Source organism: Bacillus rossius, assembly GCF_032445375.1.
Source record: "Bacillus rossius redtenbacheri isolate Brsri chromosome 4 unlocalized genomic scaffold, Brsri_v3 Brsri_v3_scf4_2, whole genome shotgun sequence".
NCBI classification, from domain to species: domain Eukaryota; kingdom Metazoa; phylum Arthropoda; class Insecta; order Phasmatodea; family Bacillidae; genus Bacillus; species Bacillus rossius.
This window is the reverse complement of record NW_026962011.1, coordinates 52,228,428-52,459,871: the sequence shown is the minus strand read 5'-3', so window position 1 is coordinate 52,459,871 and position 231,444 is coordinate 52,228,428. Positions and strand designations below refer to the sequence as shown.

Sequence of the window (231,444 nt, the reverse complement as noted above, 5' to 3'; positions counted from 1 at the left end):
AATTTTAAGTGAATCTTAATGTATATTTTTGGTTTTTAGTTTATGATTGTAAGTGTGGCTATTTACGTTTTCGTGCGCACAGCGCAATGTCGTTTTTGTATATTGGTCGCACTGCGTGACCGGCGGATGGTTTGAATTAACGTTGAAATACAAGTTTTTGGACTTAACCCCAGGATCGGCTCCAGGGCCGCGCAAGCTAGGCCATCACCCACATTAAAAAGAAAATAAATAATTTAGTTGTTATTAGTACTATGTAATTCCAAGTGCTGGCCAATACCCTCACGAATTCATTTGAGATTTCATGATTTAATTTTAGAAAAACTTTTAAAATTTGTATTGGCTTCACCGGAATGTAACTTTGGAATGTACAAAATCATCCAGAGTATAATTTATCAGGAAAATAATATGAACATTTCTTAAAGATAAATTAGAAAACCATCGTGGAAATTTAATTTACATATTGGCTTAGAAATATTATCTTTGAAAGATTTGTGCAATGGGAGTGCTTTTATTTTCCGTTCTCTTCTGTTTTTGGAAAACTATTTTGTTTGTTTCGTCTTTTCGTTTTGCCGTGTTTTTGGCTCGTTTCAACTGTTGTGCTGAATTTTTTGGGTTCGGTATTTTTGTGCTGTCATCATTTGTGGGAGGTTTTTTCGTTTTTGTTAGTCCATTTTTCTTTGTTTTTCTTTGTTTGTAGACCATATTCCTGTTATGGAGTATTGTGTGGTGTTTATATCCTGACAACAGCAATTTTTTGCTTAATTTGTGTTTTTGTCATTTGTGTTTTTTGTAGTTTTCTTCTACAGACATACATGAGCATAGCAATGGCGTATGTCCAAAAGCCTACATCAGGTCTTAGAAATGTTTTAAAGATCTTATTTTCAAATTTCCATATGGAGGTTTATTACATACCCCTCCTCCCTCAACCACCGCGGTAAGGCCACACTCAAAATAACGAGGGCCCAACATAGATAAATAGATCAGGGCTCCGCAAAGTCTAGGGAGCCTATGCTTAACCGATAGTGACATTTTGAAAGAAAATGTTTTGCAGCAGCTTGAATGACTGAATTGTGTGTATACGACGCTCACCGGAAATCGGGCGAATACTAGAGTTAAGTGAACCATCAGCGCTTGTTTACTAGTGCAAAACAAGCAGTAAAGGTGGGTTTACGATTGATAATTAAGACTTAAGACAGTCGTGTATTTACCATATGACTCTATGTAAACTAGTAGAATGGTTTATGAATGTCGTGTGTGAATTTTGACGGGTCGTGTGCGAACCATATGATGACTTAAGACTTAACGGAAATGGTTGTATTTTATATTTTTCGTTAAGACTTAAGGGAAGCGACCAATCACAACAAACCGGAACCTTTCAACCGGAAGTTTATGTCTTATTATTGGACCGAGCGAGGCAGTATTTTGGGTTAGAATTCGTATATTTGTCATTTGTAATCATCATCCATTTCGAAAAATAGATATCCCATTTGTCAATAACCTATTTCAAACCTGCTTCTCCGTTTCGAACAATGACCGACCATGTGTTTTGTGCTGTGATTGGTTAGAATTAACGACTTCTATGTCAATCATAAACTGGAAAATGTTTTGACTTAATCGTGTGCTCGATGTTAAGTTATAATTCTTAAGGAAATCAATCGTAAACCCAGCTTGATATCAGTGTGACCCAGCTAAATATGCAATTACCAAAGTAATTACGTCAAATAGTGAAAATCGAACACTATAGTAAGAGACTGATAGTATTTGGACTTGAATGTATCTTCTGTTTTGGGTGAATGAAAACCCAATATTCAAGTGACGCCAAGGTAATGTATACTGATAATGTGTACTATGTACTGTACATTTCAATGTCAACTAAGGATTGTCAAAATTGTAATACATATTATTAAAGTTGTTATGAATCTTTTTTATGATTATAAATTATAACATAATTATTAACGGATTGTATCACTATTATAAAGGTTAGTTTCGCACACCAATATGTTTAGTACATACCCCGATTTTCCAGAAAGTTAATACAAACGGATTGACCACGCGGGTCTGCCATCTTTCGAGATTTCTGAGACTTCCACAGATGGAAGCGCCTTGTTTAGGGACACATTCAGGTCCCAATCGACTCCCGTTCCATTCACGAAGTTCCTCCTACCAAATGCCGTATACCGAGAGCTAAGAATAAGAAAAAGAGATACCGGTTGCTTAGGGGAAGCCTTCTTTTCACAGACGAGAAAGCCAAACGTCCGATCGTGCATCTTCGGTTTTTTTTTTTTTTGGTTCATTGTAAATAAATATGGCGGTGTTGATAAAAGAATACTAATGGTCAATTAGGTTAGGTTAGCTACATTATAATTACTTTAAAACATTGTGGACGGTTGATTTGGTTAAGATAGCTACATTAAAGATACGGAAAAAAAAAGCATGAACTTCGGGGAACTTCGGGTTTTGGCTCTCTCGTCTGTGAAAAGGCTTCCCGTTGCTTAGTGGCGTGGATGTAATTATGAACGGAGGTCTCCGATGTTGTGCGTGGAGGGACCACACGCACACGCAGCGCGTCACGGTGATCATCGACCCCTCGACCCCTCGCCCCCTCGACCACTCGACCCCTTTTCCCTCACGGGGAGACGCGTGCAGGAGGCGGCCGGGAAGCATGGCTGCTGCTGTTCACGGCCTTTCTTCCCTCCCTCTCTCGCACGATCAACACACCTTGCGCGTCAGCCCAGTTTGTTCCGCAGAACACGCACCTCTCACTGGGATAGAAGCGATTCGCCAAAAAAAAATCCAGTGCGTCTAAAATAATATGCACAAAGGAACTTATTCATAATGGGTCTGAGTTCGACCGACCAACCACGAGAAAATATGTTGAAAACATGTATACGAATTATGCTTTCCAAGGCTGGTGTATACCTTTGAAGTTGGATCCGAATAACTTTTTTACTGCCATAACAGTGGGCGTGTGGATAATATTTAGTTGAAGAAAGTTTTACAACCACCGCTAGACTTTTCGCTATCGTAACCTCCCCCCCCCCCTTCTCCTTACATTTCAATAAAATCTTTTTAGCGGGGGGTGGTAGTAATTTGTTTAATTAAACGCCATCCATACGTTCAGAGTTCCATCTTAAATGCTTTCACTATTTGCAATTAACAATATTTGTTCATCTCCAACTTCCAAGGTGTGTACCAGACTTGGGGAGCACTTTTAGACTACAGGTCGTAATGTTTTAAACTGCAGCCGAAGCTGGTCGTTGGCCGAATTCCGACACAGAATTACGTCACACTAAAGCTACGGGTGGTTGTGTGATGGGCGGCTTCGTGAATCGCCATAGTAGGAGAAAGTTGTTTAGAGCGACAGTGTTCGGCCGGAACACCGTTGCACGGGAAACGGTAGGCGACATGAACTCTGCATTCCATGACTTCCCCTCCTGAGAGCCGATGACTCGAGAAGCCTAAGATTCATTGACCCCCGATCAGCGCTGAAAATGTTCGCTGCTCGCTCGTGAAACTGTACGGTCGGAATAAAAATAAAAATAAAAACACTATCATGCGAAGTTTCATACATTTTTCATGATTATAGAGTATTTTAGATGTCGCTGACCTAACATGACCAACCTTCCATTTATGAGTCAATACCTAGACGTGAGAAAACATATCCTACTCGAAAGAAAAAGTCCGATTTGTCGAGAATTTGATTTATGTAACAATCCTAACGTAAACTACATCTTAATGTTTATTTTCTCCCTAAAGCAACTTAAACTAAGTGTATTTTGTAGGAGGGTCCGACCGATCCGAGTTAGAGAGGGACCTAGGTGTGACTCAGACCGGAGCATACACGCCAAGTCAGAGAAGGGTCGCATGCATCGTGTGCTTGCTCGGGGATTGGCCAGCCACGGCAACTAAGGTTAGTATTCCAAAACATAAGTGTTGAATATAGCTACTAAAACTGTACCATAGCCGTATTCCTAGTCATTTGTATCTAACCATTGGATACATCAATGTTAAAATTATTATTGTTTCCTTAAGATAAAATTTCAGAGTGAAGAAATTACAAATAAAGTTGGGCAGAATAATATTATAAAATAAAAATATCACGGTCTAGAAAGTTGGGGGGGGGGGGCAGTCCCCTCCACCCAAAAAGTTCAGGGGGACACGTCCCCCCTGTCCCCCCTGTCCCCCCTGTCCCCCCGGTTCCTACGCCCCTGTTCCTAGTGCACAATTAGGACACTGCCAGTCCCTTTTGGAGTCCTATATCCGTTGCCCAAATTCCGCGCAAGCTCAGAGCTCACTTTATCGTTGATTTCTTCCAGACGACGGACCCATGTCTGGCACCATTAACTCTTATACAGTCATTGTTGTGATCGTCGGAGGATGTAGAAAGCGCGCTGGTGTGCAAAATGAAACTTTAAGGTAGCGGAATTATCCTGGAATACATTTTGTACACTTTAATGCTCATCATAAGAAATAATCACAACTTTATAACTACTTGAGAAAAGTAGAAAGGCCGTTGTATTTTTTGTGCGATGGTGCTACTATCTCTAGGATTTTTACCGTAACAATTGTATCGATGGTTACGAAACGTCCGCTAGAATGCGTTGAAATCAGTTTCTAGCCTCGCGCAGGCACCGTTTATTAAAACGGGAGACCTAAGATGCACAATTTTTTTTTCCTAACCTAACTAAAACTAAGTGTGTTTGGGAGGGGTCCGGGTTAGGGAGGGACCTAGGTGCGTCTCAGGCCGAAGCCTATACGCCTAGTCATGCTGGTATCAGCCATGCAGGGAGAGGGTCGCATGCATCATGTGCTAGGAGGGGATTGGCCAGCCATGGCAGCGATTGGCGCCATGACTAACTCCCCTCACTCTTAAATCTAGACTATAACTAGAGATAGGTTGGGCCCAGGTAAAACCTGCATAGACACAGAGAAAACCCTGGGCACATTCATGCGGGATGCAAATTGGCATGCATTAGGTACGTGTAGGAATTTACAGGAGACAGAGGATGGTCTGGATGAAGTGTTGGACAGAGTAGAAAAGAGTCTACCATGCGGGGGTTGGGCACTTGGACTCGTGGTCCGCTTTAAGATGCACATAAAGTTCTGCCATTCCCGATAACACCCGAACAATTCACCTTCGGCCAACTTCGGGATTTGTTTTATTTTTGTGCAGGAAAAATGAATTCAAATATTAAAAGTGGTCGGTTAGGTTAGCTACATTAAAACACTTTAATACACTATGGACGGTTAGTTAGGTTAGTATAGCTACATTACAATAAACAGAAAAATATAAATATATATAAAATAAACCCGAGGTTGGCCGAAGGTGAATATTCGGGCGTGTTCGGGCAGGGACAGAACTTGATGGACATCTTAGGCTTCCCTATTAAAACGGTTGCTGATCGGCTTCCTTACCGGGATTCGGTTTGGACACGTTCTGGAATACTGCCCGCGAGTTAGGTTATGATTGTCTCCCAACAATGCAGTGCTTATTCGCTGCTACTTCACCTCAGGCGCCTGACTCGGGGTCAATGAGAAGTGTTGCTGAAGGTGATGGAGAAAACAGGAAGCGCATGAGCGTAGTTAGAAGGGTGTTCAAAAGGGGAGGGGCGGCGATTCCTGTCAGACGCGCTGCATAATTCCCGCCTTCGCCTCACGGCAGCTGAAACGCGGGAGACAAAAGACCTCGGCCTCTGCTAACGGTTTGTTTTGTAGAGAACCCAACGCCAAGAGCAGCTCGTCGCTTGTTTATTTCTTTTGTGCAGTTGTTTGGGTGTGAGCTATGTATCTCTTGTTTATATATATATATATATATATAAATATATATATATATATATATATATATATATATATATAATTACCAAGCAGATACTTTCTTTTCCGACACATACATTCGGAGCTCAGTTAAAAAAAAAATTGAATGTACGCAGTCCTAAATAATATTAAGTAATGTTTATTTCATTTTCTTATGCTATTTATTTTGATTCGCTATGGCATGTTTTCATGACATATAATTTGTAAGAACTACAATTATTCCATGTAAAACTGACTTGTTCGGTAGAATTATGGTTTACCTATACCATAGTAAAAGGCTCTAAGGAATGTATTGCATAAAAAGTAAGTAACAAAAAAATGTTTCTTGCCATTAGCTTCGTACGTACCATAGGTATGTACAACAACCAAAACGTTTTCAGTTTATTTAATCGACGTGTTTGTGATAAATAATTTAAATTAAAATTTAACGTTCTTTCGAAGAAAAATAACAGTACGTAAACACGTTTTAAAGATTTCACATAAATGTTTAATAAAGAAAACCTTAAAATACACACGGGTAATAATAGTGGTATCCGGTACTAAGGTATAGGCCTAAGTCTAACCATCATTAGAAAATAAATATCCCGACTTTAATTTCAGTAACATCGCGCATGTGACGCAATGGAAATATAAATTATTTCTAATGCTCTTAAATGTTTTTCGTAGACAGACCACATTATATCTTGAGGAGTTTTTATTTTTACATCACGTGGTTTTTTTTCTGAAGCTCTGAACTCCGTGAGTACTCCCGGTTATACGCCGAGGCGAACACATGATTTCATTTCGGTGGTTGGGCCAAGGGATAGAGCTTAACATCAACATAAATCCCTCAAATAAAACCGAAGACTTAACGCAGCAAAATGATTTTTCGTGGCTAAACATACAATGATGGGAATTTAAAATTTTGATTTGAGAACATTTGCGAATATACAATAATTAAAAAAATATATGTATATTGTTTTTAATATCAAGTGAAATGTGAATGTTACACACTGCGACTTAAATAATCATTAAATTTTTTTTATGATTTATTAAAAAAAATGAATTAAATTATACTCAAGTATCGATCACCTGATGTAAACTATGACAGCAGAACCTTCAACAGTACACATGCTTTTGCTTTATCTCAATTTGTTTAGCGGGAGTGTTAGTGAGTTTAGTTTTTTTTTTTAAAGAGGATATAACTTCCCCTACCCTTCCTCACCCAACGTACGCCCTTGCCGTAATCCTTATATATAAAAAATTAATGAAATGACGTAAAAAAATCTACTACCCTCTTGTTTATTTGGCCGGCTATAGTTCCGCTGCATCCGGGAGCTCGCCAGCCTCTAGTTAGCCGCACGCCAGGCCTCTAATGCCTCTAATGTCTGGCATTAGCCAGCCGCTGCGCCGTTGGTGACTGGCGACTTCCTCAATTAGCTCGGAGCCCGCCAGCAGCGCTGGGGTTCTGCCCCGCCGTGATTCCCCGCTTCCGGCCGTCCGCGCGACGCACGCCTCTACGCAAATAAGAGAGAGAGAGAGAGAGAGAGAGAGAGAGAGAGAAGAATGGCGCGTCTTTACCGAGCTGAGTTGTGGGGGAAGCCTTCTTTTCACAGACGAGAGAGCCAAACGCCCGATCGTGCATCTTCGGTTTTTTTTTGTTCATTGTAAATAAATATGGCGGTGTTGATAAAAGGATACTAATGGTCAAATAGGTTAGGTTAACTACATTATAAATACTTTAAAACATTGTGGACGCAGACGGTGCCGGCGCGGTGCTGCCAACTGCGCGGACCTCGCGGCCACATCTACCCTTCAAGCACCCCGCCTAGCTTCAGGAGACACCACGCCAGTTGAGAACTGCTCCTGCTACCGGAGTACAGTCTGTTTACGAAAACCATTTAAGAATACGCCGAAGGCGGATAAGTAGTTCTGTTTCCGTTTTTTTTAAAGAGTGTAAAGTGCTAAATAGAAATTCCGGCACGTAAGTACTACGACAATTCGTCAACTGACGCAGTCCTATTGGCGAATAGGCCATTTTATACTGGCCAAACACGTTTTATATAGCTTGCGTACGGGGGCTATTATCATAATTTGTCTTTGGTGATGAGAAGGCCACTTGCAAATTTCTGCGGTGTCCACTTGCGAATCCCATAGATTTGCGCCTCTGAATCTCATTCTGATATAAATTACGAATATAAAACAATTTAAGCAGATACTAATTAAAAACATTTAACTTTTTATAATACTGATAAGATTTTACGTCTAGGAACTACTTTTATGGTATGCTGCCAACCTGTGAACACGTTATTTCATTTTCAGCATGCATGCAGGGGTTTTGTTTTCGAAACTGTTGGTTTCAAAAGTATTGGGCTGAAATGACACTGCAAACTCCTGAGCAGGGGGGGGGGGGGTTTCCCCTCCAATCCTCGCTGCTCGCTGGCTGCGAGAGCGCTCCTCCGCGCCTCACTTCCTCGCTGGCGGGGAGCTGTGCGCACGCGCAGTGCGGTGTCGCGGTCGAGTGGCTACGGCGGTTGGCAGTTCGGCGCGCGGGCAGTCGCGGACCGCGCTGAGCGCAGAGTCTGAGCTGGCCTGGGCCGGCCATGGAATCCCTGGGTGAGTTTACTCTCAATACAACTACACAGACACCACGGTGCCTGGCATCAAGGGAAACCTGCATTTGTCAGGGAGTTTCCAATTTCAGGAAACGTCACGGAATCTTAAAATAAATATATATAAAAATCATTCCCACCAACAAATGGAAATAACATTGGTCAGTGTTTTTATCACCTTTATTCTCCCTCCATCCCGCCATTTTCTCAAATGAAAGTCTGCATACGCTCCTGATTGTAATTGGGTTCAGTAATTTTTTGGGCACATGATGCTGAATAATTTCATATTTGGTGGTATCTCGGAGTGTGATGAAAGCTTCCAGGCTTTTTGTCACTGTGCAAACAGTCTTGTCACGAAATTGAAGGATATTCAAGTACGTTGTGACTATGGTAGTGTACGGAAGAATTCAGGGGCGCAACAACAGGGGGGAGCAAGGGTATTTTGCCCCCCCCCCCCCTCCCTCTGAAACCTTGAAGTGGCGGCGAACGGGGGCATAGAAAGTGCTGTGTATTCAATTTTTAGATAATAAAACTGCTTAAATAGCACCATTTTCCACCTTGAAATACAAATTTTCCCGGGGGAGGACCCCCGGACCCCCCGCTTCAATAGGGGGGATCGATGATTCTTTATAATAAGGTATTTTGCCCCCCCCCCCCTTTGGAAATTTAGTTGTTGCGCCCCTGGAAGAAGTGACGACTTTCCACGACTCGCTTATTGTTGTTTCCGCAAATCTGCCGCACGCGACAAGCACATTTGTGTAGCAGCCAACTTTTGGTCTCGAGAAGCTCGGCTGTCTCGTGTAGTTTTTGTTCAGCAAATTACCAGTTTCACCTAACGATTTTGTAATAACTTTAATGGTTCTGTTGAAGGACATAGAACTGAAATGACTAAGTTTAAGTATGTACTTGGCTAACATGGGTAATTTCACAGCCTTGAAAGTAGCACCATAAAGGGTGACAACTTCAGAAAAAAAACGTAATTGTTAATTATTTTTAATCTTTAGTGAATCGCATTTTTTGTTTTTATCGATCATGTTTTATACGTACGAGAATATAACACGTTATGCAGTTACCCATTAACTCCAAAAATGGAGTACCGTTTAATTTGAATTTTGAACTTATTATTTTTAAAGTTGGTAATTACGGCTCGTTCCCGATACTGCGAAACGGTACTTCTCCCCCCTAGCAAAGACTTCGCACTCGAGATCTAAATGCGAAGTTGCGAATGGCTCTTGGCGTTTAAGATGTAGAAACTTAAGATTCATTGACATGGAGTCAGGCGTCCGAATAATCCGTTGTCATACATCTTCGGATTTTTTTTTTTTGCTGGTATAAAAGTTAAAGATAGGTTAGGCCAGTTACCTAAATAATATGTAAAATACGTATTGCAACTATCCCAAAAACAAGTTTTTTTTTTCTCGGGAAGATATGTTTTCACAACCATTATTGCAAGGGGTTGAAAAAACCTGGGGTTGGAATAAGAAAATAAATAAAACTTCTATACAGTGTACACTTCAGAATCCATTCTTATTTTGGTTTAACTTTCTAAATAGTGACTAAAACTATTGTTAAAATAATTTTTTATCCAACGAACTATTGCTGTAAGGAGTGGTACCAACAAGGTTTGAAAATAAAAAATTAAACTTTGTTAATAGATTTACTATTTTTTAGTTTGTCTCGTAACTTTACATTTTACATAAAAAGTGCGAAATTATTTTATGTTTAGAACAATTAACAGTGCCCGTAAAATTGTGTTTTGTGATTTTACAAGTACTACCTACTAGGTATTATTTCGTTTCTGCACAATCCAAATCGTTTTCAATACAAAGAATTCCAAACATGTTTTAGGGTTTATTTGCATCATAACTAGGGGTAGGTTATATATGCACATTTATTCGTAATAAAATATCCCTAATCCGGGATTGAAATTCACTTTAAATGACTCCAGATGTACATCCATTTTGGCCCATTTACAATTATTTAATGTAAAAAAAAAGCGCGGAGCACAATTTGTCAACCCGTGGAAACCTAGGTCGTGGTCCTTGCCATGCGGGAGAAACGAGACTGAGACCTAGTTTCTGAAGTCGTTTTGGGCCCACTTGCTTGATTGTATCTTTCATAATATATTACTAACATAGATATATTGATTGTGAGAAATAATGCATAAGCTATTATCAGGCAAACCAGTGAAAGTTATTTCACTTTAATTTGGTAACCACATATCTTTTGTAGCATACCAGATATAGCCTACTGCATCTCCTCATTTATATAGAAATTTTTTTTTATATTAAAAACAATACTAAGTGTTTTTGTGCACAGTTTGGATATCTTATACTAATTAATCAAGTAATTAAATTATCATTATAAAGCTCTAGATTTGAAACTCTCGCCCGAGTGGTTTTTGATAGTAGTTATGGGCCCATCCAACAGATGGAGACACATGTCGCGCAAAACATGGTTTCAGTTTCTATTGCAGGAGTCGCACTTCCCTATCTCCCTCGGGAAGCCTACAACTCACATGGTTTCGGTTCCCTGCAAGAATTTACGAAGTTTTGCGTTTTGGTATTAACGCCACTTCAGCCGCTAACGCTAAATCAGAAGTTTCCAATGAAAACAAGCATGTTGTGACTGACCTAACCTAACCTAACCCTTCGATTTTTTTTAATTTCAATTTTTGAGAGAAACCTGAAGTTGCACGAACGTAGTAGGGAACCGAAACTACGTGAGTTGTAGGCTTCCCATCTCCCTCCTTGTTCTATGGTCCTCGCGGCTCGCGGAAGCGACTGCGCAGTCGCTGGAGCGCGCCCCCCCCCTCTAACACCCACTCCCTCGAGCGAGGCGGATCAGACACTAGACCCTGGCCCTGTTGCCCGGGGAGGCATGAACTAGTGAACCAGTGCTGCGTGACGCGGTGTTCTTGTGGTCCCCTCCCGGTGCCGCGGCTAACTAATCACCATCTGCCTGATCACAGATCACGATGAAAAAAAACAAACACGCGGAGAAATCATACAGACCATGTTGCGATATCGCATTTTCTGTGGCATTTTGCGTTCCGTGGAAAATTGTGTTGTCCGTTAGTCAGATATATGCTACTTGACATCTACTACTACTAATAAGTTAGGTTATTAAGGGTCATAATAAAAATTTGTTTTCTGAATAATTGCGTCGTATTCACCAACTAGAAGTTAATTGTCTAGAATTCCACAACTATGAAACACAAATTTACTTATTTAACTTCAATTTTTAAATATTTATTCTTAAATTGTTTATTTAATTGAAAATAATTGAAAATTCGACATGCAGATTGAGTCCAAGCATTAATTGCCTGCTCATAATTTAATATTTGTGTGGAAATTGTTCTAGTTGTAGACTTTCTAATAGAAGTAATTTTTATTCTCTAAAAAATAACGTTTGCATATTTATTTTCATGATCAGCTACCATATACATTTTTTGAAATATTTTGTCTGCTAAATAAATGACAACTAAATTGACTTTCTTGGTCCTCCAAGCTCACATATCCCTTCTGCCCACATTCGTCTCGTTTTTATTTGTTTCTGTACCTTTTTCATTCAATTGCTTTTATTTTCTTCATTATAATAGTTTTTTTTTGTGCCAGCTTGATATGCAATGATTACACAAATTATTAAAAAAAATTATATTATGTTCTCATACATTTCATCTTTGATGTTAAGACCCAGGTCTTGGGCTGTGTTTTTAGTCAAATGCTTATATAATCTCTAGAAGCTTTGACATTAAACCCGAGGGCACAAACGTAAGGGGTTTCTTTTTTTTTGCCTGCGACGTCGTCGTTTCTTCGCCCTCGCGGCATCTGCAGCTGCAGCGGTGCGACTAGAGGCAGGAGCATGCCGCGGCAGCTGAAGCCAACTGCCTGAAGACGACCCGTCCCTCCCCCTCTACATCGTCAGCTGGTTGTCGTAGCGGCGCGACAGCTCGCGCGCAACAAGGGCACAACTGCCGCGACCCACACACCACACTAACTAACTACACACTCTCAATGCAACTTAACTATAGCCTAAATTTAAATCCAATAACTGTAAAAATGAAAGAGTATTTCATTACTCGCCAGTAATTTGTAACAGGTAACTTCGGTAAAGAGCAAATCCATGTGTTCACGTACGAAACTCGAGACACGAAATTTAACGTAGAAGTCTTTAAAATGATGTCGAGGCGGAATAAATATATATGCACAAATTGCATTCTCAACTAGGTATATTTCTTCTCGTGAATCACGTGTACATAGTTTCCGCACCCGCCGCTAGAATACGTTGCCGGAGCAGCTACGTCGACTATCGAATCATTTGATTAGCAGAGCGAAATTTTAAACTACGTAATGAAACGGCTCCGATCCAAGCGATAAAGATTTGAAAAAAAAAATTACTAAACCCCAGCTTTGGACCTGATTTTCGACAAGGAAAACTACCCATCTAGTAAAAATTCATTGAACAGTTAATACTATAAAGTTTCCCTTTGGCTTTGCGAACTTTGGTTCGCGCCAAAAACTGTAGGATGGCAGGTTACACATTTCCGTTTCATGCGACTTCCGTTCCATTCACGAAATTACTCCAACCAAATGTCGTTTAGCGAGAAGTAAGATGTTAAATTGAAAGAACCATCTCTTGCATTCAGTTGAACAGCTGCTAAAAGTAAACACACAACTACACTGGAGGCTGGGTGCTCCCTTGGTTCGACGCCCGTGTCTGGCACCGGCCGCGGGGCCCGCAGTAGCTGCACCACAGCCCGGTCCCCGGACTGCTTCGTGGAGCAGCTCTTCCGAGCCGACCTCATCGACCGAGTCCACGACGTGGTTTTGTGTTCCGTCAGCTCGGGGGACTTCAGCAGAAAATAATTGTGTGAGAACTAGGAACTGGTGTTGCTACAGATAAATGTTTGTACTTCATGGTGTATTTTTTCTCGTCGTTTTAGCGTACTTATTTTAATGATTTCAACTTAAACGGAACATTGCTTTTCATATGTTATTCTTAGGGTACTGCAAAAATAATTTTATTAAAAAAAGCTCTTAAGTAATTTTTTATCGGATACACATTAGTCATTCGTCAATAATTCAATTTTTTCACAAAAATTTGCCTAAAATAGGTGGATACTGGTTGATAAAAAAGGTTTCAGAGCAGCAGAGCTCCCAAGTTCACTGCGAGATGTCGGGAAGATCAGTGCGAGAGAGACAGTGTTGTAGAGAGCGAGACAGAGCGAGAGAGAGTTTGAGTGCGGCAGGAGGAGTCTGAGAATGGAGAATGGGCACATGGTCACAAAATCGCCTCCTTCCGCCAAGGGGCGTAAATCTGTAGGATTCGCAAGGAGGGCCCACGGAAATTCCTAGAGTTTTGCACGCGGGGTTACGCTGCTTGTATGCTGTACACTGCACATATGTTGGCCTACATGCATGAAATAAGCAGAAAACTTTAAAATATACAGAACGTTTTCCATAAGACATAGTTTTGACATCAAACCCGTTTCACGGTCACGCTTTTGCAAGTGAGGGAGGCCTACCCCCCCCCCCCCTTCCCGGTGAGGGGCTTCTGAATTCCAGGGGGGGGGGGGACATTCCAATCCGCGGGATCTACACTCACGGAAGGACTTTCTCTCTAGACAAATTTAAGTTTTCTACATAATTTATGGGGTTTTCGATTTTTGAAAGAACGAAGTTAAACGGTTGGGTGAGTCTCGAATTTGTTCCTGACCGTCTTAGATGCTCACTGAAGGTTCGGTTTTTAAGAGATTTCCAACTCATCGGAGTCTTGAATCGCGTGCGCAGTAAACTTCTGCGCAGTTTCCCACGGGGACGTCCCTATGTTGTGCAAGCCGCGCCTGTAATGATGTCCGACTGTGGAGGGGGGGGGGATTTCCATACCTTGCTCGCTCGTTCCGTCTTCAATTTCCTTTCTGCGTCACTACCGTCTTCACACTGCCTGTATGCCCGACTCTTGTCCTGTTTTCTCTGCCACTGTCTCACACTGGTCTTTATTTGCCAGTTTACGTCTCTTTCACAAGCTGAGAAGAGCCGGCAACAGTTAACGACGCAAGGAATTACATTACAGAACAAGACCAGCATTTGCCTGGCGAGATATTTCGGAGGAACTTTGGTGAAACCTTCTTAGATGAGGACTGCCAGTTCGGGCCTGCAGTACGGACACAGTGTACTACCACCGCGCCACCTGGCTGCGTGTGTAGAGCCCCTGTCTACCACCATTTCATATTACATTGAATATATCACCAAGAAATATTAAACAATTAATTCATAATACGTAGCCAGTTTTAAATAAATTATATTCATCCGTATTATATTCAGTATTATTTAATATTGTAATCTATAATATAATATTTTAATGCAAATAGAATATTTAAATGCAAATAGAATACTTATTAGCTAAACAGAGGCTATTCTATCATTGTGATATTATTTTTTTTATATAATAACATAATGTAAATAATTAATTAATATAATGTTTTTATTAAATGTGTAGTATTAGCGGTCAAATTATATTATAGTAAATATTTAACTTCTATAATACATTTATCTATAGTATAATATGTTATTAATTCGCGCCATTTCTGTCGATGGGAATTTCACAATGTTTGATTGTCTGCTTTGAAATTACGGACCGTTATGAATAGTAGTTTATGATATATATAATATATTTATATAATAACTCTCTGAATAATAAAGTTCTGATATGGCCGTGTTCCACAAACAAGTAATGTTTAAACTGATACGTTCTTTGAATTATTATTGCAATGGCAAGTCTGCTGTGTTCGCCTGTGGGGTCCAGAATACTTCAGTTAAGTCGCTGTGTTCGTTCGTGCGCCGCTGTGTTATCCGAGGTTCTTGTTTTGTGTTGCTGCGACTGTGTCGTCGTTGACAGTCTGCGCTGTAATATTTTGTTCTGTCGAAATTCCTTCTACACAATTCTCTGCGCTGTGTAGGCATTTAATATTTGTCATCAACTGATTTTGGCCTGTTTTCCGTGTGTTTATATATTCATATTCTAGAGGTTTTCTCTATGTCATCTAGTGTAAACCAGCAAAAAACGCATGCGCGTGATTTTTTTGACGTGATAACGTCTTATAAATCGATGAACGCCGGCTGCACGCACGAAAAAGCATGACTCATTGTCACGTTCCGCCTGAGACGGAGCGTGCAAGAACCCGGCCAACCACAACGTGCGAGAAAATCTTCTATAATATCAAACAGGTTAAGGCGGGCTTTTTAAAAGCAGCAATTTAAAAAAATTGAGTTATCTGTCCAATTTCGTTATTTCAAATTAACAATTTATTGGCATTGATTTGATTTCAGTTTATTTCTATAACTAATTGTTCGTGATTATATTTGAACAAATTATTTAAATTAAATTTGCAACAACTGTAAATAATATTTGAAAACTAAAAAGTATGCAATCATTTCATTAATGTTTTCTTATGACGTTATCACGTAAAATTATCGTCCGTAAACCGACTTTACAGACAATATATAGTTGAAACTGATGATGCTGCACTTCCGGAAACACGCCCACTCGCCTCGCCGGGCTGTTTGACGGCAGTCGTAGGATCCGCGACTCAAGTCCAAGTGCAGGATGGTTTTTATTTCCTTCTCAGGGCTGACAGTTCGTGATCCCAGCAGGGAAGTCGTGACAATGTAAACCTCGGTTAGCCCAACATCTGCAAGGGGCAAGGTTTTGAGGAAGGTGGAGGGCATTGGGGGGAGGGGGGGGGGGTCACGGTGTAATAGCGGAACAACAGAAACACTACACCCAGCATTGAACAAGAACAGCCTCTGACTTGGCAAATAATTCGAGTCTAGGATATTTTAACCACTTTTCAAGCAAACCAAGGACCAATTTCAAAATCTCCCTAGATATCGATTAAAAAACCCCTATGGTTTTCATTGTATACCCTGTTTGAGAGCTAAAATTATTTTCTCTTGAACCTCGTTTTTCACACTCAATATTGATTATGCGTGTTTACTTTTCCTTATTTTTTATGCCCAAACAGAGCATAATTATTCAGAAAAATAACATTGTCTACAATTTTATATATGTACGAATTTAATTTCGGTTTAACTAACTTTGAAGTTCCTGCTCGGTCTCCCAACATTTCGTATATTTTTGCTGATATTTCTTGTGATTTTTTCTTTTGGCATTCTGGAAAGTATTTGAACATGAATAATTAATTATTAATAATTACGAATCATTATTTATTAATTATTCGTGTTTTTTATTCCTTGGAATCACAGAAAAACATAAATGACTTACTTCGCAATCCAATAAAACTCGAGAGTAGAGAAAAAAAACTGTTTTAATTTACTCTATTTTCTCCTATATTTATCTTTAAATCTTTTTCCTCGAGTATGGAATCCTTCGAATACTAAGGATTTGATGGTATTTGAGGGTTTGATTGGACCATCCCTACTTAATACTGAAAAGGTTGTTTCTTACGTTTGTTTCAGTGTGAATCGTATCAAGTGACTCTTTTGCCTTGATGTGTCCCATCCCGGAAATTTTTTTTTGTGTCCCGAAAGATTACAAAATAATTTGTAGACAAAAAAATTATCAACTTTCTTTAACTTACCTTCCTGATTTCTTTGTAGGAAAAAAAAAACGGGAAGCCTAAGATGTACATCAAGTTCCGTCCCTGCCCGAACACGCCCGAATATTCACCTTCGGCCAACCTCGGGTTTATTTATATATATATTTATATTTCTCTGTTTATTTTAATGTACCTATACTAACATAACTAACCGTCCATTGTGTTTTAAACCGTTTTAATGTAGCTAACCTAACCGACCACTTTTAATATTTGAATTCATTTTTCCTGCGCAAAAATAAAACAAATCCCGAAGTTGGCCGAAGATGAATGTTCGGGCAGGGACAGAACTTGATGGACATCTTAAGTCTCCAAAAAAAAAAAAAAAAACTCCAACACTTCTTCCTCTCTTTTAAAATTAGGTTATCGCGCTGTTTTTCCACCCACCACCTTCGATTCTCTTTCCGGGCGGAGATTAAAAAATCAGAAGTATTCACAACTTTTTATTCAATCATTCTCTCTGTGTGCTTGTCGTATGTATCTTTGATTTATATTTACAATTTTTTTAAAATCATAAACCTGCTTGTGAAGTCAGTTGCTGCGCACATATGACATTTCTAGTTGATGGTACATTTTCGCGTTTTCGACAGTTGTCTTCTGCACGCCCTTTACTTTTCACTTGCCCTGCTGCCTACCCCACACAAGTAGGCAGAGAAGAATTCAGTTCAGACGACAAAATCCAGATACTACGACTTCTTGTTATGGAAGCATCTACTATTGGCCAATCTGCAGCTGAACGGAGATTAAAAGTTAAACACATATTTAGCTTTTATTGAGTCTATCTGTAGCATCTTCAAAGTGATTGTGCAGGCATATAGGTGCATAATACACGATGGGATATCAAGTATCATTAAGTTAAAAAATAACTCTTTATAATGAGACAAATAAAATGAAATGTGGAGGGTACCAACTTTATATACTAGATCCTAAAATTAGTAAAAAAAAATTCTATTTTTTAGTGTCCATTTAAAGTCACTATTGAAAAAAAAAATGGTCCCGAGGCCTTTTACGACAGCATTGTTTAGCCATCAGATAGACGGTGTATATTATCTCCAAACACTATTTCCTGATTTTTTTTTTCATTTGAAAGTATGTAGTAAAATTATGACTAAAATTTCTATTGGCGATATTTTTCGGTGACTTCAGAAGCTAATCGTAATAAATTTACCGGAACAAGTTTTCAAATAAGGCATCTAGAATGCCAATATTCGACACGTCTTGCTTCAGTGCACAGCTGTGGGACATAAAACTGAACAGAATTTACGTGAATCACTTCTGTATTGCCCGAAGTCATCCAGACATTGCGTTCTGGTGTCGTTAGGCCATTAAATTTGTGCACCGCTTCCTTTAAGACACCTGGGAATATTATGTCAAAGTTTAAACAGAATCGAAGAGGATCGATATGGAGAAATTTTCAAAATTTGTTAAGTTGAAGTGGAATGGCCTATTAACAACTGTGTGCGTCAATACGAGTGTTTCGTGACTATGGTAATAAATTTCCCTTCATTTTCTCTCTCGTATCCTGGGTTGATGAGAGTAAAACTCTTATAAGCAACAGCCTTCTCTTATATCATAGTATTCGAGTTTTATTTATAGTATAACTTTATAGTATTAACGGTTCAGTGAATTTTAACAAGATGGACAGTATTTTAGTAAAATTCCTTGTCAAAAATAGGTCTAGAGCCGAGGTTTAGTATTTTTTTCAAGTCTTCTTCACTTTAATTGGAACCGTTTCATTATATAGATGAAAATGGTTTGATAGTCCACGTGGCTGCTCTGGCAGCGACTTCTGGACATTCTTCTGTGATTCGCGTCCAGAAATTTAGTTCAAAACACAATTTGCGTACATTTATGACGCTCGGCATTATTTTTATATAACTATACGCTAAATTTCGAGTTCCAATTTCGTATTATAAGTGTATTTGCAGCATGAGACACATGAATTCGCTGGTTACCGAGGTTAGATGTTACACATCTCTGGTATATAGGGAGAGATCTAGTGGACAGTAAAGGTGACTGCAACCCCCAAACCCTTCCTCGTAAGCGAGGTAAGCCCGTTCGGGCGAACTGCCCTTCTCTCCCTGAAGTGCGGGGGGTTGAAGGGGGAGGGGTGTGGTCGCCCCGCCCATTTCCTCAGACACGTGGAGGTCACGTGTGTTGTATCAGCCCTGAGCTTCCAATTACTTAACTAAAACACTGGAGGGCCCCCGGAGTAGCCCTGGTAGCCCTGGACTGATGTAACTGGGTAGCGGACCACGCCCTTGACGAGATGAGGAGGGACTGATTGTTGCCCTCAGCGGCCCTCTAGGGCTCTCTTGGTAGTCCAGTGTTACCAGGTCGCGGCAACTGTCCCACTCCGTGTCATTTCCATGTACCAACAATTATAAATGGGAGAAAGGGATTATTTTTTTCGAATGATCAAAATTAGGACACTTTCAAAATTTCCAGGTTTTTATGTTCATTAAAAAAAATCTTCATTGTTTCTGTTAACGAGGTATAAAATAAAAACTATGTAAGCATATACATTTTATAACATTTTATTTTTAAATCAGTCTGAATGCGAGATAAGTACAGAGACACGTAATGTAACATTTCACAGCCGTTGCTATGGAGATTATCATGAAAATTTGGTAAAAAAAAATTAAAAAAAAATAAAACTGAAGCAAAGACAGTCACTTCCACGAAACTCTCTAATTGATGACAGACCAAAGGCTACCTACCACCACAGCCCGCGAATGGAAGGCTGCGAGTGGTTTTGGAGAAAAATGGGAATTTACTAAAATAGCCCTTTACGTTTATGAGTATATATATGACGATTTATAATATTAATTATTACGACTGGCAATGGTAAGTTAAGAGTTTTTTTTAAAAGCAGTCCTTGGCTGAACTGCACGTGGGTAATGAGCAGATGGTTCAGCTACAACACTGCTGGAACAGATGGCTCAGCTACAACACTGCTGGAACAGATGGCTCAGCTACAACACTGCTGGAACAGATCTAGGCTCAGACTTGTTGCTCCATCAGGCAACACCGCCGCAGGGTGAGCTGCAACTGTACTGTCATCACAGATACTGCGGGCCTCGAGGTCCGAGTGTAAGATCCGGGCATCGAACCACAGGTCCCCGGGTGGAGTTCCAGGCCGCGGATTGCCGCCCGCTGCCTCTAGTTGTGAAGATAGATATTAGGTTTTAATGGTGATGTAGATAACGGCTGTTTGGTGACCCTGAGGTGTTGTGAGCTGGGTGGTTTGGCGGGGTTGCAGTAAGGACTCGAACCCGTGACTGCTGAGGGCGGTTTCAGGAGCGCGGTGGGAGAATGTGTTAGTGTGATTGGGGTCTCCTCGCCCCGTGGGTGCTGGACCAGTGGAACACTCGGGATGCGCCTCCCAGCGCAGGAGGATCGCACGGGTTAGCCAGCTCGTTATGTTCGAAAGCAGCGCCGGGAGGTGGGGCGGCGGCGAAGCGCGGAACTGGTTCCTCGGGATTCCTGGTGTTGTTGACCCAGCGGCGCGCGTCTGTCACAACGAGGCGCCCCGGGCCACCGTCACCGTCCAGGGAGACACACCAACCTGGACGACATGCTCGTTTCAGTAATCGAGTTCCTTACAGCCAACATCTGATGGGCGTAACGAAAAACAACAAGAAAAATTGGTCGTCTGTAAAGTCGGTTTACGGACGATAATTTTACGTGATAACGTCATAAGAAAACATTGATGAAAAATTGCATACTTTTTAATTTTCAAATATTATTTACAGTTTTTACGAATTTAACTTAAATAATTTGTTTAAATATAATCACGAACAATAAGTTAAAAAGACCCGCCTTAACCTGTTTGATATTATAGAATATTTTCTCGCGCGGTGGTTGGCCGGTTCTTGCACGCTCGGCTCAGGCGGAACATGACAATGAGTCATGCGTTTTCTTGCGTGCAGCCGGCGTTCATCGATTTATAAGACGTTATCACGTCAATAACGCAAGGCTAAGGAGCGGGGAGCTCAATGTTGGAGAGGGATAAGCTGATGGGGAGGGGAATAACGGATAAACAGGGCCAGGATTTTCACGAAAGAAAAAATAAACGGACCCCATTAGACTGCAATAACGCCATTCAGGACGCGTTCAATTCCGTAATGAAATATCGTGAAACAGTCACTGTGTACTGTACCTGTAAAGAGACCCTATTACGAAGCGCAGACGTTGCTAGAGTGTTTTCACTCCCAGCTAGTCTCGAAATATTTTCTTGAAAAATACCATGCTCCTGCGATCAAAGGATAGTGCCATTCAGCTGTAAAACTCTTTGCAGGCTGTGTAAGCCTACTCAATAAGGCGCATTTATGTATTATATTTTAACTATTAAATTACTTGCCGAAAACACTGATGGCAGTACCAGCAGTGCTCGATGGTACGTTTGCATTATAGCATACTTGCATACTCGCATACTTGCATACCTGCTCACTCGGATACTTGCGCACTATCTTATACACTCCCCTGTACGCTTGTAATCTTGCACACTTGTACGCGGCTGTCAAATATTTGTCTACCCTACAGTGAATCCCTATTCATCTAGCTGTGAAGTTTCACTGTACACGCGTTTGGTGGCCACACACACATTTGTTTAAAACATTCAATATTGAAATTCCCCCTTCGTTAAGCCAGGTACAGTAAATTAAGAGATTTGCAAAGACCCTAACGTTGTTTCTATGACAGTGTTACTACAATTCTATTAATGCCATATTAATTGAATACTAAACACCACTGACTTCAAAGAGAAATTATTCCTCTAAGCTATAAACTATGCTTCAATGAGTACAAGTTTTGAAAATCAAACGATAGAAAATTGCTAAGGCTTTCTTATTCTTATTATAAAAGATTCTCGCGTTTAACTTTAGCGTTACTTTCAAACGCTGCCGTGGAGGGGGGAAATAGAGAGAGAGAGAGAGAGAGAGAGAGAGAGAGAGAGAGAGCGAGAGAGCAGGTGAGAGATTGCTAGATGGAGCGGGGTTACTGATGCTGGTTACTGATGGCAGCAACAGCGTATGATTTCATATAATTTCAAATACTTTTTTTTTTAACGTTTACATACTTTCCAATACTTTTGCCTACTTTCGTATACTTTCTCAACTCGTAATTCGCAACTAACTCTGAACCCTGAGGTTGGATCCGATGTCTGCTTTAAAATTGTGACAATATGTGTAGACATCTCCAATAGGGTTATTAATAATTTTTTTTAACTATCATAAACCCATTGGTACAGTGCGTGTTTCTCAAGAATGCACTAAGTAAATTTATCAAAATGGAACACGTAAACAATATTGATCTATAAGAGTAGAAACTGGTCCACACTGGCCTTAAGGCCCTTGCGCGCTAGGACAATAGTGAAAGCCAGTATTGGTGGTTTGGTGTAACCGCCAATGAACCAGCCGGGGCCAGCATTGAACTCCCTTAGCGGCAGCCAGTACTGCGTGAGACGTGTCCAGTGCAAGAGTGCAGGTTGTCTATAAGAATGTGGATGGTGATGATAAATGATCCTCTCCTGATGTCACGTCAGTAGAAGTGTTTGTAAACCACTCCACGCGGTTGTCAGCGTGCAAAGCATGACGCGACGGGAAGCCTTCTTTTCACAGACGAGAGAGCCAAACTCCCGATCGTGCATCTTCGGTTTTTTTTGTTCATTGTCAATATGTTGATAAAAGGATACTAATGGTCAATTAGGTTAGGTTAGCTACATTATAAATACTTTAAAACATTCTGGAAGGTTGATTTGGTTAGGATAGCTACATTAAAGATACGGAAAAAAAATTGGTTGTCTGTAAAGTCGGTTTACGGACGATAGTTTAACGTGACGTCATAACAAAACATTGATGAAATGATTGCATACTTTTATGAATAAAATTGAATCACTTTTATTGAATTATTACTATTTTGTATGGATACAAAGGAGTGAAATGAAATCTACAAATTAATTGATAAATTTACTTTTATTTGCACTCATTAACTCAAATATGTTTATTACTTTAACGAAGAGATTATTTTAACTATAACTTTTATACATGTTTGCTATTTAACTCCTTCCAATCTGTGTTATTCTGTTAAGGATGGGACGATGATAGGAAAAGTAGGAAACGAATGGGAGTGTTTCAAGTTTAATGTGCCTCGAAAAAGTCAAGTCGATGGTTGTTCCAATCGAGTGGAAGAGAGATATAGATGCGGCGCAAGCTTACAATGAGCGTAACGGGACACAGCGTAAAGGGGACAATGTGCGTTACGGGACACTTTTTCGTGCGTGCAGCCGGCGTTCATCGATTTATTAGACGTTGTCACGTCAAAAAAAAAAAGCGAGCGTGAACTTCGGGGAACTTCGGGTTTTGGCTCTCTCGTCTGTGGAATGAAGGCTTCCCGTGGTGCGTGGCCTGTCCCCGCTGGTCGCTGAGACCCGAGGACACCCGAGGACACACGAGGCCGCGGCGGGAGAGTTGCGTGCGCCGCGTGAGGGGCACCTGGAGGAGGGGGGGGGGGGGGGGGGGGCTCGCGTGTTGACCGCTCGTGACGGCGGGGTTCGCGCAGCCGCAGTGGCGCGCGGGCGGCCGAGAGAGGAAGAGAGACCGTCAGTCAGTCGGCCTTCGGCAACAAGAGTAAAAGGAAAGAACACAAACACACACGCCTCCCAGCTTTCACCTGCTCTCGCGGCCACTCCGACCTCGGCGGGCCGCCATGACTGCTAAAACACGTGAGTACACTATTAGAAACTACAATCAACTTAACGGACTTTTCAACGGAGAATTCGCCTCATATAGGTAAGTGAAGAGTTCTTCGCTTAAACTACGCCGTATTTAAACTTCCTCAGAGTTCTGTTTCTCCGCTGTAACCAGAGTAAACACACTCGTGCAAAGAAGTAATAAGCGTTCTTGCAAGAGTCTTAACAAGTTTTTGAAGTTTTGTTTATGTACGAAGATAATGTTTGTGGATTCATGGTCGAAGTGAGTGAACTTAGGTACCCGTAAGCTTACGAACATCCCCGGATAATTTCTTCGTGAATTTGAGGTGAAAATGTGTAACAGCGTACCCGCAATCTAGCGTCCAGCCAAAACACCCTGAGCCTGCGCTTCTGGGTGAGGTGCCACGCTGACTGTGTGTCCGTGTGTCTGTTATTGTGTGCTCTGGACATTCTTGAACATCTCAAACTGCAAACTGCCTCGCAGATGGAAGAGGAATGCTTCGGTTCAGTGCTTCACGGCGGTGTTTCGATCCATACTTCGTTTAATGCATAATCCAGTATTATGCCGAGAATAGTGTAAAGGCGCTATCAATAAGAAGCAAAAAAAAAAAAAAAATTCATGAGAGAGGAGCAGGCATGAGCCCCTAAAACAAATCCTCTCTAACCCACCTGATCGCATCTCTTTGATAACATCAAGGCTACACTATAACGGTTCATATCCCAATAATTTAGAGCTTCAAAGTTGGAACTACTTGCATAACCACACGACACCAAGAAGGTGGATAATTAATTGATGTTTCACGTACAAATAAATTTTGTTTTTGTCGAATTTTATTATGGCCGAAGTGAAATGTAACTACAAATATACTACATGCCAATGCAAACGCGGTAATTATTTACATATTACTATACCTATGACAGTTTATGAGTACATATTTTACGACGTGAAATTACTAATGGCTTAGATTAATGTGGAAATATAAAATGCACCTAGTGTCGCAAATTTCATGATTCATCCTCACGTTGGAATCACAATAGCGCGACGTATCTACTCTACTGCTGGCGTGCGTATCTACTATAAGGGTTCCCCTCCACCTCTTCGTCCCGGGCCACGTGGGCCGTGAATGCAGAGCGGGCCCTAGTGGCCGGGTTGTGTCGTGGTTCGTGTCATGGTGTTCAGATCCGTTCCCACGCCGGCGGAAGCTGCTCCGACCTTGGGTCGCGCGACACGTGTTGCACTGCAGCACTCATACAGGCAGGACATGGTAACAGGGAAGCCTTCTTTTCACAGACGAGAGTGCCAAACGCCCGATCGTGCATCTTCGGATTTTTTTTTGTAGGTTAGGTTAGCTACATTATAAATACTTTAAAACATTGTGGACGGTTGATTTGGTTAGGATAACTACATTAAAGATACTGTGAAATCATGTAAACGGTTTCCTAGCCCTAGATAGCTACATATTAAAATTTTATGTTTGCTTATCAAATAACTTTTTAATATGTAGCTATCCAGGGCTAGGAAACCGTTTACATGATTTCACAGTATCTTTAATGTAGCTATATTTACCTAATATAACCAACCATCCACAATGTTTTAAAGTATTTATAATGCAGCTAACCTATCCTAATCGACCGCCAAATTTAATGCCACACCGGTTTATACAATGAGATAAAACGGAAAAAAAAAGCGGGAATGAACTTCGGGGAACTTCGGGTGTGGCTCTCTCGTCTGTGAAATGTAAGCTTCCCATGGTAACACGTACAAAAAAAAGGGGGTGTGTTTACTTACGTACACGCATTAGAAGTTATACTTCTACGGTAACACTAAAAATTCACCTAAATATTTTAAAAAACAATATACACACTATGACAATAGGTTATATATGTTTCAAGAGCGTAGTCAGGAATGTCTCATCTCCCTTTCAATGCAATTTGTTAACCAGTTTGAAATGACTAATTTATGGCTCAGTATATGGCCATTAAAATCAGTCATGTGCAGTGGAATTGCTCAGTTTATAAACACAATTTTAATCACTCATATTCATAACAAATAATTTTTTTTTTAATTATGTGGGCCAGTATTTAATATAAATCACTAAAGTATATGAATTAAAACACATTAATTTTTATTTGTTTATGAACTTTTTTCATACTGTGAAAATTTCGCCATGATACGCGCGCGTCGTAAAAATTCACTCATCATTTTTTCATAAGTGTGAAGATTTTCGAAAAGTTTTTTTTTTTTTTACGGATTGCAACTAAACAAGTTTTAATTCAGAACGTAGATTTTCGTGTGGCCAATCACGAATCACTTGTCAGTGCCTCTGGGCTGATGCCACGTCCATGAACATGATGTGCCCAACGTTGTCACATGCGCCATTGAGGATGGCTGCAACAAGGCATGCCGAAACGTCGCATCTACGATCGTTTTTTTAAATACATTTCAAGTCCTGGCTCAGGGTAGTGCAATAGTCGGGCAGAGATAACGTTTACGTGTATTATCTCTCAACTGGATGGAAGTGTCGCCGCTCGGTCCCCATCCAGGCGCGTCGCCTACGTCATGTCGGTGGAGGGGGGGGGGGGGCAGTGTTGCCAGTCCATCCGGCGGGCAAGGGCTGCATGCGGCAGCAGTAGGTATCACAAGCCCAGGGTGCGGCGCACGTGATGGTAGCCGCTGTACGCGCCCGGCGCAGACAATAGCAGCACCCAGCCTCGTTCAGCCGTTGCGGGGGCGGAGAGGCTACTGCTCACTGAACCCCGATCAGAGTCCCGCCGACCCTCGCTCGTGCAACTTCGCGGTTGCGTGATAACAACTGGCGTCCGCCCACGTGGTCCGGTGTCTGGTATGTCTGTTTGTTGACCCAATGGACACCCGGGTTTCATTATCCAACCTTCCCCCTGCCTTGAACGTCGCGTGAGCTGACAATTTCACCTCACGAAAGAATATTAACGTATGTATCTCTAACGTTATCTGTGAAAAATCACGAGCGGCTGAGTGGACAGGTTAAGTGTGCAGAATTGGCGCCAGACCAAAATAATAAAATAATGCAAGCCTCAACATCATAACTCTGCAATGAATTGAATGATAAAAAAAAAAACAAAGATTTTGAGCATTTTCTCATAATTATTTTGATGTACTCATAAAATATAACAGTTAAGAAAACACTTTAGTCATTTATGTGAGAGAATGGTCATTTATGTGAGAGAAATATAATTTATTTGTTCATGTTATGATCTGCTATTATCATGTTATATTTAGTGTTGCAGGTAAAGGTGTTCATGTGATTTGTTAAATAAGCAGAAACTAGTAAGCAGTCTTTAGGTACCAATATTTCGATACATGACATATAACAGCTTAAATATACTTTCAGCAGTTTCAAAGACTAGAACAAAAATAGATTACCAATACGTAGTTAAAAATAACACATGTGAATTACATTGAATGATTACAGTGTGTAAGCATAGTGCTATTAGGCTAATGCGAAGCCCTCAGGCGAAATGAGGATATTAAAGTAAACATATATCCGTAAGTTCTGAACCTGCGCAATGGACGAAGCTCGCATTTTAACTTAACTTTTAATGCATATGATCTCACTCCTTTAAGTTATGATCAGGTGCCTGTAGTGACTACTGAAGTCTCAACTGGTGGCAAACTGAACGCCACAAATGCGATGAGGACACCGCTGCCAACTGAGAAATGTAATATTAATATGTATATAGTTTTCTGTCCACGTGATGTGTTTGTAAACCAAGTCAAGGATTGAGTCGCTATTCTGACACGTCAATAAACAACGAAGCTTGAGTTTAGTTCGCGGAGTGTTTGTTCGGCGACCTCCATGGTGGCAACACCTTCGCTGCTGATCGAAATAGCACCAACATATGAATACATGTTTGTTTATATGTATATATATAAATACACATACACACGTAAGTAAATACGTTCCGTTTTCATAACACACAAGATCCTATGTAAGTTCCGTTCTCAGAGAGACTACTCGGAACTCATAGGTGGCTAGAAAATGCATACCCATTGTAATAGCTGGTTTACGCTAGGCAAGTAATTTAGTAAACATAAGGCGCCAGTGTCACTGGCGTCTGCACGAAAAGCAATTATTATGTCGACATCAAGTGTCCAGGAGAGTATTAACAGTCCGATTGTATCGATTGAACCAGAAAACGTGCGACATCGACATTAGAAGGTGTGTCATGATGGATATACGCAGTGCTACCACAATGGTAGCTCAGTTGATAATTTAAAAAGCGTTAAAAAAAAGTGGGACAGTATGGGTGAGAAACTGGACATAAAGAATAAAACAGTTGGGAGCTTATAATAACCTGTTGAGTGCAATGGCGGCTTCAGGTTGACTTTTCGGGAGGGGCTATCGCACAAAGAAAGGTCGTAGTTGCAAAAAATGAAAGTGGTCAGATATTGGCCTTGGAACATTATTTACAAATTACAGGTTTCAAATACAGAACCTAAGTAGCTCCATGCAAGTTTTGATGAGATAAAAGTTTAACATATGAAATTAAATATTGAAGTAAAGATAAATATACACTAATCAATAAAATTGGTCTCGGGAGGGGCTATCGCCGCGCTTGGTTGATTGAACATTTAACACGAAGACACCGACACTTATCGACACTCGACACGTCCTGTACACGCGGCGGCAACCACGACACAGACATTTATGTGAGACATGGTGTTACAGCGATGCACTCACACCGACACACCGAGTGTCTCCGGGTGTGCGCACCTTCACAACTGTTTGGACGAGTGGTCTAGTAAACCGGCGAGTGAGCTCGACTCGGTACAATGAAGTAGCTTCCCCCACACCCCCTAGCTACCCCTTTCCTGGGAAGGTTTGAACGACTACGTGTTAGTAGAGCTCATTAGCTGATTGCATTTTTCGTAGAGACATCACTTTTCGGCATCGTGGCCACAGTTGGAGTGACGAAACCATACTCACATTTGTCACTTTTTTTAGATTGGAAAAAAGAGCTGGTGAAATGTAAAAAAAATATATGGGCAGCTGCAGTTGAAATTGAATAGGCCATGAGAATACCAGGGTATCCTTTCTAATATGAAATTGAAAATCTTCGGACATTCACACAGCTGAAAAATATTATTTTGGGTCCTCAATTCTTTGAATAGCATATTGGAGGCTCTTCATTGCCGAACCCATTTCTTATTATTTCTCTTCCAAGACGAGCTGAAACTTCCCTGGATCATGATGGATGCACGTATTCACGGCTCGACACTCGAACATCTTGTCCTGTGCGAAGGGAAGCCTTCATTTCACAGACGAGAGAGCCACACCCGAAGTTCCCCGAAGTTCATGCTCGCTTTTTTTTTTCCGTACCACAACAGGTGTATTTATTTGGGGAAAACAGTATACATGATTTCACAGTATCTTTAATGTAGCTATCCTAACCAAATCACCCGTCCACAATGTTTGGAAGTATTTATAATGTAGCTAACCTAACCTAATTGACCATTAGTTATCATGAGTTGTATATTTATTTACAATGAACAAAAAAAAAAAGAACCGAAGATGCACGATCGGCCGTTTGGCTCTCTCGTCTGTGAAACGAAGGCTTCCCCTCCACGGACCAGCCGGGTGGAGCGGCTCACGATGCGCTGTGCTTGTTCCCAGGGCAGCAGGAGGACCAGGGGGAGGAGATCATGGCTGACTCGTCGCAGGTGAGACTAGCACCGGCCCGTGCTACCTCCTGGTTTAGTTCCCCGCAGACCGCTCCAGCTAGCTTCAACACTCGGGATAAACTCCTGACAAACACCTACCTTTTGTAATCATTACAACAAATAACTCCATTTTCATCATTTATGTTAATTTCTTTTCTTCCCTTTTGATATGTTAAAATGCATTTACATTTATCTTTTAACAGTCAGTCAACATAGAATTTGAAACTATTTTAAAGATTTAAAAATAAATGTGTAGTCGTAAAATTGTCAACTGAAATACGAGACGTTTTTAATATATTTAAGTAATTAACTTTATTATACAGATTTTATCTCAAATACTCGCAAAAACTACGTTTACGTGTTATTCAGGATCAGAAAATCTAGAGGTAGATATGTGAATGAACTTTGATCCGTTTGTTTATTGTTTCAGTTAATACAATTAAGTAACCTGGATCCCTGTTATGTGGAATGTCACATCGGCAAACCATTCGTAAGGCGTGTTGTGTACCATGCGCACGATCGCCAACGTAGAATATTACGCGTCACTAGGATGTAGTGTACGGTTATAGCAATAAACAAAAGCATTTCAGGACCTTCAAGTTTATTCACTGGCATTTATGCCTCTACGTTTCCAGCACGTGTAAACAATTTTTATGTGCTTTTTAAATACATTATGTTTACTTACGTAGTTTTTTATAAAATCCGAAATGCAACTTTTTAAACAAGGTGATTTGTGACGAAGTGGAATAAAGGAAGGAGCTGATGAATTACGTAATTTGGAGTTTAAAAAAAGGTGATATCAACATAGGGTGTAAACGCAATACCTTACCCTATGGAGTTATGTTGACGCAACACACACATGCGTGCGGCGGAACGCATTGCTTCTGAAAGAAGGTGTGTTGGAACATCTTCTGTAACCATTAAATAAACCACAGTTAGTCATCAGCTCCAAACACATTGAATATAGTTAATAAAAAAGGGGGGGGGGGGGGCGGGCGCGCTTGTCTGTAAAGTCGGTTTACGGAAGATAATTTTAGGTGATAACGTCGTAAGAAAACATTGATGAAAAATTGCATACTTTTAAATTTTCAAATATTTTTACAGTTTTTGCACATTTAATATAAATAATTTGTTTAAATATAATCACGAACAATTAGTTAAAAAGCTCGCCTTAACCTGTTTGATATTATAGAAGATTTTCTCGCACGGTGGTTGGCCGGTTCTTGCACACTCGGCTCAGGCGGAACGTGACAATGAGTCATGCTTTTTCGTGCGTGCAGCCGGCGTTCATCGATTTGTAAGACGTTATCACGTCAAAAAAAAGGGGGTGTGGCTGTGACATGGACGCGACCGTGTGTTGTACGTGAATACGTGTACGTAACAGGTAGGTAATATATAAAATACGCTATATAAAATACGTTATTTTATTTATGTTATAATCATGTTTGAACACTAAGAAGTCGCGTATAGGCCGAAATTATATATATATTTTTTTATTTCAACACCAATTAATACTCACTGTAACTTTTTTACACTAATGTTTTATATATGCAATCCATAGATTTTGACTATGGCTGACGATTGAAACCCAAACAAACGTCGTAGCTTCTTCGAGTCATAAGTTATACTACTAAATGGAAATCTCGAAACAGCTTGCCCCTCCGCAGTCCTCACTTAGCGTAACGAATTCTTTAATCCTTTAGCTATCCAGTGGTGTAATTAAATTTTGGATGGAGATGATAAAGATTTGTAGCCGCAACCATAGGCGTGCCAAGACATTTCCATTACGGGGGGGAGGGGGGGGGGGGCTGGTAAATTTTTAAATCAGAAGCTGAATTTAGAATGTTAAATAGCCTAAATACATTCACTCATTGGCGTGTTTATATTTTTGTGCAGTATCAACTAGATATGTTTACTAGTTAATATTTATATCCGTATAATTTTAAAAATCTTGAAAATATGTTTTTTTTTCCCCATAGACAATGTTTAAATGGTACTTACACATTTTCCCCCTCGAATTTTCCAATAGCTTGGTCCAGATCTACCTTGAAATGAACTTCTTTTTAGTGAATGCAAACATAGCAATTCAGACTACAGAACTTAAAAAAATCCTCTTAAATTTTTTTTGCTTGGCCATTTTAAGAGACCTCTTGTTTTAAATAAACTAAGGCGGCTGTATTTCCAGAACGATAAAATGTTTAAAAATATGGTTAATCAGCACGCTGCAACACTGAAACAAAGTTTGAGTGTCACAGTGCCAGGAATATACGAATATTAACGAACGCATTAGAGAAAATGCCGATCTGAGTGATTACATTAGGGGGGGGCCATGGCCCACCTGGCCCCCCCTGTAGGCACGCCTATGGCCGCAACACCAAACTGTATATCCCGATTTTGTTATTCGTTTTTTGAATTGCCTCCCACTATGGAAGCAATTTTAAGGACGTATTCACGTCAAAAACGCAGTGAATCAAAATGCTAATCGGCGACGATATCGACTGTGGTCGACTGTGGTGTCTTCTCCTCGTGTGGCAACACTGCTTGGAGCAGCAGCGCGTGTTGCGTGCCGCCCGCCCACTCGCACCACGTGACTAGTGGGAAGCCTTCTCTTCACAGGCGAGAGAGCCAAGCGTACGATCGTGCATCTTCGGTTTTTTTTTTGTTCATTGTCAATGTGTTGATAAAAGGATACTAATGGTCAATTAGGTTAGGTTAGCTACATTATAAATACTTTAAAACATTGTGGACGGTTGATTTGGTTAGGATAGCTACATTAAAGATACGGGGAAAAAAACCATGAACTTCGGGTTTGGCTCTCTCGTCTGTGAAAAGAAGGCTTCCCTGTCTGTGTCTAGTGCCTCTCTCGCTCGTTGCCAGGGAAACCTGCTATCTGCTCACTGAGCCAGGGTCAGACGCCCGAATAAACTTGGCGCATAATCGGATTTTAATGGATTAATTTTTGTAACGTCAGGTGCTGCATAAAATTTTTTTTTCAAAATATGTTTATTTTTTTTTTTAAATTTTCGGGAGAGTAGGTTTTTGCATGTCCAGGTGATTGGCATTCAAAATTTAGTTTGGATTAGGTCAAAGCACTAAAAATTCTCACAAAATCATGAACACACACACATTCTCGCAGACCACGAAGTTGCATGAGCAAGCAGCGAACTTAGGATAAATTCGGGACTGACCGTAGGTGTTCCTGCATCCCCCCCCCCTTTTTTTATCTGACTAAAAAGAAAGCCAGGTGCTACTGAGCGGAACTAAAGCTTCTAATAGAATAATTCAACTTTGAGAAATATAAACGAACATTCACATTTACACAGACTACAATAAGTTTTTTTTTAATGCTGGTGTTAGCTTGATTGGATGAAAATTACAAGTCATTAAAAGAAATCATTTAAAAAAACCTTAAAAGTAATGCGATTTGCACAGATCACATTTACACTTATGGCCACAATAACTTTTCATTCTTTAGATATTTTTTATTCTGGGATTTGAAAGTTTTTAATAGGAAGGGGGGGTCGAATAAAACAAATTATTTGCTCCAGACCCCTTGATTTTTCTCGATGACACTGCATATCCCACCAAAGCAATCAGAGTTAGATTTACCGGCGGGTTCTTTTATCGCAAGTGGAAATGTGACGGATGTTGCTGTGAGCCGGTGGGCTTTCTCTGGATATTCCAGTTTGTGTCAAATCCTCCATTCTCATCTCATCGCCTCTAGTGACCTTGATGTTCGCAGCACATTAAACCCATTTATTCATTCATTTATTCAAATCCTCAGCGAGTGGTTTACCTGGATGCAACGTACCAGCACAATCTTGTGGACTCACTTCCTAACCGAATCCAGGTGTTATCAAGTTCAGAAGCAGAGTTACATGTCATTAAATTATGCTTGTAATGATTTCTCCAGGGTGACTAATTTTTTTGTCCAGTGAGCTTATATTATAGTGTCTTACCACTGCACAACTTCACTCTATAGGAGTGCTTTGTTAAATTGAAATAGGATTATCTAAAAGTTTTTTTTTTTTTTAGAATTTCATTTCGGAAGGTAGAGAAATAGATTCCACTTTCCTTGCTGTTTGCTTTAAAATTATTTCATTTTGCTGGTGGAAATGATAGATTTTTTTTTAGTTTTTAGGTATGCCACCTGTACTATTGAGAATGACATGTAATAACTCATAGTGCTACTTAATAGTGTAAAATGGTTTGTTTCTGCTTATGTGGTAGGTTACGGTTTCGACGTTTGGTCATAGCCTGCGTTAAGGATCGTAACTTTTTCATGTTATCAGGTCGTGAAGATGGCGAAGAAAGCCTTCCTCAGTGGAAAAACAAGATCAATCAAGTTCAGGGAGAAGCAACTCAGGCAGCTACTGAAGATGTATGAAGAAAATGAAGATCAGATTTTATCAGCACTTGCCACTGACCTTTGTAAGGTACAGTTCAAGTTGATTGTCTGAAATTGTGAAAATTTTATTTTTGCAGTGTAAATTGTTTTATAGATCAATGTTATTTACAGTTTTTTTCTCCCCTGTAGCCGAGACAAGAAGCAATCACAACAGAGTTGGAGGTATTAAAAAATGATCTACTGCACATAATATACAATTTTAAGGACTGGGCAAAAACTGAAAAGGTGAGAAAAAGAAAATAACATATGCGTGAAACATAATTTTATAAGCACACACACACAATGGTATACCTAGACACTCATGTACTGATGCAGTTTGAAATGGACACAGTTGCATTTGTTTCAGTAGGGCTAATATCTCGCCTCACACGGGCCACGTAACGCCAACGCCCTGAGTAAGAGCCACTAGTCGGGTCCACGTGGTGGCGCCCACTATTAACATAACTAGTTCAAAACGTAACACCGGAACGCCCTTAACACTGATAACCTCTAAAGTTTACTAATTCAGTTTTTTTCTCATACCTATCCCGTTACCATTCCACAAGATATTGTACTTTTAACATGTAATATATAAATAAAATACAATATGTAATGATTCTGAAAACTTAGTTTTTAAAAAAAAAAAAAAAAACCTTTAATGGGTTGATTGTTTTCAACATCATTGTTAGTATTTTTAATTTCTTGTATATTGTTTTATTTTTGACCCTTGAGATCTGGTTTCGTAGATTCAAAGGGTATACTTGAGCAGGGGCGTAGCCAGGGGGGGGTTTTAGGGGTTCAAACCCCCCCCCCCCCCCCCCCTTAGCTCCAAATATTTAATTAATTTCTTATTCATCACTCAAACAAATTTCATATTAAAATTAATAAAATTTTTACTATTACAATATTTAAATTTAAGTACCAAAAAATTGCTAAAATAGCACTATTTTACACCTTAAAATCCAAATTTTCCCGGGGGAGGACCCCCGGACCCCCCGCTTTAATAGGGGGGGGCCATGCTTCTTAACACCCCCCATACACAAATCCTGGCTACGCCACTGTACTTGAGGTACTCTTTGAGTTTTAAATTTGAGATTTTGATTCAAGAAAATTTGGATTCAACCAATCACTATATATTAAAAAAAAAAAAAAAAACCTTTGTGTGCACTACTTGCAACCTGACCATAGCAATGTGTGAATGTCTGCAGCCAAGCAAGAGTGCCGTGAACATCCTGGACGAAGTGAGGATACTGAGGGTTCCGTACGGCACGGTGCTCGTGGTGGGGACGTGGAACTACCCCTTCCTCATCTCCCTGCAGCCCCTCGCCGGAGCGATCGCCGCCGGCAACACGGTGGTGGTGAAGCCGTCGGAGCTGGCGCCTGACTCGGCCGAGGTCATGGCGAAGCTCGTGCCCAAGTACCTGGACCCGGTAACTGCTACATCCCGCCTGGGAACATCCTGTTTGAGAGCGATGCTCGCCGTGCTTAACGCATCCGAGCGCACTGTCTCCTCATTGTGTCCTCCCTGACATGCTGTTAGTGCCTCGCCCGCTGTTCAACACCTTCCTTGCGTCCTTCCACTCCCGAACCCGATATCAACACACTCACGAACACCATCCAGCCGACCCCCGCAGGGCCACCAACCTCTCCACCACACACGTCCTACACGACACTTTCACTAAAATGTGCAGTGTGTTTCATGCCTAAAGACATTCCGAACACACACATTTTAGCCATTTTCACTCACGTAAAAATACCATTTAAAAACAAAGAACTGAAACAGGACTACCCAGCCACCTTCAGCGTATTCTTAAAAGCTTTCCGTAAACTGACACTATTCCGATATCTTGCAGTTTCTGAAACCAGTGGTTTTTTTTTTTACTCAAGCTTTGCATACCGTGTGTGTGCTCAAATAGGTGGTACGGTACCATTAAGCGTGTTTCATTGGTACTCAAGAACCCTCTGCTGTTTATTCTGGAGTACCGTCACGTGAGGCCTTATCTCCTGGCCAGTGGGCCTATTTACAAAATACCTTTTTAATATTTACTTCATTACTTTTACGATACAACACAACTAAGGCTTGCTTTAAATAGTTATGGTCTACTAGGGTGTGCTTGACACAGTAAAATAGCTAAAACTGTGACATGTTTATTTAAGTTTATTGTCACGTTAAACTTTTAAATGGGTAATGGTTTAAGGTGAATAATTTTTTTTTGGGTTGACAGACAGTCTTTAGTGGCTTGATAGAAGTTTAGATTTTTGCCATAGGTTGTTCCAAGTGTTTTGAAATGTGGTATGCCCAGGCATAAATTTAGAAACTGTCCAACTACGGCGTGTATTTTTCTTGCCGCTGCTGCCGTGTTACTTTGGTAATCACTACAAACACCCCAAATCTCTACTTCCATGGGTATAAAATCATATTTGAGTGTGTAAGTGAAAAGCACCTATGCATCAAAGTTTTCAGTTAAATTCAGGTTGGATTCCTCATGGCTCCAAGCTAAGTACAGCAACCCTATGTTCAGTTTCAAGGTGAAAACTAAAACTTTAAGAATACTATAAGAGTACATATTTACTTTAAATGTATGGGTAATCTGAAAACTACATTTTCTCACATCCATAATTGTGTAATCTAATTATGTTTGTAAATTAATTTCTTAGTGTTTATTTGCATCTGTGTTGCAATTTTAAAAACCAAAATACAATACATTTCTTGCCTTTTACTCCTATACAAGAGGAGACTTGAATGTATGTAGGCATACTTACACCTGGTTGAAGGTTTAATCAGCTTCCTTAACTTCCTGTAAGTTCCTGTTGTTTACTCATCAAGGTAGCAGGATCCACAAGGTTAAACCTCCTCCTACTTTTGTGAACTACTGCTTATCTCACAGCCTCTGGAAAATACAGCTTGTTTAACCACAATAGTCTTGTTTGTCTTCATAGATAACAATTACAGATCTGTTTACTCATACAACTTGGTTTCATATCTTAAGTGAAAATTCAATTGATGCTGAAGTGGAATGGCAATAGCGATTTTATGCATATATGGCAACATGTGGGATAATATGGCATTAAAACCCGATTTCCATATTGAAAATACACAATATTATATCTTCATGAATACTTGCATGTTGCTTCTACAAAGTACATGAGAGTAAAGTCCTCTTTTAAATATTTAAGATTAAAAGTCTTGATTATGATGTGGTTGGGGGTTAGAGGTTTTGCAACATATGGTGTCGGCGCTACTACGAATGGTTGCGTGGATTTGGCAGAGACTGTCTCCACTCATGACGTCAACCATGTGACGTAACTCGAAACCCCTGTTTGTCTAGTCTGAGAACAAGGCATGCTATTAGATGTTAGTTAAAAGAGAATATGAGGGCTCTTCATATGCCCCACATGCCTTACTCCCTAGAGATAATTAACACGTGATCTGTTTTAATTAACATCTAACAGCATCCTAGATGCTCGGAACAGGCCAGACCTGAGAGGTGGTGCGAGCTGTTTAGTGTCTCGTTCTCACGTGGGTGACAGTACGCCCGGGCCCGCGTGTCTTCTCACACGTTGCCAACCATAGCATCGAGCATCCACGTCGCAAAGCTTATAACCAACTCCAAACCACTTTTACCAACAAAAAAAAAATCCCTAGTTCTTGCTGACTATTTGGCCTGCAACTAATGGAAGATTCTGATTCAGAGGACATCAGTGGCGTAGCCAGGATTTGTGTATGGGGGGTGTTAAGAAGCATGCCCCCCCCCCTCCCGTATTAGAGCGGGGGGTCCGGTGGTCCTCCCCCGGGAAAATTTGGATTTTAAGGTGTAAAATAGTGCTATTTTAGCAGTTTTCGGTACTTAAATTTAAATATTGTAATGGTAACAATTTTATTAATTTTAATATGAAATTTGAGTGATGAATAAGAAATTAACTAAAGATTTGGTGCTGGGGGGGGGGGGGGGGGGTTGAACCCTTAAAACCCCCCCTGGCTACGCCCCTGGAGGACATTAAGTTTTAATTTGTGTGAGACACAACCAATAAGAATATGCTCAGAACCTGCTGCTGAGTGAGAGGGGGTGTGTTTTCCCTGGTGACTGGAGACCTGCTACCACGTGGTTACCGGAGGCGTCCCGGAGACCACGGAGCTGCTGAGGGAACGCTTCGACTACATCTTCTACACGGGCTCCACGGAGGTCGGCAGGATAGTCCACAGGGCAGCCAACCAGCACCTCGTCCCGACCACACTCGAGTTGGGGGGGAAAAGGTGAGCAACTTGCGAGTCCTGTGGATACCTACATGGGTTAGAATTGGCATCACTTAGTTTGATAAGAGTCCTTCATTAAATGTAACTAATGGTGTGTTCAAACACTATGCTTTGCTAGTTGCTACAGATATGTAATATCAATATGTCTTTGATATCTGAACACCAGATTCAACAGGTATGTAAATATATTTACATACTTCAAGGCCATTAGAGATTAACAATTAAAAATAAAAATGGGTGAAAGCCCAATCGCAAGCGTATTTGTCAATAAAATAACTAAATATGTTGATAATAGCAAAGACATTTGGCGAGAGTAAAAAAAAAATTATGAAAAATTGAGACAGTATAAAATACTATCAATTATCTGTGCCTAGCACAAAGTGTTGCATCTAATGATAATTCACATGTTCTTTCTTTTGCTAAATGTCATTGTTTATGAAGTAATAATGTAAGTTGCCAGTAGGTTCACATAAAACATGATAGTGTATTGGATACAGAGAGAAATATTTTTTTTAATATTTAGTTTTATGCTTGTATTAGTTTTCTAATACTGAAGTAATGTAGTTTTTTGACTCTGCTTAATTAAGGGAAAAAAATATTAGTGTTTTATGTACAAACTTTTGTATGCTTCTTAAATATTTTATGGAAATAATTTTTTTACCCGTTTATAATACAATACTGACAAAATCTTTTTGTAAAATTTTCGAACAGCGTTTCCCCATGTTAAGTGATGAAAATAAGGTTGTTTTGTTCGCCTCCCGCCTGCGTGGCCTAGCAGCCGTGTCGTGTGCGCAGCCCCGTGTTCCTGGACAGCACGGCAGACCTGGACGTGGCGGCACGGCGCCTGCTGTGGGGCAAGTGCGTGAACGCGGGCCAGACGTGCGTCGCGCCAGACTACCTGCTCTGCTCCAAGCAGGTGCAGGCGGAGTTCGTGGCGAGGGCCAAGGCCCTGCTCAGGGACTGGTACGGCAAGGGGGCCATCGGCTCCCCGGACTACGGCCGCGTCGTCTCCGACAAGCACTACTGGTGACCGCACTTCCTCCGCACCGTCTGTCCCCTAAACACATCCCGGTTGTGCTTTCGAGGAGGTATTGTTGCGAGTGTGTGATTTCAGATTGGGAAAGGATAGCCTAATTTAATTATAGAGTGTATGTGTTAGCTACGTTGTACCCGTTTTCCTAAACTACAACAATTTACATGACTGTGCATAAATTAATCACTTTCATAAGTTCACTTTACTCTCCCCACTGGAGCTCGGCTCATTAATAAATCTGTGATGTTTGTCTGTTGCCACGTATATCGGCCCCAACACAATACTTCACACAAATCCACGCTACTCACTCATCAGCCACGGCGTGACACAGTCCCTGATGCTCTGATCTTCAAACAAAAGCCCATTGCTCGTCGCCCACCATCGGTCACTCGCCCTCTTCACTTCGCTCCCAGAAGAGTCGCCAGTATCGCACCTGATGTAGAACAGTGTCGTCGCCTTATTCACCTGCCAAGTCCTGTCCTGGGAGAGGTCTCCTAGCCCTTCAAACCCCTGATTCAACATTCGGAAGCTGCGAGAACAACGGTGTCCTAGTTCCACCACTTCCCGGGACAGTGCGTTGGGGAACTGCCGAACCCTCGGGAGAGACGGAGAGATGCCCGAACTCCCTCGGAAGGTGCTGTGAGAGGTTGGGTTTAAACGTTGGTCGTCAGAAAGCAGCCCACTAATGGGGAGCCCTTGTAAGTATGTTGTACTCGCTCAAGGAAGAGTGGGGAGTTCTCTAGAAATCCCACCAGGTGGCGTGCTAGACAAGTTGGCTAGCCTTGACTCCATCATCCTTGTAACGCTATTGGGTTAGTATCACATTCACAACACTGACACAGGCAAATATAATTATATAAAAAAAAACTGTTATGGAGCCAATATATAATAGACAATCCTGGCTTTGTACATGCTAAGAACTCTTCAGTAACTACTACCGTATGTACTTAACTCCTTATGCATATGTCTGTAATAAGAACCCTGACCCCAATTCAAGGCAAAAATACCTAAAATCACAAATGTAAACTCAAACAATTCAATATTATTTAGAACTATTCTATTTTCCCGCATGTTAAAATGCAAAGACTTAACAAGGCAAATAGTATCAATATAAAGACTTTTCAAGGCCTTGAAAATACACTGGGAAATAAAGGACTTTAAAGGATGTCATAGAGCCCTGAAAATTATAAATTTACACCATTCTAATAGTTAAATGTTTATTGTGAAAATAACAGTAAAATAGCAAAAGACTACACATTTCTGTCATCAAAGTTTAGATTATCCTACATCCTGATCGTGTGACAATTGCGAACATGATATATACAAGTTTGATTATAGTAAATTACACAAGTGCTGTGTAAAAATATGGAACACTGTCACTATATGAAGACTTACCGCTTGTATTAAGTTTTAGTAAAATGATGATTTCAAACTGTCTCTCTAGATGTTTAGTTGAATAATTGTGATATATCACCACCACCTTAATTTATGACCTGTTTGTTTCCATGATATTGCAGGAGGTTAACGAAACTACTAGAGAATGCTTCAGTAGCAGTTGGGGGTGAGACGGATGCCTCTGTGAGGTTCATTGGTCCAACAGTTCTCGTAAACGTGAAGCCTTCGGATCCTGTGATGCAGGAAGAAATATTTGGGCCCATCATCCCCATTATCATCGTGGACAGTGTTTTTGAAGCCATCGACTTCATAAATAGCCGGTAAGTCACTACAACTTTTCGAATACAGCGCTCTATGTATGCAAGAAGATTATAGTATCTTCAATTTAGAAAGTACTGTATGAAGTTCAGTGTCTTCATTTAGTTTTTTATTAATTTAAATTTTACAAAACTAGGTATTTAGTAGTAAAAATTTCATGCTAATTACTACTATGGGTTTAGGATTAATATATTTTTTAAGACATTATTTACAATAAATTGTGAACTTTTACAGTACCAATGATTACAAATCTGTTGACCTAATATATATATCTGTATGTAAAAACGAGCAATGCTTAAATATATATATAAACTGACTTTCTGAAAACAGTTTTAATAATTTTGATTCAGTTAACAAAATAACTATTTTAGGGGGCAAGAAATTGATCTAACTAGGCCGTACCTTACAACTAAACCATGTTGCATACAGCACAACATACAATATTTGTACGTAACTACTGACAGAACATTATTGTTCACACCTTCACAGTTCCCACCAAAGTCTAGCTTTCCGAAAATACAACTAAAAACAATCTTGGTCTCGCACATGTGTTGGTTATTACATTTTCTTGTCATTACTTTTCCAGTCAAATTTATCAAAAAAGTGCTATCACATTTTATGTGTGGTCACAAATTTTCTTGTCAGATATTTATAGAGTGGTTCATATCTAATAGCGATAATAAGTCACCTAAGTGTTCGTAATTATTGTAACTTGTGTGAAATTTTACAACTATGCTTGGTAAATATATTGTGACAAAACTCAAAATGAAAAAAAAAAAAAAGCTATTGTAATAAATTTACAGGAATATTCTACATATAATAGTAATGACAATAACCAACATGATAACTAATAGCTAAACTTTATCTGTGAGCAGCACACAGTGAACTTAACATTCGCTGATCTTAATGTTCAAATTTTTAATAGACTAACTTTTATAAAACCTATTTTAGAGGAACTGCCCTAATACACAGATCAATACAAGTACAAGGGCAATGATACTTGCTGTTCCGTCCAAACCCTCTTCCCCCCTGTTCTGATGTCTCCAGTTAAGTAACAGCAAAATTGTTTATGGTTGCACGCAACCCATGACTTCATGCTACCGTTAACAACGGGATTGTGTCACATTCAAGGGTGATTTTTAAATCTCGTCAAAAAAATTGTGTAATGACAGATAAAGGCCAGCAAATTAAACTTTCACAATGTGATTGTTTCACAGGGAGCACCCACTGACACTACACATCTTCTCAAAAGACCGGACAGTGCAGGAGATGATTGTATCCAAGACGAGAAGTGGGTCGGTGTGCATAAACGAAACACTGCTGCAGATGTGTGGTGAGTAAGTCAGCGTGTGAATTCATTAAGAAAAAACATGGCGAAATAAATTTATACTTAATTCAAGTTGTCACGTTTTCTCTCACAAAGAACATAACTAAAGTTTGGAGTATGTAACTTCTGATCACCTTTTCATACTCAAGTCTGAAAACTGACAGTTTGAATATCCCCTGTTAGTCAAATAGAATATTTTATCACAATTGCATTGTCTGGGTAATTGAACAATACACACCTTATATGTATTATTAGTACCTATGTATTTACATTCTCACTCTGCAGGTGTGTAAATGATAAAAATCTTTAATAATTGATTATGCATGTTTTTTTTAATCAGGTTGACACAAAACAATTTAGAGCCCTTACACAACTGCTCTTATATTATTCGTTACGATAATATTCACATCAATCCGTACAGTCTGACTTGGTACTATAACAAGTAACACATTGATACTGTAAATCTTATGAGACAACATATTTACCACATGCATCACGGCAGTGATGGGTGTTAATTATGATTGTCTTTTTTGTAAAGCAACTGCATTCTCCACGCGCGAAAACTAAATGCGGAAAGAGATGAATTTTCATCTGCAATACTAGTAGGTTTGTTGCAGTTCAAATGCAAATGCTGTGAAGGTTCCTTACTTCCAGCCTTGGCCGGTTACTTTTTAACCAACACTGAATCAATGAAATCCTCAAACAGACAAGGGTCGAAAAAGATTTAGGCTCTAGCTCATGAAAATATTTCACATATTATTTTTTGTAAGATATCATCTTCCATACTTTGTCAATTTAATAAGATTTTCATATTTAACACACTTGGTTCGTACCCTGACATGCAGTCAAAAATTAAGGAATTTTTTTACTTCATTGCCGTCACCATTATCAAGAGATAGAAAAATATTTGTAATATCACAAAATCCCTCAAGAAAATTACAATTTTAAAAAGTTAGTGCATAAAAAATAATTTTCTTGGTCAGTTTCAGTTCTTACAGATAAGTTCCTATTGTCCATATTATCTCTGGAAAATATATCTAACTCAAGCATAGTGTCCATCTGAAATTTTTAGTCCTAAAATTTAATTTGATTACTAATTACAATTACATTTCATTTAAAAGGTAAGATACAAAATACAAAATAATGATTTTACATTTTTAATACATAATATATAATCATGTGGCCCGAAATTTTCCTCTTGTAGTGCACGTGGATAAAGCGTTGTTTGCTGCCAAGTCAGAAACAAAAAAAAAACACATCCAGTAATTGCATCCATTTATTCTATTAATTGACTTTATTCAAGAGACTATTTTCATGAATCTTTACTAAGGAGTTTTTAAGGATATTAAGGTGGTGTATGAACTCTGTAACATAGGGGCAGGGCCATACGCAGGTAGGGGAGATGGGTATTTAACCCCCCCTCCCCCAAACCATAAATCCTAAAAATCTATCATTCCCACCAGAAAAAAGGAAATATAATGAAAGCAAACAGAAGGCAAAGAGGTTCTATCCACCACCCCACTGCCCCCCTGCACAGAAATAAAAATCCAGGGGTGTTATGCGAAGGGATTCATATTCTGTGTAAATATGTATGAGTGAACGTATGATTTGTTGCATTGCAGTGTCCAGCCTGCCGTTTGGAGGCGTCGGTTACAGCGGAATGGGAGCATACCACGGCAGGCACAGTTTCGAAACATTTTCACACAAGAGGAGCGTCTTTGTCAAGAACTACAACAGGATAGGAGAAAAGCTTTCTGCGTATGTTTTCAAACTAGCATTTAAAATTATTATTTAAACTCTCTTCATGTTTGACCTTAAATTCAGCTTGAATTTTCAAAGCAAATATATTTTTAAAACTTTAATAAGAGAATACAACAAAGTTTGTAGGTCTAATCCTTATGTTTAATAAATTTATTAGTATGCATTGGCAAAAAAATTTAAATTAAAATACAGACTGATTTTAAGAATAGGATACTACATAGTATTATGAAAAATTACTAATATGTAATACCATCTTGTAACTTAGATATTATCAATTTCCCTTAGTTTTTCAGTTTTTTGAAGAAATCTTTTCAATTTCCTGAGTTTTCCAGATTTTTCCCTGTTTGTCAAACCCCTGTTTTCTCAACCAATAACTACTTTTCCCGTTTGTCTGCCAGATCCCGCTACCCCCCGTATTCTGAGGGCAAGACTTCGTTCCTCAAGTTCTTGCTGAAACACAGACGCGGAGTCAACCTGAGCTGCATCTCGTACTTCGTGGTGTTTGCCCTCGGAGTGGCTGCGGCATTCGCTGGATCAGCTCTAGCACAGGTTTGTCTTCAGTAGAGACTGTTCTTTCAGCGATTCATTCTTGCAATGGAGAAAATTGAGTTAAAACATTTTTATGGACTTAACATCATTTGGTTTCCACTGTACGTCACAGAGAAACCACAAAAATGGACAAGAATATACAAACACACAGAAAAACCAACCAAAATAAAAATAAATATACAGCACAAAGAATTTTGAGGAAAGCATTAGTTTTGTGGTTTCTTCATGACAAACAGTGATTACAGTATTTCCATAAAAATGTTTTAATTAAAATCTATAAAGCTGTACAAACATAACACACAGTTAGATAATAACAATAATTAGGTAATATCAGTTAAATGAACAACAAATAAAATCTTAATTTTTATCAGTGAATTTTTATTAATGCAGCTGACCTAAATTAACCAACCTTCTATTAGTTTTTATTAGTCCTTATTTCCCAGAAGCTGCTGCTCTGTGGTATTACCCAATTATCTATCAACACTTTGTTTTAAAAGTCAGGTACATATTGTAAATTGTTTATTTTTCCCACTTTTAAAAGCCCATTTTTACATTTTACGCCTATGTTGCAAGTAATGTATATTGACTACAGGTAAAGGTAGGTTTTATGTTATGTACAGAAAGGCCTTAAAAATGGAGCATCCATGATTATACCTGACTTTAATCTTTTTCAGTACTGAATTGGTGTTCAATTTTGTAGTATACATCACTTCCTCTGTTCAATTTTCTCATTTAAGTTTTTATCTAATTGTTTATGATTTATGACTATTATGAAATTTTTTTGATTACAGGTGATCTCTGCCAATGAAGATGAGACTTGAATCAATTGGAATTCCACATTTGACTTGATGTTAATAGTCTCTGAAGTATTATGCACTTTAGAAATTACTCTGAAACTACCTGGCAAAAACTGTCATGTTATTTTGATTGGTAGTTTATTCACCACATTCACATTTTTGTAAGTTATTTGTACCACACTATTATAGATAAAGTTATGTTCATACAAACAAAAGAACAAACCTATGTCTAAAAGAATAAATATACTTTTAAGTTTCTGCACCAGTTTTATCAAATGACAACTTGTAGATGAGGAAACCAGAGCTGCTACATCTAAGAAAACAAGATAGGTACCAAATGGAAAGGCTGAATTACCAGCATCAATTTTTTTTGTTTGAAACTGAATGCCAAATCAGTTTTAGTCCTACTGGTATCTTTTGCAAAAATACTCTGAAAAAATTTACTTGTTGCCTTACACAGTTTTATACCAATAAAGATCCATTACCTCAATGTATGCTTAGTTCTTTGACCAAAATGGCACCCCCTTAAAATTGGCTCTTCATTTAACTCTGTCAGTTATATAAATCCACGCTTAGGAGAAAAATTGAGAGAAAATTATTACTGAGTTGACACACCACACTAAATGTAAAAAGGGGCCAGTATAAATTCAGTACTAACAGTTATGCCAACCTTCAATGTGACTTACAATGAAAATCATTTCATTGCATATATTCACAAGTGTGTAGTTTTCTGACATACCCTAACTTAATCAAAATATTTAGTTTGACAGTTGAATATTCTTCCATTATTTCTGAGCAAAAAAAAAAGCGAAAGGAATAATTTTGTATTAAATGATAGCTTGGTGCCTAACATGAATCTGTCAAAAAAGTAAACTCATTCATAGGACAGACTAGAACTTTTTACTTAATTATTTTAACTTTAATTATCATTATTTAGATAAGAATTTTAAGCATTTTTAATAGCAATAAAGTGTTTCATGCTACTGAAAAAAGGTTTCTTATAAGTGGGTAAAGGCATCATCATATCTCGTTAATTTTATTTCAATCAACTCGCTTGAATAGTGCTAACAGTCCACTAGAATAAGTCTCTTTCAATCATGTATGTCATCTGGCAGGTACAATACTAGACAGAATAGAAAAAAATATTGGAACTGAGAAAGATTCTTTGAACTTAAGACTGCGATTGTCATTTTGTCTGTTGGCTCCCAGGAGTACCATAGGTCGAGCAAATGCTTGATAATATAGTACATATTGAACAAACCATGGCTTACTAGCAGGAAGGTATTTCTGGTACAGAAAAAAAAATAGACTGATATGTAAACTTAAGAATTAACTCAAATATAATACTTTTGAAACTGGAATAAATTACTTTAACCCTGAAAATCAAGATATTAAGGTGTCTTGTCAACTAGGTATGTATTTGAACTTGAAATACACCAAAACACTCTTTAATAAAACTGTATAGTAATGTTTAACACAAATATAAAAGCTGTGAAGTATTACTTACAAACCTAGCCTATGGTAACATGATTAATTTTCTGCTGACACGAACGTGGCAACACGCGTCATGTTTAGTGTACATAAATTGCTCAATCTACGCCGCCTCAAAAATTATAAAGTTGTGTAATAAGAGTAGTGCGTAGCATAATTTTGTATTTTGTGGAATAAAATGACTTAAATAAATACTATTCACATTTGGCTTTTAATTTCACTACAGCAAAATTAATTTTAACCAATAATCTTTAATGAGGAGAAGCTATAAAATCACATGCTATGAAAAAGCAGGTTTGGATGTAACTTGGAAAAGTTTAGGGAAAACAAATCTACCTCATACATACTTATATTATATTAATTAAATTCATGCAAGGTAGTTCTCAATTACAGCAAGACTCTCTAATGTGGCACGTTTGGGACTATGGCCGTGCCGGTTTAACAAATGTCAATATAGTGTTAATGGGGAAACCAAGAAAACTTAATATACAGTACAATGATATTAAAATAAGCTGCAATAAGTTGTTCTATGGAAAGAGAAATACACTTGAGCATTACTGTTTAAAAAACCTTAGTCACATTTTCACAGTTAAAAAAAGGGGTGTTGTCTGTAAAGTCTGTTTACGGACGATAATTTTACGTGATAACGTCATAAGAAAACTTTGATAAAAAATTGTGTACTTTTTAATTTTCAAATATTATTTACAGTTTTTGCAATTTTAATTTAAATAATTTGTTTAAATATAATCACGAACAATTAGTTAAAAAGCCCGCCTTAACCTGTTTTACATTATAGAAGATTTTCTCGCACTGTGGTTGGCCGGTTCTTGCTCGCTCGGCTCGGGCAGAATGTGACAATGAGTCATGCTTTTTCGTACGTGACGCTGGCGTTCATCAATTTATAAGATGTTATCACTTCAAAAAGAAACACCGAAACACTTGTGGCTCAATATGTTAAGAACTACAAGAACCGAGGAATGCCAGCTTTAAGTAAATCAAATATATTTAATTAGGTTAACTAAATTGAAGACCCTCAAATTATAATTTTTTTATGAAACCATGCAAATATATTATATATATATATAAATAAATAATGCTCATCACCGACTGACTGTAACGCTGTAAGATAGCGCCTGCCTTCAGAATGCCAGCGTTCAGCGGGAAGCAGCCTACCAGGAGTCTTACGCCGGCACTCTGCAGGTGGCCAAACTTGCTGTGTGCACACATCTACACTTTCATAAATTTGTTTGTGTTAATAAGTACATTTTAATTTTCACCAAAAGATAGCGCTAGGACATTTTTTTTCTAATTTTCTGGGTTTTAGAACATTTTACTTTGCAAATTTTATTAATTAACTTTGCAAAGTAAGTAAATATTCAATTTATCATTTAAAATCAATTTTTTATTACTTATGTCATTATAATTTATTAAAGATTACTGAATGAGATTTACATACAATTTGTTTTGAAAGAGGTTGTTCAATAAATAAATTTATAAGTATAAATAAAAAATACATAAAAAGACATCAGAAATTTTTATTTGCACAATATTAAAATAAATTGAATCCCAATACATGTATATTAAAGATTTTTTATGGTCATCATTTTTCAACGAACATCAACTAATTAGTTTAAAAATAAGTTGTGTTACTGATATCCTTGAAGTGGCATGCCAATGAACAAAAATAAACTATACATTAAAATTAGTTTCATTTTTATCTCGACCTTATTTGAAGTTTATTTGAGAAGCAGCAGAAACTGCAACTTGTGTAATGTGACAAGAAGCAAAAGAGCTTCCTCGGTTTTCCCTGTGGGCATCAATAGCATCTCCTCCGGCGACGAGCGAGGGGTGGGACACTAGATTTGGAAACTAACCTGCCAATAAAATATACAATCTCGTTAATTTTAAATTACTCTTATTTGTTTTTTTTTAAAAACTAAACAAACTTTGTTATATCTTTTGCAAATGAAATATAACAGATGTATAAAAACATCACTTACCAGGTTACATAATTTTCATATTTTTTTTAGTACTTAGTTAAATTAATAACATGTTTATCCTTCCCAGATATGCTTGCTTAGCCACTGCGTTGGCTGGTTTTGTGTCAACATTCTAGGTATCGTGTGTATGGAGTTAAGAAATCTTTCTTCTCTTCTGCTATTCAAACTTTAATGCACATGTTTATACCCATGGATGTAACAGAAGTTATATCATGTGGAACCATGCAACACTACAAGACAAGGAGACAACTTGAACCCACAGACTGCGTGGCTGAGAGTACTGAAGGTTCTCAACCACTGGGATGTGGACAATGCTGGAGGAAATGCATGTCCTACAAGAGTGGCAAGGAGGGCGAGGGAGAAAGGCAATAAGCCGGTACCTATGGTTTTACTGTATAAAAAACTCAACCACCTGCACAAACAAAACTAAAATGTTTGATACAGTAAAATCTGCTAGTTAATGGTCCATTATTTCAAACTAACATAGACTCTATATAAAGCTCATTCATTTACTGTTTAAAACACCTTTATTTTTCACCGTCTGCTAGTACATGATCACTAAAATACAGATGTAAACGATTTGTGGATTTTAAAGCTGTATTTTTTATCATAATACTATGCTGAAACTGAAAAACACTATACTAGTTTTCAACAAATTCAAATAAATGTTTTTAAAGAAAAACATTGATACAATACACACACAAAAATGCAAGGACTAAGTACATTCACAGGAAGCACAAACTGATATAATTTATTGAAATGACTATGGAGAAAAAAAATCTTGTTATCTTAAGTCTGCTGCAATTTGAAATTTGTTGCAGTCAGTGTCTTCTTGCCTGCAGAAAAAAAAAAAATTCAGGCCTCAAAGTACTGTGACGTCTAGTGTAGTCTTCCCAGCTGTCTTACTTTATTACTCCCATGCTATCTAGGTACTTGGTCTTGCATTTTGTCACTGCTACTGTAGTTTAATCAAGGTCCCCACACACAGTTAAGGTACAGCAATATATAAAGGTGCACATACTATAGTGGTATTGCAACTTTTTTTTTGCAGTATTGCTGTGATACAATTTGCCGCAGTATTGGAATGCTGTTTGCTCAGTTCAACAAGCCTCTCATTAACCATTTCTGACTTTGACCAGGCGCTCTGTAGAAGCCACCATATTTCACGTTTCAGTGTCTGCCCCTTGGGGTGTCCATGTTAGCACTGCTACCCCTACTATTTCAACGTACTGCACTAGTGTACGGGGACCATAATTCCATTTTTAAAAATATTTAAAACAGCAGAAATTCCAGAAACAACTTTACAGCACAAATGTTTATCATGCAAATTAAAAGTTTTGAATAGGTAACTATTCCATATGAAAACACAATACAAACTTCAACCAAATAATTAAGTTTACTTACATCACTCGAAAATATCTAGCCCATGCTAATCTTTTTTATCAGTAACTGGTAAATCATAATCACGATGCAATTCTTCAACACTCATATTTTTTACAGTCGCCAATGCCCCCAGAATAGTCTGAGCAGCATCTTTTGTTTCATTGTAAATGTTCAACTCTGCAACATATGTCTTTGAAGCCAGTCCTAACTCTTTCTTCATTTGTGATATTTTCTTATCCAATTGCTCCTCAGTTTTGTTTAATTTCATGTATCTTTTCCACGTTGAATTCAAAAGGACATCTTCTTCCAAAGAAGAAGTCATTTTTTATTTAGACAGTCAAATAATAAATAGAGATGTATCTGAGAAGGAAGTTTATCACCAACTGAACACTGCAACATACATATGCAAATCAAACATGGAAAAAAAAAAGAAGCTAGAAATTAATACGAACACAATGAAAAAAATTTACGAAAATAACACATTTCAATGCAAAGTCAAAGTCAACATCAGACATTTTTGGGTTGCTGAGCCCCCTGCTGGTTGCTATACTTATGGAGTGCATTAATTTGGAAAGTTAAACAAATGTGTAGAGCAATATTTTGTTGTCTCAAACACACCATGTTGATGTTTTTTTTTCATTACTTTTATTTGAGGGCTATTTTTTTAAATTTTAACTCCCTCCCTTGCATTTGCATTTGTTGTTCTGCCCCAAATATTTTCAACAGCTATTCACTCAGTGTAATATCACGGGTATAGAAAGGCAAGCAAGAGGTGATAATTACAATGACTTGCAACAAGAAGTATCTGTTAAAATATTTGTGGCAAACCAGCAAATGTATACAGTTAAAATGTTAGCAAAAGCCCTTAAAAAGTTAATGACAAAAAAACAACAAAAAATATCAGCATGGTGTTTCAGACTGAGCCTTAATGCGTTAGAAATTCTGTTGGCTCAGTGGTCAGAGTTTCTGCTTGTGAACCAAAGGACCTGGGTTCGATGGTGATAACTAGGTATCTAAACATGCCTTAAGCCGATACATGATGGAATAATCAACCCATAAATAAACCTTTTGTGCTTGGCTCCATCCAGCCAAAGCGGATGTATGGTACGTTTCGCAATCAACCCACTATGACCTTCAACCCTATGTAAAACTTTGAACAACCATCTTCTGCAGAAGTTTATTGCAAGGCTATTGATACCAACTGAAGACACTTGGCCTTTTGAGTCAGTGGCATGGGAAGGTATTTATAAATAGAGATGCCTGATGGCAGATCTACAATGGGAAACCATCTAGAGGCTGGCTTTCCCCTTCCCCTGGAAATATTTTAAAATTTAAGTAATTGGCTAAACACATTATCTTTAGGTTTATAAATACTGACTACTTTTTAAGGCTATAACAAGGTTGATATGCAACTCATTATAAAAATATTTACACATGCCTTATTTTCATTTCAATTCATTTCATTGTCAGCCATTGGAACATACAAGGGTCCCGAACATAACAACCACACTTCATGCTCGCGGACTAATCAAAATGTGGAAAAGGCGAATGTAAGGGAACAGGGGTGGGGGGAGCAGGTGGAGAAGGTACGTAGTTAAGAAAAGCAGATAGACCCTGGGCACGCTGGGATGTGAGCTTAGAGCGGGAAACAGCTTTATGGAGAAAAGGATTACAGCACCATGGTACGTCCCATGCTGGAGTATGCTGCAGCAATATGTGATCCATACAGAGCAGTGTATGAGAGGGAACTGGAGGAAAGTAGCTAGGTGGGTGAAGGAAACGTGGAGAATTGATAGCGATGAACAGGGAGACAGAGCTGATGAAGGAAATGGTGTGGGAGAGCCTGAAAGACAGAAGGCAGATGTATCACGTATTGTGCGGTGGGGGGAGGGGAGAGCTGGGAGCAACAAGTTGCGAAGGAAGAGGAAGCCTAGAAGTAGGAGGGAGAACTCTAGGAAAGTTTTTACGGGGAGAAGAACAGAAAGGGGGAAAAATTGAAGGTAGTGAGAATGATACAGGAATGGAATGTCTTGGGTGAGGAGTGTGTGATGGCAAGGAGTGTGGCTCTATTCAGAAGAGAGAGAGAGGAAAGCAGGCTGAATGCTTGCCTACTGGCTTGTGTGCAATTGCAGCAGTCTTCACATAAAAAATTCAAACACACATAAAATTTCACAAATAATTGCTACAGCGGAATCTCATCCAAGATATCTTTTGACGTTCATGCCTAAAACTTTTTGATGGTGGATAATTAAACTCTAATAATTAATCAACCACCATTTATTTGTACCATGTATTCATTTAGGCATACAACTCTGATCACGTTGAACAGACTGAACGAACAGAACATATGGCATTACTTTGATTTGTTTACAAGAAGGTATACAAAAATTTGGTTTACAACTCTTTAAGAAATTTAATGATACCCTTGTCATTTCCTTGAAACACAAAATATTTCTAAAAATCTTAGCTCATGCTCTTAAACCATGTAAAAGAAAATAAAAATGCTCTTTAGAGGGATAAACATTCAACATTCATAAAACATTAAGAAACATTATTTTCAGTAAATGTTTACGAGAGGGGTGCATCTGTAAAAATAGAGGGGGAAAAAATGTGAAAGTGGACTTCAGCTCCTGATATTTTTTTCTAATGATAATGTAAAAGGGCATTGCAATATGTCAAGTACTTTGGTGAATTGAAAGAGTTACTGCTTTTTCATAAAAAAAAAAATTGTTATTGAAAACTAAAGATGTTCCTCTATTGACCATAAAAACAGTGTTTGAAAAACCTACTGGTTTATGAGAAACTACCTTTTATAGGTTCATTTAGGTAGCTGTGCAGTGACAGAACATGTTGCCATGTTGTGCTTTAAAAGCATAGCCAAGAATTTTTTTTAAACAAGAGAGAGTCCCGATTATTGTCCCCAACCAAATGTTTAATTGATACTAGCTGCAACATGTTCCTGTGATTCTCCAGAGATTCTTAAGAGTATAGTGTAGCCAACGACTGTTCTCAACAAGACAGGGATTTTAATGTCAATATGTTACGGCAACAGAGATTTTTTCTACCCTAGTTGGTTTTCCATTACAAGTGGATATTTTTCAATATTGACTTGAAATGGAAAACCAATCAGGGTGGAAAACAGCCATGGCTGCTGCTGTAATGTACTTACTTTAAGAACCCCCGTCTTTTTTAACAGTCACTGCTACGCTATATTCCTATGGATCTCTCGAGAACCACATCAGGTTGCAGCTAGTGGGAAGCCTACAACTCACGTAGTTTCAGTTCCCTGAAAGAATTTCCGAAGATTTCTGAAGTTTTGCGTTTTGGTATTAACGCCACTTCAGCCGCTAAATCAGAAGTTCAAGCATGTTGTGACTAACCTAACCTAACCCTTTTTTGAGAGAAATCCCAAGTTGCACGAACGTGGTAGGGAACCGAAACTACGTGAGTTGTAGGCTACCGTGCAGCTAGTATCAAGACAACAGTAGTGTGGCAACACTAGAATCAAGGATATATCTTGTGTAAAAGTCTCCCTACACTATTAAAGCAAAATATGATGGTGACTATGTTATTGCACAGAGGATCTAATTTAACCTATAAATGGTACTTTCTAAGAATCCTTTATGAATTTAAAATGCTGTTTTCCAGGTAGGTACTTAAAGAAAGGTTGGTAGCGTTGAAAAATATCAGTTTAGGAATTCAATTATTTATTTACAGAAAAACCGCGACTCTTACAATTTACTAGTACATTTATGGTAACATTTGGTAAGGTTAAATCAGCTAAATTTAAAATACTGTAAAACAGTGTACAGTCGATTAGCTACACACAATTTATCCACACAATTTTACAGTATTCAAAACAGTTAAGACGGGTAATACTGGTAAACAAACTAAAATAACGCAATGACCTTTAACAAAATTATTTTAAAAAAATTGCAGGAAGGAAAACATTTCTATATTGATTTTTTCAGATGTATCCTTCTTATAACCAATTGCTCTGAAATTAACAAATAACTTTCTCCAAAAACCGACAAAGCCCCATATCAATTGCGTACACGGACAAGTCGGTTTCGTATTTTGACTTGCCGACAAGCAAATGTTAAAATCGATTTTTCAATGTTCACTCAACTACGAATGTACTATACACAAACTACATAAAAACTTACTATGACAAACCCAAAGAACCCTACAAAGATTTCATGTATACATTCAAGGTTGCCAACATAAAGTTTATCCTATCCGAAACAAAACCTTACACTCATTTGAACAGTCCCTACAAACACGCATGCTGGAATCACAATAGTACGATGGCGGCGCGGCTAATGTTTTTAACCATAGAGTTAGGAATAGTCTTTCTAACCAACCAAGTTCGACACATGACACATCTATGACATCAGTGTGAACAAACTGGTGGAAGCGAATCTCTGGACGCGACAGATTTCCAGATTAGAAATAATTTCTATTTCCATGGCGTGTCAGTATTTGGTTTTAGAAATATGTTTAAATTGATGCGTTTGTAGCTACATTGTTTTCTTTATTCCCTTTATCTTCGATCGTATATACTTATATAGACTCGTAAGATTTCGACGTGACAACGTCTAATAAATCGATGAACGCCGGCTGCACGCACGAACAAGTGTCCCGTAACGCGCATTGTCCCACTACGATGTGTCCCGTTACGCTCATTGTACGCTTGCACCGCATCTCTCTTCCACTCGATTGGAACAACCATCGATTTGACTTTTCAATCATGTTTTCGTCGTTTGAATTATTAATATTATGTAATTTAACGATCGTCCACCGATTTTCAGCACAATCGGTAGGTTATTTAAAAGTAATGTTGAATTTTCAAATACGTTTTTGTACGAACAATGGTGTTTTACAGTTACACATAATAATTCAAATTACACCCAGGATCTTTTGCACAATGTTTTAAAAAATATTGTAACACATTATCAGAGGTGCCCCCCCCCCCCCTCAACCTAATAATGCGCCCACCCCCCCCCCCCCCAACGAAATTTATTATGCCATTTTCTCAATTATTTACTCAATTATTTTATAATATTATACTTTTTTAGTATTATATTTTGTCACATTTTGCATTAATAAGTATTTATTCGTTTATTATTAAAAAAAGTAGCATCTGTCGGTGAGTTCAGTAATAATAGGTTATGTTACATTTGACTAAAAAATTATGGTGATTCATATAATTGATGAAAGATATTTGATTATAATTTATTTATATGAAAACTTGTTCATAATTATATTTAAACGATAAGTTAATGTGGTTTTCATTGCTTATTACAACAACAATTTCGGCAATAAAGGTTAATTATTCTTGCATTTTAAAAATCTGATTACTAGTATAATTTTAAGTATTTATTCGTTTATTATTAAAAAAAAGTAGCATCTGTTGGCGAGTTCAGTAATGATAGGTTATGTTACATTTGACTAAAAAATTATGGTGATTCATATAATTGATGAAAGATATTTGATTATAATTTATTTATATGAAAACTTGTTCATAATTATATTTAAACTTTATAGCTAAACGCCAGTTTTTAAAATTAATTACAATTAATTACACGTGAACTGTTTCGTCGACTGTTTATAAAATGAAGTGAAAAGTTAATGTGGTTTTCATTGCTTATTACAACAACAATTTTGGCAGTAAAGGTTAATTATTCTTGCATTTAAAAAATCTGATTACTAGTATAATTTCAAGTATTTATTCTTTTATTATTAAAATAAAAATGATTCAATTTTATTCATAAACGTATGCAATCATTTCATCAATGTTTTGTTATGACGTTGTCACGTTAAACTATCGTCCGTAAACCGACTTTACAGACAACCAATTTTTTAAATGCAATAGAACACTAATATTACACTATATGCGCACGTATTCGAGTAAGAAAGGGTATTTTATGGGATTTTGTATTATTGAGTGACTCCCAAAAGCCACCGCCTATTCTGGTGCGTTTGGAGTCACCTCTGGCTGTCAAGCAGAAAACAATATTGACGTAACACGTTCCCACCGCTGGCGCTGCTGGCATTGTCGTTCCAAGTCATGAGGTTCAAGGCAGACCGGTCGCGGCTTGACTCAGCGCCGCTGAAATGCACACATGCAGGCACTGAAGAAGGGACACATGCAGGCACTGAAGAAGGAGAGAAAAAAGAGGGTATTCAATCGTTATTGGCATGCAATTTAAAAAGCTGGACAATATATTTTAGATTACAGCTGAGTTTACATAATTTCTTTCTGTAAAAACTTTTAAAAATTAGTTCACCGTAATTATATCATTAGCTTTCATAAAACCAACTCCAGTATAATGTTGGGGAAGGTTATCATAATTTCATAATAAAAATTAGCAAAACATTCGCCGAAATTTGAGTTCGAGTTTACTTTAACAAAAGTTGTTTTAAATAGTAAGTTCTTCAAATTTTCCGTGGGAAGGCTATTCCTTATCTTCTAAGCCCCCCGTTAAGGTCCCTCTCCAAAATATTAAGGCCCTCGCAAAAGTAAATAGCTCGGGGACCCGTGAATAGCGCCGCCATTGCAGGGACAGAGAGGAGACTTGGCATCAGCACTCAGCAGTGGTTTGTATGCCTTTAGTCACGTAAACCAAACATACACTCGCGTGTCGATAAGGGTGCGAAGCGATGGCCAGAGTCCCGTGTTTATGCGAGCACAGAGATAATTCACAATTGGTTCTGACTTCACTACGTGATCAAAATAGTGCATTCCAGCTAAAACGAACATTTTGAAATTTACTTCTTGCAGTCATTCCCGTAAATTAATGTGTGGAATTCAACTTGAAAACAATCTCACTTACAACAATCCAAAATGGCAACATATTAGGACAAGTAGTGTAGTGCTCTAACGCCTTGGCTGATTTAAAACATTTACTGCAGACATTTTAGCTTTCGCAAGTCACACGCAAAACAGTGCAGAGGAAATCAAAACGGCAATGTAAAAAAATTCATGGGAAGGCTTAAAAATTATTCATAAATAGTAAATGACAAAAAAAAACCTCGACAGACTGTGCCATAACAATAATTGATGGGAATAGTTTGAAGTGAATAAATCGGGGTTTAACGTCTCGCCGACATTGATGCGAGAATGCATTGGTGTGGGAAACAGAAGTACCCAGCGAAAACCCATCAGCTTGACGCAACGTCAGCCACGTTTCTCACTCGCGAGAAACGCGGGTTGAACCCCGGCGGGCGCCGGGAAGTGAACCCAGATCTCTGGGTGGAGTGATCTGGGTCCCAGAGGTGGGCAGGCTGTTCACTCGAGCCTGTGTTCGCTTCGACCTGTTCCCCCGCTGTGAGGTGTGTTCGCCTTGTGGGCACAACATGCTATGAATTACAATACTTTTTTTTATGGCATGCTATAAAAATGCAGTTATAGTAAAATTCTAATCAGCTGTTAAAAATTTTATACAGTTTAGTACTGACTCAGAAGGAAAAAAAGAACTATGTAACCTATATCATACTAGGATTTCAAGAATGAGCAGCAGAAATATGTTTTGTGTGTGATCGAATGCCGAAGACATGAGAGGCAGATGAAAAATGTTCCTCTTACAACGACTGAGTACTTTTCTACGTACTTTGTTACAAAAAATTAAATCCAGTTCGTCCATGACGAGTATATCAAGCGCACAGAAAGTTTTCAAGAGTGGATGATATAAAAAAAAATGGTGATATAAAATTAGAAAATAAAATATTACTATAACATTGTTATGGGTAGGGTAATTTTTCTCATGGAAAATTTCCTTCGTGGATCCAGGACAAAGAGGTGTGTTGACCAATCACCTCTACACCGCGAAAGGTAATGCCCACCCACTGCAGAATTATTACCCTACCGCGACAGCCGCAGATGTGACGTGGCTGCCACACCTCGGCGGTATCTGGGGCCCACTGCAATCAAGCATAAATATAAAAAAAATTGGTTGTCTGTAAAGTCGGTTTACGGACGATAGTTTAACGTGACGTCATAACAAAACATTGATGAAATGATTGCATACTTTTATGAATAAAATTGAATCATTTTTATTGAGTTATCACTATTTTGTATGGATACAAAGAAGGAGTGAAATGAAATCTACAATTTAATTGATAAATTTACTCTTATTTGCACTCATTAATTCAAATATGTTTATTACTTTAACGAAGAGATTATTTTAACTATAACTTTTATACATGTTTGCTATTTAACTCCTTCCAATCTGTGTTATTCTGTTAAGGATATGACGATGATAGGAAAAGTAGGAAACGAATGGGAGTGTTTCAAGTTTAATGTGCCTCGAAAAAGTCAAATCGATGGTTGTTCCAATCGAATGGAAGAGAGATAGATGCGGCGCAAGCGTACAATGAGCGTAACGGGACACTGCATAACGGGACAATGTGCGTAACGGTACAATGAGTCATCCTTTTCCTGCGTGCAGCCGGCGTTCATCGATTTATTAGACGTTGTCACGTCAAAAATGATCATCATCATCATCATCATCATCATATATAATAAAAAAACAAGGAAGGAACCCGCCTATCCCCCCCACACAAACTTTGTTTACAACACATAATAAAAAGAGATTCCTAAACGCATTCTGGAATTTTCTTTCCATTGTCGTGATAGTTATACATTCAGATTACGTTTGAAAAACTTTGTTTTGAAGTTGGTTTGGTTTGGTTTTAAAAATTATTTTATTCAATGAAGCCATACAGCTTTGTTCTTACAATGAGTAGAGACCGGAAAAATTCGCGGATTCATTCGGCGATAGGCTAGAATTCAAATACATATACCTTTTAGTTGATTTTGCTATTGGCTTACTGTTCATCTGGACGAATCTCAACCAATTATAAACCTCCAGCCAAAGAAGGATCGAATCACAGACAAACCAGCTGAGACGACTTACAAGTCAGCAGCCAATGAACTTGCGTTATTTGCCCGAGTGTACAGGGGAATGTGCAGTCTATCCTGAAGGCCGTCGAAACCGCGAATTTTTCCGGTCCCTGACAATGAGTAATAGTTACATGGACAACCGTGCCAGACATTTTAGTCTCTTCCCGTGTTTGGATGCTGTATTGCGTATTTTTTCCAGGAAAAATAGTACAAAAAACCCTATTTTATGAAGTCAACACTCACTCAGTAGATGGTGGATGTAGTATGTCCGCTGGGCATGTCACATCGCGTGACAGGAACTTTAGACGCCGCGCACTGACAATTCACACGATAGTGTTCCCCAGAGGGACGCACTCACACTGTCGACGTAGAGTGACGTCGCACTTCGTTGCACTTGCACTTGCACTTGTGTAGAATGGTAGAGTGATGTGATGTTGAGGGTGAGAGGGTTAAGGGTCCGATAGCCAAGGGGGTAGGGAATAGTCGGATCATACAGTGCAATGGATGAAATGATCTATAACGTCGGGATTCGCGAAGGGAGGGAAAAAAAACCTTTTTTTTTTTGCTTGGCGTCTGGGTTGTAGCCGTGAAGTGTAGAAGGCGAATATTTCACCAACGTTTCGGTCGATCTTGCAGTCGTCATCATCAGGTTCTTGGACATTATTCTCGCCTGAGAGCGGCATGTTTCCCGAGCTGGCTCAGAGTTAATTGCTTAACGAAGCAACCCCAAGCAGTCGTCACGACTGCCTGACAGGGATCTCGTCATCGCCCGTGCGGGCCTAGGGGGCCGAGTACCGAGACTTGGCATCGAACCCCGAGACCCGTGAAGGAGTCCCAGGTCGCCCGATGCGACCCCTAACCTCCTGTTTGGTCGCTGTAAGTTTTGTTTCGGCGGTTTTGTATACAGTGTTTCTGCGAAGCAGTGGTGATCGCACTGTTTCCCGAGCTGCAGCTGCAGCTGTGGGACCTCTCCAACCTGTCAAACCGGTAGAAAGGAAGGCTCCGATTGGCCCACAGCTGCAGCCAATCAGGAAACACTCTCCTCTCAACCGAGAGTATCAATTGGCAGAATGAGTCGATCTTCCGACACGGCTAGAACCCAAAAAGAAAATAAACTTTTAGCAGACAATGACCGTGAAAGCGCGTGTTCCTTGTTAACACGTTGGTTTGTTTTATTTCTAGAATATGTTACTCCGCGCAGTATGTGAGTGAGCGACGCACAAGCTAAAACCAGCCATGCCCCGGGCGGGGCAGGAGTCAAGCACGCTTATCCCCGGATCTCCGGCGCCGCGACGCCGACATGTTCGCGCACAATACGCGTTTCGAAAACGGCCAGTTCCACACAAATGTCAGGAAAGGGGAGAGAAAAAAAAAAAGGCCGTATCTCGGGTGACGAACTAGCGTGATCTGCGATAGCCGAGCTTATGATTATTCAATGGCGGCTTCAGGATGACTTTTCGGGAGGGGCTATCGCACAAAGAAAGGTCGTAGTTGCAAAAAATGAAAGTGGTCAGATATCGGCCTTGGAATATTATTTACAAATTACAGGTTTCAAATACAGAACCTTAGTAGCTCCATGCAACTTTTGATGAGATAAAAGTTTAACATGCGAAATTAAATATTGAAGTAAACATGAATATACACTAATCAATATAATTGGTCTCGGGAGAGGCTATCGCCCCCACCGCCCCCCTTCTGGAGCCGCGCTTGTGATTATTATTATTATTATTATTATTTGACGTTATAAAAAATAAGTAAAACGAGCCTGTTCGCAGTTGGAGCGGTGCGTAGCAAGGTTAGTGAGGTCTGGGGGGGGGGGAGGGGGACGTGTTTGCGCATGCGCTGTAGCGTGCGCGCTCGAAGGCTAACTGCCTGGCGCGCCGCGGCCCTGATGGCGTCAGAGGCAGAGCGCAGAGCGCAGAGCTCTGACAGAGGCCGGCGAGCCAGGACACCACTGCACACAGCCAGACACGGGCCGCGACTGTCTGCAGCCAGCATGTCGGGTGAGAACCGCTCTACTGCAGCCCTGCAGTCCCCGGCAAGCGCGGCTCCAGAAGGGGGGGCCTCTCCCGAGACCAATTATATTGATTAGTGTATATTCATGTCTACTTCAATATTTAATTTCGCATGTTAAACTTTTATCTCATCAAAAGTTGCATGGAGCTACTAAGGTTCTGTATTTGAAACCTGTAATTTGTAAATAATATTCCAAGGCCAATATCTGAACACAATTTTTATTTTTTGCAACTATGACCTTTCTTTGTGCGATAGCCCCTCCCGAAAAGTCATCCTGAAGCCGCCATTGGTCCCCGGTTGCGTTGGGCGAGCTTGCTATGTAGCTACTAGCCGTGAACAGGGAGGGTAGGGGGGGGGAACAAACAAACTAGCTCAGTTGATTAGACAGTGACAGTAAAACTAGTTCACACGCTCACAATAAATTTTCTCTAAACGTAATTTTTTTGAGTAACATTACTAGTACTTAGAATTAAAATTCTGCTTATTTTTTAATGTATTCTGACCAAGGAGATTTGGACCACTGTCCACATATCCATGATGTCTGATGGTCACATGGACCAATAAGCGATCGGTGTCCGTTGGACATAATTTTATACGTTGCTATTGTAGACTGGGCTTAACGCTTTCAAGATTGTGTAGCCATCGTAATTTGCGCACACAAAATTTATTTTGAAACTCCTTTCAAACATTTTACTGTCTGAGTAAATGCAGTTTGTACGAGAGACGCGAGAACAATGCTTGCAGAGATGCGTGAAGAGTTTATCGTAAACAGACGCCACTCGGAGATGTTACTAATGTGTAACTTGTGCGGGTGATAAACCTGCGCATTGAGACGATGCGAAGTGTTGATGTCGCCTGGTGGCACGCAACTGGTCATACACGCACGACCATTTTATTTGCACACTCCAGGCGTTTTGCAACCTCAAACTCCAACTTAGTATTGTGACTTTTACAGATACTCTGTTTCTGAGATTAAGCCCATTAACTTCAGTTGTCCCACAGAGTACATACACATATATCCCGTGTGCTAAAAATGACTGTAAATAAAACAAGAAACAGCTTGAATTTTTTTTTTAATTATTGAATGTGTGCTATCGATTTGCTACTAACTAAATCATGAGTAGCCGGTATCCACTAAAAGTAAATGTGAGCCGCACAGCAGAATACTGCGAGGAAATTTTGAGAAAATGCGTATATAGTTGTGTGGGCACCCCGCAATAAACCATTAAAACGATAAAAACAAATTTTTTCATACTTATTTTTATCGATAAAACTGAATAACGTACACAATTAAAAGAAAACTCTTTGTCGTTTTCAGCGTACCTAATGAAAAATTGCAGCTTTAAAGCGTCGTTTCCCTGTCGCTTGTCCGAGAGCGAGGAGTGGGAAGTTCAATATCCCCCTCCCACATTTGTCATCGAGTGCCCCATTCCTGAGCGTTGCACTTTTAGTTACGCTTTTTATGAGTTATCGCCTCAGCTTATCTCGCCGGCTGTAAAGCAATTTAACTTAAGAATAGAATGTGCAGGATTTTACGTCGCGCGGCTATTCACAGACGCTCGGGAAGTCGGCATTTACAAATTTATACGCTCTTTAAAAGATTCATGCAATCAAGAATTGTGATTTAATACAATTCTTTGGACATACACCATTGCAGTTTTCCACTGTTTGCCATGGAATAAATTCAAAAATGCAAAATTATAAATATAAATACAAACATAACAAACGTAAACCGACAGTGAACAAACTAATTCAGCTGATGTCAAAATTTAAATATAAGACATCACAGAAAATTCCGTAGAAGGAATTTAGTTATGAAAAAATAAACAACACAGACAAACACAGTGAGCTAGCAATGACAAGACAGCATCAACCAGAACAGCAAGTGCAGACAGACAACAACAACAACCCTGGACAATACAGCGAGCAGATGAACCCGGTATTATGGACAACAATGTCAACACCACAGACGAACACGGTCAGACAGCACAAGAATTCCGTGGAAGGTATTTAGTCATGAAAAAATGACTGCTGATCTCTGTAGGTTTTAAGCTTTCATTTTTTATTTCCTACTCTGCATTCTTGAATATTTTTATTCTATGGCAAACAGTGAAAAACTGCAATGAAAAGTTTGTACAAAGAATTGTATTAAATCACAATTCTTGGTTGCATGAATCTTTTAAAGAGCGTATAAATTTGTAAATGCCGACTTCTCGAGCGTCTGTGAATAGCCGCGCGACGTGAAATCCTGCACATTCTATTCTTAAGTTAATCTGCTTTACAGCCGGTGAGATGAGCTGAGGCGATAACTCATAAAAAGCGTAACTAAAATTGCAACGCTAATGAATGGGGCACTCGATGACAAATATGGGAGGGGGATATTGAGCGCCCCACTCCTCCCTCTCGGACATTGTATTTTTCGAAATAATTTATAGTGTGTTTTATGCATCCTGGGTGCCAACAAGTAACGGGATCCTGCAGAGGGACTTGGGTCGAAGCCAAGACTCTCACTCGTCTGTGACGCTTCGACCACGGCCTCCGAGGACCTTGAAGGACACTGCACTCCGAGTAGAGGCGCAATGCTGCTTCCTTTCTCCTCTGGCGCATGGCCTCTGGCCCGCAACTGTTCCTGTGGCGTTCATATCAAAGTTTTATAACTCATATATGTAGATATATATATTATTTAAATCGAATATATTTTGGTTATAGTACAGGTTCGCATCGCAAACACACTCACTGCTTACTTTGCGTTAAAACACAATCGGGTACGCTACACGGGACAATTTCTACCCGTTTGCACCAAAGCCTTCTAACTAAATATCTCCAAAATAAAATTAATTAGCAGATTGTGCAGTTTTAAATCACAAGCACATTCAACTGCTTGTTTAATTTTACTATTTTACGTTAAAATACAACTGGACATGTTACACACAACAGTTGTCCCTCAAAGTTTTATACAAATTTCCAAAATCAAATGTATTTGGGTAGTTATACAGCTTTGCATCACAAACGCGTGCAATTTCTTTCTTTATGTTATTTTTTGACGTGACAACGTCTAATAAATAGATGAACGCCGGCTGCACGCACGAAAAAGTGTCCCGTTACGCACATTGTCCCGTTAAGCTGTGTCCCTTTACGCTTGCGCCGCATCTATCTCTCTTCCACTCGATTGGAACAACCATCGAATTGACTTTTTCGAGGCACATTAAACTTGAAACACTCCCATTCGTTTCCTACTTTTCCTATCATCGTCCTATCCTTAACAGAATAACACAGATTGGAAGAAGTTAAATAGCAAACATGTATAAAAGTTATAGTTAAAATAATCTCTTCGTTAAAGTAATAAACATATTTGAATTAATGTGTGCAAATCAAAGTAAAATTATCAATTAATTGGAGATTTCATTTCACTCCTTCTTTGTATCCATACAAAATAGTGATAATTCAATAAAAATGATTCAATTTTATTCATAAAAGTATGCAATAATTTCATCAATGTTTTGTTATGACGTCACGTTAAACTATCGTCCGTAAACCGACTTTACAGACAACCACCCAACTGTATACACAATACGGAACAATTAGGTACCCTTGTATCTCTAAAGTACAGACCAGTGGTCTACATATCATTCTGCCACTGTTGTTCTCTCAACTGTGCTCGTGAACGAATACGTGTGGTTGTCAGTATTCGTGAACAGCTTTGCAAGTGGCAGTTAGGAAATGTTGCCGCTGGTACTTCTTTTGAGAAATGGTCAAATTTGAGACAAGTTATTTGACCCAGACTATGCTGTGGCTTGCATCGACACTAATAAACCTCCGTTTAGTCAGGAATGTTATCCTAAATTTGTGAAAAAGGGGGGGGGGGGGTGTTCAGCGTAGATGAAAGCAAAATTCATTTTATTGAGCTGGATCACAGCTCGACAAATGAAATGAATAGAAGACTTTTTTTTAATGAAAGACATATTTTAGGTGTACGGTCTGTAAAATACGGAGAAAAATATTACAATACTTATCGTATTTTAATAGATATTTTAGTTTTTACACTATATATCGCGTGAATTATGGATTGGACTGCAGAGATACCGGCACACAATGAATGAAGTCTTTCTGCAGTATTGATGTAAATTATGTCTTAATTTTTACGATGGATTTTTACGATAGGACGTAGAGTTAATTTTTTTATGCGCAAACGTCTTAGCTCTTGGTATACGGCATTTAGTGGGAATAATTCTGTGAATGAACGGAAGTCGCATGGAACGGAAATGTGTAACCACGCTGCTGCCATCTGTAGCGGATGGCGCGAACAAAAGTTCACAAATACAAAATTTAACTTTAAAGTAATTACTGTTCAGTGAATTTTAACAAGATGGACAATGTTTTTAAAAAAAAAAAATCCTTGTTGAAAATCAGGTCCAAAACCCGGGGTTTAGTATTTTTTCAAGTATTTATCGCTTTTATCGGAGCCTTTTCGTTATATAGCTTAACCTTTCGCTCTGCAAATGGAATGATTCGATAGTCGATTCAGCTGCTCCGACAGCGAATTCTAGCGGCGGGCGCGGAAAATAAGTGTGATTCGCGTTTAGAAATGTAGTTGAAAACACAATTTGCGTAAATATTTATCACGCTCGATATTATTTTACAGAATTATACGTTGAATTTCGTGCCTGAATTTCGTATTATAAGTTTATTTGCAACATGAGAACACATGAATTTTCTCTTTTACCGAGGTCAGATATTTATACATCACTTTCGAGCACTGAAAGACTCGCTCATAAATTGTTTTACATAACCATTGACCTCATTGTCCGCTCATTTTGTCTGGCGTCCGGCGTGTGTGGCTGGTGGGCCGAAGGGTCCGGGTTCGAACCTTCTCCCTGGGTCATGGGCATCGCAGCCGGGGGGGGGGGGACGGGGGGACACCCCCCCCCAATAATAGAAGTTTTCAATTTCGTCCCCTCCAATAATATATTTAGTTTCGTATATATATTAAAAATATGATTTCTGTGATACAACCCATATGGTGCGCATGGTGCATTTAGTCCAATCGTGGTAATGTGAGCACTTTTTAATTCGATCTTCGTGTAAAATTAAAATCAGATCCGATACCGTGGAGAGATACTATAATAATAGTGAATATAATCACTTTATTACTTATGTTTGTGTACATGTGCGAAATATTCTTAATACTGCTGCGGCATTTAAGTGTAACATTCAGGTTTCTCCTGACGTTTAAATTAATGATTTTGTGTGGATATAGCACCAGCAGATATGTTAACTGTTTTTTTACAAATTTGTTCTCTGAAAATATTTTTTATAAAAAAGAAATTATATATTGCGACCAACTATAATTAGAATATTTAGGAAAGAAGAATGCCTAAAAACCACTTTTCTGCACCTTCAAACCCCAAATTTTCCCGGGGGAGGACCCCCGGACCCCCCGCTTTTTTTTTTTTTTTCCCCAGGGGATGGATATTCCTCAACAACTAAATCAATTGAAGTCCCCCCCCCCCCCTTGCGACGCCCATGCCTGGGCTCAGGTCTGGGTGTGTGGGAGGGCCCTTGCGTGTTCGCCCCGCGGGAGACATGTGCAAATGACCGCGCAATCGCCCTGCCTTGACGTCACGGCTGTCGTCACCTTTGCATGGCCTGAACTCACGACACCCGGCATGGGGAAAACCACTCATCCTCATCGACCTCATTAGAATGGCAATAAGCATTGTTTTCTTGTGTTGTTTGTTTGAGGACTGCAAGTGTTCTTGTTGGCCTTTAGAACGAGGAATCCGTACTTACAGTCATGGCCCCCCCATTCGACTACTGGCCCTAAACCCTGGATAGGAGACGGTCCCCCCACCCCCCAGTCACGTGATACATTATAATTGCATGGTTATTTCTCACCTACACTCGTTTTAGAATGTTATTTAACCTGAAAATACAGGGTGTAATTATGGCTACTAATTTATAAGTCCAAACTAAGCTTTGTTTATAAAATTATTTAACTTTAAAATAACCACAGCGAGTGTGTATATTTATTTCACACCCTGAGATAAGAATACACGGGGCTGGGCCCTGGACTCAGGGGTGCACCCTTGTGGGGGCCGTGCTTACAGTTGACAACATGCATGTTCACGTAAAAAAAAAAAATCGCGGGATAGTTTTTTTCTTCCGTACGATATGTGAACTGTAGTAGAATTTATGTGCTGTCGCAGAAAATTTTAATTTAAATGAAAATCGGGGAGAAAATAAAATTGTGTAGCGTGACTTTCAATAGCTACTCGACAGTGTTGTGCAAACATCTAATCTCGCGAACGAGGAAATTCATGTGTTATCATGTTGTTCTGTCCGTCGTGTGTTATGTAAGTCGGCGGTGGAAATACAGCGCAGGGTCGTTTTCACAAGTGAGCGACGGACTCTTGTGATTCACACGATTACTATTGTTGGGAAATGCAGCCGGTTCACTGGATGCGAGGTCGTCAACACTGGTGGAAGAGCCCACGATGTACATTCTGTATTGCACAGGCCCGAACAAGCCCGAATATCTACCTTCGGCCAACTTCGTCAGTTTTTTTGGTTTATTACTTTACTTGGTTATGTTAGGTTAGTATAGCTACATTGAAAATACTGTCAAATCGTTTTAATGCCGACGTTGGCCGAATGTAGATATTCGGGCTTGTTCGGGTCTGTGCAATACAGAATGTACATCGTGGGCTTCCCACACGGGTGAGAGTGACAGTGCTCAAAGCTCTTGTGGTGGGGGGGGGGGGGGATAGTCCGCTCACCGGCCCGAGCTCCAACACCAACGAGAGTCAGACAAACTTGGGAAACGTTCGTCGAATGATTTATGCACTGGAGAAGATGGATTTAAATAATAATTTCCCTTGCGCCATTGCTGGTTAGCACTGTATGTCGTAGAGAAAACCCTAAGAACGCATGACGACAGATGAACACGTGCACAGAAAACAAGCCCAAATCAACCACTGTCAAATGTTAACTGTATGGACAGCTCAGAGAGCTCCTTCCGTTGAACAATGTCACAGCACAGAAGGACATAGTAGGCTGGTGACGGGACAGTTGTAACAAAAACAAATAGTAAGTACAGACAAACAACAATGTGGACAATACAGCGACAGAAGATGAACTCAACGATGGTGCTAAGCCGATAATCTGGACAGTAAACATGTAATCTGACAACACGACCACAGCACAGACGAACACATTATGTTCCTAAGACAAAACAGTTGTCCGTTATTCGAGTTTTCTCTATGGCATACAGTGCAAACTAGCAATGGCGTACATGGCTAGAACAAAGATAACATGGATTAGTTTATTTATATGTATGTAGAATGTTCGTCTTGACAATAACTCCACAATCAGAAAAAAAAATTGGTTTTCTGTAAAGTCGGTTTACGGACGATAGTTTAAAGTGACGTCATAACAAAACATTGATGAAATTATTGCATACTTTTATGAATAAAATTGAATCATTTTTATTGAATTGCCACTATTTTGTGTGGATAGAAAGAAGGAGTGAAATTAAATCTACAATTTAATTGATAAATTTACTTTTATTTGCACTCATTAATTCAAATATGTTTATTACTTTAACGAAGAGATTATTTTAACTATAACTTTTATACATGTTTGCTATTTAACTTCTTCCAATCTGTGTTATTCTGTTAAGGATAGGACGATGATAGGAAAAGTAGGAAACGAATGGGAGTGTTTCAAGTTTAATGTGCCTCGAAATAGTCAAATCGATGGTTGTTCCAATCGAGTGGAAGAGAGATAGATGCGGCGCAAGCGTACAATGAGCGTAACGGGACAAAGCGCAACGGGACAATGTGCGTAACGGGGCACAGCGTAACGGGATAATGTGCGTAATGGGACACTTTTTCGTGCGTGCAGCCGGCGTTCATCGATTTATTAGACGTCACGTCAATAATAATAATAATAATAATAATAATAATAATAATAATAAGCACAGGCGAAGACACACCCGGGCACACATACAGTGTCTTAGCTTCGGAAGAAACCACGAGATTTGAGAACTGCTCGAGATATCCGAGTGGAGTCTGTTTACAAACAATCAGTGGGTAGTTCTGTTTCCGTATCGATTTTTAAACTGTGTTTTTATGAGAGTGAAAGAGGCTAAAACGCGTTTTATTTTTCAGAACAATTTTTCAGGCGTGAAACGCATGGTAATTAATGATTCTTGAAAGCACTCAAGAGACTTGCATTACACTTTCATCTTCATTTCTCCGCCACGTACTGTCACGGTCACCGCCCACGACTAGAAGACTGCGCGCCAGCTTTGAATATATATATATATATATACTGTATAGAAGTCGCCAGCCCAGGTTAACATTTCTAATACGGTTTGAGGTAGTTGGTTAATTCACCGCCGCAATCGCCACCATCTCTAGAGCATCGACTTGTGGTAGTCCCTAGCGGACAAGTGTCGAACTCTTCAAACACCCCTTCCCCTCCCGTAGAACGAATTTGAGCTGCAGTGAATGATTGATGGGGGGTGCGGGGAATGACAGCGGGCGACAGTGCTGCCCTCTAAAGTGTAAATAACAACTAAGATGATACAGGGCGTTACGGCAGCGCACTGCAGCGGTGAAGTTCCCAAGCTGCTCATCATACGCTTCTGAAAAACGCAGAGTAAATCCTATCCACTCGCGACTTCTATACAGTATATATATTCAAAGGCGCCAGTCGCTGAGAGGACACACCGCGCCAGAAGCACCAATCACAGCTCCGCCTCACCAACACACACACACACCGCTTGTGTTGAATGCGCGCTCCACGTGTGCTTCGGAACTGAGAAAGGTATGGCGAGAGAATTTAGTGTCCTGGTGAGTTTACTGCAAGGACGACTAGTTTTTCAGGGCCGCGGCGAGAAATGGCGCTTGATTGGGGCGTTGAGGGAAGGAGGGGAGGTTGCAACTGGGTCATGACGCCCCAGGGCGCTCAGCATTTAAGGCCAACTGCTCAGCTAAAGATAAATATTAAATCACTACCAACCCCCCCCCCCCCCAACCGAGGGCTGGACAACACACGAGTTTACCGTATAAATAAATTAATTTTACTCGAAATTAAATTAAACAAAACTCGGGCCATTTGTAGTCACCAAGCTTCGCAGCGAATTTTCAAAGTCAGTTATTTCCCAATCCCCGTTACAGGCGCAGAACAGGAGGTTAGCTGCCTGGGACACCTCGCGGGTCCCTGGGTCCGCTACTGGCGATGTGTCAGCAGTGGCTGCCGGAGGGTGTGTTACTTGTGACTTGTATCAGAGGTGTTCGCGTTGCAGCAACGAGTTGCTTATTATCTTTAATGTTGAGTATACGTCACAATATACATTTTCATTCCGGGAAGTCAGTGCTCACAGTACATATCTTGGTGGTCCAAGTTGTACAATTTTCTAAATATTTACCGTATTAGTTTTTGTTGCAGTTTCCGCCGAAGGAAATACTTGCATAAAAAGCGCCTTTGTACCTAGCAGAAAACGGAGGAATGGGAAACGTTCATGACTAAACTCGAAAATATAAATTAATCCAGTGAGACTTGTGTCGTTTCGATTAGGAATGATTCGGTGATTCAAGCTGGATTGTATTCTTATCCCTTAGATTTAAGGTGCCACGGAATAGTTTCATATACAACATCACTGACGAGGCAGAACAGTTCGTTGGAGGGCGAAGGGAGAGGGGAGGAAAGCCGGGCCAATCCCCATTACCCTGGAGCCTCACAACCCAATATACTTAGTTTTAAGTTAAATCAGAAGAAAAAAATTCTCCGTAGTGCAATTTGCATGCACGCCCGCTTTCGAAGCAAAGGGTTATGGGTTTGAGTCCCGGGTAAGGCATGGGTGTAGATCAGTAGGTATAATCTAATTTAATCACCATAAAAGTCAGTCATCGAAACTGTCGATAACAATATTTAGTTTAGAGGATGGTTGGCTCGTTGGTAATGAACAAGCATTAAAAGAATGCTGACATTGTCACATTACTCGCCTCCCACCTGTGCTACCCGGGTTCGAGTTCCGACGGGGTCAAAGGTCAAACTCGTACTTACTGATCTAGGAACATTATGATTTTAATCAAGACTTACGCGGACATTGAATTTTGATTCTATTATTGAAACGTTCGCTGATATGAAAGCGTGAAAAAGTAATTTTATGATTATTGACTTTAAATTTGTTCGATGTTAAATATGTTACATTTTAAGTTATTCAGTATTAAGTGAATTGTTTGATGTGTAAAAAAAGTCATTTTTCGAAAAGGTAAAAAGGTAACGAAAATTGTTTTATTGAGAGAAACATTTGAAAACGTTTCTTAAAATGCTGTAAAAAATCACTTAGTTTTGTCCTGTTTATACAGCTTTATAATCTCTTAAAGGTTTGAAATATTTTGATTTTTTTTAAATAGCGAAGGTTTGAAGAGTTGTGTATTATGCAAAATTACTTGCTCCCGGGCCCTTAATTTCTCTCGATGGCCCTGCCAACTAAGCATGTTTTACGTTTGCTATAGAACCAAGCATCCCTGAAATATGTTTTAAGCTAACTACAAGACCAAGAGGTTCTGAAACGTTAAATCTTCAGTCCTGACCACAGGCTTGACTAATTGTCACTGCCAACAATGCGACAGGTTTGACTCCACCAGGATTGGTGGCAACAGAAATAATTTTTCTAGGAAAGCTTATTTAATAGTGTTTGGTTACAGTGGCGGATCCAGAGGATTTCAGAGTAGCCAGAGAAAAAAATGTCTTAAAATTACTAAATTTGTATTTAATCTACTCACACTACACATAACATCCAACCACCAGATTTTATGATTCTACAAGAAATTCATTAATTATATTAAAATATTTTATTGGTTTCAGAAACAATCATTTTTGTCGGCAATATTAATGTAGCAGACAACTGGTTTTTCGGGGGGGGGGGGGAGGGGGGGGGGCCTCTTGTACCTGGTGCCTCCCCTTGGATCCGCCACTGTATTGGTTATGAATAGGGACCGGAAAAATTCGCGGTTTCGACGGCCTTCAGGATAGACTGCACATTCCCCTGTACACTCGGGCAAATAACGCAAGTTCATTGGCTGCTGACTTGTAAGTCGTCTCAGCTGGTTTGTCTGTGATTCGATCCTTCTTTGGCTGGAGGTTTATAATTGGTTGAGATTCGTCCAGATGAACAGTAAGCCAATAGCAAAATCAACTAAAAGGTATATGTATTTGAATTATAGCCTATCGCCGAATGAATCCGCGAATTTTTCCGGTCTCTAGTTATAAAAGATAAAAATAGCCAATATTTACGCGAGAAATTTTAATAGTAAAATCTTTGCAATTTATTGTCTACGGAAGTGAAATGCAGGAATGTTTCCGGAAGCCGTGCTGAAGTTGCGCACACGTCGTCGCGAACCTAGCCTAGGCCTCGCGCGCGCTGATGTAACGGAGAAATCAGCCTCCGCCGATCACCCGGTTGAAAGCGGCAACTGTTTCCCCGCTCGCCCGCGCGTATACCCTTTCCATTCCGTCGGTCCAGCGCGTCGTTTTACTTTATTTTTTTTTTGTTCGCGGCCGCTTCCTGCTCGCGTGTTCCGCACACCGCGCCGGGAGTCGGCGCAGTCGGCGCAGTGCACCTCCCGCGGCCATGAGCGTGGCCATCGACGTCAGCGACGGTCCGTCCGCCGCGGAGCCGCCTGCTGACATCACGGGTGAGCGAGCCCTGCTCTCACAGCCTTGCAGTCCGCGCGCCGAGCTCGGGCCGATGTGACCTCCTACAGGAATTTATATTCCGGTGGAGTGATGAAGCCATGAGGAAGGGGGAGATTTGAAAAAAAAAAAAAAAAAAAAAAGAAGAATTTTTTTTACGTGTACCTATTCCAAAAAAAATTGGTTGTCTGTTAAGTCGGTTTACGGACGATAGTTTAACGTGACAACGTCATAACAAAACATTGATGAAATGATTGCATACTTTTATGAATAAAATTGAATCATTTTTATTGAATTATCACTATTTTTTATGGATACAAAGAAGGAGTAAAATGAAATCTACAATTTAATTGATAAATTTACTCTTATTTGCACTCATTAATTCCAATATGTTTGTTACTTTAACGAAGAGATTATTTTAACTATAACTTTTATACGTGTTTGCTATTTAACTTCTTCCAATCTGTGTTATTCTGTTTAGGATAGGACGATGATAGGAAAAGTGGGAAACTAATGGGAGTGTTTCAAGTTTAATGTGACTCAAAAAAGTCAAATCGATGGTTGTTCCAATCGAGTGGAAGAGAGATAGATGCGGCGCAAGCATACAATGTGCGTAACGGGACACCACGTAACGGGACAATGTGCGTAACGGGGCACTTTTTCGTGCGTGCAGCCGGCGTTCATCGATTTAAGACGTCACGTCAAAAAAATTCAGGGCTCCCTTCCCATTTCCTAATGTAAAACTTTTCAAACATCACAATTAAAAAAACAATAATATAATCTGTTAACGTTACCATGGCCATAACCGTAAACGTAATCTGTGCTTACACAGGTTACCGCATAACTTATAATAAATTCTAATAGAAATAGATTTGCAATTTTTGTTTTACCTATTGGGATAAACCCAAGGATTGAACATAATCCTGAAACTCAACCGGGCCTCCTTTTTGACGTGACAACGTCTAATAAATCGATGAACTCCGGCTGCACGCACGAATAAATGTCCCGTTACGCTGTGTCCCGTTACACTCATTGTACGCTTGCGCCGCATCTATCTCTCTTCCACTCCATTGGAACAACCATCGATTTGACTTTTTTGAGGCACATTAAACTTGAAACACTTCCATTCGGTTCCTACTTTTCCTGTCATCGTCCTATCCTTAACAGAATAACACAGATTGGAAGAAGTTAAATAGCAAACATGTATAAAAGTTATAGTTAAAATAATCTCTTCGTTAACGTAATAAACATATTTGAATGAATGAGTGCAAATACAAGTAAATTTATCAATTAAATTGTAGATTTAATTTCACTCCTTTGTATCCACACAAAATAGTGACAATTCAATAAAAATGATTCAATTTTATTCATAAAAATATGCAATCATTTCATCAATGTTTTGTTATGACGTTGGCACATTAAACTATCGTCCGTAAACCGACTTTACAGACAACATATTTTTTTTTTCGATAGTGCTGACATTTATGGCCATTGCTGTATGTAGATAAATACAAGACCCGGTCGACATTTTGGTGATGAAACAGCGGAAAAAAATATTGCTTCATTAATTTTATTATTAATATAAACACCGTGTTTTGATACTAATATATTTATTTAAACTGTATGTTCTAAATGCATGCTATACAATGTACATAGCATAGTATTTTTACTCTTCGTGGTAACTTACTACGTATTCAAATGATTGTAAATGAACTGTCTGTGCGTCGTATTCCCGTGAGCGCGCTGCGTGTGGACCGGGCGATGCGACCAAGGTGACGTAGTGCGCAGTGCAGGACGAGTTTTGGCGGCCGGACGGTTTCACCTCCCTTTCCTTACACCATGGGTGGGACCTATACGCTTAATAATGTATAACTGCCAATGCTCTCTTCACCCCCCTGGAAGGGAGGAGGAAGTAGCGTCTGGCGCGGTCAAGCCTGCAGGGGTGCGTACTTATCACCACGGGCCACGGCAGCCAACAGTAAACCAGCGAGAGCACTGGAGGAAACCTGTTGCCTGTGGCTGTGAGTGAAAAATTATCGCAACCGAGGGCCCGAAGGGGAAGGAAGCGGATGAGGGCTAGTGGAAACTGTAACTGTTCCAGATGGGATATCTGGAAGAGCCAGGTTGAGCACGCAATGCGACGCACAATAATGGCGATTCTAGGCCTAACCGGTGTCCCTGTTTCGGCCTAAGGGATATTGCCGTCCACCCCCGCCCCCCCTTTTAGCCATAGAGTAAATAAAGTACCCAATTCCATCTGCTGTTCATTTTATGCGGGCCTGGAGATGAGGGTTAGTGGTTGGTAGAAGTGAATGACCGGGAAAAACACAATTAACACAAAACACATAACCTCTCGAATTGTGCTTCAGGTTTTTGAGTTATATTGAACCGGCTTATGGTCTTTATAATACATTTTAACTTCAAGAGGGGAATATGACGCTGGCTTTTTATAGAAGTCGAACTTGACTTGTGTCAAGGTCACGTTGTTGCGGAGAGTCAGAGTGGGAAAGAGCGAAAAAGATATAGAGAGAGACCGACCTACAGATAAAACAGTGATAGTCATGTTGATTTGTGATGCTCCTAGATAAGCAAAGGATTTGAACGGTGTTTTTCAGCTCAGTACGGTCAACACATTTCATTTGGTAGGTACGTTTTCTACAAAATTGATGTAGGTATTTAATTTTAATTTATAATTTGTTTTGTCAGAAAGTTCTTAAAATCATAATTTCATACATAACCTAAGAACTGGACTGAAAATCTCACCGCTTCATGTTTATCTGATAGGCAGGCATACTTAAACTTTATTATCTCAACTGTTATTTATTCAAAACTTGTTCACTTCAAATCTGGGTTGGATTTTGATCATTACATAAACTGAAAAAAATTATAATAATCTGGTTTTAAAATTTGTCATTTTGATGTCTCCTTTTCATATTAACTTATCACTTAAATTTTTTGATCCAAAAATCATAATTTAATTAAGAGAAATAAGAAAAAAAAATCATAGGCTATGTTATTTGTAAAATTAACCTTGCAATCAAAAGGGCCAAAGAAATGTCTAGCAAGCAAAACAAGCAGATGCATATACAGTAATTTTAGAGTTAAGGAAGGGACTTTTCTGCAAAAAATAATATTCTGGATAATATTGTGAATGCTGCTTATTTTGGTACCTACCGTACAATAGTGGTTAAAATATAACTATTAATTCCTTCAAATACAAATCACACCAATTTAGTTCCTGTGAAGTGGAATTGAATGTATTTTGAATATACTTCTTATCAACATCAGGGCATTAGAGTTGAAAGGTGATGCATTGCTAATGGAGGATTGATAAAATGAATGGTAGGGTGAAACAGGAGTTCCTCAAGAAAACTCACAGGCACACTGCAATGTTCATTATGTCTCTCACATGCGAAAAATCCGAGTTAGACACGGCCAGAAAACAAACCCCGAGTGTGTTTGTGATTTGACCACTCCACCACCGTGAAGCGCACAGATGCAGATGCTACACCCATATACTGGACTGTTTTTTGTTAGATAGTTCATTATTTTAATAAGGGTTAAATTCTGTTAGGTAGACAATATGGGAAGCAGTGAGTGAGCTTATTTGTGATTCAAAACAAAACCATGCTGGGTTTAAAAATCACTATCCTTGATAATTAACAAAGATAAGCAGCAACCAAAAACACTATTCTATATTTTTTTGGTAATTGTTCGGTATCATGTATCCAATTTTATCCCTTGATCATGATGGTATTGATCATGTATGTATTGATTGTGTGGTACACGTTGTATGCTGTTTTAATTTAGTAGGTAAGTTATGTCAGAAGATCCTGGACAAACAAAAACTTGATCCCGATACAAACAAATTATTTCAGGTCTTGTGGAAATTTTTTCATCCGTATTCAACTTATGATTATAAGTTATTGTTATGTGATAAGTTTTAGTTATGTCCAGGATATTTTGACAAGCTAAATTAAAACAGTAAGCAATACTGATATAGAACTTTGCCTTTTTGTTTTTTTGTAAAAACTTTAAAAATTTACAATTAGATTATCTGGTAACATAAGTTTGCAGTAAATTTGTATTTTCTGTGATCCACTCGAGATTTTAAGGTTAATTTGACTAGTCCATGCTAGTTTACTGAAGCCTTGCTTTAATTCTATGTTCTTTGGCGTAGTCTCTCTGTTTGCTTAATTCTGTAGTATTGTAGCCTTCCATAATGTAGGTACTACAGAAATTAAACTCCAGAGAAATAAACAGCTTTGCACTAAAATAATACAGCTTTCCTGAAATTATCACGTTACCAAAATAACTTCTAAATTCACACAACTCATTAGGTTTTCAATGTAGTCAACCAGATTTAACCAACATCAAAATTAATTTAGGAATTACATAGGTACTATAAATCATATGGTCAGAACTATGGGTAATTTTTTTGATGAATCGCAAAACAACTTTAATTCAAATCGTCTAAGAGAAATCAGCCCCCAGGTTTTTTTATATGGGCCTACTTAGTACATTTGAGAAAATTTAATGTCTAGATCTAATAATTAGTGGGTAATATTTCACCAAAAAAATTATCCCTAATTGTATTCATCCACAGACAAGATCATTTTTCGCACCAATGTGTAATGGATGATTAAGAATTTGGATTATTGACATGTTATTACACAATCTTGAAGTGGAATTGAATTTATATTTTTATGTTGAGTGTATGTAAATGTATTTTGTTATGTAATAGAATGGTTTTGTCTGTTTGTTGTAGAAATCCAAATGAATGGGACAATGCAGAACTACACACAGGCAAGTATTGCTAGACCTTATAACTTTTGAAAAGTTGCAATTTCAACATTCTGAAATATTTCTATAATCCAGAATAGCATGATAAGATAAATATGATTCATAAAATTGGTTCTTCTAATTAAAAATTTGAGAAAAGAAATATTGGGAAGGCCTTGAAGATTTTACAAACCACAGTCGGAGACAAGTGTGTAATAGTAACAGCTGTTTGCTTTCAAATTCTTCCCTTTTGTTGATGGGAATATGATAGATTCTGATGAATGTTATATGTGCCTCGGAATGTACGCTATGATATTGCTACAAGTGGGGAAACATTTGGAAAGGAAAGGATAGCCAATTATAAATAGTTTTATTTATTTACTAATATTTACACTTTAAAGTTATAAAAATTTAATTATTCATTGAAAAATGTATCATTCTTTCATTAAGCCCACAATTTACTCTCCCCACTGAAGCTTGTTTCGACAGAGGCTCGTCTCTTACCTCGCACCTCTGTCCAACATAGTGCGTCACAATGCTCACTCATCCATCGTTCACTCAACACAGTCCCGGTGCACGAAGCCTACCGCTTGCCGTCAGCTATCGCTCACCAATGGCTCACCCACCCTCTTCACTTCACTGCCCTCGCAGGTCAGGCTCTCCGTTTGTATACCTGCCAAGTCCTTCCCGGGAGAGGTTTCGTAGCCCTCCGAATCCCCGACTTAACACTCGAAGCTTCCAGAACACTGGCGTCCTAGTTACGTCGCTTCACGCAGACGAGCCCTTGAGAGCTGCAGGGAAAGCGCTGGGGAAGGGTAACGAGGCGCTGCTGCTAATAGGATTAGGCGTGTAGCAGTAATTGAAGGATAGGAGCTGTCTGCATCAGGCAAGAACATGGGCTGGCTGGCTGGCTGGAGTCCTCGTAACACTGTGAATGATATATGATTTGAAATATAAAATTTACTTTTCCCAAAAAAATCAAATATTTGTTAGTATAAAATCTAAAAATTTTAAACATCTGTATGGAGACCAGCAATTTGTGGAATTGCATTGAGAACAATGATTATAATTGAATGTAATGAACAAACAGAAATTTTATAGTAAGAACAGTTATGTTTTACGCTAGACTACGGTACCTATACTTTTTATATTTTATTTTTTAGTTTGTAGTACAAATTGGGAGATATTTTCGTTGCATTAAAAAATGCCACTTGAATTAGATTGAATAACAAGTTGTGTTCTTATTTTGTAAGCTTTTTCTTAAATAGTTTTTTTTTCTGTTTCACTAAATTAAGTTCGATCTCTCAATTAACAAAAGTAGAAATACATATATGTACTTAAATTTACAGAGGAATCTTTGTGTTTGTCTTTAAACCAGCCGAGCATGTGAATGGCAGCATATGTACTTATATGCTCCGCAGTGGATGGTAGATCAAAATATGTAATGTAAGTTATGCTTACATTGAATGGTGAAATGATTATTACAAAAATATTTCTTTGTACAGGTTGTGAACACAGCAAGAGCTGCTTTCAACAGTGGACGCACAAAGTCACTTGACTTCAGGGAAAAACAGTTGGCACAGCTTCTCCGTCTGTATGAAGAAAATGTTCCCAGCATGCTGGATGCACTGGTTAAGGATTTACGAAAGGTGCGTAAAGAGAATAAGAGTTTTATATTGGTTAATAGCTGATATTATTGTTATATTTGTCACACATTAATTATTTCAAAGCAGTTGAAATATATTTTAATAATGTTCAAGAAATTCTAGGTTATTGGCTGATTTTGATGGATTTTTATATATTTTAATGGCTATGTCCAAAGTTTTTGTCAGTTGAGTAGTAAATGTTTATTTACTTTTTAAAATTATTTTAATCAAGTTGTTACTAGTATATTGTTTAATTTATTTTAAAACACTATGTGTGCAACAGACGGCAACCATAGTTATTTTTAGTTCGGGCCACACTGCACCACATACATAGTCATGTGACTCTGCAACAAATCAAAAGTCATGGCTACAAATTCAAAAGTATTTTGAAGAATGGGGAATGCTGTCTTATGTTGAGGATATGGCAAAATATGGAGTTGCGTAGTTCAAGTTTTTAGGTAGTTTCTGGTAGAAGGGTAGCAATTCCACGGTTTTGATTTCGGATAGACTTTTTGTCTCTCGTGTCAGCAGATGTGCATCCATAGGTGATGTCATTTTCCTGTACATAGGGTTCGTTAAGTCAGTGGCAAATTAATGTTAAAAGTTGTAGCAGGAACTGCCCATTAACTTGTTTTTGGACTTTATCAACCTCAAAATTGCACTACACAACTCTTATCGCACCACCTTTATCCGGCGACTGTTCTGTGATAAGTGAGTAACAGGATAGTAAAAATCAGAATGATAATGCTAGTGGTTTTTATTCAGTTACTTTTGCTAAACTATATTTTGATGGGCACACTCCCACTAGCAAACATACACACATACATACATACACACACACACACACACACACACACACACACACTCACACATACACACACACACACTCACTCACACAGCCAAACAGCCACAGTGCATTAACATTAAAGTCTAACATTTTTGCTACCCATTTCTGTCTTATCATGTTTGTATTTGCATTAAAATCCATTTTTGTGTTAAAGAAGATGTATTTTATATTAATGTAAAGTAAATTGGGGCAGTAATAAGTTACTTGACTTGGAGTTTAGAGATCCCAATTTTGGATGTTGTGTGTCACCATCTATTATGACATTACACTTGAATAAAACAAAAAAAGAATACAAACAGAAAGAGTTCAAAACAAACTTCTTTACTACAGTTCCCTTTTATATTACAGAAATATTATCCAAAAGCATATTTTTTCGTGAATTGTCAAGTCAGTGGCATGGTGCAGTAGTCAAGCACATTGTTGTAGAATTGTTTAAAAAAAAAAAAAATTAGCTAAAATGTTTAGCGTTAGAATTGTGGAAATTTTCTTAATGTAAAGGTGGGATGATGATTAATTGGTTCTCATAATTTATTTCACTGATATTTTACTTTTTCTTAAGTGTGCTTACTTAAACATGCTAATGTGTTTTAAGTATTAACTTTCTACCTAGTGAGTTTTTTTTTTATTTGTAGAGCAAGCAGGAATCATTGATGACAGAAGTCAACTACATGATAGGTGACTTGCAAAACACCATTGCCAACTTACGGCAGTGGGCAGAACCAGAACAGGTAAGAACTGTTCAGCACAATTTTTTTAGTCTGTATTTTTTTTATCCAACATTTTACTGTGATGCAAGAGTTTCTTACATATATGTATTTTATAGGAGGAGATTGTATCTAACTGTTGCAAAGGCTCATATATTCAACATAAAAGATTTTTTTTTTTTTAAATTGTAAAAACATGTCTTTTGTTTTATGAACTTGCCTTAATCTCTCATTCATGGGTGGATAAGGGTGTTGTGATTTCTGAAAGAAAAAAAAAAGTGTTTGATCTCTGTTTTTATTTTTGTTAATTGTTTGTTGGTGGTAAAACAAAGATTTCAAATCATTTTTTAGCGTCAAATTATTACAGTAAAAGCTCTTTAATCTAGCACATTTGAGACCACAGCCGTGCAGGATTATTGATTTAGCCGGACTATTGAACATAATTGAATATACATTGCAATAAAATTTTATACAAGTTGAAACAATATAAGTCTGGAGGATTGATTTATTTTTAATATTTGTTGAATTGGCCAGCGTTGTGCAGCTGTGACATCAGTAGCTCAGTTCATTGCCCACACGCAAGAGCACCGCGCTTGTATTTCGTAGTTTCTTTTTTTCATTGTTCTTTAGAGCACTGGCTCGTCACTTTGCGGCGTTGCAGGGTTCTCTAGCGTCCAGAGAGGAGAGTTGTTCCTTCAGGAAGTGAGGTGGTTGTACAGCCCGAGGTCAGGCCAGTGATAGTCACTAGGTGGAGTCTGTTAGGCTCTCGGGCCGTACCGAGGTGTGCAGTGTGGTGGGTGTTTGTGAGCGAGGTCCCAGGTCAGACCCCACAGCGACTAGACTTGTACAGGGCTGATCACGCAGAAGACAAGGAAAGTAAATCGGAAAAGGTCCTTGGAAACACCTGTCGTTGCATTCCTTGAAAGACCACCATGATTAGCTCCAGAGACACACCAGGCAGGCGAAAAGTGCGAGGATTACAAACCCAGCATTCTCCCCTACCTCCAACCTCCCTTATCCTGGATCCCGCTCTAGTCCAGTTTAACATTGGTGGTGTCAGAACAAATCGGAATGCAGTTTTTATTGTTAAGTTTGATATGTAACCTACTAAATAATAATAACTGAACCAGAGCAACTTTATTTGTGTTGGGTTTACAGAATGTACAGAATTGATTTATGCAGGATTAAAGAGCACAGAATGTAATATGTAATATAGTAAATCCATGCCTAGAAGTTACCCAAGGTACTTAAAAATTAAGGAGCCCACAAATAAAAAGTGTATTTGTGTTGGTGCGACAAGATGATAGCGCAGTGATCCCTAGACCTTCAAGCGCGGTATCGCCTCTAGGCGCAATGCTCTGAACTGGCGTGCAGTCTTTTCGTCATGCATTGGTCGAATGTGAGATTTGAGCGGTGACCGTAACATTATATAGCGGAGCAATAAAGATAAGGTGTAATGCAATTCCCTTAAGTCTCAAGAATCTGAACCTGGCGTTCAGTGCCTAAAAATTATTCTGAAAACACACATTAAGCCTTTTTCACTCTTCTAAAAAAACAGTTTAAATACAAAACTACTCACCAGCCTTCAGTGTATTCTTAAAGTTTTTTTTTACTAAACTGACCCCACTGAAATATCTTGAACAGTTTTAAAATCACGTGGTTTATTTTTGAAGCTCTGCACACTGTACATGTGCCCATGTAGGCGGGGGCCTTAAGACTTGCTAACGGAGGAATTTTATTAAAAGGTTAAAATTGTATGTATTTATAGGTAGAGACCAGAAAAATTCGCGCTTTCGATGGCCTATAGGATAGACTCAACAATCCCCTACGCACGCAGGCAAATGCCACCTGCTCATTGGCTGCTGACTCGTGACACCTGTCAACCGGGACGCTTGCGATTCGATACTTTTTTTGGTCGAAGGTTTTTCATTGGCTCAAAGTCCTTCAGATAAACAGTAAGCCAATCGCAGAAGCAATATAAAGGTACAGTGGTTTGGAGTCTAGCATATTGTGAAATTAATACGCGAATTTTTCCGGTCTCTATTTATAGGTCCAAGACTAAATTTGTTAAAAGTTATTATGTAGGAAATGTTGTTGGTGGGATGTTGATGTAGCCTCCGAAGGGCCTGGTGAACATGATGGACAAGGTGCTGATATACAAGGAGCCCTACGGGGTGGTGCTCATCATCGGGGCGTGGAACTACCCTCTGCAGCTCGCCCTGCTGCCCCTGGCCGCTGCCGTCGCCGCGGGCAACACCGTGGTCCTCAAGCCCTCGGAGCTGTCTCCGGCGTCGGGGGAGCTCATCGCCCGGCTGCTGCCCCAGTATCTGGACCCGGTACTGATGCTTGTGCACATCCTGTGTGTGTGTAACCTTTTATAAACATTCATCGATGAAAACTATCGATACAAGCTGAACACTAGTGAGGGACCTCGTTCAGGAGCATTGACGTAATTTTATTTGGTGGAGGGGGGAAGCAATAGAACCACATTGCCTGTCGTTAGCTTTCAGATTCTTTCCATTTGTTGGTGGGAATGATAGATTTTTTTTTTTAATTTTGGGAAGGGGAAGGAGGTATTTTTTAATTTTCCAACCCCTCCCCTCTGCCCCACAATCTTCCTGCATATGCACCTGACCATAAAGATGCAATATATTACGCATTAAGCTTTACTTACAAACAGGAAAATGTTTGAGTTTGAGGTGTCGTTCGAGATTGATGAGGGGTGAATCGATGAAAATGGAGCAGTGATGGTCTAACTGGAGGAAGAAACGAGAGTGCCCTGAGATAAACCTACCGGCTCTTGGCAAGGTCTGCCACGTTCCATTTGCGATAAATCCTGATTTTGACCCACCCTGGATTTGAACCGCGGTTTGTCTGGGTGGGTGGCGGTTTAGTGTAGTGTTTCCCCAAGCTAATATAGTCAATATTTTTAATTTCTCCTGACTGTTTTACAAATTTTGTTGGTATTAAATAGATGTTCGTGACTTCTTCTAAAAGTGAACATTCAAGCATAGGGGCAGCTGACTAAAAATTTATGTGTAAAGATAATATTATGTTCTAAATTTTTTTTTTTAGACACAAACCTTTTATTGTTACACTGTATAGGATATATAAGGTTTATCCAGCAATGACATTTATACAAAAAAATATATTAAATCAATCATTCCCATTGCAAGAAATATTCAAAAAAGTATCATGTTTTGTACTTGTTTGAATTTATATTAATTTAAAATAAACAACATAATTTCAATAAATAACTTAATAATATGCCTCATTTTTTTTGACGAATTTAAACTTAAAAATTTGGAATTATATTTTAATTGTTTTTATCTATAAAAAAAAAGTGGGACAAATTTGATAAATTTCAACATTACAATTAAATGGGGAGACATTTTTAACTAGTGCCTTTTTTCAACAAATATAAACGAAAGAGTCCAGTTGTAAGGAAATAAATGATGGCCTAATTTTATGTTATAGAATTTTATAAAGAAATTAAAATTATATTTATTGTCATATGTAGCTTTTCAAAATTGGGTACAAAACAAAACATGTATCATTGAAATCCATTGTCAATTACAAATGCAGGTTTAGTATTTTAAACCTTAAAAATTAGTTAATGAAACAAATTTCTTTTCTTTCGGTGCATTTGGTTCTTCTGCTCTATTTAATTTTGGTTTTGAAGGGGTAGCAAAGGCCTATGGACCTTTAGTCAATGATATTTCTCTCTTTCTCTATTTGTCTCTCTCTTCCTCTCTCTCCTCTTTCCCTCTCTTCTTCTCTTTCTCTTTTTCATTCTGCTCTCTCATACACTCTCTGTATTTTACCCCTGCCAATTTTTATTTATTTAATATAATTCAGGGAATAGTCAGGGAAATGTTATATCAGTAGAACAGCGAATTAAAAAGAATTGATTCAACATAGGCTCATTCTGTATTGCTAACCCATTACAATAATGGAAAAAAAAAGCATATTGTATTTTTGTGTTCCCTCTTTGTTATTTCAATGCTGGTGTACTGAGTATTTTTAGCAGAGTTTTAATTTTTAGTGTGATATATTCTGTGATGTAAGAAACATTTTTTTGCTTTTTCCATTTTTTGTTACTGCGTCAACATTTTCGTAATAGCATCAAATAATTCTTGAGTTCATTTTTACTGTAAGGAAATAGTGCAAAAATTTAATGTTTTTTTTTTCTATGTAAATATTACGTGTTTAGGTCAGTAAAAAATGCACAGGGAAAAGACATAGAATTTTGTTTTGTATGTTTTGCTGGACGTCCACAGGAATGTTATCAAGTAGTGCTTGGTGGCGTCCCAGAGACTACAGCATTGCTCAAAGAGAAGTTTGACTACATATTCTACACAGGCTCGACAAGTGTCGGCAAGATCGTGCGCCAAGCGGCTAACGAGCACCTCACGCCTGTGACGCTGGAGCTCGGTGGGAAAAGGCAAGTTCAATCTGCACTGCTCTGTCTCATTTCCTCACAGCATTCGGTGTACTGAAACCAAACTATGTTTGCTTCTCACAGCTCGTTTCTTTTTATCTAATTCAGTGTTTGTGTTAGAAAATATGGAAAACTCTGAGAAATTGTGTGAAATAAAAGAGTGTGAATTCTAGATTTTTCATTAAAAAAGACTTATAAGTCTATTTAAATGAAAAAAAAATAAACTCATGACCAGGCAAGGAAGTGTGGGAACTTGCGTAACAAAGTCTGTTTTAACACATGAATTGTTAATTAGAGCCAGCATGGTATGGTGTTTTGCAGCCCGGTGTACCTGGATAACTCCGCAGACATGGACATAGCGGTGAAGCGAATCCTGTGGGGGAAGTGTATAAATGCCGGGCAGACGTGCATCGCCCCCGATTACCTGCTGTGCTCGAAGGAAGTCGAACACAAGTTTGTGTCGAAGGCGAAGGAGGTTCTCTTAGAGTGGTACGGAGAAAAAGCCAAGGAATCCCCGGACTTGTGCCGGATAGTTTCAGACCGGCATTTCCAGTAAGTTGGACTGATCATTGTACCTACTCGATTGTACTGAATAGTGAGCAGCTGGTGTCGTGGAATACGTGTGTAGAAGTTTAATTAATGTGTTAAAAGGGTTGCAGGATCAAACCCAGCAGTCTGGCATGTCTCAAATTTATAAATTTTAAGTTGGCACAAAAGCGGTGCTGAGAATGGTCACAGATATCTAAAGCCATTTAAAATTGTACAGTTGTGTTTTATGTCTCTATATTTAGTTTTCTCCTATCTATCACTACGTGAGAAAAGAAATAACAATATATGCCTACTTAGTTGGTTGATCTGTTTGTATAATGTACAGAGAAAGAGAGAGGTAGTGTGTGAACTCTTGTTTCGCGCTGTAATTGCAGGAGATTGGTAAGCCTGATGAAGGGCGCCAACGTAGCAGTCGGGGGCGAGACTGATGCAGCAGATCGGTTCATAGCTCCGACCATCCTGGTTGACGTCAAACCCACCGACCCCATCATGCAAGAGGAAATATTTGGACCCATCCTTCCGATCATTAATATAAGCAACGCGTACGATGCTATTCAGTTCATAAACAGTCGGTAAGTCTAGTTTCAGTCGTGAGATGATGTCCAGAGGTTCGAGGATTAACATTAATGATAAAGATGCAGTTTTGGTAAAGCATTATGCACATTTTCCACTGTTGAAATATTTTCAGATCTTCATTGGCCGTAATCAGTGATGTGTAAAGTTCGTGTGACGAGGTCTTCAGGTTCGATTCTAACCTGGCATGATTTAAATTTATGATTAAGTTTTTACCCAAGTGATTTGGGGTGCTCTCTAACTAGGCAGGTTTCTTAGTCCAAAGCCTCTGTGAGTAACTTTAGAATGTAAAATCCTACCTATAACTTTTTTTTTTACTTATATAGTTTTATCTGGATGTTATATTTTCCTATGGCTAAACCATGTGGTTTAAGTTATCATAATGACAGTGTGTTTTGAATGAGAAGTAGGCCATATTAACTGTGATAGTTGATAGCTTATTTTTAAAATTAGGGTTTTTAAGTAAATAGAACTGGCATTATCTTTTTTGACAGGTCTATGTTTAGGTATCTATCTATTAATTGGTGGCTTAAAGGGAAATTATGAATACATGTTTGATTGTTTGTGTCAGTCATGCTTCTATACTCCCAGTGGATGCATACCATACTTCACCACTTCCATTAAATCTTAAATAATTTTTTTTTGTGACATGGGTTTATTGTCTTAAAATTAAAATTACGAGATTAAGTTGTGTGCCCCGACAGCCACGTTGAACTGTAATGTAATTGGTTTGATGCCATCACTGCTTCGGCACCCTGATGACATGAAGAGAGCACATGGTGTTTGTAACACTGCAGACATCTGGCTAGCTTAAAATTGATCTGGAGTACACATTGGGTTCGTTAGGTGCTGAAAAAATATATAAGTTCCAAAAAACTGTTACCATCAAAAAAAAAAAAAGTCTCTTGGATACAAACTGATTTTCACTAGTTTTTTAATTTATCCATTACGAAATTTCACAAGTCACCATGGCCGCCATCTTACAACCATGAAAACAGTTGCATGTCGAAACTAAAAACTGGTCGTAAAAACGTCTGCACTGTCTCAAACAAACACAAATTTCTTGTTTGAGGTTCCGAAGCTTGAAAATATTATATTGTTCGCAAGTAAATCCCGTGGTTGCTGACAACGCGTGGTACAAGCCGAAGGACTCCGTCCTCGGAACAACGACGAAGTTACTCCATCATTGTTTTGGGCTGTTACCGATGACTGTGGTCGAATGAATTCTAATTTAAGTGTCCAAAAAGGTTTCAAGTTTGATGTAGCCACAAAATTGTCTCTTCCACTATATTAATTCACCGCTCCACATGCAACCTCTTGGTACCTCGCATGGACCCTGACTGCCCCCGTGGCTGCTCTTTTCTTCCGAGAAGATGAGGGTGCCCATGTGAGGTCATTTCCAACTAATCACAAAAATGCACAGAAAAAATATCAGCCAGTACTGGTGCATGGCAACAGCATTTAAACCAAATCATGAGTCTTCCAATGCTTATTGAACTTAGTCTCTCTCTAATTCTCACGTGAATGGCAAACTATTGAATCAGACAGCTTTCAAAGAACCTAGCAAAAAATACAAAAGAACGTTACATGAACACATACAATACTTAACCAACCATTAAAAAATATGTAAAGAGATCCTTCAACAACTTTTTCACAGTTCACTAAGCAAATAATAAGAAATACCTGCAAACATAAAATAATTAAATCATGATAATAAAACACATTGCAAATGCACAAAATAATTCTCAAAAGAATGAACAGCTATTATTTACATCATACCAGAAAAAACTAACCAAGTATTTCTTATGATCAGACCATTTAACAAGTGGGGAGGGCTACAATGTGGGACCCACTTAAATTTAAACCATAGACAAAAAATATGTACCATAGTAATTTAACATCATACAGTCAACTTTGTTTTGTGTCCTCATCACCATTGTAGTTCTTGTGATTGTTTCTATGTTGTTTTGTTTTTCCTTTGTATCCCCAGCGATCACCCTCTCACTCTGTATGTGTTTGCCGTGAACAAAGAGGTTCAAGACCTGATTCTGTCTCGGACAAAAAGTGGCTCAACATGTGTAAATGATACCTTAATGCAGTTTGTTGGTGAGTCGTAGCAACTTCATGTAAATGAGGTGGTGGGGTGATGGAGTCTCACACAGTTCCCATATAACTTGACTAATGATGCTTTGATGTGGTGGAGGCTGCAGTTTATTTGAAGAAACTTTAAATATGTATATTTTTTTATCATTTTATTATTATGTTACTGATGAAGTACCTGTTCTTAAGATTAAGAGTAATATTAAAAATGATGATACTTGTAAACATAAAATTTTTATGTACCAATTAAAAATATTTAATTTTATATTTTTAACTGCAGTAGTTGCATGTATGTTTATAAATAGGTAAAAATCATGTTTTTTTTTTGTTTGTTTTTAAATTGTTCATACATACATCTGTGATAATATATAATCACTAGTTCTTGCACATGTAGTACGCCTGTGTGAATATTAAATTTTCGAATATTGAAACGAGTAGTTTATTTTTCGTATTCGATTCGATTTTGAGTACTAACATTTCGAAAAAAAAACTAATATTCACTCGTTTACAAATACGGCTGTGCAGAATCTCGAAAGTCTGGAAAAATTTCGGGATCACAGAATATTTTCTCGTCGAGCAGGGACAAAATTTCCATAATTTACTAATATAGCAAAGCCGGATTTAAAACAGTAATTCGGAACCATTACCTACACCCCCGTTATCAGCTAAAGTATTTTACATAGAGGAGAGGATAAATATGTGTCCCTAAAGTGTACCAGTGTTAAAGTTGACTTATTTAAAATCAGAGAGTAGTAACATGGCATGCCAACTCTGTGATTAGTTGAATGGGAAGGAGCGGGGGAGAAGATAAAAAACTTGTATAGACTTCGGTGGAAAACATCTGGTTGCATACCCATAGCAAAGACTCATAAAGCCTACGACGTTTTTCTTTTGGATAATACACGGTGAACGATGACCCAACAAGCCCATACACTCCTAGCGTAGTGACAGCTCAGGCAATTATCTTGTCATGCATGGCCTTCCCAAAAAAATGCCATACCTAGAGGGGAAAAAACTTCCAATCTTTTACCAAGTGCACATAAAATAGACAGAAAAAGAGAGGAACATTCTAAGCAGCTACTGTGTTCCTACAGTTTAGTTAAAACAAGACAAAAAATAGAATCCATAAATGTTAATTAATGTGAATAAATAATTATTTATTTTCACATAGTGAAAAATTCAAACAAACAAGTTTTATATTTTTTTAGACCTACATCATATTTAACTATAGATTAAAACTGCTCACTGTACATTATTAACCCACCCTCATTAAGTTTGTTCACACATACTGCAATTGCCTTACATATTCGCTTTGCATTGTTTATTTTTTTTTTTTGCAGATCTTATTTTGATTACCATGAAAAATAATTATTTATATTTTCTTTTCAAAATTTGAATATTTCAACAAAATTTTACCTTATAGTCATCATAGCTCACTTAACCTAACCAACCTTTCACTTTAGTATTATTTATCTAATTTCCCAGAAGCCACTATACTACACATTTACTTTTTCTTTATATGTAAAAATAATTTTTATTGGGATATAATGCTTATTATTCAAATTCATATTTGAGAATAATTTGATATTGTATTCAATTTTAATTAAAAATCTGATATTCGCACTGTCAATACTGAGGTAAATCAAACTATTCATTGACAATAACACATGAGCACAATACTTTAGATTGGTACGTGTAGCTATGCAAATAGTGGGACAGCTTATTTAACATAGCTGTACCTATATCAGTATTTCCAAAAAGGAATTGGGTACACTAGCAAACTTATTGAAAATATTTAAGCACCTATGTAACGATCTTTGATTCTCATAATTAAGTGAATAAATTAAATCGGTTGTAATACATTTTAGTTGATGCATCCTACTCAATTCTACGTGTTGCATTGGAGTATATTAACTGCATTAAGTATGTATTTTAGTAATAATGCATGACTGGGCATTAATAGTTGGTTTAAGGAAATTTTTTTTATGGAAAAGGGATAGATTTTCTTTAGTTGTTATTAAGTGCTTCAACAACTGTGACTAACAAAATACTTACAATATGTTAGAAGAATATACTTGTTTGTAGCTGGGGTCTCTTGTTCTCTTGGTGCAGGGAGAAACCACTAGCTCTCTACATCTTCACTAAGAACTCCCAGGAGAGGGAACTGTTAGTTGCTAACGTGCCGTGTGGTGGGGTGTGCTGTAACGATACAGTGATGCATCTGGCAGGTAATAACAGTGCATTTGGAATGTGGATGCATGATTATTGTATGTTCTTTACTTAAAGCTTTTGTAAATACAGATGTCTCTGAGTCCGTTGGGCTGACAAATAGCGAATGGTATGCCTGTGGTGGCTAGGTTATTTCTGGTGTGAAACATTCTGTGTACTCACACAAACTAAAGTATGTAGTGTATAATTTCTGTATAAATCTAAGTGCTGGTGCCTCGCATTTCAGTAGTCATCTGATTGCCTCTTCCAAACTATTACATTTCTATTGCAATTATTGGACAAATTAGTTAGCCAATGAACTTTCTAGTATTCTAAATTGGTGGAACTGGTGTCTCATAAAATTTAAAATCTGTACAGTTCTTATTGAGTCACCAAACCTAAGTATCATCTCACCTTATTGATTTGTGCTGATCAGAATTGATCCTGATAGCATATTCTTTATATATTATATACATCAGTAAAAGTGTGGCATTGTTTAAATAATAATTGGGTGTCTATTTTGAGAGTTCTGTTGAATAAATGTCTGCGTTATCTCTTTGGATGCTATTTTTGATTCATATCCTGATTAAGTTTTCAAATTTATTTCTTCATAGTTGACTTGCTGTAGCATAGATGATTTTGCAGCCACATACTTCACTTACTGCTAGAATGTAGGCTATCAGTTCTATGTAGTTGTTGCTCTGAATGTTATGCATTGCCCTGTGCCCTGTAGAACAACAGTGTCGTGTGATGTTAGCAATCTCACCGACCAGACTTGCCTGATTATGAGTTGCACAGGCACAGAGAGCTAACTTGTACTGCCTTGATAACTAGTCAGATCTGTTTGGATAGGTGCCGAAGTGAACACCAATGCAGACTGTGTCGTAAACCCTTTCTGCTCCTTTAGCGAGAGAGGATAATTCTCCATGTTGGACTAATTACAATCCACAATTGAGGAACATGATTATAGCTTGCGAACCTCAAAAAATTAAAATTTTCTAGATTTTACAAAGACATTCTAAAAGTAAACCAAGAAAGATAGATTAAGGTCTGGTCTAATCAGCTACATTGAAAAGAACTTAGAGTTTAAGGTCGAATATAGAGTATTTTTAAAAGGTATCTACTTTATTCTGAAGTGAAAACACACTAATGTGAACCTTAAGGTACCCTAATGCCAAATGCTGCTAATTTAGCTACCACAGTAAACAATAAAGTATGTTCTGTTTTATTTATTTGTCACTCCAATAATTACATGTTCCTAAACTTATACTCTTAACACAACACAAAAAAATCAAATTATATGTTATTATCTTGTGTTATGCATATTTGTTCGAAAAAAATATAAAAAATGTCTGAAGCACTTAAATTTTTTTACAAAATATATATATAATAAGTAATTATTTCAGATACTATATATTGGTACAAGTTGGAAGCGATGCATTTTGCTTGAGCAGATTATCTTTTAACCCTCCCTCCCTTCTAGCACCCAGTGAATTTCACGCCTTAATGACACTTTTTGTTTAATTAACTAAGAATTATCAAAGTCATTACTGTTGCTTTGTTTTGTGTGTGTGTGTGTGTAATATTGATGTTTTATTTTTCCATACCATGTTCTCATAATGTGTTCTAAACCTTGAATTCAGTTGATACACTTCCGTTCGGTGGTGTCGGGCAAAGTGGAATGGGAGCGTACCACGGCAAGTACAGTTTTGACACATTCACTCATAAGAAGAGCTGTTTGGTGAGAAACTTCAACGTCATTGGCGAGAAGCTCGCAGCGTATGTAATTTTTTTTTTGTTAATATCTATACTTTAAAGGGTATTTATGTTTCATTAAAATTGATTGGTTTAAAATAATGCTATAAAATAAAGAAGTTATATATATTTATTTACATTAGACAAGCAATAAATTCAACCAAATGTAATCCATTTAATGTAATACCTAAATAAACTAATTGAGCTTAGACTTAATAATTTTTTTTTATTTATGTAATCTTCTACTGGTATTAATAGATTTATTTATTGTTACATAGGAGTCGATATCCTCCATATTCTGAAAAAAAGATTGCAAGGTTAGCGTTCCTGTTGAAAAAACGAACTGGGATAAGTCTGAAGTATTTGCCACATGTGGTGATGTTTGGTTTGGGAATTGCAGCAACATTTGGATTTCGAGCATTAGCACAAGTAAGTACAGTTGTTTTAACTGAACATGTTCTGTGTGTCATTACAATAATTTTTTCTTCAAAATCTTCACAATTTTGATTTATAGTGATAGTTTCAAGCTCCATATATACTTACCATAGGCTTGTTTTGGCAGTGGAGGTGCTGTGATGAACTTCAGAGATGTAAAAGAGGTAGCATCTAAAGGTCATGCAGGTTTTAAAGGCTAGTTTGGTTTTCCCCATCACAAAGGATGTGTCTGGAAAGTCTACTTGCTCATAACAGATGCAACCACCCATGTTTTCTCATCACTGCTTAATAAAACTGCTAAAATTCATTTTTACTGATTTTGTAATGAGTATATAGTTAGTGCATGAAGTATAGGAAAATATAGTGTATTAAAAAGTGAAAATGCTGTATAACTTAACCTTGCAACATTTATTTTATCATGATGTCTTTCTTATTGCCTCTAATTTTATTGTGGCAGATTTTATGTAATAATGTTAATTCAAAATTGTGTGAAAGTAATTGTCGAGGTTTTACTACCTTTGCCAATAGTTAATTTTTTAAAGGAGTCACCTTGTATTACGTATTAGTCATCGTTACTTATGTGCCTACAGCTTAGGTTTCCTATAGAATTGTCTCAAAGTCAATGAAAACCGTACATATTTTTTATTCTTTTTTGCTTATCCCAATTGTCCCGTCTGCCCGGCCAGAGCTTCAGGAAAAACAATATGACTTTAAAACTGCTCAAGATATCAGAGTATAGTCTGTTTACAAAATGCAGTTAAGAATTCGCTGAGGGCCGAAAAGTACTTTCGATTTCGGATTTAGTTTTTATACTGTATTTTTAGAAGAGTTAAAATGACTAAAAGGCATGTATTCAGAGTAATTTTAAGGCGTAAAACAACCGGTACAGATTCTTGAAAGCACTTAAGGGCCTTGAAGTCTTCATTTCTATGCCTTATGATGTTACAGTCACTGCTCATATTTCACAGTTATCCTGTGACGACGAGAAGACTGCGCACAAATTCAGAGCCTTGCACTTAGAGGTGATACTGCGCTAATTGTTCTGTCATCCATCTTGACATGAGTAATAATTACTTTGCAAATATCTTATGATAAATCTGCATTGTTGATTGTTTAAGAATTACCAAGAATGGAGAAATGCTAAATGTACGCCATTCTAACTGTCAATTTTACCTTTTTCTTAATTGGCAGTCAATATTTATTTTTTTATTAATATTTATTAATATTTATATATAACAACATATCACAGGTTGACCTTGCTTAGTTACAGAATTTTTTCTGCTAAATTTAACACAAACGTTAATATTTAAGGAAATACTTTTTCAGTTTAAACATTCATCATTTCCTCATGTGCATATGTGAGGTTATAATTTTAAATAATTCTTAGCACTAAAAACATAATTTTAGATTGTATTATATATATTCTTTGTAAATCATTCTTCTCCAGTTGTCCCCGTCTACTGCTTTACTGCTATTGGCGCTATCTACTCCGATGTTACTTAAAATTGTCATTCATAATAAAGACATTTATTTGTAAAAAAAAAAATTAACACAATTATACAACTTAAATGAATGTACAGTTGTTTCTCAACCTTAATGGGGATGAAACCCTTATAGCCTATCATAAAATATTTCTTTGAGAAAAATCAGAATCAATTCCTTTTTAAATTCAAATAAATTCTTTTATTCAACGTAATCATATCATTATAGTAGTAATTATATGCAGCGTGATATTTGCCATGCTGTGTTCACTGACTATATTTTTCTTCTCTGATGGTTTTTTTTTCTCTTCCTATTCAAAACATTTTTCTTTAATAGTTTTAAATATGAAATTTCTTATGTTTCAACATATACTTTGAAACTAGCATTAAAATGATTATAAGTCTGGAAAATCTATTGAGTCGTTATAATGAGTATTAGTTTCAAAAGTTACAAAATGTGTAAGAAATTACTGTCTTATATGCTAGCTTGTGTACTCTTATGTTTAGGAAATATGTATCAAAGATATGTATTATAGGCTACCTTTCACGTTCTCCTGATTGCTTAATGTGAATGTTACAAATGCATACCCCAAAGTCAGACAACCTGCTGAAACATAATGACAAGTGTTTGTTTTAATTTGTGATTTAATTTTTTTCAACTGAAGAAAAATCCTGCACGACTGTTAGATTACATTGCGACATTACTGAAATGGAAGTAGACGTCAGCTAGTGAAATGAAAGGTGGGCATGAATTTTTTTTATCTCGTAGTTCAGGGTTTAGTTGGGTAAGGCAGATTTTCCCTTGTTTTCCTGCTATCTTTTTCTCTTTAACAACTGAAGGAAATTGTGGAGCCATTTTTTTTTCTTTTAGAATTCATTATTTTTGCATTGTACATAGAGATTTTCAGTTATGTAACTTTAAATCCTCCCCTTTTTTTTCCTTCATAATGCTCAGGGTGTTTTTATAAAAAAAAATTCCTTGAAGACTGTTTCCTTATTTTTTAACAGCTTTTGGGTGTAACAAGTAGTGAATTAGAATCCATTGTAAAAAAACAATATACCTAGTTATTTTGGGGTTTGTTTGATAATTATAACAAAATTGTCATTCAGCAACTTAAAATAGCAACACAAATTTGTTATGTTAATTTTATATTTTTTATTGAACCCAGGATGATGTGCATTTTGACAATTTTCGACTCGATAGGTGTGATCATTACAAATGCACATGGTCCACTCTTGATAAAAACAGATGTGATGTGAAGAAATAAAACTATAATAGCTTAGTTTCACTCTTTTAGTAGTGTGTAGAAAATATAGTCCTTATGCATTTATGTAGTTAGTCTGTACATAGTTTAGCGAGTACTGGGATTGTTTGTGTGATGTTTATTGTTTTTCTGACCAACACTGAGCCTGGTTGAATGTGGTCCCTATGTAGTTGTAAATGTTTCATTATGTTTACGTAATTACTGTCTACTGTTTATGCTAAGGAAAGCTTAGTATCCTGTAGAAATGATATGATTGGGAATATATGGCAGATTTTATACAAACAGCAAGATAAAAATAATAAAATACAGCAGAATCTCATCATAGAGCATAAGCAAGCTTGCTTGATGTTTGTTTGAGACTTTTGTGTCAAGGCGAGTGTACGTAGAGGGTGTAATAATTGTAGACTTTGGTCAAAACATTGTCGCTATACCAAATTATAATTATATCCACATTTTATGCAGTATTAGCTTATATTTTCATATAGGCAGTGTCATTAGACAGGTGATCAGGCATGCTAGCGAAATACAGCTCTGTGGCAACAAAATTCAGTGCAACTAGACATTATGCATGTGTATTTTATACGTGTGACACTGCTTACAACCATCTTATTGAAACTACAGGGGAAAGTACCAAGGGTGGGTCAATACATTTAAAATATATGTTTCTTACATATTAAAAATAATGTAGAAATTGGCAGAATACCATAAAATTAATATTTGTTATAAAAAGTACTTTAAATATAAATCAAACAAAATAGTCAATATTTAACATTTAAATAAGTTAAAAAAAAATAGTTTAAAGATTTTGTATAAAAAATATATTTTTTTTATCAATTCTTTAAAGCTGGTAGGACTGGTATAACACTGGTGTTGGTAAATTATAGCCAGTGGTTATTATGATGCTGCTATTCATAAATTTATTTATCAATGCTACCATAATTTGATGTTCCAATGCATACATATTTTAATTGTAAAGTATCATCATTCTATGTGATGTTTCTAATCATAATTTTCTATGAGAGGAAGTTATTTGTCACAAAATATAATTACAAAATTATTTTTATTGTTTAATCGCTTCTAACTATTTTTATTTCTCTTTATTATCTCCACCAGTATTTATGCACATCTCATCACTTTATCAGTGCCCTAATGATAGCTTCATAAAATTCTTTCGGTTGGGGTCTGAGTCACATTAGGACACCAGCAATTCATTCATGAAATCATTGACCACCATCAGCATTTTCAAACAGAATGTGGCATGTGTATGAATGCAACCTAGTCAATGTGAAATGATTATCATAAAGCTGGATGATGGTGCCATCTACACCTGTGGAAAATGAAATACCAACACCAAAAAGGAGTTGTAGTAGATAAACGAAATTCTGAAGGCATGTTTGCAAGTGATGGTCACATCCCAATTTCCTCGAATCTGAATCTTGAATTTGAATCCCAAAGAGCATCTCGAATATTCCCCTCGAATCCGAAACTTAGGTCTCAAGGGTAAATATAAAATAATGAACAAGAATTGAAAGATATTAATTATGGGGTGGTAACATTCAACCCTTTAGATGTTAGTGTGATAAACTAAGTTTCCAGAATCAATAATATTGTCATTTTATTTAATTACATGTTAAAAGTACATTATATTAGAGAATGGTAGCAGGATAGGTAGGTAGAAAAAAATTAACTTAGTAAAATTCAGAGGTTATCAGTGATTAATTTACTTTATTTCTTCTAATTTTTTTTCCAGGAATATTGAATTCTTCTAATACCAAGGATTTGGTGGTATTTGAGGAATTGAGTATTTGATTGGCCCATTCCTAATGTTTGCACATGTGAAAGATGAGGCCTATTCGAATTATGTGCTAGTAGTTTTATTCTTCGTCCGGTAATGACGTGATGTAGGCGTGAGTGAGACGAAGAAAGCAGTACCAGCAGTTAACTGAGTTTGAACGAGGCCGTGTCATAGGGCTACGAGAAGGTGGTTGTTCTTCCCGCGATATTGCAGAAAGACTTGGCAGGATGTATCCTCAGTGCATCGTGTTGGCAACCAGGGTTCGGCCGCTACAGAGAGGGAAGATCGCCGCATTGCTATGGTGGATCTGCAGCAGCCATTAGAGCTTTAGTTGGCACCACAGGGACCCAGAGAACTGTAACAAATCCATTACTTGAAGAACAACTCCGATCCAGACGTCCTGCAGCGTTCATGCCACTGATTCAGAGTCCTGTCATCAGCGACTCTAGTGTTGTCGAGCTAGAGCTCATCGGAGGGCGGAGAGTGGAGGTCTGTCGTGTTCTCGAACGAGGTGCCAGCGATGGAGGCCGGATGAGCTGTCTGCGGTGTATGGTCCTTTGACAGCGGGAGCACTCTCGTCGCCATCCCGAGAACCTTCACTGGTGCTGCCATTCATCCGCAGTATTCAAGGAGCTGTTTTCCAACAGGATAACGCTGCTGCCATCTGCGTATGCATGTACAACGTAACGTGTGCCAGCGTTTGTATGGCACACCACTGGCAGGTTGCAAGTTATTGCCACTAGGTTCAGTGTGACAATACCATACATACGTATAAATGACTTTGTAATTTGTTTTCTTTTATTTCCCAGAGGTTTCGTTCTCTGTATCTTTTCAGCAACAATAAACAATCGTTTATTAGATGACCTCATTAATTCTATTGTACTCAGGCAATGCATCCCTGAGTAGCAATATTTGTAAACATTATATAGCAAAATTTGGTCATAGTAAAGGTTTTTTTTTTTTTAAATGAAACTTAATGTTATTTAATTATGTGAATTGTTTTTGTGTATAAGTTTCGTAATGTAAGCGGCAAGGATCTAGAAGTGAGGAGGGAATATACATGGTCAGTGGCTGTTTTCTGATATCCGGCCCAGGCTTCAGTCACTCCTGCCCGAGGTAGGAAGTGTCTGCAGTCCGGGGACTTCATCGCTTGCCATCACTGGTCCGTTACTTCTGTTTCACTTGTATTATCTGTGGGGCCTGCGTCGAGAGGCACACTGTTTAAATAAGCATTTTTACTCATTTTAAAAATCATGCGTGCCACGAGGGTGAATGCATAGTTTAGAGTTAGTTGCCTTAAGGCTTGGTCGCACACTCCATGTTCGTTATTTAATTCTCTTGTCATTACTCCTATTATGTGTGGACTAGTGATAGATTTCTGGTATTATATGTTTTGTCACTCATTTTGTTACCAGACAGAGACATTGCTCTTCGATTCAGCATTTTTTGATTCTGCTCCTTCTTAATCTAGCACAGATCAAGTCTTCACATTTGTGCTGTTGTGATGAACTCACAGGAGTAGGCCTTTAAAAAAAATATTTTTAGTTTTTTTATTTGTAACATGCCTATCCACAGTTAAGGCTAATAAACTGTAGAGATAGGGCCACCACAAATATGGATTCACTATAGACAAAACATAAAACTGACAGAACTAATAAAAATGACCAGTCTACAAATGTGGGCACTGCATGTAGGCACTACAGGCAGGCAATATCCATGCCAATCAAATGAAGTGAATATTTGTGATCAGTGACTTACTGGGGGTTTCCTTTCCATTTGTTAGTTAAACTAACAAACCATGTCGATTAATGGTCGGCTATCATCGGGAAAGTTGAAAGAGTTGCAACATTTTTTTAACACGCAAAGTTAATATTCATTTGCATTAAGCACGAAATGTAATACAAAAAAATATGTGTAAGTTGAATGAGGGTATATGTTTTTAATTTAATATAAGCTGTTTTGATGTTTCAGATTTCAGGCTTGGAAAATAATGAATAGAAAAAGTTTCAGCAGTTTTGCCAGCAAACAGTCCTTGTGGAAATGTGTGAACACCAGTGATAATGTTTATCGTGAATCATGTTAATGTGATTCTATGAAGAAAAAAACAAGTACTCTTGGAAACATTTTTTTTTTCCAGTAAAGTTTAAGCACCCACAGTGTAAATAAAATGTGTGCTAAACTTTTATATTTTTTTTAATGATTGCGTAAGTAGATATTATATTGAGATACATCACTACATCATGTATTTTGCTGTGAACATGACAGTTTTTTTTTTTTAAGTATTAAATACTTTTAAAAACTTTTGGGAAAGGTAAGCTGTTTGTATGTTACAAAACAAATATAGCTGAAAATGGTGATTAAAATAGACCAAAATACAAGAAAGACTAAAAAAGCATTTGTATTTTGATACTTTCCTATGTAAAAGCTTTACTTATGAGAATAATGATAAATTGTTTCTTAAAATGCTTATGCTTTGTTGTTGCCAAAATCATAAATAAATTATGTAAAAAATAATAAACTTGTTTTATTCATAAATGTATGTTTTTCTTCAGAATCCATTGGTAGAATTAGTTCACATGTTATTAGTGCTACAGGAGAATACCACATATCCGCCCTGAATATTAATGCAATACAGTTGTGGAAAGTCCTAATTGTGCACGAACAAGTCAACAATTATTTCTTGAACATTATATATATACATACACACACACACACACACACACATATATATACACACACACACATATATATACACACACACACATACAGATATATATATCACATCGGTTGTTGCAGGTGGTTGTTGTAAACTTCTGTATAACTTGAAACTATCTATGTTTATATTTAAATAATAGTTTGAAATTAATTTTTAAATTTATTCTTCTTGTGTCAAAATTACAATTTGTTTGTGATATTCTGTGGTGTACCAGAAATAAAACACTCAATTTTGTCACAACCAAAAAAAAGTTGGGTTTTTTTAATGTTTGTGCTGCTATCTATAATTATATGTAGAAACTAGCTATGCATGTGCTGCTTCCAAGTAATGAATTACTGAAACACACATGTCGCTTGCCTGATTTTGAGATAAAATTAAATTAATGTTATATATTGATTTAGGCTTTTACCAATGGCTGAATATTGATTTTTTTTTAAATCTAAAATTACATAATTTACCTGTACATTACTAACTTTTGAATATTATCAGCTTGAATTAAAAATATTGTTCTCAGCCCTCTTTGATATTTGCTTCAATGTAAATTATTTCCATCTCTAATTTAAGTGCGTTTCAAGTCATCTCTTAGCATTTATCCAAGCATTTTATCACTTTGCATATTTTATTGAAAGAACTTGTTGCCTCTAACAATTTATTCAGAATAGTATGTACAATGTTCATGCATCATCTAAGCCAGTGTATTTATGGAACCACAGAAATCAGGGAAAACAACAGCTATTCCAGCTGAAACTAAACGTAAAGACGTTCTCTGATGTCACTGCCTAAAATAAAGTCTGCATCCATTTTCCCAGCTCAAAACAGTACAATTTCTTAAAGATGTGCACTTCTCAGGTTCTGTTTGCATGTAAACGAAAATGATCATGCCCTAGTTCTTACAAATCAGATATTTTAATGGAATAAAACAAAACAAAAACAGAACTATTGTGATTTGCCCCATTAAATCTTATCTCTTATGACAAAGCGCAGACAAGAAAGCCATTATGGACTTTCCCACAAGTGTACGACTAGACCGTCGTGTTGGCTCACGATGTCTGCAGCAAAATATGCATAAAAACTCAACTATTTCATAAGTATTGGCATACTGCATACGGCTGTTACTAAATTATATTCAAAACATCAATATTTAGTCATGCTTAAGTACTGTCTCAGAATCATGATCAATATTGTTTAGCAATCAAATGCTCTGTGCTATAGACATAACTTAATCTAAACTCACTCTGAAAACTTGCATCACTCAAAAAGATTTGTATATGTAAAAAAAAAAAAAAAAAATTCTTTTTGATCCTGCTCATTTGTAACATTTATTAAGATATGAACTATTTTATTTTTAACCATTCTGTTCAATAACTGTGCATAATTGTCCATCACCACACATATTTATAGTGTTTTTTTTGTTTAAAATAAATGGTTCTGTTGGTTTAACACTTAACACTTTCTTTGACAGTCTTAATTGAAATTCAGAAATATTCGTAGGATGAAAAAAAAAATTGTAAAGAAAGCTTTACTCTTTAATTCCCACAAATTTTCACTACTGGTTTTTACAATGTTAAAGGTACTGCAGTAGTTTATACCTACTTGGTTGAAGGATTCATCCATGTGCACTTCACCGATGCAAGTTCTACCAGGAGAACGGTCACAGATACAATACAAGCCATCCCCAGCAAGACAAATGCTGGTCCTAGTTCAACCATTTCCAGGTCAGTTACATCGGTGGAGCACTTGGGCAGATCAATGATTTTGAAACGATACAAGTATTCGTTGATACCAGCCTCACGTATTCTCATGATCCTGCAAAAAAAAACACACACCATTTATGATTCCTGGGGAGTTTATATTAGCGTTTGTTTGTCGCTGAATGCAGAGGATTGTAGATTCATCCCAAAGAGCAGTCAAGTATTGGACCCATGGGTAGTAGTATAATGCAGCCTGAGAGGTGAGGTGTGTGGGGGGAATAAATGTGAAGAAGGGGAAGTAGGGGAGGGTAATATGTATTTATAGGGAGCTAAGGAGGTTGGGCTCAGCAATTTTCTATTGAGTGCTATACCCATTTAATAGTACTACTTAGCAAGCAAAAAAGTTTGTACACGGTAGGTACCAGTGTCATTATTTTTAGAATTAAAGGTGGCTCGGCCACAACTTTTTATACGTCAAAACATTTTTACAACCGTCATGACAAAAACATACTAAAAGAACCTTACATGTGTGGGAAAAGAGGGAGAAAAAAACATGCTGCCAATCATTAAAAATAACAAAAACAGCTGATGCACAACACAAAATTGAACAATTATGGCGATTGATATTTTTGGAAATGCTGATGTGTAACAAGGCTGTGGATCTGTAGGGCTCCAACTATTTTGCTCTGCTGGTTCATTCCGAACAAAACATTTCCATTGCAACTATAGAGACCATATCGCAAGACTATGCAAATTTTTCAAAAATGTTAGGTTACATCATTACATTAATCAAATGAAATTCAGGCTGTTGTGATTTTAGATACCTACATTGTTTTTTTTTTTTAGACACAATTTAAGTTTTCAAAGGAAGTGAAAAATACTTCAATTATTTTAGACTAAACCAGCATAACAGTCCATGCAGGCTTATCTGAACACTTTTGAAAACAAAATTTGAGTAAAATAACTGCCTGTAACTACATGATGATTCAATAATGATATAGCCAGGTCTAAATGCTGTAAAAATGATTGCATGTCAAGAAATATAGTTCTAACTTAACATCTTTTTGCAAGTGTCATGTGATAAACGACTGGCCATTGGAGTTAAAGCACAATGTTTACAAAATTATTGAAAGAAAATAAACATGTGTATGCAGCCAATAAATTTCATCCCTTTCAGTTTTTAATGGCATTGTGAATTTAAAGATGTCACAAAGAAATAGCCTGTTCAAAAATATTTCAATATGTTCACAACAACTCTTAGATTATCAGGAACTAGGGGCAATTTCCTTACCCCGTCCGTGCCCGACCCTCCCTGGCGCCGGTCCGCAACGGCACCCGATCCTCTCAACCTGCTCTCACCTTCTCCCTCACCCGGCCTCCCTTCTCCCTCCCCTTCTCCTCACCCACTCCCCTCAACGCACCCGCACTCCACCCCTTCCACCGCGCTCACCGCACCCCTTCTCAAGCCCCGCTCACCCACCCCTTCTCACCCTCACCCACCCCTTCTCACCCTCACCCACCCCTTCTCACCCTCACCCACCCCTTCTCACCCTCACCCACCCCTTCTCACCCTCACCCACCCCTTCTCCCACTCACCCACCCCTTCTCCCCCTCACCCACCCCTTCTCACCCTCACCCACCCCTTCTTACCCTCACCCACCCCTTCTCCCCCTCCCCTTCTTACCCTCCCCTTCTCCCCCTCACCCACCCCTTCTCACCCTCACCCTCCCCTTCTCCCCCTCACCCACCCCTTCTCACCCTCACCCACCCCTTCTCCCCCTCAACCACCTCTTCTCCCCCTCACCCACCCCTTCTCCCCCTCACCCACCCCTTCTCCCCCTCACCCACCCCTTCTCCCCCTCACCCACCCCTTCTCACCCTCACCCACCCCTTCTTACCCTCACCCACCCCTTCTCCCCCTCACCCACCCCTTCTCACCCTCACCCACCCCTTCTTACCCTCACCCACCCCTTCTTACCCTCCCCTTCTCCCCCTCCCCTTCTCCCCCTCACCCACCCCTTCTCACCCTCACCCTCCCCTTCTCCTCCTCACCCTCCCCTTCTCCCCCTCACCCACCCCTTCTCACCCACACCCACCCCTTCTCACTCTCACCCACCCCTTCTCACCCTCACCCACCCCTTCTCACCCTCACCCACCCCTTCTCCTCCTCACCATCCCCTTCTCCCCCTCACCCACCCCTTCTCCCCCTCTCCCTCCCCTTCTCCCCCTCACCCACCCCTTCTCACCCTCACCCACCCCTTCTTACCCTCACCCACCCCTTCTATCCCTCACCCTCCCCTTCTATCCCTCACCCTCCCCTTCTCCCCCTCACCCACCCCTTCTCACCCTCACCCAACCCTTCTCCCCCTCACCCTCCCTCTTCTTCACCCACCCCTTCTCCCCCTCGCCCATCACTCTCCCCCTCACCCACCCCTTCTCCCTCTCACCCACCCCTTCTCCCCTTCACCCTCCCCTTCCTGCCCTACCCAAGGTCTAACTCAAGTCCCTCTGGGGCTATGCTTCTCACTTTGAGAACCACTGCAGTAGAGCAAGATTTTCTGTAAAAGTAATGTTTATTTGTTAGAGAATGCCAGTTTCATGTGGTTAAGAGTTGAATTTTCCATCTGGTTGGAGGTGGTGGGGGGGGGGGGGGGGGGGGGGGGGATATTGAAAGTAGATCTGAAGCATGGCTCCCAGAAGTTTTCTATTAAAGATGAACCAGTTCTAGCTGCAGACTTCCGAGCATTCTCACCCCCAGTTGAGGGCCTCCTTGAACTGCGAGTTCTTGGGCACGGTCATGGCGAGCCGGATGTTGCCATCCCTCAGGGAGAGGAAGGTCAGCCTGCAGAGCTCGGCCGTGCTGAGCAGTCCCTTGCTCGGCTCCTCCACTAGCATCTGGGCGGAGTAGAAGCAGTGTCGCCCCGCGCGCAGCCACGCGATGCCGTCGTTGCTGTCCAGCACCCGTGCGTCTGCCGCCAGGCCCTGGAGATCTGCGCCTCTGCCCTGGACACATGGCCCGACCAGTCGCTACGTAGATTACACTTTAAAATATCAATATACAGTATTCAAATTTGATCCCAATATGCAAGACTAAAAATAACATTAGTAAAATACTTATTTTGTTGATTTTAAGAGTCATGTTTCTATAATGTCTAAAAATTATTTTTATGAGGAAATATTTTATCTTTATTGAAGCAATATTTTATTTGCCGTATGATATCCACACAGATTATTATAACTTATTAAAGTTTGTGATGGATTTCAATTTAATTTTTTTTCACCTTCAGTAAAAGACAAGCATCTCCGGGCAACCGCTCTCGCTGTGCCACTGATCCAACACGTTTATTCCATGTTGAGGTGAATGGTATCTAAGTTGGAATGCAGAAGGCTTGGTTCACTAATTCTGTGCAATGCTTAGGAAAGAGCAATACTTCAATTAAGTTGTAAGTACCTATTCTATGGGAAGGAAAAATAAAAGTTAGGTTTTACATTGCAGAATTATACACAGATCTTAAAGCAATGGGACTTTTAAGATCTTAATGGGTTCCAAACCACTTAGGTACAATACTGACTGCACCATGCCATAGGTAATGTGTTAACGATGGCAGTCATTGAAAATACCATTATGTGAAAAAAATTGAAGATTTTTTGGTTATTAAGGGATCGTCCATTAATCACGTGAGGCTCTAAAGGGGGGGGGGGGGGGGGGGGTCGGGAAAAATCACGAAATATCACAAGAGGGGAGGGGGGGTGTAGAGAGATATCACGTGTATTTATTTTTTCGCGCGATTTCTACTAAACCGAAAAGCGACGCGTGACCTTGACTCGCCGTAGCCAGGCAACAATATCCCCGCCCGCCGATACATGAACCACCCGGTTCGGCTTGCCAGTCGCCAGTAAGACTTGTGATTTTGGCGCCGAATACATGCGTAAATCACATACATATAAGCCTTTCCTTTATTATTTTTATGCCAGTGAGAATAAACCTGCAACCTTAATGGGTGTCTGGACATTTTTATCACTGTGCTTAATTTTCCAGAATTAAATTAGATTATACCTATATTTAAAGATAATATTCTTAAATTTTTAAAAAAAATATTTTGTACCAAAAAAATACACGTGATTTATTTGGGGGGGTTTAGTCTGAAACCTCACCACAAATCACTAGGGGGGAGGGGGGGGTTAAAAATTTGCTAAAAAAACATCACGTGATTAATGGACGACCCCTAATTTGAAATAGGCAGCATAATCAGTAGGAAAAATTAGATGTTTAACATGATATAATAAAGATTTACTGACCTCATTTTTCACTTAAAGTTAAGTAGAAATTGTGTGAGCAAAATGGGGATCAAATGTGGTGAAATGCAGTGATCCAAAGTTCAAGCAGCACACAGATTCATATTACTAACCGTTGAGTTCATATTGAGGTGTGTGTATTCATCAATGGCCATCTCGTACTTGAACTGCACGAGATGCGACAGTGTTCGTATCGGCTGGTCCGGTGTTGAGAAGAAGGACATCACCGAACCGGTGTACACGCTCCAAGTCAGTATCGTCGACAGCATCAACAAGCTGATGGTTGTACGTGCCGACATGCTGCGCGGAAGCTCTGCCACGCCTGCAACATCGGTGAAACCTCAGATCTGACAAGAGTTTCCTTGAGAACAGGGAAGAGGAGAAATTTTTCTCAGACCTGTTCCTTGTTGATGGATTTAAAAATCTGTTAAAATATGTTTCTGGCATTTTTGAATTTCCCAACAATGGTGTTGGTTACAGAAGACTTGAATCATTAGCCTAGGATCGAAAATAGGAATAACTTTTTATGAAATTTTGGATTTAAAATCTGAAGAATAACTTTCTAATTTAATTTAATGTTTTACGTGTTGTTTTCTTCATTAGTCACGGACAAACTGTACTAGTCGGTAAATTGTGGAAGGATCAGCCATGGCCCAATGTAAGGAACTAGTCCAGCATTTTCCTGAAATTCGGGAAACAAAAATCAAAGTGGATGGACTGAGATTTGAACATGCATCTTCCTGAGTGCAAGTTAAATGCATTACCTTGCTCGGTTGGAGTATGATTCAGTTGTATGTTGTGTATGTTAAGTCGTCAGGGCCTGTAAGCCTTGTATAGGCAACTTATTAATTTAGAGAACACTGTCTAAAATTGTATGTCTGATGTGTCACGGTTGTGAATTGCAAATGTAAAATGCACCAAATCTCCTTCATTATTCAAAAAAACAGTAAAAATCAATTACTATTTTTATTGATTTAGTATGCTCATTCCAATTTAAATAGTCTGACATTTATAACATTAAAACTTTTATGATGATGCATTTTGTTGCTTTTTCATGCATCATTCATAACTGCACAGTGGTACTGATGTAGGTGCAAAAAGGTAAGATAGCTCACATCGAAAAGAACTTCAATGATTGCTTAAACCAGGGGTGGGCAAGCATGCCTTATTTCATGGCGACTGCGTGAAGCTGGTATATTGTCGGCACCATGTTCGAGGAATTACCAAGACACTGGGCGAGATGCAGTCTTTGCATTGTGTTTACGGTTGTAAAAAAACTGTTTTTTTTATGGTGACCGTGTTCAGTGGCGGAAATTATAGTTCATGCTTGTCGACCATCATCAGGCACGGTCAAGCAATGTTTCGGGCACTGCAGTGCGGCCCTGGTGAGGTCAGTGCGTACTCTGCTGGCAGATGACCCCCGCCACGAGCAGGGTCACATCGCACATGGTCCAGGGCCGGCCGGAACCCTCGGCCAGCGCCACGCCGGCCATGAGCGCTGCAGTGCTGGCAACCACGGTGGCCAGGAGCGCCGCCCACGTGGCGCCCGCGAAGGGCAGCAGGAACACGTTGCGCAGGGTCGATACAGTCGGCTGCAGGAACACTATCACCGGCCTGGAGCAACGGGCAACCCGTACAGCCTATCTGCAGGGTTGCAAGAAGTATAGCAGCTAAGTAAGAGTTACTTCGTCAGAATTTTACAGATATCTGAATCACTGTGTGCTGTGTAGGAAGTTCTGCAGTTAACAGCACAATTTTTTTTTGAAGTGAAACTTCTTTGGGTGCGATGGGAGTGGAATTCCTGACCGCAAAATGACAGAAAATAGGTTGCGGACGGTGCAGAGAACTTGTCGAGCCTCGGGCTCAGGTTGAACCCTGCCTGCTGCAGTTACAGGCAGCGGTAGGGACCCGCCTGTACCTGACTTGCTGGCATCTAGTAAGGAAGTATTTGGACAGAGCGCAACACAACGGAGTTTGAGCTTATTTCGAAGTGAGTAATAATTTTGTTAATTCATGTTTATTTAGAAAATTGTCATATTTCTCTCTCTGCCGTTTTACTCCTTATGATATACTTACGAGTCGCAGTTTTAATTGACAAAGAAGTTTAACTTGTATCACATGTACTGACTTACGCACGCTCTATTTAATATTTCAGCCAGTACAGTGAAAGATCTCTAATGTAGAATGTTCAAGACCATGGCCATGCCAGATTAGCGATTATTCCATATTATCGAATGTAAGTTGAGTTTCTTTGGAAATATGAAGTGTGAAAATGAAATTTGAAATGTAACCCACTATAAAACAGTAAAAACTGTATCAAAATTGTAATCAACGGTAACACTGAACTCTGAGTGAACTAGAATGCAGGCAGTTCAGTAAAGGCCCCCACGCACCATCAGTTCAGCTCCCAGTTCAGACTGAAGCCTCCCCACACATGATCAGTCTTGTGGTTGCTGTGCTGTTGGATGTATCGTTTCATCGTAGAATAATGGAAGAAGCTTTAAGTGCTGCAGTTGCAGTTGCACTTTTAGTTAGACTAAGAGAAAAAAAAAACAGTGTACAAACAAAGATGTCTGCCACTACGCTCGGCTGATGGACTGACAGTGTGGATTTGCGAGACGCAGTTCCCGCACGACAGTTCAGACTAGAGCTCTCGACCCCACAATCTGGTTTGATGGGAAGCCATCAGTTCGTCAGTCCATCAGAGCTCCGACCAATCAGTACACTGTCCTTGTTTACACACGCCAGTTCCGACTGTTCAGTCCAAACTGAGAGTTCAGACGGATCGTGTGTGGACGCTTTAATATAGTCCGAACCTGGGTCAGTGCGTGTCATCCTAATGTGAAGGAGGTCACATTGTCGCACGTATAACTGCACAGTCTACAATTGTGATGCCCAATGCTCGAATATCTTGAATTATAATGTAGTCACTAGAAAACAGTAAAGTTTTTTATTTTTTTGTGTTTTCATGAATATTATTCAAATGGGAACCGGAAACTCAAATATCGTGAGTATTTTTTTGTTCTATGCTACCAAAGGACACAGATTGGGACAAACAGTTACAGTTGACCAATGTATTCGGACCAGGGCACGCATGACGTCAGGTCATGTGGGCCAATCAGTGATCAGTGTCCATCGGACACAGTTTAGGACATTGCAATTGTAGATCGGCCTTTTATGTGACCTGGCGGCCGAATCTGATTGCGAGCTGCATGATTAGTGCCGAGTTGAAGAATGTGCGAGACCATGGACAGCCAGATTAAAAACCTTTCATGCACACAGTTTGTTTTTTATAGAGCAAACTCACTGAAACTGTGAAATGGGTTGCAGGAAATCCGCGTGTTGGAATGTGATTGGCAGAACTCCAGAAAGTGTGGCGACTACATCAAATTCTTCTTTTTGCAACATTTCTGTTATTCCTTCATTATCTGTCATTGACAAACGTGCTGACTGGTCGGTGATCTTAAGTATTGTCCTGCTGGCATAACAAAATGAAGTATTTTGAATTTCGGTATAAAATGTTTTTTATGAATGGCCACAATCAAAATTTATGATTAAAAATTTAGTCAGATGTACCACTCTATTAGTGCTAAGCTTCAAAATAAATTTTGTCACAGAACAATTTTGAAAACTTTAAATGTAGTGTTAGCTTCAAAGATTGTTTGAATGAAACACATTTACTAACTTTGTAAACTTGTACAAAAATAGTTAACTATGTGGGCTACATACCTTTTGATTGCTACAATGTGAACTTAGACTTACATCTGGGCCTCAGATCTATTTTGTTGTCTACTGTATTAATAAAATAATAGTTATTAAAGCACAGTTCATTATATTGAATTAAATTTTAATGTGTTTTATACAGTTGTCCTTACTGTTCTAGTTATATTTGTTAATTCTTATTTTACTACTTAGTTTAATTATGTAAGTCCTTAAATGTTTTAATTTATTAAGAAATAAATCAAAGTAATTCTTAATGCATTATAATTTGAAACTTTTCACAATAAACACACAGAGATTTTGCAATTTTTTTTTTAAATTTAAGGTTCAATTATATACCTAGTTAACATAAGAATGTTGATAACAACTTTTTTAAAACGTCCTTAACACAGCTAACGAAAATAAAGTACAATGAGTAATGTTCAGATATACTGAATCTAGTACATATTTTGAAATGTACAAATAATAATTATATCCCATTTTCTTAACTAAAATTAAAATGAAAATTAGAATGTGAACACAAGCCTGAAGCATGGCTGTCGGGAACCTTGTGTATAATGTGACAGTACTTGAACTGGTACGTGTTTGTTTCACCTGGATCATCTTGGAAACTACCGCCAGTCATCTCAGATGTCCGACAACATTAAATACTTTTGGAAATCAAAGATTTCCAAGTTCGTTTCCATGCCCTCTTGTGAGACTAAACAGGCAGCCTATAAGCATTAAAAAGCTATAGACACATGTAGATAATCATTAAATATTTTGTAGAAATAATTTAATTTATAAAATAGTTTATGAAACAATTTATATTTATATATACAGTCAAACAATTGAATTACAATTATAATATGATATATTTTTATAAACATTTAAAAAATGTCAATATTTCTTTTAAAAAAAAGTAAATGGTTCATGGGAAAAACTATTTCATAAATACTTGTTACATATTTGGCTATAGAGGACTTTTAGATTGCAAAATAAATATAAATTTATACTACAAAAATATGATGTGTGTGTATGTATATTACGAACTAATATTTTTAATTAAAAGCATTTCAGGGTGCAATAAAAATTCATCATTATGTAAAATGTTTTAGTGTCCATATATCTTAATTTTTGTTTCAAGATCTGTTCCGTCATCAAGCCAGACAGACTTATAGAGGGCACTGGAAACTTAGAAACTGTTTTGTCAACTGTTTTGCCTTGGGAAGCTTATTGTGTTCTGTGCTGTCGTCATTTGTGTTGTCAGGATACCTGTTTAATTTCACTGCTAGGTTCACATGTGCGTCACTTCGCTGAATTGTCTGTGTGTTGTCCAGGTGATCTGTTTAGTATCATTGGGCTCCTCTGTCTCTATACTGTCCAAGGTTTTGTTTGTCTGTATTTACTGTTTTTTTTTGTTTCATCTGTCTCGTCGTCGTCAACGCCATTGTGTTCGTCTGTGCTGTCCGTACATTTAACATTTGACATCGGCTGATTGTGGCGTGTCTTCTGTGCACTTTTGTATTAATTTCTCTTTGTCTGTTCTTCGGGTTCTCTGTACGACATACAGTGCAAACTATCAACGACGCATGTCCATAGCAATCATTTCCACCGAGCTCCAAGTTTCCATTTTTTTTCCTTGAATGTGTCTACAAATATTTCCTTATCAGAGAAAAATATTACAGTATTTGTAGGCTACTGGTAATATTTTAAAAAAATGCACATCTATATTATAAATGTATTTTTAAAAATTGTAATTGCCGTTGTGAAACGAGTAGGTAATTAGTTTGCAATACTCAGCTGAAAGTTGCAGAGGACTTGAAGACACCTGAAATATCTGGCGCTGCTGTCGTGTGCTGGAATCCCAACAGTTTCTTCAAAGCTACTGAAGTTGTAGTCATCGTTCAGTCGCTGAAAGAGGAGAAAAATACACCTACAGACAGGAGCATACGCGGAGGGGGAGACAGAAGGGGTGTATTCCTCTTCCCCCCCTTCCATCTTGAAGTCTTAAAAAATACCCATCATTCCCACTGACAAATAAAAAGAATTTGAAAGCAAACAATAGGAAAAGTGGTTCTATCACCCCTACCCCCTGAAATGAAATAATCTGTACGCTCCGGCTTATGTCTGTTTATTTATGCAAAAGTGAACACCAGTGGATCCTTTAACCATCTGCTGAAAATAATTCATAAATAGCTACCTACCTTACTTTGCTACCATACTCTATTATCGAATGTGATGGTTCATTTGTTACGACCATACCTCTCTTTTCATTTACATTAACAAGTTTGAATCAAAAACCTGTAGGTGAAATTGAAGTTTACAATTTTTTGAAGAAAACATGTACTATTTAGGTCACTAAATCCTTACTCTTAATACTTATTTTATTTAGAGGTAATGAGACAAGCAGTGCTTGATGTGCGGACATTGTGTTGCATTATTGTATTCAAAATTGGAATATAATGCAATAACTAATGTTCACAGAAATTGTGAATATCATACAGCAGAGATTAAATGGCTGGATATAAATAATTTTAACTTTAAAATTTTTAAAGCCATTTATTTGTTCTGTATCAGAAAACAATTTTGAAAACTTCCTGTATTTGTACACTTTCAGAATTGTAGGTAATGAAAAAATATTTTAGACAACCCTCAAAATTAAATATGGGGAATCTTGTCTGGTTATAGCCTAAACTTGGTTCTAAATAAGGTGACACATTTTTGACAGATGCTTCATCAGCGAACGTTCAGGCATTTACGGCTGAATATTCATTGTGTGATGTGTAAAGCAAACACAGATTCATCTAGCACCAGACTAGCTAATTATGTATCAATAATTATTTTGTTTATTTTATAAGAATATTTAGCTGTGAAAGTCTGTAGCAGATGTCAGAGAAGTAACGCCTGATCTTGAACAATGTTCAAGCTCTGTGCTTTTAATAAAGCCATACTTATCATTACTCCAGTCTCAGTGGATCATGATACCAACTGATGCAGTGGTGAATCACTGGACTCGCAATCCAAATGAGCTGGGTTCAGAGCCTGTTCTGGCCACAGTTTCTTGAAACCACTGCAGGCAATTTTTAATTTACCAAGTTTCTGAGTGCACGGAGGCCACCATGTTGTTCACTCGTGAAACTTTTCAGTCAGTAAATCAAAATTATTGACAATTTCATATGGTTTCCTGGTAACTATGATTCATCAAAAAAAGGCTAGGGGATGAACTTTGTTTTATACTGTTTTGCAATTGTAAGTTGTAAGGTTGGTGACGGCTTGAGACTTTCGTGCTTTGTAAACGGGAAGCCTTCTTTTCATAGACGACGAGAGAGCCAAACGCCTGATCGTGCATCTCAGGTTTTTTTTTTTTTTTTGTTCATTGTAAATGTGTTGATAAAAGGATACTAATGGTCAATTAGGTTAGTTTAGCTACATTATAAATAGGTGCTTTAAAACATTGTGGACGGTTGATTTGGTTAGGATAGCTACATTAAAGATACGGGGGGGGGGGGGGGGGGGAAGCGAGCATGAACTTGGGGGAACTTCGAGTTTTGGCTCTCTCGTCAGTGAAATGAACAGAAGGCTTCCCTTTGTAAACGACCATGAATTTGTTGCGTTGATCGTGTTTCGCTGCCGATCCTTCATTCCCCCTCATGGGGCATGGCAAGAAGAGGTGTATGAACCAGGGGCGTAGCCAGGGTGGGGGTTTTAGGGGTTCAAACCCCCCACTTAGCACCAAATCTTTAATTAATTTCTTATTCATCACTCAAACAAATTTCATATTAAAATTAATAAAATTTTCACCATTACAATATTTAAATTTAAGTACCGAAAACTGCTAAAATAGCACTATTTTACACCCTAAAATCTAAATTTTCCCGGGGGAGGACCCCCGGACGGGAGGGGGGGGGGGGGGGAGAATGCTTCTTAACACCCCCGATACACAAATCCTGGCCACGCCACTGTGATCTACGGAGCCGGCCTCACCGCCGCGACGACCTGGAGCGCGGCGCCCCGCAGGTCGCGGGGGGACGCGCCCTGCCGCAGGAGCGCGCGCAGGTCGACCCCTGCCCGCCACTCGCCCAGCGCGGTCACGTGACCGCCGCGCGCCTGCGCCAGGGCCAGCCCCGCGCCCCCCTCTGCGCCCCGCGCCATAGTCACGTCCGCGTCCCAGCGGCGCGCGGGGGGCAGGCCCCGGGGGTGCAGCAGCAGCCAGCAGCGCGGCCCGGCGGGCAGCGTCTGTGCAGTCGCGACCACACCAGTTCTATCCTTCCTCACATTACCGTTTCTCCATTCTGTATGGATACAATATACACCTCCTACGAAACCTTCCACTGAAATTCGAACACAATATTATTATTTTGTATATTATTGATAATTATGATGGTTGTTAGTATATTTTAAATTTTACTAATTATCTTCAGACCATAAAATGGCGCCTTTTAGTATCTGGTCATTACGAAAAAAAGTTATCAATTCTAGACATTTATTATTATTTTACAGGAGAAACTGTTTGTAGCAGTCGGTCACTTTTAATGACAAGGAATTCATTTAATTTTTATTAAATTATATTAAAAATTTTGATGACAGAAATGGTTTGAACTAAGAGGGCGTATTTGCAATAAAATGTTCTTAAAAGAAAGAATAGAATATTATGAGATGATGCTCTTGATCAAACACAACAAAAAACTGTATTTAAAAAAATCCTATTTCAAATTTTAATATTAAAAATAAATATTTCTTTAATAAAGAACTGTCTGAAACGCCTGTGTTGTTTGCGCACATCTGGCGACAGAGCACGCTGAAGCATCGGAAAGAGAGGCAGTTATGCAGAGCACCGACCTGCAAGAGCGCGGAGGCCTCGGGGCAGGAGCAGTCGAGGACGACGCAGAGCGAGCCCCAGGCGGTCGCGCGCAGCCACCGGGCCTCCGCCCCCGAGACCACCGCCAGCCTCACCCCGCGAGCCACCAGCGGCCGCCCCAGCCGCAGTCCGTCTGCAAGGCGCGCCGCCCGCGCTTGCTAGGAGGCCATTTCGTGGCGGATGGCGGCAACCAAACTTCACAAGTACAGAGGGAAACTTCTAAGTATTAACTGTTTAATGAATTTCAACAAGATGGGTAGTATTTTAATTAAATTCTTTGTTGAAAATCTTGCCGAAAGCTAAGGTTTAGTATTTCTTCAATTCGATTCGATAGTCGACGTAGCTGCTCCGGCAGCGAATTCTACCGGCGGGTGCGTAAACTATGTGTGGCTCGCGTCCAGAAATTTAGTTGAAATCGCAATTTACGTACTACATAATTAAATAAAATACATAAAAATATTAGGCCTTTTAGGATTTATTTTACGAAATATTTGCTGTAAACCGAGACGGTTCACGTACAGACAGATCTCCCGGAACATTTTACTATTGGGTCTGCTGCTTCCACAAAGCACGGAAACGTAACAAATGGCAACCATGGAGATTTCATTTAAAGGTTACGAAATATTAATTAATTTTTTAAAAAAATATATGCTTCGAAATCATTGAATGGGCAGAATTTACGTAAGTAAAAAAATAAACGACAAATTAATACTAGAAGACTAGAAATTATTGTTCGTGAAACATTTTTTTTTTTTTACTTATTTAGAACATAAACAAACATGGCTACCACCGCAGCCACTCGGCTTCAATTCGTCACACAGAGCAACGCAAACGGAAGAGCTCAGCATCGCCGAGCTAATCCTTACAAGCGCGGCTCCAGAAGGGGGGCGGTGGTGGCGATAGCCTCTCCCGAGACCAATTATATTGATTAGTGTATATTTATGTTTACTTAAATATTTAATCTCATATGTTAAACTTTTATCTCATCAAAAGTTGCATAGAGCTACTAAGGTTCTGTATTTGAAACCTGTAATTTGTAAATAATATTCCAAGGCCAATATCTGAACACAATTTTTATTTTTTGCAACTACGACCTTTCTTTGTGCGATAGCCCCTCCCGAAAAGTCATCCTAAAGCCGCCATTGAATCCTTGCGGGTCCGTCGCCGTCTGCGTGCTACTGTATAGAAACTCTTCTCCTGTTACGTGACCCGCCTCCGTTTCCGTGCCATTGTATCACTGGCCGCAATAAACACCTCCTGTCGGCTCGCTCGCCGGAGCTTGCGCCACGGCGGGCATCGTGTAACACGGGCGCCACAGCGGGCATCGTGTAACACGGGCGTCACGGGACCGAGCCGAGCCGCGGCAGCGTTGCCGTTTCGTCGTCCGCTCAAACACCCGAGCGCACAGAGGCGTTTCATTCGAACAATCCAGCAGAACATTGTTGCATTCATATCGATTGGTTTGGTAATATAAAAATTTTAAGCTTTTTGACGTGACAACGTCTAATAAATCGATGAACGCCGGCTTCACGCACGAAAAAGTGTCCCGTTACGCTTATTGTTCCGTTTCGCTGTGTCCCGTTACGCTCATTGTTCCGTTACGCTGTTGGCGAGTGCAGTAATAATAGGTTATGTTACAATTGACTAAAAAATTATGGTGATTCATATAATTGATGATAGATATTTGATTACAGTTTATTTATATGAAAACTTGTTCATTATTATATTTACACTTTATAGCTAAACGCCAGTTTTTAAAATTAATTACAAGTCATCTACACGTGAACTGTTTCGTCGACTGTTTATAAAGTGAAGTGAAAAGTTAATGTGGTTTTCATTGCTTATTACAACAACAATTTCGGCAATAAAGGTTAATTATTCTTGCATTTAAAAAATCTGATTACTTGTATAATTTCAAGTATTTATTCTTTTATTATTAAAATAAAAATGATTCAATTTTATTCATAAAAGTATGCAATCATTTCATCAATGTTTTGTTGTCACGTTAAACTATCGTCCGTAAACCGACTTTACAGACAAATATATATTTTTTTGTCGGGAAGTGCTGGCAGTTTGGTTGCGGGGACTGAGCATTTTGCGAGCTCCCCTTATTACCGCGTGATGGGATGGCGATATGGTGAAAAGGGGGAGGTCCCGTCGCGGTGTGATTGGCTGGGCAGAAGGGCAGAGGCACGAATTAAGCCTCGGTGCTGCAGCATTGTTGCAGCTGTGCTTCCGCCGCCCAAGGCTGGCGACCGAACTGTCATTACCTGCGCGCAAATCGCGCCCAGGTGTCATTACTGTCATTCCACGGCTGGCGACTGCAACTGCCGGGGCGCCGACACTTCACGGTAGGAGCGAGTTCACTCATTCACTAACTACATTACACCGCACGTCTTGTTTTCACACGTGGATGATTCAGCCCGCTGATCGCATAGAAAATGACAACTGAATACTGTTACTAATATAAATAATATAAATAAAAAATTGGTTGTCTGTAAAGTCGGTTAACGGACGATAGTTTAACGTGACGTCATAACAAAACATTGATGAAATGATTGAATACTTTTATGAATAAAATTGAATCATTTTTATTGAATTATCACTATTTTGTATGGATATAAAGAAGGAGTGAAATGAAATCTACAATTTAATTGATAAATTTACTTTTATTTGCACTCATTAATTCAAAAAATATGTTTATTACTTTAACGAAGATATTATTTTAACTATAACTTTTATACGTGTTTGCTATTTAACTTCTTCCAATCTGTGTTATTCTGTTAAGGATAGGACGATGATAGGAAAAGTAGGAAACGAATGGGAGTGTTTCAAGTTTGATGTGCCTCGAAAAAGTCAAATCGATGGTTGTCCCAATCGAGTGGAAGCCAGATAGATGCGGCGCAAGCGTACAATGAGCGTAACGGGACAATGTGCGGAACGGGACAAAGAGTCATCCTTTATCGTGCGTGCAGCCGGCGTTCATTGATTTATTAGACGTTGTCACGTCAAAAAAACATTAAACTAACAAAAATTAAATATTAGTAAACTGTAACTTAACTAAGAGAACAGCTCACAAGAAATAAAATCAACTTTAAAATGTCTTATTAATTATTAGCTTCGTAAAAATTTCCCGTGTTTTCATTTGAATCTGATGAATTCTAATTTCAATTTATAACTATGGGAAACACTTAACACTGATTATATATATATATATATATATATATATATATATATATATATAAACAAAATTATGACGTACGAAATAGCTCTTTTGCTATTACATTAGAAACTAAAAACAAAACAAAAAAAATCGTTTCACGAACTATGTACTAACACAGCACATATTTTAATACAGCACCTATAATATGATTGAATTTATCTGATATATTATAGGTACATTATTATTTCACATGGTGTTCATTACGTACTAGGAAAACCACGTGGCAATGCGTCCCGCTGTTCAAGCCTACTGTCAGCGGAACGAACAGTAAACAGCTGTCTCTCTGTTCAGACGCCACGGTAGTGTCTGCGCTCACCGCCAGCTGCAGCACTGGCGCCAGCTGTGGCTCCCTGCTTCCTGTTACACATTTCCGTCCCTTTCACGAAGTTACTCCCACCAAATCCCGCATGTCGAGAGCTCAAATGTTACACATAAAAAAACACACTAAAGTGCAAAGTCGAGCTCATAACTTGGGCACAGGCTAAAATGGTCTTTATTATGAAGTTTTAAATCCGTAAGTTGTTAAATAAGTGCTCTTATATTTCAAAGTATTCGTTTTAGAAAAAAAAACAGACTATTTATTTTCTTCCAATTTTTAAACCAAACTTATTTTCTGTTTTACGGGTTGGCATTGTTGTTTGTTTAAATTAGTACTTACATCACTTTTTCACTGGAGTGATTCATCAGTTCGTTGATATTCTTTAATACACTATTTGCTTCTGGGTAAACTAAAGAGAAATAGTTATTTTAATTTTAAAATCTTGAAATGGTTGTAGCTTTAAAGTATTCATTTGAGGAAATTTTTTCCCCCTATTTAAAACCTAACTATATTTAGGTTTAACAAGATGGTACTATCAATTTCTCAATATAAAACTGAAAAGCACGCGTTTCACCCTGAAAAGCGCGCGTTTCACCCGACTTCCTGTTACACTCTTCCGTCGCATTCACGAAATGAACATACCAATGCCGTACACCGAGAACTATGATGTTTCACATCAAAAACTATTCATCATTATACTGTGACCTAAAAACGATTTAACGTATCCCAAAACAATAAAAATAACACAACATATAACGCATATACACCTTTACAACATACTAAATTTCGTTATTGCCTTCCGCCGCGCAATGTAACGAATTTTTTTTTTTTACCACGCTTTTGTTAGTTCATTCAAGGAATTAAATAAAATGTAATAAAATATTTCCATTCAATTTTTACCCACTTTGACGTCCGAATGTGTTGAAATATTGTATACATATAAATAACCTCTGACAAATTCAATATTTTGATAACCTAAGACCTTATAGTTAAGGGGGAGTGTGTGTAAAAAATGGCTAATGACAACTATATCAAACATGGGAAAATTTTATTTTGAGACTAAAAATAATAAAATAAACGTATAGTTAAAAAACTGAAAAAAAGCCTTTATTGTTGAATCAACTAATAATTAAAAAATTAAATTTAAATTAAATTTTTTATGTCCAACAGCCAAATAATGCACTACATTTCTGTACATCTAAAAACGTAGGGTGCTTGATATCATTTGTCTTAAATTTTCTATCACTCATTTTAAGATATAGTCATTACAAAAATGGAAGAAGAGAGCAAGCACCCCACGCTTTTAGTTCTACAGAGTTGTGGTGCATTATTTGTCTGTTGGACAAAAAAATTAAATTTAAATTTTATTTTTTTAATTTTTAGTTCATTCAACAATAAAATATCGACATATATATATATACATATATATACACACACGTATAGTTTAAAAAAAAAATGGGTGCGTGTACTTACGCGCGTGAGAAGTTATACTTCTTTGGCATCATTAAAAAAAAGTTTTTAATTGTATGCAAATAATTAATTACAATAAAATAATGAAAGGGCTGGAAAAAGATAGTCAACACAGCCAATAATGTTCAGTTTAAATTTGAAAAATTAAATAAATAAAATTTAGAGAATAATAATGATATGACATAATTTGTACTAAATATTATAAGATTCTTAATTTTAAATATTTATTATTGATTATTTAATATTTAAAAAGAAAATAAATAAATTTAATAATAAATTAAAAAATATTATTTAAGTTTATTCATTTTTAAAATATTTATTATTTTCTTAATTTAATATTCACTTTTCATTTTTATCAAAAAGTTTTCATTAATTTTGTTCATTAATTTTTATATATATTTATTATTTATTCCATTTAATAATAAAAAATAAAAATTAATATTTGAATTTTATGTTCGATTTTAATATTTATCACAAATTTTTTATTAAAAGTTTTATTATATTTATTTCTTTATTTTGTAAATATTAAATAACCAATAATAAATATTTAACATTAATAATTTAATAATATTTAGTATTAATTATATCAAATAATAATATTTTAATTTATATCAATACATAATACATACGGATAGTTAACCTCAATTATATTGGAGCACTTGAAAAAGTAAATAAGCACAATTTTTTTACTAATATTTACAAATAGTAAATAATTTTAATCAAAATATTCAATTTAAATCACTACTGAATATAATTTATTAGCACGTATATAATTCGCACTTGTATGAAACTAAAACACGTGTTGTGAATGTAGAAACTAGAAACATGTGGATAAATATTTATAAATATGAAAACAGTGATCAGAGGCGACGAGCGTGCCAACATGCGCGACTAATAGAGGTTCTATTTCTATTTTGTTGGTAGCTTTTTTTTCCCAAGACTTAATGAGCGCTTTAGCGGGCAGCTTCAACCTGTTAATTTTGTGTTACAGTGATGCGCGCGCATCTTAAAATTTCACTCTCATAATTTTTTCATAACGCGCCCAAAAAAGTATAACTTAAAAAACTACAACTTTCTGGCAAAAGAGCACTGAGTGCTGGTATGTCAATGCAACCTGTATTTGTAAAGAACTTGAAAATACAAAATAAAGAGACTTTGAAATTGAATTGATTGACCTCTATTATAGATAGTGCTAAGTTAAATGTTTGAATATTATATATAGTGCTAAGTTAAACGTTTGACTATTATATATAGTGCTAAGTTAAACGTTTGACTAGAGGTCAATTTCAAAGTCTCTTTATTTTGTATTTTCAAGTTCTTTACAAATACAGGTTGCATCGACATACCAGCACTCAGTGCTCTTTTGCCAGAAAATTCTAGTCGAGAACCAGGGATTTTCATTGGTGTACAATTACACCATAGTGGGCGGTTGTTATAATTGTCATGAAGATATTATTTCATTTTATTTTTATTTTGTTGGTGATTCACGACTCGGCGACAGTGATCTCATTACGGAAGGGCACACGCGGATCAAATCACGGATGACGGGTAAGGAAATCGGTTGTGAAATAGCGTAAGGATCTGTTACAGTTTTGTGATATCAGGGAAACCAAAGACATTAAAAACTCTGATATACACGTGCCCTTTTGGAGTATACTAGGGGTCATGTGTCCGAAAAATGATCTCATTCTGTTGTTTCCTTAGTCGTCCTTGAATGATTGATTTCTATTAGAGTCTCCTCCTTATCACTGCTATAATCTCTGTTCTTGTTTCTCGATCTTTGTTCATTTCATGCTAGCATCACAGCAGCGCACGCGCAAGCAGAATTTCGTTGTTGTTGTTGTTGTTGTTGTTGGTCTTGTGGGGTGTATGGGGGGTAGAGGTGATATAACCAAATTAAATTAAATTCATATTCTTTCAATTAGTTGGTGTTTATGATTTTATTTATTTATTTTTTTTAATTTTTTTTTTAAAGGATTGAGAGAAGGGGGTTATATATGTCCTCCTTGCGTACGCCCCTAGTTTATACTGCTCACATCGAAATTTCGTCTGATTTCGTTCATATTTCCTTCCCATGACGTCTAGATTGAAATAAAATTTCAATGTTCCTAGTCATGTCCATAGCCATTGACATCATGTCACATTTATTCTCATCGTACTCGGTGTTGTACTCTTAAAAGTAGTATATTTATTCATCTTCATTTTTTTTTAATTTGCTCCTCCCTTCCTTAGTCTGTATCCTTCTGTATCCTTCTTTCTTTCTTCCGTATAAAGCCATCTTCAGGGTAAAACTATGGGCTACCCGTAAGCAAACTCGAGGGACAAAGACGTATCTCGCCGCTCCTTCTACTTCGTTCCCAACATTTAAATTTATACTAAAATATATAAATAAAACACCACCGCAAAAAGAAAATAACCCACCTTTTATATTAAGACAAACATTGCACGAGATCGTTTTTTTTTTTTTAAATAACAAATCAAGAATTTGAGCTTGATTATCTGATAATAATTTACATCATTGCAAACCTTTGCTGTAATATGTATTCAAGTAAATATTTTCTGTTAACATTATTAAAAGATATCAAAGTATAATTTCGCACCCTCCCCCCGTCCCGGTCAGACCTGGTCCTCTCGGATGCAAGTCCAGAGGTTCAATCGCTGCTCCGCCGACATTAGTCGCGCGAATGTACTCTCGGCATGTGAATGCGCATATGGTGTAAAATATTCAGTGCCCCCCGATCAGTCCCGAATATTCAATATAAACACTTCTTCTTTCTTTTATACTTTGTTAAAGGACTCTTTGACGCCGAGGTCGGTAGAGAATGACACATGCGGTGAACACAGTGAAGGAATCCCTGCGTTGTATTCGTTGGCTGCATTTAGCAAAGCCCAGGCTACATTCGTGACAGCACGCAAACAACACGTAAATAGCACAGTTGCACGCAAGCACTACTCCCAAGTGGAAGCTACACACAACTTAGCTGTTCCAATCATTCCAACACCCCACACTTTTACTTCTGTCGGAATTTTCAGTTAACAAACGTTGGAAACGAAACACTTGTTTACATAAAGGTAGGCATTTAATAAGACCGTTTTGTTTTTAATGATTAGGAATGATTAACTTTTTAATGAATTGCCTCGCAAATAAATGGCATGCTCAGATTAGTTCCACTTTTCATCTTTTGAAATGCACGCATACAAACAGTCGTTAGCTACTATACAATGTCGTTGAGGTACCTAGTGTACGCTGAATGGCCGCGAACAGAAATTTGCGCACAGCACAAAGGAAAGTTAGAAAGTTCCACAAATTTTTGTGCGAAAGTAGCGGAGACACAAACCACAAAAACATCATTTCAACGGCCAGCTAAATCTTCGCCATGCATTTAACACATTCCAGGTGCAGATCGTACTGATAAACGTGACACCAGCCATTTCTAGTAGGTATTATTTTTTGAATAGCTAGTCGAAAAATGTTGGTAGTAATATTTTGGTGTTAATAACTTTTGTTGAGTTTTGTTTTATAGTTGTGTCCAATAAACCTGTTCATCTGTTCCTTATAATTTTTTTTTTCTTTCAGAATCGAAGACTGGATTTATTAACTCTCACCAGATGGAATCAATCAGACTCATTCTACTGATCACTTTTGTCTCCATATTTGTGAGAGCAGGTAATTCACAAATCATCAAAAGTATTAAAAAAGTGAACAGATTTCTCTTAGAATGCCATTGATATTTAAAGTGGAATGTTTCAAGTATGTTTCCTTATACAGAATCATAAAAAAAAAATTAAAAAAAAAATTGGGGAGCTAATTACCCAAACGTTATCAATGTATGTATCTATACTGTGTAACGTGTATTATGAAACTACATTTCTAAATATATTATACAGTTTAACTTTCAATCCACGTATTAATGAATAATTAAAATAAAATTATGACTTTTGGCAATTTTTTGTATGTAATATATTGTTAATTTTTCATGTTCATATTAAATTATGAAATAATGTAAGGCTTCTTTATTTCGTATGGAACTTAAATTTTTTATAATGTTAAGAATTTTTGTACATTTATTTGAGCAGATATTATTTTTAGTAGGTTTTTTTTTAATGTTTGAAATTACCTAAAAAATAAAATTATGTTGACATTGTGGATTATTTTGAGAAATTTTAAACATTCTGAGGAAAATTATCTGACAGCGTTGCCCATTTAGGAACGATAAATTCTGACCTGGAATATCTGGTAGATCTAGATAAAAGAGTTTGTGCCTTTTCTCTTGTGAACACAGCTTTATTGATCTCGAAAACGATGAAGTTGTTAAATGGGTTTTGCAAAAAAAAAGAGACTGAAAATTTCCTGGGCTGCGTACATTACATTGTTATCGTGGTTTATGTTGAGTACATATTATAGTAATATCTGCACCATTTTACAACACCCAAAATTTTATTGAAATACACTATAAGTTATGTATGTTTTTAAACTATATATTTAATTAATTTGAATTACACATATTTTTTGTTTCTTTTATTTGGGTTGCTTTTAGTGTCTTTATACTGTGACTGACCTTGTCCTGTACTTTATGCCTATGTTACATTTTTGTGTTAAACCTGTGTTCATAAGTGTCATATTTGCGTGTTTTGTTGTATTATTTATTTAGTGCCTACCTCTTAAGGGCCTGCCTAGTCAGGGGCGTAATTCGGTTAGTGAGGCGGGATGATGAGTGTGACGCCCGCTGGTGCTTCTAGGCTGTGGACTGGCGCGCAGTCTTCTTATAGTGCAGAGGGCAAATATGGGATGCGTGCGGTAACCATAACATTATATGTCGGAGAAATGAAGACAAAGGTGCAATGCAAGTCCCTCGAGTGCTAATTCTTGTTCGAAAATTATTCTGAAAACACGCGTTTTGGCCATTTTCACTTTTCTAAAAATACAGCTTAAAAAAGGGGGTTGTCTGTAAAGTCGGTTTACGGACGATAATTTTACGTGATAACGTCATAAGAAAACATTGGTGAAAAAATTGCATACCTTAACCTGTTTCATATTGTAGAAGATTTTCTCGCACGGTGGTTGGCGGTTCTTGCACGCTCGGCCCAGGCGGAACGTGACAACGCGTATTGCTTTTTTCGTGCGTTCATCGATTTTATAAGACGTTATCACGTCAAAACGAAATACGGATACAGAATTATTCATTCGCCAGCCAGAGTATCTTTGAACGCCCCACTCGGATATCTCGAGCAGTTTTAAAGTCGCAATATGCGCCCAGGATGTTTCAGCCCCGCCCAACTCTTCTTACCTAGACCCTGTTCTCTCTTGTCCAGTAGTTACCTGCTTGCTTAATGCATGATATTTGATCCCCGCATTACCCGGCCCAGGGTTTTCCCTGTGTCTATGCAGGTTTTACCTGAGTCACATTAGTTAGCTTTTAAGCTAGACTTTCAATGGGGCGTCAGCCATGGTGCCAATCGCTGCCATGGCTGGCCAGTAAACCCCAATTAGCACATGATGCACGCGCCCTTGTCCTGCGTGGTTAAAAACCCGCATGGTAGAGTGTATAGGCTTCGGCCTGAGACACACTTAGGTCCTCCCCTAACCTGGACCCTCCCCTTACACACTCAGAATAATTATCTGTGATTTTTTTTTTTGGGTTCGGTATTTCTGTGCTGTTATCATTTGTGGTTTTTTTTTTTTTCGTTCTGTTAGTCCATTTTGCTTTGTTTTTTCTTTGTTTGTTGACCATATTCCTGTTGTGGAGTATTGTGTGGCGTTAAATCCTGACAACAGCAATTTTTTGCTTAATTTGTGTTTTTTTTTGCCATTTGTGGTTTTTTTTTGTAGTTTTCTTCTACAGATATACATGTGCTAAGCAATGGCGTATGTCCAAAAACTTACATCAAGTCACACTTAGAATAATTTAGGCTAGGCGTCGCAGGTTGACGAAGACGACGGTGTTCCAGACAACATGGTGCGCGTGTCCGGGGTCGGCGAGCTCGTGGCGTGCGACCCGAGGCCCGAGGACGCGGTGCTGTACCAGGGCTCGGTGGAGAGGGCCCGCCGCCTGCTCCGGAGGGTACAGGCGGAGCTGAACGTGTCGACGGGCGCCGCGACCATCCACTGCGTGCGCGCCGTCGACAACAAGGGCGACGGCAACGCCGCCGAGGTGTCCGTGGTGGACGGCGGCGTGGGCTCCAGCCGAGTCGCCCTCAGGTTCCAGTCGCAGCGCGGCAGCGGCATTCACTACACCGTCACCGTCTCGGGGAAGTGAGGCGCGCGCCCCTCCCCTCATTGAGCACGCATCCCCGCGTCCCTTAGCCCCGTTCCACACCATGGCGGCTTCGGGAGGGGCTATCGCACAAAAAAAAAAAGGTCGTAGTTGCAAAAAAAATTAAAGTGGTCAGATATTGGCCTGGGAATATTATTTACAAATTACAGGTTTAAAATACAGAACCTTAGTAGCCCCATGCAACTTTTTATGAGATAAAAGTTTAACATACGAAATTAAATGTTTAAGTAAACAAATATATACACAAATCAATAAAATTGGTCTCGGGAGGGGGTTATGGCCACCACCGCCCCCCTTCTGGAGCCGCGCTGGTTCTACAATGGCACAGAAACGGAGTCGGATCTCCAGGAACATTCCTCTGTCACGTCTGCTGCATCACAACGCACGGAAACATATATAAAACACCAATGAGATTGCATTTAAAGGTTACAAAAATATTACTTTAATTATTAAAATATATATATATGACGCTTCGAGATCATAGAACGGGCAGAATTTGCGTACATAATTATAATAAATCGCAAAGTAATAATAGAACAGTAAATATTCTTGCACTTAAAAACAACTTTTAACGTATTTATAACACAAATAAACATGGCTACCACCGTCGCACGGAGCAAGGTAAACGGGAGAGCTCAGCATCGCCGAGCTAATCCGTCCTGATCAGTCTCATAGAAACTCTATGCCGTTAGATCGGTCTCCGTTTAGGTGATTCGTCTCAGTTTCCGTGTCATTGTGTAACGGGTGTAAAGGATGGATGACGTGAATACTCTTACTGCTAGCACCACCTGCTGGCCAGTGTTGCCAACCGTAGCATAATCAGAAGTGCCCACCCCCCTCCAAACACTATGACTCCCCCCCCCTAACCTAATGATGCGCCCCCCCCCCCCCCCGAAATTTTTTTTTGCCATTTTCTCAATGAATTACTCAATTATTTTATAATATTATACTTTTTTAGTATTATATTTTATCACATTTTGCATTAATTAAAACTGATTTTCTAAGAATAATAATTTTGGTCATATCAGGTAATATTTCCATCCTGAACCGACAGATGCCAAACTGCTTTTGTTGAGGAAAGTGCGGGGTTGCCAATTTGATTTACAAGATCCCTTTCAATTATCAAAGCACCAGAAACGTATTTTCACATTAGAAGCTATAATTATGTAAATAATATATACATTTTTCTCGTCTTTTAACCCCCCCCCCCCCCTGAAATTTTAACGACGCAGTCTGCGTCGTTACCCCCCCCTTGTGGGCACCCCTGGCATAATTATGCTACATGTAGCATAATTTGTTGTTGCTGTAGCATGTAGCAAAATTTCTTTATTTCAGATAAAATGAACTGTAAAGTATTGAGTTCAAAAGCTACAAATGTAACTAAATACAGTAGATAACACAGTTTCGGTGCTACATGCAAGGACTGGGTTCTCTGATTACACAGCCACACAGCCACACACACGGCTATCTTTCAGCGACGTCTTGAAAGCGGTATCGTTTGTAGGGAAATTTTATACCACACTGGACTGGAACTCTTTATCATCTTTTTCTTTCAAATGAAAAATTTACAAGTCAAGCTAAATTCTGCTGACGACAGCAGTACAGAGGACGAAGCTCTTCCTTAGCTGTATTTGGCTATTAATATGTGTGTGTAAAGAAATACAGCTTGGACTAAAAAGCAAATGAATATTAATTTATAATAATGCATATAATAATAATTTATGTGCTATATTAGTTTTAGCAAATTTTTACAGATTTTTTATTTTGCAGCGTAAAAGCAATATTTTTCTACCTTAATTAATAACTTAAAAGAAAATTGGTAAAATATAGCATAATTTTTCTCAAAATAGCATATTTTTTTCTGAGTTGTAGCATAAATATGTTTCAAAAGGTTGGCAACACTGCTGCTGGCAGTTGGTTGAACTGATGTACACGCAGACATTTTGTGTTGGGATACATACAGGGATTCAGCGAAACGTAAATAACGACCGTTGGTGAATAGAATTACAAAATTTTAATACAGCGTGAAATTTATTAAATGGGTAGCTATGAGGAGAAGAAATAAAATATTATGAAATATTATAAATATCCTAAAATATTATAAATACTAATTACGACCACTTAATAAATTTATAAGTTTATTCCAGTTTTATGTATACAATTTTTATTTACATTTCCCTTGGTCTCTTCTTGAGTAATGGATTAAACTATTTGTGTTTTCAATACCTCTAGTGTCAGAACTTTTAATAAATATTTTAAGAAAACTAAATACAAGACGCTTGCGAAACTAATGGACGCAGAGACGCATCAGTGGATGCGAGTGTCGCATCCTGAGATACGTCGAGTTTACTGGACACGCATCCTTTGTGAGAATCCTGAAGCAACACAAAGATGACCGGATCCACTGCGATGCACTTAGTTAAGGGACCCAGTAGCCTACTATTCGGAAACAGATATTGTCTATCACCTTCCCCACCAAGGCTCTGGAACGCGTCCGTTGGACGGAACCGACACTAACACTTCGACGTAAAGGCCCGTCCACAATTGCAATGTCCTAAATTGGCCCACGTGACACTCTGACGTCATGGAAGGTGTTGGCGATGGTCCGAATACATTGGTCAACTTGAGCTTTTTGTCCCAGTCTGTGTCCTTCGATAGCATGGAAGAAGAACACTCGTGATAATTGCTGTTTCCGGATCCAGTTTCAAAAAGGCAAACAGAAAACAACGGAAGATGTAGTAGGAAGCCAACAAGACCGAGGCGATGTATTGATTAGTGCTGCCCGTTTGCGACTGGCGTTTTTCAAAGGCCGAACTCACGAATTTAATTTTGGCAGTGTAATTAAAATGTATTTATTTGCATTTACTTTTGCCTTACAGAATAACCAAATATTATTTAACTCTTATACCTTTCACAAGTTAAATTAATATTTGAAACTAAGCTGCATACTCATTTACAATGCATGGAAACGATAAACATAAACAATCGGAAAAACAATGTTTTTTCCCGCTCTACATTTACTGCGCTCTAGTGACTATTTTAGAAATCAGTGTATTCGGAGATCGGTGATCGCAATTGCAGGCGGGCCAGTTTCCCGTGCGACAACGTGACGTCATGCACCCCCGGGCAGGGACACGAACACCCACGGACGGGCCTTATCGCAGACGGACACACATGTCGCGACGCGACCCCCCATCGCTTATCACATCAACGATCGTCCCAGGGTGGGGTTACAACCAGCGTGGACGTACATTCGAGCCGAAAGCGGGTTTCGAAACTTGACAAAGCTAACATTTAGAAGAGTACTGGAGGTGAAAGGTGCGACGTGACTCCACTTCAAGCACCTGACTGACGGAACACATGCAACACTTGAATGTTGGCGGCGGTATGAGATTCAGCTTGGCAGAAAACTGCTTCACCTACGATGAGCATTTGCACAAGCCCGGTGTTAGTATTACGTAGAGTAGTTCTAGTTTTAACTCTTTGTTGAAACCATCATACGCTTTTAACTTCCTCAGACGTCTTCAATTAATAACTTTATATAATAAATAAGAAAATTGATATGTTGAATAGAGTTTGACAAATATTATTTACTTTTGTTTTATATGTTAGCAAGATGTAGTTTAGTTATAAACTTTACGGTCCATTATCCAAAGGAGAAAAACAAAATAATTTTTGCATTTAATATTGTAAGTCCTATGTTATGAATTTTATTATGTTAATACTATTTTTTTTATTTATAACAACACACTCCAACTAAAGTAGAATTCATTTTTCGAAGGCTAAAACAACCAAAATAAACAAAGCAGTGGGGTTAGTTTTATGTCCGTTGTAGCCAAGCCGCTGTGTTAGTTTGGTATTGTATAAGTAAGTACTTATCGCTATAACTATCAATGTGTTAATACTATACTAATTGTGGCCGAGTCTTTATCCAACGCACAATTTTTCAAACCCTTCACAATTATATTTAAAAAGAAAAAAAAACACCTGCAAAGTTACCGTGGCCTGGTTTATAAACTACGGAAGAAAGCAAGATGCAAAATGTTCAGCAACCACATTTTACAGTTCCCGTTTATAAACTATACGCAATGCGCAGTTCCGCAACGCAAGTATTGTTCAACTTCCTTCTTTCCGGGTTTTGGCTTGCGACTTCGACGGCCATATTTGAACAGATGTGTTCCGAAAACATTTAGAGACGCAGGTGTTATGTGCACAGAGACCAGCAATGTCGTATTTATTTTATACATTATGTTTTCATTTATTATTCTTTCATACGATAAAATAAAATAACACTCTTACATAAATTTATCAACAATTTTTTTTTGTGATGAATACTAGTTACGAAAAGAAGCCCGGGGACGGGGTAGAAGTTTGTTTTCTACAGTTTTAAATTTTAACGTTTCAGGTGTTGACGTCTTGCGATTTGCGTGATTTATAAACGACGGTGATTTTCGTGCGTTGGTTGCGATTTGCGCTATTGCGTCGTTGCGACCCCTGCGTAGTTTATAAACCAAGCTTAAGTAGGATTTGAGCGTACCGCTTAATTTGTAATGTTTACGATGAATTCTATTAGCAGTAGACTTGTATACTCTTATCTTATCAGTGTAAGCTCGCGCGGGCTTTCCTCTCTTGCCCGCGATGAGTAACTCAAGTCCATCACAAATAAAAAATATAAAAAAAAAACTACGTAAAACAAAGTCGAATTATTTGCAAGTCAATAAAAATTTTTGCTGAAAGTTTTCTTGTAAAGTTTTCTTCCCTACACTCCCGGACCACTACCCGAAACCATTTTGCTCTGCGACAGACTATTTTTCGATGTGTAACATCTTAGCTCTCGGTATATAGGCATTTGGTAGGAGTGATTTCGTGAATGTAAAGGAAGCTGAATAAACGGAAATGTGTAACTACGGTGCTGAAGTACGGACCCACGTGTAGCAACATAAACCCGTACATAGTCGCTTCCGTAAACATTAGGGGACATGCCAAACTTCTTGGTGTCACAAATGAGACTTTATGATATTGCAACTACCCTGGAGTATATTTGGTGAACTTAAATAGTCATTGTAAAACAACAATTACAAGTTTTAAAATAATGAATAAAAATTGCATTTCAATGATTATAATCATATTCTCCGGCTACATCTCCAAGAGGTTTTGAAACACAGTGGTAGAGCGCGCGCCTGGTAACCTGAAGGGGCGTGGTTCAAGTCTCGTCACTGCATGTTGTCATTTTTACTTTTTCTACTAACCTTATAATATAATAAAGTTGAAAAGTTTCATATTAAGGTTCGCTTGTACGAAGTATTTACAGACTGATTACAGTCTTCTAGGTGGAAACAAAAATACAAAAATATGTTTAGTGTTATAATATGTGTTTTAAAATGTTTCAGGTAATATTTTAGTAATTCCATAAAGTATAACTTCTCAAATGTGCTGCAAATTTATAGCATTAACTTCCAAGTGTATTTTTTTTTTTCAAGATGGGCAGTATGCTAATACAATTCTTATTCGGAAATCAGGTCAATTTAATTCAATTTCAAAGTCTTTATTGTACATATTTGCACTCTTTACAGATTTTATACATTTTATCTCGGCACACCAGCACTCTGTGCTCTTTTGCCCGTAATTTGTTTTGGTTCATGGTATACACTCATATTTACACTTGAGTTTTTTGTATTTACACTGAAAGAAAAAATTAAAAAAACTTTCGTAATAGTTTTGTTAGCTTAGCTCAATGTTTTTTGTTTTGGTTTCTTGTTGTATTACAAGATAGAATTACTTAAACTAAACAATACACTATTAAACAATTATATTAACAGGTCTAAAGCCGGGATTTTATCGGAGCCGTTTCTAAATGTTTAATATCCCCTGTTGTTTCGTGCTGCTAACTGCTATCTGCGCTGGATGGTGGCGAGCAACGTTCACGATCCAGGCAGCGAATTCTAGCGGCGGGAGAAGAAAGTATGTGTGTGACAAGCATCCAAAAATTCTGGTGTTTGAATAGTGACTATTTTATTTATAAATTTATTTATCACGCTCGGCAATATTTTAAATAACTCTACGTTAAATTTCGTGACCGGGTTTCATGTTATAAGTTCAGTTGCAACATGAGCAACATGAGCAATATGAGAACACACGAGTTTGGCGAGCACTGAAAGACTCACTTTTTTTTTTACGACAGGTGTACCATGTCTAGTGTTCTGGAAAAAAATTGGTTGTCTTTAAAGTCGGTTTACGGACGATAGTTTAACGTGACGTCATAACAAAACATTGATGAAATGATTGCATACTTTTATGAATAAAATTGAATCATTTTTATTTTAATAATAAAAGAATAAATACTTGAAATTATACTAGTAATCAGATTCATTTTCTTACGTAAATTTGACGTAGAAATTATTTCATATTACACATTTATAAACAAAGTTTTAAGTATTCACTTCTGTCGGTGCGGCGCAAGCGTACAATGAGCGCAACGGGACACAGCGTAACGGAACAATGTGCGTAACGGGACACTTTTTCGTGCGTGCAGCCGGCGTTCATCGATTTATTAGACGTTGTCACGTCAAAAATTCGTATCGCTGTGAGAGTTTCAGGCCAGAATAATTTTGTGGGAATGACAAGGAATCGGTACTATAGTCTGTGTCATATAACTGTAGTACCAAACCAATGGTCTGCGCACCCTTCCGCAAAACTGCTGTTCTGTCAACACTTACACACGGGCGACTTTCTGTCGCAGCGACTGAGCGACAGAAAGTCGCAGCTTCAGGGCGATAGCTGCAAGGTTGCAATAAATCCGAAAAATTTATTTTGGTTGGGTATTACATTTGAAGACTATAAAAACATAGAACTGAAACGACTATTGTTGTTATTAAAAGGCACTGCTTGATGAAATTTACGGAGCAATAAATATACCCTTGAAATAATAATTCATCCCCCTCGTCAAATAAAAAAACCCTGGAAGAAGCTATGCCTATAGAGTAGCTAGTAACACGCGTGTACCAATGGTTGGTAAACAAAAGCGGCATGCAAGGTGAGTGTCCGTTGCCCCAGATGATTATATTTATAAGCTATATCGAGATAGGAAACTTTTGAAATACACTAAGTCTTGAGCGCGCATGAGAGCAAAGTCTACTGATAAAGCCAAGGCAAGAGACATTCTTAATGATGTCGTTGTTGTTTTTTTGCGGTCAGCTGGACGATACGCCCAAGCAGCATTCAGGGAATTCAAGTTACTGCAATTGTGTTTTTACTTTCCTGTAGTTCCCGTGAAAGATGGGATATAACACCATTCTCTTTTCTGTGTCTGCTGAAGTCTTTTGAATCTCAAATGTATGGCTGGTACTGAAAAAAAAAGTTTGAATTTTTTTTTTTTTTTTTAGGCAAAGTTAAGTTACAACTAACCAAACACAGAATATTATATTTGCACTCTTGACAGCTCCAGCGTGCACGACAACTAGCAATGGAAGGGACATCCCTTCGTGCGGTCGTAATCGAATTCAAAATCCTGGAGTCACGAAAAAAAATGGGAGTGGAATCGTGGCCTTATAAATGAAACTTCACATACAGAGGGATGGTAAATGTGTAGGGTACAAAATCTTTTAAAACACGTGCTCAAGTGTGTAAGTATATAAGCGTACAGGTGAGCAGGGGGCGCAAATCTGTGAATTCGAAAAAGGGCCCCACGGAAATTCGCGCGGATTGGGTGGGGGGGGGGGGGGGGACGTTAACCGACACAAGCCAGTTCTGGATAGGGTGCTTGTATACTTCCCATATTTTGGCCTAAATACATGTAATAAACAGAAAACTTATATATATAGTTTTGACAAACTCGTTTTACAGTCACGCTTTTGCAAGTCCAAGCGCCCCCCCTCCCCCCAGTGCGAGGGCTTCTTAATTGCAGGGGGCCTCTCCCCCCCCCCCCGGGATCAACGACCATGCAGGCGAGTGTAGAAGTGTGCGACTGTAAAATAATTTTTGCAAGTATCCGAGTGCGGAAATATGCGAGTGAATAAAGTAGGCGAGTGCGTAAGTATGCAAGTTCATAAGTCCGAAAGTACACAAGATAAGAGATAAAGATGGATAAATCGCGTCATTATAGGAGACAATAAAATATTAAAATGTTTTTTTTTTCTAAGTACGATATCATGGATTTAAATAGGTAATGATCAGCGCTTCAAAAAATGCACGCAAAATGTTATTTAACAGAACAATGTAAAATCAGGGGAAATGAAAATGAAATCGGCCGGTTCGGGGCCTGGGGCGAGTGCCTTGGAGGCGCCCCTGGTGGCTAGTGACGACCCATTGGCGTCAGCCAAGCAAGAGCGACGTCGACGGAACAGAGGACACGTCCAGAACATTCCAGACACTCACCGACCACCCGGTGTTTCAGAAACCTCTGCTCTAATGATGGCGCATAATCCTGGCTTCGGGGGGAAAACCAACACAGCACCATCTGTGGTGGGAAGCCGCCTTTTCACAGGCGAGAGAGCCCAAACCCGAAGTTCATGTTTTTTCCCCCGTATCTTTAATGCAGCTATCCTAACCAAATAAACCGTCCACAATGTTTTAAAGTATTTATAATGTAGCTAACCTAACCTAATTGACAATTAGTATCCTTTTATCAACACCACCACTTTTATTTACAATGAACAAAAAAAAAAAAAACCGAAGATGCACGACCGTACGCTTGGCTCTCTCGCCTGTGAAGAGAAGGCTTCCCCTCTGTGGTCCCCCAGCTTCGAGCAGAGAAATATGTTTAGCAAAGGCAGTTTTATTTTCAATTGTAGTCCCATACACCGTCCTGATTCCCCCCCCTCCCTTCATTTTCTGTTCATTACTGATAGTCAAAGGCTATTTCTGTAAACACTATACCTCTCCTGTACTTGTTACTATGTCACAAATATGAACATATAGTTACTGTTATATAATATGTGTAAAAAGTAGCGCAAATGATAAGAATACAAAAATATAATATCTAAATTAATGCCACGCGTCCTGTACTCCATTAATATATATATATATATATATATATATATATATATATATATATATATATATATATATATATATATATATACTGTTACGGATGCATGTAACAACAACCAATGAGAGCAGATTTTTGCGGTACTAGAGAACTGATTAGATTTATCAATCGTATGGCGGCAATAAATTGTCGAGATTTATAATGCTCAAGTGTAATTCCTGCTTTAAAAATTAATTAATGCCATTACTCATTTAAAATAATCACTAGTAATGAATTTAAATTGAAAATAAAAATGTTTAGTGGTTAGAACGGTTAACTTAAAATGTTACTTAACCAAATTAATTTATATGTTGAAAAATAGTGTTCACAAATTACTTGATAACATTCGTTGGTTAATATAGTTATTTACTAACACCACCAAAAGATGTCGGTTACTCGTGAAATTTTATTGGCTGGAATTAACAGTAAGATTTTCAAATGTGAACCCATTTCGCACAGATCGAGTGCATGGTCTGCTGTGCACTCGTTTATGTTTTTTATAATTGTGAACTCAGCCATACTCTCAAATGACAATTTAAATAGGCGAGGAATATGAGCATGGTTAGGAAACTGAAAATAAGCAAAACAATCGTTTAAAATTTGTGGATTTAGGCCACGTGAACTGTTAGTACCTAAAATTTCAGTTCTTGTGGAGAAGCATCTTTCATTGGTCCATAAAATTCATCGCTGTTTCAGCTTAATCAATGGGTATGAAACCTAAAAAACGGCAGTGTCTTGTTTTCTTTCTAACGCAATTTCATAAAAATAAAAATAAGTCTGCATATTAAAATTTTTACATACCTTTTGCAGAACATCCCACAATAATGCCCTGGTTTGCTTTCTTTGCCTCGAAGAAGTCGCTGATGAATTTTACCAAATTAATTGAATTGAATGAATTGTGTAGCGCATATAAATCGGGTAAGAACAAAGTTAAAGAGCTTACGAGAAATAACACGCAAAATTTCATGACTCCGATTAGAGTGCATCGAACTTATTTTGCTGGACTGGAGAATGCACTTTTATAGCATGACTGCTTTATGTATTTGTTGATTCATATTGACTTTATACCTACAGGTTGCCAGAGCTTCTTGGATCTGTATTATCTTAATCGATGGAACTGAGCATTTATTATTCAAAAATTGCTTTTTTTTAATCATTTATTTATTCAAGTAGGCCTAAGCATACGTCTATGTTCATACACAGCACGCAACATTTATTATAGCAACTGTAATTTTCTTGTAGTTATTATTGTCAGGTACACACCTTATCAGCACGAGTGTACGCCCATTCTATTCTTTTTTTTTTTTACTTTAAATGGGGCACCTAATTCTCTACTCACAAATGAGCTTAGTTGCGTGCTGTGGGGTGGTACACTTGTGCTGTAATGAGTGTCAGCTTCTGACGGAGGGCCATATGACGCACAACACCTCTTTCTTGAATCATTTTGTCGTGTGAAGGCTGGGCTGCACTCGCAACAGCGCGCGCACGGCACACACGGACGCAAGTTGAATGTACACCGTACACGAACAGCTAGCAGCTGCTACACTGGGAAATACCACACGCAGAGAAAGCTGTCGAACTGCTAACTTTACTCCATGCTTCAGAGTCGTTGCTTGATGAAGCAGTCCCGGTACCGCTGTTCATCTGTGTTCCTTCCTGTAAGTCCTATTTTAAGAACATGACTAATTGGAATGAAACTTATTTGCTGAAGGGGCTACAATTCTCGAGCGTTACGAAAATTCCGATCGCACGAGGGTAACAGTTAGGTACGAGGTGGGGGAACCGGTAGAGGAGGAGAGTGCGTCAGCGGCGATACCACTCCAACGCATAAACATGGGAAAACGTACAAACATAAAATAAAAAAAGGGGGAGGGGGCATAGGAACGTAACGTAGCATGCTATATGCTAGTTATAACGGCCAGAAAGGGAGACGGCAGGGGAGAGGTAGAAATGACGCAGCAGTGATGCTACAGAATTTTCATAACGCTGCTTGAGTTCGTCCACTCTTCAGTTTTCGTAACGGCTAACGATTGACGCTACCATATTTATTTTATTTAAATTATCTGCACTTTATTTATTCTTTGGGGAAATAAGTAATTTATTTGTGCTGTAAGTATCATTAATTTCTATGTGAAATGTCTGATTGAAAATGTAAAAAGACGTAAGTATATATACTTAAGAGGTTAACTTTACAAGTGTAAATTATATACGATTGGAGTATTTTTTGTCCTTTAATTTTTTTAGCTGGAGATCGTGATTTAACATCAAGCCTAAAAAAAAAAGGACAGAAGAAGATAAGAGATTATCAAAGTCAACGTGGGAATAAACCGCCACAAGAGGAGCCAAAAAAGAGCCAATGCGAGAGTACAGGCAGCGGAAAAGGGCTTTATTTTTTTTAAATTGAGATCATTTCCACATCTTTACTATTCTCAATTATTATTTTTTGTTCAATAAAAAATACTAATACCTAATTTATTTGTATCGATACCTAATAAGCGAGAAGTTTCACTTCTGTCGGACGTCGACTCCCCGCCCACACTTTTTTGTATTTATGCACCGAAATGGATTCAATCTGACGTACCAACAGGAAAAAAAAAATCCTCAACTGGACGTACTTCTCGTTGTGTAACATAATATAAGTGAGTGAATTTTAACTATGATGTGAACTACTATATATATATTTAAATAAAGATATGTATGTATATAAACGATGCTCATCATACTTCAAAATAATATTTATACCCTTAAATTTTTACAACTCACTTTAAGCAGCAAACAATTTTGTCGTTTGGGGCAGGTTGTAATCCTTGTGAACGAAGATTTTTTTTTATAAATGACCACTTGATTTTAGGCTTATGTTATACATTAGAATAAGATTCCGTACCTGTGGATAATTATCCAGAAGGTATTTTAAGGTGTTGATTAAAAGTGTAGGCCTTCGGTGTTGTTTTTTTTTTATCCTCTCTTGCATTAAGGGTACAAATTCGATCCTCAATTGAAAACTAACGGTTAAATATACATTGAAGCCTGTTGCTTTTCATGATGAGGCAAGGTACATAGGTAATAATAAATTTTATAATGGTTATAAAAGTAGGTTCTTAGGGAGGATGGATGTATTAGTTAAAATACATCAGTTAAATGTAGTTTATTCTAGTTTATTACTTATATCAAATCGAACATATCAAATTGTATAGGCTACTCTTTACATTATTGTCTCACAAATTGTTCCGAATAATTATCAAAAAATGTCATTCCCTAACATTTCACAAAATGTATGTGAAATGTCTTATCAAAGTCAATGTCTCAACACAATAGGTAACTAAGTACCGCAGGAGACGCCATCACCACTTCTCACGCAAGAAGCCTCACGTCAAAGACCGTCGAGAGAAATTACGGGCCCGGGGGCAAATAATTTTTTTCGGGTCCCCTCTCTATTGCATAAAACACAACTCTTCAAACCCCTCGCTATTTAAAAAAAAAAAAAAAAAGACTGCAAACCTTTGAGATTATAATGCTGTATAAATAGGACAACACTAAGTGATTTTTAACAGCATTTAAAGAAAAGCTTTTAAATGTAAAACGTACAATATGTATATTGTATATGCGTAGAGAGAGAAAGAAAGAGAAAGAGAGAGAGAGAGAGAGAGAGAGAGAGAGAGAGAGTGTGTGTGTGTATAATTCTGGTGGTTTGCACTCGGTTACTTGTGGGTTTAGAACTGAAATGTACCGAACATAGTAATATTTATTCTCGACGCGCTGTTGAGAGTCGAAGTAGAGTGTCTAGTCGGTTGCTACAGGGAGGGAGAAGGGACTGAGAAAGAGCGAGCTGAAAGCTAACTGCTCTACGAGGTCTGCAATCTACACCCTTCTCCAATCACCCTCTGGGCGATCTGTCGTAGACATGACACCCCCCTGAGCGAAATGAATTCAAAACCTCCCTTATCTATGGTGCTATCTATTGAGGTCGCAGGGATCAACGGAACAAAAATACAAAATAAATAAATTAATAAAATAACTACGTGTGTTGTGTTCTTTTCTTTTCGCGTTGGGCAGAAACTCAGGATCTTAACCTTAAGTGGAATATTTATTAATTAATTTATTTTGTATTTTTGTTCCGTAAAGCCCCCATGGTCATGGAGCCAAGGCTCCGGGATATAGAACATGTCACGTTATACATGTAGTTCCCTTTACATACAAATATGTATGTGCAGACATTAATATTTACATGCTGCAAGTTATTACACACACACACACTATATATATATATATATATATATATATAACATGTTACACAATTTAACTGTATAGTGATACTTGATACTTTATACAAAACATGAAGCAGCTGTTATCACAAGTCCATTCAACAAATTAACAGTTAAATTTCTCTATTATCAATCAAATTAAAGAATTCCTTCAGAGAGTAGGTAGAATATTCTATAAGTTTTTTTTATTTTTTTTTTTAAATACTGGTAAACTGTTTATGTAACACTGTTCGATTTTGGAGCGAGGTTTTGACTATAAAAATGCCGCGGGTGAGAATCCTTTTTCTTTGATTTCACAACCGGTAATCACTATTCTATTTCTATCGTTGCCACATTCAAATGCTGAAGTCGAAAGAGTAGTCAGTTCCATGATCATTGTAAAAACAAAACCACGCAATAGATTGTCGTTTAAAACTACCAATGCGTTGATCCTGTTGAGAGATCAGTCGAAAAAACAAAATAAAGATTGTGTATCTTTTAAAATACCGTCGCAAGTGCTGCAACTCATTGGAGCGAACAAAAGTTATTCTTTTGCAACAAAAACCGTTTAACTGCATCAGCTTTTGAGCTACGTTCAACCCTCTAACTTCAACTGCGGCTGTGTCAAATGAGCATGAGACCGAAAAATTATTTAATTTATTAAGTGATGACGATGAATAACTTACACATATGTTTTAATCTGATTTAAAATATCGTTACCTTTGGTTACAAATGCAATTGCGTACCGTATTTCTTGTATTTTTTGTAATTGTGAATTAAACAAAAAATTATGTGATTGTTACAATAACGATAATATACTTAATTAAACGTTAGCTTTTTTTATAGGTATGTTGTTACACACGATGCATATTTAATTATAATTTAATTACCAATAAATTTTTATTAATTTTTTTTTTCACTTGCCTTTTCCCCGTCCCCTTTTCAGACCATCACTGGCCTCTCGTGCCCCTCAGAACATCCTGGATCCGCCTTTGGTAGAATCAGTTTTAGCGACTTTCGATAATGAATCGGATTTATTGGAGTTGGCAACACTGCTTCTGTTTGTGGTTTTGATTCTTGAACACGCACAAGGGCGGGGATATATACACCTAAATCCTAAAGAAAAAAAAATTATATATTTTAATTCAACCAACAAAAGAAGAGACTTTGAAACAAACAGCGGGTAAAGAGGTTGCATATGTTCCCCTCCCCTTCCACATTAAATTAAATTCTGCGTCGCTGCTATTTTCACCAAAAGTGGGTGGTGCATGCTGCAAGTTACGGTTCAACAGGTGCAGCTTCTTGTGCAGGATAGTCTTCGAGTGATTTTATCAACTAATTGAATAATGAAGATATATAATTTATTGTGAAAATATTACATTCTGTAGTGTGAAGTTTTTAATGCTGGAATAATGAAATGCATTGTAAGTGGATAATATTTGTGTAACCCATAGATTGCTAAAGGTGCGTATTTTGAAAATGACATATTTTATACAAAATGTTTTTTTATTAATAAAGTTCCAGCTGTGCAATTTCTCTTCCTTACTTCTACTCAGCTCAGGAAATATTTCAAAATATAATATAACATATAAGTATATACTTATATAGCTCTATGTACATGTATAGCTCTATAGCTAAGCAGTTGAGGTGAAACTACAACTATGTGTTTGTACTTGTTAAATTGGCTGTTTATGCTGGGCGCCACTCCTACATATATTATTTACCTTGTTGTCAAAGAAAAACAGGTGAAACAAAATACATAAGAGAAAATAATACTCAGATCCAATATTCAGGTAGAGTGAAAAACAAGGAGGATTAAGATTTCTGAACATACACAATATTAAATAATAATAAAATAAAATACGATTAACAGATAGTCTTTAATAAAATAAATGTATATTTGAATTATGGTTTGGCAAGTGGTATATAATTTTGTCTTTACAACAGGAAATACGTTGCACACATGAGTCTCAAACAAAAGTTCATTACCCCAGTTTATTATGTCCGTTGTTCTCACTCTTAGATCGAAGAAAAATAGATAAAATATAGTTTATTATTATTTACGTTTAATTTAGGAAAAAGGTACCTCGGCTTAGTTCAGTATGTTGGGTAGGTAGAACAATATAAGATTCAACTCTCATTTTACCTCTGGGTAGGAACTGTGACGTGTATATAGAATATTAATTGAATTATAAAGTTTGTCTATGGATAGCTTTACTTAGTTCTTAAAATAATCAGTGTTTTTATTCGTAGACAACAGGATATTATGACATTTGGTTCAGGAAACTGTCTTTTACGACGGAGAATAGGTAATATGAGACAGTTCTTACTCACGTCAAGATTCACTCCTAATTACACATCTGTGCTGATGTGCCCTGTATTAATTACATATATTTATTTATACGACGATGTACTGCAACATGTTTGTTTTGACAGTTTAATTATTTATTATTATTTACGATTTATTTTATTTTTGTTTGCTCTATGTATAATATCATTTATTTTCAGAAACGGCAATATTTGGTTATGTATGTCTATGGAAAAGTGATTCTTTGGATTTTTACCGGACTATTTGAACGAGGTATTGTTGATACCCCTCTAAGGACTAATGGACTTGAAAACTGTAAACGGTAAAATTAACGCCGTAATTTTATTATGTAAATTATTAATTTTAATATTTATGTATTTGAATTTTAAGTGAAATTTTGTTATCCGCGCAATTGTTGCGTTCGGAGTTTACGTTTTCGGTAAGAAATTAGGTAACTGAAACGGTCCTTTTGGCCAATCACGGGCCACCATTTAAAAGTGAGTCTTACTGGTTATTTTGAGGAAACTAGTAAGAAAGAGAGTTCTACAATGGCCAGCTGAATGAGCGGCAACTTCGTGACGTCGGCGAATTTAAATCCTGAAAATTAGCTATCTAGCATCAGGCATCCCGGATAGTGGATGATAATTATGAACCATTAGGGAGTTCAGAACATTTAAATAGGATTTATCTAAAAAGATAAATATCATAGGAGTGATTAACGTGAGTAATAAAAGTGCCCAGATTTTTTGTGCCCTAATCTTATGCACGAATCACGAAACTCCCGTTTTTACGTCACATCGTCGCCGAAACTTATTATAAACATTGATTTCATGAATTAAATTGACTTTATAGAGGATTTAAATAATACTTGGACATAAATTTTACGAATTTACACATTAATTAACAGACTCAGTGGTCCTATAGATGAGAGGCTCTGAGCTCTGCCGATGATTTTGAACCTATCTAGCCGAGGTAAATTGATTTAAGTTCCCTAAAAAAAAAAACATTAATTAAAAACTGTGTAGTGTCAACGAACCCGAATTAAGACTTTTGAAAATATTTAAATGTGCGCAACATAACTCCTGGTAATTGAACTTTTATTGAATTACTATGATGTCACCGTTAAGTTAGGTTGTTGTTTTGGATATGAATAATAATTAAATATATTAATAAGATTGAAATCTTTTAAATCGTTTTTACATTGGAAATAAAATAATTCTATATTTAATATTCACAGTGTTGTGTTGTGTTATTTGTAATTCCACCTACTCCAGTGTGTATTTATGTATGTTCCATATCAATCAAATAACACCTAACTGTGACTTACCTTATGTCAACATTACCAGTGAAGAGTCACACAATTTAAGAAATCTAATTTATTACACAGTTTTATTCAGCCCAACGTTTAAGTGTGTGTGTGGAGCCTACTAAGCAGCACGAAAGTAGCTCTACATATTTAATTGGCTACCCTAGCGGGGCCTAAACAACTAAGAAGGTTCCCGCACATATTTATTTGGAGCCCATACGGTGGGGCCGATTTTGAGGTTAAGGGACACCTCAACAATTTTTTTGTGTAAATTCTGTACCATCCGAGTACTGTGTGCAAGTGCACTATTTGTGTAACGCATTATTTTTTTCAATTACTTCCTTGCACACCACTATGGCCGACGAACAAAACAAATACTTTCTTAGAGAAAGATCACGAAGTGTAGGGGAGGAGTATGCTACTGCACAAACCTCAAGCAGTGAGTCGAATCCTTCATCATCTGCAGGGAATTCGCCTGTAGTCACCTGTGAGGAAAGGTTAGGGCGGCTCACATCTCCCCTAATCATGGAGCAGGAAAACATAAATGACACTGTCCTACACACAATTGCACCCCAGGATAGCACTCCTACTCCACCACCAGTGACACTAGAGTCACTGATGCAGATCTTGCTGCAGACAAATGCTCAGATGAAGCAGAACGACTCTAAATTGGAAAAAAACAACACCGTTCTCACTGAAAAACTAGAGCAAAACAACACTGCTCTCACTGAAAAACTAGAGCAAAATAACATCAATCTCACGGCTGAGTTGAGGGCTGGATTGGAACAGACCAATGTTGCCATGGAACAGAACAATGCCAGCCTAAGGAATCTCGAGCACAGCATCGAGGTTAGACTCTTGCAACAACATGAGGAGATTCAGCAGATAGCCGAACAGGTCTCCCAATACAACAGCAGGGTAGATGGGTTGGAATCCCACGTCACGTCCCTGAGGAACATGATGGCCAACGAGCATCGAGGACAGGCCAACGCCAGGGAAGAGGTGCGTGAGCACATCCAGCACCTGGAGAGTAGGCTTGGTGACTTCGAGGTGGCCACAGCTACGCTGAGGGACAGGTTTGAAAATCTATCTGTCCAACCGAGCCCTACAGCTGCATCAGCTGGTAGTATAGGCCAGGCCCAGGCAAGCGAGTGCCATGGACCTACTGTTCCAACACTGCCCACCACAAGCAAGCAACAGGGCGGCACCGAGTGCTACACTGAGCACCTGCCCCAGGAACCGTCACGTGTCACCCCCATCACTCATCGGCCAAGTAGCAGGACGTTTGTAAACACGTCGAGTATGGACCCTGCTACTCTGATCCACCACCCGGCCAAGCATTGGGCAGAGGCCATGCCCACGTTTTCAGGAAGGGTTACCGAGAACCCTATACGGTTCTTGAAGCGCTTTGAGGAATATGCGGCCACGTTCAATCTCAGCGAGGCTGAGGTACTAAAATGCCTCAACAGTGCGTTGAAAGGGCAGGCTTTCTACTGGTGGGAAATGTTGAGTGCAACCACCAGTAGCTACAATCACTTCCAGGCCATGTTCCGCCAGCAGTATTAGAGTCTGCGCATTCAGAGCAATCTGCGTGCCCAGCTCCATACTGAGAGGTATGACCCCAGGAAGGGCACAACGCTGGAAGCCCACCTCTCAACAATGTTTGAGAAAACTAGATACCTCGACTTGCCCATGACGGACGAGGAGTTCGTAGCGGCAATACTCACTCAGTTGCCGCTGCACTACCAAAAGCAGTTGTCCGGCCTGACGTACCGAGACGTCACAGAGTTCAGAGAGAGGCTCCTGAACTACGACAAGCTGGAGAAAATGGACAGGACGCCAGCACCCAAGGAGGACCACGAGAGGGTACCCCAGCAGAACCGCCAGCCACCCCTGAATAACTATTGGCAAAACAGGGACAACAAGCCAAGGGACAACCGTCAGGCAGCTGTCCACACTATGACGTGGCAACCCAAGGGCAGAGAGCAAAGCTCATATGGCCGGTACGCTATGAGCCAACGCAAAGGCCCCTACAACAAGAGGAAGACCTGGTGGTCAAATACGAGGAACTATCATAGCGACGAAGAGATGTACCAGCGCAAGAGGAAGGACGACCGCAACGACAACCGCCGCCGCTCCTACTCGCCTGAAGTACGGCCTCCCAGGGAGTCCCGTGACCGACGCCCAAGATCCTCGTCTGAAGACGAGAGAGAGTACGCGAGGAAGTACCGCAAGACGGAGGAACCTCGATACCAGGGCCGGCACGAAGAAACCCGAATGCCACCCCACCATTATTCCCCCCAGACGACAGAGAATCATGGCGGCCAAGCCCATAATAGCCAGTTCTCTGGAAACAAGCAACGCTACCAGAACGCGACATTTCCACCACCATTCCAGGCGCAGCATCCAGGACATCAAGCTGCATACTACCAGAGAGGGGAAGTGAACCCGGTAGCAGCCGAGTTCAAGGCTGCAGTGTCCAGCGTCGCAGGACCAAGTAATTGGAACCTCAAAGAACAACAACAACGTGTTCCAGGTGGACGTGCCAACCAGGGCACGTTAAACTAGAACGGGTTTCAGTTGGATCGCCCCGAACAGAAACCCACTATTCAGGCTCAGGGGTACATAACGACAAAACTCCAATTTACAGCTGCATCAGCTACGATAAATTTATATGCACTGTTATGCTAAGAGAAAGTGAAAGGGACTTTCTCTATAATGAAAATGATGAAAATAGGGTTCATCAAGTTTGTACAGTTTGTCCACATGTGACATTAAAAATTGAAGAATGCAACGTGGATGCATTAATTGACAGTGGCGCTGAAGTCACGTGTATCAGTGAGGAGTTGGTGAACTACCTCGAGCATCAGGGCATCATACTACCCAAGATACCAGTACCAGCACTCAAGATAATTGGAGTGACATCAAGGGCAAGCCCTATTGTAAACAGACAGGTACTGATAACAGTACACGGCCTAGGCAGACCGAAAGACATGACTGCACTAGTTGTGAAAGGCCTAGCAAAACCGCTAATAATAGGCACCGACTTTCTATCACAATTTGGTGTAGTGATAGATTTTAAACTATGTAAAATTCATTCAAATGACTGTGAAACTCCAGTCACACTCACAGGCAAGTGGCATGTGAGGGAAAGTTTTGTGGGAATATTGTACAGTGAACCTATGCACAGGCACATATACAATGCACAAGCAAGTGAGCAACTTCAGGCATCACTTGAAGACATAAGACAGTCACTACAGGAGGTGAAGAGTGTATCACCCAGTCAGCTGCAACAACTGTTTGGTGTACTGGCCAATTTTCAGTCAGTATTTTCTGACAAGCCAGGCAGAAACAGATTCTACCAAGCGAAAATTAAAATAAATGAGGAGGCACCGTACCACCGCAAATGCTATCCCATTCCGGTGAAGTACGTTCAGGAAGCCACAGCCTACCTACAACTTATGATCGATTGGAATGTAATCAGGAGAGAAGCAAGCCCCTATGCTAACCCCATAGTTTGTGTGAGTAAACGAGACGGGACAGTAAGACTGTGTCTCGATGCTAGGGAGCTCAACAAAATTACAGTCAAGGACAGGGAAAGTCCCATACAAACGGCAGAAATTTTAAGATTGTATCAAGGTGTGAAGTATCTCACAACCATGGATCTGTCGTCAGGCTATTGGCAGATACCATTAGAGCCTAATTCCTGCCAATATACATCATTTCTGTTCAGGAATCAGCAGTATGTATTTACAGTTATGCCGTTTGGACTGTGTAACGCAGTGGCTGACTTTACGAGATGTCTAGACGCAACCTTAGGACCCGAGTGTCAGGGATTTGCAAGGGCGTATGTCGATGACATATTAATAACATCATCAAATTTTGAAGAGCACATGCAGCATGTTGCCACTGTATTGCACAAACTGCAAGAGGCAGGCATGACTGTGAAAATTAGAAAATCGGTATTCTGCAGGGAGGAATTACCCTTTCTAGGACACATCCTCACACCTGAAGGCATTAAGACAGCCCCAGACAAGCTGCAGAACATTCAGGAGTTTCCTACACCGAGGAACGTGAAACAGCTGAGAGCGTTTCTTGGAGTAATTGGTTTTTACAGGATATACTCCAACCAAGTTGCACAGTGTGCAGTTCCGCTGTTCAGCCTGTTGAAGAAAGGGCAGGCATGGATGTGGAGTGAAGAGCACGAGCAAGCCTTCCTCAGCCTGAAAAACTTGTTCCTGACTGAACACGTCATCTACCATCCAACCCAAGGGAAGGAATTTCTGTTATACACAGATGCCTCTGACACAGCCCTAGGATGTAAGCTTGCACAGGAGGAAAATGGAGTTGAAAAGACTGTAGCAATGGCTAGTCGTACTCTCAACAAAGCGGAGAGAAATTACACTGTTACAGAGCGAGAGGCTCTGGCCATTATATGGGCACTCCAGAAGTACAGGGATCTGCTACTTGGAGAAACAGTGAAATTGTTAACAGATCACCAGGCGTTAACATGCCTTAAGGCAGGCAAGTTATTTGGTAGCCGCCTTACGAGATGGTTTTTGCTACTGCAGGAATATGATATTCATATACATCATATCAAGGGATCTGCCAACACCACTGCAGATTACCTAAGTCGCCTGCATGAACTGCAAGAAAGTTCACCATCTACATCAAAACGACAGAAGGAATTTTTAGTGGCACCAGTATCCACAGAAATATTTAAAACCAACCCTAAACTCCGAGATATCCTGAAGGATATAAAATGTAAACAACAGGCAGATGAGTACTGCAAAAACACCATCAACCAGCTGCAGAAGCAGTCAGCTGATAATAAAATTCACCAACATTTCTGTTTGTCAGCAGAAAATGTTTTGTTTGCCCAGTCAAGGAAGAGAGGCATTTTCGAAGATCACTGGAAACCAGTGATACCAGCTGATTTGAGGCAACCAATCACCTGGGAACTACATGTAGCCTTGGGACATGTAGGGAGCAAGAAGCTCATTGAAGCATTAAAGAGGCAAGTGTATTGGCCTAACATGTCACGCTATGTAAGTAAGGTCACAAGTGCCTGTGACCTATGTCAGAAGGTGAAACCACCTGGACAACACCTGCATGGAGAATTGCAGCCAATCATTCCAACAGCACCATTGGAATTATTATCAGTTGATTTATTTGGCCCCCTACCACAGTCAAAGGGAGGTGTTAAGTATGTTTTTGTGATGCAAGATGTTTTCACAAAATTCACCAAATTATATGCAATTGTGAACCCAACTGCAAAAGCAGTTATGCAAAAATTAAAAACTTTCGTTGAAGAAATTGGTTTACCTAAAGTGGTATTGTCAGACAGAGGTACCCAGTTTACCAGTGATTTGTGGCAAACAGGAGTCAGGAAATTAGGTGCAATACCTACAACCATCAGTGTACGGCATCCACAAAGTAACCCTGTGGAAAGACTCATGAAGTCAATAGGGAGTCTTTTACGTACGCTATGCCATAACTCGCAGCAATCATGGCGAGATAAGTTGCCATATGTAGAGTGCGTTATTAACCATACTGTACATGGTTCTATTGGAGTTACCCCTGGAGAAGCCATGAGCCTGAATAGATCGGTGGCGATCAACCCGAAATATTTACCCCGATGTGAACACACCCCTAATGAAGAGGAAAAACTACCTACAGGAGAAGAGGTAGAAGCTCTAGTGAAGAGGAAGTTGACAGCAGAAGCTGACATCAGACGCAAGAGGAAACCAGCATCAAAATTAGCAAAATTTAAAATTGGAGACCAGGTACTGAAGAAAACAACTCCGGTAAGCAAGGCCTGGGAACATGTAACCAAGAAATTGTTTTTGTTATTTGAAGGTCCTTATGTCATCACAGACATAGTACAAGAGAATTGCTATGCACTAGCAGAGCCAGCAACAGGCCGACCAGTAGGCCGTTATAATATAACGCAGTTAAGGGAATACAAGAGCCCTACTACTATGTAAGCAGTACCGACCTAAGCTGCGAATGCCTCGTGATGGTACAAGGTGTAGTACCATAAACAGCTGAGAGCAGTCTAAGTGTAAGTTTCAGACCAAGGATCTGAACTGTACAGAGGAGTAAGTGTATGTCACTGTGATTATGTGATCTAGTACGCCATGTGAGGCGTAGTGCAGCCACTGTAATTTGTAATGTTAAGCGGAGGTGTAATTCCCGCTTGTTTCTGTGTAAAGGTGAAGTAAAATGCCACCTATGCAGATATTTACCCTGTGGTTATGCGGAAGTGTAATTCCCGCTATATTGCTGTATTTGAGGTGAAGTGAAATGCCACCCATACAGATGTTATTGTAGCCTGTGAAGCTACCTGTGTACAATGTGTATTGTATTTATGTATCAGTTGGCTTGCACAATTCCTCGTATGAGTATGAACTCAAATGTCACTAAGACATATATATACAACATTAGACTAGCCTATACCTATGTGAAGCTGTATGTACTGTGTACTAACAAACGAGAAGAAATTAAGCTTATTTAGTGTCGATGTAACTAGGTGGTATGATACCCCATCCTGCTGTGTAGACATATATAAACACTGGCATGCAAAGCATCTCTAAAAGCACATAACCCTTTGCAACTACAAGCAGAGTAATATTATGCAGGTTACCTTGATTTAATGATGATGCTGAGTAATCCAATAGGCGTCGTTATGTTGATGATGAAAAATAGAAAATCACTAAATTTTCTAATATTTATAGAAGAACTCACTAAGATTTTAAAACTTCACTATTTTATTACCATTTCTGGGATGAATTTAGGGAAAAGAATGATCTTTAGGATTGCATTCTACCCAGAATGCAGGTTAGAAAAGTATGCACTCATTTCGCATACAAATCCAATCAGATTTAGCTGAAATATTTAGTTTATTAAACTTTGGATGTCAAGGCATTGATATTTTATGAAATGAAAACACTGAAATTTGAAATCGATGATTTTTAAGAATTTATTGGGAGAAGCCCCTATACGAGAAAATTACGTCGTCTCAACACTATTCACTCGCATCACTGTCATAGTTGCTTGAATAGTATTCTTCGAATGATGTGAAGAATAGCGAAGAATGTGGATCTGAAAAACTCAGGATCTAAGCCCTTTGTCACGAGAAGTGAAGATACTCCGGCAAACAAGTGTCCACAAGCAACTTCGCCTAACAGAAGTTATAAAATTGAAGAAGCAAGAAAATTTTCTTAAAAAGAAATGAAAAAGATATTGAACATGTGATACCCTATGTTGAAAGCTATCCTGATACAGCATGTTTGTGAAACAGCTGATTTGTAAAAGGAACCTTAGCTACACTGAAGCCAGGAGCCTCAGTAGATTACAAGACTCATGTGTTACTGATAGTAACCAAGATGAGATGAAATGTGAACATTATTCAACCCAGCGAGACCGCTACGGGATGAAAACACAGTAATGGAAGATGAGAGGAGGAAGATAAAGCCTCTACAGCTGTTGAGCTGAGCACAGCAGACTGAAATTGAAAAAGTTACTAAGTTGGTAATTGTGTAAACCAACGACTTCTCTGTATAGGAGAAGATAATGTAAACAATGTGTAAAAACGCTATGAAATTTTGATTGTATAACTTGTAAACATAATGAAAGGTTAATGGTATGTTATGTAAATGTTATTATATATATATAGTTATATATAAATGTTATATTATATGATCAATTGCTAGTATGTACTATGTAAACATAACAATGAACTATTAATTGTCAGTATGTACATGATATGATATATATTCTTGGATGAAATGTTAACAAGTGTGATGAAATGCAAATGTAAATTGCAAGCTAAATATGCTATAGTTAAATGCAAATATTTTTAATAATGAAATGTAAACATGTAAGTTACAAACATTGAGTAATGAATATAAATTATGTTAGCTATCAATATGTTATAATGAAAAGCAAAACATGTGATGTTTGATATTCAATAATGATACGCTATAATGAAATGTTGTGGTGAAATGTATGAAATCTCATGAGATGAGAACACAAACAAGCAAATGCACTGTGATGCATACTAATCAAGTACGAACTAACAATGTGATATGTTAGTAGCAAGCAAAGTACTAATATTGAATTTAATGGATATTGATAACCAGGCATTGTTATGCAAGAATTGAGATTTAATAATTAATAGTATTTATTTTTTTTTTTTCTAACAATGATGTTAACAATGAGAATGTTATATGTTAAGCTAGGAATTTTAAGGTTAATTTAAGATATTTTTGTTTTAACGGTGACGTCATAGTGTTCCGCGGCAAGTACACAAGTTGTATTGCCTGCAGACACTTGTATTTGCAAGAGTACAAGTACGCACATAGTGGTTAAGTTATCGATTAAGACCCGGACACCTATACTTAAGTCAGGTACGAAGGTTACACCAGAGTGAGCTAGACATAGTGCGGTTCGCAACGATTGTGTACCTAACAGTGATGGGAATAGACGAGTGCTTCCTTGTGGGAAGTGGTGACCTCGCCCCACGCAATCAGCACCGCAGACGCCACGACGCCGTCTCGCGCGTAGTCGTGAGGCAGGGCGGCTGGATGCCGCCACATCAGCAGTTGATGACGTCAGCTGCAGTGCCAGACGCCGTGCTGTCTGGTACAGCATCATCGCCCCACGCCAGACCCCGTCGACGCGTGGTGAACCAGGCCAGGTTTGTTGGTCGTTTTGAGGACAGGCGCCGTCTCGACGCCGCTGTCCGCTGCAGGAAGGAGGAGTCGCAGCAAGGATGCAGTCATCACCGCAGATGGACGTTGACCCATTGCCGTGACGTGACCTGGAGAACGTCCTATTGTTGACTCACGTGTACATTGCACCCCTTCGAATCCCTTTAGTGAATCATACTCACAGTAAGTAAGTCCTCCCGAGTCCTTCTCAACAGGAGCGGCTCAAGGCAGAAGCTGTCGGAGAGCAGCAGCAGTTCCAGCCTTCGAAGATTTTGCACTGCAAAATCCGTGAACTTCTTCGCGCAGGTCTGTTAGCAGCGACGACCCGATAAAAAGTGTTTAAAAAGGCGCGATTTTCAGGCGCGCAACGGTAAAAAACGAATCGAGGAGAGGTAGTCTCTCTCAAGTTGTTTTTTTTGTTTGTCGTTTGGTGCGCGCGTTGCTAGGCAACGAAGAGTGTTGTGTATTGTGCGACGGAGAAAGAGAAGTGCCAATCACATTGCACCGTTTTGAACAGGTCAAAGAGCACTGTTCAATGTAATTGACAAGGGCGGCAAAATCTGTACTGCAACATGTTTGTTTTGACAGTTTAATTATTTATTATTATTTACGATTTATTTTATTTTTGTTTGCTCTATGTATAATATCATTTATTTTCAGAAACGGCAATATTTGGTTATGTATGTCTATGGAAAAGTGATTCTTTGGATTTTTACCGGACTATTTGAACGAGGTATTGTTGATACCCCTCTAAGGACTAATGGACTTGAAAACTGTAAACGGTAAAATTAACGCCGTAATTTTATTATGTAAATTATTAATTTTAATATTTATGTATTTGAATTTTAAGTGAAATTTTGTTATCCGCGCAATTGTTGCGTTCGGAGTTTACGTTTTCGGTAAGAAATTAGGTAACTGAAACGGTCCTTTTGGCCAATCACGGGCCACCATTTAAAAGTGAGTCTTACTGGTTATTTTGAGGAAACTAGTAAGAAAGAGAGTTCTACAATGGCCAGCTGAATGAGCGGCAACTTCGTGACGTCGGCGAATTTAAATCCTGAAAATTAGCTATCTAGCATCAGGCATCCCGGATAGTGGATGATAATTATGAACCATTAGGGAGTTCAGAACATTTAAATAGGATTTATCTAAAAAGATAAATATCATAGGAGTGATTAACGTGAGTAATAAAAGTGCCCAGATTTTTTGTGCCCTAATCTTATGCACGAATCACGAAACTCCCGTTTTTACGTCACATCGTCGCCGAAACTTATTATAAACATTGATTTCATGAATTAAATTGACTTTATAGAGGATTTAAATAATACTTGGACATAAATTTTACGAATTTACACATTAATTAACAGACTCAGTGGTCCTATAGATGAGAGGCTCTGAGCTCTGCCGATGATTTTGAACCTATCTAGCCGAGGTAAATTGATTTAAGTTCCCTAAAAAAAAAAACATTAATTAAAAACTGTGTAGTGTCAACGAACCCGAATTAAGACTTTTGAAAATATTTAAATGTGCGCAACATAACTCCTGGTAATTGAACTTTTATTGAATTACTATGATGTCACCGTTAAGTTAGGTTGTTGTTTTGGATATGAATAATAATTAAATATATTAATAAGATTGAAATCTTTTAAATCGTTTTTACATTGGAAATAAAATAATTCTATATTTAATATTCACAGTGTTGTGTTGTGTTATTTGTAATTCCACCTACTCCAGTGTGTATTTATGTATGTTCCATATCAATCAAATAACACCTAACTGTGACTTACCTTATGTCAACATTACCAGTGAAGAGTCACACAATTTAAGAAATCTAATTTATTACACAGTTTTATTCAGCCCAACGTTTAAGTGTGTGTGTGGAGCCTACTAAGCAGCACGAAAGTAGCTCTACATATTTAATTGGCTACCCTAGCGGGGCCTAAACAACTAAGAAGGTTCCCGCACAACGATTTAAAGATCCTTACACATGGATGATATAATTTAGCTTTGAGTATTGCCAGATATATACGGGATTGAAACCCGGACGATTTCAACAACGCCGCCACAATTACATAACTTCCTCTTAATAATCAATTAAGTTCTAAAACGGTTAACTTTTGTAACTCGGCCTCCCATTGGCCGGAGCAAAAACACCGCTAACGGAAATTTACACTTTAAAACAAATACCGACTTCCAACAAAACGTCTGAAAATATCAAAATGTCACAAATTTAAAAATGTTAATTTTCAACAATGAATACACTGTTATATAAAATACGTGAAAAAGTTTCTTTTGCCGTTAAAGTCAATTGTGCCCTAGAAGGGTCTTGCCAATTGTTGCTCAAATGTCAGCTTGGAATACGTCATAGAGTGTAGCACACGTAGATACGTCCAAATACAAATACAGGGCATTTAACACGGGAAAAATAAACAAATAACAATAAATATAATAAAATGTTATTAAAATAATAATAATTCACTTTCTGTGCGTGGAATAGTCATGTAACAGCACACAGCCTACAAAATACAAATCAATACTTCACTATTAAAATATATCCGATATAATATACAAAATAAAATACTCAGTAACTATTTCAAATACCTACATGTATATTTCTACATAAATAATTTAATATGTAGGTTTTATTACTGATTTAAAAAACAGGTCTTTACAATCAGTTTTATTTATGAAACTATGTAGACCAACTGAAGAGCAAAATTTTCCAGTCTGGATAAATGTAGCAACAATTTAGATTATGTATAGATATTTTAAAGTAATCTGACGTGTTATGTTGTTTGATACATTATTTTTTGATTAGATCATCTTAACTTCAAACTATTTTAATGAGATAATTGAATATTTTTAATGTCAGAAATTCTTTTCTGGGAGCTTTTTCATGAATGTATTTCAGAGCTATTGTTGCAGTACCATGATATTATTTGCAATGCTTTAATGTCATTGGTTTTCCTGTGAATGATAAAATGATACGTTTCTTTTATGTTCTAGAAACAGCAGGAAACGGTGACTAACTGTACTGCAATATCCCAAACTTTCATACCACACGGTGATTTTGCTATATTTGAGCTGATGAAAGTTTACTAACACACTCACCTGACGGACTCTCACAGCGTGTATAAAAGTTTACCAACGTTATAGACAAGAAAAGCTTATGTTGAATACGTACTATAGCATTCATGACGTAGACGAAATTAGTTTCTGAAGTTGGTACGCTTGTAGTGATGTTGCACAAGTAGCGTGGCGTGTGAGTCATTAGCTGGTGGTCACGAGAGGTTACTTGACTTCATGATAGCTATATATTGTTGGGACGAATCAAAACCTCTCAGTTGATAACTGTGTTTGGCTGTGCTGTGTTAGTTACTGGCGTTCTCAGCGTGCATAAAATAAGTGAGTATCTTGCCATACCTTTCTTTCTTTGTTCCATACAGTGCTTGAACCTTTTTATTTTGGTATAAATGTATATTTCTCATGATAACAAACTGACAACTTGCGACATACTACTGCGTATGTTAGTAACCCGTGTCAAAATCTTTCGATTATAATTCCTTAACTGTCGATTCTGCATATCGATAATTTACGTAAATTATTATTAGCATTTGTCAAAAGTTTTTATAAACGAACATAAAGTTTGGTGTTGTGTATTCGTGCTATGTATTTTTCTGGTTACGTGCATTTCTTAGTGTGATTGGTTTTTTACGAGGGGAAATACTTATGTATTTTCAATTTTTTGTGTGCTATATTAATATTATTTATTCAAAATTTGCTAACGTGCTCTTGACTATTCGTTCAAGTGAGTGAGCATTGTTGCAAAAATTCATTAGCTACCTAAGTAAGAACTCTAAATTATAATTTAATGTTTATACGTACAGAGATATTATCTCTGCTGTATAAATCATAAAAAGTTTGAAGAACGTTTATAATAATTAAGGGATTTTTATATATTCCTTAATTAATCCATTAAAATTTTTTCCCCTGTCAATTATTGTTATAATGTTAATGCAGAAAGGCACTTTCATGTGATCAAATTTGTTTTCAAATTAGCTTACTACCTCTGCAAGAACCTTTACAGATCGGGTATATTAAATGTTGATATAGAATGATGTAGCATTTTTGGTGGAGGGAAAAAAGTATTGTTGCGCTGTGCATTAACATTCTAAGACAGAGATCCGTAGTAATGTAGTAGGCTATAGCCGAGACTGTTTTCAAAAATACAGGGATGTTCATCATTTAAGCATGTAGCCAAGACAGTTTTCCACTCTAATTGATTTTCCCCCATTATTGGGCCTAATTAGGGTGGAAAACAGTCTTGGCCCCAGCTGTAAGGTACTAATATTAAACATCCCAATCTTTTTGAAAACAGCCTTGGCTATGCCAAATTTTTAAGTATCTCTGGTTCAGGATCATTTTGCAGCTAATATCAAGTAATCGGAATGGCTGCGACAACAGGAACAATGATATCTCTTGTAAAAAGTCTCTACTATCACAAATTTGCATGTCTATATTTATATTACAGGTAGGCCTAATGTTTACAATAATTTTACACCATACCAAAAGCCATTAAACATTTACCTGGACTCAAGGATGGCAGTGGCAGAGTTACAACACAGATGCACATAAAATGGTTTATTACATGTGAAGGTCTTGAAAATATGGAAATCTGTCTAGTAACCTAAATTCATATTATACATGAGATGTATAATCTGAGTTACAACAGTGTCAATATTGTTAGTTATTGTATGTTTCTGACAGATTTTTGTACATGGTGCTGTTTTTTCTGAAATGATAGATTTGTTGGGTTGTCACCCATGCTAGTAAAACTTATTTCATTTGTAATTAATATAATATTTGACCTAACTAACATTTTTACAGGATTTTAAGTGTAGGTAACCTAACCTAATGACAAATTGACAATATTTTAAATGTTGCTAACCTAATAAACCATTGAAATGGTAAACGACTGGAAATATTGCAATACCGTTTTACAGCATGATTAGAAAATATGCCTGGAAGTATAAAACTGCATTTTCAGGTTTTTTTTTTTTTTAAGACATTCATATTGTTAAAAGCATCTTAGGCTGTGTGGGGTTTGTGATATTGGATACTGTGTTTAAAATGTGAAGTAATTTGTCAGATCACTTAAAGCATTTGATAAAATAGGATTCCAAAGTAAATGGTTTGGGAGATATGTGTTTGGTGCTGGCATGAAATTATGACTTCGTGTTGTGAAATTAATGTTTTGGAAAACATTAGAGTAGTAAATGGCATCTGAATATCAAAGAAGTTAAGTGTGATACCTACTCAAGTAGCTTGGAGTTAGTTATGAGAAAAGTGAAAACAGTATCCTATAATACGTCTCGAACTGGAAGCTTTGCAGTAATTTTGGTATAATAAATGGTATCTTGTTATTAATTGGATTAGTAAATTTTATTTATCAGTTGGTAGAATTATGAAATTATTAAATGAAATCTTATTAATAAAGAATGACAGGAAAAATAATTGGTGTGAACTTGAAGATGTTTGGGGGAAAGAAGTTCAAAGTAATGAAATTTGAAACATTTTATATAGTGTGTAAATGCTATAAATAGTTAGGTAAGGTGAATAACTAGTATAATGCAGAATTTTTATTGACAATAGTTTGATACCATATTTGTGTAGGTATAGTAATTCCTATCAGATTTACTGATTATTTCAATCAAATAAAATTTGAGTATCTCAAAATTTGATAGTGGTATTGTTACATTTAGTTAGCTTTATACAAGTCTACCAATATATGTATCTGGTAAGGTGTGAAAAATTTCTTTGTGTACACATAATACAGGGGTGCCCACAAGGGGGGGGTAACGACGCAGACTGCGTCATTAAAATTTCAGGGGGGGGGGGGGGGGGGTTGGTCAAAAGACGAGAAAATATATATATCATTTACATACTTATAGCTTCTAATGTGAAAATACGTTTCTGGTGCTTTGATAATTGAAAGGGATCTTGTATATCAAATTGGCAACCCCGCACTTTCCTCAACAAAAGCAGTTTGGCATCTGACGGTTCAGGATGGTCCCTATCCCCGCTTCGGCAATAAGTGCACACACGCATATGACCAAAATTATTATTATTAGAAAATTAGTTTTAATTAATGCAAAATGTGACAAAAGATAATACTAAAAAAGTATAATATTATAAAATCATTGAGAAAATGGCACAAAAAATTTCGGTGGCGGGGGGGGGGGGTTTGTCATCATTAGGTTAGGGGGGTGAGTCATAGTGTTTGGGGGGGGGGGGGCACCTCTGCGTAATACAAGTTTTCCTGCAGGTGTTTTGTTATTTTCATTATTTTCTTCAGTAGCAACTTTTCTGAAGAAAATAATTACCAAAATGTTTTTGTTTTGTTTTGTTTTATTACTTTTGAGTTTCTGTGAACATTTTTTGATTTCTCTAATCATTGTTAAATTTGATAAGTTTTTTCTGCATGTAAATAACATTTTGAGAGTGAATGTTTGGTTATGTTAGTTCACATAATTTAAAATACTGTAAAATTGTGTTTGGGTTAGGTCAGTATCATTCAAATATTTTACAAGATTATATTTAGTTTAAAATATATATACCATTTACTTTTTATCCCTTTGAAAGAACATGGCACTAGGAAAACAGTTGGGACCTTCACATTTTTACTTCGTAAATAACAATTCGTAGGTACTGTATTAGTATCTTGACCATCTGCATATAACACTAGAGTGAATTACCTATAGTTACTGATAGCTATTCAAACACGTGTCAAATGTAATGTAAGTCTATACAAAGAGAGTCTGTTGTTTGTGTTGCAGGATTGCAGTAAACATCAGTTGTCCAAAATGGCGTCAGAAGCCACAGTTTCATTCAAAGCGTACTTACGCCGTAATAACTCCCAGGAAAATCCAGAGGTTCGTCGGTTCGGAGTGGACGGAAACGTTGTCTCCAGTTTTACTTACATGAAAGAGAAACTCCAGGTAGTTTTCCCGTCCTTGAAAGGGAAATTATTCACAGTCTCTTGGAAAGGTGAGTACTAGTTTAGTAACTGTTGTGTTTGACAGAGGCCCGCCACAATTTTTAGTCTCTGAATGTTTTATAATTTTTTGTCATGATGTCTTTGTGTGATGGATGCAAAAACATGAATGAAAGTGCATGAAAGGTTTGGGAAAAATCAGGAATAAGAATTTTTTTTGAAGCGATGGCCAGTAATTGAAATGTTAATGTGTGAATGATGTGTTCTTTAATTTGGTATGCTTACAAATACTGTGAGAGTAATATGGTCATAATATTAGCAGATTTGATTGTTGCTATTATAAAGGTTTTAGTAAAGAAAATCATACTTCGTGGGGGTGCAGAACTAAAAAATTATTCCCAAAAATAATAAACACTCTAGTATTCTTGATTGACATCTTAAACTTCGCTTGAATTTTCCTAAGTGTATATAAGATACACACTTTGTCTCAAAAGTTCGGGAAAACGCCAAAACTGAAATTTTAAGTTTAAATTGGCAATTAATATATCCCTCCTAATTGGGTAGTGGATATGACTGCCTGGCAAACTAAATATTTATGTACGAGATGGTAATCTGTGGTACAACAGCGCCAATGTACGTAATATTTGACATACTATTGTGTGAAGATTTATTGTGTTAGCATGATTGCACATCCTTATGCACCACTGCTATTCATACTTCAAGATTACTCAGAAGGGTTCTCATTCACCATTTGGGTTATTTTATTTATTTATTTTTTGTTGGTTTTATTGCAATTCTTATAGATGTTTCAGTACACAAGATGAGTCAGAATTCCACCAACAAAATTTGGCTGCTGGCTCAGCTTGAATAAATAAGTTAAAAACATAATATGATTTGATGTTGTAGTCTTCCCAAGGTTGGTGACACCCTTGAAGTTGGATCTGAATAGTTTTTTTATTGCAAAATAATTGAGAAATATTTGAGATGGAACACTGAGCACATGGAGAATGAATTCCAAAATATTAACTCATGTGCCAGGAGAACACAACTATGCAAGCCAGAGCAATAGGGAAGGATTTGCAGAGGCCTATAGTTGTCAGTCGTTATATATTCCAGCACTCGTCTTTGTATTAATCTCGAAAAACCACGGGTAACCTACATTAGAATGGGTGGAACTGGTTTTGAACCCCAGGCCTCCAAATAGAGTCCAATGCCAACTTGCCCTGTGCAAATTGCACAAGCCAATAACAAAGAGTATGTTATAACAATAACACTAAGTAGGAACCCAGTTGGCTTGCTATCTTGTTTAAAGTCTGTGCACAATTGTTGTAATTCTTACGGAACTATTTATGACTGCACCATTGTTACTCTTGTGATAACCATTCTTTTGTTTGCTGTTGTAAAGAATTGCACACAATGGAAATAATTTTTTTTTAGTACTTAAACTTGCATACTTTATGATTATGCTATATGCTACAGTTACGCTTCAAGATTTTACAACAGTCCTTGTTACCTTTTTAACAGCATAGTTCATACAAACATTTTTGCACCACTATTCCTTTGTGGGGCATTTATGCCATTATGTTGATAGCACTATTAAATTATTATAATTATAATTTGTAATTTAATGGCTATAGCATGACTAGCAAAGTTAGGAATTTGAATTATTTTCCGTATGTAAAACACATTTTATCTTTGAATATGTTTTACGTAAGTGTTTGTGGTCATTAAAATTGAGTAGTAAAGAAGGTACTGATATATGTAGGTAGGTATATAGTGGGTTTAGTTAACAATGTATCTTGATTGTGTTTGCTTGTGCTAGATGCTGATGGAGATGATGTTTTGATATCGAGTGATGAAGAGCTGATCATAGCGTTGACGGACGGCAAGTCTGATGTCTACAAGTTGTACGTCGATGTTAAAGGAGATCTGAAAGATATACCAGAAGCAATGCATGTTGAAGGTAACTGAATTTAATTAATTTAATACATTTTATTGTAAGTTCTGCTAGCTAAAAAGTTAATACTAATATAAAATCACTGAAAAAACAATTATTTAATCAAAATATTTTTCAAGGCTAGGTTTTAAAGTTATTGTGGAGAATAGGAATTAAAATAATAACTAGAATATATATTTTGTTGGCTCACATGAACGTTAATTTGAGCGAGAACCGGCTGTATGTTGGTAATGAGTAGAGACCTGCAAAATTTGCGGTTTCGATGGCCTTCAGGATAGACTGCACATACCCTGTACACTCGGGCAAATAACGTAAGTTCATTGGCTGCCGACTTGTAAGTCGTCTCAGCTGGTTTGTCTGTGATTCGATCCTTCTTTGGTTGAGGGCTTATAACTGGTTGAGATTCGTCCAGATGAACAGTAAGCCAATAGCAAAATTATCCATGTGTTTGAATTCTAGCCTATCACCGAATGAATCCGCAAATTTTGCAGGTCTATAGTGATGAGTGTGACGACGATGGAATGTCAGTGGTCGTGTTTGCAGAGTCGGCCGTGGGGGACGACGTACACGTGGGCGTGGTCTGCGACGGCTGCTCGGGCTCCGTCGAGGGCTTCCGCTACAAGTGTGCCATGTGCCCCAACTACGACCTCTGCCCCAGCTGCGAGGCCAAGGGCATTCATGCCGAGCACATCATGCTGCGACTGCCAGCCCCTCACATGTGGGTGAGTGAAGTACCATTACGGTTGATTTATTTTACTTATTTTTTATTATAGCTGGGTGGGAAAGGGAATATTGGTTTGGGAAACAAATTCCTTTACAGGAAAATTTTTTTTTGTCTTTTTGTTTAGGTGCAAATCTAGTGATTATACATTAATAGAGGCTGTTACTATTCAAGGTTAGAAAAATACCTGTAAATAAGTCTACCCCTCTTTAACCATACAATAACCGAAAACTTGAAGCAAAAAACTTGTAACAACCCAGTTTACTGCCCTTCTCACTTGATAAATAAGTTTAATTTACAATTTAATATGTTCTCTTGGAGTAAATGCTAAGGTTCGTTTTCTTTTATACAATGCATTTATGTATTCAGTGGTTTTATGATCATAGTTTATATTCTTTCATGCTTTACTATTTACTTTAATGATTTGCTGACTTTGTGGTAAATGTTTTAAACAGAGTACCATGTTGTCATTCTCGTCATTTTACACGCCTTGTGTCATTCGTGATGTACAGTATAATCCTGTTGATGCGACCCCTCATGGTTTACGGAAAAACGGACTTATAAACGGAATGGTCGCAATAGAGAATACAGGCCAATTTTTACTCCCCCCCCCCCCCCCCCCCACAAAAAAAAATCCAAATACATAAAAAATTGCCTTTGTTTGCATATATTTCATATTCAAATAGTCTATGGTGTAAAAAAATACAACTTTTTAAATTCATATTACACCTCGGACATGCATACCCCGAACAATGGGTTCCGATAAATAATCACGCTAAGAGAATTCACGTCACGCAAGTTCGTTCATGCTAGCCGGCTGGTGGTTATTTTCGTTCAAAACGTGGCGAAGGAACTTGTGTGGACCAGGTAGAAAACATTCGGCTATAAACGAAAGATATAAGAACAATGCTATCCTGAAATGCTGTGACATGTTTTTTGGAGTAAATCACAGAGACAGACCGACAGAATGCGCTCCTGCCCTTGCCGTCAGTGATGTTTATTTTGACAGCTCAAGCAATTATCTTTTCCACGTCCCTGTCTAGCCGCCGCTACCGCCACCCTGGCCGGACGAGTTTCTTACGCTCTCGCAGAAGCTACCACAGCGGCTTTTCGTGGGGGCGGGTAAGATAACTTGACAACTGAGACGGCTTTTCGTGCGATAAAGGACGCGCCGAGCTCGGCTAGACACTGCTGCGTGGACAGTCTAGAGGGGTGGTATCTATTTTTAGCCGTCTTTTGTATGCCTGCCTGCTTACAGTACAGCTCTCGCCAAGATAAACGTGAACACATAGCGCCCAACGAAGTGTAACAGACTTGTTTTTCAGCCGATTTAACTCAAATTTTTGACTTTCTCTGCTCAAATGTTTCACGGTTTCTCAAAAACGGTCGTATAAACGGAATGGACGCATCAGAGGGGGGTCGCATCGGCGGGATTCTACTGTACATACTTTATTGTAATAGTTTTTCTTCTGGCTATTGTAATGAAGTCTCACGTGGGTGTGGGTGTGCTCGTGTCGCCAGCACCCTCGCTTCAAGCACCACCTGGTGCACCGCCTGGTCAAGTCGGTGCGCAAGTGCGAGGGCAAGAAGGAGGAGGACGGCCACCGGCGCGGGCGCGGCGGGAAGCACGGCCACGAGAGACACTGCTCGCCGGAGGAGACCTGGCGCGGCAAGCACGCCCACGACCGGCGCTGCTCCCCCGAGGAGCCCCAGGAGCCCGCCGGCCCCAGCGGCCGCCAGCGCGGGGGCTGCCCCATGCGCGGCCATGGCGGCCGGCCCAGCTTCGTGGACTTCCTGTCCTCCTACCTGGGCGAGAACGTGTCCAAGGACTCCATGGAGTCCAGGGAATACTTGAAGACCATCGGCCGCACCGTGGCTCAGTTCTTGGACCCTCTAGGTTTGTGGCAGGGATGAGTATCATTACTTGTACCTTCATTACCAAGTACTCTGCAGGGACATTTCATTTAAACCTTCATCCTTGAATTTTTTTTTTCCAATTCTTTTCCTTGAAAACAAAATATTTGAACTAAATGCTTCTTAGAATACAGATTGTTTCATTAACCTGTTTTTATATCACTCTTCATGGTATACTGATAATCACATTAAAAGGATACATGAGTTTTTGCTGAAAGACTAATAAAAGCAAAAGAAGGCTGCACTACTGCATTCATATGTGGAGGATAAATATGTGTTGGCAAACGCTTTATTTATATGTGAGAGTGGGAAAAAATTAGTTGACATGGCTAACGTTGGCAAATAGGTTTCTTCGGGTACTCCTCCCTCCCCCCAAATTCATTTGGCACCTCTCATAGTGTCTAATGAACCTGATGAGAGTTAGTCATAATTCATTTAGTCATAAAAAGTGTGATTTATCATTTGAAGTCTTATAAATATCTAAAATTTTCATAGTAAAACTAATTTTTTTGACAATTTGCTCTTCGGTTTAGCATAACGTAGTACCTTATTTTTTACCTGATATCACAATCGTAAAAAATACTTTTTTTGTGCTCTTGCGTGTCTTTTCTTGATTTGCCAATAACAGACTTGAAGTTTTGAATTGGGCAGTAGCTAACCGTAAGGTCATTCAACTTTCTTAACAAGAACCTGTTCCTGGTGTAAATCTTTTCTTTTCCACTACCGTTAAGTCATAGTTTTGCATATCTTCACATGTAATGAACGTATGTTTGTGTGCACATAGTGCGACGTGCTCTGTGCTGCAGGCATCGCCGTGAACGTGGAGCTGCGGACGGATGAGGACGCGGAAGGTGCGAAGCCCAAGGAGGCGGACCAGGCGGGCCGGAAGGCGAGCCCTGACGCCCAGCAGAAGGTGCGGTTCGCCGGTGATGCCGCCGACTCCGCCCCGCCGCCCGAGGTGGTGGTCTGCGAGAGTGTGGAGATGATGGATGAGAGCAGCCAGTCGTCGCAGCCGAGGGCCGAGGGGCGCGACCCCGAGCTGGAGCACTGGACGCTGGTGAACAACGCCGGGGGCTCTGCCCCCGCGGAAGGTACGCTGCATTCTCAGTCGGGCTGGACGTAGATGCAAACATGTTTTCTTTGGTCTCCTGTTTTCCCTACCCATTTGTTATTTTAATGTTTCGTTTTCATTTTCATCATCCCTCATTGTGTTTAATGACCCCGGGGTCAGCTAGATTTAGAGTTGTGAGGGAAATTTCCCGAAAAAATATAACTCCATATTTTTATTTTTTCTATTACCAACATAGATTTACACAATTGTAAATAGGTAGAAGCAGACGCGAGTGGCACTTGTAATCCAGCGGTGTTGGGTGTGTGTCCAGAGCCGGAGGCACAGGTGCCGTCGGCTCCAGCTGTGCCGGCGAGCAGCGAAGCGTCGGTGCAGACACACGCCACGGCGGTGGCGGAGAACGCAGCTGCTGTGGCGGCGGCCGCGGCTGCTGAGGCCCGTCGCCTGGCGGCCGCCGCGATGCAGCACGCGGGAGCCGCGGGGGGGTTCACGGTGCGCCCCGGGGTGCTGTACCCCGCGCTGGCCCCTCAGCCGCCGCCGGCCGCCACCCAGGACGACTCCGCTCGCGCCCCCCGCCCACCCTGGTGCGTGGATACCTCATAGCTCATCTCGAGCAGTTGTACTGTGCAGAGACGTACCCACCGACTTTTACTCTGCATTGTGATTTCTTGGGAATTCTGAATATCTTACACTTTTCAAGGTTATGATTTATTTCGGCCCCCTTTTTCTTTTCGGGTAGTGGAAATATTATTTGCAATTTTTTTTTCTATCACAATACGGCAAGTCAAAGTGTTGTATTTTGTCACGTAAACAAGAAAAGGTGTGAAATATTAAACTGAACTAAATCGAGCCAACCAACTTTACGCTTCCCCCCTCCCCCCCTCCAGCGTCCTTTTTCACTCCGTTATCATTAAATGTCAAGTTCCATAGTGGAAAATGGCAGCGTGTGTTATTAGGTTGTATTTTTCTGAACATTTTCGGACGTTTAATGCGTGAGCTGCTGTAATTTAAATGTTTCTCATGATGGGAAGAATTATGTTTCTAATAAAGTGAAGTTTTTGAAACACGTTAGTAATGTGAAATCTGCAGAGAAAAAAATCAACAATTTCTTTTTTATGAGCTGTACCAGTACCACGGATGTGAAAGCGGAATGTTATTTCACCAGTTTTTAAAACAACATAAAAGTTCTTTTAGTGTAGCAGTTCATGCTAGAAATTTCTTACAAAAAAAGTATAGTTACGGGTGCACGAAAGCTGCTGCTATATCAAAATAAATGGCATCTGTAACCTATAAATGGAAAAAAAAAATTTTCTCAGAAACTGTAGGAATTTTAAAAACCCTGTTTTCAGGGTAAATAGGTACACGTCTTTAGTGTTCGAAAGAAGTATTTTCATAATTTGATAATTTTATTTACGGTAAAGCCACGACTAAGAATATTGCTGTAGATTGTAACAATGTAGACTCCAATTTCAGGTGCGATGTAAGAGGCGAATCACTGTTGAGCCTAACTCCAGTGAGGAGTGCGAACTATGGAACTTGACAGACATTGAGTGACTTGCGAATAAACATTTTTAAATGCCAGTGATTGGTGATCGGACATTATTTAAGTACAATGTACAATAATGTAAAACTAGTACAGTAAGTCCTCGGTTTACGTCGGGGTTACGTTCCTGAAAACCGCTACGTAAATAGAAACGACGCAAAATGAGCCATGTTTCATGCCACCGGCCGGCCACGGCCCAAGGTCGGCCGGAAGGGGTAGGAGAAAATGCTGTGTCGTTGCGGGAAGTAGATAACACTTCTACGTGCGAGATATGTGGGTGGCAGAGCGGGCGGGCTGGTAGTATTGCATCACCGCGCGGAGAGCAGGAAGCGTCCCTCATGATGTATGATAAGATAAGGCGGTGAACGTGTAGCTTACGCTACATAGCATAAATTAACTACCGAAGGAAACAAAGAATTATAAACGAATTATATACTGTGTTTTGGTTAAAATGAAGATTTACGGTCATTGTAAACGACATTATTGTGAATCGGCGACAACTTAAATTGAAACATGAGTACTCAAACATTAGCGACGTTAATCCGAAACGACGTAAATCGGTACGACGTAAATAGAGGACTTAGTGTAATTAATAAAACTGCAATAAAACTAAATTGGGCTATCCCGTATGAACCCAGTTCTCCCCACTTAGCTTGTAACAGTATTAAGTAAACTTTTTACAGGTATGCATCCATTAAACTATTTGTGTGTTCAGGATGTTGCTTTAGGTAAGTTGCATATTTCACTAACATGATTCAATCATCGCATATGATTTATGCAATTATTATTATTTATTTTTTTTACATCTTACTGATGGTACCAAGTTGGCAGGTATGAAGATAGGCTTAAGGCAATGGTCTCTCCAAGATTATAGTGGAGCTCCGAAACACTTGAATACTGACTCTGCGTTCGTATGTGATTCATGCCAGGGTGTTGGGATTGGATCCACGACCCTCACCGAACGAGTGTGATGGGATAGGAATAAATGCCACAGAGGACTTATTTCTCGGTGGACCTTTTTGTTTTGAGAACAAGTCACCAGTGTTGAGTCGCACGGCACCTTGAACTCATTCAGGTGGTTGAGTGCACACGACTTGGCTCCTGATGCTTGTCCTCTTGTCGAAAGGGGCATGACGACAGAACTAACCTCCCACTAAGGTGATCTGGTTCAATTCCCGCCGGCGTGTAGCCCTTTTTTTTTCTTTTTTTTTTCGCAAGTGCGAAATGTGTTGACAGTGCCACATGTTATTTATACCAGCTACTCCCATTTCTGTTAATGCTCCATTCTTATCTCCCTGATGTTAAGCCCTCTAATGACGTGAGCGATTATTTAATACTTCTGGTCCGGTGGAGTTTGAAAAGGAAATACTTTACTATAAGCTTTAGGTTGACCAGGATTGTTGCCAGAACATAAAATTTTGGAAATGGTTACAGGAATTGACATTGGTGTTTATTTTTTGCCGGCAGATCCGAAGGTTGCTGAAGCGGTGACCATGATGATGTCGATGGGGTTCAGCAATGACGGCGGTTGGCTGACACAGTTGCTGGCGAGCAAGGGGGGGGACATATCCCAGGCCCTGGATGTGCTTCAGCCGGTGAGGAGAACCTGAGCCGATCCTCTCCTTGTGCAGCCCGCTGGACGGAATAAATAATTACATATAGATCTTCTTTTGTCTTTGTCTCTTTTTAATAAGTAATATTCCAGAAAGATGTCGTGGAGGGATCGAGAGTTTGTAAAAGGTGTTTGCCAGTTTTCATTTCATCATGTGGGAAATGAAACCAAGACCTTATTTGGAGCATATGACCATAAAGGATGTTGAATTGCAGTGTGCTGATGACATTAGGCCTGATTCACAATGTAACTAGTGACTTCAGACTAATATTTAGGAGGGGCTTTTGGTTTGTAACAACTTTTAATTTTATTTTCATAAAAGACCTTGTTTTAACTTGGATGAGGGAAGCTCTTGATAGTATTTTCCAAGAGTTATTGTAGTGTGTAGTAAAAAATGTAAATTTTTTATGTGATTCTGAGAACGGGATATTTTTAAGTGATAAGTTTTCATTTTTTACATGATATGGTTGGAACATTTATTGAGAACCTTTTATTTTGTAAGCAGTAGAGCAGCGTTTCCCTAACAGTACTCCCCAGAGTTCTGCAATTGATTATCTGTGACACTGTCGGTGGCAGTTAAGATAGCAAAATTTAATAAGAGGATCACTAATGTAAAAACTAAAAAGAAATATTCATTCTGTTAATTATTTTAGATCCATTTATGCATTCACCTGTGCCATGCAAACCTCACTTCCAGTGATTTATATTTGAATGCTAAATTAGTATGATGGTCAGTTGACAGTCAGTGGGCTCCACGAGAAAAATTTTTGCTTCAAAAAGGGCTCAGTGGCCAAGAGTTAGGAAACCGCTGCAGTAAAGACGTTCTTCCCGAAAAAAGCTATAGTGAGACTTATCTTACCTGTAACCCATACATGTATCTTGAACTGATGTTGAAGACTGCTTTTCAATATATGTATTAGTTTTGTGTGGCAATATTTTAATACATTGTAGCATTTAAAAACAACTACAAGTGGCTTGTGTATTTCTGTTGCTCAGTAGTAAAAGATCAGAAATGTGTTGTTCAGAAATTCCTAGTTTTCCATACAATTGATTGTAAAGTAAATTGGTAGAACAAACTGATATGTAGGCTTAGGTTTCAATAAACAGTACTATGTATGTTGAGTTCTGAATTTCTGGTGAACTTATTCCCTTATCTTGGAATACATGATATAAATGCTGTCACCTGTTGCATGATTGTCACGTCTGAATTTTGTCGAGTGGTACATTTGTATCCTTTTTTCCGCAGAAATATGTTCTATGTGTTATTTTCTTTATTATCAAGCCAAAAATGTGCAATTGTGATTTTTGTGGCAATAGGAAATATCTTTAATGTATAATGTGGTTGAAACTGTACATTTATATGTATTCTTTCTTCAATAAAAATATTACAAAAAAATTTGGAGGTGTTTTCTTTGTTAATAATTGCTCCCTTAATTGATAACAAAGTTGTTTGAAGCCCACTGTTGATGCAAGTTCATACATTTCTATAGTGTATCTCTTAATTCTGCAGAGTACAGTAAGAACTAGGGATGGGCCGGTCGAATCCTTGAATCCCACCGAATCTCTAGTGTTCGAAAGATTCGAAATTTGAGGGAAAAGATTCGGGATTTGAGGAAAAATATTTAAAAACTTAAATGCTTACAATTTACTTGGCCTGTTCACGTTTTCCTTGGAACACATCCTATTGAGGTACAGTAGAACCTCGTTAATACGTGATGGTCGGGACCGAGATAATCACGGATTACCGAATTTCGCAGACTAGCGATTAAAAGCCCGGAAGATCTTGTCAAGCTTCTCGGACATTGAAATCCTGTAAAAAAAAAAAAAAAAAAAAACCCGGATAATCCGTTCACGCCGGCCGTCTTCGAATTAGTGTCTCGGCTTAAAAAAAAAATACAGCACTGCCTAGCCATTAGTTCATGGTCATTTACAACAGCTGAAGAGAAAGATAAGATCTTGCTGACCTTGCAAACCCACCCCCCTCCCTCTTCAACCCCCTCTTCGTACAGCCGAATGCCAGCCGCGTCACTCGCCAGCATTGGCGGGTGGAAACAAACAAAGGGAGACGGGAAGCAGAAGTCAGGACATCCCCCTCAAGTTTAAAGAGTGACAAATGTGACAGCTGAAAGGGGGGCGACACAAAGGGTCGGTACAAACAGCGTTGCAGAGTTTGGCGGCCCACGCGATGGCTTGCAGTGTTTTCCGGCCGCCCGCGTGACGTTAATTTTAAGGGCTGACAATTTTTACTTCTCTTTTTTTTTTTTCTGCGCTTTTAAATCGTCCCGGATTATCCGATTCCCGAATTAGCACGTTTCCGAATCAGCTGATTCGGAAACTTACTTTATATTCATGAACATGGATGCATTGTCGCTACATTGGCATTAAATAAGGCATAAATTACAGATGTATTCTCAGAATATGCTAAAAAATAAAATAAAGCACATTTCGGATCTAGACTAGTAATATGAATCTCTTTTTTTTTTTTTAATAACTACCGAGAAATCTGTTAGTAATACAACAATAATGCCGACTTTCATCACAAGTTACGGTCACACATGTAGTAATAACAATGAAATAATGAATGACAAAAATTAATACATTATAGAATTATTATTTTAATCGCGATTAATTTTAATTATCCTGATACACGTTCTATTTATGAATTTTTTTAGGACCAAGTTTGGTTTGTGTATACTACCAACGTTAAAATATGTATTAATTGAGAATTCCATGATGGCCAACCAATGAATTTGTTAGCCAATCATTCTGAGGAGAACAAAAAATAACTAATATTAATATAAAGAATTGGAATGGGTAAACTAGAGAAAACACCCCGTCACTTTTAACTTCGGGCATATTAATCACTATGCTTTAGTGAGGCTTAATTTTAAAAGATGCACGACAATATTTCTTATGGCCTAAAACCATTGAAGCCAAGATGGCACCTTTCAGTTTCCATTAAATATTTCAGGAAAGCGTTTATCTTCATTTGGGACTTTAAACAAATGTCATGATGGTAACTACAAAATATTGTTCCGTCGGATGTTGAATTTCGTTTTCCGATTTCCGTGGATACATGAATTACTGTACTCACAGATAATGCCTGAATGCCTTAAATCCACCAAGTCGGATTCTACAGCAATTGATGAAGTGACCAGATTCTTACGTGATCCTACAATTAACCCAGAAATAAACATCCTCCAATACTGGAAAACTCAGTCTGCATGTTCACCCAGACTACATAAACTGTCCAAAAAATAGGCCTATTTGTGTTCACCACCTGCGACAGTGTTCTCTGAACATTTGTTCAGCACTGCAGGAAACGTGACCAAAAACGGAATCGTCTTGATCCAGACCGTGTCAAAATCCTTGTTTTTTTTTAATAAAAATTTAAAGGTTTAAATAATTCTGCATAATGTTTAATTTTTTCTCTTAACTTATAAATAATTTTATAATTAACCCTTGAGATCTGGATTCGGATTCTAGGGGCGGATTCGAGGTACTGTTTGGGATTCGAATTCGAGATTCGGATTCGGGAAAAATGGGATTCGACCCATCACTAGTAAGAACCCATTGTTACGACCAAATTTATTGTGACCACCTCTCTATTAAAAATATTTGAGGAACCTGTAAAAAATTGTGTTGAAAAATATAACATTTGAAGGAAATCTGCAGCTGATTTCTCTTGGTGGGCCCTCTATTGCTAGTAGCATAGACCACCTCCTTTCTCATAGTCCTCTTCCCCTTCCATTGATAACGGTTCCGCGGCTACAGGCATGTCATCCTGCTGCCTGACAGCCAACCATAACGATAGTGCTCTCTTTTGTACACTCGGCACTCTTTGTTTGCTTCTGTTATTACAACTGTGATATGTGTGATTTTATTTTCTGTGATTTGACATTTTTGGTTTAATTTGGATTGTGAGCAACAATAAGTAACTCATTTGGTTGCACTTAAGGTTTTTCGATGGGTAATGAGTGTTCACAATCCGTGCGCTGTTTTTGAATAATATACAGACTTCTGATTTGTATAAAATGTGTTGAAAGTAGGGCTTTGCTGGATTATGGAAATGACTCAGGATCACATTTTCCCTGGATTTCCTGATGTTTAACATGTAGAGGGTGTTTATTTTCCACTACCTTCAGTGACTTAAAACTGAGAAAATACAGAAAAGACTATATCATGGTTATGGTTGGTCAAATGTAACAACAGCATTACTTTCTTGGAAGGAGTTAGAATAATATTTCAGCACAAATGGACACAGTGAGCTGACTAGAGTTTCAACAAGAACAGTAAATAAAGACAAAAATTGTCCTTGGGCAAAGCAGTGACTAACAGATGAACTCGACTAAACAGATAATCTGGACAACACGATGACAAAACAGACAAAAATGATATGCTCCCAAGTCAAAACAGTCGTCAGCAATCCCAAGGCTTTATATCTGCCTGTTATGCTGGAATCGCAACAGCACGGTGACAATTTGCTACCGGAGCAGCTACGTCAACTATTGAATGATTTTATTTTGCAAAGCAAATGGTTAAACTATGCGATGAAACGTCTCCGATACAAAATAAAGGTTTGAAAAATATACTAAAATCTTGGCTTGGACCTGATTTTTTGACTAGGAATTTCATTAAAATACTTCCCACCTTTGTTAAAGTACATTAAACAAGGAAAAATTTAGAGAAAGTTAATTGTGACTAGGCCATAAAGAAGGATTACATTGATCAATATTCATCAGTTTATTTGTTAGCACATTTTTACATTTTACACAGCATTTTGTCACATTTCATTGTAATTTTTTTTTTAGGGTTTTGACTGAGACTATACAGAATACCATAAACATGTAACACAGTCGCTGTGTTAGTGTGCGAGTGAGCCAAGTCCCTAGCGAGGACACATGGCGTGCCGGCCGCCGTCCACGGGAACGCTGGCGCCGGTGATGAAGCTGGCGTCGTCGCTGGCCAGGAAGGCGATGGCCCGGGCCACCTCTAGCGGGGTGCCCGGGCGTCCCAGCGCGTGCGTCTCTCTGCTGCGCTCCAGGAACCTGGCGTAGGCCTCGTCGTCCAGCCCCCCGCGCTTCTGCAGCTCCGTCACCGTCACCCCGGGGTTCACGCTGTTCACCCGCACGCCCCTGGGGGCCAGCTCCAGCGCCACGCACCTTGTGAACTGGTCCACCGCCGCCTTGGACATGTTGTAGGCCAGCACGCCCGGGAACGACCGCAGGCCGTTCACGCTGGAGACGTTGACGACACTGCCCCCGCTGCTCACCAGGTGCGGCACCGCCAGCATGGTGAGGTGGTACACCGACCGCACGTTCACGCCGAACACCCGGTCGAACTGCTCCAAGGAGGTGTCCTCGATGCCGCCCGTCTCCAGCACGCCGGCGTTGTTCACCAGCACGTCCAGCCTGCCGAACCGCCCCACCGTGGACTCCAGGATGTGGCGGACGTCCTTCTCGCTCGTCAGCTCCCCGGCGACCACGTGGGGCCTCGGCTGAGACGCGGACACGGGCTGGCACAGCCGGGCCACTCTGTCGAGGTTCTCCGTGTTGCGCCCCGTCAGGGAGAGGCTGGCTCCGAGCTGCGACAGGTGGACGGCCGTCGCAGCGCCGATCCCGGAGCTGGCGCCCGTCACCAGAACCACTCGGCCAGTCAGAGCCATCGCGCGCCTGGGACACAGTCACGCCCGTCACTTCCCACAAGTTGACCTGCTGACGTGTTACATTATAGTCTGATCATGTATTATTAAAAATACCCTAAAATATATCTATTCTAGATTAAGATGCAAGTGCCAAACGAATGGGCATCTTCTGATCTTCTGCAGCGTATTACTAAAAAACACACGCATTCAAATACAAAATTATGTACACCCCAAGTTTAAACATTTATAACAAACTAATATTCTTTGACTACTGACATCTAATGTTTTTCCCTTATTATTAATGTATAGATAAAACCTTTGCAGTGACGACGGTGGATGACAGATACAGTTGCGAGGCGACATCTCGCAGGCCCTGTGAGGACTTGAACTGACTACCTCCTAGCCATTCCTCTCTTCAGTTGGGGTGTCTTCGGATCACGTATTATGTATGATGTGAATCATAAATTGTAGGCCTTTGTATACATTTTTTTTTAAATTTCTCAGTAGCAGGTAGTGTAACCCTGATACAACATGGTTTGGTATACCGTGGACTCAGATGTGCCGCGGGCAAGATGGTGACTCCTGACAGACAACTCAAGTGGTGAGCGGTCATATGTTTTACTACTGCAAACACATCGCAAGGAATTCCCCCTTGCTCCCTTTTGGAGGAGGCGTCTGGTCGGATGGAAGACGGAGGTAATGCGTGCACGTCTAAACAAGTCGAGATAAGCGATTGGCGGTAAATTCATTTCCACCTGATTTTCTCGTTGGTCGCAGGAACGTAAAGATTATTCTGTAAGCAATACAAAAGCAGGTAAGTCATACAAGTGCAGTATCCCCAGTAAAACAGTTGGAGGGTAGCCTAAAAATAATTGTCACTACGTATTATTTACAGTGTAATAAATACATAATTTCTCGAAATACTCAAATTTAACTCGTTTATTTCATAGTCAAATTAAAAACTCTTATGTATTGTTACAACCAGTGGCATAGCCAGGATTTTATTTTTACCAGTGGATGCCAAGAATTCATATAAAGTGTGATTTTTTAGAACATTTTGGCACCTGAAAGAGAGTCCTTACATATAATTTAGTAGAAATAATGTCAATTAAAATTTAAGTGTGGATAAAATAGCAAATATTATTTTGTTCCCTGTAATTTCATGGTAGATGAACCCCAGGATCATACCTCCTGCGTGGGCTAAATATAAAATCCAACATTCATGGATTTTATTGTTATTCATTCTAACTAAAGTGTACAAAAAAAACAGACTTTTGCAAGTATATTACTCTTCGATCTTGTGCAAGTTAGCGTCCTGCAAATTTGAATTGATGTTATTTTCAATGAACCAGCAAAAGTAATAGCCTGAGCTGCAAAGTTAGAACATTTGCTATCAGTGGAAAAAAATGTGCCAATTGTTCTTCTGGATATTTAATTAACTTAAGGTGTAGGTAATATCAGCAACTGCATTACAATTTCAGTTACTCCTTCAAACAGCTGGGGATACTGCAATTTACCCACCAAATTATTTTAGCAGCAAATCAGTGAGTTTGGCCTCAGGATCAGGAACATTGCATCAAGTTGCATTAGGTCCAAGCTTGTGGCTAGGCTACAGAATGAACTACAAAGTTGAAATTTATGTTCTTACAGAAATTTTGTGAAAAAATTACTGAGAAGCAAATGTCAAAAAAAAAAAAAAAAAAAAAATCAATAATAGAGCACAGGGACTCAAAATGCATGTAAATACCTGTCAAATATGCAATTTAGAGTTTCTAAGACAGATTCTAACCTGTTTACTCAGTGAATACTGTTTATAACTGCAAAGCCAAAGGTCCTTGAGTTTGATTCCCAACTGAATTTGGGATTTTTCTATTGTGGAAAATTTCCTTACTGGGTTCAGATTTGAGTGCTCGTCTCTTCACGTCCACACTGAATAAGGCAGTGTCGAACCATCGCAGAATCATCCCGACTGGTCTGTCCAAGTTACACCACAGCTATGAATGCTTCTACTAAATGTTCTCTCTATATTCAGAAGCTTAGCTTATAAGTTTTAAGTACATTTTGAAGTTAGGAGTTTTCAAATTAAAATTTCATTCAACCTTACTATTCTTTGAAATGGCTCAGTATGTTTTTGGACTTCCTATATAATTTTTTTGTCAGTACACTGATTATTTTTCATAAATGCATCAAAATGTCAGTAAATCACATGAAAGAAAACATTTTATTACCTGAAAATTATAAAGTTTACAAACTAACAGACTCATAAATTTATACATTTACGTGTGCACAATACATTTGACATGGTTTAATATACTTACTATATATTACCTATAGGGTATATTATATACAACATACATCATAAATATTTTTATCTACCCAGCCCCATAACTGATTTTACATATATATATATATGTGTGTAATTCATAAGAAATTAAATAATGGTGAAAATAGAGACTATATACATCTCATAAGCACTCTGTTCAGTAGAACAGTATAAAAAGCTTACAACTAGAGACATCTCTAATTTTAACACTATATATTTCACAAGTAACTTTTCAAATAACAATTTCAATTTGGATTGTTTTGTCAACTACAAATCAAACACAAAATAAAACCTACACTGTTTAATTGCTATCATTGTTACAGGCTTGACAAACAGTTAATCCACAATTCATACAATAACTTAAGCTAAGCCATAAACACACACACTACTAAAACTAATACCATAATAAAAAATAAATAAGTTCACACTGTACTCAACATTTCATTTGCTCACAGATTAACTTTACTGAGGATTCTAAATAAACACATTACAGTCAGTTACGTCTAAAAATTATGGCTTTTTTTTTTTTCAACCAGCGGCAAGTCATCACTGAAAAAAAGTCAATGAAAGTGTAGTGTTGCCAGTTCGAAATTAAAAAAAACTTGGGGGGGGGGGGGAGATCCCCCTCCTGAGATTTATTCCACTTCTACCTGTAATCTGCTAATTGCAAAATGACAGGCAAATAGTTTTAAAATAAATTTCTGCCTTGTTGCATCTCAATCATCGATTTTTGTCTCCCCAAAGCTGGGTAACATGTACAAAATTGCTTGAGTAGTTTCATTTATTTTGAAATATTGCTTCAAAAAATAAGCGATCAGTGAAAAATTGAAAATTGAACCCAGCAGGTGAAGCACGCCAGTGCATACACATCGCTCAGCTCATGAACACTCCAGGGAGTGGAGTCCACTCTGAAGGTGAAACAGGAGCACCGTGCCGTGTCTCGACTTCTGCCCGGCCACGAGTCTCTAGGTCAGTCTCCCTGCCCTTTGGTTGTCTGGTGACGACTTTCCCTAGTGCGCCTGTGCAATTTTTGTGCAAATTGCTTTATGATAATGCCTTATCGGAGGGGCAACTGCCTTCTTTTGTAGGAAACTGTGGAGCTACGAGCATGAATTAACCTATTAACCTTATTTGTGTTCCATTTGGTTTAGCCACCCCCCCCCCCCCCAAGGGGGGGGGGGGGTGTTAGGATTAGCCAACGCGTTAATACTTCTGTATAAATAACTGCTAGTTAGTTTTTTTTTTCCTTCAAACTTTGGGTTTTGGAACTGTACCTCAAAATTAATGTTTGGTATAGTTTATGCTGTCTAGTTTCTTTTTTGGAATTTAATTTATTTAACTCGTAGCTAGGGTGTTTCTTGCCGCGTGGTTTTGTTTTAATAACTTAGTTTATAGATTTATTTTTACAACATGCTTATCAACTGTTGGCCCTCAAGTACACGAGTTTACTGGTGGAAGTTCAGCATTAAGTTGTCACTACTTAGGTCTTCGCTAAACCTTCAAGATGCATTTTTAAAAAAAAAAAATAATCCTGTTCATTTACTTAATTCCCTAATAATAACAGGTGTTCTCTGCGACTTTTTTCTTGTTATGAACTAAACAAAGTATTCATCAAGTTTTTTTTCAAGTCAGCCGTGTTTGTGCATGCAGACATAAGTCAAGTGGAAACACACTTTCTGGTCACATTTTGTTTAAAACCACTCAATGTTCCTGCCCAAGGGACCATTCTACTTTTATCCTAAATCAAAAAAGTGAAACAAATAATTTAAATGCCAGCATTAAAAATAAGTATTAAGGACAAAGCATTCTATCCATACATACTACAGAGCAGATTAAATGTCAGGAAGAAACCTAGTTTAGTATTACATTTCTACAGTCCTTTCCCGTCAATATAGAAATATAAATTACCATTTTAAACTTCAAAGAAATAAATATTTCCCAAAAGTTTCCATCAATGAGTGATAAAGCTGAATAAGCATGTGTTAGTTATTAAATAATGATTCCTTTGGTGAGGTATAGACTACCATTATAAACAGTGTGAGACACTATAGTTTTCACAGCTTACAAAGTTTGTATGTATCATACATTCTATTTAACATACAAGGAATAACATAATAAAACATGTTTCCAACATATGCTTAATGTTTATTTATACAATATATATGGGCCTGTTTGAATCCACTGGATTTTGTTTTTAAATAGTGTTAGTGATAACAGTTATTTAAATTGTGTGTTTTCAGAACATGTTTTGGGCATCGAACAACCAGTACCGACTCTTGAAGGCACTCATGGGACTCCTTGCATTACACTTTTATCTTCATTTCTCCGCCATATAATGTTATAGTTACCGCTCATATCTCATAGTTGACCTGTGTACGGCGAGAAGACACATGCCCGAAGCAACGAGGAGTGTCGCACTTATCATCCCGCCTCACTGCACTAACACTCACACACCCCTGGCTAGGTGGGCCCCTTAAGCTAGGGTGACCAAATCATAAACTTGATAAAACGAGACACATCCAAGGAGGGTTTGGGGGCGATGCCCTCCAGCTAAAGGGGGTCCGAGGGGCCTGCATCGAGACGTAATCATTGAAACATGCTCTTTTTTTTTGCTAATTTTAGACCTATAATTCTTTTTCAATTTACCTATGAATATGTAATTTAATTTAAATTGTGAGGCGTATAATAAATAAAAATAATAATTTTGCAGTGAATACTTATTTATTATAAGTATGTCTGACATACTTAAAAATATAATTAAACAAGGTAACTAAAATGGGTGAGTTCAACTGTCGAGAAGAGGGGAAGACGGTCCGAGGAGAGGCGCGACAAAAGTGTATCATCAACCCAACGTAAATACGGGACATTTAGGCGTCCCGGGAGTTTTTTTCGGGACGCCGTGTACGATCGTTAAAAAACGGGACAATCCCATTTTTACGGGACGTTTGGTCACCCTACCTTAAGCCCTTCGCTTCGACAGTCACGGCAGGGTCGACACATGTCAAATATGGATTTGTAAATACTGTCTGTAACAATTCTACAGTTATTTTCATCCCATTTAACACAGAATCTGTACTTATAAGAATGGCTGCATCACAACTTTGCTAGCTAGAAACTCTTTCACAATAACTTTGATATTGGCAGACACAAACTTACATAGGGTTAGCCTTCAGTGAATGGTTTTAAACTCAACATGGTATCAACAGGACATTACCCAACAACACTAACAATGCTTGGCAATTGATTTCTTACTAGAAAGTAAAACAATACTATACTTACAATTTTTCCCTGAAGTGTTTATAAAAGAAGCTGACACATCCTTCAAATCTCAAATTTTATACCAGCAGCTCAACTAAACTAAATGGGAAACTAAAAGCAGCTAAGCCTTAAGTAAAGTATGTCTGTACACAGAACTTAAAACCAAATCATGGTGTTTAAACAAATCTTTAATAATTACTTGAATTTACCCTGACCTAAACTTTGAATTTCCCAATCTATATTTTTGAAAAATAATTTCCCTGTTTTCTCAATTTTCTTAATGAAATAAAGAAAATTAGCCTTCACCATCACAGCTGGCCCTGTTCAAACATAACTTTGCATACACCATTTTACAGTGTGAATGACTATGCAAAAAGCACTATCTGAAAAAATAAAGGCTTTCACCAGGGTGGCTACCAAACATATAAAAAAAAATTCCCATGTCTTTTCAAGTTTTGGGAAAAAAATTTCTCTGACCATCGAAATAATTTATTCCCCAATAACCATCCAAAATTCTAATTCAAAATTGTGATTCGTAGGCCTTGCTTCACTACTGCATCATAAATTGTTTTATTGCACTACAGTCGATAGCACTGAAGACAATGCATGTGGTCAAAGTACTAAAAAAGGTACTTATGAGCAAAATGGAATTAGACGAAAACATTTTGGTAAAACTTAAATTATATGCTGGGAAAAGGGACGAAAGTGTGTGTACATGGAACCAGAACAAATCATAACAAGTCTCTGCTATAACTTTAATTAATTTTCCATTAACCTCATCATTTAAAATATCCTCCTCCACTATCTAAGAAATTCCCTGATTTTCCCCTGACTTTACCTTATCGCTGAAAATCCCCTGAATTTTCCTTATTGCTGAAAATCCCCTGAATTTTCCTTGTTGCTGAAAATCCTCTGACTTCAAGGTTTTTACTGTTGCCAGCTATTTTCCCCTGAAATTACTTTAAGTGGGGAATTTTTTACATGATTTTACCAGGATTTCAAGTAAATTCCCTGACCAATTATACCTTCCCTAACTTTTATCTGGCTTCCCATATTCTGGACACCTAAAAGTACCAATCCTGATTTAGACCACAATGTTGTCAACATTTTGAGTGATTTATTTTGGCTTCCTGTCTCTTTTTGAAGTATATAAGAACAATGGTACTATTGTTATAAAAGGATATGTAATAGCTAAATATATTATATCTTTTTTCTGTTTGTTAAAATGCTAATACCTCTAGATATTAAAATTCCAAGAAAATCAAACATCATAATACAATAAAAATTATTATCAAAATTTATTTCATGTGCTTCAAGTAGTTTACACACTTGCTCCACACTGCACTCATACCACAAACCATAGTAAAATGTTTATCACAAATAATCATTACAACACTGAGATATACTCATTAATTAAAAAAAAAAAAAACTTGTTACGTATAAATAAAATAAACACAACATTGTCAAAGTAAACTTGAAGCTGACAATGAAAGCCAAATATAAAGATGGTACCTACTGTCTATATGTTGATTCCCACTTTTAATGCTATAAAAAAAAGTAATTTAGGCAGTAACTATTTCACCATCAGAAGTTGCAAACTTATATGAATACAACACATAAAAGTTACCAACATTATTTTTTTTTTTTTTTTAAAAAATACCAGGTTTACAAAGACAATAAAATACTTGAAAATATAGCAAATGCTATTTACTTCTGAAGCATAATAGTTTTGATTAGGCAGAGCCCTTTTTCATACAGCAACATTCATCTGTGAGCCTAGACTACTGGAACAATTGGAACAACAACAACTGGAACAATTTTGAATTCTTACCAAGGTTTTATTTCAGTTAACAAGAATAGCCATCAGACATTGAACACAAAATGTTCAGGTTAGTTGGAAAGCACAATATAATGTAGGGGTGGGGAAACCAAGCTGTCACAACAAGTAAAGAACAGAAAACATAGACTGAGGTGATTTAAACTTGTGACTAATCTATGAATAAAGATTAGTCATGACAATCTGTTGTTGGACGTTCTATGCCATATGAGCCAAAACTTCTCGGCGAACGAGAACTCGAGTTGTGAAGGGGCATGCGTTGCTGTAGGAACTATCACACAACCATCAGTTAATATTTTTGTAATGGTCTGAGTACAGCCGAGATGCCACAATAATCGGTTATGAAGAACCGTGCAGTTTTGAGGAACCGGCAATTAACTATAAGGGCTAGCCATCACACCAAGACATTTGGCTCCAACAATATAACAGTCACAATGAGTTCACTTCCTAAATGATCAAAATTTATTTCTGCCCTCAGAATAAGTTTCATTCTAAATATTTTATGCTTAAATTTTTTATGGTTGGAACACACTTTTTTGTAAAAATATAAATTGGAGTAATATTTTTCATGGTTGCAAAATACCACTTTCTTCTATCTAGCTAATATTATTATGATTTCCACCAATTTTGTAAAATGCACAAAAAAACAAAAATCAACATTTACAACTTTCTTTCGTCATGCAGCGTAATACTGTGAAAGGTTTTTAATTTGGCATGTTCCAGACTACCAACATACCAGATTAGCGATTTAGCCGGATTATCTAACATTTATATAGTTATGACGGGAATGCCAAATATACAGTAAAATGGTATCAAAACAAGTTGCAATAAGTTTGCTCTAAAAGAAGGAAAAATACAGATGAGTGTTGGTCTTCTTTAAAAATTATGGAAATGTACCAGTGAAACGTAACCACAACAGAAAACACTGTAATTAATTTTTTTTTTAAATATAACCAGGGGCATAGGCAAGGGGTGAGATGGGAGAAACCCCCGCCTCTCCCTGAAATCATAAAAAAATATATCATATAGCAAACAGCGGGAAAGAAAGTGGTTCTATCACCCCCCCCCCCCCCCCCCCCCCAAATGAAATTGAAATTCTCTGTGTACTCTTCTGTTTCAGTAACGATAAGTAACAATAAACTCTGAGCAAACTAAACCACAGGCAGCCAATAATGCGACCAAAGTCAAAAGCCATAATCGGGGGGGGGGGGGGGGGGAGGGGGGGGGAGAGAGAGAGAGACCTGAACACAAGTGGCCTTATTGGTGCTTGATTACTAGAGACCTGCAAAATTCGCAGATTCATTCGGTGATAGGCTAGAATTCAAACACACATACCTCTTAGATAATTTTGCTATTGGCTTACTGTTCATCTGGATGAATCTCAACCAGTTATAAACCCTCAACCAAAGAAGGATCGAATCACAGACAATCCAGCTGAACTTGCGTTATTTGCCCGAGTGTACAGGGGTATGTGCAGTCTATCCTGAAGGCCATAGAAACCACGAATTTTGCAGGTCTCTATTGATTACAGAATATACCGAGCTATAGAATGCCTGATCAAAGACCTTTCACAATACTAAGAAGAGTACAAAGTATACATGTGTGCTCTTTTCCTATACTTCCTCGCGGGAAGGCTGAGCCCACAGATGTCACACAGCATTCGGGGCAGCAATGCAGCCCCAGCTCAGGGCTTGAACGAGTCTGTCTGATTTCACACGCCTCAGTCTTTGGTTGCGATAACAGAAGGAAAAAAACTACCGACATTTGTTCTAAGTGGGTTATATCCCGTATCAACGTCCTCTTCACTACGTATATCACATAAAAAATTTAAGCTTAAGCCTTATAGAATAATCTGCAGGTAATTTATTAATAAATATAATTTCAGCTAAATTTAATTAATTTACAATTTATCAATTGCAGAATCTTCACACATGCCTAACCACCCACACTGGCCATGCAGGCCTGTCATGTTGCATTCATTATTCTCACCTCCATCTTTTCACAAGGAAATTATATTTAACTTAATTATACTAACCATTTGTTTCTGTTACTTTTAAACATTATAAATTCTGGCATTGTGAATGTAAATTTTTCCTTACAGTGTGATAAATTGGCAAACATATTTTGCAAAATATTTAAAAATTATTTTGTAGTAATAGGTACTTGATTTTAAAATTACATAATAAATAACTACCTACACACAGACAATAGATATAGGGGCTTGCAAAACCCAAAAATAGGAAAACTAAACTTTTTGGGTTCTAATTATCTTTACCTTGGCAATACAAAGAGTACTAAAGAAATACTTACTACATATTTTCTGGTCTGTAAGTATGAGCACACTGTCAGTGTGTTGCCCGGCCAATCACCTCCCTTTCCTCATCGAGATAACCGGCCAATGATAACGTTGCCAGGGTTCAGACAACGTTGCCAGGGTTCACAAAAATAATCATGGCACACAGTCCAGAGTCATACCACATTAACAATTTGTAGGTCAGTATACCTGCTGTACGCTCTGACAAATGTGAAAATTGCAGAGTTTGGGGAATAAACTTTTTAAAATAAATAATTTAAAAAAAAAAAAAAAACCCACCAAACATTGTGTTTTGCAAGCTGCCATTTCTTATGTCATAATGGTACATTGTGAAATGCAGACTATTCCCCTTCTCTCTGGAAACACAGTGATATCAGAGGGGTTCACCCATCTACCTGTTGTATTTTCTCTCTTGTTTCTCCTTATTGTTTAGTTAATTATTCAAATTAAGGAATTAAACTATGTGAGTAGATGATAGCACTCCACTCATGCTCCACGAAGCAGTAATATATATCTACTATTTAAAAGAAATAATTTATTTTTAAAACAGATTTAATTTTTCTTTTATTGCTGAATAATTAATCTAGAGCAACAAAAACAAAGGCCATCATTTTCATAACTTTATTTACTTGTTTCAGAAATTCCCCTTAACTCCACAATTACTGTACTCATTTATTTGCTAATACTTTTAATAAAGTATAAATGAAAACGCAAAACAAAATTTCGCTTTTATATAACATGCTTTATAGAAAAATATTCTAAAACTAAAACTCCGAGTGTCAGTCCTCCGATTGAATTTGCATGGAATAAAGAGCTCAGTATCCAAACCACAAATGCAAGAAACTGGCTGTAAATACCTACACAAACTCAACAATTACAGAATGTAATGAAATAAACCCTTGCAGATAACACACATGGCAGTAGTATTTCAAAATAGTTGTTACGCTAATGATAAAAACTTATATCTTGGCTTATAGTTTAATTGTAAATACAAGCATATAAATATTTAACTCAACTGGCAAACGGGGCAAACACAGCCATTCGGAGTGCAAGCTTACCACCTAATAAATCACAGCTTTAAAAAAAAAAAAATAATTATTATACCAGCAAGACCAGTACTATTTTAAATAACTTACATATATACCGATTCTGTATAAATACGATTAGGTTATACAATAGTTCATAATCTCTGGATATCACTGCACAGTTTTGGTATTACCTAAATGCTACATGATTTACGTTCATATTTAATCGAACCGGGAGGAGGGGGGGGGGAGGGGGGGGGGGGGGGGGGCAAAAAAAATTCAAATGTCAAAACAGGTGACCCTATAAATTTTAGATGATTAGAAAAAGTATTTTGTTTTGTAACAATGTAGCATAAAGAAGGTGAGAGAGAGCGGGAAGCAGAGCGTACCGCGCAGCTGTGCTAGCTGGCGCGCAGGTCCTCCTGCACGCGCCACCGCGCCAGCTCCATGGCCGCCACGGCGTCCTCCGCGCTGTCGTGGCCGCCCACGTCCTCCTGGATCACCTTGCGCAGGATCTCCTGGGCCAGGTTCTTGAGGCTGCGCTTGTACGGGGGGCCCAGCCGGTGCGGGAACAGCACGCTGGTGTCCACCACCGTGTCGTGGACTAGCTTCAACGCCTTCAGGTCCGAGTCCAAACTGTGGCCGATCAAGATCGTCTTATCGCTGAACAGTCCCAACAGCACCGCCTGAACTTCCAATATGCTCGTCTTGACGTCGTCCAAATCGCTCATCTGTATCCCGCTGAACCGAGAGTTGCAATCCAGAACGACGTTCTCCGGTTTCACCAACGACTCGTATATCGTGTTCAGTTCCGAGTCGATGACGGTCACGCGAGCCAGTTCGAGGCCGCTGGTGGTGTACACCATTTCGCAGTCCAGAGCGAAGACTCCGTGGTCCCCGTCGGGGGGCTCCTCTTCCTTCGGCAACGTGTGCACGAAGCCTGTCAGGTTGTCGGGATCGTAGGTCTCCGAAACGTGGCAGCCGGCCGTGCAGCAGCCGACCGAGTCTTCCGTCTTGCAACAAGCGTAGCGCGTGTCCCACATGCCGTTCAGCTTCAGCTTGATCCTGCGGCCCGGGTGGTAGGTGCAGTGTTCGTCCCGGACCGCCAGCCCGTGCTTGTTCACCTGGTAACGAACACCGCATCTGCAGCATATTCTTTCCAGCGGGTCCGCGCAAGTGGCCGGCTTTCTCATCGGCTGAACTGTCACCACGCTCTTCTCTGTCGGATGATATCTCGGAAAACCATTGGTCTTCAATTCCTCATCGGTAAGCACGTATTTACTCAAAATTTCATACATAGATTTCTTCACTTCGTTCTCCGAGTGTTTGTGTGTTTTTTTAACACTCCACGATCCTTTCGTTTTGCCAGCTAAAATATCAGCATGCGACACCTTGTTGTGATTTTCAGCGACGGAACTCGTACATTTGGCTTCGTGCCGGATGCGCTGCACGAGAGCCGCCATCCTGTTGAAGTACAGGGTCCGCACCGTGCACTTGGAAAACGTGGCATGCTCCTCGCTAGCCGCCTTCTCGCAAGCATCATTCAAGGAAACGTGCTTCTTGTACTCATCAAACAAACACTTCAGATACTTCTGACGCGTCTGCAGGGGAACCACTCCGGAGAGTGCTCCGTCTTTGACGGACGGCTGGAAAATTATTTCCTGAGAAGGTTTGTGGGCCACACGCTGGGATCCTTTGGACACCGTCTGTGCAACAGTGCCGAACGAACTTTCCCCTGCCATCTCATCGGCACTGTCTTCGGTCGCACTGGCCGGTTCTTTCGAGTCGCAAGAGCCCCTAGAGTTCAGCCTACTTGCCACCACACTCCTGAAGGGAGCTTTAGGTTTGGCCATTAACGATATCACATTAGAAACGGGCGCGATTCTCACACGACCCAAAGAGTTAGGACATTTCATGCTCGTACTGCCACTTTCAATTTTTGCCATTTTGGAAGGTTCTATTTCATTTTTCTCACACATGGCTTCTCTTACTTTCGCAAACCTATCTAGCAATGCCTGTGCAGGATTCACGGGCCGTTTAGGCGCGGGTAACGCTGGTCGCGAAACTGTAGCCTCTTTAGCACCGGGATGTGCGACACGCTTCTTTGAAGGAACGGTGGTATCTTCAATATCATCCAACTCCCGTGCTCTTTTCTTACGAGAAACAGTGTTTGCTTGTGGCTCGTACTCTTGGAATATTCTCAAACACTCCTCGGTAATAGACTCATCTGATTCAGAGGGAGAATCCTGGATTACTATACATGAATCTGAGCCATCCTCACTTTTATCACAGAGAATTACATCAGTCTCATCATCCTCCTGGGTATCATTCAATAGAATTTTGGATTTCTCACTTTTATGTTTTCTATTGCTACTGCTATCTTTAGACTTTTTATCTGTTGATTTATTACTTGAATGTTTCAGATGCTTCGAGTTGTGTCTGGAAGAGGTGCTACGGTGTTTACTATCGGAATGCCTACTTCGATGTGAACTTGATTTTGACGTACTAGAACTGCGAGATTTTGAAACACTCTTTGAATTAGTTTTTACCTCTGTACTGCTATGCTTACTATGGTTACTTCTGTGCTTCTTTTCATGCACACTGTGCTCCTTTGATGTTTTACCATGCTTGTGACCATGAGAAGATTTAGAGTGTGCACGACTTTCTGAATGTTTCTTCTTTTCGTGACCTTTACCATCTTCACAATTACCACTCTTACTAGTGCTTCTGGATTTTGAAACTTTTTTGGCTTCATTTAAATGTGTTTCTTTTCCATCAGAAGAAGAACTTTTAACTTTTTCTGGTTTCTTATCATCTTTCTCACACTTGATTGACTCACACTTGATTGACTCACACTTGAGAATTTGACCATCTCTGGTATCAATACTTTCAATTTCAGGTTGTTTTTCAGTCACAGAATCACATACCTTTGCTCCCGAATTTACTTCTATTTTAGAACAAATACTTTTGCTTGTTTCTAAATCTACTTCATCTCCTGAAACCTCATGAGATTCATTTTCCTCAACTTTTTCACTTTCATCTTCACTTACTGGAGAAAAACCTACCTCACTCGACTCATCATCTTCCAACTCCGGAACATTAGATTTGACTGCGTTAAATTGCAACTGTAAATGGTCATTTTCTAACTTGTTAAGGCAAGTTGGCTCATAAGAGTCCACTTCTGCAAACGTACTTGAACCATTAACAACTGGTGGGAACCTACATTCAATACCTGGTCTGAATGGGGTATATTCTAACTTCTTCTTTGAATTCTTAGTACGAGACAAGTCTGATTCAGGGCTTAAAGTATCTAAGCCAGGAATAACAGTATCTTCGATTCCTGGCCTAAAAGGTGTATACTCCAATTTCTTTTTAGAACTTTTGGTAAAAGATGAATATACTGCAGTTTTACTTGATTTGGTCTCAATAGTTCGATATTGTGGCTGGAGACATGTTGCTTTATATGAAATTGGGATGTGTGCCTTTTTGAGTTCTGCAATTGGCGTAGGCTTGTAGGATGGTGCAGCAGGTGGAGGGTTAGAAGACTCTGGCTTCAACTCATCTAAAACCCTTGACACCAGAGAAGGTATTTCTGGTGGGACTGCAGTTTCATCCACTGCTGGTGAGCCATCAGTGTGTAAAGCTGGCAACAGTTTTCTTACAGTCTCGGAAACGAGATGTACAATATTATCACTTGACTGTCCACTCGATGCACAAGTGGCAATCTTATCACCAAGACCATCTTCTATTTCATTTCTCACATGACGAAAATGACAGTACGGCCTTTCACATAACCCACTGTTGAAGAAAGGGCAATTTATACCTCTAAAACGTCCTGTAGATGGTAACATGATAAGTCACCTGAGTTAATATTTTAACGTTTTAATTACATGTCTAACACGAAATGTAAATTGAACATCAAATTGGACAATTCATATTTCAATGTCATCAATTTTACAAAACAAAACACAAAAAAAAAAGCCGCTATCGATAAAAAAAACCTTACACTTCACAACTTATCTTCAAGTGTTTAAATAACACAGAAGTAAAACAAATAGAATAATAAATATTAAGCGTAATTTCAACAACAACAGCACGTAATCCGTACCCCTTGCTACATACATGCAATTTCAATCTCAATACTATAATACTACACTAGTCAAAATCTTTTGTTTAGGAAAAATATCTAGTAAAAAAAAACAGCCATAAGAAAACAAAATGATACGCTATAGTATTGTTAAAAAAAGTAAACTCAATAACATTTCAAACCAATAGTATATCTAAAGTATAAAACCCAAACTTACAAAAAAACTGGGTGATCGACACAGTTGAACACCACGGGATTTGACAAAGTGTGGGCTCTTGTAACATATGAACTTCAAGGACGGTGTTTAAGTTGCTAAAAAATAATACTAAGTACAAAGTTCAACTTCATCGATGTAATGGACAGGGCCTAAACTATTTAAAATTATTCTTGTCTAGGCCACTGAAAAAATGTGATCGAAAAAATATAAATTGAAACACTATTAAAAAAGGCTTTTAAGAAAATGCTCAAAGATGCAAACAAACAATGAAATGGTTTGAATGGATGTTTGATAAGAATACTGATTTATAAAAACAATAAAAAATTCAAAAATTTTTAAACCTTTTTTTTTTTTAGGAACAAACAAAACTGTTATCATTTAATAAACTTATATAAAAGGAGTCACAAATCAACTAGTCACAGACGCAGGATGAGTGGTAATTCGGAAAGGGGAGAGGATGTATAAATATCACCCTCTTAACAAAAAAAGTGAGAAGTCTTTCATTACCTGTCAATGATGCATAAATATATAACCCTGGTAACGAGCCAATTCATGTGTTATCATATCGTAAATAAACTTACAATACATAACTTGGACAACGGAATTTAATATAGAAATCTTTCAAATAATGCCGAGCGTGATAAATACATATATGTAAATTGTGTTTTCATCTCAAATTCTGGACACGAATAGACATCGACCCAAGTGTCTCCCCTGCTCATAAAGTCCGTTATGCTGCGCCAACCCCTGATCCTCCCCTGCCCCGTGCAGTGATAATGTGTTATGAGGAACATACTTTTAAATTTAATAATGTGTAATGTGTTATTTTTTATGTATTATTTTTTCCATAAACTTTTGTAGTTATTATTATATGCTTTTCTAAAATATTATGTGATATATTTACGTTAACTGTCACCAGGCGTCGAAGCCGAGGCCAACACCCGGAATCTCTCCGAGCGCTGCACGTGTCGCAGAGTGAGGGGAGGACGGGCGAAGAGGCAGACGCACGACAGGAGAGGGGGCAGTTGGCATCTGGTGGCTGGACGAGGCGGTCGCACGGTGAGACACAGAGCCAAGAGCACCAACGGGTGAGATCGTGTCAAGGGGAATTGAGACTTCACGACAGCGTGGGTTACGCAGCTTATCGTGTTTGTAAATAGTTAAATTGTATATAAGGGTTTTTCTTGTTTCAGTGAAATCAGACATTGCGTGTATCGGCGGATACGGGCGTACCGCAATGAGACGGTCTCCACGTCTCCGGCGCTGGCATTCAGACTGACTTTGTTTTTCGCTATCATTCAGTAGGGGCATAATAAGTTCTTCATACGTACGTATCGCGAGACCACGGGGGCAGCCCGCACTTGGCGCCTGCCCACCAAAACAGGTGCAGCCGAGCTTCACTCCGCGGAGAGAACGGGTGTTGAGCCGCGCGCAGCCCATGTAAAGGGACTGTGTGAAAGACTAAGTAAAACGTTGTATCACAAACTGACGAACTTTCATTGTAGTACGGATAGTGATAATTTCCCCCTGCCACAAGGCCTGAACCCCGAATAGGACATAACCAGCTAAACCATGGGGGATGATATCCGTGACTACGACAGAATCACACATAGTTCAGCAACCGCTGCTAGATTTCGTTGCTGGAGCAGAGCTGTGGTTCCATTTTCTCATGAGACACTGTTGTCGGCTGGGGACTAGTCCCTAATTTTGTACGGTGTTGCAGCTTCTCAGGGGTTCGGTAGAGGGGGTTCGTGCTGCATGGCCGAGGGATCTAGTCTCACCAGAAATAAGAAGTTCAAATAAAGTTTCCGGGTCCTTTATACACATCAATGTAGACACTTTACATGGGGCTACCGCGGATCCGCCTGTGACAATCTCGATAGGGCGTAGCCCGGTTCCGCACGCTTTTGCTATGTTAAATACGGGACATTCCGCCCATGCCAATATAGATCCTTTTTTATTAGAGGCGACACTAAACACGGCTCATGTAGCCTGGTGAAAAATGATGGGGAAAACGTATCAAGATAAGTATGTCCCTATTCCAGCAAATACTCCACTGACATAGTCTCTAGGATAAAACACAGCAGCAATAACTTATATACAATGACTCGCGTCCAACCCGATGACTGACAAACTATACGAAACAGTGACTGGGGAGATGCATATAAAAAAATATGCTAGCAATGGCTATCTTCCAGTTCAATAGTTCACGACTCACAAGGCTCGCATTGAAACTTTAACGAAAAATGGCTGTGTCTAAAATGTGACTGAAAACTATGGTTAACTGAGGGAACAGCACAGCTCACAACTACTATAGATGCCACGCACGGTCAAGTCCTCTCTAAGCTAGACTCTCTCACCACCAGCGCGGAGCGACGCCTCTCCCGCGACCGCTGCCTCTCGTGCCAGGATGACGACTGACACCCCACTCCGCCTGGCGCAACCGAGCGCCCGCGTCTTCCCCATCCTTACCGAGCCTGCGAAACACGCGGATTGGCCACAGGCGGATACTACGGCCTTGGCGCCCGGTGAACAATACAACTAAAAATTAAGTAAATATTTAAACGAAAATTATTTACAATTAATTAAAAACAAAATATATACAATAAAAGTCAAATCCCTGAAAGAAACCACATGCCGCACTGCACCACACTCTCGTCGCACCATTATGCAAGAGAGGGTGCTGACGAGGCATAACTGCCTGAAGGAGCCGGGGAGACACTTGGTTCGACGTCAACACGTCCGTAATTTGTGGTCCGGGTGTGTAGAGTTGTATCCTCTGTTCGGAGGTTCCCGGTGTTATGTCGTCAGGCTCTTCTATGATGGCTGGCGTGTCCTCTGGTTGGTGTTCTGTCTCTTCTTGTGATACGTCAGTGATGGTTAGGTGGCTGTGACGGGTCTCTTGTCTTGGTTGTGGTGACGTCGTGGCTACGTTAGATTCGTCTCGACGTGGGTCTCTTGTCGCCTGGTCGTTGATGTCCTCACCTGGTGTCTGTGGTCAGTTGTCTGGGTCGTTGGCCCTCGTGGCTGGTTCGGGCTCCTCTGCGACCAGGCGATTGGGGTCGGGCATCTCGTCTGGGTCGGGTGTCTCGCCGTGGTCGGGTTCTTCTGGGAGTTGTCCACCAGGAACCGTGGCGAGTCGTAGGTCGTTGCGGTGGATCTTCTTGACCTGGCGACCCCCAAGTTGAACCAGGTACGCGGTCCTCCCTATGAGCCTTTGCACCTTGTATGTCCTGCTCCAGCGAGGGATCAACCCTGCGCAGTAATTCCTGGGTGCTACTGATAACGGGTGGACACGGGTGTACACTTGGTCACCTGCTCGGACCGGGAGTGGCGACGTCGACCCAAGTGTCTCCCCGGCTCCTTCAGGCTGTTATACCTCGCCAGCGCCATCTCTTGCGTGTGTAGTGCGACGCAAGTGACGGTGACTTGCGACGTTTTGTTTCTTTACAGGATTTGACATATTATTTTATTGTAAATATATTTTGTTTTACGTTTTTTGTATTTATTTTGCTTATATTTTATTATAATTAATTTTGTATTGAAGGGTTATGTATTTGTGTAAGTTTTAATTGTTCACCTGGCACCAAGGCCGCGGCTTCCGCCTGTGACCAATTAACGTGTTCCGCGGGCTCGTGGAGAGGGGGAGACACGGGCGCTTCGGCACGCCGGGTGGGGGAGGGAGTGAGTCGTCGCCAGGACTCGGAAGACAGCAATCACGCGAGTGTCATCGCTCCACGCTAGTGTGAAAGCTGTCGTGGACCCGGCACGAGAGGCGACAGACGTGTTCGTGATGTCGCTCCGGGACGGTGAGATTGAGCGGGAGCGGTATTTGCAGTAGCGCTAGACTTGGCCGTGCGGAAGTGTTTTTCAGCTTTGCAGTCGATATTTTTACTTTGTCATTCAGTCGCGTGCTCTTATCTTGTCATTTTGTAGTGGCAGAACCGCAAGACAGCCTCGCGTGCTTCGGGAGGCACGTACGTCTTCCATGACTCCACCTTTCCAGGTGCTCAGCTCATGACCCGGCCGTCCTGGGTTCGCCATGGCGTCTGTTGCTCAGGTGCTGCCAAAATATGCTTTTTAAAAATTAGTTTTTGCTTCAATATTTAAACCTTAAAAGTGCAGTCACCTTTGTCCTTTCTTAAGATTATGACAAAGGTCGTTATGTGTTGTTTTAGGTGGTAGAACATACTGCTTAAATATTGTGACGGTATTAATTATAAAAAAAAAAATGAAGTTTGTTTATGAAGAGACCTTTGTTCTTTAAATAACTCTAATTTTACGTTTATTTCAAAGTTATATAATAAAAACTGACCGAATTGCTTTCATTTAAGATTAACATGTAATTCCCTATCCCACCATTTGAGTGGCTTGGGCGTGAACCTAGCTCTTAAGGGCGCCTTCTGCCCGGGCACACATATGGTGTGCAGAGCATCAAGAAAAACAACGCGATTTAAAAACTACTCAAGATATCCGAGTGGGATCTGTTTACGAAAAGCATTTAATAACTCACTGAGCCTGATAAGTACTTTGGATTTCTAATTAAGTTTTTAAACTGTAATTTTAAAAGAGTTAAAATGGCTAAAAGTGTATTTTCGTAGTAATTTTTCGGCGTAAATTTTTTTTTTACAGATTCTTAAAAGCACTTAAGGGACTTGCAGTACACATTTATCTTTATTTTTACTGGTATCTGGTTTTTGGTACTGTTCATGGCAGTACGTTGCCAAATGTAGCAGAAGTTTATAAACAATTTTCTCACTTGTCTTTTCAATAATTTAATTTGGATTTATTTTAGTTTGCTAATATTATTCTTTTCCCAATTCTGAAACATGTTTACTTGATTATCCTAAGATACATTTTAAAGCGTATTCGTAAAATAGATTAGACATGTCGGACTATGATTTCGGAAAATGGCTATTAGAAAAGTTACCTTAAATAGTGTAGTTCATGTATGAGATTAGTACTGCATATTCAATATCGGTCCCGCCCTGCGAGGCAAGTTAATATATTTATTTGATTTCAGTCGTTGACGTTAGTTACTATCTACGCATTTTTAATTGGTAAGTTGAAAATATGTTTTTGTTACCGAAATAATTGACATTTTTCACGTTCATGTCTGATGTGTTAAAGTTCGCATTGAAAAATGAGAACTTCATTGGAATACGTTATAATTGTCTAACTTTTCTTTATTTTTCTTTAATATAATGCAAATTAAGGTCATTATTATTAGAAATGTATTTTGGGTTACGGCTTTTGTACAACTTTGCACATGATGACTAATGTGCGTTGTGACAGGCACCGGTACATGTGCACGTCACGACATTGTCATCTACGATTAGATTTAATTAAATATTTTTTATTTCAGAAGCAGAAATACTGCCAAAAAAGGTGCGATTTTGAAATACTCGAGACGAAAGAAACGCGTATGTGGGTGATGACAGGATGAAAATCAGTTCGTCACGAAATATAGGCCTAAATAAGATTATGTGCTTATATTTTGACACTCCCTAAAATCTAACTTGGCTTAAGTATTTGTCCTACTGCTGGTTTCACTGTTCACATTTATAAGAGAAGTTCGTGAAGTTTGCACAAGTGATGGCTAAACTGAAAGCAGGGCAGATAAATCCTTTTGTTAATAACCTAGTTGGATAATTCTGAAGGTCAGCCAATTTTCTTTAAAAACTATTATAAAAATTCTAAAATGATTTTATTATAATTGCTGACATGTTTTTCAATTATCTACTAGGGCATTGTAATATTTCAAATAGTTTGTCCGTAATTGACAATTTTTTTAGAATATTTATGTTAAGTACCTACATTAAAATATTCGAAATAGTGTAAAATCTTGAGAATGGTTAGTTAAGTTAGGGTAGCAATGTTAAAAATACTTTCAAAGTGTGTGAATTATATAGATATAGAATTATATAGATATAGAATTATATAGATATTTATAAATTCTGTGATTGGTTGGTAGGTTGTTACATTGAACATACCATCAAATAATAAGGATGGCTGGGTAGGTTAAGTTAGACATTTTATACTAGCGGTACAGGAGGGCATCCAAACTAGTGAATACGGGTCTGAACTGGGTGGTGCTAGGGGAAAAAGGGGACACTATTAGAAGTGGCACTTATGAAATCTGAGGAGTTAGCCATTCATTCTATGGTGGTGGAAGGGATAAGCGACCATGAAACACCCATCGAAGAGATCTGCTTGGAGCAGAAGGTCATGAAAAGCAGGTGTATATCAATATGGATGTCTGGGAGGGCAGTACAAACAAGGGTGGAGTATTTAAAGATAGATTTGGCTAGTGCAGAGAGAGAAAGAAATAACATACAGTAATTTGGGGGGGGGGGGGGGTAGTTTGTGGTGTTGGACAGTGGCGTAGCCAGGATTTGTGTATGGGGGGGGGTGTTAAGAAGCATGCCCCCCCCCCCCTCCCGTATTAAAGCGGGGGGTCGGGGGGTCCTCCCCCGGGAAAATTTGGATTTTAAGGTGTAAAATAGTGCTATTTTAGCAGTTTTCAGTACTTAAATTTAAATATTGTAATGGTAAAAATTTTATTAATTTTAATATGAAATTTGTTTGAGTGATGAATAAGAAATTAATTAAAGATTTGGTGCTAAGGGGGCGGGGGGGGGGGGGGGTTTGAACCCCTAACCCCCCCCTGGCTACGCCCCTGGTGTTGGATATTGTTGGAGGCGTACAAGAACAACATATATCTAAGAAATTGATTAATGCTAGAGGCTATCCATGTTATTATGGTTGGGAAATTTAAAATTAAAAAGGAAGGGGAGAAGGTTGTATGGGTAAATATTTACTTGGGCGGTATTTCTGAAAAAAAATGTTAAAAATCCGAAAATACCTTTATTTTATGCACTTCAACTTCCTCTTTTCATTAAAAGCGGCGGAGGTAAGAAATTCCAAATACTTTAGGAGATATCGAATTTTTAAATTTCATCATATGTAGTTGAGCGGTATTTGCGAAAATAAATGTTAAAAATCCGAAAATACCTTTATCATATGCTCTTCAAATTCCTCTTTTCATTAAAAGCGGCGGAGATAAGAAATTCCAAATACTTTAGGAGATATCGAATTTTTTAATTTTGCAATACAAGACCTGTGGAACCATTCGAGCGGCGCCATTTTTGTTATTTTGCCGTGTTCGTGAATACGTGAATCGTGAATGCGTAATTAATAAAATGGTTGATTAGGTCAGGTCAGTTACATTATTAATACTTTCAAACTAAGCAGACATTAAAAATTATTTTGTGAATTAATTTTAATGGCTGTTTAGTTTTAAAATATTTATAATGTAAAGACCTGACCAAACAAACCCGGACAGACGGTGAACAGTAAACTAAAATGGTCGATTAGGTCAGGTCAGTTACACTATAAATACTTTCAAACTAAGGTGATATTAAAAATAATGTGAATTAATTTTAATTATTCTTTAGTTTTAAATTATTTATAATGTAACTGACCTTACCTAACAAACCCGTAACAAAGGATGTACAGTAACAACTCACGTAAATTTTTTTGTTACTTATTACTTGCGCAACAATATCAAAATAACAAATAAGACTTTAAAATTAGAAACGTTAAAAACTCACCTAAGTTGGAGGCGGTAATTAAACACCGTTTTAAACAATAATTGAACTAAATAATCACGTATTAGTTCATTTGAATTCTGGCCTATCACGAACAATCACGTGACATCATTATCCAATAAAAAAATAGATACTCGTACGTAAACAAGAAACAATTCTGCACGCACGCCACAGGAATGCGCTGGTTTTGTGCTGAAATTTAAAAATTCGATATCTCCTAAAGTATTTGGAATTTTTAATCTCCGCCGCTTTTAATGAAAAGAGGAATTTGAAGAGCATATAATAAAGGTATTTTCGGATTTTGAACATTTTTTTTCGCAAATACCGCTCAACTACATAGGAAGAAATTTAAAAATTCGATATCTCCTAAAGTATTTGGAATTTCTAATCTCCGCCGATTTTAATGAAAAGAGGAAGTTGAAGAGCATAAAATAAAGGTATTTTCGGATTTTTAACATTTTTTTTCGGAAATACCGCCCAAGTAAATATTTACCGTTGTATGTTGTATTGAAAGGAAAGGAGATGGTATCGTACATTAAAAGAAATTGGAAAACAGTTGAATAGAGAAATCAAGGTAGCGAAGGAAACTTACTTAGGGGTATTTGATGGTGCAGAGAATCGAGGTATTCGGGCAGGAATACGAAGGGCACAGGGGCAGGAATCAGGAGGGGGAACCAAGGGGGAGGTGGACATATTGGTAAAGCAGTACCTGTCATTGTTAGAGATGGGAAATCAGTGGGAAGGGATAGGTAAAGAGCAAAGTACAGAGCAATATGAGGAACGATTCAAGGTAAGAAAGCAAGAAATCAAGAAAATATTGAAAGCGCTAGACAGTAGGAAAGCTATAGGTTAGGATGGCATAGGTAATGGATTGATAAATCTGACGGGAGAAGCCAGGGTAAATTGCTGAAAGAGTGGAGGGGGGCAATGGTTGTACCTGGGGGGGGGGGGAGGGAAATAAAGATGACCCAGCAAGCTATAGGCCAGTTAGTATTATGTCAGCAGTAGGAGAGATCTTGGAGAGGGTAGTACACAGGTAGGTGGTAGGGGAAGTGAACGGGGCAGCATGGTGTTCGGAGGGGGTTACTCTTGCAAAACAACAGCTGGCGGGAGTGTTGGAAGGCTTGGTGAAGGGATTAGGATGTGGGATAACAGATCAATCCCTGTTTCAAATATTTTTGAAAAGGCCTTCGATAAGGTTACCCCATGAGAAATTGATGAAGAAAGTGGAGAGGGTCGTAAGGGGCAAAAAAAGGGGTGAAGTGATTGGTGATTTCCTTAGGAACAGGACACACAGGGTGTGTGTGGAGGATGAGATGTCGTCATGCCATGGGTGCAGCAGGGCAGTGTGCTCAGTCCACTGCTTTTCACCATCATGGTGATTGATTTAGGGGACGAATTAAGGGCAAATGAGACTCTTTGTAGACAACTGAATTGTGTATGGGAGTGCTGAGGGAGGGTTGCAGGAGGATTTGAATAGGCTGGTAGGGTGGGATGTGAATGAGATGTGAATATTTCTTACCCAAACGGTCCTATTCCCGTGCAATTGTGTGGCAAGAACGTACATGTCATAATCATGTCAGCATCGCCTTGTTTACGACTTAATCAATATCCCTCCTTCATCGCTATGTAAACTTGTAAATTATTTTTTAATTCAGCTACTACCTTACCAAACGTTTCGGTTTGTTGTTTTTTCTTCAACTATTGCAAAACTCACCTTCCCTAAGTGAAAGAGTTTTTTTTTGCATTGCTTAATAAATGTAATATATTTGAACCAAAGAAAACAAATATCACTTAATTAACATTGCAATAAATTTATACTAACAAAATATACTTTTCAGCTAACATATAAAACAAATCTACAAAAAACACTACACCAAACATTAAAACATTTAAAACCATAAAAAAACACTTACCAATTTTGGCCATATGGCAATAATGCTTTAATATCAATATTATTCTTGTGTATATTTACATTACACCAAAAAAAAATTGGAAATAGGATATTCCACCATTCCACAGCCTGGCCATCTTGCAATACCGCTTTCAGTAAAGCTTCCGTGCTATATTTTTTGGTTTGACCAGAAATAGGACTTATCTTTGAAGTCAACACTTGTGAACTGGTGTGATTATTATGATAAAGGTAGTTGTCCACGTGAAATAATAAGTAATTTCCTCGTGGCACTTACAGACGAGAGCCTGTTAGTAAATACGTGGTTGCAACAAGGTTTCGAAGGTCTGGGAGGTGTGATTTATGCCTTGATGTTTCAAAAGTTGGGGAAAATCGTTCAAAATTAGATTTACAGCCAAAAGATGGAAAAATTAAAGGTTTATGGGGCATACCCCTTTAAATTCATTCAATATCGTGAAACACGAACAGTCATTTTCCTCATCTCTACTGTGATCATAACCACACTTTCGTTCTGTACTCTGTACCAACACATGGTACTTTATATGTAAACTGAATCTTTAGCAAACTTTTTTTTTTTTACAGCATCACAAGACAGCTTGCATTTATTTACTCACTACCCCATCAATCAAATGCTACGTCCAACATTGCTTACACCCGAACATACTGCTTTTTTTTGGGAAAACAGTTCTGGAAAGATAGCCCAATTAATAAAATAAAGTTTTATTTATTAACTATTTTGCACTTTAAAATTATATCAATTTAAATGTCTGTCCCCAAATTAACGGTATTTTCATAAGCCTACTGTTCACTCTCCCCACTGCAGCTTGGTTTGACAGTGGCTCTCTATTGTTCCTCTCTTACCACACACCTCAATCTCAACACACTGCAATTTTTCTTAAATGTGGATTGGAAATAATAAAGGCAGTATCTTCCTGACTGAACTGGTTTTTGTTTCATCAACCTCTGGTTTATCATTCTCGAGTAATATAAGTTTACGCAAACCCTTACATGATGCTAAAATCAGCATTTTTTGTAAAACAAAAATTGCTGCTATCAGAATAGAGAAAAAGATAAAAATTTGAAATCAGTCATTTTAGACTCTCTAGATCATGTAGGAATCAAAACAAAAATTCATTTGATTATAAAATGGTCAAGCAACCACCTTTGGATCGCTTGACGTGGAATGAACCACAAAGGTCATGGTTTCGATCCCAACACCCCTGCTTGACTGAAATCATGAGCACTGAGTCGGTATCCATGTGGTTAGGAGCCCACTATAATCCTGGCACTTCGTGTGACATTAATCCCTGTTGCTGAGGAACAAAGATGATTAGGAGACTTTAGGTTAGGACTTGGTTAGGTTTAGATGTTTTGATGAAGTTGTAGCAATTCAGATATCACCAGCTAAAGTAATCTAACATTGTAAAGTACAAGAAAACACTTCTAAATTGATACACTGCAGGTGTTATGTTTTGTTCACAACCCAATTGACTTGGCTGGCCTCAGTGTCCAGCAGTTATAAAATCCTTAGTCTTCCGGGAATATCTGGAAGAATCAAAGGTTGGGAATGTTTCTTGTTGCACATTACCTTTACTAGTCAGGTACAACCCATCACACTATCGTTAGTCATCACCCTATCGTTAGTCATCACCCCAGATAAATTAACCATTTAACAACATATTGTTATGCAAGTAACCTAACCGCGCCTCCTAGCTCAGGGATGTTTCAAAAAAGGCCTGAATGTGTAACTCCCATTAAAAAAAAATATTTTTTAACCTTTAAGGGGGTTTCAAATGTTGTCTAAATTCAAAATGGCTGCCATCTTGTATTTAAGGGGAAATTGTTTCTGTAGTACAACATGGCCATTTTCAACTATTGTCTTAAAATGATAATAACTAAAGTTGTAGGAAATTGAATTATCTACAACTTATTACGACTCAGATAGGCCCAACTAAAAGATTACCTGACTTGAACGTTCACAAAAACACTTTAAAAAAAATTCTGAAAATGTTTGCCAGAAATGTTCGTAGATTTTTGTAAATTTCATTGTTAAATATGAATTAAGTTGGGCAGTCTTTACTGAAGGAGGAGGTTAGTAGAACTTTTAGCTAATTTTTTTTTTAGTTTTTACACAAAAACAAAAACATGGTCTTCTATTACATTATGTTCACTACAGGTATACACTGTTTCCATAGTGACAGTCAAATTTTCCCTGCTTGATAAATTAATTTGTATTAGTTTTTAAAATGCAAAAAACATTCTTGGTGACTAAAAATCATTAATGCCCCATCGTGGGCTGAATACCAATAACTGGTTGATGAGATTCTAGTGGAAAGTTCTGAAAAAATAGAAACGGTGCAGCCTGGACCACACCCGTGAAATTTGCTATATAGTACATAATTATTTTATGGTGTGCGAGTGCCGCAAATTTGAAATAATTGGCACATGTTTATTTTTAACCTAAAACCCCTATCATAAACTTTGTTAGCCCATTGTTCATCCTGATCAAATCTTTACTACTAGAGTCCCGCTACGTTTCCCCAGCGCCACAACCGAGAGACTGGTGTGGTTTCACCAGCTAAGCATAAGCCATCGTTTTTCTTCCCGCCTCGGGCCACGAAGGCGACAGTTAACAGTGTCCGGCTTCGTGACAGAGAGTGCTTATCTCAGCGTCCTCCCAGGGCAGCCCCGCTCCTAGAGCTCAGCTTAGGTTAGCAGCCCCAGACATGCTCCATTCTAATGTTCCAGGCCTTTCAAACACCTATCGGCGCCAGCCTTAACATATTTGTGATGAGCTAGCAGATCCCCCCCCCATACGTTCCATGATAATGTACATTAATGATGTACCACACTTGACACAAGTGGGAGCAAAACAGAAACAATCAGAGTTCACATGGTGCAATTGATACAGTGATGATACACCACAACACATATATGTGCTTTGCAAAGTAATTAAATGTAACTAACTTTAAAAAAAAAACACCATAAAGGTTTGTAGAACTAAGAAAAAAATGGATTTGAGAAGTCTTTTTTTCTGTATCAGGATCCATACTGTAAATTTACCGAATGTTGCATTTGGTATTGTAGCCTTTGACTGCTCTAACTTTTGGTTCGTACATCACATGAAATTACTCAACCAATCTTTTATAGGTGACTTATTTGTTTTGTTTAAGGGTTTTCCTATACCATTTTCTTCATTGTAATCTCTCACTGCTGCGTTAATCTCCTTTGAGGTTAGGGGTAAACCCCATTTAGTCAAGTCCCATCGATGACTTGCTAACGTCCTATCTCCTAATGTTAAAGCAGTTTTTTGACATCTTTATTCATGACCCAACTTTGAACATTTTTGTAGCATGAAGGCACTAAGTGCAGACTTGTTATGTGCAGTAGCAGGTAACTTCATGTATAAAAAGAATTTTCGTTTGCGTGTATCAAACATAATTCCTTTTATATTCCAGGTTACGTACTATTGCACGTAAGATTTCTGTGCTTTGCGCCTCCATACTGCTATTAAAAATCCCTTCCAAGGTTTGACACTTGGATTTGGATGCATGATAGGGAATCACGTAATTTTTTTAAAGTTATTATTTACATTACATTGCATTACAAAATCAAAAATATACGCGTTCTTGTGTATATGCAAAAACCACAGGAATGGCAACTAAAGCACATCTTGATGACGGCTGCTTCACTTCATAGGCTATCTTATATGACCTACAAATGGTAATTTCTCAGAAACCAGTAAGAATTGAGAAACACTGTTTACAGGGTAAATAGAGGAACGTCTTTAATGTTTGAAAAAGGTATTTTCCAAATTTTATTATTTTATTTACGGAAAAGCCGCGATACGATAATTTTACCCAAAACAGTTTTGGCTACGCTAACAAAAAATGAAACAGAACATACGATCGTCACTACCTAATGTAACCTATAAACAGTAATTTCTAGAAACCAGTAGGAATTTTGAAACATTCTTTTCAGGTTAAAGAGAGGAATGATTATTTAGTTGTAAAAAACAACATTCAGAGTTTACAAAAATACAGACTTATTGATTTTGTATTGTTCTGTTACCTCTCGTAATGTTTAAATTTATTTATGTTCGTGAACTGCTTTCCTCGCATCAACTTCTGTACAACTTTTTCTTTAAGGATGTATTTTCTTGTAAATTAAGCAGAATTATGGCACTATCACTTAGGTTTCAACTAGGGAAACATATAAGGTTTTAAGATAATCACCCAACATAACAACATACAAAACTACTTATTTACAAAGCTTAGAGTAAGTAATAAGCAAGAGTCCATGGATCATGTTATCAACTAAAACAAAAACACCTTTGTCCAATTTCTACTCCACGTATCTACTCTTTCTTTTGTATGTTTAAACATATTTAAAACTGATGTATGTTAATGAACATACTGAAATACATAACATATTGTTTGTAGTGGTCTCTAGATAAATTCTGACTTTTCATCACTGGCAGTAAGTACAGTAATAACCACAAAAGTTGCCAAATCAGATCCAGAAATTTTTCAGCAAAATATTTCAAAGGTGTTCAAACATTTTTTTTTTTTACTGCTCTGTGTTTAAATTTTTATCCCTTCTGAACTGTGTCCAAATTTTACCCCGCCATACCGTAGCTGGTGAACAGTCTCCGCGTGAACACACAATGTGAAATACGTGTTTGAATGTTGATTGAGTGTTGTGTGTTCAGAATAAGAAGTGTGAGACGATGGCAAGATGCAGCTGTGTTGTTTCCAGGGCGATGGCGGTGAACGTGTACTCCACCAACGTCACTTCGGAGAACCTGAGCCGACATGACATGCTGGCGTGGGTCAACGACTGTCTGCACTCGAACTTCACCAAGATCGAGGAGCTGTGCACGGGGGCGGCCTATTGCCAGTTCATGGACATGCTGTTCCCAGGTGCGACGCAGACGGGGGAAATGGGGGAAGTCGGGGAAACTGGGGGGGAATGGCGAAAGGGCCTCGGAAAACCACAAAACAGTATAAGTAATTGTGCGTTCTATGTAGTGTCTTGATGTCTTAAAACGTGATACGTAAGTGTTATAACCATGAATTCGTGAGCTGCAAATCATTAGTATCGCTTTCAATAATAATCAAGACGTAATGGATATAAACAACAGTTTGTTAATTTGTCGCACAATTAAATATCTAATTGTTCAAAGAAATATATATTAGATGTATTTTTAAGACTGGCAGTGTTTATGTTAAAAAAAAATTAATTGTTCAAACTGTGCATCATTATATGTCTCTTTTCTTGCCAGATACAGTGAGAATGTTATATGAGTCATGTAAAAGTCGGGGAAATGGGCTGAAGGAAGAGACTGATGACTCTAAGGTTCTTTGTGTGTTATCTTAGAGCTTCTCCTAGTATTGTTATCTTAGAGCTTATCGTAGTATTATGTGGCAAAACAACACAGATACAACATAAGTAGTAAATTTTTGTACGTGGGTAAAACCATAGACAAATTGACTCTTTTTTAACTATGCCAACACACAATTTTTCTAGTGAAATTGTGGGAAATCTAGGGTAACAATTTTTTATGGCTTTTTCTGTAGGAACTTAGTCAAGAACATGGATTTTAATAAACTTAAATATTTTTTAAGAGTTAATTTCATAAAAATAAATTTACAATTTTGTTTGAAAAAATTATTGTTTGAGGCTATGTCTGAAAAGTTTCATGGCCCGATATTTGTGAAACACTGCTGTTGATGGTCTACATATATAAAATAAGTGACTGGCTAATGCTGGGGCAGTTAACACTATGGTATTGTAATATTCTATCATGTGATTGACTGATATTAAATAAGAGTAAATATGTGGGATCTATGTAACATTGTTTCGTTGATAATAATTAGGTCTCAAAAGAAAATCATCTAATTAAATAATCAATGTAATGGTATTTCTTATATTTATTCTCAAGTAATCTTAGAATAAATTTACGACAAATTTTAATCAATAATCCATTAAGTAGACATATTATAGCAAATAAACAGAAAAAGGAAATAATTATTTTAAATCAAATTACATGCAAATTTACCTATCTCGATGACCCATTGATACTGATGAATTATTCATCATTTAATTGTAAGTATGTGAGACTCTAAAATGATTGATATTTTAGTTTTGAAGTAATATGCTCCGGCTTAGTTCAGGGGAGGGACAAAGGAGACATCGTTCTCCCAAGACTTCTGGTCTCGTCCTCGACCTCTTCAGGATACTCGTACCGTCTTGCTGCAGAACAAAACTAACTACGACCCAGGAGGAATACTACTGAAGATCACTCTTCTGGACATCTTTCAGGATGGGCTGAAAAGTCTGTATATTGGTTGTATCTCACCAGCGTCGACAGGAATCGCTGCATGCAGAAGATGGGTCGTCTTGAAGCACACAAATGCAGATTACGATTCCCTATAGCCCGTTTGGGGTAAAGTCGGACTGCCTTTACTGAATAATGACAGAAAAGCTAGCTAAATATGTGATCGCAGCGTCTCTTCTGGTCCTCTGCGCACAATTCCCGCATCCAGGAACTGCAGAACGCACGGGGGAATTCCGCTCGCTTATCCGATCCAATTTCCAGTCTCTAATTTTTTTATCACTCTCAAAAAAAAAAGTCTGCCCAGCGAAAAAATACCAACTAGGAGGAATAAATCAACAAACTCTTTCTTTACCTGACGAGAATGCAAAACTTAAAGACTCTAGCTAATAGCGCCCATATGCTGAATCGGTCATAGACAGAACAATATATATGAATTAATTTTGATAAAGAAGAATAACATAACAAATATCGCTGATACCTAGTTACTTGTGGCGTATTTCTGGGTCATCGCACTCAGTATTATCATGCATTAAAGACAAAATTTATACATATTCTTAGTTATATAACAAAATATACATGAAGCTAAAACATGATAATGATAATAATAATAATAATAATAACAAACATGTAAACATACTCCAATGGTTACAGTATTACATTTTTTCCTTTAAAGAACAAAATGGTATGTGAAACACATTATTTACTCTGTGGTGGAACTGTGTGTACACGACTCGTGTTGTTAAAATACAAAATGGGACACCTGTGTTCTCTGAGTACGATATTGTTTACTTAAACGAAACGTATATTTAGTTTTTCACTCTTTCACCCTTAAAAAAGTTTTTTTTCCTAAAATGTTTTCCCACAATGCATCACAAGTTTTCTTCTGCAATCCTTTATGGATGAAATTGGTAATTTACTAGTTTAAGTTTTTTTGGTAAAAATTATTCTAATTATAAACTGCCATATTGTATATAAAAATATTTTTCGAAACAGCTCTTTGGTTGTAAATATATTAAATTTTCATTGTGTTGTACAATTTAAATTTTACACTTATATTTGATTAGGATTGGTTTTTGGGACAATGAGTGCCACCGTTGTTAAACCACCTGCCTCCCACGTAGGTGATCCGGCTTTGACTTTTGGCACAGTTAAACCTAGACTTTTTGCAACAGCAAAATGTGGCAGACGTTGCCATGATGCAGTGGGTCTTGTAGGATACTCCAGATTTTCCTACCGATGTATTCTGTCGTCTGCTTAGTGTCGCTGTTCCATGCCTCAGTCAGCTCTAATGATCTCAGTGTTGTTGAGATGCTGAAAAGCAATTAATATAAATTAATTCCATCCTTTTCAACCATGCCCTAAATATTTATTTAAATAAACTAAGAAGGGACTGTTTTATAATTAGTTTTCCACACTAAAATAATTTCATAATTAAATAAACTCTTACTATTTTTGTTTAGCATCCGTAAAAATAGCAAAAAAATTGATGAACATTCCAATTTGAAGATAAAATGCAAAATTCAAACTATATCTTAACTTTTAATTTGAACTTATGGGGAGCTTTTTATGAGTTGTACCTATGAGCAGTGTCAACCCAAGGGGCAAAATTTGGACATTTATTTATGCAACATGTGTGATTTTCTCACTTATAGAAACTTGATATTAACAAAAATATGCTGGTATGTGTGTTGCAGGAAGCGTTGTTCTCAAGAAAGTAAAATTTAAGACAAATTTGGAGCATGAATACATCCAGAACTTCAAGATTCTGCAAGCTTCATTCAAGAAAATGGGTGTTGACAAGGTATGTTGGAAACAATCCTCATGCCTGTTGATAAAGCAATTTTGGTAATGAACAGGATGTTGAAGTTGTTTGATATTACTGTGGATTCATTACAATAAATTTTAATAAATAATTACAGAATTTTATTTAAGTTGGTTTGTGTTTGTACTTATGTTGGCAGTTTTTAAATAAACTAGTAAATATATCTTTTTCCATATACAATTATTTCTATTTAAATCTAAAAAAAAAAGAGAGAGAGATACTGGTGTAATTTTTGCCATGCTATCCCTAGTAATGTTTTTCTTCTTTTCATTCATTGTTTATATCTTAGTAAGTAAGGTTTAGGCCTACAACACTCGAAACCTTGACCGATAGCTGCATAGACACCAGAAACATTGGATCACTGCACAGGCTCTGGTTAACTTTGGTAAATCACTGCACAAATTCTTAAAAGTGTTGGCTGATCACCATATAAACTCTAGTAAAATGGAAGAATCACTGTGACATGAGGATTGTGTGGAATGGAAATTTTGATTGTTTTTGCTGTCCAGGCACAGGAACATGGTATTTATTGTTGTGCTGGGTACTGAAATATTGTCTGATCCCTGTGCAAAACTGTAGAATCTCCGATGGATTGCTACACAGACTGCGGAAGCGTTAGGTCACTACACACACCGAAATTTTGTTGAATCAATACTCGGAGCATGACTTTGGGGGGGGGGGGGGGGGGGATATGGTTGGCGTCACTGACTCGGAAAATTGTAATTATTTGCAGTGAAAGCATGAAAAGTACAATTGGCTTATATGTTTTCTGTGGCAAATTCACTCGGACATTAATGTTGAAAGCTATGAGTTCTAGTTTATCAAGAAATATATTATTCAACTTGAGATTATACAAATTAGCAACTTTTATAATCCACTTGTATTTGCTATCGGAAACCAAAATTTATGTATGCCAATGTGTAGGCATATTAATACGTAGCTCTTTGGCCAGTTACAGTATGTGTGTTTGATCTTTTGTACGTATTACATAAGCAGACGTTGAGAGTTTCAGAAGGTTGGTTTTTCCAGGTGATCCCAGTGGACAAGTTGATTAAGGGCCGGTTCCAGGACAACTTTGAGTTCCTGCAGTGGTTCAAAAAGTTCTTTGATGCAAACTATGATGGTAGGGAGTATGATGGGTTCGAGGCTCGCGGCTGCCAGCCTCTGGGCACGGGCAGTCGGAACGGCAGCCTGCACCAGTTGCCGCTGGTGACCGCTCCCGTGCGCACCGCCAAGGTGTTGCCCCAGTCCCGGCCCCTGGCTGTCCGTCAGCCCGGTAATCTGCTCGGCATGCGTCTCCGTAGTCTCCCTGCTGTGTGTCGCCATTTCTCGTCCTCGCACCAGTCGGCACCAGCTTCTTTACACAATAGGAATTTTTTTTTTTAGAATACCTTGCGATTTTAAAAGATGGTGCAAATAAAGTAAAGCTAATTTACTATTTTTACCCGGAAATAATGCGGCTCCGAGTATAATGCAATCCCAAACTTTTTGATTATAATTTTATGAAAAAAGTTATGGAGTGGAAGTTGCGGTTATGTTAAGACAGCACATAAACGTGGTGATTGGTAGTCACCTGGAGGATGAAAGAGCAGTCACAATAGAGCCCTGAAACACCCTCTCCTTCATCCCACATCCCAAGTTTTATCCTGTCGTCTGTCATGACTGCTCAGGTTCAGGAAGCCCTGGACTAAAGTAACAAAGGCGACAGTTTAGAGGCAGAACGTGTAGTTTTTCAACTAAATGTTCCCATTGGCAATATACTAGTGGGCAATTGTAATGCGACCCCCACATCTGGTTTCAGCAGTTTTGGTAAAAAAATTATCGCATTATTTTAGGGTGAATACGGAATACTGCCATTTCATTCTCGCCGACCATAACCGCAAGTTTCTGAAGTGAAATGAAAATCTTATTGAAATACGTCGTAATTCTAATAGCAGCACAATTGCTGGGGTGTGGGAGTGGTTCAACAAGTTTTATTTTTCATTGAGCTGTGAAACACACAACATCCTTCAAGTAATGCAGCAGTTTGGCTGATGAGCATTGCCAGGAGTGCAGGCAACACTACTTGTGGATAGCTGCCGGATGATTGTCTGCATCAAGAGACCACTCCGGTACTCCCGTACTCTGGAGTTGCTTTTTAGCATTGACTCACGACCTGGGTTAGATAACATACACTCCCAGGTAGTATAGTACTGTGCGCTTGATAAGGATCACAATGCATGACAGTCTAAAAGCACAGCGAAGTTACTTTTCGGTCTGTTTCCTTCAAATTTTTAACTTTTTCAACAAAATTTTGTATGATTCCGTAAAAAAAAAGGCCCATTAATCTTGAGGGTTGTATAATCAAGCACTTGTGTAGTATCCTCCAAAACACTTGGAAATTGAAATAGTGCTTTTAATTGAAGATACCTGAGGGGTAGGCATTGACCCGTCAATCTTTGCTACCAAAGATCCCCAGATTAATAGTAAAATCGGAATGAAGTATGCAAAATAATGCATGATATGGAACTAATTTATTCAGTGTTTCACAGTTTGTTTAAAGCCTTTGAAAATTACAGGAACATTAATCTCGTGCACCATGCGGGTTACTGTACGCTTACTGATTCACCACTTGAAACATAGTATAACAAAGTGTACACATTTGGTTTGTTATAAAGATTGAAGTAAATTTCATAATTGATTACTTTTACTGTGCCGATTGGTGTGAAAAGTGACGTGGTATTCTTTATTGGGTATGTGTGTAGAATATTATTTGAAAGGTAGCTGTAGTGTTTAAAATTTTGTTATAGGAATGCACGTCACAGGTGTGGTGTCTTGTGTGTAGTGTCAATAGGGATTTTAATTTTTTTTACCTTTTTTTTCCAGCACATTTGTCCTGTTTAGGATAAGTGAGTGTAGTGCTCTGCATCTTTAGCCACCATTTTTTTGTTTGTTTTGGTGTTTGGTTTTTATTCTTTTTTATCACCTCCTTTTGTGTTTGCAGATTGTTCCCATTGATAAGCTTATCAAAGGAAGATTCCAAGACAATTTTGAATTCCTCCAGTGGTTCAAAAAGTTTTTTGACGCCAACTACCAGGGCCATGAGTACGATGCCCTGGCTATCAGAGGGGGGGAACAGATGGGGTCGGCAGTGTCCAATGTCCCAAGAGGTATTGGGATTAGCACCGTGGCTAAAAAGGTGCCGGCTAGCAAACCTGAAGTAGCTATGGCTCCGCGAGCGGCCGCTAGATCTGGTAATTAACTGAAACCCTGCTGGTCGATTGTGTCATGTCTGATATTGTGACTATCGACAACCTAGAGTCAGTGTAGTGTGCTGTGCTGTGTGTGTGTGTGTGTGTGTGTGTGTGTTTGTTTGTGATTGTAGCTTACACACTGTTGAGTATGTAGTGCTGTAAAATGTTAGAGTAGATGTTTTCACCTGGGTAGTACAGAGAAGTGTGTTTTGCAGGTAGAGGAGAAAAAGTAATGCACTGGCTATGTGTACACACATGTTGGTTTACTGTCCAAGGTTTTATTAAATTTTATTTTCTCGATTTTCCACTTTATTACAAATCTAGCTGAGTGTGTTGCTATTCAAGAATTTTGGTATTGGGTTAAATGGGGTAATATGAAGGAAATATTTTTTCAACCAAAAACACATTATCTGGAAAAAAATTTTGGTCTTGTTGGTGACAATTACAAAGTAACATAGCATCACCTTGCTCATTGTAGGTTATCGTGCGTAATGGCAAAACTTTTATTTAGAAAAAGTTTTTACAGTTTTGCTATTTTTGAAGACCTAGACTGAGTTTTACAATTTATATATTAGGTGTGATCCAACCATTTTTTTACATTATTGCTTAATTTATTTATTTATATTTGTGATTTCCCCACTGACAGATCTTCAATGGTGGGCAGGAACATACAAAACAATCAAAAAATATGTACTTACGAATAAGGTAAAAAAAAATAAAAGGTAGATGCAGGTGCTACAAGTGTAGATGGCAGGTGCTACAAGTGTAGATGGCAGGCGCTACAAGTGTAGATGGCAGGCGCTACAAGTGTAGATGGCAGGTGCTACAAGTGTAGATGGCAGGTGCTACAAGTGTAGATGGCAGGCGCTACAAGTGTAGATGGCAGGCGCTACAAGTGTAGATGGCAGGCGCTACAAGTGTAGATGCAGGTGCTACAAGTGTAGATGGCAGGTGCTACAAGTGTAGATGGCAGGTGCTACAAGTGTAGATGGCAGGCGCTACAAGTGTAGATGGCAGGCGCTACAAGTGTAGATGGCAGGCGCTACAAGTGTAGATGGCAGGTGCTACACACAAGTAGTCACAAAAAACAAGAAGGCATCACACGAGCAGGGACTAAAGCAGAAAAAAATATTTAAATATAAACAAAATACAAGAGAAAAACAACAAATTTAAAACAACTAGGAAAAACACAAATGATTAAATAATTATTCCATATAATTTAATTAAAATAAAATATTTATTTCACTTATTATACATAGTTGGAAATTAATCTATAGATTGTTGTTCAGGTTCGGGATTATAAGCGACTATTGAACTGGGGAACTCTTAAGACCAGTATTATTAAGTAAATATTTACAATTGAGTTTAGAACTATAACAGTTGTGAAAAAAAGAGAGAATCTAAAAATGATGTACGATTAAAAAAGGGAAACTAACTTGGGTAGCTGATAAGTGTTTTAGACTTAATTTTGAGTACGTAATTTGGTTTTGTGTGGATTCAAATTTATCACTATCAGAGTTGATAATATTATTCCAATTTATTGAATTATGTTATAAGAAGTGATGTAATTTAGGGTTTTACATAAATTAGAGATTTGGAAATTTGACATGAAGATGAAAAAACAGTGTCCAAAATGACACCCAAGATCTTTTATACTATGAGATATAGAGATTTTAGTATTATCCAGGTTATAATCTTATCTGATGGGGTTAATTTTTTCTAGTAAAAGATATAATTTTAGTTCTTTTTTTGTTCAGAGAAACAGAATTGTTTTCATTTATTAGTAAGGCTATGCAAATATAGGGTTATTAGTTCAAAATGAATATGAATGTCAAATTATTCGCGAATACAAATATGGAATTTGAATAGTAAGAATGAGAATTAGAATCCCACTAAAAAAAACTTTTTTAGGTCATGTACAACATCTGGAAAATAATTGTAAAGTGAAAGGTTGGTTAAAGCCTAAACAAAAATGCAATGCAAGTCTTCCCTATTGATTATGGTTTTTCTTTATAATGATATTGTAATAAGAGCAAGACAGTGACAAAAGGTAAAAAGCAAGTTTGAAACTATGTCAGCAACAGCAACCTAGAAACTAATTAATTATTTTCTCACTGCTGATAACATTATGCATGTTTATTAGTTCCAATAACACGGATACATGCCACAATTTGAGTAATTTTTAATACTACAATACTAACTACTTATTTACAACACTAATGAAAATAAAAATAATGTCGGTGAAATCTTAATTTTTTCACAACAAAATTGGTTATAATATGAAGCCATAAAATCTTGACTCTGCTGTAAATGTGATACTTGTTGATCGTGGTACTGTGTACATCAGTTGATAGTTCTGTTATTTCACAAAGCTCTGCATTCTCTTTTGTCAAGCTTCATGCTTCATGTGGGAAACTACAGCTTTTCATTATTATTATTATTATTATTCTTAAACACTTGGAGCTGCTTTCCACTTGCCATATGCACTTCCGTAAGGAATTCCGATGCGTTACGTACTTTGGCAGCAATGTCAGTTTCACATGTTCTTATCCAATTTACTGTGCAAGGGTCAATGTAAAATGGCTTGTGTTTGGCCAAGAGTTTGTGTCTAGCCTGCATTTAAAATTAGCTTTATGGTTCTGTCGTAACCTTCTGCATCGCGTTGTGGTTGTGCAAGGATTGATTGGGGTGACAGGTATTAGAAATGGATGTTCTCGTAATGGAATCTTCCTTAATTGCTGAAAATGTAGTAGTTAATATTTTTTTACAGTTTTCTATTTCATAACTATTAAGTTGCTAAAGTTAGAAAAACATAAAAGCTGGACAAAAAAAATTAATTTGCATACTTCTTGCATTTACCATTTTGCTTGAATTTTTTACTTTGCCCTAGTTTTTTTTTTGTTTCTTAGATTTGTGGATTTAAATGGTTTTACTTTATAATATTAACAACTGTAAAATGTTTTTCTGGTGCTCAAAATCCTGTATTTCATCACAGCATCCAGAATACATTCCTTGTTGAAGTAAAGCAAACATGTTATTAACAAAATATTTTGCTGATAGTGGTAAGTGAAGCTAAGTTTTTTTTCCATCTTAATACATGTAAATTTTAAGGTACCTTAGGAATTATTTATACCTATTCATTATGTTTTAGCAATGGAATATTTACATGAAATAAATGAGTTTTATCTGTAAGAATTCAAGAATTGCTCTCAATGGAGCTTTTTTCCCCGTGATGAAAAAACCAATTTCTCTCGAAAACCTATCACCATTGATAATAACTAAAACAGATATTTTCATATTATCAATTTTTAATTAATAAATTTCAATAAAAAATATGTATTTTCTTTAAAAAAATAATTATTTTCAATTTTACAAGACCGTGCTAAATGCCAGGATGCGTAACTAATATGTTGTAAGTTTCATGTCATCACTTTTAAATTAAAATACTTCTTCCTAAATAATTCAGAAATTTGTGAAAATAAGTATGATTATGAAAAAAAAATTTAGTTATCTTTTATTAGAAGTACAATACCATAGGAAATATAATATCAGTTAATGTTTTGTACATTTAAGCAAACATTTTTAAATTACTAGAAATTATTACATATATATTTATTTTTGCCGTTATCCTAAGTTAGCTTGATTGAGACTTTTTTTTTCATTGGCTCATGTTACACAGTGTTAAACACCAATACAAATTCATATTGTAATTCAATTTCTTGAGCATAAAAATTGCAGCGATGGGTAAGTTTTTAGACATTTAATTCAGGGGCTTGGATTGGAAAAAAATTAAATGTGATTTGAAGTAAAAATTTACTCTGTATTAAGTGCTTTTAAGACTACCAAAGAAATGACATGTGTCAATAATTTTGCGCATATATTTGAATTAGGTTTCTGTTGGCTATTTTTCAAGAATGACAGGAAATGGTAGTGGATTTAGCACAATTGGCAACTGGAAGCATTACTTCAAGCTTTTTTGGGTTTTTGCTTGTTAATTGTTTCCTGTGTAATGTGTGTATGTATGTGTGCATCCTGTTTCATTAGGATTTCATTTATTTATGGTCTTCAATGTATTTTTTTTCATCAGGGCTTTGCCAGTTAGTCACATCGTAGTTAAAATGGCTGTTATTGAACTCTTAAATGTGTAAACACAGTATGAAACATTTAGGATACCTAACTTACGTACGGTGGTAATGCTTAAAGGCTGGTTAAAGGTAGTAGGAATTATTCTTAGCAAATTTAATTTTTCCCAGTCATTGTCATTTAATAACTATAAAGTATACTATAACACCATACAAATTGATTTGCATGTGCACTTTAGTTTCCAATTTATTGTAAGTTAACATGTCAAACTTTTAACACCGCTGTAAACATTTAAAATGAATTTGCTATTGGCTAGTAGTGAATAAAGTCATGATACTTGCCAAATAAACCATTGCTGTATCATAGGTCATAGGAATAAGTAGACACATTACTTGAATCAAGTGATGCTAAATTATAAAAATTGATTCTGTGAATGTTAAACTACTTATTGAAAGTGCACTTAAGTAGCAAGTAATATTGTGAATAATACTTACACTGGGTTGAAACTGAAAGGAAAGGTAGGTCAGTGTATAAAATTGCACACTTTTGTATCATTTGAGTGTGCAAAACTGTTGTACTAGTAGTTTGTTTTGTTGGTTGTGATTATGCTGCTGTTTACTTTTAAAATGTTTGCCTTTATTATTAATTTTTTTGAGATTTTACAGATCTTATTTGTAATGGTTTGTTAGAAATATAGTGTACTCTTAAATATTATTTTTACTTGAATTGAAAATATATTTAATAATTTTTGTAAGTATTTAGCATCAATCTTTTATGTTTTCATTACTGATTTTAGAGAGATGCAAAAGTTGTTTTCTATGATTCATCCAAGCTAATTATCAGTTATCAATTTGTGTGCCTTGTTAAAAAGCCTTTGTTTTTACAATGGTCATACAACATACCACTTGTGTATATCATATAGCGTATGTAAGTCAGTGCGCCTCTGAAATTACAGACCCAACAGATTTAACTCCAGTTAGACCTATGTACATGTTAACAAATTCTGGCTGTCACGCCACACATACACAGGTGCTCTTTACAGATGCGTTTTTCTCAGGGTTTGCTCCCAGATAATTAGAAATCATAAAACATTTTAGTGGAAATTAGAAAGTAAAAAAAATCATGAAGTAGCCCTATTTGTAGGTCTCTGCACCTACCTTGGGTAGAAAAAGTGTTACGCTAACAAATAAAGAATTAGAAGAGGATTGTGGATATTGCTGGTCGTGTTTCATTAATAAACACTTGAGTGTTAAGTTATGAAAATGAGAAACTCAAAATTTGTAGTTGCTTCTAATGGCAGGCATACTAAACTTTTATGAACAAATCAAGAAATAAACCTGCTTTTCAGTTGAGCTTTATAAAATTTATATATTAAAAAGACACTCTCCTGTAAGAAAAAAATTGTGTTCTTAAATTTAATCTTGGATCTTATAAGGTAGCTTTGTAATATTGATAATGTAAATTTTTATCCAGGCAATCGTGCACACATTGTGCTAGTTAATTAGATATCTAACGTCTACTTGTGAGGAATGCCTTCACTCAGTTTGCCGTCACTTAACAGGCATTATGGATGCAATTGCGTGTGTAAAACGAATTGCTTTAATTTGAATGAAACAAATTTACACAACCTAATTGGAGTGAAATTCAGCGTGATGTTTTTCACTTGATGGCATGGAAGTTTCATAGGTGTGAAATGTGCTTTGTTTGTCCGTAGTTCCTAAAGCTCAGCCCGTGAACGTGAACAACAGGTCGTTGCCGGGAAACCGACCCTCGCTCACCGGTCTTAAGGCTGGCGACCCTGGGAACAGATTGGATGAACTCAATGCCCAGGTAAGACTCGGAGCCATTGCATGTCATCAGTTTGCTCTCAGAATCTCATGACTATGCCTGCATGTACACATTTTGGAAAACCAGGGAATGAAAAGTCGTGGAAATTCCCCGGCGATGGTATAATTTTAGGGGAAAATGTCATGCTACAGTCTAAACTCACTGTGAAAGTAATATTTTTATTGTGTTTTAGTGCTTGGTCAGACTATATAATGATGTACCTATGTAAGGTGCTGCTTGAATAAGGCCAGTTGTAGGAATGACGGATTCTCTTTATTGTTTCAGAAAATTTCAAAATAAATTATTAAAAAAAAATTATAGTCTGGTAAGTTAGTGATTTTGGTCTTTGAAAGCCATGAAAAAGTCAAGGGAATTTCATGACAGATTTGTGTGGTCATCCTGTTTATAGATAATTTGTTTATAGACACATGGAGACTCAAAAGTTTTGGTAATTTACAATGGAATTTAGAATAGGTGGGCCATTTCACTGTAACTCCCAATCCTCCGTGTTTGGTCCACCGTCCGGGCTGTGCAGCATCAATGATCGTAGGTCTTTACACTGCACGTGCGCATAAGTTGTCACACACAATCCACCATTTTTGTCTGGTGCAAACACAATAGTGCTGAGCGAATCGGATCTATTGAGAGGCGATAACTCCGAGTGAAGGCCTGGCGAGCGATAGTTGAGACCTGTGCTGCGGCGCGGTGTGGGAGAGAGTGCGGAGGAAGCGGACACAGGCGGACAGAAGACCAAGCCACTGTCAAGCAAAGCTCCAGTGGAAGTGTTAATGTTTCAATTGGGAAACTAATTGTTGTGGACAGAGATCTTGAGTGCATTAATTAAATTTACGGTGTAGACATTAGTATAATAAATAAAACTGAACCAATTAATTGGGCTATACCTTACGAACCCAGTTTTCTCCTCAAATTATACTCTTTAACAGTAATAATATAATATATTTAAACTCAGGTTGAGTGTTGACTTCATTTTTAAACATTCATAAAATTTATAAACAATTAAAGTATGTTTATTGTCATTGTGCTGTGATTCGTGAATAATCTGTATCCATTTCTCGAGGGGCTACGTATTCACTAGACAGGGAATACTTATATTTCACTTGTTGGGAAATAATTTTGGGTATCTTCCAACTGGCATATCTAATACTGTTATGGAATGGTGTGCTTAAAAGTGTTTCTTGAATCTGCAGTTATTATTGTTGTGTTTTCCCCTTGCTTTTTAGGTTACGGAGCAAAAGCTGACAATAGATGGTTTGGAGAAGGAAAGAGACTTCTATTTTGGGAAATTGAGAGATATAGAAGTCTTGTGTCAGGAACACGATCAAGACCAGAATCCCATCATCCATAAGATCTTGGACATACTGTATGCCACTGAGGTAAATTTACTATTTTCTTTCTGTAATTTCAAAATTTTGCCCCTTGAATATAGTATTCAGTTAACTAGTTAAGTATTAATTTGAATTGTATCTATTCTGTTGCTTGAAATGTGAAAATCCTGTTATAATTTTATCAGCACATCTCTTTGTTATTGCCCTAAGATATTTTTATTTGTTCCTAAATGTGTACCCGTATCTAATAATGTTATGAAAATCGGACCTTATTTTTAGAGAAAGTAAATCTCAAATCACTTTTGTAAAAAGTTAACAAGTTACAAGTCTTAAATAAAATCATAAAAAAAAGATTGTAATAGTATACATATTAACAGTATTCATTGACGTTTAAATTTTTAACCATATATTTAAGAAACTGATTGCATTATACACTCTAATATGTAGACACCTTTTGTGGTGAAAAATGTTTGCAAACTTTGTCTCTAATTTTTTTCCATTTTATTTTTGTGTAGTAAATGTATGCATGATGGAATAATTGATTATGCTAGTCATGTGGTTGTCCAGTATCTATGGAAAACAGATATTGCTTGATAAAATGTTATATTTTATTTTTGCTGTAATTTAATATAGCCTCACAGCACTGTCCAACCAACTATTTGTTTAAAAAATGTATATAATTAAATAATCTTCAATAATTTATGAAAGTACATAGTATGAGTGAGCTTCACAAACATTTTGTATACCTTCAGTTAGGGGATTTATCATAATTTTTTATGACATCTGTGCTATCCATATTTTTCACTGGCATGTTTGTGGCATTAATTATTAAATTATCAATATAATTTCGAACTGGTAATGATTGGAATTTTGCTTTTTGCAAGTGTAAAGATCCTGAAGCTATTTTAATTATTTAATAAATTTTTTAGATTGTAAACCAGGCTGCAATAAGGCAATAACTAGGGATTGATGGATTCCACCTTTCTGCTATTCCTCTTGTAGTGTAGAGTTATGAGATTGGTACTGGAGTGAATGGATTAGTGGTTGCTGATTGTCATGGAAGTGTTCAGGAGAATAGGGGAAGTATGAGATTAAACAAACATTAATTAGTGTAATTCATATTAACAGCCTTCCCATACTCTGTAAGATTGCTAAAACAATTCCATTTACAAGTTTTGATTCAATTGTAGTTCTGATCCCATTTCCAAGTTTTCCTGTTCCAATTCTGGAGAAAAAACATTAAACAAAGTCTTAAATATATTTTTGCTACCATAATTCCTGCTGAGACTAAGATACTGGGGAATGTTTTTGTCTTTTGGGACAGGGTCACATTTGCAAACATTTAGTACAATTATTAATTTTATATTTGTAAAGTATTTATGTACCCCCATCCTTTTTTTCCCTCTGTTTAATCCAATAAACATATTAAGCTTGCAGCTGGTAGATTATTTTGGTTTAGGTTTGGCCATAACAGACAAACTTTAGAACTATGCAAAATTTGACGATGAATATATTTTCATAGTTTCTGATTTATTAATATTCCTGTGAAATTTCATGTTTGATTGTCCCATTTGGGGGTGATGCCATGTACCTTCTTTTTTCAAATTTTAATGTAATAATGTGCTTTTGACCATGATGTAAGAGAATTTTGATTACTTTAAACGAATATTCTGTCAAGATTCTCAAACTTTTAGAGCCTGAACATGATTAGGAAGGAATTTGTCAGAGTTTCTTTAGTGGATCTGTTTAGATTACCTAAGAAAAATTTATTTTAAATATTTGTAAATTATTCTCATATTTATATATGCATATAGTATACAGATCATGCATATAAAAATAACATTGAAACATGTGAGGTAAGTGAATGTCAGTGACTGATAATGAGATGATGTGGCGTATGAATTGAAATTAACTAGTTTGTGATATAAAATTATGATATATGAGAAAAACATTTATTATTTATTTATTTATTTATTTATTAGATTTGTGACATGCACACCAACAGCCGAAGCTTTGGAGGTGTGCACAGAACAAGTAATAAAAACACGTCACATACAAGCGAATAAATACAACATAAACAGGATAATAAAAGACGACACATACAAGCGAATAAATACAACATACACAGGATAATAAAAGACGACACTATAACAAACAAAACAAAACAGCAACTGAGATAAACATATATAACATACACTGGCTGCATCACTAAAAAAACAACCAGCCAAGGGGGTTTATCCACCACCCCAGTATTAGTCCAGCACATATTACCAAAAGGGAACTGGAGATATCTCAAAGCAACACAATTTCAATAAACACAGAAGCTACAAATTTTTTTTACTACCGCAAACTTGCTCTGCATGAGAAGTACCTACAAAGAATGTTGTCGGAACTCTCCAGTGGAAACCACCAATAAAATATCTTCAGAAAACAATAGAAAAACAAACCCATGGAACATAATCTTAAAAGAACATGTTAAATACTTAACAACACCAGATATTCCATTGGCAGGATACAAGATTTAATTATTGACTCAAAAATAATTGTATCCAAAAAAATAGAATAATTTTACAGCCTTTAATTTCACAGCAATAGACTTCACGTGAAACAACACTTATCAATTTAAAAATAACTCTCAGGCTAACCTTACGTGTCCAATCCTAGCCATGCTTGAAACTTAATTTTACGTGTTTTTTCTGAACTATTCACCAACTGTTAACAGTAAACAGAAGCTACGACTGAAAATTAATACCATGATTTGACACCTAAAAGATTGGAGAGTCTTATTTGCAGAATAAAACAAAAATAAAAATATGTTTGACATAAAAGAAAACTAGACTAGCAGATAGAATTATGATATTTTCCCCCCCCCCCTTTTTTTTTAATGCGGTGGTTAGCCATTTCAGTACAGCACAGACAATAAAGAAGAGCAATATGTTTATAAAGAGTTTTGACTGTGCCTCACGTGGACACTTGCAGCTAAACAACTGAAGTATAAAGTACTGATTGATGAGGTAAGTTAGCAAGAGACCGCTGACTAAGGTCATCTCTACTAGCGAGGGGGCGAAAGGAGTAAGTGTAGAACAAATTATGTCTACGGGTTACGAAAGTCACCAAAAAGTAAGGAAACAGGAGGATTAATCACGACAGTCACGAAAAGGTACTGGAATAAAAGTAACGATGCTAGAGGTCACTAAACTTTAATTTCACCAGCAGTTTTTTTTTCTAAATTACTTTTAGTTTATATTGCCCTGCTTCAGTTTTTTTGTCAAACATTAAATATAAATATTTGGAGAATGTCCACTTTTGTCATGTGGAAAGTGGAAATAATCTCTGAAAAGATTTTAGATTTCTACCATAAAAATCAACACTTTCCTGTGAGCAATAGATCTATTTTGAACTATGTTTGCTTGTTATATTTAAAAAAAAAAACCTGTGATGTAAAAAAGTTGTAAGGAAATGTAATAAAAAGGTCTGTGACACTTGTTGCATGGGCGGTGTTGCGAGTATTGTACCAGAGTCGTTCTAAACCATTGTCAGTTTTTATTTGATTTTTTTTTTTTCAGTTGTAGCACAATACAACCCACATATTTTATAACTATTTGCAAGAAAAAATATGTTAAAACTATTTTAATTCCATTTTTGCAAGGATTTCTTGACAATCATGTTAGCTTATTCTGCTGTCATGTATGTAGGAGCTGTTGATAATCAAGATTTGACTGCGAACTCTTTTCAGTGATATCAACTTGTTCAACCAGCTTTTCTCTTCAATCACTCCTTGTTCTTTTTATTTAAGTACCCTAGAAATGCCTCGGTTACCTAATTCTTGACGTGACTTCTCACTATCAAAATCTGTTAGCTAGTCATCTTGGTGTGCTAGACCTTCAGTGTGTATTGCCTACCTTTGAATTTTTTGGTTTGGGAATTCAAATTTAGGTTGTATATTTTGTTTCTTTTCTGTCGCTTAACCTTTCTATTGGACAACAGATTAACATAGGAGAATGGTTTTTGAAGTACATTCATTTTGTGCAACCATTACTTTGCCGATACTTCTGTATTTTCCTCTGGTGTGTTACTATAGGCTTTAGGCATATATATTATATGTTAGTCCAGAAATTATATCGAAAAAAATTATTGCGCTAATACTTAGCATCAGTTGTAGCAACTTTTTGAAGTGCTGCAGCAACATATTAAATGGCTGAGAAAGTTCTAAAATTTGTATAGCTGTGTTTTTTTTAAGTTGATACTGATTTCAGGAACAGGAAGAATTAAGTGAGTCAAATGGAGCAGAATTTGGTAACAACATCGGCGATAATGGTTTGCAAGATTAATGTCTAAATACAGACAGTGGCAGGTAAAAATGAAACAAAATCTTTGGGTTTGGCCATTTTCTTGTAGCTCATTTCTTCATAGTGATGCAGTCGGTGATGTTGCATCTATTGGGTTTCTTTTTTCCAAAGTTAACATTTCCTTACGCATGGCTATGTAGAAACCTGTCGCTGTCTGTGTTACGGAGGGGGGTTTTTAGCGTAGTGTTTTGTATAGGTGGCTTCGATAGGTTGGAACAATGCTGGTTATTGTACGCAGCTAGTCGCTGTCTTCATAGAGTAGGTTGATATTGTATGTCACTAATAACACTGTGTACTCTGTGAGCAAAGAATTACATTGATTGTGCACATTAGTACAGTGCTACAAAACGGTAGCATCTTCACCATATGTTTGGGTTACTTTGGTGTTTGGTGTCTTGGGCATGGAGTTAATATTCTACATGAAAAATTCCTTTAGTATGTACGGCATGAGCCACCATGACAACCTGTCAGGCAGGAAACGTTATTTACTGTCACGCATTAGATTCTGTACTAATGTTATTTTTTTTTGTCATGTATCATCTCAAAATTTAATACATTTTTTGTTGTTTTCAGTGATGAAATTTAGCAGAAACATTCATTGGCCTTTCATTGTGTTCTGGAGTTTATGATAGTCACTACAGTTTATTAGAACTCTAAACCAAAATCCTCTTTAAAAAAATTTTTATGATTTTACCTTTTGCATACCTGATCATACCTACCACTGCCTATTGGGTTCTAAATTGTTTTGCCTTTTAGCCATCACCCTTCCAAGTAGTCTCTTCTTGTTACAAGAAACTAGTCTTATTATTGAAATAAGCAATGGTATAAGTTCTTGATTCACCTAGTTTAACATTATAAACATTGGCAATAGTACTGATATGTTGCTTAATCATACTGAATTTTCCAGACATGATAGTGGTACACATTAGGCAATTTTTATGCCCCATTTATGATTATGTAATGTGTAGAATTTTTATATTTATATGTAACTAGTAATTTCACATTTCTTAATCAGTCAATTGTAAAATTTTAATGGTTTTACATGACCCTAAAAAAATAATTAATGTTAACTTTATTTCTAAGATCATTTTGTTCCTTTAGTTGTAGTTTTTAGTTATAACGTTATAAGCATTATGCACCATTATGTAATTATGAAAGTAATGACTCATTTCAACAAATTATTAATTCCAACCAAATTCCTGGTTTTTCTTATAATGTAACCTAACATGTTAGTTCAGTTAATATTTGGCTCAGTGAATTGAATTTTTTTGAGTGTTTTAATTCATAAATGAGAATTTCTTATTTTGTCACGTGGATGGCTAATGATTAATGAATGAATGATGATCAAGTGGTATTAAACTGTATGTGATTACATATCTTTATCATTTCCACATTCATTGCAGGATTATTTCAGTGTTCTCTCCTGAAAAAAAATTATTTGGGTTGTCCTGCAATCCACAGGATCAGCAGGCTACCTGCAATCTATTCAATATCTAACTGTGTGGCTATACTGATAGGCAGCATAGTTGCAACACACCTTAATAATAATAATAATAATAATAATTTAATTGTGGCCTCTTAATTTATTTGGAAAAGAAATATTTTTACATAAAGTTTTTAGAGAAGTGGGGAATTTTTTCCATGTTTTGTGTCGTGTATAAATAGTGTACAGTAAAACCTTGTTAAATTTTTTTTCAGGGGAACATAAGGAAAAAACCTTATAAGCAGTAAATATTGATTTACCAATAATAGGTACACTTGAGGCTTGAATTGGCTTAACCAAGAAACAATTTTTCAACTTACTTCCAGCGTCTATTGTATTTGTCTTTAACGATACACTGACACATGTTTGTTAAACTCTCACAATTCGTGATGATGGCGTTTAGAGTGGGAATGCCTATTTTCAATTCCTTTGTCACTTGAAAATGTGTAAATTTGGTATTCTTACCTACGGATGAAAATAATTAAACTCTCTATCAGAAATAGAAAACACCTTTGTTTTGCAATCACAAAATAGTTGTCAATTATGAAAACACACTAGCATGGCAAGAAACGGAAGGATTTGTTATTTGTTTTCAAGACGAGGATGCCAACAGACACGTAACTACGAATGTTATGTACCTTCGATACATTGAATACACAGCATTAGCCAGCACTAACATGTAGTGCTTGTGTTCTGGCACACTTATATTTTATTTTTGATCCTATTTGAACAGTCTACATCTATGGTATGACAGTGATTGTAAACAAAAACATACATAAAGTGTAAAGTAAACATTTTAGCATGTTAAATTTCACAGATGGGATAAGTGTTGGATGTTTGAAAGCAAAAGTTATAAGCGGGGAATTCACCATTTGTTAAAAGTTATATGCAAGAAATAAATACTCGTACATTGTCCTTACGGGGGAAATGTCGGGACTTAAAAAAATAAGACATTATTGGCAGGAACATTATAACAGGGTTCTACAGTACTGACAATATATTTGTTGTGGAAATGGGGTGTTAGAGTTTATGAGAAACTGTTTGGAATTTTGTCAACCTGTTTACTAATATTGTGGCTGATTGAAAATATCACTGTGACCAAACACAATTTTTAACTGATGTTTTTTTGCTGTGGGAATGAGTTTCCTAGGTTTGGTAATCTTCTGTGACTCTTGCTTTAGTTTGTATGTGATGCCTCCTGTTTGCCAGGCTGTCTTTTGCAGGTTGCTCATTCAATGCTTGGTAGGGAAGCCAGAATTATTTTAGTTATTGCAATAACTTATGATTATTATTATATTGGTCACTAAAAGTGTTTTTTTTTTCTGGTAACTCCATCCCAAAAAACTATCTTCTTCAAGATGTTTGCTTTAATCCACCAATGCATTGGGTAGAAATTGGTTTGCAAAATCTTGTGACTTTTTAGCATTTCAGACTTTGATATTAAGAAGGCAGCCATTGATCTTTCTCTCTTCCTTGTCAGGTTCCAATAAAGTGCCATCCTCTGCAGTGTTTAGCACAGAATACTTCTGAGCTGATGTTCTCCATTCCTATTTATTTATATATATATATGTATTTTGTAGGTGGTTGTGGTCATTTCACAAACAGTGCCTTCTTTGCAGACATGTGTAACTTATTTTAAAACTGGTATTTATGAAATGTTCATTTGCCTTTTGAAACTTTTGAAAATTTTTAAAATTAATGTTATTACTATCTGGATGGTTGGTTTTCTGCGAGACATAGTCAGGGTTCCTGCAGATAGTTAAAAACGGGAAAGGAAGGAAAACTCAGGGAATTGAAAAAATGTACAAAACCTGGAAAACACAGGGAAAATGTCAATATATAAGTATCAGTAATTTTTCATAAAATGCAGGATCTTTATGTCTTAGATCTGAATGTATTTTAAAAATAAATTAATTTGTGTTTGTAATCTATATACAATTTTCACTAGCATTAAGTGTAAGGGATGCAAACAACATCTTTGCATTGATTTGAAGCAAAATTTAATATCAATAGGCATAGACTCTAGTTTAAGCACAATTGATAATGTATTATTAAAAATTTACTAAACGAATCTATTTGTTATCTTTATCAGACAGTGTTGGTTACATTGTTGATCAAAATGATAACCGTTCAAACTATATATTGTGCAGGAAAACATTTTATAGTAAGGTTGTAATAACGTTGTGTTTTGGGAATGTTTTTTTTTGGGTAGAAATGTTTACATGGGACAGGGAAAACTCCTGGAAATGAGCTGAAGTGAGGGATAGTGAAGTGAGGGATAGCATCAGTGTATTTGTGTTTGAATTGACAGGATGGTTTTGCACCGCCGGAGGAAGCAGATGGAGACGGCCAGCTACCAGCCAACGATGAAGAGTACTGATTCCCTCGATGCGTGGCTCAATTTGTGCAAGTTAAAAAGACATTCGTGCAGCAGCGACTAAACTCCAATAACAAGCGTGGTGGATGGACACTAAGCATGATTACTAAGGATTACATTGATTATTCGTGTTGGTAAAGCATTGTCGGGTGGATCCGGCGAGTAAAATCTTTGGTGGTACCTAATGTCCATTTTAACCAAGACTGGTTCACCTTTTGGTAAGGTTATTGTTCTTAGGATAATTTAATTTACTTCATTTATCATAAGTTATTTCACATAGTATATGGATTACTGTTGGAGGATAACTTGTTTCAATATTTTAATGTGTAATGTTAGAATTAAAAATGATGTGCTGTTTTGGGTTCTCACATTATGTTGTTGCAATGATGTTCTTGTTAAGATATTTTTTCACGTTGTACATTTTTGCCTCTTTCAACTTGTTAAATTTAGTGTTCATCGAAGATGTTGAAATCTTTATTTCAACACATACTCTGTTTGGTAATCTTGCCAATATCATGTTTTTTTTTTTTTTAAAGAGTTTGTTTTAGAATAGGCTGGTGCTGAGTATCTCAATCTTGTTTCTGAAACCTTTATGTGTGTGAGTTTGAACATTATTGCGTGCAAGATGTTTTTGAAAGATTATTGCAAATGAGAAATGCTTCTATTTTTATCAAATTTTTCCTTTGGCACTCATGGTTGAAGGTTTAACTAGCACATACATATATTTGCAGTAAAATTTGTAGGAGACTCAATGAACAGAATATTTGTGTGCTTGATTTGTGCCAGTTGTTTGCTGTATGTTAGATTTGCTCAGAACATATCTTTGCAAAAAAGAATGTGATTTTTTAATCAGTGGTGGTTCAGAGAGGTAGTTATAGTTAATGGTTTGAATAATGGCAGAAATCTGGTGGTGTGTTTTTGCTGTTGCATTTATCAAATTTTAATTATTTTTTTTCTGGTCCAAGTTCACAGAGTTTGGTGTTTGTGACTGCTGAAATATTTTAATTTGAGATTGGGCATTGCAAGTACACTAGTAAACTGTTAGTGAAAGCTCACATCAAACAAGCACTAAGCATGTTTTCTCTATATAATTTTAACTGTTTGGCTTTGTTGAGCTTGGCATAATGTGCATAAATACCATGAAGACTAATAAGAACATAATAAAAATGTGCTGTGTAACATACTGGCTAACTGCACTGTACTGTAATTCATTGTTGCTACAATAAAGTCTTTAATTTCTTTTGCAATTATTATTAAAATATTGTATTTTTTTACCCATAGGTTTATGACATACTGTTTCTATTAATTAAAGTGATGCTTAAACTACACAATTTATTATTTACTTTTAATTAGATCAAGGAATTAACAGATAAAAATTACAGAACAATTATAGTAAGGATGTTCACATTCTGGAAAGTCAAGGAATGTTACGGAAATTCCAGGTAAAGTCAGGGCAATTGTAATGTAACCGTGGAAGTGTCACGGAAATTCCATGTGGTAGTATTTTGAGGGGAAAATAATGTTCCATTTTGACATCACCCAAACTGAGAAAGCTTTCTTTTCAGATGGTGTTTAAATGCATAGTCCTGTTTGAACTGCTCCAGCCAGAAGATGGTGGAGGCTGAATTTTTTTCTATTTCTTACAGAAAATTGCATGCTATGCAAGTTATTTTAAAAATAGGAAACATTTTGTTATGCACTCAAATAAGTATATTTCTTCATATATAAATAAACCACTTTAATCACACGTTTATAACCCTAACGATACATGCTGCTTCATTACTCAACATAACATCCGTCCATAGATATCATAGATCTTTACAGACATCACACACTACATTAATACACTACAGATATCTCCCCCCTTAAGCGGGGAATAAGCCAACATCCCGACACACAACTTATTTTCATGCAAGATCAGGGAAATTTTATTAGAGATTTGTGTGGGTACCCTGATATTATTTTACCAGTCTTACATAAATTTTTGAATAGATAATTAACAACATTGTTATTAACTAAGTAGTTGATGAGTTGAAAGGTGTTCAATTTGGTTCCATGAAAACTGTCTTACACCAGAAATCAAATTAAGCAGTGCAGTGCTAAACAGTATATTCACATTGAGGAGGTCCTGGCTCAAATCGGGGTTCCAGCATTCTTGATTCACTTTGACGAATAGTTTTATACATAGACTTCACACTCATTTGTATGGTCACATACTTCTTGACACAAGTAATGAAATGGAAGTGGAAAAGTGCAACTTACTAATCGCCACAGATTGAGTGTATTGCTGCCTTCAAGACGGTTGTTACATCAATACTGTCCTAATGGTTGTACTACCACCTTCACCATTCTCTAAAGCATCAGTTCAATGCTTGACAATGATCTTTTTTTTTTTAAATTATAAAATGCGTCTGAAACATGTTGTTACGAACTGGGAAGAAGAGTCGTGATGCGTGCCCTCCAGCGACAGTCTGGCCCGGGGCGTCTCACACTGTCACTGACGTCATGCACGCATTGGCACGGCTCAACCTCACCACCTCACCACCTTCACCCCTTCCACCGCGCAATCCTTCCTCGGTGCTGTTATCTATCGCTGAGCGGCCTTGGGAATTCCGCGGGCCGCCGCGCGGAGTTGCGTGAATAAACACAGCCTTTCTGGACTTTTCGGGCGTCTGGTCGGTCCGAGACGACGCTACATGTCGCAGTCGCTCCTGTCCGTTCTGGAAACACCTCCAACTAGTATAACAGGGCGACGCCGGCCTCCGCGGGAGTCCCGGAGTTGGGAGAGTTCCGCGAGTGAAGGGAAGTGCGACATCGGCGAAGAGGGTGAGAGACCCCCTCGAGAGTGGCGCGACAGGATCAGTGAGGAAGTAGCCGTGATAAGATAACACGAACTATTCGTTTTCGTGCTCTATTTTCAGGCAACTAAAAATTTTTACACGCTCAAGTTAATCATTTTACAATAATGGATGGGCGTAGACAGCAGTTCACTAAGCAACAGACTTTCTTGAATCTCACTAAAAGATAGCGCCATAACCTCGCCAAGGACACATGTAAGAATTAGAACGCCTCGTCCTTGCACGGAAGGCTGCTTCGGCGATTCTGGAAGGAGCCTTGCAATTAGTCTGACGATCAAATATATTTCCTAATTCGTTTTAGACACAAGGCTATTGGCCAAAAGTAAACCTAGATACCTACCGTCTGTTTTTAAACATGGCTGTTTTTGTGAAATCATCAGTGATTTCATAATGATTTAACTCTCGGCCAACGTTCGAGAAGTTTGGTAATAAACTACAATAAAGTGAAGAGGGCTTAAATGCGTGTTCATGAGTGAAGCATTAAAAATATTTAGATGTTATGTTTCAGAAATAAATTTTTACGTGCGGCATTCCAGAACATATACAAGCACAGATCTGTTACAAAGGAAGTTCCGTTGCAAGTAACGTCTACTCTGACGATAGACAGAATTTTGGACTAATTTTAATAATGACATAAATTATTTTTATGCTTCCTTACATAATATGTAAGGTTTACCCGCAAGTACGGGATGAAATCTCAATCGTGACTAGCGGCATTTATTTTTCGTGAACCAATCTAAAAGATCGTTAGACTAAAAAGGTATCCTTCCCCCCCCCTCCTCCCCAAATGGTTTCACCCATGTAGCCTACTTGGTGGCCGTATGCTCCTGATTTGGCCAGGCCTTTCACGACGTGTTTGCTGCCGCGCGAAGTTGCTGTGATTCGTGGGCGGACAGTAGACATGAACCTAAAAAAAAATAATTGGTTGTCTGTACAGTCGGTTTACGGACGATAGTTTAACGTGACGTCATAACAAAACATTGATGAAATGATTGATCTAGAAGAAAAGGAAATATCATATTTGGCCTGAGACTGAGCCGTAATAGGCTTCTGCAACCAAATCATTTAGGCATTAAAAATATTATATTCTTTGAGGAAGAATTTTTTTTTAATTTGAATCATTTTTATTGAATTATCACTATTTTGTATGGATACAAAGGAGTGAAATGAAATGTACAATTTAATTAATAAATTTACTTTTAGTTGCATTCATTCATTAATTCAAGTATATTTATTACTATTGAAATGTTGCGTGCGCCGATTTATTTTTAGAAGCACAAAATTTTTTTACACCTGCCAGGATTCGAACCGACATCCTTTGGATAGTAAGTTTGCGAGGCTGACCGCAAGACCACGTGGCCATACATGAGAACAAGTAGTTTCAAATGATATATATATATATTTATTTATAAACTTTTTTTCAGGGTAGGGGAATAATATTATTTCGTTTTTATAACACGATTTGATAACAAATACGCATCCCAAATACACCAAACTTATTTATAATGTGTTACAATATTTTTTAAAACATTGTGCAAAAGATCCCGGGTGTAATTTGAATTATGTGTAACTGTAAAACTCCATTGTTGGTTCAAAACGTATTTGAATATTCAACATTACTTTTTAATAACCGTACCATTTGTGCTGAAAATCGGTGGATGATCGTTAAATTACATAATATTAATAATTCAAACGACGGAAATATGATTGAAAAGTCAAATCGATGGTTGTTCCAATCGAGTGGAAGAGAGATGCCACGCATGCGTACAATGAGCAAACACGTCACATCCGTAGTGGGACACTTTTTCGTGCGTGCAGCCGGCGTTCATAGATTTATTAGACGTCACGTCAAATAAAGAAAAAAAGAAAAAAAAAAAGAAACACGGACAATGATACAGTATTTTAACGAATAGGTAGTCTCAGCATTTTTCTGCGAAAATATATGTTACTTCTTATTGCTAAATTAAGGCTTGAATACTTTCATGATACGCCATAAAAAATGTAACGGAATATAGCTCTGAGAGTTTTTAAGTCTTTAAGTTTTAAAATAACTAGTATATAGCTCTGAGCCTCCAAGAAATCTATTAGTTTTGGAATGGCTAGTATATAGCTATGAGACTGACCGAAGTCTACATTTTCTGAAATGGCTAGTATATAGCTCTAGTATGGCGGAATTCTATGAGTTTTGGATTGGCTAGTATTTATCTCCGAGGCTGGCAAAAATATATTAATTTTGCAATGGATAGTAATTAACTTCGAGAGTTGCGAAGTGTTTTAGTTTTAGAATGGCTATTAGGTATATAGCTGCGATACATCCGTCCCGTTCCGTTCAACTAGCATGACGCTTTTATAAGAAGTGCTGGGACTCGCCTAGTATAATATCAGCGCAATGTGACCCAGTTGCCCGACACCTACTGCGCAGCCTGTGACGTCAGGAGGACCCCCAGGGAGGTATAAACACAGGGTGTGTGGGAGAACTTCACACTATAACCTTGTTACCTATCACACCTTCACGATTATGAACCTGTGCGACATGCTTGCATGTGTCGACTGGTGCTCGCTCAGCTTTGTATTGCTCTCTCACGAACACGACGCTGCAACACGCCAACTGACGGTACTGTAGCTTTCCCTGCCCCACGCCCCCGGCCGAAACCCCAACTCGTTAACCTTCTCTAGCGCCTCGCACCACTCCAGTCCACACCCGGGCCCCGCGCCAAGTGGAGGTACACGCAGCGCACAGACGGCGGACCAGAAGTCTTGTGTTCGCCACCGGACGCGACAAGGAGGGGGCGAAGCACCTGACTGGACTACTCGGCGGTCGCGAGCGAGTGCCGAGGGAGAAGCGAGTCGCATGACGGAGCGAGTGCGGGCGGACGAGTAGGGCAGCGAGTCGCTGGTCTGATAGGCCCATTACTTCCTCATCGCCAATTAAATGCATCATCATATACCATACCGTTTTTTCGCCATGTTTTTCAGTTTATATTTGTATTCAGTTTTTGTGCCTAATTATTGTAAGCATCATATGGTTGCGAGGCGTGTAGAAAGTTGTGTGACGCTCAAGGCTTGTGTGAGCCGAGGGATCAGGACCAGAAATAACGAACTGAAGGTTGTCCACCAGGCGTATAGTCAGTTGACGAACATAAACTGTAGTTCGCCCAGAGTGTCTTTACCTTGGCCGAGCGAAGACGGCGAGTCGGGACAAGATGAACTAGGTTGTCAGTCGCTCGCTACGGCTCGTTCAGTTACCAGTTCATTCAGAAACGCTCTATGCCCGTAGACCATTGTGGGGAAAAAGGGCGGTGAATAGTAGTTGTGATATTTGTTTAAGCGATTTTATGAAAGCTCAGTAGTTATTCTTACGTGTCAGACACATAATACATTATGTGCGCAGTGTAATGACAGCGTTACGTCGACTTGTATGCTACTATCATTGTTTAGTAGCTTTCAGCAATAAATCATTTGTTACCAGTGAAAACTAAACCGTTGGGCCATTTACCTAAGCGTGTTGTTTTACCCTCGTTGGCAATCATCCCAACATACCGGCAATAGTCTATTAGTTTTGGAATGGCTAGTATTGAGTGTGTGACTGGCAAAATTATATTAATAATTGTATGGCTAAGAGCACAACCTTGAAGCGCGCGTCAACCCGGCGTCCTCTGCATCCACCTCGAACCTTGACCTCGACGGCAGCAACGATTAGTGTAACCAGTATAACCTTCCCGGCTGCACAATTATCGACACGGATACACGTTGCCTCACTAGCATGAAGCCTGTGTGGGGGAATGTAAATGCTTAACAACTGTGCAACTTGTTTCTACTGTTGGTTCGGCGGCGACGTGTGGCAAGTTACCGTGAGAAGTGTTAGCTCGTGGTGCACTGGATCGAAACCTCAATAAAAATACTGAACGTTATTTCGATAAGGCTAAAGGATCTTCTGTCATTTATATTGTACGTATGAAATTAATTTATATGTTCGGGTTGTGTATAATGAGAATTTATTTTTTTTAAAATTGAAACCTCTTGTTCTAGCAGCTGAGGCTAAGTAAAGTACTGCTACACTTTCACACAATATTCCTTTGGGAACCAGTTCCTAAGAAGTAGTTTGCAATAATACCTACGATAAAATATTGTAAACTTGTACAACACGTTGCTATCGTTAATTTTGTATGTGTGAAATATGTTTTTGGAAAAAATTTTTACTGAATA

At 38.1% G+C, this 231,444-nt stretch overlaps 8 protein-coding genes and 2 long non-coding RNA genes across 29 annotated transcripts; 5 read left to right on the top strand and 5 right to left on the bottom strand.

The window, feature by feature from the left end:
* The first annotated feature begins 8,258 nt into the window (after nucleotides 1–8,258).
* On the top strand, nucleotides 8,259–46,945 carry LOC134542182 (aldehyde dehydrogenase, dimeric NADP-preferring-like). 4 transcript variants are annotated; one of them, XM_063386221.1, is made up of 12 exons: nucleotides 8,259–8,409; nucleotides 29,389–29,435; nucleotides 33,728–33,871; nucleotides 33,973–34,068; nucleotides 35,031–35,252; nucleotides 37,914–38,077; nucleotides 38,873–39,103; nucleotides 40,628–40,825; nucleotides 42,041–42,156; nucleotides 43,773–43,908; nucleotides 44,310–44,460; nucleotides 45,252–46,945. In XM_063386221.1, exons 1-12 carry the CDS (start codon nucleotides 8,397–8,399, stop codon nucleotides 45,279–45,281), a joined length of 1,548 nt encoding a protein of 515 aa, XP_063242291.1. In that variant the 5' UTR covers nucleotides 8,259–8,396; the 3' UTR covers nucleotides 45,282–46,945. The 4 variants fall into 4 exon arrangements, with proteins under 4 accessions (XP_063242291.1, XP_063242293.1, XP_063242290.1 ...); XM_063386220.1 differs by lacking the exon at nucleotides 8,259–8,409 and adding an exon at nucleotides 23,552–23,746; XM_063386223.1 differs by lacking the exon at nucleotides 29,389–29,435 and having other exon boundaries at nucleotides 8,283–8,409.
* A 2,311-nt stretch (nucleotides 46,946–49,256) lies between these two features.
* Nucleotides 49,257–54,479, bottom strand: LOC134542180 (uncharacterized). The gene is made up of 2 exons (XR_010076751.1): nucleotides 54,298–54,479; nucleotides 49,257–50,521 (listed from the first exon to the last, which is right to left on the bottom strand). It is a non-coding gene; the product is annotated as an uncharacterized LOC134542180 (long non-coding RNA).
* On the bottom strand, nucleotides 52,394–54,177 carry LOC134542181 (uncharacterized). Its single transcript, XR_010076752.1, has 2 exons — nucleotides 54,040–54,177; nucleotides 52,394–52,461 (listed from the first exon to the last, which is right to left on the bottom strand). It is a non-coding gene; the product is annotated as an uncharacterized LOC134542181 (long non-coding RNA).
* A 5,996-nt stretch (nucleotides 54,480–60,475) lies between the features above and the next one.
* LOC134542173 (aldehyde dehydrogenase, dimeric NADP-preferring) lies at nucleotides 60,476–99,869 on the top strand. 8 transcript variants are annotated; one of them, XM_063386197.1, is made up of 13 exons: nucleotides 60,476–61,039; nucleotides 77,527–77,564; nucleotides 79,046–79,189; nucleotides 80,666–80,761; nucleotides 82,852–83,073; nucleotides 85,018–85,181; nucleotides 85,500–85,730; nucleotides 86,102–86,299; nucleotides 88,291–88,406; nucleotides 92,252–92,387; nucleotides 92,642–92,792; nucleotides 94,945–95,020; nucleotides 99,311–99,334. In XM_063386197.1, the coding sequence occupies exons 1-12, from the start codon at nucleotides 60,874–60,876 to the stop codon at nucleotides 94,996–94,998; spliced, it is 1,716 nt and encodes a 571-aa protein (XP_063242267.1). In that variant the 5' UTR covers nucleotides 60,476–60,873; the 3' UTR covers nucleotides 94,999–95,020; nucleotides 99,311–99,334. The 8 variants fall into 8 exon arrangements, with proteins under 8 accessions (XP_063242267.1, XP_063242269.1, XP_063242268.1 ...); XM_063386199.1 differs by lacking the exons at nucleotides 88,291–88,406; nucleotides 94,945–95,020 and adding an exon at nucleotides 90,513–90,628 and having other exon boundaries at nucleotides 99,311–99,869; XM_063386198.1 differs by lacking the exon at nucleotides 94,945–95,020 and having other exon boundaries at nucleotides 99,311–99,869.
* Nucleotides 87,007–153,166, bottom strand: LOC134542177 (uncharacterized). 4 transcript variants are annotated; one of them, XM_063386210.1, is made up of 12 exons: nucleotides 151,666–152,335; nucleotides 151,238–151,593; nucleotides 149,416–149,873; nucleotides 114,584–114,735; nucleotides 113,729–113,980; nucleotides 111,546–111,655; nucleotides 109,350–109,517; nucleotides 107,445–107,656; nucleotides 106,156–106,364; nucleotides 104,499–104,749; nucleotides 101,649–101,861; nucleotides 97,184–98,863 (listed from the first exon to the last, which is right to left on the bottom strand). In XM_063386210.1, exons 5-12 carry the CDS (start codon nucleotides 113,894–113,896, stop codon nucleotides 98,776–98,778), a joined length of 1,419 nt encoding a protein of 472 aa, XP_063242280.1. In that variant the 5' UTR covers nucleotides 113,897–113,980; nucleotides 114,584–114,735; nucleotides 149,416–149,873; nucleotides 151,238–151,593; nucleotides 151,666–152,335; the 3' UTR covers nucleotides 97,184–98,775. The 4 variants fall into 4 exon arrangements, with proteins under 4 accessions (XP_063242282.1, XP_063242280.1, XP_063242279.1 ...); XM_063386212.1 differs by lacking the exon at nucleotides 97,184–98,863 and adding an exon at nucleotides 87,007–87,703 and having other exon boundaries at nucleotides 151,238–153,166; XM_063386209.1 differs by lacking the exons at nucleotides 151,238–151,593; nucleotides 151,666–152,335 and having other exon boundaries at nucleotides 149,416–150,664.
* LOC134542179 (uncharacterized) lies at nucleotides 116,845–127,536 on the top strand. Its single transcript, XM_063386218.1, has 3 exons — nucleotides 116,845–116,953; nucleotides 123,192–123,281; nucleotides 125,564–127,536. Exons 2-3 carry the CDS (start codon nucleotides 123,224–123,226, stop codon nucleotides 125,869–125,871), a joined length of 366 nt encoding a protein of 121 aa, XP_063242288.1. The 5' UTR covers nucleotides 116,845–116,953; nucleotides 123,192–123,223; the 3' UTR covers nucleotides 125,872–127,536.
* Nucleotides 153,167–154,738: 1,572 nt separating the features above from the next.
* LOC134542175 (sequestosome-1) lies at nucleotides 154,739–168,423 on the top strand. Of its 3 annotated transcripts, none has more exons than XM_063386207.1 (8): nucleotides 154,739–154,888; nucleotides 158,320–158,530; nucleotides 160,300–160,440; nucleotides 160,978–161,156; nucleotides 162,677–163,052; nucleotides 163,876–164,160; nucleotides 164,452–164,722; nucleotides 167,149–168,423. In XM_063386207.1, coding segments are annotated over exons 2-8 (1,437 nt in total). In that variant the 5' UTR covers nucleotides 154,739–154,888; nucleotides 158,320–158,346; the 3' UTR covers nucleotides 167,150–168,423. The 3 variants fall into 3 exon arrangements, with proteins under 3 accessions (XP_063242277.1, XP_063242275.1, XP_063242276.1); XM_063386205.1 differs by having other exon boundaries at nucleotides 160,963–161,156; XM_063386206.1 differs by lacking the exon at nucleotides 154,739–154,888 and adding an exon at nucleotides 155,209–155,291 and having other exon boundaries at nucleotides 160,963–161,156.
* A 3,598-nt stretch (nucleotides 168,424–172,021) lies between these two features.
* On the bottom strand, nucleotides 172,022–188,151 carry LOC134542178 (3-oxoacyl-[acyl-carrier-protein] reductase FabG-like). 4 transcript variants are annotated; one of them, XM_063386215.1, is made up of 2 exons: nucleotides 187,999–188,151; nucleotides 172,022–172,965 (listed from the first exon to the last, which is right to left on the bottom strand). In XM_063386215.1, exon 2 carries the CDS (start codon nucleotides 172,956–172,958, stop codon nucleotides 172,182–172,184), a length of 777 nt encoding a protein of 258 aa, XP_063242285.1. In that variant the 5' UTR covers nucleotides 172,959–172,965; nucleotides 187,999–188,151; the 3' UTR covers nucleotides 172,022–172,181. The 4 variants fall into 4 exon arrangements, with proteins under 4 accessions (XP_063242285.1, XP_063242286.1, XP_063242287.1 ...); XM_063386216.1 differs by lacking the exon at nucleotides 187,999–188,151 and adding an exon at nucleotides 184,084–184,213; XM_063386217.1 differs by lacking the exon at nucleotides 187,999–188,151 and adding an exon at nucleotides 179,357–179,696.
* On the bottom strand, nucleotides 183,280–187,951 carry LOC134542176 (RNA exonuclease 1 homolog). The gene has a single exon (XM_063386208.1). The coding sequence runs from the start codon at nucleotides 187,543–187,545 to the stop codon at nucleotides 184,096–184,098; it is 3,450 nt and encodes a 1,149-aa protein (XP_063242278.1). The 5' UTR covers nucleotides 187,546–187,951; the 3' UTR covers nucleotides 183,280–184,095.
* Nucleotides 188,152–192,683: 4,532 nt separating the features above from the next.
* Nucleotides 192,684–225,627, top strand: LOC134542237 (microtubule-associated protein RP/EB family member 1). 2 transcript variants are annotated; one of them, XM_063386329.1, is made up of 7 exons: nucleotides 192,684–193,058; nucleotides 202,279–202,442; nucleotides 205,555–205,661; nucleotides 208,666–208,915; nucleotides 214,713–214,828; nucleotides 216,067–216,219; nucleotides 224,315–225,627. In XM_063386329.1, the coding sequence occupies exons 2-7, from the start codon at nucleotides 202,283–202,285 to the stop codon at nucleotides 224,381–224,383; spliced, it is 855 nt and encodes a 284-aa protein (XP_063242399.1). In that variant the 5' UTR covers nucleotides 192,684–193,058; nucleotides 202,279–202,282; the 3' UTR covers nucleotides 224,384–225,627. The 2 variants fall into 2 exon arrangements, with proteins under 2 accessions (XP_063242399.1, XP_063242398.1); XM_063386328.1 differs by lacking the exon at nucleotides 224,315–225,627 and adding an exon at nucleotides 220,428–220,525 and having other exon boundaries at nucleotides 192,887–193,058.
* Nucleotides 225,628–231,444: the final 5,817 nt, after the last annotated feature.

Coding starts and splice junctions, on each gene's coding strand:
- LOC134542182 (XM_063386220.1), top strand. Junction 29,436..33,727: donor TCATGGCTGACTCGTCGCAG/GTGAGACTAGCA, acceptor TCATGTTATCAG/GTCGTGAAGATGGCGAAGAA. Junction 35,253..37,913: donor TGCCCAAGTACCTGGACCCG/GTAACTGCTACA, acceptor TGGTGACTGGAG/ACCTGCTACCACGTGGTTAC.
- LOC134542173 (XM_063386197.1), top strand. CDS start 60,874: ATGCGCTGTAGCGTGCGCGCTCGAAGGCTAACTGCCTGGCGCGCCGCG. Junction 79,190..80,665: donor TGGTTAAGGATTTACGAAAG/GTGCGTAAAGAG, acceptor TTTTATTTGTAG/AGCAAGCAGGAATCATTGAT. Junction 80,762..82,851: donor AGTGGGCAGAACCAGAACAG/GTAAGAACTGTT, acceptor ATGTTGATGTAG/CCTCCGAAGGGCCTGGTGAA.
- LOC134542177 (XM_063386210.1), bottom strand. CDS start 113,896: ATGGCGCGGGGCGCAGAGGGGGGCGCGGGGCTGGCCCTGGCGCAGGCG. Junction 111,656..113,728: donor CGCTCCAGGTCGTCGCGGCG/GTGAGGCCGGCT, acceptor CTCCTCTTTCAG/CGACTGAACGATGACTACAA. Junction 106,365..107,444: donor GGGGGTCATCTGCCAGCAGA/GTACGCACTGAC, acceptor CCGATGTTGCAG/GCGTGGCAGAGCTTCCGCGC.
- LOC134542179 (XM_063386218.1), top strand. CDS start 123,224: ATGGAATCAATCAGACTCATTCTACTGATCACTTTTGTCTCCATATTT. Junction 123,282..125,563: donor CTCCATATTTGTGAGAGCAG/GTAATTCACAAA, acceptor ACGGTGTTCCAG/ACAACATGGTGCGCGTGTCC.
- LOC134542175 (XM_063386205.1), top strand. CDS start 158,347: ATGGCGTCAGAAGCCACAGTTTCATTCAAAGCGTACTTACGCCGTAAT. Junction 161,157..162,676: donor TGCCAGCCCCTCACATGTGG/GTGAGTGAAGTA, acceptor TCGTGTCGCCAG/CACCCTCGCTTCAAGCACCA. Junction 164,161..164,451: donor GGGCTCTGCCCCCGCGGAAG/GTACGCTGCATT, acceptor GTGTGTGTCCAG/AGCCGGAGGCACAGGTGCCG.
- LOC134542178 (XM_063386215.1), bottom strand. CDS start 172,958: ATGGCTCTGACTGGCCGAGTGGTTCTGGTGACGGGCGCCAGCTCCGGG.
- LOC134542176 (XM_063386208.1), bottom strand. CDS start 187,545: ATGTTACCATCTACAGGACGTTTTAGAGGTATAAATTGCCCTTTCTTC.
- LOC134542237 (XM_063386328.1), top strand. CDS start 202,283: ATGGCGGTGAACGTGTACTCCACCAACGTCACTTCGGAGAACCTGAGC. Junction 208,916..214,712: donor GCGAGCGGCCGCTAGATCTG/GTAATTAACTGA, acceptor GTTTGTCCGTAG/TTCCTAAAGCTCAGCCCGTG. Junction 216,220..220,427: donor ACATACTGTATGCCACTGAG/GTAAATTTACTA, acceptor TACTGATTTCAG/GAACAGGAAGAATTAAGTGA.